Source organism: Thermobia domestica, chromosome 5 (genome assembly GCF_964235325.1).
Source record: "Thermobia domestica chromosome 5, izTheDome1.hap1.1, whole genome shotgun sequence".
NCBI classification, from domain to species: Eukaryota; Metazoa; Arthropoda; class Insecta; order Zygentoma; family Lepismatidae; genus Thermobia; species Thermobia domestica.
Window position 1 is genome coordinate 147,205,540 of NC_137458.1, and position 288,358 is coordinate 147,493,897.

A 288,358-nucleotide genomic window follows, 5' to 3' on the forward strand; every position below is an offset into this window, starting at 1 on the left:
AAATAATATTAACCAGATCTGGCCAATTTCTTAACCTAATAATAATAATAACTTAAAATATATAATTCAATACCAATATACAGATATAAAACAATACATATATTTAAAAACATTATTTAAACATAAAAACCAGCAAGTGATCCAAAAGTGTCACTTGCAACATTAGTTCATAAGAATGTAATGAGAGATCAAGTAATGATAGCAATGAAATGTTGTTCACATAACATAAGGACACATGATGTTATCTGAGGACGAGGGTGTTGTCTTCTGCTGTGGGCCACTCAGAGCGATTGAGACAATGGGACCCCTTTTAGTGAGAGCAAATTAGTGAAACAATGAATTTATGGATGATGATAGTAAATGCGATGATCTGGGTTGTAGAGAGGAGTGATCACGTTCATGGAGTATAAGATGATGATCGACCGTTGAATATGAGTAACATGGCACAGCTGGAGTCTGATCTAATAGTTAATGAAGGATAGGGTGAGCGGTCTTGATACGGCGATGAATGTAGCAAAAGAGGAGACGGTAGAGATGCTACAAAAGATTAGGGATAGTTGTACGGCGATAGATTTCTCGTGTTGGAGTTAGTATAGGCAGTGAATAGGCAAGGCACAAGACATGACGTTTAAGAACTTGTAATCTGTCATAGAACTTTGGCGGAGCGAATAACCAGGCGATATGTGCATGAGTAAGGCTAGGACGAACAAGGACCTTGTACGTATAAAGTATGAGGTTTGTATTGAGGTTCCAGTTGGTTCCTCGGCGTATATTAGCTTCTAAATTGGAGAGATGTGCTTTTCAACTGAAGTGTTTATCGAAGGTGACCCCAAGATATTTAACACTATTTTGCGAACATAATTGTGAACCTATGAATGAGAGATGTAATTGCTCAGAATTTCGTATTGGACAATACTGTATGTGTTGGTTTGAGGCCGAACAAGACCATTTGAGTTTTAGATGGATTTCGTTTCAGTTTCCATAACTGACGAATTTATCAATTGCTGGTTGTAAAGTTACATTTATACGATCTACCGACGAACAAAAAGCGAAAAATGCGATATCTTCTGTAAGGAATCGATTGATGGTGGAGATTGGGGCATATCAGCTACGAATAAAACATAGAGTAATAGAAACAAAACAGAACCTTGCGGAATTTCGGTTTTCAGGGTAAAGTTGTGGGACCGCCGGATTAATTTACATAAATGCTGAGGAGTGAAGAAAATTGGCAATAAGCACTGGATAAGATTAGGATAACATGGAGGATTTGAGTATGTTTTAGTGCATATCATGTTTAAATAAAGGATATGGTTTTATTTTACTGTAATAAAACAAACAAGTGGTACCATATCACGTCAGAGTATGTAAAGATATGTAAAATGTTCCTGCATAGTAAAAACAGTGATTATTATAATAAATTCTGCCATTGTGCTATGATGGCGGAGTCGGTGCATTTTTTCTGTGGTGTATTTGACAGCATGTTTTATTTTAGTGTCATCTGTTGTTCACAAATATAACTGATGATTGTCGAGACTTTTCAGGACAAGTATTTTATATTGTTTCCTGTATATTAAACTTTTTATGTATCTGCAATGATATTTCGATGACACAGTTATTGTAAGTTAATAATTATTGAAATTAAATAAATTATTATTGATTTATTTTTTTTATTAAATAACGTTATTGAAATAAACGGTCACAAGACTCAAGCCAAAATGCTTTTACCGGCGTACAGCTACATTATGATTTTTTTTCTCGACTACTTCTCATGTCAATAACGTGAACCTTTAACAACCTCGGCATATAGTATAGTATCCACCACGTTTTGTTCTGTTGAGCTAGTGACAATGTTTCCACTCAATAACGGAGATAATTGTAAAAAAAACAGTGCGAGTATGAATGTGTCACTGTTAGGAGCATATCTGTCACTGTAAGGAGAATGTGTATCACTGTTAGGGGTATGTGTGTCGTTCTTGGGAGTATGTGTGTGACTGTTAGGAGTACCTGTGTTACTGTTAGTATATATGTCACTGTTAGGAGTATTTGTATCATTCTTAATAATATGTGTGTCACTGTTAGAAGTATATATGTCACTATTAAGAGTATTAAGCCACTGTTAGGAATATGTGTCACTGTTAGGACTATGTGTGCCACTGTTAGGAGTACGTGTATCACTTTTATTGATATGTATCCACTCTTAAGAGTATGTATCACTGTTTGAAGTATATATCACCGTTAGAAACATGTGTGTCTCTCTTAGTAGTATTAAGTCACTATTAGGAGCATATGTCACTGTTAGGAGTATATGTATCACTGTTAGGAGTATGTGTATCAGTGTTAGTAGTGTTTGTCTCAGTGATAATATTACAAGGTAACCAAAATAAGCTCTTGCCGTTCGAAAACAGTGATAAGCAAACAGCAATAACGTGGACGTTACCTACCTTTAGGTTTCGAAGAAATCTTAATCAACAGCTACCATTCCTGCAACTTCACACTACCCTGGTGATAAAACTCGACGGACGTGAACACAATGAAGTCCGTGATTGCAATTCGCAGGTCCCTTGCACTTCGAAGGATGTCCCTCGGAAGTGGTTGTGGAGGGAATGAAACAGGATGTAATCTGTTGGCACAAGATCCTGCGAATATGTTGCATAGCATAGTATATCCCAGATAAGTTGGTGAAGGGTCTCCCGCATCCTCTTTGCCATATGTTGTTTGGTATTGTCGTGCAGGAACAACACACTCTTGAGGTTCACCAATCCTGGCTTCTTTTGACGCAATGCACGCTGCATCCTTTGACATTGCTGAGAGTAGAAGTCAACAGTGATGGTTTGACCAGGTAGAAGGAACTCGTAATGCACCACTTAACTACGATTCCACCATGCTGAAAGTATAACCTTTCGTGGAGGCAAAGATGATCTGGAGGTGTGAGGAAAAGAGTCACATGGCGACAACCAATCTCTGGTACGCTTGGGAGTGTCATAGAGAACCAACATTTCGTCACTACCCAGATAGCATGTAAGCTTAAATCAAGGGTCGCTTTCCCTTGATTTTGGCTTAGCAATGTACAGTTGATGCGACAAGCGACAATCAACGTTTATTTTAGCTTGTTTTTAACTTGAAAAGAAGATTGAATGCGACAAGCGACAATCAACGTTTATTTTAGCTTGTTTTTAACTTGAATACAAGCTTGAATTTATCAACTTTCTACTAAGCCTATTTCAAGCTTGATTGAAAACGCTTGACGTTTGTCGATTGTTTAGAAACTGGAGCCATCTGTAGGATTGGTGAGTAGTCTTAGATATTTGGCGCTTGATTTCTTCCAAAAGGTGAACAAAGCTAAGCTGTGTGTATAAAATGTAATAGTAAGCCCTAGTTTAGTTTTAGTTACAAAAAAAAAGGTGAGTTTTGTTTTAAACTGGCGCGCTGAGCGCTTTTAGGATAATTTTATACACTAGTGTTACTTCATTACTTTCGAATTATGGATGGAATTTTATGCTTATACTTTTTTTTAAGTATGTGTTCATCCGTATAATGTATACAATTTTTAGCCATTGGATTCTTTAATGTCAGTGATGGCTCTTGACAATTAACATCAGCATGGGCGCCCGAAGGGGAGGGCAGGGTAGGACCCAGGCCCCGCTTCTGGCTTACAAAAATGTATACGTAATATAGCAAATATAGCATCCATGGAGATGGGCTCCTCCCTAGAAAAAAATTTTCGGGCACCCCTGAACATCAGTACAAAAATTAGAGGGTTAACTTCAGCAAACGGCTTTACCATATTAAAAATTTATAGGTGGAATACTTGATAACATGTTAAGGCATTACTTTAACAGACGGCTCTACCATATTTATATCGATTTTGTGGTCATTTTTCACTAGATTTGAGATAATACTGTTACATATAGATAATTTTGGAACTTGGGGGCCAAAATCAGGTAAAATCACCGTGTTTACAGAAAAAATAAGTTGGTGTTACGTAACTGTAATTACGGTACTAACATAACAAACCAAATCTAACCTAAATCATCAAAAACACAGAAAATATTGGAAGGATATTCACCTGAAAGTACGAATTCAGGTAAAATCACCATGTAAAAATTATTGCGGATATTTTATGTATTTTTTCACTTTCCTCGTTTATGGGCATATCCTCCGTCGCTGACATGCCTGCTCTCTACGGACGCAGCCCCTCGCTCCGCTCGGGACCCCCTGCTGCGCTCCTGCCCTGCCTCGGTTAATGACATTCGTGCTTTTTTTGTGGCCACCTAGCACAAGTTGGTTCGTGATTTATGCAATAGCTCCTCATTTAGTGGATATTCTACAAAAAGAAACCGGAAAATGCAATGTGTGAACATTTGGTAGAACCGTCTGCTCGAGTAATGCCCAAGTATCTTAACCCAGCCTATGCTAAACTAACCCAAACTAACTTAACCTACCTAAACCAAAAAAAGTACAGAATATATAGCAAGAAACTACAAGATTTAAGCAAAATATTGCCCCCCCCCCCCAGTTCCAAAAATATGCCGTTACATAACACTTTACGTAGCATAGCTGAGCGAGCGAAGGGGAATAGAAGCCCCGCACGGCTCGTTTTTTCCCTACTTTTTAAGTTACACACGTTTGGCATTGCAACCATTGCAGACGGTCATTTTCCAAAGCTTCATATGTACTTACTGCCATCTCATTCCTTGCTTGCATTCATCTGCCTACCGCCTTGTCAATTAGATCCACCAAAACATACATAATTTCCCATTTCGTAGGATTCTATATAACAGATACGATTTATTAAGTCTAAACACATTAAAATAAGTTATTTAATTAGGTAGAGCCATCTGCTAAAGTTAACCCCATATTAATAGTGAAGGTAGTTAAATGATAATGTAAGTGTTTTAAACTCAATAAATTCTATGTGCAAATTAGTATACATGGGAAAGTAAGTATATTATGGTGGAGCTATTTGCCAGGGCGGAAGGCGGTTGAATACAAGCAAGGAACGAAATGCCAGTATTTGTATGTTAAGTTTTGGAAAATGACCGTCTACAATGGCTGCAATGCCAATCGTGTGTAACTTAAAAGATAAGGAAAAAATGAGTCCTACGGAGCTTCTAATCCCCTCCGCTCGCTCAGCTGTGGTTCGTAAAGCGTTTGTAAAGTAGTAAAATCTAGTGAAAAAATCAACAAAAATCGATATAAATTTGGAGAGCCGTCTGCTAAAGTAATGAAAATTACGTTTTATCTCTACAATCGAGGAGAAAACTGCTTTGAATTAATACATTGCCTAAGCTTGCTTGTTTTAGCTTTCACCGATACACTACAAATTTTAACTGATGTGGCTTCCCCAAGAATCGGTACGCATTATATTTAAATACAGCAAGCCTGGACATTTCACTCATTTTAGAATGCATCATGCCTATTTTCGTTCCTTATGTTCTTCCATATTTATTCGGAGGTTGGTGGCAAAATTGAAATAGTTCAAATGAAAAATATAAATACTTATGTCCGACTTTATTTGGTAACAATTACTTATTCTAAGGTATACTTCATCAATCTTAGATTAAATGATATCACTCATTTCATCGTTTTACAATAAGTGCAAGGAAAGGTTCGATCAGGTATGGACTTTTGGGTTTAGGGTAAAAGAACGATGAATTTCGAAAAATTACTTATTAGATATTAACAATAACTCAAAATGGATTATTACGCGAAAATAAGTTGGCATATTAGTTTGAAGTTTGTAAGGTAAGAAGTCGAGGGTGTAAGTTTGAGGAAAACTAGGTTTTTCGTTGCTTACATTTTAATCTTTTTATCCTCTAAAAACAGTAACTTCTGTCTCTTGATTGAGTTTAGTGGTTTTGTTTATTTTTTTTCTACCAGCTGAAGTCTGAATCTAAAATCTCAGAAAAATATTTGCAATCTGAACGGATGTAATAAAGAAATAATGATATTTTTCAGAATTGGCAAAAACCGTGTTCTTTTTTTTTAAAAAAAAAAAAAAGAACTTTTTTTTCACTTAAACCGGAATTTTTGCTTTAAACCAGGTTTCTTTTATTTAAATAGGTTTACCTTAGATTAAAATAGAGTAACCGTTGCGCCCCCTTTTTTTAAGAGTAAAGGTTATTTGAGGCTGATGATTCGATTGAACAAGGTCGCAACCTCGAGAAATGACCTCAACCCGCTCAAACTAGAGGTCATAGGTCAACTAGTTCTGCATACGATTTACCAGTACATCATAAATTATTCAGCAGTCTACTCCTTCAGCACTGGTTAAGCTTGAATTTTCCTTGTCGGAGGCATGATCGTCCACAAGTTGAGTGGGGGTGGGATTCGTGAAAAATACTTTTTTAACTTGTCTCTTTAATTGTGATTTTATTTTATCAAGTTTGGAGTTCCCGCCGAACTGCCTCTAGTGTCTGTCACACTAGCGGACGGTCAACAAAACTTTTCCACAGAAGCTGATCAAAGTGTCTATATTTATAACATTGGAAAGTAGATCGACGAAACAGAGATTTCTGTTAGGTTTGACTGGTTTGTTAATAATCATCATAATAATAATAAAGGTTTTATTTAGAAAGATAGTATGAATGGTCCAGAATTATTAGTCACTTCTGGTATTGATTAGCAAATTAAATTAAGCCTATATTTCTGACTTTGACTAAATTAGATCTTCTGTACTATGTAGTCTTTTAAAATTGTCCACTGATTTAATGTGCATAATTGTAGAGTGATTCCACTTTGCAGTTCTTTCCCTTTTGGTTCTTAAGTGGCTCCTAAAATATTCACAAGTATGCAAGATCACTGCAACGTATTTCTATCAGTTGACCTGCATGGATGATGAGTCTATGGATTTATCACCTTTGTTATCAAGGGATTCTGGTTTCGAGTTCAAATGAAGAACAATATCTCTCGAGTGCAAACTGAGTAGTGGTTCGGATCTCACTTTAAGCTGTAGGTCCCGTTCTTCATAACCCCGCTGTTATGTCCTTAACCATAGAAAGACGAAGGTTGGTCAAATTTACCCGCACTTTCTTTTTCTCTTTGCCCGAACAAATGAATTTTACAACGTTTGAATTTTTTTTGTATTTTCTTCTGTAATCTAAACTTAAATTTAGTTTTATTAGAAAGCACATTATTGTGGTAGTTTTTTTTAATAGCGCAGGTGACTAAATACATCTTTTTTAGCAACTTAGAAGTGTTAAGAGAAGTACAGTTTTACTTTAAAAGGATCATTGTAAACTTATCTATTCTTTGAATGGATGACTAAATTAACATAATCTAGTTTTATACATTGAGCAAGCTTAATACTCTCAGGTTTAGTATAGTAACTTGTCTACACAGGCTAATGTATTTAAAGCTACTTCATGTCAGCTAACCAAATGCGGTAGTAGTCTGTACTGGGACTTATATTTATAATATTTCCTATTAAAATAAAATTTCACAAGTCTTAAAATAATTTTACAACTCACATTTATTAGTAGCAGCCATTAAATAACTTTAAAATACATTAGTAGGGTTAAAATTGGAATTTACAACCGCGAGCAAAATTGCCCCCCTTAGTCTTTCACGTGACCATTTATAGTTTAGTCTTCCTAGGGTTAATGTTAAGATACACGGATGACTAATGATAGTGAATGATTATGAAGGAATTAGTGGCATGAGAACGGGAAAACCCTCACGAATATGATATTGTCCATCATAAGCTCATGAGGCCGGAGATTGAACCAAAGATCCGTCGCACCAAAAGGCAACGTTCTACCTCTGAGCAATCAACCCTTTCCTTTCGCAGTGCTGATGAATGACGTCATACTCTAATGACCTGGTCATAATTCTCCAACGTAGTGGTCTTCTACACACGTCTTCCTAATTGTTCCCCACTCCCCCCCCCCAAGATTTCTGATTAAATGAACAGCGAAATCATATTAAAATAAAATCTTTGAGTTTTGTCCCACGGTTATGCGGGGCAGCCTAAAGGAGACGGTGATGATGAGAATGAATTAAATGATGGAGTGAAGAAAGTGGAGGGAAACGGTACAACCCTGAGAAAACCCACGCACACGCTGTTTGTCCACCACAAACGTACACTCACGTCCAAAATTATTGTCGCATGTCTATAAATATGTTGTTGTAGGAATAAAATTTGACAACGAATTCGCTCTGTATTTCTTATAATGTTGGTATGTGCATAATCGGCAAAGACATGTATGTGGCAAATTTCATGTCAAAAGAGCAGTAAATAAGAATAATAAAACGAAAATAAAACTTTCTTGTCCATTTGTTTTACTCATTCTAATTTACGTGCTTATAATTCTTTCCCTATAAAATTTTCTACAAATATACATTTCTCGATTATACACATAGTATCGGTATTAAAAGTATCCTGTAAAATCATTATCAAATTATATTCTTACAAGAAGACAGTTATAGATATGAGACAATCATTTTGGACATGAATGTACATTTTATTGTTTCAATGATTTGTGAAATAGTATATTTTCTAGTTATATTGACACCTTCAAAACAATATTTCCTAAAATTTATTGCAGATATCAGAATGGTACTTGGCCAAATGCAATCTACTTTAGCTGACCTTAGTGAAAGAGTATCTTCCGTCGAGAAGAAAGTCGACACACTTCTAAGTAATGATGTGAGTGTGAAAGGAGAGTCCATAAACGAAGAATCCGAACTTCTTGGCCTTCTGCCTCTGCGAACGTTGGATGATTTTCAAACATTTGAGAGAAAGCTTGAAGATCCTAACTTCGGAAAGAAATATGTAAGTGTCCTATCAAAACTGTACAAGTTATGAAGCAGGTTTCAAATCATTGTTATATCTTTTAATTTACGTCTTTTTGGAACATCTCTTTTTTGACTAAATGTTAGCATCAACTCCATTTTGGCCAATTTAGCCATTATCATGTGCATTAGCTATGGACTATAATTTTGACAGTAGCGGATCGTAGTTTTTACAAGCACCGGTTGCAATGTTGCAATATCAAAGGTATGTATAAATAGGTACGCGCAAGTGTTCCCCTCCTCCCCAAAAATATTCAGGAAATATGAAGAGGAAAGTCTTTTAAGCTCTATTTATATATTATTGATTAAATTGTTTCTCTAATATTGATTTAATATATAAGCTATTTCCTTTTTTTCAAACAACCACTATCAATGTACGTTTATACACTATTTATATACAAAACCTCTACACTCATGTTATTGAACACGAGATAAATCGAATATATAGTATGTGCTGTAAGCCATGAATGATGGCGTTAATCCGAAAAGAAGAAAAAAAAGCAAGAAAATTGCATGCACGCAGTTAAACAAAAGTATTTAATTATATAATCTATGCATTATTTTAGAATGGAAGGTCTTTCTTCGATCTTTTAGGCTTCAAATTTTCTATGACTTTATTGAAGTCTGAAATGCTGCTCGCCAAGTTTCTCTGAATAGAAAGCATCGCTACCGCAAATATTTTTCGCTTTATTTTTTTAGGGTCCAGAAACACCTCTCTCCTCCGACAATATGCATTTTGTTAGCATTTCTTTGTATAAATATACGGTACAAAAAGTCCATTTTCAGAAACCACGTATTTTTGTCTGTAAAGAAGCGTGAAATCTAAGATGTTTTCCTTCGAAAATGAAAAAAAATAGTTTAACATTCCAGCAAATTAGGCTAAAGAAGACAGATGAGTATTGGAAGTGAATGATTTGATATTAATTTATGCTCTCCGCCGGAAATCGAACACAGAATCATGTGCACGAAAGACACAGAGCTAGGAATTAGACCAGTAGTAAGACATTTTCTTCTTCGAGACTCGATCGACTCCCCCCCCAGAATAGTTTTTTTTTAAATAAATCTTATCCCAAGAATTTTCACTTTTGTATTATAAATGTGAAATAAAATCTATTGACTTCGAACGACCGCCCCCCAAACTTTCAGCTTGGATTCGTCCCTGCTACCACCAGACATATTTGTTCTTTGCGAGTTTGTTTTGTGAATAACTTCTTTTTTCCAAGCGTCTGTATCTCCCTCACCCTATGAATTGAGTCAAGCGCTGCTAAGCGGATGAATTTGTAACTATTACAGAAGCTGACCAGTTTCGGAAGAAAGGCAACCGCAAGAAAGCTATACGGGAAGGTAGGAGTGATGCAAGAATAAATCCACTTCCCCATGTTAACAGATAGGAGCTGGCTGCCATATGCTCGATATCACTGCTTCCAGTGGCAACGTTCGCTGCCACCGGAAATGTAAATCTCTCTCTCTTTTTCCGTTTTTTAATTTACTTTTTCCAGAAATGCATCAATACTGTTTTTGCGCTCAAGAGCAGAGGTTTATTTTTTACTGATACACTACATTAATACTTAAAAATAGTTTTAGTATTAAAAAAATATCCGGTTGCACAACCATGCAACATATAGTACCAGCCGCCGCTGAATTTTGGTCAACTTGCCATTCATACTTGCTAATATAGTCACTTAGGCGGCAATTAAATCTTTTGCAGTCAATTTTTTTAGAACATATGAAAAACCTAAAAAAAAGTAGTTTATCTTGGTATTTTTCTAATTCTTCTGTTTACAACAGCACTTACATTGTCACAGTAGATTAGATATCTTTTATCAGTCTCACCTATCCGTCACGGTAAATTGGGATTCCTGAATCTGGTTTCTCCATAGTTAGTTGTTTGATTAGTTTCTAGTGTATTTTTAGTTTGGGTTGGGTTTTTCTTGTTAAGATGCGTGCATGTGTATGTATATATTTTTGTGATAGATCAATAGTGTTATCAAGACATACCCAGCATTTGAAGTTGAAAATAATTAAAGAGATTTTATTACTTCTAGTCAATAAAGGAACAAATTATATTGTGAAACTGTTTGATTTGAGGATATCAAAAGATAAATAATATTAGAACATCTTTGTAATGGTATAGTAGACAAAAATACCAAATTTTTACTTTCTTTGTTCCTAAATTCTGTTACCTATAATTTAAGGTAAGTTGAACCATTTTTAGCTAGTTTCTGTGCGTCATTTAGCTATTCTCTGACACTACTTGTTGTCAGCACTGATTAACCCACTGTTTCTTGTTACTTTTGGAAGTGCATGTAATTTCCATATACATACACGCACACACAAAAACACACACACACACACACACACATATATATATATAGTATTTTTTCTAATTCAAACGGACAATGGTCCTTTTAAATAACCGCAATTACGATATAAAGCTGAAAGTTACCAAATAAATCCCAGGCAAACAGTTTTTGTTAGTCACGTAGCCCATTTGATTCGGCCTTCCATGAAACTCAGAACTCCACGCCCTGTTTTTTCACACTTCACATTACGGTATTTAAAAATTAATCTAGTTTCATTCATGCTTCGTTATTTTTTTTCCACTGGTAAAAAACATAACAATACGGACCCTTATATATATATTGTTTTTCTTTTCGATTTCACCATGCATTAGATCTAAATAATTTCCTTTTTTTCAGGTAAAAGTATTACTGTCAATTGGTGGTAAGGATTTAAAAGGTTTCGCTCACAATGCAATAAGAAGAACTTTGTGCGACAAGCTCGCAATGGAATTCTCCTACTCTGGCAGGAAACCAAGGATCATGAAGCAAAAAAGCACACCTTTGGATCCACCCAAATGTGCAAAAAGATCCACAGTAAGTTGATTTGAAAACTTGTACTGAAATATTTAACTTCATTTATTTATTTATGCTAGTAACCATACAAAATTCCAGTTTGCTAATTACTAAGTCTTACTTCTCTCGTACTGGACGTGTGTTCTCATATTAGTATGTCCCAAGCAATCAGAAGTAATTCTTCATGAATAAAGTATGCTTTCAGTATTTTAGGATGCTTTTACTTTCAAGTAGTATAATATATAGTTCACCCTTACTGGGTGAATATAAAATCTGTGTAGAATATATAGGAAATTCAATAACTAATCCAACACTCTATGTTGTAAACCAATAAGGCAGCTTTACTGGCAAAGTACACATTTAAACAAATCTTTGCTTGAAAAAGCATTCAAAAACAATTTGTAAGGTGTACGGAAAACCTAAAACCAAATAAAATTCCAAGGTAGGAATGATTCCAGGGCTAAATAAAATCAATAGTGTCAACGAATTTAAATTGAAGTACAGTGTAGGAATCACTATGTGAAGTATAATTTTGCACCAGACTTTTCGTGTATACCTGTAAATTTGATACTGTCTACCACACGAATGTAACTTTGAAAGAATATAACTTTGTTGGGTTGGCAACACTGTTAGTCTGGTAGTATTACATAGTATGCCAAACTGTGTTCCCTGTCGATATTTTAAAGGTGCAAAATTTCAGAGCTCTTTGTCTAACACTAGAACGCAGATAAAACACTAGAAGAATATAGCTTTCGAAGTTACCATAATTCCAGTATAAAAAGAGAAAAGTTGCAGGCTTTCAAGACGGCGAATAGTCAAACTTTCGTCTTTCTGTCGTCTTCATCTTTCAATTGTTCGTGACAACGAAGTTAGCCAAAATCTAATGTTTCTTTTAGTGTTATTTAAGGTGATTTTAAACGTTGACTCAAAACCATATCACCACTAAGGGCACCGGAAGAAAGTCTTGTTACACTTGTATAGAAAAATGTAACTTTTCCATTATATAATATACCAAAAGTGTGGTGAAAGATAACTTTCTATAGTACCCTTACATAAAAATCACAAAATAGGGGCCTAGCTTAGGTTACTTGAAAAATAATATAGGAATTAGTTTCAGCTCTAGGAATCCACGTTTACAAACCATATCATAATTCCCTAAAGCTATTTAAGAGGGAAATTTATTTCAAATGACTTTTTTTTAAGAAAAAAATCGCTGGTATTTGCTTGAAATTCTATCTTTCTTTTCAGCTGCTGTTCGTAAGATGTACACCGACGCAACAGAAGAAACGGTGAAAGAAGTATTGGGTCTTTGGCTGCAGCAGGCGAAGCCTAGACTACTGCGTAGGTAAGTATAGTTTTACCTATTTTCCTTACAATCACGAGAGAGATCGGAAAGTTCTTACCATCACTAAATAAGCTAGGGAGTAGTAGAAAATGGATCGATCTGGAACAACCTAGGCCATACTAGAACAACTCACAAGCCCCTGGGAAAATGACCACCGTACACCGTGAGCCCACGGTCTTTTACGACCTCAAATTTAGGGGTGAATTTAATCCCTTTTATGAGCACTTTTAAGGGGGTGTATTCGTTCTCTTTTATGACCACGTTTAAGGGGTGAACTCGTTCCCTTTTACGAGCCCCCCTGGGAATTGACCACCGTACAACGTGAGCCCATGGTCTTTTATGACCTCCATTTTAGGGGGTGTACTCGTTCTCTTTTACGACCTCCATTTTAGAGGGTGTACTTGTTCCCTTTTATGAGCATATTTTTCAACCCTTATTTTAACATAGCAGATAACACATAGAAGAGCAGATAACACATAGCACTATTTTAACATAGCAGATAACATGTAAGATTACGAACACATATAAGAGCAGAAGACTACATAACATAGCAGGCCTCCATTTTAAGGGTGAACTCGTTCTCTTTTATGAGCATATTTTTCAACCCCTATTTTAACATAACAGAAATGACATAAGAATACGTAACATAGCAGGGTATACTCGTTCTCTTTTATGAGCACTTTTTCAACATAGCAGACAAAGAACATAGCAAAGGGGTACGAACACATAACATAACAAGGGTGTACTCGTTTTCAACCCCTATTTTAACATAGGAGATAACACATAAGATTACGAACACATAGAAGAGAAGATAACACATAACACTACGTAACACACAGCAGAGCAGATAACACATAAGAGTACCTAACATAACAAGGGTGTATTCATTCCCTTATTTTAACATAGCAGAAATTACACTGAGACTATGAACACACAGCAGAGCATAAGAGTATGTAACATAAAAGAGCTAATACAAGAGTATGGCATATTTTTCAACCCTTATTTTAACATAGCAGAAATTACACTGAGACTACGAACACATAGAAGAGACTACGTAACATAGCAAGGGTGTACTTGTTCCCTTTTATGAGCACATTATGAACACACAGCAGATACATAAGACTCGTTCCACCCCTATTTGAACATAGCACAGCTAATAAAAGAGTATGGCACATTTTTCAACCCTTATTTTAATATAACGAAACATAGCGAAGATTAAACATAGTTTATTCTAAGGGGTGAACTCGTTCTCTTTTATGAGCATATTTTTCAACCCCTATTTTAACATAACAAAAATGACATAAGAATACGTAACATAGCAAATAATTCATTCCAAGATTACAATCGAACACCCCCACGGTCTACAGATAGTCATTTTAGAGGGTGTATTCATTCATTACCCCTAATTGAAATTACGTAGCAGAGCAGATAATACATAAGATTCGTTCCCTTTTATGAACACTTTTTAGCAAATGTCAACATACTTAAAACCTAATTACTCGAAAATGGATCCACATATTGAGATGGTGTTTCCACATTTAGCAATTGGTCATCAGGTATTACATGTCCCAAAATTAGTGGCCATCGAGTTCAAAGGTCAACATACTTAAAACCCAATCACTCGTAAACGAAGCAACATATTGAGATGGTGTTTTCACATTTGGTAATTGGTCATCAACTATTACATGTTCCAAAAGTACTGACTATCGAGGTCAAAGGTCAAAATACTTAAAACCTAATAACTCGAAAACTGAGACACATATTGAAGTGGTGTTTCCAAATCTAGTAACTGGTCATCAACTACTACAAATTCCAAAAATAATGATCATCGAGGTCAAAGGTCAACATACTTAAAACCTAATAACTCGAAAACTGAGCCACATATTGAGGTGTTGTTTCCACATTTAGCAATTGGTCATCAACTAGTACAAGTTCCAAAATAATGACCATCGAGGTCAAAGGTCAACATACTTAAAACCTAATAACTCGACAACTGAGCCATATATTGAGGTGCTATTTCCAAATCTAGTAATTGGTCATCAACTACTACAAGTTCCAAAAATAGTGGTCATCGAGGTCAAAGGTTAACATACTTAAAACCTAATAACTCGACAACTGAGCCACATATTGAGATGCTCTTTCCACATTTAGTAATTGGTCATCAACTACTACAAGTTCCAAAAATAGTGGTCATCGAGGTCAAAGGTTAACATACTTAAAACCTAATAACTCGAAAACTGAGACACATATTGAAGTGGTGTTTCCAAATCTAGTAACTGGTCATCAACTACTACAAGTTCCAAAAGTAGTGGTCATCGAGGTCAAAGGTCAAAATACTTAAAACCTAATAACTCAAAAACTGAGCAAAATATCGAAGTGGTGTTTCCAAATATAGTAATTGGTCGTCAACTACTACAAGTTTCAAAAATAGTGGCCATCGAGGTCAAAGGTCAAAATACGTAAAACCAAATAACTTTTAAATGGATCGACATACTGAAATGCTGTTTCCAAATCTAGTAATACGAGGCCTGTCTAAAAAGTATCCGACCTTAATTTTTTCCACGCAAAGTAGTGATTCTCAGGCGGCGCCACCGTGCACGGTGGAAGGAGGAATCTTAATGCGCATGCTTGAATTTTTTCACCGCGTTCGCGTGTGCCAGTCGTGAGCTGGTGGCCGCGAAGTGAGGTGCTGTTGGTAGTGTTCGTCGGATTTAGTGTTTCTCGCAAGATGACTGAACGAATTGAGCAAAGATACTGCATCAAATTCTGTCAAATTCTGGGTGATTCTCAAAGCCAAACAATTCGTAAGATTCAGCAGGTGTTTGGAGAAGATGCGATGGGTGTAACACAAATTAAACAATGGTTCAACCGATTCAAAGATGGCCGCACATCAGTCGAGAGTGAGCAGCGTAGCGGCAGGCCCCAAACTGCTCGGAATGCAGCTGTTGTTGAGCGGGTGCGAAATTTGGTGATGGCAGATCGCCGCTTGACAGTGCGGGAGATTGCAGAAGATATTGGAGTGAGTAAAGATTCTGCACATGCAATTTTGCGTGACGATTTGAACATGAAACGAGTGGCTGCTAAATTTGTACCCAAGTTGTTGTCTCAGGAACAAAAAGACACCCGTTTTGACGTTGCACAGGACCTTCTGGACACCACCAACACTGATCCTGGGTATCTGCATTCCGTGATAACTGGAGATGAGTCATGGGTGTACGGGTACGACCCAGAAACAAAACAACAATCGTCTCAGTGTAAGCATCCCGATTCTCCAAGGCCGAAGAAAGCGCGGCAGGTGCGAAGCAAAATCAAGGTGTTGCTGACTGTTTTCTTCGATGCCCGTGGAATTGTGCATCACGAGTACGCACCGGAAGGACAAACAGTGAGAAAGGAGTACTATCAAGATGTTCTCAGGCGACTCCGTGACGCAGTCCGGCGCAAAAGACCAGACATGTGGACAGCGAACTGGCACGTCCATCATGACAACGCCCCAGCACATTCATCCCAATTGATCCACACGTTCTTAGCCAAACATGGAATTACAACCGTTCGCCAACCTCCCTACTCTCCAGACCTGGCTCCTTGTGACTTCTGGTTGTTTCCAATATTGAAGACGCCTCTGAAGGGATCCCGTTTTGGGAGTAGAGAAGACATAATGCGGAACACGACGACGGAGCTGAACAACATTCCAAAAGAAGACTTCCAGCGGTGTTTCCAGCAGTGGAAGGATCGGTGGGTTAAGTGTGTGGAAGCACAAGGGGCCTACTTTGAAGGGGATTAGGGTCCCAAATCTGTCAAGTACTCGCAACTATTTTTCTGGCCAAAGGTCGGATACTTTTTAGACAGCCCTCGTAGATCATCAACTAATACATGTTTAAAAAAAGTACTGACTATCGAGGTCAAAGGTAAAATATTTAAGCCTTAATAACATGTAAACAGCGTGTCGGATAAAAAACTTGTGTGACCTATTCAGTTTTGTACCAAGCAGAAAAAGTGAAGAATGAATCAATTTGAGTGGTTTATTTGCTATTTTACTAACGAGGAATTCCATTTTGTACTACTCAAACAAACGAAGGAATAAATTTGTATTAACCTAAGAAAAGCGAAAAATGCTCATTTTAATTAAACGAATTAATAAATTTATACTAACTAGAAAAAAAAGCGAAGAAGGACTATTTTGTACTACTCCAATAAACGAAGAAGTATTCAGTTTTGTACCAACTAGAAAAAACAGACCGAAGGAGGACCATGTTAACTATTTAAATAAACATAGGAATAAATTTGTACACCGAGGAAAAGCAAAGAACCAACCAACCAACTGGAAAAGTGAAGAAGAGCCACTTCAACAATCTTAGAATTTTATATCATTAGGTACTGTTTAAACAAACGAGAAATGACAATTTTAACTAGCTCATAATTTATGTAACAAAAGAACAAATTTGAATGTTCTGTTTTTGTATCAAACCAGAAAAAACCTAAGAAGGATCATTTTAACAAGTTCATAATTTCTGTACTTTTTAGTGCTATTCAAGTGAAAGAAAGAAATAATTTGTGTCCTCAAAAATGAAAGTTCAATTTAACTAGCTGAGTATTTTATATCATCTTGTAGTATTTAAATATACGAAGAAATAAATTTGAGTGATCTATTCAATTTTGTACCAACAAGAAGTGCCATATTTAACTGGTTCAGAAAAAGGCGAAGAAGGGCTATTTTAACTAGCTGAGTTTTTTATGTCATTTTGTACTACTGAAATAAACGGTGGAGTATTTAGTTTTGTATCACCGAGAAAAAAGAAAGAAATCGTACCATTTTGGAGTATTCAAATAAACAAAGGACTTATAATTTGTATCAACTCTAAAAAGAACCATTTTTAACTAGCTGAGTATTTTATGCAACTGTGCATTATTTCAACAAACAAAGGAATAAATTTGTATGAGTCGGAAAAAGCAAAATGTACCATTTTATATCATTTTGAACTAGTCAAATAAACAAAGGAATAGAGAAAAACCGAAGATGGATCATTTTAACTAGCTGAGTATTTTATACCATTTTGTACTACTCAGATCTTTATACCATTTTGTGCCATTTAAAGAAATGAATATATACATACGGATGTTCTATTTCCTTTTGTACCAACGAGAACCATTTTTAACAGGCTTAGATTTTTATGCCTTTTTGTAATATTTGTACTAAACAAAGGAATAAATTTGTAATAACCACAAAAAGCGAAATTTCATTTCCAGGCCATGTTTTACTATTTAAACAAACGAAGAAAGCGAACATGAACTCTGAATTTTATATCATTTTGTAATACTCAAATTTGGATGGATTATTTAGTTTTGTACCATGCAGAAAAAAGGAAACAGGTATAAATTTACACTGATCAGAAAAGCGAAGACATTTATTGAGGTGTCCTATTTCCTTTTGTACCAACGATAACCATTTTTAACTGGCTTAGAATTTTATGCCTTTTTGTAAAATTTGTATCAAATCGAAAAAAGCAAGGAAATACCATTTTTAAATAGCTCAGCATGTTATAACTTTTTGTGTTTTTGGTCTACCCAATTTCTTGACCATATTGTACTATTTAAACAAACAAAGGAATAAATTGGTGTGACCTATTCACTTTTGTTACAAGCAGAAAAAGGAAAGAATAAATTTCGGTGACCTAATCAGTTTTGTACTAAGCAGAAAAAAGCGAAGAAGGTAAAATTTAAATAGCTCAGTATTTATAACGAAGGAATAAATTTGGGTGTTCTACAGAAGAAAACGGGGAAGGGTCATTTTATTTAATTTTGTAGTACTCAAAATATACAAAGATATAAATTTGTGTGACCCATTCAGTTTTGTACTAAGCAGAAAATTTGTTGGTTTTTTTAGAAAGACCATTTTATCTTTTTTGTGCTCTACAAATAAACAGAGGAAAAGCAAAGAGAGACCATTTTATGTGCCTTTTGTAACGAAGAAACAAATTTGAAGGAGGTTCATTTTAACTAATCCTGCTGCGAGTAGATCAATTGGTACATAGTGAAAAAAAACAATATGGCATTATTGCGACTTTCATTTTCGAATACATAAGGATTAAGCCACTATGGCAAAAAATACTACTCTCTCCTTATGCTTATTTGGAGCAGACTTAAGAGGACCAAGCATTAGAAACCCGCTAGTAGGGCGTCGATTCAGTAATCCATATTGGAGTATACCTTTTATACAATAAAACAAGCTTCTTAGCCCCACTCCAGAAATTAGAAAACAAATTCTTTCTTCTACGGTCTTCGGCATGCATTTTAGACCAAGGGCAGCAAGATTAATATTAAATAACACTTCTGCTGGATAGAAATTCGATTCTCTCGATCTTCTGCTTTATCCTGCAACTTTACTTGGAAATTATCCACATCTTAGAATTTATCAGGTTACATCTAGTAAAAGAAAACGAAGAGATAATTTTGAGACAGTTCCATATGGGTAAATACAGTATTAGTAGAAACGAAAGTTTTTAATTAAGTAGAGATAAAGAGAGAGTGAAAAAAATGGAAAACTAAATTTTAAATCATTATTATTATTATTTTAGAGGTCAAAAGGAAGAATAAATGAATTTGAGTGGCATATGTACGGAATTTAGTTTTGTACCAAAAAAAAATTTGAATGGAATATTTTATTTTGTACCAGCTGGGAATTTAGTGTTGTACCATTGTATCAATTTAAGTATTTTGTACTAGTTAGTACCACCGAGAAGGTGTAGAATATTTAGTTTTGTTGGCTTGGGGGTTTGTAGAACACCCAAATTTATTCCTTCGTTATAAATACTGAGCTATTTAAATTTTACCTTCTTCGCTTTTTTCTGCTTAGTACAAAACTGATTAGGTCACCGAAATTTATTCTTTCCTTTTTTTGCTTGTAACAAAAGTGAATAGGTCACACCAATTTATTCCTTTGTTTGTTTAAATAGTACAATATGGTCAAGAAATTGGGTAGACCAAAAACACAAAAAGTTATAACATGCTGAGCTATTTAAAAATGGTATTTCCTTGCTTTTTTCGATTTGATACAAATTTTACAAAAAGGCATAAAATTCTAAGCCAGTTAAAAATGGTTATCGTTGGTACAAAAGGAAATAGGACACCTCAATAAATGTCTTCGCTTTTCTGATCAGTGTAAATTTATACCTGTTTCCTTTTTTCTGCATGGTACAAAACTAAATAATCCATCCAAATTTGAGTATTACAAAATGATATAAAATTCAGAGTTCATGTTCGCTTTCTTCGTTTGTTTAAATAGTAAAACATGGCCTGGAAATGAGATTTCGCTTTTTGTGGTTATTACAAACTTATTCCTTTGTTTAGTACAAATATTACAAAAAGGCATAAAAATCTAAGCCTGTTAAAAATGGTTCTCGTTGGTACAAAAGGAAATAGAACATCCGTATGTATATATTCATTTCTTTAAATGGCACAAAATGGTATAAAGATCTGAGTAGTACAAAATGGTATAAAATACTCAGCTAGTTAAAATGATCCATCTTCGGTTTTTCTCTATTCCTTTGTTTATTTGACTAGTTCAAAATGATATAAAATGGTACATTTTGCTTTTTCCGACTCATACAAATTTATTCCTTTGTTTGTTGAAATAATGCACAGTTGCATAAAATACTCAGCTAGTTAAAAATGGTTCTTTTTAGAGTTGATACAAATTATAAGTCCTTTGTTTATTTGAATACTCCAAAATGGTACGATTTCTTTCTTTTTTCTCGGTGATACAAAACTAAATACTCCACCGTTTATTTCAGTAGTACAAAATGACATAAAAAACTCAGCTAGTTAAAATAGCCCTTCTTCGCCTTTTTCTGAACCAGTTAAATATGGCACTTCTTGTTGGTACAAAATTGAATAGATCACTCAAATTTATTTCTTCGTATATTTAAATACTACAAGATGATATAAAATACTCAGCTAGTTAAATTGAACTTTCATTTTTGAGGACACAAATTATTTCTTTCTTTCACTTGAATAGCACTAAAAAGTACAGAAATTATGAACTTGTTAAAATGATCCTTCTTAGGTTTTTTCTGGTTTGATACAAAAACAGAACATTCAAATTTGTTCTTTTGTTACATAAATTATGAGCTAGTTAAAATTGTCATTTCTCGTTTGTTTAAACAGTACCTAATGATATAAAATTCTAAGATTGTTGAAGTGGCTCTTCTTCACTTTTCCAGTTGGTTGGTTGGTTCTTTGCTTTTCCTCGGTGTACAAATTTATTCCTATGTTTATTTAAATAGTTAACATGGTCCTCCTTCGGTCTGTTTTTTCTAGTTGGTACAAAACTGAATACTTCTTCGTTTATTGGAGTAGTACAAAATAGTCCTTCTTCGCTTTTTTTCTAGTTAGTATAAATTTATTAATTCGTTTAATTAAAATGAGCATTTTTCGCTTTTCTTAGGTTAATACAAATTTATTCCTTCGTTTGTTTGAGTAGTACAAAATGGAATTCCTCGTTAGTAAAATAGCAAATAAACCACTCAAATTGATTCATTCTTCACTTTTTCTGCTTGGTACAAAATGGAATAGGTCACACAAGTTTTTTATCCGACACGCTGTTTACGTGTTATTAAGGCTTAAATATTTTACCTTTGACCTCGATAGTCAGTACTTTTTTTAAACATGTACTAGTTGATGATCTATTACTAGATTTGGAAACAGCATTTCAGTATGTCGATCCATTTAAAAGTTATTTGGTTTTACGTATTTTGACCTTTGACCTCGATGGCCACTATTTTTGAAACTTGTAGTAGTTGATGACCAATTACTATATTTGGAAACACCACCTCGATATTTTGCTCAGTTTTTGAGTTATTAGGTTTTAAGTATTTTGACCTTTGACCTCGATGACCACTATTTTTGGAACTTGTAGTAGTTGATGACCAGTTACTAGATTTGGAAACACCACTTCAATATGTGTCTCAGTTTTCGAGTTATTAGGTTTTAAGTATGTTAACCTTTGACCTCGATGACCACTATTTTTGGAACTTGTAGTAGTTGATGACCAATTACTAGATTTGGAAATAGCACCTCAATATATGGCTCAGTTGTCGAGTTATTAGGTTTTAAGTATGTTAACCTTTGACCTCGATGACCACTATTTTTGGAACTTGTAGTAGTTGATGACCAGTTACTAGATTTGGAAACACCACTTCAATATGTGTCTCAGTTTTCGAGTTATTAGGTTTTAAGTATGTTAACCTTTGACCTCGATGACCACTATTTTTGGAACTTGTAGTAGTTGATGACCAATTACTAAATGTGGAAAGAGCATCTCAATATGTGGCTCAGTTGTCGAGTTATTAGGTTTTAAGTATTTTGACCTTTGACCTCGATAGTCAGTACTTTTGGAACATGTAATAGTTGATGACCAATTACCAAATGTGAAAACACCATCTCAATATGTTGCTTCGTTTACGAGTGATTGGGTTTTAAGTATGTTGACCTTTGAACTCGATGGCCACTAATTTTGGGACATGTAATACCTGATGACCAATTGCTAAATGTGGAAACACCATCTCAATATGTGGATCCATTTTCGAGTAATTAGGTTTTAAGTATGTTGACCTTTGCTAAAAAGTGTTCATAAAAGGGAACGAATCTTATGTATTATCTGCTCTGCTACGTAATTTCAATTAGGGGTAATGAATGAATACACCCTCTAAAATGACTATCTGTAGACCGTGGGGTGTTCGATTGTAATCTTGGAATGAATTATTTGCTATGTTACGTATTCTTATGTCATTTTTGTTATGTTAAAATAGGGGTTGAAAAATATGCTCATAAAAGAGAACGAGTTCACCCCTTAAAATAGACTATGTTTAATCTTCGCTATGTTTCGTTATATTAAAATAAGGGTTGAAAAATGTGCCATACTCTTTTATTAGCTGTGCTATGTTCAAATAGGGGTGGAACGAGTCTTATGTATCTGCTGTGTGTTCATAATGTGCTCATAAAAGGGAACAAGTACACCCTTGCTATGTTACGTAGTCTCTTCTATGTGTTCGTAGTCTCAGTGTAATTTCTGCTATGTTAAAATAAGGGTTGAAAAATATGCCATACTCTTGTATTAGCTCTTTTATGTTACATACTCTTATGCTCTGCTGTGTGTTCATAGTCTCAGTGTAATTTCTGCTATGTTAAAATAAGGGAATGAATACACCCTTGTTATGTTAGGTACTCTTATGGGTTATCTGCTCTGCTGTGTGTTACGTAGTGTTATGTGTTATCTTCTCTTCTATGTGTTCGTAATCTTATGTGTTATCTCCTATGTTAAAATAGGGGTTGAAAACGAGTACACCCTTGTTATGTTATGTGTTCGTACCCCTTTGCTATGTTCTTTGTCTGCTATGTTGAAAAAGTGCTCATAAAAGAGAACGAGTATACCCTGCTATGTTACGTATTCTTATGTCATTTCTGTTATGTTAAAATAGGGGTTGAAAAATATGCTCATAAAAGAGAACGAGTTCACCCTTAAAATGGAGGCCTGCTATGTTATGTAGTCTTCTGCTCTTATATGTGTTCGTAATCTTACATGTTATCTGCTATGTTAAAATAGTGCTATGTGTTATCTGCTCTTCTATGTGTTATCTGCTATGTTAAAATAAGGGTTGAAAAATATGCTCATAAAAGGGAACAAGTACACCCTCTAAAATGGAGGTCGTAAAAGAGAACGAGTACACCCCCTAAAATGGAGGTCATAAAAGACCATGGGCTCACGTTGTACGGTGGTCAATTCCCAGGGGGGCTCGTAAAAGGGAACGAGTTCACCCCTTAAACGTGGTCATAAAAGAGAACGAATACACCCCCTTAAAAGTGCTCATAAAAGGGATTAAATTCACCCCTAAATTTGAGGTCGTAAAAGACCGTGGGCTCACGGTGTACGGTGGTCATTTTCCCAGGGGCTTGTGAGTTGTTCTAGTATGGCCTAGGTTGTTCCAGATCGATCTATTTTCTACTACTCTAGGGATCTGCAACTTAGTGAAATGAGATAAAATGTTTACCTTGTATGTACTTATTATTTTATTATCCCTTATAATTTAGTAACTTGCCTGTTACTTTCCTCGGAGGGTGGAAATTTTAACTAAAATCGAGATTCATTACTGTTTACATTTTTATTTTCTTGTCTTCTGGAAGAAAGTACCTCTGTTAGTTTAATTTTATTTTTTGATTACTCCTATTTGCTGATGATTTTTTTTAAGACTAACGTTTATTCCTTGATTAATTTTGGTGTTGATTACTTCTTTTCTATACTGAAGGAAATTTCATTTTTTGAAAACTGCGATGTCACAGTAATAGAGAGATAGGCACTTTCTGTTATGTTTGTCTTCTAAAAACATTTCCTACCTGCTGCATTGAAAACAAAAAGCAACTAACCTCTTTTTGTCTTGACTAATTTTAGTGTTATTTTACATCTTTTCTATCTATTGAACGAACTCATCTCTCGAGAGAAAACTACAATACCACCCTCTTTCTTGATTGATTAGAGTTAATTACTTCTTTTCTATACTAAATGAAACCATCTTACATTCTGGAAAACTCTGCAATGCCATTGTAATAGAGAAATATGCAATTGCAGAATCTTTCAGACGATAAGATTATTTCGTTTAGTATAGAAACAAGCAATAAAGCACTATAATTAATTAAGATACAGAATGGTATTGTAGTTTTTTTTCCTTCTCAAAAGATAAGGTTTCATTGAGGAGATAGAAAAGAAGTAAAACAACATTGAAACTAATCAAGAAACAGTTTTTTTTCCTAGAAGATAAAGACTTCAGCAGTTAGAAAATTTTGTTAAAAGACAAAATAATAGTAAATGCACATTTCTCTCTTACAAAGACATTCCGAGTTTCCCGGAAGATAAGACTTCATTCAGTATGAAAAAGAAATAATCAACACCAAAATTGAACAAGAAACAAAGGTTAATGTTTTATCCACAAGATAAAGACTTCATTCAGCAGTGGCAGTAATAAAAATAAATTTAAAAAAAGTAAGAGTAGTTTTTTCCCCAAACACAAAAAGATTTCAATAGGATGGAGCACGCCAAAGTATGCGTATGCGTAAACACTCAACAACAAATTACCAGGAAAATAAATAGGGAGACATAGGTCTTAAAATGCATTCAAAATTTGACTGGATTGAAGTAAATGAAGTGATTTGCTTGCTTTGTGCCATGTACACTGAGAAATGTTTCTGTTTTCAAAGGTGGGATATAAAGAACTAGGTCGATAGGTCGCAGGAGTATTTATTACTTGTCTATAATGAATTGTGAAACGACGCTAATGATTCCGACACGACGTTCCATGAATATGGGTCAAATAAACTTAGTGTTACAGTTACGGTAATGAGTCATCCCTTCTTCATTTGATATGTATGCTGAAGGTAATATGCATGTCTTCCTATCAGTGATTCTTGTGTTTTGAAAGAATGAAACGTTGCAAAGATGTATTCCTCCGCTGTAAGGCTCAGGATTGAAATCCGTTTGTTTTACTGTCACAAATAAATCCAGGGAATTGTTGCTCAACACCTCCTTACGTATTAGTCACCAGTAACTTTTTTATATATATTTTTAAAGAGAAATATTTCATTGAACCTCTAAGGTATGTTCCAAACTCGTTGCAAAATGGTACGAAGTTGTCCGTGTACACGGTACCTATTTTAGTAAATTCTTACGCTTTTCCTGTAAATTGCGAACTACACTTTCCCATGCGTTCTGTTGTACATTACGCAGGATAACGCCTTGTAGGTCATCATCTATCATTTGTGTTGCTCTGTGAAGAATACAAGGTATATAGGTTCACACACTTATGGCCTATCTTTCATGTGAATCGTGAGATCAGATTGCATTTCATACAAGGCATGGAGAGAAAATTAAAGAAATAAGTAAATATTTGTTCTTCCATCCCTAAGTGATTTCTTATATCAGTGATCACTTCGTTTGTTTTTCGTAACGCAGTACTTATACAACAGTACCGAGTGAGTCAATATGACATTTTCTGGATTTATCTCAATTGATGCTCTGACAGAACAATGCACGTTTTCAGCTAGGAAAAAAATTCTACTGAAAATTTACTGGCACTAGAACATTGAAATAGGTAAAGTGAATAAATACCATGCAGTGGTACCAGTGATGAAACGGGTCACATACTTCGTGACTCGTGATCACGAAGTAGTCAGATCCCTGACCCTGTATGACCCATACATATCCGTGCGATCCCGAGACGACTAAATATCAGACTATGGGAGAGTATGTTGTAATTGTAACAAACGCGATTCTTTCCTTTCAAGTGTTTCTTATGAGTGATCGTCAAAATTTAATCGAATAAGGCTGTAAAACGTAAAATGTAGAATATAAGGGATTCCGCTGAACCGAAATAGTGTTTGCGTAATGTTTGTGTATAGTAGTGTTTAAAATTACTTTATTAATTTTCAGTATGGGAAGATGAATTATATTGTATTTGACAGTCAAGACACTTTGAATAAGAAGTGTCACACTGCAAATCTAACATCTGAATAGGTGAGCTCGATTAGGGAATATTAATTCACTATAAAAATTCTACCGTAATGCTATAGAGATCATATTTGGAGTGCTTCCAAGCCATGGATCACCAGATCTGAGAAACGAGTGCCAGACTCTGTTGCCTTGTGTGGCACTTACTTCAAAGAATAATAATGTATTTTAATGAAAGCGTATTTATAAGGTAAACAATATGAATGTTTTCTTTTAATTATGCAATCAATTACATGTTTTTCAGTACGTATTTATGATCGTTATTTTGCGAAGAACGAAGAAATTCAAAACCTGTAGTGGAAGGTGACACCGTTGAAGTTGAGGAACCCAATTAAGGAAATAAGTTAGAAATAATACAAAAAATGTAAATAAGTTCAATAAATAACACTGTAATACAAGCTGATTGTTTTCATGAAACCTTATATCAGTTATTGCGTAGAATGTAGGGATACTTTATTTCAATTATGTAGCAGCAGGATGCGAAATAATAACAGTTATGATCGGGGAGAAAGAGGAGTGGATAAATAAGTGAAAAAAATGCACTGGAAAATTTTGAAATGAAGATTTCATATATTGAACATCCAAAATTATTGAACTATGTAAGGTTAGGGATAATGCTTAACCACTAGGTTGTCCACTAACTGCACAGATTTACGGTAAATAGTTTGTATACTTCTGACAGTGTCAGTGTCACCATATCTCGCCAGTAAATTATTGAGGATGAATTTTCTTCCAAAATTTTGAAGTGTGGGAATGGCCATCCTCAGTATTTCGCACCCTGTGTAGCAGTGGTTCTAGGATTTAATTTGTATTTCTTTCCTGAAATCTGATAATTTAAAAGTTTGCTTAGCCCTTGACGGTCTAGTGGTGTACGTCTTTGCTGCGCCTAGGGTCGTGGTTGATTCTCAGTGGAAGACCTTACAAACACTGAACGCATTACTGCGGATTCTACAGGTCAGTGTCTCATATAAAGCTTCGTGCTGAAACGGGACGCTCAACTTCAACATCAAACTGTGGTTAATGGTAAACTAATTGGATGCTGATCTGCCAGGTCGCATAGTATATTCACCAAGGAACTCAGAAAAATATTGCAGAAACCATAGCCTACTACTATGTTTACTATTAATAGTAAGTGTGGTATGGTTTCCCCTATATATATTTAAAAGAATGCCAATAAAGTGATGGCAATATCCAAACACCCTCAGATGACAAAAGAATACACACCATCATTTATGTAACTTACACATTGAACATTATACTAACCTACACATCAAACATTATACATGTCGCCAAGCAGATGAATCATTTTCTCACGTGCAGAAATAAATTTGTATCAAGCTTTACTGAGAAGCTTGCAATAAACGAGACATATTAAGCATGTGCTAAACTTGAAGTGAACAGCTTGAAATAAGCTTGAGGTGACAAGCCTGTATCAAGCCTTATGTACCAAGTTTGAAATAGACTTGAGGTAACAAGCCTGGAGCAAGCATTATGTACCAAGTTTGAAATAAACTTGAGGTAACAAGCCTGTAGCAAGCATTATGTCCCAAGTTTGAAATAGACTTGAGGTAACAAGCCTGGAGCAAGCATTACGTACCAAGTTTGAAATAAACTTGAGGTAACCAGCCTATAGCATGCTTTATGTAACAAGTTTGCAATAAGCTTGAACTGACAAGCTTGAAACTGACAATCTTGCAGTACAAGCCTACAATATGCTTGTCGCCTGTCAACTTCGTCGCTTGAATCAGCCTTGATATACGCTTACAGACTTGTCGTAACATGCTTGGGACAAGCTTATATCCTTGTCACGACAAGCTTATATCATGCTTGTGGCAAGCTGTTTCTGCTATCTGGGTAGTGAGTAAGTGATCAAAGGGCTGAGTTCCGATCAAAGTGGGTGTATTCAGGTGCAGAGTGAGCAAGGGACAAACAGGCTGACTCGTGTTCCTTGTTGGCTGCTAACAATGTGTGGAATACAAATTTGCTTAACTTGTACAACTTCCCTATCCAATGCTGGTGCAGTTTGACTGTTTCAACGGAAACATGGAACCGTTTTGCAAGTTCGTCAAACGTTAGACCACCATCCTCCTTGATGGCTACTTTCAGGACCTCGTAATACAACACATGTCCACTGTGAGGCTCATCTGAAAGGCTCACACCTCCCAAACGAAATTTCTGGAACCAATATCTGTTGGTATCTTCATTCACGGTAATCTCTCCAAATGCCTGGTATATGAGGCGACTTGACGCAGTAGCTGACAGGTTCACTTTTAAAATCCTACCAAGCAACAAACGCAAACAACATGCTTCGATACCTTCATTTGTATTCGGCACTGGACGAGCTATGACTATTGTATGTGCGCAACGTGCCTGTATTACTGAAGGTCGATAGGCAAACTAACTCCCGATCGGTTGGCAGCCATGTGCATCAATTAGTTTGCTCTCTGTGTGCCCTTGATTGATGGGACGTCAACGTTTTTGATTACCTTGTATGTCTGTCACTGTTAGAATTATATGTCACTACTAGGAGTTTGTGTGTCAATAATAAAACTATCTGTGTCACTGTTATGAGTAAGTGTGTTACTGTTAGAAGTATGTATGATACTGTTAAAATTATGTATTTCAGTGCTAGGAGTATGTATGTCACTGTTAGATGTATGTATGCCACTCTTGGGAGTATATGTGTTACTGTTAGCAGTATGGGCGTCACTGTTACGAGTATATGAGTCAGAGTTAGAAGTATATTCGCAAATGTAAAAAGTCTATGTGTCACTGTTAAGAATATTTATGTGTCACTTTACAGAAAACAAAAAATAATAGATATAATCTGCTAGTTTAATAACTAAACTAACTAACTCTATGGCCTATGGAACCCGGAGGTTCAATGCCGCGTTCACAAAAGCTCTCCACTGACTTCTATTCTTAGCAAGCTGCATCCAGTTTCTACTTTGTATTCCAGTCTCTGCGAGATCCATCTTAATATTGTTCTCCCATCTGCGCCTAGGTCTTCCTATGGTCGTTTTCCGATTGATCTTCCAGTCAAGACTTTGAAAGCGTTTCTTCCAGTCAAGACTTTGAAAGCGTTTCTACTTTGAAAGCGTTTCTACCCATTCTAGCTACATAACCCGCCCACTTAAGCCTCCTAGACTTCACGACCGTAACAATGTTGGATAGACCATATAAATTATGTAGCTCCTCGTTATGAAGTTTCCGCTATTCCCCATTCCCGTTCCTTTTGGGTCCGAATATTCGTCTCAGGATCTTGTTCTCAAATACTTTCAGTCTATGTCAGCCCTGGCCACGGCGAGCAGATAGTGGAAACTCTCCTCGTGAACGCTCACGAGCATTCTACGAGCAAATACCGTTGTTCGTGCTTCGTGAATCTTCGGGTTTTGTCCTTAGAGGAGCGGAAGTGTTGTCAACCTTGGCGGTAATCACTAGCTTACCAAATAAAAAAAAAGTATGTATAGTAACTGATTGCCATTTAGTGTATAGTGTTTTTACAATGTGGTAACCGTTAACTATAGACAACACAAACTGGTAACAGCAATCAAATGATAAACTATGTACGTTCCTTTTCTTCTTTTTTCTTTCCTTTTGTTAAAGAAGGATGTGGTGGAACCAAACCATCGCTTACATTTATAAAAATTTGCCAGTTTGCCCAATGGAAAACCAGTTTTCAATATATATATATATATATATATATATATATATATATATATATATATATATTATCAAGTTCTTAATCCGAGTGTTACGCGCCTTTGGCGTGGGAGACCCGGGTTCGATTCCCGGCGGGAGCTCATGTGGTTCGGATTCCACGTTAATCAGTAGATCCACGTCTCATATAGCCTCGCTGCTGAAAGGGACGCTAAACTAAAATCAACTCAATTAATCCGAGTGTGGGTATGTTGTTTCGCTTTTTAGGAAAACAGATAATCTGTTGATACGAAAAAAAATACTGTAGCACTTGTTTGTAATTATCTAAGTATTATCTCCAGAAAATTAGCTTATGCATGTATGTGTGTACGAATAGGCTTAGCAAGGGGTTGGTTGTGGAGATTAGAAGCCACTATCAATAGGAAGAATAGTATTTCTTACTCCACTTTTAAAGTGGGGCCGCGGTGGCTCAGTGGTAGAACGTTCACATCTGGCGCTTGGGGTCCCGGGTTCGATCCCAGCCCCCGCCAAGTGAACTTTGCGGTGGACAAACACCGTGTGCGTGGGTTTTCTCGGGGTTCTCCCATTTCCTCCCACTTTCTTCATTCTATCATTTCATTCATTACTCATCATCACCGTCTCCTTTAGCCTAACCGGTATAACCGTGGGACGTAAAACCCAAAGATTTCATTTCATTTTTTCCACTTTTAATGTTACTTTGATCGCAAAGAATCAAACAAAATATTAAGAGAGCCAAAGAGATTTTCCATTTTTAAGAGTGACCATTAGTTACATTAGTTAGTGGTAAATTAGTGGGTACCATTAGTTTTTTTTTTTTTAAACAAAAAGTGTCTTTTTAATAAGGAAAAATATATTGTCCCTGGCTGGTTGCTTGCCGGTAGCTTGTTAAAAGTGAAAAAGAATGTTAAATCATATCAACGACTGAAGCTACACGCTTGTCTTTCTTCGATAGTTACTGACTGGTTTTGAAAGTCACGATGTTGTAGGCCTACTGTAACAGCGTAAACTTGGAAGGGAACGTTCCAACTGAATGATACGAACAATTATTCCCAATGTCTTGAACAAGAAACGTGGATTGCACGGATAACGCTTAAAGTGGGCTGGACTGCACTGGAATTTCCTTCCGGCAAATTAGTGTTTGGTCGGAACTCAGTTCTTCTGTGTAATTGTCTCTTAACAACATTTGAACATTTCTTTTAGATAATAATGTCTAACTAACTCTATGGTCTATGGAACCCGAAGGTTCAATGCGGCGTTTACAACATATTTCCACTAACTTCTGTCCTTAGCCAACTGGATCCAGTTTCTACTCTGTACTCTTATTTCTGCAAGACCCATCTTAATATTGTCTTCCCATCTACGTCTAGGTCTTCCTAGTGGTCTTCTTCCAATTGGGTTTTCAGTTAAAATTATGAAAGCGTTTCTAATTTCTTCCATTCTGGCTACACGGAATGGCCACCTGAGCCTTCTACACTTAATGACCCTAACAATGTTAAGTGAGCGGTATAAACTATGCAATTCCTCGTTATGAATTTCCTCCAATCCCCATTTACATCCGTCTTTGGTCCGAATACTACTACTACTACTACTACTACTACTACTACTACTACTACTACTACTAATAATAATAATAATAATAATAATAATAATAATAATAATAATAATAATAATAATAATAATAATAATAATACGCATTATTATTATTATTATTATTATTATTATTATTATTATTATTATTATTATTATTATTATTATTATTATTATTATTATTATTATTTTCAACCTCCCGTCGTTCTGCTATCAATCTAGCAACGAAAGGCGTTCACAACTTAGCAAACGTGAAGCGAGTGACAAGTTACAGACCGAGTGCTAATGTAATACAATGTCACGAATTGTGTAAGCAAGCTAAAAAAGGCCTGAAACAATTCGTTTTCAATTTTTGCAGTCGTTTTTACGTCTGTAAGCTGACATGTTTAATATTAGTTTCTTTCTTTCTTTCTTTCTTTTTCATTTGTTAGTTACTTCAACGCTAACTGTAACCTCTATCATGCGTCTTCCTGAATCAAAAAACGTACCAATTTTATTTCCTGCAGTGTTTTCGCGTCACTGCTTTCGAAATGGGGAGGGGGAGAGCACACCTGCACATTTCACGCTTGGGTCTGCTCAATGCTTCAACATCGTGCGAATTTGTGACCAGGCTTGGCCGTAGGTTTTTTACCATCATGTGTGGTTGGCAACACTTATCGGATGCAGTGGAAGGGGCGGAGCTACCAACACCTGTGCTCACCTGTTCTTATCTCCGCTCGTTGTCGCTCACGCTTCGGCTCCGGGAGCCAATTCATGGGCAGGCCTGGTCTATGTTCTTTTCTCAGACTAAGCGACCATGTTTCGCAACCACACAGAACAACAGGAATGATTGTCGTCTTGTATATTTTAAGCTTCAGATTCCTCGATAGAATTCGCGACGACAAGAGATTTTGAACCGAATAGTAACACGAATTCCCTGCTTTTAGTCGACATTTAATTTCCTCGTGAATATGATTTTCGTCTGTTAATATTGATCCTAGATATTTGAAACTATCCACTTTATCAAAAGTATTATTTAATATTTTAACGCATCCATAATTTGCTGTATTACGGTCCCGACGCACTTTCATGTATTTAGTTTACTCTGCATTTACTTCTAAGCCCATGTCCCTGCAAACGTTTAATAAGATCTCTCCATTTCTTTCTATTGTTCTCCTATCATCCCCTATTAAATTTACATCATCAGCATATGCCATAACCTGGTAACTACCGTTTAACTCTAGGCCCTGGTTGCTATATTTGATTTTCCTTGTAGCGTATTCCAGAACAAAGTTAAATTATAATGGCGACAACGCATCTCCTTGTTTCAGGCTATTTTCGACGTGAAAGCTCGTGGACAAAAAAATTCCTAGCCGGACTTTACTTTGGGATTCATTTAAACATATCTTAATTAATCTACTTAGCTTTCTCGGTATTCTAAGCTCTGTAAGAACTTTGAATAATGTTTCTCTCCTAACCGGGTCGTACGCCTTTCTAAAATCAATAAATAGCTGATGTACCGGGGTATTGTATTCCCACTTTTTTTCGAGTATTTTGCGAATGGTAAATATTTGGTCGATAGTTGATTGATTTCGTGTAAATCCGCACTGATAATCTCCAATAATTTCAGTGTTGTCTTTTCGTTAAATTTGCATTCCCCAGTCAGTGTTTGCAGTGAGTGAGTGTTCGCTGACTGGGGAATGTAGATCAAACGAAAGGACAACAGTCTTCTGCATGAGTAGACAGTTAAAACAAGCATAATCATCTTTCAATGTCATTGATATGGAAAACAACAATGAGTACTTAAGGAGTTCTTGCCAAGTGTGCATTTTGACTCTTCTCGCCTTCTGCTGATAGTGGCATTCTTCACCACTGCTGCTGTGGGTGATAAGACAGTGAGTCACAAGTAGAGGAAAGAAATGAGCTTGAGAGCCTTGACTGTGGACTAACCATTCATCCTATTTTATTTTACTTCACAACAACGAATTTCCAGTTGAATTTGTAAGCAAAACACCTCCTAGAGTATGACGTCATTCATTAATACTTTGATCCCCTTCTGCTCAGAAACACATAACGCGCTTTGTTGTGTGTTATAGTATACTAAAGGAGAAACTATTCCGAAAATTTCAGATTTTTTAAATCCAAGCCCATTGGAGATATTGGACAGTGAAATATGTCAAATTGGCATAATTCCTCAAATTTACGATATTTTTCAGGCCTTTAGGAGCAGCTACAGGTCTGCACATTTTTGAGTATAAACGTATGACCCTGGACTACATGCAGACACAAATTCAGACCTCTACGTCAGTTGCTTCCTCTTCCCAAACATGTCTTCAATGTCCAAAAATGTTGCTATCTAGGCCCTGATTTCACTCCTTTCAAGTGGTTTTAGGCAAAAATGTGAAGAAGACAAAGTTTTAACTCTGCACAAGTTGGACACGCCCAGCAATTTTCAATTTGCTAGGAAAAATACATGCTGAGATATTCAAAACAACGTAGAGTTGAAGCAAAAACTGTCAGAGTATGATTCTAGTAGACCAATGGAGTTTTGTGAGTAGTCGTTGGCTGGTGACCCGGTATTTTCTCATAACATTGTTTTCAGTGATGAGGCAAATTTCTATGTAACAGGTGAGATTAACCATTAAAATATCCGGTACTGGGTTAATACAAATCTTAATTGGATAGATGCACAATTGATGCAAGATACAGGTAAGGTAATGATGTCGTGTGGAATATGGGGTGAAAAACGATTGGACCTGTTTTCATTGATAGGACTTCGGATGCTGCACAATATGATCGGACTTCGGATGCTGTTATGGAGATATGTTTGAAAACTGAAATTTTGATATCTGAATGTTACGCCACTTTTATTGAAAGACAAAGGGTGATTTCATCAATATTGACAACAAGATGGGGCATAGCCCCATTATGGTAGTAATGTAATCGATGGCTCAATGAACACTTTCCTGGTTGCTGGATAGGTCAGCATGGATCAGTTGAGTGGCCAGCCAGGTTCCCCGACCTAACTCCGTTGGATTTCTATTTTGGGGAGCACTTTAAAGCTATTGTCTAGCAGTGTAAAATTAATGACATCGGCTATCGAAAAGAAGAATCATTATGGCCTGTATACAAATATGCTATGCGTCACAGAGTGCACAAGCACTGAGTCTCACGGTTAAAGATATGCATAGAACAGAATGGTGCCCATACTGACCATGTCATGTAATTGTAATTGTCTCATATGTGTTAGGTCTCTCCTTTCCTGTTTATTAAAGAATACGTAATGTGAGATGTTACAAAGCTTATTTTTACTTTATCCTTCAACTCGAAACTTCGCACAGCACATTTCACACATAACATGTCCTAAATCTATTCACAACTTCAAAACTGTTGCAAGTTTTGGAAAAATAATCTTACTGTTGGGTTTCTCTTCAAACGAAGATGTTATTTAATATGTCACCCGACCATGTTGCCATTTTTAATAAACAAGTTGATTCCAAGAGGGCGGCCATAAATATGGCGGGCGACAACCTTAAAGTCGTCATAATGTTCCCCTCGCACCAACATTGATCCGAATTGACTCCCGGTCGACTGCATTTACAGTTTCTCAAATATTTCGCCAAGTCCAGATTTTGTATTTTGCTTAACAAAATATCATCTTTCAATTATTTCCGACATGTGGGCATTCTCCAATACAGCAAACGAAGAAGTTGTGGGATTTTAGTATGTCATTTAAATAATCTTTACCAACATCTATGTCAAATTTTAACTTGTAAATAATCCTAAGTTCAATAAAATTTTAAATCAGTTTCACGGTACTTTTCGGAATTTTAGAATTTAGAGTTAAATATTTCTAAAAGTATAGATTTTATGAAAAATTGTTTCTTCATTTTAAAAAATATTGTGTTTTCTATGTTCTATAAAACGACACTAAGGTTATCTCTTTATGTTCAACCATAGCGAAGATATTGCTATTTAATATTTTTATCTGGGTATTGTTCATTTGACATTTCCAGAGGGCCATTTTCCAATATGTCGGCGAGGTCACGTGGGATTTCAGGGGACTTTCAGTATGTTGTTTAGAACAAGTTTTAGCTTGTTATTAATTTCTTCCTTTCTTCATTAAAATTTGAGCTTCATTTACTGTACTTTTTGAAGTGTAATAAAATTTTTAAAATTTAACTTCTTGCTAGTTTGATTCATTCTGATGTATTTAGCAGTACCTAAACTAAATAATTAATGAGGTCATTCAAATTGTGCAACAGCTTCTGAATACAAAGACATGATTTGCTACTGATTTTTTTAAAAAACTTTTATGGTATATATGTTTTTGAAATAATGGTGTAGTTTAGTTTTAAATCAAATATGCTGGTTCGACTTCCATCTTCTTGCCTTCGGGAACGTTCTTTACACTCTCCTAATTTTGTCCTGAGACGTAAATTCAACAATATTGTTATGTTCTCATAGTTCTTCCTTTGGAACAATAAGGTCATACAGTGATATTTCTGGTAGATTTTTTCCTCTCTCTTTCTTCTTTCCTTCTTTTCTTTTCTTTTCCCCCGAATTGTCCGCCACATTACTTTGGCGCCAGGGCCGTCTCCCCGCTTACGCCCCCACGACATGGCACTGATTTTAACGGTAGAATGCGTAGCAACTAATAAAGCAGTCTTTATTGCTACACTGTATTGAATGCGCGCTCAATATTAAATGAAATTAGTACAGAAGGAGAAGTTATTTTAAATGGTTAATGATATACCTAGGTAATTTCAAAAGTTGATCAGCAGTACTAAATAATGGTCGAAACTCACCTTGTATAGATGATAGAAGAGAATATAGTAAGTATGTATATAAGAGTGGAGTCATTTGACCAGAATTTGTTCCAATGTTTTGCTGAAGACGTTTGTGAGACAGATTGATCGGTAGGAACCTATGTTGGTAGGATCTTTATGAGGTTTTAGGAATACCACTATTTTGGCGAGCTTCCATAAGGTAGGAAAAAAACCTATAGTAAGAATAGCCATATAGAGCAAATCTTGGACAGTATGAAATGTCGATGGTGCCTATCGAACTTGGTTGTAAGTTATAGTATCTGCTCCATAAACGGTATTACGGCAATTTCGGGGAGTATCTACAGCATCATTACTGGTAATTGCAGCTGTGAGTGGTTCAGTAGCATCGAGGTGGTGTTCTATGGCAGATGTAAACAACGGTCGGGTAAGTTCGCCAAGTCTGGTAATTCGAATATGAGAAGGACGGGTAAAGAGCGGAGCAGAATGAGGTATGAAAACGTCCTCAGAATGACTTGCGAAAGCTGTTGCTTTCTCCCCATCAGTAGTAGAGACAGTGCCAGCAATATGCATAGGATATTGTGATCCGTGTTTCTGTTGAGTAAGGCGTTTGTATAACTCCCAGAATTTTGTTGAGTTGGTTTCATTACGTAATCGGTTTCAAGAATTACGCCAATCTAATCGTTGTCGAGCGATAATGTAATGCTTGACCATTCGCTGGAATTGTCGATGAAGTAATAGAAAGTTGTGATCTTTAGTTTTCCTATATTCGTTCGTGAGATCGGTGAAGTGTGAGAGCGTGAGGAGGTAAAATAGACCGATTTGAGTGAACTGCATGATCGGTAGCATTGACGATTAAGTTATTTACAGAAGTTGAGATGGTGTTTATGTCATCCGAGATCCAATATTACTTTTTGTAGATGGAATCTGCTCAGAAACGTAGATACAATATTTGTCCCAGTTTCTTTTGCGAAATTATATTTTGTGCCGGAAACTCGCGGTTCCGTTGGATGGGTACCAGATGGAATTATTGCAAGAACAAAGGAAAATTGATCACTCCCTACCGAACTGAGTACTTCCACGTTAGACTTAGTTTATTGATTATTACTGACTATGGCAACATCAAGTGTGATATTATTTTCATGCCGAGCGTGGTATGGTAGAAGAATGCAGGAGCTGCGGGACTTTGCAGAAAATTCTGGAAACGTTGTTGCTGTGTAGTATTTCGGGAATGGTAATTAATATATGCTAAAACAACATAGGTTTTAAAATTAAGATCCATGCATGCAAAAAAAGAAAAAAACATACTGCGAAGGTTGGGTGGACCGAACATAAATAGTTGCCAGAGTGAGGGTAAATGCTGGAAAAGAAATGTTGTGATGACATGTTCAGAGTATTGATCAGAATATGGTTGCATTATAGGACGACAAGGTAATTAATTTTTAATAGCAATAGCAGCTCCATTACGAGCAATATTGCGAGGAAGATCAGATCGAAGGAGATGATAAAGTGGAAATAAAAACGGTCTGATGTTTTTAAGAACATTTCGTTGAGTGCAATGCAACTGGCTTCTTGCAATGATGCCATGGTTTCGAGCAGAATTCCATTAGTTTGAAGGGAATGAATGTTAGCAAAGAGCAGTTTGATGGCTTTCATATCTTTGTTTCTGTTCATTCTGTCCATGATTGTTAGAGTGAAAATGAAAATGGAAATAAAGGCTTGAATAGGTGGCTGCCATATGAAGATGAAAAATGTCGAATGTAACTTTTGAGATGTATGTAAGAATACCGTCACGCACAAATGGAAATACATTTTGTATCACAGTGTGATAAATAGGATTTTTTCTAAGGTTGGAGGAAGTAGAAGTGAGGTTTGAGTTTCGGGTGAGACATTGGTAGATTTAGAGGATGTGTGAAGACGTATTGGAACAACAGTCTCGAATTTGTTAGGTAGAGGCTTGCTTTTACATTGGTAAGAATAAGTAGGATGATTGCCATTACAAGCATTGTTAACAGAAGGTTGATTTAGTAATGTGCAGTTTTTAACTTTATGAGATTCTTTGCAGTGAGAACAAACTGTTGGAAAAGTTCACTTGTTTGTTGGATGAGAAATATATTGCAAGCAATTTTCGCAGGTATAGAGAGAGGTGGTGGCGTGCGAGAAGGTTCAACTCGGTGACAACAGCGATAAAGGAAAAACCCATTTTGAAGCAGATCATCCATGAGAATTTTGTCGTCGGTGAGTAAACGAACCATGTATGATGGACTAATGGCATTTTAATGCTAATTGCACGAGTAGGATGAATGTCATCGGCCTTGAATTCCTCTAAAATTTCTTGCTCTGTGTTCGTAGGATAGATACCACGGATCACTACCGAAAGCAGTAGAGTACGCCTAGGTGGAGGTAATGTTTTGTGACTCGAAGTCTGTACTAACTGGATCTTTGCGTTGGTGGCAAACATGGCTGGATCAACTTTATAAATTGGGAATTGGTAGAGATTAGAGTTAGTTGTTTTAAGGATGATGCCGTTCTGAGTTTTGATAAGTTGATGTAAATCCAGGCGTGTGAAATATCATATCAGCTTAAAAAGGAAAGATTTAATGTTATGCGAATTAGGTTCTAACTATGTAAAGAGGATGAAGATTAGTCCCGAGTTTGAAGAAATTTCTTCCATACGAGTTACAGTGGGTGGGTCGACTGCTAAAGTAGAGGTTCATAAGCCAGTTGTAGCCTTCGGCGGTCTCCGTAAAGCCTTGGTGTAGGTAGGATGTGCAAGCAATTGTGAGTATTCTCGATCTGTAGTAGGTGAAGTGTCGGAGTTTTGGGAAAAAGCAAAAGTATTTTTACGTTTCAAGAACGAGTTGTTTCTCGTCGAGATTTTCATGGTGGTCTCATATACGTTGCTGAGAGATCTTGATGTTTCCTTTTACTGGAGGATGTGAAGTCCGGTATACGAAGCATGGGTCGTCGTCATTAATGATTTCAAAAAGGTGAAATCTTTCGTCCGTCGCTCCAAAATATATAAAATGGCAAAAACCGTCCAAAAGGCGTAACATATCATTTCTATCAATCCCTTTGTCTTTATCTCGGAAGTAAGTATGTAATACTTCGTGAAAGGGTAGGTCCTAACTAGAAAACGTGACTGTTGAAAGTACGCTAATCGTAACGCAGACAAACAAGGTGCTGAAGAATATTTGACGAAAAAAAAAGAATCTATATTCATACGTTCTATTGTTCTCAGTCTTGTTCTTGGCGGTTTTGTTGTGTTAGAAGTTTCGGGCTATTGCCCATGCCTTCTATGTGTGGTGTTGCTTGGCTTTGGTGTTGTAGACGTATTTGAGCTGAGGGATCGCCACTGTCGCTGATCCCTTGTTCTTCATCGTGGTGCTGGTTTCATTGTTGATTTCGGGGCATCCTGTACAGGTGCCGTGATGGTTCTCTCGTCCCTAAAGTGTTGACTGTCGGGTTTTGGGCATCTCTGACGTTCCTCCAGAATTTGGCGGAGTACTGTTGTCGTAGATCCTCTAACATTGGTAGTTCCAGATCTTCGTGGATTTGGGCAATCCTTGTGTCTCTGGAGTGCCCTGTGATGGCTCGGGCTGCATTGTTTTGGACCACCTGGAGTCGGCGGAGGTATGTGGAGTAGGTGTGTTGCCATGCGGGATGGGCGTACATGAGGATAGGGAGGATGCACATCATGTATGTATGACGTCTTGTTTCTAGGGTCAGCTGTGGGCTGAGGAGAATGGGAAGTAGGTTCTTGAGTCGTATCGTGGCTCGTCTGGCTGTTGTTTCCAGGTGGTCTGCGAAGTTCAAACGGCGATCCAGGATGACTCCTAGGTACTTTGCCTTCAATTTTGGAGGAATGTCAGCTCCGTGGAGGGTGAAGTGGTACTCCTTTCCCTTGATGTTTTTGGTGAAGTCCACCAGCGTTGTCTTCTCGGTGTTCACCTTGATCTTCCAGTTGTTGGTCCAGGTCTCCAGAAGCTCGATGTGGCGTCGGAGATACAGTTCTGCATATCGGAAGTTGCGGTGGCTGGCGAAGATCGCCGTGTCATCCGCAAAAGTGGCGGTGGTTGTGGTTCTGGTGGTAGGTAGATCGGCGGTGTAGATGTTGTAGAATATCGGGGACAGACAGGATCCCTGGGGTACTCCGGCTCTGATTCTTCGTAGACCAGTGAGATGTTGGGCATGGGAGACTCGGAATGTCCTGTTGGTCAAGTAGCTGTGCACTGTCTTGATTTGGTATGGTGGTAGTCTTGCCTGGTGGAGTTTGTGGAGCAAACCTTCATGCCACACCTTGTCAAAGGCTTTTCCTATGTCTAAGAACAGCCCTTAAATATGTAGTCTAACTATATAATTATCTCATGCAAAATTTATTGTGTTAATCTAATTAACCATAACGGACGGAGAAGATTGTTTGGATTCATATGCAGAGAGCAGAATTTTATGACTATTACTAAATGATTATTAACAGTATTAAAAGCACAATTATAATTTCTCGTAGGCATAATTCATTAAAGATCTTAACTAAAATTTTACAAAGCATTCCTACTGCCATCTGCTGAATGAAATATTTGCGATGTAGAAAATAGCCTATATTGTTGCTTTATATAGTAAAGAACGCGTTCAGAAGAGGTGTAACCAGTGTTGCCAAAACGTTGACACAAGAAGTCGCTAAACGAAAGAAGAAAAGGCTCCATTTTGAGATGAAAAGTCGTTAAAAAATTATTCGCGAAATCCTCTGTCTATATTCACTATTGTAAATTTCGACATGTAGTTTATATAGCTTATCATGTTTTCAACAAGGACAAAGTTTACTATTACTAGTACTACCAATAACACACAAAAAATATGCTCTACTCACGTCTTTATTGACAAGACACAACCAACCTTTAAACTCAAGTATCATTTCCCATTAGTTTTTGTACTTTTGCTCGTATTTGAAGGCAATAGTGTCATTTTAGGTTTTGCTTGGTTGGGTTACAAGACTTCACCTATATAAGCACGGTGTCACATTTTTCATTAGTATTTTATTATGCTAACACTTACTTCTTTTTAATTCGCACTTCTACAGCTAGTTGGCTGGCTATCAGAAATGATGTATTACTTATGCTTCTCAACGGAAGTTCTGCGAACTAAAGGGCATAAAATGTTTGAATTATTCTTTGTTAGAAGGCAAGGGACAACAGAAAACCAAATAGAGGAGTACTCAAGTTGTATATTTGTCCATATCAAACTAAAAGTGCTTGAATGCAAGAAGATAAGTTCGCAACACAAACAGTCGCTAGATTTGTGAGGAAGTTGCTAAATCGTTATTTAAAAATCACCAAAAAAAGTCACCAATCGGAAAATTGACTTTTAGTCGCTGTGTTGGAAGCTATATGCCCTAGATTTACCGACTTTTCCTCCAAATTGGCAACTCTGGGTGTAACCACGGATTGTAAATGAGAGCCCGGCACCCCAAATGGAGTTGTAATCAGGTTTACTACAGCAAATGAAGAGTATTAATGATAAAACAAGTTGAAGCACCCAAACGAAGAATAAGGTTCAATGAATATAAAACTGAGCAATTTAATGTGGACAATAGAACATATATTCATGATTAGAATATTATAGAATATATCTTTCCTCTATTGCAAGCGGAATTGTTGAAAACGTCGAAACATGTATTCTCTTATTTAAATCAAGAGTTAAAATACCGAATTCTGCCCATCTAACTTGAGTGAAACTTCATATTTGGCAGTTTTACAATAGAGTCGAAATTTGTAGCTAATGCTGTAGCTAATGTAAGAAAATGCTCCCTTTTTTCACATTCAAGAGTGAAATTTTCGAAAAAATATTGAAACGTGTTCAGCGATTTTTAGTGGGAAACTCATATGCCGAGTTTCATCTTCCTAACATGAGATATGTACTTTATTAAAGAAAAATTAAACTCCATTTAACCTCTTTAGAAATACGTATTTTAGAAAATTATTTCTTATCTCTTGTTTCTGTGACAAAAGGAGTTTGCCGTCCAAATTTTATGTTCCTAGCTATAGTAGTAGGGCTTTTACGTTGAGCAGTGAATCACTTTTACCCTAAATATGAAAGACAAAATTCTAAACCTTGTCAACACATTATAATAATTACGAACTTTGCTGGTGGAATATTTAAAGCAATACTGATCACAGGCATAGCCAGAAACCCATCACGGAGGGCGCTAATCCTAATTGACAGTATGAAGAATTCTGCTTGCACAGATACATATACATACACCAATCAGTATGTAGCGTCTCCGGCTGAAATGTGGGGCAGGAAACCTCATGGGCTCTTATGATATGAAGTTCAGTATTTTCTTTCAGTACATAAAGATGAGGCAAATTGGAAGAAAGAGATTACTTCTAATGTTCTTTAATTACACAGTATTGAAATACTGATGACTTTTTTCTAAGTAGTACTGAATTAAATTTCCTGGCACTACAGCCCACAAAAGGTTATGGCTAGCCAGATGCCTCACGTTCAGCTGGGTGATGCGAGGTCAGCACATCAGTTCCTATGTGCCATTATTTTTGGCTTTCTGGATTGGAGCTCGCTACCTCTTAGTTTAGGCAGCACACACTTTCCGCATGATACTGGGGTAATACAACAAAATTTTACCGCTTTCATCGAGAATAGAACCAAGGATATGCACACCAAGGTCGACACCCTAATAATTCAACAAAACATAAGCTTAATAATAATAATAATAATAATAATAATAATAATAATAATAATAATAATAATAATAATAATAATAATAATAATAGAACATCTACTTTCTTCTCAATACTCTCTATTTACATCTGCAGGGCCCGCGGTGGATCAGTGATAGAGCGTTCACCTTGGTGTGTGGGGTCCATGGTTCGTTCCCAGTTCTCGCCAAGTGTACTTCGTGGTGAACAAACAAAATTGGGTGTGTTTCTTTCTGGGTTCTCTCGTTTCTTCCTACTTTATTCGTTCCAGCATTGCATTTATTTCTCATCACCACCGTGTGCTTTAGCTTACACAACATAACTGTGACACATAAAACTGAAAGAATTTCATTTTATTCACACCTATTATTATTAAGTATTTTGCCTTTTGGCAGGTCCTGGTAACAGGCCGGTAACCAGGAAAAAAATGTAGGGGGGGGCGACCCAACAATATTGTAGTTCATCACCATATTATATTTCATTTGCTAGTCTACCGTGAAAATTTTAGGGGAGGCAATGAAAATTTAGGGGGGCCGGCCCACCCTAGCCCTCCCGTGGAGACGGGCCTGCCTGGTAATAATAAGTTTTTCTTTTTCTTTTTCAATTTTAGATTTGGGCCTTTAAATGTTTCTTCCATGCTTCGCGATTTTCAGCCTTCTCTTTTAACAACCAATATTTTTCAAATCATCGATAAGTTGTGTTCTTCTTCTTCCAATTCCTCACTTTCTTTCCATCTTTCCTTCAATGGCGGTATGAAGAAGACAATTTCTTCGCAAGATGGGTCCAATCCAATTGACATTTCTACGAAGGATGCTGGCTAGAAGTGTCCTCTTCTCTGCTATCTGTTTTAAAACATCGTCGTTTGTTGCTCTCTTTGTCCATTTTACCTTCTCCATTTTCCTCTAACATCACATTTCGAAGCTCTCTAAATATTTCTTCTATAACTTCCGTAATGTCCAAGACTCCGAATCATACAGTCCAATGCTCCATATATACGAGGGGGTGCTGATAAATTAAGCTTTATCAAGAAAAAAGTCAGGTAGGAAGCTGAAACTCCCACACTATTCGACATATTCCCCTACTAGGTCAATGCATTTGCGACATCTGTCCTACAACTTTTTAAGTCCTTTTAAATAGAAGCCCTTTGTCTGCTGATGTAACTACTCATCTGTAGCATCAGTTGCCTCTTGAACACTGAATACGGTGACCTTTGAGATGTTTTTTGAGATTCTGGAACAGGATGGAGCTAGATCAGGCGAATAAGGGGTGAGGTAACACTTGAAAGCCTAGGGTAGCCAATGTGTCCTGCGTTTCAGAATACGTGTGTTAGGAGGCATTCTCGTGCAAAAGCAGAACACCCCCTTGCAGATCTTACCACGACGTTTGTCCTTGATGTTTCGCGCAACTTCCTCGAGAGACTGCAGTAATATGCTGCATTAATCGTTGCAACCACTGGAAGATAGTCCACCAGCAGAACTCCGTCCTTATCCCAAAAGAATGTTGACATTTGTTTCTGTGCAGACCTCTGCACACCGCGCTTCTTTGGCCGGGAAGAACTGTGTCTCCATTCCTTAGACTGTTCTTTAGTCTCGGGACGATAACAATAGATCAACGTCTCATCACCAGTTACGAGTTTCTCCAAAAAAACAACCTCACTTCTTGCAAAACGTTCCAAAACTGTCCGCGAAGTTCTCACTCTTTCCTGCTTTTGTTCCTTCGTCATAAGTTTTGGGATCCATTTTGCTGCAACCTTCCTCATTTCCAGATCATTATGAATAATAGTACCAAATCTTTCATATAGCAATCTTTTTGGCTGATATTCGACAATCTTCCATTATCATGTCCTGGATGTCTTGCACATTTTCGGTAACAGATAGAGAAACAGGCCTTCCACTGGGTTTCGCGCTTTCAACATCAAAATGGCCAGTTCCGAAGTTTGCCACCCAGTGTTTGATAGTTGCATATGACGGCACTCGGTCCCCTTAAGTCTGTTTCATTTCATCGTAGATTTGCGTCGCGCCTTTCCCTTGGAGGAAGAAAAACTTCATGACGTCCTATGCTCCTCTGGACTGAGGCTTGCTGTAGGTGCAGCCATGTTCACTTCTGAAATGAACAAGAAAAGGATGTTAATATAATAGAACATTGCATTTTGCAACACCAGTCGTTCTCAAAGTGGGGTCCGTGGGACCTAACCAGGGGGTCCGCGAGGCCTACAAATTGAGGTGCTGTAATAAAATGGAACTCACGGCTGTTATGCAAAAAGTATTTTTAAGATTAAGAAACTGCAGCTGTGGGTAGTACGAGTACAAAACAATATCTATTCATCATTTCCAGTGCTAAAGGATTTCATTGATTCTTCAGGTGAAAAACTGCTGAAATGCACAAAACACTTGTAGGACACTTGACAGCATTAGCTGTAAGTTTTCGAGAATATTTTCCTCTTCACAACCTGGTAATGGTCGGATAGACAATCCTTTCACTAATGTAGAAATCCATGACGTATGCCCTACATGGTATGAATCTTTCTAACATAAGAACAGCTTTTCGAACTATCCTGCGATACCTAATGGAAAAACATTTCAAAGGAAATGAACTTTGTAGCTTTTGGTTGCGTGTGCGCTATGAAGAGCTGTCTAAAAGGGCTTTGCAACATTTGATGCCTTTCTGCACTACTTACTTACGTTAGTAGATCTTTTCTGCTCTTTGCAGTATTAAAACCTTAAAGCGAAATCGTCTTAATGTGGAATCTGACCTAAGATTGATGGTGACAAAACTTATTCCAGATTTCAATGGAATTATGGAAAAACACACACACAAAAAAAAATTCATTCCTAACATTAGCGGCCTCACATTTAAGAACATTTATCAAGTGGATTTCCTTTATTTAAAAAAAAATCTTGAAAGTTACTGTATTTTCAATTGAAATTGCGTTCACTAGGAAACAATCACGTATCTTTAGAATAAATTACTTATTGCGTTATTTTTCTTGATTTTTTCTTGTCAGTGGTAATTCTAATTAGCATTAGGGTGCGCAGATCACTTTCCGAATGAACAGGTGGTCCACGGTATAGGAAAGTTTGAGAACCACTGGCCTACACAGATCCTGCCCTATATATTCTGCTAATTTCAGCTTCCTAGCTCATTTTTTTCTAGGTAACGCTCAAACTTTATCAGCACAGTCTAGCACTATTCATACCTGCAATTGGTAAATTTTGATGTATGTGATAACGAGAAAGAGTTGAAGAAAATAAGAATACAGTAGGCTATATAATTAATCTATTGAAATGTGTACATTTAAAGAGAACCTATGGAAATAAGATTTTCTTTGAGCATGTCAGTATAATGCTTGTTTTTCGTATTAAACTATGAAGGATAATTTTGCATAATACGGACAGAAAAAATGTAAAATTTCTAACAGGTCCTGTATTAAAATATAATTTGACAACGAATATTAAGAGAATTGTCTGATGCCTTTATTAATAGCCTTATAAAGTTTGATTTCGATAATATTTGAATAGTCATTGAGAAAACTAAAAATACTAACCATAGTGCAATTGAACAAATTTAACAAAGCGTTTGTGATTATCGGTAAGAGTCATGGATAAAATGAACAGGTGCCTCCCAATAGTAATTACATTATTATCCATCAGAAATTAAGACCAAAACACAATAATGCAAAAAATAGTACTAAATATTTAACACATTTGAGACGTGAAAGAACACTAGAAATTAAATGAAGCATTAAATTGAAAATACACAATGCGCTAGAGATGCGAAAAAGCCGGCTTTTTTGAATCGATGGTTTTTTTCACATAAAAAGCCGGCTTTTTTGGGGAAAAAAACGAGAATTTTGGAAATTTTGGCTTTTTTCAACTTCATGATTTTTCTATCTAAATAGCTTTCTTATAGTATATTCTATAGTTAGATAAAAATTCCATGACCTGAATGTGATATTTCGCTCTGAAATTCACCATCAAGATGGATGGAGCACATGTTTTACGAATTAAAGCTAACATGAAGAATGTAGTATTTGAGGGTAATTTTAGAGGCTATTTAACTTTATTTTAACTTTTGAGTTATCGACATCTTTTTTCTTCTCTAGTTTGTCATCCGTGTTTCATTTCTAAGAGTTTTTAGTACTCTAGCTTCTAGCGCAAAAGTTAAACTTGCCCGTTTTTCTATTTATCCGTCAAAGCGTACGTTTTTCAATATATCCGTCAAACCGTAATTCCACATTTCTGTTATACTGTAGCTGTGAAGTGATTTAGCAATAATTTTCCGGACACAACCTTGAATACCAATTTATACAAATAATCAGTAGCGGATTTAGAAAAGTACTTTAGGAGGGTTTTTTCTGATTGTTTCGTTTCCTAAAAAGTCCTAATTTTATTTGGGAAGTGCTTGAAGTTTATGAGTACAGGCCTAACTAATATTTCGTTTCGTTTATATGTTTAGCAATAATCTGCCGGATACAACTTTAAAAATCATTTTATACTGAGAATCAGTGGCGGATTTAGAAAAGTATTTTGGGAAGGGTTTCTTACTAATGTTTAGTTTTTTAAACATTCGTAATTTTTATTTGACGGGAGCTTAAAGTTTATGAGTAAAGGCATAAATAATAGATATTTCGTTTGTTGCAGACATTCCGTAACTTTGGGGAACGGGCTTCAGAAAGACCGCCCCCTAACCTTCGCAAAACCGTCACTGCTGGTAATTAGTAATAATAACGATTTAAAAACAATAAAAAAGGAAGTCGCCCAACTCACAGTACACGCACTATTTCTACATTCACAGATGGAATGAAGAAAAGCTTTGTCAGAATGGTCGAATGCTGGTTGAATCCCGGACTTCCCGATAGAAGCGCAAAAGCTAATCACTCAGCCATGTTTGTTGTGCAGTTGTATTTAGCTTAACTTAAATATATTCCGTAGTCTTTTTTGGGGGGAAGGGGGGGGGGTTCCGTAATGATATGTTGAATCCCTCTTGTTAAAAATTCAGAAAACTTGAGGATTGGGTAAACTGTGATGGTGGTTCTATAAAACTTAACTGTAGAATTTCAAGAATATACAGAACCAAAAGCTCTAGATGTGCAGCCTTTAAGTGTATCATATAAATCTAAGTATTTCTCTTATGTTTTATTTTAATTTTATTTTGTTTCAAAAAGAGGGTATGGAATATTTTGAAGTAAAAATACTACATACTATTTTGCTAGTTATTTGTGTATTCTTTAAAAAGAAGTGTTTACTTTTAGGGTTGGCTGATTTACACCAACTTTTTTTTTTTTTAATAACTGGTTTAAACCACAAAAATAAAAAGATTAAAAATGCGAATCGTGTGAACTTCATGGTAACGTTTCCAGATATCAAACTACCTGCAATAGTTTTATTTCCCTTTCACCTTTTAATCAAGGTATCCCATGTTCAATTCTCGGTCGAACCACAATCCTTCTTTCATGCGTAACCCAAGTAGCGGTTCGGATGTCAGTTTAAGCGAAAGTCTTCTCCTTGATAACCTCGGTATTTCGTAAGGATGTTAAGCCTAAATATACGAAACAAACCAAATTGTATATTTCTACATGCCTAAATGCGTGTTGTTTTATAAAGAAGCCAATATTGCTTAAATATATTGATAGAAATTGGCAAAATTTATCGATTGCCTACGTAGCTTCCAACATTAGCTTGAATTGGACTTTCAATGATATCTACGTACCGGTACTAAATTTGTAATTTAATACCTCAGTTTTAGCGTACTTATTATGGTACGTTGACCTTTAAATTTTACATGCAAAGCAATAACAGGATTTTCCCGTTATTGTCTTACATTTCAAGTAATGACGGGATTTTCCCAATGGCTAGGGCGGGAGATTCTCAACTTAAGAAATTTACTGACCGCACTTCTTTAAGCTTATGGGAATTCTTCCGGCATAACCCCGCTGTTGCATAATAACATCAAGGCGAAACAAACTTAGGCTATTTCTGTGAATATGTAATATAAATACATAAAGCAAAAAATCTAAGTCAAAAAAGCCTGGTTTAAACCAAAAAAGCCTGGTTTAAACATCCCCCAAAAAACGGGTTTTTGGCATTTTCAAAAACAACCACGGTTCTTGCCAACTCTGCTTACTTTTGTATATAGGAGGTTAAAAAATTCTTATTATATACATTGGTTAATCCTGTGGAATTCATAATGTAAATATGTTGAAGAAAAATTGTTTGAAATATTTTTTCGAAATTCATAGTTTATTTTCGATGTTTTATATTATTATCAGCATCAACCACTAATTAAATGATTTTTTGTTTTATAGAGAAGCGATACAAAGTCTGTTTTATCAATTTAAAGCAGTATTTTGAAAAAAAAAGCCCAAAATTTCCGAAGCAAAAAAGCAAAGCAGAAAAAATCGATTTTTTTTTCCAAAAAAACCGTTTTTTTTTTTCGAGCCCTTGTATCTCTACAATGCGCATTGTAATATCCTTAGCTACTTGAAAACTACAATCCTAGACACGGAAACCAAATGTGAAAGTTGAAATGTGTATGACATTATAAAAGTAAAATATAGTTTTTGATCATATGTTCCAGCTCATTTCTAATATAAGCTTCATTTGATATTGCATTTGGGATAGAAAGACCAACTTTCTGCTGTGCGAAACCTGTTAACAAACTTTTCCATATTTGCTGATATTTGCTATGCTTGTGATAATTCATTTCGAGTCAGAGGCAAGGGCGCCGATTCTAGAGGGATGGGGCTCCCCCCGCATTGTATTCTCAATATACAATATTTGGCATAATTTGAATGTAATTTGTCTTAACATCCTCATATATGCCTTATGTCTGAATGGGCCACCCAAAATTTACAGAGAAATCGGCGCCCTTGGTCAGAGACCAGCTATGATAATCACGGATTCTTATGGCCTTAAAAGAAATTTGTCAGTTGATGGCTTTAGCTAATTATTTAGTCAAGTAGTACTGGCGGATTCACATGGGAGTAGAGGGACGACCGCCCCCCATTTTTTTTTTTTACTTCCAACATTTATCGTTGGGAAATACAAATATGGTCTTTTCCCGACCAATCCAATCTGAGTGACAAGAACAACAGATCTAATCAAAATGTGTGGTACTTAATAGTACAGTAAAACCTGTCTTCAACGGACTCTTTATTAAAGGGAAAACTGTCTTAAACGGAAATATTTCACGGTCCCATGAATTTTGGAGAACAAAACGTGTAAAAGTCCCTTCATTAAGCGGAAACTGTGTTACGCGGACAACGGAAAGAAAAATAAACATTTAACGGAAAATTCTGAGTTCCGGACTGCAGCGTTTAGACATTCTGTGAGACATGAAATGAAATCTTTGAGTTTTACGTCCCACGGTTATGCCGGTTAGGCTAAAGGAGACGGTGATGATGAGTAATGAATGAAATGGTGGAATGAATAAAGTGGGAGGAAACGGGAGAACCCCGAGAAAACCCACGCACACGGTGTTTGTCCACCACAAAGTTCACTTGGCGGGGCCTGGGATCGAACCCGGGACCCCAAGCACCAGAGGTGAACGCTCTACCACTGAGCCACCGCGGCCCCTCTGTGAGATATATACATTACACTGTCTGCGATAAAATGTTCGTTCTTTTGTTAAATATTTCTGGACAGTGTTGGCCTTCCCCAACCACTACTCATATTCACCCCCACAAATTGTCCTTAATCCCCGCAACTTAATCAAGAATCATACGGAATGTCGGAAAGAAGAAAACGAGATACAGGAAGAAGAGTAATACGATACCGAGTTCGAAGAAGAGTGTAGAATAAATACATATCAAGATGCTCTCAGGAGTTTAAAGGAACTGCAAAAATTTTGCCTTACGGAAAAATGATTCTGATTCACTTAGTATAATTTCTCAGGCTAAAGTGTATGCGGAAAGTCAAGCAGCCAAGCAGCAATGTACACAGAAAACCCTGCTTGGCTATTAGAAAAACAAAGAAAACGTGTGCATAGTATATTTTGTATTCATTTTAATTTTTTGTGTATTTATTCGTAGAAGAAAGAAGTACTGTAATCGAAAGATGTACATACAGCAATATATTTTCTCAGTATGCCCCTTTATAAGCATGTATTGTTTAAAAAAAAAAAAAAAAGAAAGAAAAGGTCTACCTCCACTAAGCGGAAACCTGACTTCAACGGAAATTTTTGCAAGTCCCGCTCGATTCCGCTAAAGACAGGTTTCACTGTACTTACAAATACAGACATATTTGAATGTGAATACATGTCCCTATTTCCTTGAGGCGGTCACCATAAGCCCAAAGCAGCGGAAATACGATTCATTCGTTGGACGAACAGCTGTAGGAAGGAGGGTAAGATGGACACTCTTCGAACTAAAAATGTATATTTTAAATTGTGTTCTAGAAAAAGGATATGGAAAATGAATTTGGTTCCCGAAACTTCAATTACCTTTATTTTGAATAAAGAAAAATATAGAATCTTCAGCGCTACTTACCGAAAAGCTCTCTGAATTTGAGATGAAACTTTTCGGTTGGTTGATTGATTGATATGTATTTACGTCGTTTGTCAAAAGCGTTCTTTACAGAACGAGAAGTCCTACCTAGACGAAGGCTAGTATAATATAATGTTATTGTTGTTGTAAGTATAGCTATAATTAAACTATGTTTCTAAAAGCTGCATTTAAGAAATTACCTAATAGATCTAATTTCCAACTCCCTGTTCCTAGTCTGGTCTAATGCTTTTTTCTTTACATAGACAATTATGCCACTACAAAAGCGGTGTATTTCGGCAAAATACCCTCTATGGTGCTCATGGACCCGGGTTCAATTCCCGGTGGGGTCTACAAAACAAGAAAATGGTTCGGATTCCACTATAATCAGTAACTGCACGTCTCCTTTAGCACCATGTCATTACCGTGGAACGTTAAGCTCAAGCAACAAACCAAAATACTCTATGCAGACACTTTTGTAACAGTGTCCTATATTTGTCTTCTACGTAGCTCTATCCTGTTTACCTAGGTAAATGAAAAAAATCCTGAATGTACTAGTAATTGAATTCCTGACACAATCGTCTTTAAATGCATCAATTGAATACAGTTGGGAGCTTTCCTTGAGAAATTAACAATTCCATGGACACATAACGTCAAGGTTTATCAGTGACTCCCAACGACTCAGGAGTCATCTGTGTTCTATACCGATTATAGAAATGTTTTCTTTACCATCAGAAGATTTTTGTACAATTTATGAAGCCGCAATCCGAACGTACATTTAAGAACTTCTCAACAATGTTGACAAACTGAAGCAGCGTCGGACTAACCTGCCAGCCTACCGGTCCGCGGGCCGGTGCGCCCTCCTCAATGAATGGTTTACTCCCCCTACTAACAACAGCTTTAGTGATGGATCATCTGTGTTTTGTCAAGGCTTCGAAAGATTTAGGCATATTAGCCAGACAGTTGGCGAAGACGAAATGTCAAACGTACATTTAGGATCATTGAAAAGATATTACAAACATGGTCATAAAATATGTCCGTCAAGGTGACCCGCACAAATTTCAAATTCAAACCAAAACAGTACCAAAAAATTATACCCAATATGTACCAATTTTTACCACCAAAATTAGAATTTGTACCCCTACCAATTTCGAAAAAAATGCATTTTTGATGACGTCAATCCGGCCCGCACAATTTATTTTTCTTTCCAATTCGAACCAAAACAGCACCAAAAATTTGTACCGAATATGTACCAATTTGTACCACCAAAATTATAATTTGTACCCTCACCAATTTCAGAAAATTAGAATTTTTGATGGCGGGCCAGATTGACGACAAGGTTGACCCTCACAATTTATTTTTTCTATCCAATTCCAACTAAAACGGTACCAAAAATTTGTACCCAATATGTACCAATATGTGCCACCAAAATTTCTATTTGTACCCCACACCAATTTCGAAAAAATCGAAGTTTTGTTGGCGGGCCAGCTTGACTATTTTTTTTTCTAATTCGAACCAAAATTAGAATTTGTACCCCTACCAATTTCGGAAAATTAGAATTTTTGATTGCGGACCAGGTTGATGTTAAGCTCACCTTCACAACTTATTTTCTTCCCATTCGAACAAAATCCGTACCAAAAATTTGTACTCAATATGTACCAATTTTTATCACCAAAATTAAAATGTGTACCCCTACTAATTTCGAGAAATTTGAATTTTTATTGGCGGGTAAAGCTTGCTTTCAAAAGTTATTTTTCATTTCAATTCGAATCAAAACATTATCGAAAATTTGTACCCGATATGCACCAATTACTACAACGAAAATTATAAATTGTACCTTCATCAATTTCGAGAAATTTGAATTTTTGTTGGCGGGTCAAGATATCCCGCACAACTTATTTCCATTCCAATACGAATCAAAACATTACCAAAAATTTATACCCAATATGCACCAATTTGTACAGCCAAAATTAGAATTTGTATTTTACTTCCACCAATTTCGAGAAATTTGAATTTTTGATGGCGGGTCAAGCTTGCCCGTCCAACTTCTTTTTCTTTCCAATTCGAATCAAAACGGTACCAAAAATTTGTAACCAATATGTACTAATTTTTACCACAAAATTAGAATTTGTAACTCACAATTTCGAGAAATTTGAATCTTTTATGTCGGATCAAGCTGGCCGACGACGGTATTCTTTCGGGAGTGCTAGAAAGAATAAAGGAAACCATTATCACAAAACAATTCGTTGGGGAGGCGGCAGATTAATAGATAGCATTGCCTTTTGTATAACTTGGTTGGAGAAGAGAGGGCCAAATATCTACACATGTTGAGGACCCCAAAATATTTTATGGGTGGGTGATTTATTTATTTCGACTTATTTTACATGTCAAGGTTAAGGCTATATGAAGCCTTCTCTAACACCTGTGATCTTTCTCCAACCGTCTGTGATAATGGAGAATACTAATTTTTATTATAGAACTCGTTCAGAGGATCAGTTTGCTGTGAAGTCGTCAGCATCCACTCATATCTCCTTTTCGATAACAGTCTAAATTGTAATTTTGCTGATAGAAATTGGTACAAATTCAGTCATCATTAATAATACCACCAGAGTAAAAATGTTGAATGGAACCAGTCAAAAATTCGTATGAAAAGTGCTGACGCACTTAAAACAAAATATATGATTGTGCTGTCTACCTTGACATCAAATAGATTCACATATTTGAGTAAACAATTCAAATTTATTGGATTGGTGCAAGTACAATTTTGCAGATTCTTGTTACAAATTGTCTAAAAAAAATTTAGAGAATTTTCATTTGAATTCTAAACAAGCCCTTGCGCTGAAAGATTTGACTTGGTGACAAATTGCCTGTTCGTTGAATAACAATCTCTAATCTTTATTCGCACGGTACATGATTTTGCTGATGCAAGTTATATGGAAATTTTTCGTGCCGTTTTACGAATTCAAGCGAAATCTGGTTCGCGCTCGTTCGATTAGAATTCGAAAAAAAAAAAAGTTTCCGGGTGCCCGCCCAGACCGCAATGAAAATTTAATTTCTAGAATCTTGTGGGGATATAAATTCTAATTTTGATGGTACAAATTCGTACATATTTTGTACAAATTCTTGGTAACATTTAGATTCCAATTTGTAAAAGAAATATGTCGCGGAAGCCAAGTTTTGACATCAAGTTAGCCCGAGCAATAAAAACTCAAATTATGCTAAATTGTTGCAGGGTATAGATTTTCTTTTTGGTGCTACAAATTGTACATATTGGGTACAAATGTTTGGTACCGTTTTGATTCGAATTGAAAAGAAAAATAACTTGTGCTAGCGAATTGACGCCAAGGTAGCTTACCATTACAAATTTAGATTTCTCGAAATTGTTGGAGGCACAAATTCAAATTTCGTGGTATAAATTTGTATATATTGGGTACAAATTTTTGGTAGCGCTTTGCTTCGAATTGGAAAGAATAATAAGTTGTGGGGGACAGCTTCACGTTAATCAGGCCCCTCTTCAAAAATTCAAATTTCTCGAAATTGATGCGGTTCCAAATTCTAATTTTGGTGATACAAATTGCTACATATAACGTACAAACTTTTGATACCGTATTTGTTCGAATTGGAAAGAATAATAAGTTGTGCAGGTCAGCTTGATCCGCCATCAAAATTCAAATTTCTCGAAATTGGTGGGGTACAAATTCTAATCCTGTGGTAAAAATTGGTACATACTGGGTGCAAATTTTTGTACTCTATTGATTCGTAAATGAAAAAAGAATAAGTTAGAATAGAAAGAATAGAATAAAAAGGATAGAATAGAATAGAATAGAATAGAATAGAATAGAATTAAGAATAAAAAGAATAGAGACCACCTTAACGTCAATTTGGCGTGCCATCAAAAATTCAAATTTCTCGAAATTGGTGTGGATACAAATTGGTACATATTGGGTACAAATTTTGGTACTGTTTTGGTTCGAATTGAAAAGAAAAATAAATTGTGGGGGTCAGCTTGACATCAAGCTGCCCCCATAGAAAATCATTTGTTTGAAATTGGTAGGGGTACAAATTCTAATTTTGATGGTACAAAATGGTACATATGGGTACAAATTTTTGGTGCTGTTTTGGTTCGAATTAGAAAGAAAAATAAATTGTGCGGGCTAGCTTGACGTCATGCTGTCCGCTATCAAAAGTTCTTATTTTCTGAAATTGGTAGGGATACAAATTCAAATTTTGGTGGTACAAATTGGTACATATTGGGTACAAATTTTTGGTCCTGTTTTGGTTCGTATTGGAAAGAAAAATAAATTGTGCGGGCCAGCTTGACGTCATGCTGCCCGCTACCAAAAATTCTGATTTTCTTAAATTGGTAAGGGTACAAATTCTAATTTTGCTGGTACAAATTGGTAGATATTGGGTACAAATTTTTGGTACCGTTTTGGTTTGAATTTGAAATTTGTGCAGACCAGCTTGACGGACATTCATACAATTGATCACATGTTTTTTGAAAATTAAATCGAGATGTGAAGAGAGGAAGTTACGAAAAGAAGGATAGTGCTTTCATCGGTAATTAATGTGCTTAAAATCCCATTAATTTGATAGAAAATGAAGGCCTTGCTTTCCGAGGGAAAGAAGAGGGTGCATACAGCTTAGATGATCTAGATGTCAACCATTGGGGCTTTCTAGAAATCATTCTTCTTCTTAGTGACTACGATCATACTTTGAGCAATCATCTGAAGAAAGTTATTGAGCATAGCAAATCTTTTCATGAATCTAGATTAAAAGAGGATGGGAAAGGAGGTGTAAGGGGAAGTGAAGTAACATTTTTAAGGAAGAGTACAATAGAAAAATATCCGTACTATTAAAAAGAGATGCAGAACATTACTTGCAGTGAAATTAAAAAAGCTAACCAACTTTCCGTACTAACTGATACGACAATGGACGTATCTAGTTTTGATCAGTGTGTAATAGTAATTCGACATATTTTGGAAGAAGAAGTAAAGGAAGGAATAATAGGACTAAAATATATAAATTCTACAACTGGAGACAGTATCTTTCAAACCTTGACCGATACATTGAAACAAGTTGAACTAGATGTGACAAAATGCATTGCCAATTCATTTGATGGAGCTTCGAGTATGAATGGTCAAAATAACAGCGTCACGGCAAGGTTTCAAGAGTTAATCCCCAATCATATTCACACGTGGTGTTATGTCTATGTTTTCAACCTTGTGATTTGTGATACGATGCAATGCCATCCAGCTTCCATATCTTTCTTTGGATTACTACAGAAAACACATTTGTCAGAGTCCTAGAAGCGCCTTAATGTGTATATACGACAGAACCCTAGAGCACGTCTTGTAGAGGGTGCATACAGCTTAGATGATCTAGATGTCAACCATTGGGGCTTTCTAGAAATCATTCTTCTTCTTAGTGACTACGATCATACTTTGAGCAATCATCTGAAGAAAGTTATTGAGCATAGCAAATCTTTTCATGAATCTAGATTAAAAGAGGATGGGAAAGGAGGTGTAAGGGGAAGTGAAGTAACATTTTTAAGGAAGAGTACAATAGAAAAATATCCGTACTATTAAAAAGAGATGCAGAACATTACTTGCAGTGAAATTAAAAAAGCTAACCAACTTTCCGTACTAACTGATACGACAATGGACGTATCTAGTTTTGATCAGTGTGTAATAGTAATTCGACATATTTTGGAAGAAGAAGTAAAGGAAGGAATAATAGGACTAAAATATATAAATTCTACAACTGGAGACAGTATCTTTCAAACCTTGACCGATACATTGAAACAAGTTGAACTAGATGTGACAAAATGCATTGCCAATTCATTTGATGGAGCTTCGAGTATGAATGGTCAAAATAACAGCGTCACGGCAAGGTTTCAAGAGTTAATCCCCAATCATATTCACACGTGGTGTTATGTCTATGTTTTCAACCTTGTGATTTGTGATACGATGCAATGCCATCCAGCTTCCATATCTTTCTTTGGATTACTACAGAAAACACATTTGTCAGAGTCCTAGAAGCGCCTTAATGTGTATATACGACAGAACCCTAGAGCACGTCTTGTTAAGAGGAACTGTTGCTCTTGAACGGTTAAGAGGAACAGTAAAAGTCATGCTACTGTAAATATATTTGGTCGTTTTCATTATTGGGCAGAAGGTAAAGCTGCTACAGAGCGGATATCGGAGCCAGTCTTCATTGAACTTGTAATTATACTCTTCCTTATTGGTAACTCCAACGAATTCAATCAAAAAGTTCGCACTGATGCTCTTTCATTGTTGAAGAAGTTCGTCTCCTACGAAACAATGCTTTTACTAATATTTGAAATTACTAGTCCGCTCTCAGATTACCAAGACTCCTGATTATGTACAAGCTTGGAGGTTCATTCACGCTGCACAGAATGGTTTAAATAAAACAAGGAATAAAGTTGATAAAGTTAGTCTGGCAGCAAAGACTTTTGTAAGAGTAGTGTCAGAAAAGATTAGTGATAGAGTAGAAAAGTTTCCTTCACTTGAAGATCTTTGGATTGAAACAGAGATCCCGAAAAGAACAGTAACTAAGGTAAAGAACATGAGTAGTGAATTGGCATCTTATGAAATCATAGGGAATACAGAAGATGAAAGCCTGAGATTGTGTGTTTTCAATGTTGTCCTTGACAAAATCAATCAAAGTACGACCAATCGGTTTTCGAAACACAAAAACCTTTACCTAGACTTGGCGTGTTTTAATCCAAGGCGGTTCTCTGATTTAAAAGACGAACTACCCTCAAATGCAATGAACAAAATCTGTGAGTTAATTCACAGCGTAGATAAAGGTTCAGAGTGAGTATGATAGTGAAAAATTAGCTAGTGAGTATGAAGAAGAAACAGACTGGGACGATATTAAAACAGCGATGCAGGAAATCAAATCAAAGAAACTTTGTAATTCTTACCCCACGTGGGCGTCCAAAATTATATATGAATATCGCACATATTCCTTATGTTATACAGAGTTCTTCAATGCATACACATCTCTCCTTACGATCCCCTTTTACACAGGTAAGTTGTGAACGAGCGTTTTCCAAACTCAAGATTAATAAATCTAGACTAAGGTCGAATCTCGGTCAAAATAATCTTGAATCGTTTCTGTTAATGCTGTGTGAAAGGGGTATACTAAGTAAAGTGAATAACGACGCCATAATTAACAATGCAGAATTGAAAAGACTCCTGATGTAAGATAAGAATGTCCTTGTTATGTAAACAGATCAAAGCGATAAAAGTTGAATGCTATGTATACGCATAATATGGCATTGCATCAATAGTAATTAAGCTGTCAGTAGTAAACTGCCCACCAAAGTAAACTACCATAATTTATATTTTGCGGACAATCTAGACACTAAGTTTAAACCAATAAATGCAATATTTTACTCCACTTCTGTCTTAATTCCTTGATCTAACTTCACTACGAAATTCCCTGCGCAATCGTCCTTTGCTACAGCAAAAACCCCTCGAAAGCATGATTGCTAGTGTACACAAAACCGAGCATAATATTGTTTTTAGCTTATATTTTTATTATTTTATTATATTTTTTTTTGAAATATCTCCTTAAATGGATTGTTTTGTATTATCTCCAGTGACTAATAACTGAATTTTGACCATAAACGTAACGAAAATGGAATAAATGTGAGAAATGTTAAGTTACAGAATGCGCGCTTTTTTTTTTTTTTTTAGCATTGGGGTACAAACACTGTTACAGAATATTACAAAACACTCGTAAAAGTCATTAACTTACAAATATATTTTTTTTCCTTTAGATTAAATTTAGCAGGTTTGTTTATTCTAACATTATACATGATACAAACACTAGTTATTATAAGATATGTTAAGATACCATTGGTAATTATAAAAATCAGAAGGGAGCAAGCATTATAAAAGTTTGCGAGGGGCCTGCACATCTCTAGTTACGCCCCTGATGACTTTAGGGATGGTATCGAGACGAGACGAGACGAGACTTTGTACAGTCTCGGTCTCGTCTCGGTTGATAAATAACGGTCTCGGTCTCGGTCTCGTCTCGTGTAAAAAATCACAGTCTCGGTCTCGGTCTCGTCTCGGTCAACAGATGCTTATCTCGATCTCGGTCTCGGTCTCGAGTACCAAATCTCGGTCTCGTCTCGAAAGTCTCGAAATAAATTGTGTGGAATTAAAATAGTGAAAGTATTATTTTCGTACAGTCTGTAGTTTCCGTTTATTTTTTCCTTTCATTTTGACTTAGAATTATGGTATGGTGTACCTTTTCATAGCTAATTTGCTAGTGCTAATGCTTTCCATGCGCGTATTTCAGGTTCAATGATCAGTGGGTATATAACCCTAAAACCCTAATAGAACCCATATTTCACTTTCAGCAATAGACTTTGTCTCATATAGCCTCAGAACTGCCTATACAATTAAACTCTATTAAATTAACTCTAGTACTATACAGTAGTTTATTTCCTTCCTTTGAATCAGAATTGTTCAATACCTCCTTACGGATAACGCAACACATAGCAGCACGAGTGTATTTAATCGTACCGAAATTGAAACATTACAATTTCTCGTTATTCAATACATTCTGCTTTGACTGTAATTTTAAAAACAGAATATAACGTTCATTATCTTAACAAATAGGGTAAAGTATTACTACAATATACGTATTTTGTTTGAAATTGATGAAATGCTTTATTACCGTTTCACATCTCCGTGTTTAATTTGCACTTTATAACACAAACGTCCTGAACCTTGTGGTGGGAGCTACTACACTCATCTTTGCTATGTGAGGTCTCGAGTTGGATCACAAAACAAGTTAGATTCAAAGTCCGATGTTTCGCATAGTTCGCGTCTCATTTTAAGTGCATTCTGTTCTTATACTAGTTCATAAGATCGTAATGCATTACGTAAGCACATATCCAGTGCCGTAACATAGATTAATCTTATTCTTGAGCTCTTAACGGTGCATGCAATCTTTATTCGAGAAAACTAATATTGCCTTTATTACGTTGAAATTTTATATTGATTGAAAATTAGTTGCAAAACATGGACATTCATATTATATTAGTATATAGGTAATTCGAGTTATCTGTATCTATTTTTTCTCATTCGCCAAAACAAGTGATTCTTAACTTTCTAGTTTTCTTTTGTATTCATTTTCGTAGTTTTGCTGCAACATGATGGATTGAATAGTCAAAAATACTTTTTTCGCTCTATGTGTTTTTCATTAAATTTTGGATCCATTTTTACCCCACCTTACCTAGTAAAAGTTATATATTTAGTCTTAGTTGAGGAACCATTTTTTCGCTTCTGTAAAATTACGAAATTATGACTTGGTTTAGTTTACCTCCGAGGTCCAGACAAGAAAATCATCACCATCATCATAATCAACCATTATCAATCCATTGCTGGATGAAGGTCTTTCCAAGTCTTCTCCACAACTATCTAACGGGCAATTCTTTTCCAGGTTACTTTTCCATTGGCTCTTGATTTCGTCACACCTTCATGTATGCGGAGGTTTCCTAGGCTGCTTTTGTCGCGTGGTATCCAGTCTAGAATTGTTTTCGTCCGTCGATCATAATTTCTTCTTGCAATACGTTCAGCATACTTTCCAGCTCATATTAAATTATTTCATTAGCACCATCAGTATTCATTTCTATATATTTGGGCTACAAATAGTTCGAATTCGCTACTTTCGGAGTACAGACACGCTACTTTTTAATCATCGGATCTGACAACACTGACTGAATGATTTAAATCAACACAATGTGAGTACCCCCATTTGGTCTAGCGGCTAGAACTCTTGATTTCGGTTCGCGTGGTCCCGAGTTCGATTTCCGGTAGGGGTAAAGTTGAACGACCGAAGTGGTTCGGATTCCACTATAATCATTAGCTCCACGTCTACTTTAGCCGCCCTAGCATAACTGTGGGACGTTAAACTAAAACAAAACAAAGCAAAAGTGAACACTGTGTATTACTAACTGTAAGTTCTTGAATAATTGCATATAGCTATATGGTATGGATCGAGTTTGAGGTGGTCGGTGCTCAAACTAAAGCAAGTGAAATGCAATTAGGGTGCAATTAGAACTTTTAATTAAGCACGATCTTAATCTAAAGTGTACACCAGGCCTAAGGCTTAAGGGGAACAACTAGTGTTACTGAAAATATATCAGTTACATTTAATCTCAGTTACAATTTGCATTTACATGTATTGCTGGAACGAAGATTTAAACATTAACATTATAAGTAGCCCAAAGACTATGAAAAACATCGTCTCTTGAAAGAATTCTTGCACCATAAAACAAATTACGAGTAATTTTAAAATATTTTGCAGTTTATGTACGTTATTTGCACATAATTAGAATAATATTTAGCTATCTATTTAAGTGGGCAACACTGCTTAAAATAATGTAACTGCGATTTGTTGTAATTAAAACCACCAAAAACTGTTGTAATGTTATAGAAGCAAAAGAAAGCAATAATCATTATAAAAATTTAATAAAAATGCGTCATTTTAAGCAGTATAACAATCACTACCAATGTGTTAGGTATCTCTGAAACGATTTGAAATAACAATTGTTGTAAATGGCGTTATAAGCATTTAAGTCTTTTGGAAGCATCTGCATGATGAGACGTGATATTTCAGCGCATTTTCAAAGTAAAGTCTTTAAAAACATTTAAATTTTCCGTTTCTTGTAACTTTGTTCCTTCATTGATTCGAAATATATTATACCATGATCACAGTATTTGACGCTAAGGTACAGTTGATGCGCATTGCACCGTCCATGCCATTTGAGTTATTAGAGATTTCCAAGCTACATAAATAAAGTATGGGCTATTGTGGTTTTGTTAAATAACTAAATATGCAATACTTTACGTAGCACAATTTGAGAAAATACAACTTTATTTTGCTTTAGCAACATTGCTTGTTTATCTAGTGATATTCCAGAGTATCAAGAAGAATTTCCCAACTTGGTACAAAATTTCAGCATTTAAAAAACATATATATATATATATATATATATATATATATATATATATATATATATATATATATATATATATATATATATATATATATCAGATAGTAGGGGAGGGCTATAGGGACTATAGCCCCCTTAACAGGAAGGCCCATATTAATACATATATATACAGGAAGGACCATTTTAATCTTTCCACGGGGATATCTCGAAAACGGTTGAACATAATGAACCGAACAAAAACTCAAATAGGAAATGCCATGGGGCACACCGAATGGTGTTGTCGCGGCGCCTCCCGGGGCCGCCTTTCATGGGGTACCAGGGCCAAACTTTAAAATTTTAAATGGAAACATGGGGCGAGTAATACCTCGTTCCATAGATCTTTAAAAAGTAAAAAGTGTTGTGTTTTTCACATCGTTCACTGTTTTCAAAATGGCCGCCAAGACATGGTGCCTGTATCAGATAAAACGTCCAGTATCACTAGACCCCTAATATGAAAATAGTTGGATATAAATGAGCAGAATAAAACTCGTATAGGAAAGCACAGAGGGTATTTATCATTCCACGGCTCGAATATAATGCAACGGAGGAAAAGATTATTAAAGTATAATTGACATGATGCAAAAGAGGAAATGATAGAAAATGTTCTTTCCGATCTCTGTCCGTAAGTGAAGCGGGAACGAATAGTAAAATCTCAAATGAGAACCTCACTTTTTATTTGCAATAGATATGGTTTGTCTGAAACACTTGTGTATACAAATGATTGGTACTATAATGAATAAAAATAAAGTGAAATAAGGTGAATAAAAATAAGGTGAAATTCAAGTTTAACAACATTTTATCCGCCCCTTCGCCTCTGATAATTTAACGCATTGCGTGCAAGATTTTTGGGACATATTTGCATCAGTATGTACCGTTTCGTTACTAAGGATCACAACTGAAATTACCGTTGAAAGTTATTCGGAATGTAACTGTGGACATCTCAGTGAAACACATATTCTATCACATGCAAGAAGACATAGAAGGAAAAGAAGCGAACCAATATCATGCAGACGACTGTTGAACAAAACCAACGTTTGTAAACATTGTTCTAAAATTGCATTGTTCGACAAATTGGTTTCGCATTTCAGTTGATTCATTTTTGCATCAAACTATTGCCTGCAATCAAAATGGAAGGTACCATTTAACAAGAATTTTACATACTTTATCCCATTACAGAGACATTTATCTCTTATAAAAACACATTTCAAATAACTTTGTTTCGTAGATACAATTTGCAAAAACTAAGGCTCTCATTTGCAATTTCACCGATCCTTCGCGCTTCACTCACTTACGGAGTGAGGTTAGAGCGATTATTTTCTAGGAGTTAGATTTCTTTCTTTCCATTATGACACTTTCACTCTGATTATCTTTTCGACTGTTGCAACATTCCCGAGCTATAGAATGATAAATACCCTCTGTGATTTCCTATTCGAATATTTGTTCTGGTGTTTTCATATTAGTGATACTGCACCTTTCACTTGATGCAGGTATCATATACAACGACTTATCAAAAAGATAGTCGTAAACCTGGTTCGTTTGCTGAGATAAAAATCCGAAGTGGTAGTAGTTCTTTGGCATAAAAATATTAGCTTCGATATTTAAATAACAGTAATCTCACCTTTTTAATAAAACTGACAACGTCTATAAACGATGTTAAACTAATTTATTATTTTGATATAACTTATAATATCCTTTTCTTAAAACTGTTAAGTACACAAACTCACTGACTAGGTAATCACAAAACATGTCCATATCATCAACTATCCCATAATAATCACTTACATATATTAAAAACATTCTTCTTTTGTTAATATGAAATGAACATTCTACTAAGCATAGTGCATATGTATGAGTACTTTCTGCCCAAGGTACAGGTAAATATTACACAAACCAAAGTATTTTGTTGTATAAAAATGTCGCTCGACAAAGGGACTGAATATAAAACTCATGAGTAGGCTTGGCTTTTATCTTCAAGAACCACTGGTCCGTTTACATTAGTGTTCTTATATTATATCTGTCCATCATATTTTGATCGCACCTTGTATATCTATTCATAATATTTCACATATACATTAAACAAATCTTACATTTCATCAATATTTATCTTTAATTACATTAATTATATTTATTTCATTATTATCCATTATATTATTATTACATTTTCTTATTAAAAATATCGTCGCTTATTTAATTAATCGTCGACGGGTGCGATTTCGAAAAATGTAAAGGACAAACGTGGGTTACAAATAATATTAATCTTTACGGGCGCATTTAATAACAAATAAGTCGGATGTTGCATTTAAAGGTATACATAGTAGCACTAAGATGTTATAATAAAGAAGAATTTCTTTCAAGGTAGTCGTTGGATAATTGATTTTATAGAATAGAGCTTCTTTTTAACATAATCTTTGACAATTAAGTTTTCAACACAAATCAATCTAATATAAATAATCTTTGCTTTTAATTAATTATAAATCGAATTATAATTCCTCATATTAACAAGAAAGAATAAAAATCATTTGAAAATTAATTTTCCAGTCTACCTAAAACTCTATTTAAGCATTTCAAGTATTTTTAAGAATCGTTTTCATTATTGATATTAACACATAAACTTAAGATGAAAATTTACAAGAATCTACAACTAACATGAATTTAACCTAATTTCAGTAACGGTAATCAGGTTACATTCGAACTTGCATACGGTTCTAATAAAGTACACTGTACTGCGCTATCATGATTAGGTTCTACATTGTGTTGTACATGTCTTTCATCGTGATTCTGACTTTGGTATGAAGTCCCATCTCTTGATCTCCAATTACGTCTATCCACGTAGTTCGCTGCATTTCTGGAATTTCGCTCAGTACTTCGATTATTTTTATATCTACTGCTGTTGAGTGATCTGACATCATAATTACTATGATTAGTTAGGTTAAGCGGATTCCCTACATAACTTTGCTTACTTTGCTCATTTGGATTGCTAGAGTATACTCGGCTGAGGTTAGGTTCTGTATTATTCATACTTCGTATATTTAAATTCCGAACAGGCACCAAATGATCTGAATTATTCTTATTTTTACCCATTCCTGATTGTGAATTCATGGCATGGTATTGAGTTTCGTAGCATTGGACAAGCATCAATAAATGGCTGAAACTCATACACTGTGTGGAAAATAAGATCTGTTGCAGTTTAAATGGAAGCAAATTTCGAATCGATGCTATTATTCTCGATTCCGACTGCAAAGGATTAACGACCTTTAATTCGTTGTAGACATTTACAACAAACTCTACAAGAGATTTGTGCAATCGAGGATTGAAGTGTTGATTTCTAAGGGTGGCATCTCTATTTGCCAGCAAAAAGTCATTTTCATAGTTTGCGATCAATGCCGCTTTGAATTCCTCATAGGTACTAATGTGATCACGTATTGCCTTAAACCATAAGGAACAAGGTGGAAGTAATACATGGGGTATTAATTTCATATATTGTGATCGATCGATAGACATTATATTGCATTCGTCTTGGAATTTCTCTAAGAAAGAAGTAGCATTCTCATTACACTTACCACTGAATTTGCTCATAGCTCTAATTTCACTCATTTTAACACTTAATTTTACCTTCTTTTTCTCATTCCTTGTTCTTGTTGAGTGATAGTTCCTATCCGTGACGTGCTGTGTCATGACACCATCTATGTTTCGCTCATCAGTGCTCTTCGGACAACTTTCTTCTAGTATAATATCCTCATCAGATCCGGGCGAAGGCGAGTTCATCTCTGGTGAGTGGGGCAACTCAAAGCGATCACTACCCAAGTTATTACGGAAAATGTTGTCTTTAGCCTGTAACGTTCTAATCTCTTCCTGAATAGTAGCTAACAACTGTGTATTTACACGTATGTTATTAGAATTGTTGCTGACCTGGATCTTTTGCTGTTTAATGGAAGATTCTATTACTTCTAAATCTTTTTTTACAGCACTAATTTCTTGGTTTTGTTGATTGTGCTTTTCTTGACAATCATCGGATATCCTTTTTAACTTTTCCTCGAACTGTGAGGAAATGTCGTTCACCACCTGGACAATTGTCTGTTTCGTTTCATCTGATTTCTGTTCTATCCGTCTACTTAATTCTTCATATTGCTTGTTAGCTTCGTCAAACTTCAGTTCTATCTTATGTTCCATGGTCTTGTTAGATTCGTTGAATTTCTGTTCCATGGTCTGCTTTAATTCTTCATTTTGTTTGTTAGCTTCGTTGAACTTCTGTTCCATGGTCTGCTTTAATTCTTCATATTGCTTGTTAGCTTCGTCAAACTTCTGTTCCATTCGTCTACTTAATTCTTCATTTTGCTTGTTAGCTTCGTCAGACTTCTGCTCTATGGTCTGCTTTATCTCGGTAGACATCTGCATTATTTGTCGCTGTAAAGCTAACAAGATATCTTCCGATGCCAATCCTGGTGTTACACTAGTCTCATCGCTGTCACTAGTATTTGATTCCTGCTGCATTGTTTCGTTGTCCATTTTTCTTATGATTACTTTACCACTCCGCAAAATAGTTAAGTTCGTATTCATTAACTGTAATATGAAAGTAAATTCAGCCTTACTCTTCTTCGGGAATTGAATTTACAAAGTCCCGGGTGAGGTAAACCAAATTTTTACAACGACTTATCAAAAAGATAGTCGTAAACCTGGTTCGTTTGCTGAGATAAAAATCCGAAGTGGTAGTAGTTCTTTGGCATAAAAATATTAGCTTCGATATTTAAATAACATTAATCTCACCTTTTTAATAAAACTGACAACGTCTATAAACGATGTTAAACTAATTTATTATTTTGATATAACTTATAATATCCTTTTCTTAAAACTGTTAAGTACACAAACTCACTGACTAGGTAATCACAAAACATGTCCATATCATCAACTATCCCATAATAATCACTTACATATATTAAAAACATTCTTCTTTTGTTAATATGAAATGAACATTCTACTAAGCATAGTGCATATGTATGAGTACTTTCTGCCCAAGGTACAGGTAAATATTACACAAACCAAAGTATTTTGTTGTACATAACTTGGTGGTCATTTTGAAAACGGTGACCCATATGAATAATCTTTTGTAACAGCACTCTTTAGTTTTTAAAGATATGTCGAACGAGGTATCATTCACCCCATGTTTCCATTTACAATTTTGAAGCTGCGCCCTGGGCCGCCATGAAGAGTGGCCCTTTGAGTCTCCGCGAAAATATCAATCGATGGGCCACATGACATTTTCTATTTGAGTTTCTGTTCGGTTCATTTATGTTCAACCGTTTCCATTGTAGTGGTACAGCACGTTTTACTGTATCTGATAGAGGCAACATGTCTTGGCGACCATTTTGAATACAGTGCCCGATATGAAAGATCTTTTGCCACAAGGCTTTTTAGTTTTTCAAGATCTATCGAACGAGGTACCACTCACCCCTTGCTTCCATTTAAAATTAAAGTTGAGCCCCGGGAACCCATGCAGGGCGGACCTGGTGGCATCGCGACCATATATATATATATATATATATAGAGAGAGAGAGAGAGAGAGAGAGGAGGGGGGAGGGAGGGAGGGGAAGAGAGAATTCTATTCGCATCAGCAGTGGATTTTGTTTCGGAAGAGGCTTGAGAAACGAGTGAGAAACATTTGCGTTGTACGTGCAATGCAAAAAATTATCACAAATTTATTTCGGGAGGGGTTTGAGCCCGATAACCACCCCCTAAATACGCCACTGTACATCAGTCAACCGTTCTCATATTATCTAACACAGCAACGAAACAAATTTTGAGTGAAGGCAATTTTAATATTTATCAATATCAATATTCGAGACGAGACTGAGACTTTCGAGACTGACCTAAGTCTCGTCTCGGTCTCGTCTCGATTTATAGAGGTCTGTCTCGGTCTCGGTCTCGGTCTCGTCTCGGTATTTAAAAGTCCGTCTCGGTCTCGTCTCGGTATATAAAAGTTCGTCTCGGTCTCGGTCTCGTCTCGATAATTCGAGACGAGACCGAGACTAGTCTCGGTCTCGGTACCATCCCTAGATGACTTGCATATCTTTAAACGTTGATAAATGCTCCTCATTGTTTAGTACAATAACTTTTTTAATGTACAGCTTATATAATATATATAAAACATTTTTGAGTGAACTAGTGTTGTCCAAGAGATTCGTTAAATTTCTAGCGAATTGCCATGTATCTCCTCTTATCTCGAATTTAAAAATGTACTTTTCATCTCCGAAAAGAGACAAGAAGACATGGGCGCCGATTTCTCTGTAAATTTGGGGGTGGGGCATTCAGATGCAGAAGGGATATATGAGGATTTTAAAGACAAATTGCATTCAAATTATGTCAAATATTGTATGTTCATAAATACAATGCTGGAGCTTCGGGATCGGCGCCCTTGCAAGAAGACAAATTTCTTGTCTTATCGGCAACACCAGTTATTATTCATTAAATGTTTATATGTTGTTCAGGAATTGTATTATAGTACATGTTTATGAACTATGATGCAGGGGACATAAACTATGTTTGGTTCATTGGCTTGAATACTACTCTTTTCAGTACCGATACTATATGAGATGACACTGTTTAAAGAATAATCCAAGCGACTCGGCCATGAAGGGCACTGAACATATGTTTGATTTTTTTAAAAAAAATTACAACCATTGACAAATATAGAAGAACAAATAATGATTGAGTGAGAGAGAGGCAGTGATATGAAACTGTGCTCTATTTTTTTTTTCTGTTTATATATATAATTTTTCTTCGCAGAACTAGTCTAGCTTCGAATACGATTATCACAAATTGTGTACAGGTTTTAGTCGTGGCACTGGTACCGTCATTTTTACAACCTGATTGAAACAAGAAAAATGCTTTTATTTAGTTAGTTTCAGTCGTCGTTCATAGCTGGCTGAGTATAATACTTTACTCCTTTAAGAAGATTGAAATGTTACTAAGTTCACTATGCATGGAACTTCTTGTGTGTCGCTTCTTAAAATAATTAAATGAAGGTTATTTACAGGATAGTTGGTTTGTACAAGCTGAAGCCCATCCTGACAAAGCTTCAAATTTAATGGCCAACTAACTTGACTATGATGACGCTATTGACAACTCTGCCCGTTTTGACCCTTTGTTTATTTATTGTTTAGTTTATATACTTCTGGTTTTGGCTTTCCATCTGTATGAGTTTCTTATTTGTGTTTGTATATTTGTCATTGTCACTTTCATCTTTCTGATTTCACTTCCTTCAAAGTGAATTTACTTCTTTATGGAAACTCAACCTGTTTCTTTTATTTTTAATTACAAAAGTTTTAAATATACATTGGTATGTTTTTTTAAAATTACATGGCAAATTAAATAACTCTGAAACAAAAAAATAATTATTTTAAATTAAAATTTTAAACACCAATTTTCATGCATCTAACCTTTCTTGGTTTCAAGCAGAGATGTGCGTCTACGCATAAAAAACGATAGTTTACGTTTACGTGTCAACTATGCGTAGACAATGTAAACAACGTAGACTATGTAGAATATGTCAACAACACGTAATTTAATATGACATCGTGGACAATAAAGGAGCTTTATTTTGTCGTTACCTTGCGAAATTGCGTACAAAATAAAATGCCTAGACCAGCGAATAGTAACTTTCGAATACTTAGTTTCGCCTTGATGAAGGAAAATGAAAAATATTATGCATTTTGTAAAATATTTAAGAAAAAAATGGCAAATTCAGCATATTCAAGACTGAAAACTCATAGGTGAGAATTAGTTTTGTAAATTTCATTATAAAAGCAGTGCTCGAAGTGGAAAATCTAAGGAAGTGGTATGTGCAGAGCAGAGTAAACATAAAGATTAGATAATTCCCTCTACTTTTTATATGTTACTCGTTTCCCTAATCTTTCGCTGCACGCATATTTGCGGATCCCAAACGTTTCAGATATCCTCTGATCTGATTGGTCGATACAGATACGATATCACAAGACATGATCTACATATAGCACAAAGTAAACAGCAACTGCTGTCGGCTCTGGTAGCCGATGCTAGTAAAAGAAATGTTTTTGGCGTCGGTTCAAATCCTGCCTACGGAAAATTTTTTTTTACTACTTTTAAAAATTTTTATAACACTTCTTTCGTTAAAATAAAATTAAAAATAATATTCAAAAAGTGATTTAACGATCATTCTTTTAAAATTTTCATTAAACTTCTTTCATTAAAATAAGTTTGCAATTGTACTATATAGATCCACAGCAAATGTAGTAGTAGTACGTTGCCCTTGTACTATATACATAGATCCACAGCTAATGGAGTAGTAGTTGTAGTAGTAGTAGGAACGGGTTAGAAGCCCCGCAGGGGTTGTTTGGGTTCTGTTCTCGACATCAAATTGGCAAGAATGCTGAAACGTTTGGGATCGGCAAAAATGCTCGCTGCACCGAAGCGAAACAACTGAATGAGGAAATATGAACAAACAAGCAACGAAATTGTTCCTTACATTTGATAGTAGTTGTCTACATAGTCTACACGGGAAAAGGTGTAATGTAGATTACGTATAGATTACAGTAGATAATCGCGTAGACGTAAAATTATAGTTTACGGCACATTACTGGTTTCAAGATATGACCATGTTATTTTAACAATTGCAACCCCGACTCTTTCCTAGTTCCTGCCTTTTTACTTCCTTCTAGATGAAATATTAAAAAAAAACGCTTAAATACGTCCTTAATTATTTTAAATGTTAGATATATATACCAAATTAATCCTGGGTAACTTAACGAACTCAACGAAGGAAATTAAGTAACTTAACCTCAACGAACGTCGAAATATGGCCATCAATTCTAATAGTTTTAACCCCAGCGTTTTTCTTTCTGCCTTTTTTCTTCCATTCTAGTGCTAATATTTAAAAAAAAATAGTGGTACACATGTCAACTTATTTTAAATTAGATGTCCCAATACCGAATTTCATGCCTTGAACTTTAAGAGCTTCCGATATATGAATATCTTATGATAAATGTAATTCCCACAACTGTTTTTTACTTCTCACCCAAGTGGTCCCGGGTAGCGTAGTCGCTAACGCTCTCGCCTTCGGTGCGAGTAGCTCCGGGTTCGATTTCCGGTGGGGGCACTCGATCCAAAAAGTGTAAAACGCTTTCTGAGGCCAGCCATCCTAAATGAGTCTTCCCTGGGGTTTCCTCATTCACACCAGGCAAATACCAGGATAGTACCTTACATAATGGTCCCAGGCCACTTTCCCCGGATAGTGTGCTCAGCGAGGGACGTTATCCCTCATATACATGACGGGCTAAATGGCCATAGGTGCTAAAAACCTGGAAATCTAAATCCTGAATCCTTTCACCCACTTTTCTTTCCTTCTAGGTCAACTATCCAAAAATGCTGGAACACTTGTATAATTATTTTAAATGAAAATTCCATACACCAAATTTCATACCTATCATTTAGAGATTCCGATATATGAACATTTTAAGACAATAATTGCCACCTCTCTTTCCTCCTAGTCACATTTCCGAATACCTTCCTTAGTATGACTTTACATCACAAATCCTATGCTCTGTTCAAATTTAAAGTTTCTAGCGTAAGCAGTTTGGCCTGGGTGTTGAGCAATCATTCAATCAATCAGGGTTTCTTTTACGTGAATATACAATAAACCTATCATTATTTTTCCTCCATTGTTTCAAATGTATGATACATAGACTCACTACACTTTTTGTTTATTTTATATGAGAATCGTATATTGTTGGGTCATTAAAAATGAAACAAGAATCTTTGTATTGACCCTACATTTGAGGAACGTGCAGAGGATAAAAGAATGCAAAATGATTAGAAAAACAGCACCGCGAATGACCAAGTATGACAGATACGTTCCCTGAAAAAGAAACAGATTGAGGGAGGCTAGAGGCTCGTAATGAAGTAGTTCTAGACGCGTTTAACACCCCACGATTATGACCTTTAGTCTAAAGGAGACGGGTTGTTAATGGAAGTGAATGGTTGTGAAAGTGGATGTTTGGTGCTCTCCTACCAAGAATCGAACCTGGTACCGACGGCGCCGACTTTCCAAAATTTATGGGGTGCATATCAATGGCGGCGCGTGTTAGCCTATATGTTTTCAGGGAAGTCTCGATATCTGATTGTTTTATTTTTAGTTAAAATCTTTTATGAACACTGTCATAAAGGGCTGTGCTGTGATAAAGTAAAATATGCCGGTACTATAAGGATAAGTTTTGGCTGCCCTAGCTCAGTTGGTAACACGGTTGACTTACACGCAAGAGAAACGGGTTCAAACCCGGGTCCAAACTAAAGATCTTGTGGGGGCGGCGCATCCACAAGATTATTTGTGAGGGTGTCGGAGCCCCGGAGCACCCACGTTGTTAGCGCGCATGCCTGATACCACGTGTGCAAAACACACACGCGCTAGCCACTTAACTAGTGGGGAGGGCTTCTAAGATGTTGATACCGTTCAAAATGTTTTTAAATAGTTTTCTCACATATTCTAAGCATTCTTCATTTCCTGTAAGTGTTAAAGAAGTTCAGGAAACACAAAACGAAAGAATCCTATTTAGGGGATAGGAAAACATTTGGGGGTCGACCTCCATTTGCATCCCTCCTTCATGACTATATCACTGGAATAAGTTACTCTGACTATATCAGTGGAATAAGGGGCTGTGATGGCTCAGTGATAGAGTGTTAACATCTGGTGCATAGGGTTCTTGGTTCGATCCCAGCTCGCACCAAGTGATTTTTGTGGTGGACAAACACCGTGTGTGTGGATTTTCTTGGGGTCCTCCCATTTCTCCCTCTTTCTTCATTTCCTTCATTTCTCATCATCACCGTCTTCTTTAGCCTAGCCGGCATAAACATGGGACGTAAAACTTAAAAGCTTTCATTTCATTTTCATTTGAACCACTGTAGAGTGTTTGATGCCCTTCCACCGGGAAGCGAACCTGAGACCTAGTGCACCAAAGGCGCTATCTACTAGATCAGGGTTTACAGCGTTTTGTATCTGATGTTACAGCTTATCCATACATGAACAAATCGAAGAGTTACCGTAGTTTCTTGCAGACAGCAAATTACTATAGAAAATTGCATAATATTTTTTGAATTATGCCAAGTATTGGAAAGTTAACCTGAAAAATATATTTGGAAATAAGCAGAACTTTTCTTCTGTTTTATAACAAATCATAACAATAATAAAGATAGCAACAGAATTCCCAGTACACATGTAGACGAATGACACAGATAAGAACTTTCCATTCAAGTTTGTGTTACATCACATCTTTCACTTGAATTATACTTACACATGTTAGAACATATGACGTCACACAATTTTCTGTTATGGACTCTGGTGATTAGATAAGATGAGAAGCACTGTTTATAGAAGATGCTCTCTAAACGCTTCCTTGTAACCTTGATCTTTCACAGAAATAAAAAAAGTGAACATTTTGCAGTAGAACGTGGTATCTTATCTCTGATTACCAACATTTAAATTAAGATCACGAAACAGAAAGCAGAAATCGTTTTGTTTCATTTTGTTTTTAAATTATGAAGTGCTTGTTAGGTTCTTCCAAATGGTATTAGCAAGAGATCTCTTGGTTTATGTTAGTCGAAGGTAAGTTTTGTTTCTGCAATCATTTACATTATTTTGTTTATACGTTAAATATGTAACTCTGAGTAGGTGAATGGTTTGCGCGCGTATTTTGAAACCACACTCGTGGATCGACTCGGGGTGGACAAAGAATTTGTCGGCTCAGCAGTTAGGAAGTAACTAAGAAACAATTTGGTGAAATATGTTATCGTGAACCGGAAACAGTGGTGATGGCAGCCTCTTTAATGGGAACACCTGGGGTTATGTGTCTGATGTCTGATATCTGGATTGACAACGGTCAGACAGCTACCGAAGTGCCAAGTTGTTGGTTGAGTTAGGACAAACTCTACACAATGTGACGAGTAGTAGAACGGAAATGTGCAGTTAACCAAACAGTCGGTGATAGTGTAAAATAGCAGTCCTCTGTTATTTCCAAAGAGGCTAAATAGTTGGCACTCAAGTATATGGTGTGGGCGTGACGCAAGACGCAAGTGAGAGCTCCTTCGTGGCTAAGCGGTTACCGTACGTGCTTTTGGCGTGAGAGACCCGGATTCGATTTCCGGCGGAAGCTCATGTGGTTCAGATTCCACTTTAGTCAGTAGGTCCACGTCTCATATAGCCTCGTTGCTGAACGGGACGTTAAACTCAAAATCATCTCAAATCACCGCAAGAGACAAGTGTGTTAACTGCATCGCGAAGCATAGTTTACAAGATGACAATCCACAAAACTCACGAAAAAGTACATCGGAGGAACAGCAAAACAGTGGTTGGAAGAAAATCCTCAGTAACAGTTCCCGCCAAGCATTAAAGCGGATTGTCACTTACCACCTTATGCGACTGCGATGCAAGTGACGGAGAAACTCAAGCAGTACCTTCTACAGAATGTGTCGACAATCACAGTCCACCACAGTTTATGTGACATCGACATGCGGGGTCGGGGTGCATTGCACGAGCGAGCCCCTGATGACTGGAAATGTGTGATGTGGTCGGATGAGTCATCGTTCATTTTGTTTCAAACCACGGACCGTGTTTATGAGTAACTGACGCCAAAGAAGCGTATAATTCAAATTGTCCTTGCCCTACCGTAAAACATGACGATGGCCCTGTAATGCTGTAGTTTTCAGTGGGTCTTCTACTGATATTTACCGGTTGCGGCACTGCCTGTGATTATGTCACCATTTTAGGAAACCATGTGTATCTTATGGTCAAGATATTGCTTCCAGGTATTGATACCACATTCCATTATGTTAATGTGCCCTTTCATATAGCTCGATCTGTTATAGTGTGGTTTGAGGAACATAAGATGAAGTTGAAAATCTCCACTAGCCCGCCCAGTCCCCAGATCTGCATATAATTGAACATCTGTAGTTTGTTTAAGAAACACTAATCCGGTCCAGATTTCCGCCTCTATTCTCTCTCACGGAGCTGAGTGATGCACTACACTCAGGATGGTATAGTTTTCCACTTGCTACCATTCACGACCTCTATGACTCCCTTCCACATTGCGTGAGAATTGTTCTGAGGGCGAAAGGTGGTCCAACGTCATATTAATCTTGTAAGTTGTAAGCTATAGATGTTTCCATTAATATGATAAGTATCTGTATCTGCAGGTTAGACATAATTGAACCAAAAAGCTTCTAGCTGACCATAACGCATTGCGCACTGCAAAGGCACATAGTGTACTACAGATTATGATACTCTAGAACAAGATGCGAAATCATAACAACCGAAGTGTGGAGAAGGGGGAGGAGTTCAAAAAAAAACTTCGCATAGAGAGTTCACATATTTGATAATTCATATTAAACTAAGTAAGATTTTATTAGGGATAATGTTAGTATGAAGTCCACGCATTAATTACATACGAAATACAAATTAATTACGTATGCATTACTGTAATTGGTTTGCAAATTTCTGATAATAGTGTCATTCTCTTCACCCCAATAAATTATTAGTTGAGGGGATTTTCTTCCTAAAATATTAAGTAGAAAGGAGGGTTACACTAGAAGGCGTTTTTTTTTCATTTGTGTCATGAGAGCTCCTCTGTGGCTAAGCGGTTAGCGTACGCGCCTTTGGCGTGGGAGAACCGGGTTCGATTCCCGGCGGGAGCTCATGTGGTTGGGATTCCACGTTAATCAGTAGGTCCACGTCTCGTATAGCCTCGCTGCTGAACGGGACGTTAAACCCAAACTCAACTCAACTCATTTGTGTCATGTTTAATCAGAATAATAAATTATCGTCATCGTCATTTCCACAACACCACAAATTCTCTGAGGGAAGAGCGTGCAGCGGTTCAACCAAGCCGAAACGGATGAATTGCGTGTGGAATTCGGTTTTCAATGGCCTATCTAAACAGCTGACTTTGCATTTACTTTACTACCTTGGTTGCCTTAACAGCACAATCTGAAGGATAATGCGTTTAGTCATTACTACATTCATTTCTTGTTTTAGATGTCAGTAATGTATTTCCTTTTTCTCTTGTCAACGTCGTTGCTATGCTATTACAAGAACGTAGTTGAAACTGGTAGCAGGTATTTTCGAAGCATAACTAACTGAATCACTATTATTATCCATTCCCAAATATGTTATGGTTGTTTTGAGATACATGGCCATAGTCCTGACTCGGTATTACTGTAATGATCTTAGTCTCGGTTGCCTTACCCTGGAGATCCGTAGACTTATTTTGTTTGCCGAATAACTTCCAACAGGTTGGGACGTTTTGACCGATTTGTCACTTGCACTATCTTCCTACTTGAAATATCGAAATTAGGTTATATTCCCCTTACAGTGACAATCCTGAGTATGTTGTGTTAGTCGTCAATGAGTTGCTCCCTTCCTATTTTATTATCCAGTTTATCGTTTGGTAATAATATCTTCAATGAGCTCAGAGATTTTGTAACTGGACAAAAGTAGTAATGGGGTTACTTTACCTAACTTTGGACTTTGACCCCGACATTTATGACGTCATAGGTCAAAGGCCAATGACCTTCGCCCGGGGTCAATGACCGAGGGGTACATTGGACCACCCCCTCTAAATTTTGGCAGGGGTACTATGGTCCACCCCCTAAATTTTGGCAGGGGTACATAGGACCACCCCCCTTAAATTTTGGAAATTGCCAAATCTAAAAATTTGGTGTGGTAGCCTAGGACCATAGTATGTACCTCTATCAGTATTGGGTGTCTATATCGTTCCCTTTCATGGGTAAAAAATTGCCAAAAAATCAAATTTCGGAAGTTTTTGACCTAATTTATCCCCTTTGATGAGGTATTATTACCCTATATAGTTATATGGGCGTATACAGGGGTCCATTACCTTTCATAAGACATGGGTATATTAATGCACCCCTTGAAAATTTTGGAAGGGGTACCTTGGCCCACCCCTTAAATTTTGGAAATTGCCAAATCTAAAAATTTGGTATGGTAGCCTAGGACCATAGTATGTACCTCTATCAGTATTGGATGTCTATATCGTTCCCTTTCATGGGTAAAAAATTGCCAAAAATTCAAATTTCGGGGGGGTTTGACCTTATTTATCCCCTTTGATGATGTATTATTACCCTATATAGTTATATGGGCGTATACAGGGGTCCATTACCTTTCATAAGACATGGGTATATTTATGCACCCCTTGAAAATTTTGGAAGGGGTACCTTGGCCCACCCCCTTAAATTTTGGAAATTGCTCAATTTAAACATTTGGTATTATAGTACAGGACCTCAATATGTATCATGATAAATTTGGATGGTCCACATCGTTCCCTTTTAGGGGTACAAAATTGCCAAAATATAAACGTAAGAAATATGTTGTACCACGTGTTTGGTTTTTGGTCCATTTTATCCCCTTTGATGAGATTCTATGATTACAGGGGTCCATTTCCTATCATAAGACATGGGTATATTGTTGCACCCTTCTTAAATTTTGGCAATGGGGGTCCACTGAAATTGTCCAATTTAAGCATAGTACAGGACCTCAATATCTTTCGGTGGTCCTATTGTCAAATTTTTAAGTACAACCACGTGTTCGGTTACTGACTCAATTTATCCTATTTGATAAGGTATGGACGGGTATCCCCTTTCAATTTGGTAGGACCCTTCGGGTGTAGTACAGTCACGTGATCAATGATTTGGTTTTGATGCGCGACGAGGTCCCTGGGCAATGTTCTCTAGGAATTAGGTGGAAAACTTTGCCCAGGGTTCTCGTCTTATATCGCACAGTTCTTTAGGAGAATCTGAACGTTGTATGTGGAATGGACAATAAAAACACATAAATAAGCATAAATTGTATTTTATTCATTTTTCTGGTTTCTTCTTTTTCTTTCTTATTGACAATGTTTGTATATTGAGCTGGGTTTCTTCATTAGACCGCCTCCTCTTCTTGATTGTGATGATTTGTTTCCATGTTTTGCAGCATAGCACCCGTTTGCAAAGCTTCGTATTGTGAATTCTGTAAAAAGAACGATAAAAAAGATGATTAGTATAGAAATAGATGATGATTAAACAAATACACTTTCAATGATAAATATGATAAAATTACCTGGAAGGTATATTGCAGCAGTCTACGATCATTAACCGTGGGTACTGTTGTGAACAAATATTGAATTTCACGCAGAGATTTTCCTTGGGCTTTACAGCACAAATAAAAATAAGCATAATAGCCACATACAGAGGAACCAAGACTTTGCATTTGGCTATTGTTATATTTATAGTACATACAATGGAGTTTTAAGAATGCAACATGTTGTGGTACATAAGGAGGAAGGCCATAGCTGTCAAAATATTCTCCAACACCGCGATTATCAATATAAATTGCAATCCAATGGCTTCCTAATTTTGTGGATGGATCTGTATTTACAATGATTGCCAGAGGTAGAGAAATCCGTGAGGGCAACTCATCGCTTGCAAATACCCCGGTAAAATGATTTCTGAATAATGGACTACCGTTTAAAGCACTAGCTAATTGTAATGTATTCAACATCGTGAATGGAAATGATTCATAGCGTATACGTACCTTGTAATTTAAAAGTCCAGGATAATGTTGCGCTGGTGGTCGATCTCTAGGAATGAGGAAAACTCCCCATACACAATACAGTTTGCAGGTGCTGCTAATTTCTCTTGGAAATGAACTTCCAATCGGATGGCTCCATGTCGTTGTAAATTCCAATAGTGACAATCTCCAGCAGAAAAATCGGGAGTTAGGTCAAATACAAACAGTGTATATCCATTCTTGTAGTCGGCTCTTGAAATTGTATTTCCAGTATTGGTAAAATGTATGCCAGAGCCTGAGAACAATGTGTGGTACGATGAAATGTAGAGATTTTCTTCAAAGTTGGGTTGCAATGGTTTTGAAGGTACAGCTTTTCCATCCACGTACAATGTAAAGAAATTAATGTTTAGATGTTGAAATTCAAATGGATTGCTTGTAATAGTTCCACTGGATGCTTCATTCGATGTAAATCCTACAATAATACGATTTGGCAATATTCCCATAAACAGGTTATCAATAGTTTTGGATTGTATATCCTTCGGGATGGTAAATGATTTCATTTGAACCCTTGTCAGAGGATACTTTGCCGGTGTAGATTGTAAAATTTTATTGTGTGCCAATTTGACACTAGGGCTAATGTTGACTTTTTTCACCTGCAACGATGCATCTAGAATATTGATTTTTGCATTGACACCACTTTCACTGGCCATGAGACAAAAGTTTGGCTTTACAGGAATAAGTTTCACACGTAATTCTACTCCATGAATTAAAAATTTATCTTGATTAAAAATGTCACAATGAAGATGTCCAATCATATCGAATTTCATACTTTGTTTTGTCAGTTCATAGCGTTGTTGAAATTCTTTGTTCTCACTTGTGGTTGCGTTCATATGACCAGCCGTATCTTGAAACCACATTGCTGTTTGTAAATGTGTATTTTTAGCTCCATCACTATAATTGAGCAGTTTTTCCAGGTACGAACGATATGGATGATTATGTGACGGAAATGAAATCAGTTTATTGTTCAAGTAGATTTGTACTTCACTAAACATAGCATTTAGAAAATCATTGACAGGTGCAATTGCTTAATCCGTATTGATGAAGGAGGAACCATCTGGTTTCACCATTTGTGCTTGGATGTATAATAAGGTTTGTGGCAAATCAATATATTCATCACTGCTACCACTCACTACAAATTCTATTGGTGAATTTTCAGCTATTGAACTAATTGGTTTGTAGCCAATAATACGATTGTCCAGAACACTGGTTTGCGTGGGTAATGTGGAAAAAATGTCCAATTCACTTTTTACACATTCACAGGATTGATGATGTAAGAAAGTCATCGTTGAATTAATCAAAAATATCTGGTGACGATGCCAATGATCTCTTCTTCTTCTTATGTGATAATTTACGTCTCTTTGTAGGATTGATGATGTTGTTGATCGTTGGAAGGTCAACCTCAAACTGAGAGCAGTCATCCCATTTTCGTTTATGATATCCACTTCCCAGCATAGTTTTCAACTTATTTTTAGCTTTTTCTTGTAAATTTGATTTTGCCTCTTGCATACGTTGATGAAACGATTCTTCCAGCGGCTGATTCGAGATCACAACATCATTAATCATATTGGCACCTGATTTTAATAATTCTTTTCCCACAGTTTTAGCTCCTTGCTTCACAAGTGGTAACACTGAACGATATAAGCCACCAAAGAAACTTCCAATGCCATGTCCTGCTTGATAGGGACTTCCCACATAGACGTTGCCGATACCGGATAACGCTTGTTTTTGGTAGTATTGCAAATACGGATCAGTCATGACGACGACGACGGAAATGTAGTTTTGTACACACCGTTCCAAAGGTGAATGACATACGATGACTTGTGCTATCCCTTATATCGATTTGTATTTGCTCAAAATTCATTTTTTCCACCGGAACATAATGTGCAGGATTAAAGATTTGTACTGCATGACTTCCAAAAGTATGATTCACAGGATCCATGTTGACAATTCGTAGCAAGGGTACCATTGTGTCTCCAACAATGACAGATTCAATAATGTCACAATAGACGTACATTTGTGATGGCAAGCCTAATCGTACATCCGGTGTATATTGTCCCTTTTCCATATCTTTTAAATCACTTTTCGGTTCAAATCCAAGCATTAAACTAACACTTGGTGAGAATTGTACAGAAGTATGGATTTCCTTTTTGGGATGTCTTATGAGGCATATATTATTAGTTGCGTCATGAGATATAAATAAATTGGTTTCTTTATGATGTATATTAATTGCATGAATAAGATCCCGTATATTGTTATAATAGCGTACAGGGATCGTTACAACCTTCCACGGTTCTTGATCATTACTACTTGATGATTTGTAATATATTTTATTGTTTTTACTGTTAATGTTCAGCAAAGAATGTGGATAATGAATCTCTACAATTGCCACATCCCATTTCTGGCGAAACTCTACACGTCGTTGTAATTTCGTAATATATGTAGTCAATGTATTTTCTGGAAAATAATCCATGGAACTATTACTGGGAAGTGTAACGTAAACATCTTGATCAGGTTCCATTCTTCTTCTTCTTGAATGAAGTTGCAGGGATCCACGAATTGAATGAGGAAGGATATCCTTTCCACTGGACGAGATACTCCTTTCTGCGACCTTTTGTTCTTGTACGTAATATTTTATCGATGAGGAACGTCGAAGGGAGCGGTACTGGTTGTAATTCTTCTCTGTAGAAAACACCATCGATGAGTTGATGATTTAAATCCTCTAGTCGATACACTGGTGGGTTTCTTGGTACAATGGCTTTTACTCTGAATATTTCAGAAGTCCAGTTCTCGAGGTAACCCTTGTCAAAGATACGTTTTGTTTTACTTATACGAACAGTATCACCAACAGATAAATCCGTATCTTGTTTTGAACGTTGTAGCTTTTTGTCGTATAAGTTATGCCACACCTCCGGTAAATTGTTTTGAGAAACGTTTGCAGGTGCCATTTTAATACTGGAATGCCGACTTTCATTGTATGCTTTTACACGTAAAGGCAATACTTTGGTGTAATTGTATGTTTGATATTTGGTAAAGTATTTCCACATACGATGTTTCAATGTCTGATTAAATCTTTCTGCGATGCTGGCTTTAATATCTGGATCCTTTGTTGTAACATGTTGCACGTTGTGTTTCCTGAGAAACTTTTGTACTGTCTTGTTGGTAAATTCAGTTCCTTGATCACTACGTAGCACAATTGGTTTCCTCTCCTGGAAAATCATTTCAAATGCATTCACTATATCCTCGGCACTTTTTGATTTTAGTGGTACAGCCCACCCGTACCGACTAAACACATTAATCACTGTAAGAATATAGCGGTAATTGTCATTATAGTTTTGAAGTGTTTGTAAATCATTTAAATCACATTCCCATTGATCATCAATATTGTTGACAAGATAAAAATTTCTACGGAAACGACGACGTACAGGACGATGTAACGTGTAGGTAGGTTGTTTGTTTAACCAAAGTTTTATTTTGGCTAGAGGTATAGATTTCCCTGTGGCTTGCCATAATTTCTTTGCAGTAGAAAATGATGCAGGATGTGCCGCATTGTAATAAATGGATTTCAACTTTTTGTTCATGGTTTGTACGTTGACCATTGTGGAATGATACGTTTTCTTTTTGGTCGGACTTCTAAAACATCATCATCATCTTCTTCTTCTTCTTCTTCTTCTTCTTCTTCTTCTCCAGAAGAAAATAATTCAGGTGCCGGTTTTGGTGGTGCAGATCCTTCAGATGCTGTTGTACTATTATGCTTGACAATATAGTTTAATCTTCGTGGATTACCAATCAATTTTTGAGGTGTGTTTGACGATGCAAGGTAGTTGCAAAACAATTCCCAGCCTTGAGGATTATAATGTTTCCTCGGTCGAGTCACATCACACATTAAATCTACAATATTGGATCCATGTAGTTTATTGTCGTTGATGTACACTGTTCCTTTATGATCCCACGTAATTGCGTCATCTTGTTTTAAACGACGGAATAGTAGTTCGGCTTTCTTACGATACATTTGTGGTATTGCGGCTAACATTTCTTGTTTCGTGCTATCGTCAACATTCGGAACGTCACCATCAGGTTTCATTGATGTAATTGTAAGTGGTATTGGTTCTTCTTGTTTACGTATCACATAAAGATATTTCTGTAATATTCTATTGTACTGATTCCATTTTTCTTCATCACTTGGATACGATGTATTCAATATAGATTGCATTTCACGATCGAGAATAAATTCTCGATTTTCACTCACACGGGATGATGATGCATGCTTTCGTTGAAGCATTTTTGGTGGCACTAAAACCATCTTCTTGCTATGTTCCATGATGTTTATTGTTTAAACAAAATACTGGATAACACACTTCCTACAATAGGTGCAAGTAATGCAGGTAAGAATCCTCCTTGTTGTACGGCTAAATGTTTCTTGTTTTTATCCAATGAGTTTGTATTGTCTACGAGATAGCGGAGCGTGTTCTTGTAACGCTTTAATCTTGACTTCTGCGCACTTGTCAGTGGAACATTGCCTTTTAAGACATTATAACAACATTCACAAATACTATGAATTAATGAAGCGTCTGCATTGGCAATAATAGCTTTACGCAATCTTGGTTTAGCTTTGTGCAGAGCACGTAGCAGATCAGCGTGTTTCACTGTAGGAGACATCGTGACAGACTAAGTCATTCTTTTCACATGCACAATAATTTAAACATGTTTTGTTGGTACGTAAACATAATGATGCAGATCGTCAGGAAAAATATTTGTACGAAATCGCATTTCATCGGGTGTATCTTGTTTAAGATCCATCAGTAAATAGCCATGTGGATTTCTTGTTGCGTCTGCATAACTTTCTTGTAGAAACAGTGGATGTTCAACATGATTTGATAACTCATATGCTTGATTTGTGACTTGTCACGTGGATTTTTAAACAACACCAAATACGAACAATTTAAACTCATATTTCTATTTGCTTTACTTTGATGAAATACATTTTGTGTTATAAAAATCACCCTAATATTTCGATGATGTGATCCTTTCGTGAACATATCAACAGTATCACTATTCACTTCTCGCATATGGTCATCAATAATAATCAAATGTGGTCCATCTTGAGGATGAAAATCTTTCATTCGTGGAAGTTCTTCGTGAAATTCTACTGGAACCGGCATTGTTGCATACACGTCTTGCCATTCTGCATAATACCAGTATATCTTACGAAATTTTGCATTGATCATGCTTGGGAGATGTGACAGTAATCGCTTCACAAAATACGTTTTTCCACACCCACTAGGTCCTGCGAGAATACAGGTAAATGGATGTTTCCACTGTGTATCCATGATGATCACTAACACCTTGTTTCAAAAATGATGCGTATTTAAAGCAAGTACAAAATTTTGTTGTTTTAGTTTGAAAATTTTTGCACTTACTGGTGTGAAAAAGAAAAACCATTCATCTGTTTATCGAATACTTGAAAACCGTTTATTTGTTAATCGAATGGTTAAAAACCGGATAAAGTTTAACGGTTAACCGTGAAAGCTGATCAATGTTTGATTTGAATTCTATTTGAAAATTTTTTGTTTGAAATTTGTTTTGAAATTTTTGTTTCAAAAATTTTGTTTGAAATTTTTTTGTTTCAAATTTTTAGTTTGAAAAATTTTTTCGTTTCAAAAAATATTGCTTCAAACTTTTTTTGTTTTCAAAAATCTTGTTTGAAAAAAAAATGTTCGTTTCAAAATTTTTGTTTGAAAATTTTTCGTTTCAAAATTTTTGTTCGAAAATTTTTTCGTTTCAAAATTTTTGTTCGAAAATTTTTTCGTTTCAAATTTTTGTTTTGAAAAATTTTTAGTTTCAAGATTTTTGTTTAAAAGTTTTCGTTTCAATTTTTGTTTTGATTTTTTTAGTTTGAAAGTTGAAAAAAGGTTTAAATGCCATGAATCTTGTTCAAAGTTTCCACCTAATTCCTAGAGAACATTGCCCAGGGACCTCGTCGCGCATCAAAACCAAATCATTGATCACGTGACTGTACTACACCCGAAGGGTCCTACCAAATTGAAAGGGGATACCCGTCCATACCTTATCAAATAGGATAAATTGAGTCAGTAACCGAACACGTGGTTGTACTTAAAAATTTGACAATAGGACCACCGAAAGATATTGAGGTCCTGTACTATGCTTAAATTGGACAATTTCAGTGGACCCCCATTGCCAAAATTTAAGAAGGGTGCAACAATATACCCATGTCTTATGATAGGAAATGGACCCCTGTAATCATAGAATCTCATCAAAGGGGATAAAATGGACCAAAAACCAAACACGTGGTACAACATATTTCTTACGTTTATATTTTGGCAATTTTGTACCCCTAAAAGGGAACGATGTGGACCATCCAAATTTATCATGATACATATTGAGGTCCTGTACTATAATACCAAATGTTTAAATTGGGCATTTTCCAAAATTTAAGGGGTGGGCCAAAGTACCCCTCCCGGGTGCACCAATGTACCCATGTCTTATAATAGATAATGGACCCCTATACATGACCATACAACCATATAAGGTAATAGGACCTCATCAAAGGGAGATAAAATGTACCAAATACCAAACACGTGGTTGTACTAAAATTTTGGCAATTTTGTACCCCTAAAAGGGAACTAGGTGGACCACCCAAGTTTATCATAATACATGTTAGGGTCCAGTACTATAATACCAAATGTTGAAATTGAGCAATTTCCAAAATTTAAGGGGGTGGGCCAAGGTACCCCTTCCAAAATTTTCAAGGGGTGCATTAATATACCCATGTCTTATGAAAGGTAATGGACCCCTGTATACGCCCATATAACTATATAGGGTAATAATACATCATCAAAGGGGATAAATAAGGTCAAAAACTTCCGAAATTTGATTTTTTGGCAATTTTTTACCCATGAAAGGGAACGATATAGACACCCAATACTGATAGAGGTACATACTATGGTCCTAGGCTACCACACCAAATTTTTAGATTTGGCAATTTCCAAAATTTAAGGGGGGTGGTCCTATGTACCCCTGCCAAAATTTAGGGGGTGGACCATAGTACCCCTGCCAAAATTTAGAGGGGGTGGTCCAATGTACCCCTCGGTCATTGACCCCGGGCCAAGGTCATTGACCTTTGACCTATGACGTCATAAATGTCGGGATCAAAGTCCAAAGTTAGGTAAAGTAACCCCATTACTACTACAAAGTTACACAATGCATATATGTTGCCACTTAAAATTCGCGAATGATCTCCCAGGACAAACAAAATGCTAAATTCGATACATTCTTGGGCATTATCCTATTGCAATTTTTCTTCCATCCGCTTATCTCCAACCGTTTCTGATTTATAAAGAGTGGAGTGACTGGACGTTTTACCTGAAATGTTATCTGTTACATGGTGGTCATTTCGTAAACGGCTTTCTCTATGAAAAAATCTATAGACTTTTTTCTTTGTGACCTTTCGAACGATAAACCACAAAACATGGCTCGGCATTTGAAACTTTCGAGTATCCGCAGGGCCCCATGTTAGAAGATCCTGAGGGTAAAGCGAAATGATGCATTCGATGCTTCCCCTGACACTTTCCTATCTTGGCTTTTATTTCGTTCTTTTATTTCTAGCTGTTTCTGATTTATAACATTTTTTACCTGAAACGCGATTCATTAACTGGTAGCAGTTTCGAAAACGCTGGCCCATAGAAAAAAATCTACAAACGTTATTTGTTTCTTGATATCTTTCTAATGATATATCACCTAGCGCACTACGGCATTTGAAATTTGTGAATGATCTCTAAGGCCTCATGTTAGAAGGTCATGAGGGTAAAACAAAATAGTACACTCGATGCACCCCCTGGCACTTTCCTATCTCTGTTTTTGTTTCATCCTTGTACCTCTAGCGGTTTCTGATTAATAGACGCTTGACAAAGTTACAGACTCACCCTGTATAAAAGTCGTAACACCGGAAATTACAGGTGGAACATACTAGATGAAAGCAGGGTCTATTTCGGTATCCCTAAAGTCCGTAGTGCTTGAGTCGAGTCAGCCGCCCCTTGACTCGTAACTGATTGATTAATCATCAACTTTGCAACTCTTATTTATCAAATTGGTGCACACAGTTGCGATTTTATTCCTTCAATATTACATGACAGTCAGACACCCACCTAGAAATTTTGTTCGGAGGGGCATAAGCTTTGGCGGTAGGGGTCCAATATTACAATTTAATACATCTATGTAGTACTAAAAGGGTATTATTCTGCACTGGGAAAGACGATAAGTAATTGTAAAATACTTTCAGTAAAAAATGAGAGCTGGATTGTTTTTATAAGAGAAAGAATATAGATGAAATGAAAGATCAAATTTTCATGCTACATACATCATTTATCTCTTAAACAAGTATAGTTTTATGGAGAAATTTACAAATGTATGTTGAGTTAGGAAATTTTGGGGGATCCTGACCCTGTGAATGTGCTCATGATAACAGTATCTGAGTGTGATATGATTTCTCCTTCTATTTTCCTTTTTTTTTTTTTTTTACCATTTTTCACTCATATAAAGACGAAGTCAAACAAATTAAAATCCTAAAATAATTTTTCTTGTCCTATGAATAGTTTATAAGCACATTTCCTACAATCTGTGATTCCAATTTTGCAGTGTCAAAATCCATGACTCCTCTGTAAATAATAGCACTATGATAATAATAATAATAATAATAATAATAATAATAATAATAATAATAATAATAATAATAATAATAATAATAATAATAATAATAATAATATAGTTCATTGTGAAATTATGCTTTGTTGTAAGATGTGTAATAAGAGGCTTAGAATTAGTTAGTTTCCGTTGGGAAATACAATGATTTTTATGTAATGGGTTTACATAAATTAGACAGTAGAACAAAACTCGCAAATGAAATTGCCACGGGGGTGATACTCTACCATTTCCTAACACAAGAAAAACTTCATTCTAATTTTAAGAAATGAAAATACCAAAAGAGTAATAACAACACAAACTATTTCCAATTTAGCAGATGACAAGGAGGATTTAGTTCAGTGAATAAAACAAACTCATTTCGGTAGTAAATTACAAACAAAGGTAGCAGCTATTTTAACTTTTTCAAGCAAGGAAAAAAGGTTCATTGCAAATTGAGTCTATGGCTTAATATCATCACTTCAAGTCCATTACGATGATTCTCTTACTAGTCCACTTCGAACATTGTGAAGAGCACCTACAGACGACGTGTGCGGCTCTGAAAATTTAACACCGATCCCCGAAAAGAGGAAGTGTCAATCGATTTGTTTTCGACCTGAAGTATGACGTAAACCCTGCTGATGGAAAAAACACGTGTGTACCAAAATTTCACTCAGTAGAAACTTACAAAATACATAGTCAGGTTACGACTTAGACCCTTTAAATCTCGAAGGTAAGTTTGTTCAATCGAATGACTTACAGAACTTGATATTTCTTCATATGTGACAGGAATTTGTCACATAACACAGCCGTAGATGAAGTTCAGATGTAGACAGATTTTCAAAGACTACCTTTGAACACATGCTCCTAAAGTCGGTGTATTGGCATGCAGAAGCTTGAAAATGCATAATCACTCGGGGTAAACATCCTGGCAATGAGTGAATTGGTCATAACTCAGCCGAATAACGAAACATTGGATGAGAAACCATGTCCGTAATGAACTTAACATAATGTTGAATTTACGTGGCGTGAGCAATGAAGAAATCAATTAAGTTTCAAAATTAGGATAGGATAATTCTCTGTTGCGGGAAGAGAGTTGCTAACCTATAAATTTTATTATTAAATTTACAATAAATAAATTCCATTAAATTTTAATAAAATCTTATTTGCGGTAATCTGGTGGGAAAAGAATGCAAAATAATATTAATGATGGCTCGTCTGCTGACACTGTAGATGTTGAAAGACTGGTTTTCTCCTGAAAACAATGTACGGGCCTAGATGAACTGCCAACCCCTCTTCTTTCAAAGACAATTTAGCCTTAACATATAACTGGGCTTTATTTTCCATGACTCGAGATCGATGCTTGTAACCATAAAAGAAGAGACGAGATGTTGTCTCTTAACACTTCTTCCCTTGAAGAAAGTCGTTCATTCCGAAAGGAGGCGAAAGGGGTCCTTGATGTATCGGCTTAAGAACAACCTGCGAAGGTGCTAAAAGAAAAAGATGTTAACAGCTGAAGCCAAAACGGATGCCAGTTTCCACACCAGATCTACAGTATAAAGATTACAGCGGAACGCAGCAGCTGGACCAACGGTGATAACTCTCAACAGCGACGACAGATGGCATGACGATGTAAAGTGGGCGAGCCAACAGGCGATTGCAACGTAGATGTCGCCAAAGTCAGCTAGTGAACCATAACTATTGCGATGTTGAAGTTCAAAAAGATTGTGGTGATTTCCATAAATTTTAACGGCTACAAAAAGAGTAGGCTGAGGTAAGTACACAGAAATGTTTTGTGATTTTTTTTTTTAAACTTTCTTAGTGTGAAGCAATATGATGAGAAGGACTTCTATTTATGAATGTGAATGAAAAGTGTTGCCAACAAGTGACTTGAGAAAATAGCCAAATAATGCACAAAATCTACCTAAAAATGAATCAGAAATATAGCAAAATTAATAGCTAACAGAATTTAGCAATAAAACAAGAAAATATAGATTTACTGTACAGTTTCAACATACTGTATTATTCTGACTAGTATCCTAGTATCCTTAAATTAAATACTTCATTGCTAATCCATACTTTTAAAAATATGTACAGAACTTTTTGCTCGTATCATTAACGTGGTGCAATACATCCCTCATCCCCAATCTTTCTCATAATGTTGCCACATATCGATTGCACTATAGTTCTTGTACAGTAATAATAGTACACCGACTATGCAGCCAAAATTCTCATTCTCAAATTAATAAGGCAATTAAAGGTGGACTTTCCGGAACCCCGATTTGCCCTGAGGCTGACAGTGCTAGTAAGCGAGAATAGTTAATAAGGTACATAAAATAAATTATGGTGTGGCAATGTAGCTAAGTACTACTACCACCAGGAGTATTGTCATCGTCATCACATCATAGGTACTCTGCCACTGTTGGCAGATCACTTGCGGCAACGAGAAGGATGATCAAAATATTATCTTATTCATTATTTTAGAGAAGTTTTGATTTAAAATATTTAAGGTTTAGATTTCTTGGCTTTCGGAATCTATGGCCATTTAGTCCGTCAAGTTTGAGGAATGACGTCCCTCTTCGAGTGCACTGTTCTGGGAAAGGGAAGGAAGAACGGATTGGGAGGGGAAGGAAGCGGCCTGGGACTTATAAGTTAGGTACCACCCCGGCATTTGCCTGGTGCGAATGAGGAAAATCCAGGAAAACCTCATTCAGATGGTCGGCCTGGAAAAGTATTTTACACATTTCGACCGAGTGCCCCCACCGGGAATCGAACCTGGGATCGAATGCGAGAGCGTTAGCGATTACTCCACACTGGGCCACTTGATTTAAAAGAAAATCGATTAGCGCTAAATACATATACGTAGAAATTGGCAACTTTGAATGCAGTGTTTGTAAAAATTATGGGTCTAGGTCAAAACCCCCACAGCCAAAACCCCCACACTCAGGAAATGTCAAAACACCCACACAAACGGTCATAACCCCCACACAAATGGACAAATCTCCCAAACGCACGAACGGTCAAAACCCCCACAGCCAAAACCCCCACAGCCAAAACCCCCACACTCAAGAAATGTCAAAACGCCCACACAATCGGTCATAACCCCCACACAAATGGACAAATCTCCCAAACGCACGAACGGTCAAAACCCCCACAGCCAAAACCCCCACACTCAAGAAATGTCAAAACGCCCACACAATCGGTCATAACCCCCACACAAACGGACAAAACAGCCACACATAGCAACGGTCATAATCCCCACATAAATGGACAAAACTCCCACAAAATCGGACAAATCCCCCACACTCTGAAATGATCGTCATTTCACGTCTTTGTTGCGGCTCTTTATGACGCCCAAGAAGAATAGTTGCAACATCAGTTTAAGTGGAATAAAAAATGTTATTAAAAAGTACAAGGGCAATACATGAGTATGGGGGTTTTGTCAATTTTTGTGGCAGTTGTGACTGTTTCTGCATGTGGGAGTTTTGTCCATTTGTGTGGGGGTTTTGTCCATTTATGTGGGGATTGTGACCGTTGCTATGTGTGGCTGTTTTGTCCATTTGTGTGGGTGTTATGACCGTTGGAGGTTATGACCGACTACCAGTGTGGGGGTTTTGGCTTTGGGGGTTATGACCGTTCGTGTATTTGGGAGATTTGTCCATTTCTGTGGGGGTTATGACCGATCGTGTGGGCGTTTTGACATTTCTTGAGTGTGGGGGTTTTGGCTGTGGGGGTTTTGACCGTTCGTGCGTTTGGGAGATTTGTCCATTTGTGTGGGGGTTATGACCGTTTGTGTGGGCGTTTTGACATTTCTTGAGTGTGGGGGTTTTGACCGGTTCCCAAAATTATAGGTAATAGTGCATTCACACTTCCAACTTTCACATCCTTCAAATTTAGACAACCAACGATATTGTTAAGGTTGATTGTTTGAGAACCAAGGAAGGCGTTCTACAAATGTTCTAGTTTGTCTGAAAAAATGTCAATGTAGCAAACAGCAAAAATTAGAAAAAAATCCATGCTCCTGGAACGAATAAAAAATCATTTAGAAGACACACCGTTTAGTATGTACAGAGCGATTGATATAATGAGAAAGTTACAAAGAAATCTTATTTAACCTTAGGCATGTCAAGGAGATATCAATGTCGGTCAAACATCCATTATATTTCACAGGTTACAGTATTTGTAAAGCCTCTGAATGTTTTACATTATTTGTTTCAACGTTACCATCACTTTTGTTAGTTTTCAGTTTTAATATACCTACTGAAACTTTATAAAGAAAATGTCGTGTGGGATGATTTGACTCTCATTAAACCATCATGGTTTCCATTGTTTAAAAACTGTATAATTATTATGTAACATTTACACATTAAAGTTAACAAGAATATTTTCCGGTGTTATTATTGGTTTCCAGTGTGTGTGGAAAACGCAATCAAAACAAAAGAAAAAATAGGATCTATTTTCACTCTCTCTTTCTCCTCGTTAATATGTGAGTGATTATTGCATGTCGTCTCTAGATAGAGAACTTTGAGCAAAGAGAACTTATCATTCAGTATGTAAGAACTATTAAATTTAAAAGTTATGTTGCTTCAGAGTGGATATGAACTTATGATTACTACAGCAGCTACTATAACACCTTGCCTATTCTTCTACTAAGGCGAAGTCACCGAACTTGATAGTTTTCTTCATGAAACGAAGGTCGGGGAGAGAAAAAAAGAAAAAAAATGTTTGAACGAAAAGAAAAAACAAATAAACACTGACACGTTTTGCTTTCCAAGTGAAGGTTAAAGTAGCCAAATCTCGGTTAGCAAAATAAATGTTAAAATAATGTTATTTTCGAATTTGCCATTTTTCCATATAAATGCAAATGGAGTGAAGTCCTAATTCATATTAACAACTTTTAACATTGAGAGTATTTTTTCAGTTAAGAAACATCAATTTTTGGTATTTAACTTTGTACAAAAACATCGAAATATCTTTTAAAAAGTGATTTTTAGAAGGACACTGCTTTCATTTTTTTAAATATGGCCCGCAACATGATGCCCAACTGGGCAAGTGGCCCGATGGGTTCAAAACAGCATTGAGTATCACTGACCTACAGAGAGATCATATTCATTACATTTTAGTTATATATATATATATATATATATATATATATATATATATATATATATATATATATATATATAAGCTCAGACCCAGTGTATGGTCAAGGCTAGTAGATCTGGACGGTCAGAGGAATCGTAAACCGTAGCTTCGGTTTGTAATATAAACCGGTTTTAAACGGTTTAACGAGCCGTAAAGTGGTTCTAATTTCTATTGATCATTAGTGTTCTTCCAAAAATATTACGAGAAGTACATGGGGAATCGTAACTTCATCCAAAAGTGAAACAGCAGATCCATATTTACTTAAAATCTAAAAAGAAATCATTACATATCATTCGAACTTTGCTTCAAAATATGTAAGAGTATTCTCAAAAAGATCAACCCAGTGTCTCTTTCAAACCGAACAAAACCAATTATGGTTTGGATTCTGAAATAAACCAACACAATCGGTTTGAATCTTAAACCGTACGCAAGCAGGCTAACCAATATTTTGGAACATTTCTAGTAGATAGACTGTAGTTAGTCTTTCTATTGTCTAATATTGCTTTGAACACATCGGGCCACTTGAGCAATTGGGTATTATGTTGCGAGTCACAATTAATAAAAGGAAAGCAGTGTTCTTCCAAAAATAGCTTTTATAAAAACGTGTCAACGTTTTTGTAAAAGTTAAATACCAAAAACTGAAGTTTTGTTCAATTTTAAAAGTTATCATGAATTTAAAATTTACTCGGTTGGAATTTATATGGAAAAGTGGCAAATTTGAAAATATTCTTGTTTTACATTTTTTCGGTAATTTACATTATTAATACAAATGTTATTTATTTCACAACTATTTTAGCTTTCCTTGTATTTAAAAGCCAACGGCTTCAGTTTCAGGTTGTTTACATTAAGGTACACTCTGCCAGGACAAAGTCAAAATACATCTAAAATTTACCCCTCTACGTTTGAGATTTCCTTCATCACCTCTGTGACGAAGTCGGAAGAACACGCGCCCAGTAACTATAAAGTTGGTGATTCGCGCCAACCCGGGGTACTTTTTTTTAGTGTTTTAGACTTACCTTAATGTAAACAAATTACGCATATAGACGATTTAACATATTTCCAGAGAGTAATTTTGTAGTTCATTCGCATTTCGTCGCGTCTTTGCAGCTGGTGGTATAATTTTCAAAACGGAAGCTGGGCACCGCGGATAGTCACTCCGGGGCAGCCAATTTTTGCCGAGAAGTCGAAAGTTGACCATCGCTAGTCCACAGATGCTTTCCGCATTTGGTAACTTGAGTTTCAAGTAGTTTACATTATAAATTTTATTTTTCTACATGTCATAAAACAAGTTTCATATAAAATAACGTAATAAACGGAAAGTATGTATAAAAAGTACGTTTGAGTGCACGGTAACACTTCACGTCTTCGCGGGCCACGGTTAGAGATTTACCAGAATATCGAGTAGACTGGATAAAATATTGAACTGGACAATGTTTAATGTATATTAATGGCTTATGAAAGAATATAATTATAAAGAAACACCCGAAGACACATATTTAGACTGTAGTTTCACACAATATTTAGCCTTAATGCTCAAGCTGAACGTTAAATTTATACGTTCTTTCTCTCTCCGACCTTCATTTCATGAAGACAGCTATCAAGTTCGGAGACTTCGCCGGTAGTGGATGGTTAGCCGAGGTGTTTTAGACATTGTTTTAGTAATGCTAGGTTTATAAGTTCAAATCCACTCGAGTAACATAACTTTAAAATTTAGTTTGTTCTTACATAGTGAATGATAAATTCTATTTGCTCAAAGTTCTCCATCTAGATATGAGATGCAATAATCACTCACATATTAACCAAGAGAAAGAGGGAATGGATATAGATATTATTGACATATTATCAAGATAATTCATCAATATTCATGTATGTTTATGTTTTAGTTCATTTTTGTTTATTCTTCTTTATGAAATTACAGTTCTCGCTTACTTAGAGTGTAACAAAGGCTGCCAAAGATATACATTTTTACTATTTGTCATATTTTGAACGTATGACATGTTTTCTATTGTTGCAATAGTTTTCACAAATTAAATTCACACATTGTACATCTTGTTTTTACTTTCTTAAATTGTTCTTTTCTGATTGTTTTCCAAACACACTGGAAACCAATAACACCGGAAAATATTATTGTTCGCTATCATGTATAAATGTCACATAATAATAACAATGCATTTTTAAACAATGGAAACTGATAGTTTTACGAGTCAAATCATACCACACGACATGAGACTTTTTTAAAAATAAAGTTTCAGTAGATATATTGAAACTGAAACCTAACAAAAGTGAAAGTAACATTGAAACGAATGATGTAAAACATTCAGAGATTTTACAAAATACTGTAAAATGTGAAATATAATGAATGTTTAACCAACATTGATTTTTCCTTGTTATATCTAAGATTAAATAAGATCTATTTGTAACTTTTTCGTGACCTCATCGATCTGTAGATACTAAACGGTGTCTTCTACCCGATTTCTTTTATTCATTGCAGAGGCATTGATGTTCCTATTTTTTGAAGTTTGCTACACTGACATGTTTTGAATATCCTAGTGCACTTGTAGAACGCCTTACTTAGTTCTCAACCAGCCAACCTTAACGTTATTGTTTGTTGTCCATCACTTGTTTTCTGTAGAAAAATAAAACGGAACATTGACACAAAATCATACTCGTACTTACATGAAAATAAATTATTATGAACCCTGTGAAGACTATAAAACACATATTTTCTCTGCTGCTATTTAATGGATGAAGACGAAATTTTCAGTTTAAGTTGAACATAAAACAGAATACTTAAATACTTTTATTATTCAGCTAGTCTGCAGTGTTGTCACGTGATAACTAAAAGAATCGCGAGAAGGGACTTTTTAAAGGGAAATTTTCTTAAATATCCCTCAATTATTTTTCCTTTGTACGCAGAAATGTCTCGTTCGTTACGTGAACTGAAAGCATACACTCTTACAAATCGATCGAGGTTTAACTTGTTCCAGTGTTGCACTAGCGGTCTAATCTACGGTCATTTAAAGAGTTTCCATCGACGTCTGTAAATATACAGGTTTGCTAAATGGTTAAGGGCCCTAGAACCCAGGTGTTACACTTACATGTTGATCAAGAACTATTTTTTGATTCTAATGACCGTAAGGAACACTTCTAATATAGTAGTAAAAGTTCCCTAGGGGAAGTTATTACCCCCTTGCCCCTTGGTCTACATAGGTTGCTATACAACACTATCCCACTGACCACACTCAAGCTATTACCTACAACATACATAATTGGGATGCGGACAAAATCTCGCGGCCTAAACATCGCCGCCCAAAATCTCGCCGGCCAAGACCTCGCCGCGCAAAATCTCGCGTGGCCAAAACTTCGCCGCCCAAAATCTCGCGTGGCCAAAACCTCGCCGCTTAAAACCTTGCGGGACAAAATCTCGCCGGGCCAAAACCTCGCCTGCAGCTTAATAAAATTCAGTGTAGTATAACAATATCTACTGCTTTTCTTATAAGTAAAAAGAAAAAAGGAAGGAAGAGCTTGGTGTGGTGAGAGTAGGAACGCCGAATTCTACTTCGCCGCTGGCGCCGAAATCTCTTGCTACAGCTCTGTATATATATATCCCACTACCCCTCCCTTTTGTTGTACCGACAAAATGAAATTATCAAAGACATCCTAGGCTCGAACCTCATCTATGTTGAAAATTTGATTGAGATCGGTAGGATGGCTTAAGAGGTATAATGTAACAAACATAGTCATTTAATTTTTATATATATAGATTTCCAAAACATGCATTAGAATTTTTCTTGTCATTTTTTAAATGTAATTATCTGTTATTACTAAATATATACATATAGTAGTATATAGAACATTCTACATTGAAGAAATCGTCGTGAAAAGGTTTTATTCTGACGACATTTCTTCCCAGGCGACACTACGCCTCGCTTAATTTAGATCAGGCGAGATTCTGTGTCGCGAGATCATTACAACGAGGTTTTGGTCAGGCGATATTTTGAGTATGGCGATATTTTGGGGCGCGAGGTTTTGGACGACGAGGTTTTGGCAAGGCGAGGTTTTGGCCAGGCGAGGTTTTGGCCCCGCGAGATTTTGGCCCGCGACGTTTTGTGCGGCGAGGTTATGCCCAGGCGGGGTTTTGGCCAGGCGAGATTTTGTCCCGCGAGGTTTTGGGCGGCGAGGTTTTGGCCCGGCGAGGTTTTGGTCCGCGAGATTGTCGCCGCAAGGTTCTGGCTGCGAGGTTTTGTAACCAAACCACATAATTACGTGTCTCAACTTGATTTGGTTTCTGTTTCTTCGATAATGGCTTAGTCTTACATAAATGTAATTGTAGGGGTATGAGTTTGTTTAAAGAACGTGTTAAAAATGGTAAAGAGTTGCTTGAAGTCTCACGTTAATACGACTATTGATAAATCCTTGAACATATTGCGACAGCAAAAGTTATCAACTGACTTAAGTTATTTTTATAAGTAATTTTTACACTACAAAGATACTCATACTTCTACACTATATTGAGGAATGGTTGTTCTATTTTCAATATTTTTTACAAACAATTACATACGCCTATATCTTCAAAGTTTTCAAACTTCGGTTCCTTTGAGACGGTAAAAGATATTAGCCGAGATTTTGTTCAGATTTTGCCAATTCGTTACGTAAGCCAAGCTGCAACTATTGCTCACTTTCCAAATATAATTCTCGGACTTTCGATATTTCCAACCCATCTCACTGTAAATCAGGTCGGTAGCCAGCCCACAAATGTAGGGGGGCCCGACCCGACCATATTATAGTTCATCACATATTGTAGTTCATTTGCAAGCCTACCGTGATAATTTAAGGAGGCCAGCAAAAATTTAGGAGGGGGGCGGCCCCCTAGACCCCCCTAGATACGGGCCTGCTGTAAATAGTGGATTGCTTTTAGTTATGTATATCAATGTGTAAAATATTAGGTCAGATACATCACGTCAGTGACCTATTTGGTATATACGTTGTCACTGAGGCAAGGACGTGTAGGATAAGTATATTTTTACGACCATTATTTTTCAAAGTAATGTGTTCTTGCTAGTAAAAGATTGTTTGGTTGAGTTTGAGTTTAGCGTCTTATTCAGCACCGAAGCTATATGAAAGTGAACCTACAGCTTAACATGGGATCCGAACCACATGAAATCCCACTGGGAATCGAACCGAAATTTTCCACGCCACAGACGCTTATCTTATCCATATAGGCACAAAAAAGTTCTGCCAATATAAAACAACCACTAGATATCAGTATAGAGGGTTTAATTCTACATTACTACCGTATTATATCTGTTTTATGTATTTTCATAAATACTATATTTCTATTTGAACTTTGAACCACAAAGTCGATCTTAATACTAGTTTTAAATTTTACATGTCTCCTAAGATGCCTCCGCGTGCTCTAGGTTGAAAAGTATTGTCACTTTCTATGAGTTAACTAACTAATTCTATGGCCTATGGAATCCGGAGATTCAATGCCGTATTCACAAAATCTCTCCATTGACTTCTGTTCTTAGCCAACTGGATCCAGTTTTTACTTTGTATTCCTATTTCTGCGAGATAAATCTTAATATTGTCCTCTTGCCTGCGCCCAGGTCTTCCTAATGGTCGTTTTCCGATTGGATTTCTTTCATTCTGGCTCGTTACTAGTTTCTTTCATTCTGACTTCATAATCTGCCAACCTGAACCTCCTAGAATTGATTAACTTTTATGGTATACGGTATAAATTAATGTACGGTATATAAATGTTTGGTATACGGTATGAATTATGCAGTTTCTCAGTATGAAGTTCCCGTCATTCCCCTTTCCCATTCCCATTTTTCTTGGGTCCGAATATTCGCCTCAGGATTTTATTCTCGAATACTTTCAGTCTGCGTTCTTCCCTCAGAGTAAGCGGCTATGTTTTACAACCATACAGCACAACAAGCATAATTATCGTTTTATTTTAAGCTTCAAATTCCTCGACAGAATTTGCGAAGACAAAAGATGTTCAACTGAATAATAACACGATTTTCCTGCTTTCAGTAGACATTTGACTTTTTTCGTTGATATAGTTTTGGTATGTTAATTTTGATTTTAGACAACTAAAAATATCCACTTTGTCGAAAGCATTATTTGATATTTTGACGTATCCTAATTTACAGTATTACGATTCCGGCGAACTTGCATGTATTTAATTCTCTCTGGATTTATTTCCAAACCCATGTCCCTGCAAGCATTTAATAAGCCTCTGTATTTTTTTTTCTATTGTTCCCCTATCGTCCTCTACCAGATTTACTTCATTAGTATCTGGTGAAGACCATTCAGTTTTAGGCCCTGGTTGCTATCTTTGATTTTACTTATAGCGTACTCTTGCCTGGTTTTCTTATATTACTTTTTTAAACTAAACCTTTCTGTTTTCAGATGTTGAATATTTCCTTTATTTCAATTGTAATCTCTTTCTTATTATCGCTGCTCAGTATCAGTATCATAGCCAGCTTCTCTAAATGACCGAATATCAATTATGTAGACTGTTTTTCCTACCTTCTAAAATATAATCAATTTGATTATGTATTTTTCCATCTGCTAAGGTCCAAGTATATTTATGAACGACGCAATGTAGGAATTTTTTACTCTTCGCGATAATGTTTCTGGAAGTTTAACATTGTATTTTCCTGAAATTGGGTTATCATTGGTTGGTTTGCAGTTTGACCATACCTTCTCAGCACCGAGATCATATAAGACGTGAACTTACAGCTTAACGTGGTATCCAAACCATATGAGTTCCCATCGGAAGAGAAATCCGAGTGTCATTGACAAATATGCGTATGTTAACCATATAACCACAAGTAAGTTTGATATCAATCTAAGAGTATATAAACTAATACAGCTACGCTAGCATTAAGTACAAAAATATAATTTCGCACAAAAAGTGTATATAATTTACAAAATGTAATTTCTTAACTTTTTGATATGTCATATGCCATATTTAACAGTCTATAAGGGTGGAAAAGATCCTTAAAGGTAGCGAGATCTTCAACAAGTAAAGCACTCTAGAGATCAATTACTGATACCAATTATAATATCAATTTATTAAAATGTATACACTCTCTTACTATCACCCTTAGAATTAGAGTAATCCCTTGTGTTACGTGAAACTTTTGAGAACATTTTTCACAAAATTTTGCTTTTTCAGATATGGCACATCTTCCGTACATTTATCTCAAACCAAATGGAGCTACTGGCACTGTCCCGGGAATGAACCACTGACATCTGCAACTATTGGGCAGGTTTTAGATACGGCTGCTGAACGCTGGAGTGACAGAGAAGCCATTGTATCGCTTCATCAAAATGAGAGATTGACTTTCAGCCAAGTGAGAGAAAAGGTGAATATGTTTGTCATAAGCATGCTTAACATATCGATGTTCTTAACAAATTTATTTTATTTGATCTGAGGATATTACACGAAAAAGTTAAGATATGGTTAGAATTTTAGCGATGTGAACTCTTACACGAAATACAGACACATGCTGATGAATAGTAAATAGAAAACTCTATTAAAGAGTACGGTGAAAGTAGGAGGAATTATAAAACTGTTTTGAACAGGAAGATATAATTCTCTGACTTAAACCAGACCTAGTCACTTTGGATTTTGGGGATTTGGCTCAGAAGAGCGTAAGATCGGATGACATATTCTCTTGGTATTTTCGTGCTGCGAGCAGTATGATTTTGTAGACAACGAGAATAGTAGGCAGTTTTCTTTGAGGAAGAAAGACAGGTTGTTGGTTAGGGAAAGATAAAGAATTCGGGTTGTGTGGGGAATCACCTTGGTCGTGTATACTTTGGCTTCGCTACCTTCTCAATGTATCCAAATCTCGGTAATTCCGATGATTAGCTAATAAGTGAGCTGCCATGACTTCCTAGTAACTCTTGTAAGACTACCCAAAGACTTCCGATCGATTTCCTAGTCCGAAAGTAGATGAAGGTATTTCAAGAATCCATCTAGGCTCGATGGATAGCTGGTTTCTTCTAAAGATGGCCAAGGTGTGAGCGTAAAGTGCACGAGGCAGGTGGAACAGTGGATAAACTCTCAGTTTATTCATGCTTATGGCATTAAATTGTATAAAGTTACATAAAACATCGTTACATAAAGTTAAGAGGGAAAACAATGACTTAGGATAAAACACATTAGTTGTCTGTAGTTCTCAAACAAAGAAGTTGATTGTCAAGGCCGCCAATGCTACCCCCTCCCCAAAACTCATGTGGGCCCCCCTATTGTATTCATGAATATTATACAATATTTGGCATAATTTTAGTGCAATTTATCTTAAAATCTTCATATATATACCCTCTGCATTTGAATGCCCCCCCCCCAAAAAAATTACAGAGAAATCGGCACCCTTATTCATTGTTGCTTTTAATGTTCTGGTACACAGTAATTAACACAGAGAGAAAAAATAATGAGAGCTGATTGAGTTTTCTTTTCTTTCAGTTCCAATCAATAACTGATCAATAGACGAAGACACTGCTAGATAACGCTCACAGTAAAGAATAAAACAAAAAATACACTCTTTCCATGTCACAGTTCGCTGGATTATTGGCAATACACTATAACCATTGATGTGAGTCACAAATTCACATATATTTACACTATTTATAAACTTTATTCTTTATTTAATTGGACCCACTTAATACAGATACCAAATGATAATTAAGGGATACAGCCTAATTAATATCTTTTGATCGACCTCTAGCTTGAGGCAAATTCTTAACCCGTTGAAATATGGAATTAATGAGTTCCGTGATTTTGGCACATTCTTTACGCAAATATTGGAGAAGTTCTCCACGGGAAGTGGGTTTTTGGAGACGCCGTTTGGTGGCACGATCTAGCTGGCCCAGGCATGATCAATTGGATTCATATCCGAGGAATGACTGACTCATGGCAGTTTTGGACACTATTTTGTATCTGTCAGGCTTAGATACTTTTGACAATATATATCGCGTCAACTTTCATAAACAGAGTTGCTATCTTTCCAAACAACACCAGAGAAAAATATCAATAACAGACCACTCTGTAAAATGTCGATGTATTCAGATTCATTTGCGTCCATGAGATTACCTGGCACAAAAGTTGACATCGAGTCTCACCATATTTGTTGCTCACTGCTTCCGCTTAGCAATATTGGCTCTAGAAGCAAGGTTCACGTATTGCAGCTCTCCCATAATAGTTTACTTGATACAGATATCTGGCAACTCACTTCCAGTATTCTGACATGTGTGCAACCTTGCATTTGGAATTTTGTTCCACACACCTTTTTGTAAACCTCAACTGGCGTTGCATTTGGTCTACTTCGCCAGAGCGAGTACTCACACTGCCCTTTTGATATCTTTCTACCGGATAATAACCTGATTGTGGGGAATAATGGAATCTAAAGGTTTCGGGAAATTTGCTTTTGAATTGCATCGAGATCGTCGCATTATCCTATTACCCAACCACGTTCAAAATCACTCAACTCTTTTGCTCCTTTGTGTCGCGGCATCGTTACTTCTCTTGTGGAATCTTCACACTAATTCACACCTGGAGTGACAAATAAATTATGATCATTATTGACCTTCAAATCATTACTTTTCATTATATTGCAAATGTCTAGTTACTTTTTATATGTCTCTATACTTCAAAAGAAGAGGCGGAAAAATACCTAGGTATCTCTCGGGAGCGTGGCAAATGAGTTGATCATTAAATTCTTTCGGAACAAAGGGAGTCGATTGAAGTACTTTTAGCAAAGGCTTGATTTAAAAAATGGAAAGCAAAGAAAATCGGTTGAACTTCGAGATCGATATACTGTTCCTATTTAAACTTGTGGACAGTATCCAAAATGTTATTCCTGTTAGGGAAAACTGAGCCACCGCTGCGCCCACCTGCAGCATTGCCTAAAACTTCTAGGTGTTTGCACATATAAATACATGTCTACAAAATTAACAGTCAAGAATGTAAGATGAACTCAAATTACCCCCTCCTTCAAAATTATGTCTCCTTCCTTGTCTTAGTGTTCCGGTTCAAAATGCATATACGAGTACGGATAGTAGTATAGAATTCATGGAAGCCAGGTGGGTGTTGAAATTTCTTTGAATACGACTGTTGATAGAATTTTTTCAATATTTTTATATTCAGATTTGTGACTAACTAGTAAGACATGTAACTCTCCAGCACCTTTGTAAATGAAGGTGTCTCATAACTGGGATAGGGCAAGGTGTTTCACGAACGATGTGAAGGTAAAGCTCCACACTGTATTGACTTTGATATGGTGGCGTCCGCAAGGGTGTTTCGGGGTTTAAACCCCCTGAACAAAATATTATTGAAAAATAAACATTTATTATATATGTATTGAACTAAGTATAGGAAGTGATGCACCACGTTCTGGACCCTTTAAGACCACAGGGCTCCTCATGTATCCATTTCACATCGCTTTGGAACGAAAGGAGAACGGAAGGAAAACATCCCACTCTACCCAGGTAACGAGTCTACGCCATCCGATTGATAGGTAGATACTTTATCTGCTACGGCACCCCACTTCTCTCCCTTTATAAACAGATCCTCAAAATATAATAATTTCGATTAGCGGCTACCTCATGGAAACCACTAAGTTAATGTCTTTCTAAACTTAGCCAAAATAGACAATCTTTCAATATACTGCAAATAATTAATACAACATGTGTAATAAACAGTATTTCAGAATTGTATAAATACCGTAATTTTAGATTTGGACGATTACAAATTTTCGAATTGAACCAGTTGATTCAAGATGATTAGCCTTTTCTTTCTTAATAGGTTATACCTTTCATAAAATCAGTTGATTCTCAGTTTCACATTTCATCATAAACCCTATATTAACATTAAGATTCCTTAACGATGAATAGTTATTTCACATGGAAAATAATTTCAACACAATACTCGTTCAGAGTATAAGTTGCACGGGCAGTAAGCGTGACGAATGAATTTATACATACAAGGATAAATCATAACACTTGCAATATTCTATTATAGAACACACCTGTGTTTATTAAAGTAGAATGAAATCAGGTTAACATTCAAAGTATAGTTCCTCACACTGAACTGTTTGCAGTCACCTTCCTGTCAATTCCTTGATTCCACGTCGACATCACGTGTTGTTCTTAGAGGCAAAGATGTAAGTTACTGCTGTCTTGACTTCCTGCTGCTTGGTGAAGCATCGTGATTTCAGGAAGTCTCTATGAACCGGAACAAGCAAGGTCAGGTCTACATGCCTGGTGTAGCATCAGTTCGATGCCATCAAGTTCCTGAAATGTGTTCTAGCCGCGTGTGATTTTACGTTATTCTGTTGCAATAGGACGCGCTTTTGGTTTACCAATGAAGGATATTTTTGGTGTAATGCAACATACATTCGCTCCAAATGTTGAGAATAAACACCGGCAGTGCCGTTAGGAACGAACTCGAAATGAATTACCCTTTCGTAGTTCCACCAGACACAAAGCATGGCTTTAACGCTTGAAACGGCTCTATTTGACGACCGGTTGTGGAACTTGGCCCTTGTTCAACCATTGCTTTTGCACATATGGATTTAGGAAACCACACACTTTTCGTCGTTCGTGACAGTTCATTTTAGGTAAAGCACTTCTCCCTGATTTTGCAGCAATTATCGGCACACATCCACCCTCCTCTGACTCTGACTTCATGTAGCTACCATAGTTCGGCAGCTTCCCGGATCCATGAAGGTGACGCACTACAGTGGGCTGGTATATTCCGAGTTGGTTTCACAATCGTCGTGTGCTGGTGGATGGATTTTCCTCAATGGTGTGTCGTATGATCTCAGAATCTATTAGTTACCCTGAGGCAGCTGGATCTTGGCTGATCTTCGACGTTTTTATAACCTGCACGAAATTTCAGGAACTAACGAGTTGCTACGTTGTGGTCCACTGCACCTTTCCCTTTCGCATGACAAATGTTTTGGGTTTCTGCCGTGGCATTATGCCCGAGCTCGAGCTCATAGTAACAATTCACGTATCAGGCGTTGTTAAGTACTTATTTTTACTGCCACTAAAATCTGACCTTGTGACGGTCTCCGTGTTAAATAGTTCGCTTGCCACATTACCTCTAAAACCAGTTTGATCTTGTATTTACGGTTGATCACGGCGTATATACTCCCTTGCTGTTTGGGTTGTGGAAATATTGCATGACTTATTATATATCTTTATGTGACATTAACGAACTACTCTATTTAAAGCAACTCAAGGTATTCTGGTGTAAACACTAATCAATAGCACTTACAAGTATTATGTTGACATTATTTCCCTTATGAAATAGCTTTTTATTATTATGCAATTTTGATGTTAATGATGTGCTTCATGCTAAAATATGAAATTTTGGGAATCAACAAAAATCATATGCTGTTATTGACTTCATTACAGGCAAACAAAATTGCTGCAGGACTACTGAATGTGGGATTACGTCATGGAGACAGGTTAGGTCTTTGGGGCCCTAACTCCATAGAATGGTATCTTACTCAACTAGGCGCTGCCAAAGCAGGTTTAGTGTTGGTAAGTTGATAAATTGAGAATTACTTTCCTAGGTACGTAACTTTGATCATTATTATAAAGGTGAACTTAGTTTTTAAAAATTTAAAACTTCCATGAGCTACAGTTCCCGCGTTATTTCTTAATGGCATTTATTCGTTTTATCCTTGTTCATTAATTGTAGTCTTTTATCATCTCTTTCCTCTTCATCCTTCCATCATGTCTTTTAGCAAGTGTTCTTTTCTGAAACCTTTTTTTTTAAATACCCTATACGATTCTTTTTTCTTCTTTCCATTGATTCCGAATAATGTTTTTTCATGAATTCTTCTCTGCTCCCTCCCACTGCCGATGACGCTAAACTTGGAGTTACACGGTATTAGGAACATCAATACCCATGTTAGCGACCCCGAGCTATGGACTGCACACTAATATCGGTCGGTTTAGTTTATTGTTACATATCACCCCCTCCAGCTTCCAACCCTTGGGATGTCTTACTCCCATTGTATTTCTTCCAGATTGTAAGTCATATGTTTACCAAGTTTGATTAAAATTGCTCCAGTTGTTTCAGAGTTACGCGAGCAAGTACATTCATGCACCTACATTAAATATATCTATGAGCATAATCTTCGGTGTTGCCCCATGTAAATTTCCAATCAACTGGAATGCATGTTCTTGCCAAACTTGAACTTAAATGTCATCGGGAATGTCACCTAGCAGCTACCGACCCCGAAAAATATGGATTCGACAATAATCTGGATCATTTGAGACGTTTTATTTTTCACCTCTTCCCCCCCATCATGCCGATAGAGGATGAACTTGGATTTTACCGATACCGACAATGAAACTATTCATCTGAGCGATCGGTTGTTTCCGATTATTTTTACATTTCATCCCCTTCCTACCCCCTAGGGTGCTAATGAAGCTAAATGTAATGGGAGTAAACTGCATCGCGAGTGTAACTATTCGTATCAGAAACTATGAATCCGATACAGTACTAATATAGGTCACTTTTTAATTATTTTTACACGTTCCCTACTTCCCAAGCCCTCCTAATGATGCTAGGGATCTTACTCCCCTGAGTACGTAACTGGGAACTATCACCAATCAACTTAGGAACCCCGAAAACTATGGATTCGACATTAATATCGGTCGTTTTTGATCATTTAATACATCACCTCTCTCATTCTCCTAGGTGTGTAGGAGTCTAACCATCACTGGGGCCTAAAGTTGTACTTAAAACACATCGGAATTGTCACAAATCAACGTAAGGATCGATCAATCCGAAAACTGTGGATTCGACACTAATATTATTTTCGATCATTTTTATTATAGAACTATTTTCGTAGGAAATTTAATGTAGTTTAATTATGTACTTGAGTTTTCTTTGGTAAACCCCATAATCGTTGATATTTAAGAAACACTTGAAAATCTACCTTTAAACCCTCTCCACCGCCTACTCTTGGGGACTTTTATTATGTTGTTTATGACACTCCTTCCCACAACTGTGCTAAATTTCAAAATTACACAATACATTTTATATTTTTTCTTTCATTGACTCGACTAAATGTTAAATATTATTACATTTAATTTCAGGTTAACATCAATCCTGCATATCAACCAGCAGAGCTAGAGTATTGTATCAATAAAGTTGGAATGAAAGCGTTGATAGCTGCAGAATCCTTCAAAACACAAAACTATTATAACATTGTAGAAAGTATAGCTCCAGCGATCCGGGATTCGAAACCAGGAGGTCTAACCAGTGATCAGATTCCAACTCTCTCAACGTTGATTATAATGTCGAATGATACATTACCGTAAGTTTGATTTTTTCTCATCTTATAACAGTGAAGAAAGAACAGAAATGTCACACTGCTTGGAACAACGATAGACCAATATGTGTGACATACGTTTCCTTGCAATAAACTGGTGTATTTCAACTTTTATCATCGAAGAACGCAGTAAGAAACGAAGAAAAACATGTCTGAAGCATCGTTTTCCAAACTGCTTGTTGTTCACCAACTTATCCTTTTGGTTTTTTAATGTCAATATTGCCCAGTCAAATACAAAATTCAAATTATATTTAGTATCTAGATAATTGCGTTGTAAATAAATAGGTAGACAGATTTTTTCAATTCTACAAGGTAATCAAAAACGTTCTTGCCGTTCTAGAGCAGTGATAAACAAACGGCAACACAGTGTACGGTACATTTAGGTCCCTAAGTAATCTTCATCTGTATCCAACACCTTTTGTCAACTTTCGTGCAGCTGCGCAATAAATTTCAGCGGTCGTGGATGCAAAGAAGTCCATGAGTGTGTTACGTAGATCTCCCTCGTTTGCAAAGGAACCACTACGGACGTGGTTTTCGACGGAATGAAACAGTTGGTAATCTGTTGGCACAAAGTCCGGTAACTATGGTGCATGGCAAGTTGCTTAAGGGTCTCCTCTCGGAATGCTGGCTGCTCCTGCCGCAATGCACGGTGCACCCTTTGCAACCACTACGGTAGAGGTCAGCAGTGATGATCTGACAAGGTGGAAGGAGCTCGTAATGCATCACTACTGACAATTCCGCCATGCAGGAAGTATAACCTTTCGTGCGTGCAGAGATGGTCTTGAGGTGTATGAAACAGGGTCACGTGACAACAACCAATCTCTGGTACGCTTAGGAGTGTCACAGAAGACCTACTTTTCGTCAGCAGTGAGCAAACGATCAAAGATGTCTGAGCAAGGAAAAGCATATTGTCACTCGTCGTTCCTTGTTAGCTGCCGACAATGTGTGGGACATTCACTTGCTTAACCTGTATGACTTCCCTATGCCATGCAGGTGCAGTCTGTCTGTTTCAGTGGAAATATGGAACCTTTCTGCAAGCTCATCACACGTGAGACTATTGTCCTCCTCGATGGCTGCTTTCAGGGCCTCGCCATCCAACATATGTGGTCGTCCATTGTGAGGTTCGTCCGAAAGGCTCACATCTCCCGAACAGGATTTTTGAAACCAATGCCTGATGGAGCGTTCGTTCACGGCATTTTCCCCAAATGCCTGGCACATGCGTCATTTGATGCGCCAGCTGACTAATCCCATTTTAAAATCATACTACAAATATACATGAACAAGGTTCTTCGATACCTCCAGATCTCTTCGACACTGGACGAGCTATGACTGCTGTATGTGCGAACGTACAGTCCGCAGCAAAAAAAAACCTGCAACATGAGCATCTAAATTTGTTGTGAAACTACGCCTAACAGCCCAGAGAATCAATATAACGTCTAAGTGGCCCGAATCACGCAAGAGAAACCTCGGCGTCCTCCGCTGCACACTTATTTTGGAGCAAAAGACTTCGTCATTTCACAATAAACTTACATGCTCATGTTGCAAGTTTTTTTTTCTGCGAACTGTACCTGTATTACGGAAGATGTATTTTCAGATTAACTCCCGGTCGCTTCGCAAGCACGCTCTTCGTTCTGTTTCCTCTCTATGAGCGCATGATTCATGAGACGTCAAAAATGGCAAGAAGTTTTCTGATTACCTTCTATATGTGACGATACATTTCCAACAACTATGGTCTTCCTCGGTGGTCTAGTTGATAGCGCGCGTGTCTTTGGTGCAGGAGATACCGGGTTCGATTTCTGTTGGGAGGCCCTTGGAATTTTAACGCATTTACGATAATCCGGATTCCACCTAAACTGTAGGTAGGGTTTACCTCTGTCACGATTTTGGAGAAAATGTCCCGTCCCGGCATTGTTCTATCGGGATTTTAAAATGTGCAGACTTTCATGTTTATTAATATAGTTATTATTATTATTATTATTATTATTATTATTATTATTATTATTATTATTATTATTATTATTATTATTATTATTATTTTCTTTTCCACATTATTATACAGAGCCTTCAAAAAAAGAGTAAACCTCACAACTGTGGTAAGAAGGGAGTCAGATACGTAATATATAGACCTATACATTAGGTTATATTTAAATTGGTTATTTTTTATTATATATTTTATACTGAGGGGTTTATATGATTTAAAATGTCTTACTTTCCTTTTATCAATTCACTCTTCACCAGAAATACTTATATTACATTATTTCGATAAAAAAGAAACGTTGCATTTCTCTCCCTCTCCTATGCTTTGCTTAATAAAGTATGTATACATTTTGCTTTCTTTGTTGGTTTGTTCCACAGTTGCCATAAAGGAAGATAACGGATAAAGGGAGATAAGGATGCATCATTTATCCATTCACTTAGCAACGGCTCATATCATATATATTGCAGCGTTGCCAATGTGTGTGTAATTACACAAAATGTGTGCAATTTTGTCCTTTGTGTGCATTTTGTGTGTAATGCCAATCTGTGTGCATTTTGTGTGTAGTTTGGCACAATTCAAAATTTTGATCATTATTTTTGCAAAGTTCCTTTCATTCAAATATTTATTATTTCCATTTTTTGCTGAAAATTTCCTTCTAAAATCTACGAGCGTCAACGCCTGACTCCAGGACGGCTCATTAAAACATATCTCGCTCCCTCGGCACCTCACTTCTTGTTTTTCAGAAGCGGGTGTCATGACCATTAGCACCCCTAAGCAAAGCTGCTTTGTTCAAGCAAGGCAATATGAATTAATATTGATCCTTGATGCTGGCCAAAATATGAGACGGAGTCTTTTTTGTCTTCTCACCACTTGTCAAGAAAATGCCATTATGCAAAGAGACGAAGAACATAGTGAATGAGAGGGATGGGAGGTGTTTTATTGAACGAAAAGAAGGTGACGATTTTACTAATAATAATATAATAATAATAATAATAATAATAATAATAATAATAATAATAATAATAATAATAATAATAATAAATCAAACGCTGAATCTTTGAACAATGGCAAGTCGATGTATGTATAGATATGAACATCATCAGACATAATATACATAGGGCCTATAGATAGGTAGTTATGTATTGTGCAATTTTGTGGGGGCTGTCTTCTATTTTGTGTGTAAAATTGTGCAATTTGGACGGAAGGCATGTGTAATTTCGCTTGCTGTGTCTGGCAACACTAATATATTGACCGATTCATTGAAATTAATATTTGTTCACCATGAAGCAACCGAGTGTGAAATAATGAACGATTATTAGAGACGAAACTTTTTCGCTGTATATGTTTCAGGAAACCTCAAACTTTTTGTTTCAGAGGCAGAAATCACGTTTATATTATCGCGAATTTTTGCGAAATTCGGCATTACTCGCGATAAGTGCGAATGAAAACGAAAAGTGGAATTCTTGTTAATTATTCTAATAATAACTAAAAAGTGCATTTCCAATATTATTTAACGTTAAAAACGTTGCATTCACGAGAAAGCTCTGCGAGTTATTTGATCCAGAAACTGTTTCACTTCATAAAGATGCAGACATCAGCAAAACTGAACTGGTGTTTAAACCCTTGACGGTGTTTAATGGTGAAAATGTTCTATTCATGATCTGTCGGTTGCTTACCGTGAATTTAAAAGTAAGGTTATTGAAGTTCCCAACAGAGGATAAGGAAGTTGACATTGTATCATTGTTAAACAGTTTAAAACTTAACCATAAATATTTTGCTGTCAGCTCGTTATTCAATATTTTTGCCAGTTTCGAGTGTTGATGCCGAGAGATTGACTTTCAAGTATAATATGGTTGTTACTGATAGGAGAACAAACTCAAAAGAAGAATTGGTAGTCTTGCTGCACGTTATTCTTTAACCAGGTATGAGGTTTGAGAAAGTGTTTAAATTTTTGCATTAATTTCTGCGTTTCAGTGAACACATAGCAAGAATGTGCACCTAATCACGACATATCCTCATTTTTGTATTAGATATACACCTCACTACCAAAAATATACTATTTACAAGTTCCATATTTTTTAAAAAAAAAGATTGTGCTACATTTAAAAAATAAATACAACATAAATGCGAAATTTGGGATAATTAATGCTACATAATATTAACATTGTTGAGAAAAAGGATCGTCTCTAACGATTGCAGTTGAGAACAGCTGAGTACTGTAAAAGAAAAGAATACTGACTACTGTGAATTCAAGTGTCATCTCAAGCATTGATATTTTTAACTAAGCATTCAGATTTTACAATCACAAAAGGTCGGTTGGGTTCGTATTGTGATTTGGCAAACCGATATTTCTAAGGGATTTTCCCCACTTCCACCAAGGCAAATGATTATTTAAATATAGACCTTAGACCATATTCTTTCAATATTCGTTTCAATGTTTTATTCTTGATCAACCTTTAAGTAAAATAGCTTCGTATATGTGCCAAAAATGTCTGAGAACTTTCTTTTTCTTTTCAAAATTGAACAGTAAGCAAATCGCTTTCTTGTTCCCCAAACACAAATTGTCACCAAATCTCATGAAAGTCGTAGGAGTGACTTTAAGGTAAAATTTAGATATATTCCGATAATAGTGTTTCTACAGAAGGCAGAAACCAAGTTCGAACCTAGCTAAATCGTACCGAGATGTTTTAAAATCAAAATTCATGATAATCATAGAGTTGTTTCAAGTTAAAATTCAGGTGATTATAGATAATATTTTGAGATGCTCACTATATGCTTTTCCAAACTCAAATTCCAGCCAAATTGTTTTCTTGTACGGGTTTTCAGCAAGTTTAATTACAAATCGTTTGCAGTTGAGGCACTTCCAAAAATTTGTTTCAGCAGATGCGTCTAATTACTAAAGTAAAATCGTACAAAAATCACTTTCCTCCATTCAAAAACGGATTTTTACAAAATGTGTAAATCAGTCGACCTGTTTTAAAGTTACTATCGAGGTACACCTGTAATCTAAAGTTGTAATTTTCTTTAGTCGAGACATACTGTAGCTAGATCACTTTGTCGCGTTAAGAAAACTGGTTTTCACCAATTTTGTGATAACCAACTATATTTTCAAGATAAAGAGATAAGGAGGATTATCGGGAAACTTCTCTTTCTTTAAGACTGACGCTCGTCAGCACAGCACAGATCATATTGCGTAGCAAATCCTAAGAATAGTGTTTTCATTTTTATAAACTAAAGCATGTAAGTCACCAAATTTAAAAAGGAAATTAGTTTATTAATATTATTATGTCCTCTGGAATAGATGATGCATATTCTTTTCAAAATTTTAAGATAAATATAAACAAATATTTCATTTTTTTAGCAACATCTGATTCAGTAAATATAATTGTGAAACTTAACTACCCATTATTCTGGGTCACCTCCGGATCATACGGGATCACCGAGTCAGACCGGGTAATGGGTCATCCATTCCATCATTCCTAGCCTTCTATTCAACCCTGACAGTAGCAAAGATATGATGATTAGTACATTATAAAACGATATGGCATCTCATCATTCTATTTATTGTTCTTCAACAAAATTCATCACGAAAACATTCCAAGTATTGCAATGTGACCATGTATTTGCATATTGTCGTTTCTTCAGACTTTCGCTCTGTTTTTATACTATTTTACTATTTCTCTAACTATGGGAAATGACACTTGTAGTAAAATTGAGCACGGAAACCATTGTAATAAATATTTCTACCAATACTGTGAATTTTACCACTTGTTGGATTACACTGAAAACAAAAACCAGATTAAGTACTAATAAAAGTGAAACAAATTATGGTAATCTGCTAACTAAGACTCCTTGCTGCCATCTTGTTTCCCAGCAACTGTGCGCATAGTCTCCCCTGTTTGATTTGTGATGCAAATATATATATATATATATATATATATATATATATATATATATATATATATATATATATATTTTTTTTTGTTTCGTATTGACCTATCATTGTGAGGTAATTGAGGAGAAGTATTTGAATTGAGAGGGAGATGCATGATGGATCAATGTTTAAGCACACACTTTAATGGTAAATATCCTGTAATTGATCACATGGTAAATTGAACACCAGACACGAATGCTGAGACAGGATGTTTTTATTAGCTTCCAACGTAATCATACAGGAGCTTATAGTTTCACTATATATATATATATATATATATATATATATATATATATATATATATACATAACGTGTTTCAAAACAACACCGACAACGTTTGGGAGCTGATTCCTGACACCAAGATAAGACAAAAAGTACAGACCAACCTGAGTGCACAAATGCTTCCTTTCGAAGTTATAGGCTGCCAAAAATATGGGGGAGAAGATTAACTTTTAAGGTCCATAGCTCCAAAACTATGGGATCTACTGTAGTCGTGTCAAGACTTCACTTAGAAACTAGTATTTGCGCTATCCAAAAATACATGTTTCAGAATCCTCGGTATTCTGAAACTTGCATATTTGGATAGGGCACATATTAGTTCCTAAGTGAAGTCTTGACCCGACTACGGTAGGTCCCACGGTTTTGGAGCAATGAGTCTTTAAATATCATTTTGTCATGTTTGCGGCAGCTTATAACTCTGAAAGAAAGCATTTGTGCACCCCACGTTGGTCTATACTTTTTGTTTTATCTTTGTGTCAGGAATCGCCTCCTAAACGTTGTCGGTGTTGTTTAGAAACACCCTGTATATGGTACTTTGTTTCTCGGTAACTACTGGCCTGATCTCAACGAAATTTGTTTGGCACCATTTGAGTAATAATGATCGCTATATTTGGTGGTCGAGGTCGGTCAAGGACAGGCTCGACTTCTGTTGGTTCTCTTTGTATGTAGTACTCTACGTATTTCTCGGTATTTTTTGGCTGGATCTAAACCAAATTTAGTGGGCAAGTACTCCATAGCTTTTGGTGGCCTAGCTCGGCCAAGGACGGGCTCTATTCGGCTGTTATCGACTCAGTTTCAAAACTACAGATCAGAATTTATCCTCGGGGCCGCAGTGGCTCAGTGGTAGAACGTTCACTTCTGATGCTTGGGATCCCGGGTTCGATACCAGCCCCCATTAAGTGAACTTTGTGGTGGACAAACACCGTGTGTGTGGGTTTTCTCGGGGTTCTCCCGTTTCCTCTCACTTTCTTCATCCCACCACTTCATTCACTTCTCCTTTAGCCTAACTGGCATAGCCGTGGGACGTAAAACTCAAAGATTTCATTTTCAGAATTTATCCTCTTGTTCAGTCAGCTTAACGGAATCTATCGACCGGTATATGCCTTATATTTGCACAATATTTTAGAAAAACAAGATTTAAAATTTAAAAGTTAATCAAAATTTTAGGCTATATGTCATTAATTATTCTCTGTATCGCCATTTTGCTAGTTCATAATTAACAGTTTAATTAATTGAGGGTATATTTCAGTATTAGTTTCAGGTCAATAAGTGACTTGGTTGTCGTACAGCATCATTTTCTTTTTTAAATTTACAAATCAATTGTGTTGCCCGTTTTTCTCGAAAACTACGCATGAGCTTGTACACTTACGCATATCATTTTGTTCAGCTCAATCAGATCTATCGATTGGTAAATGTCTCATCCTTGAACTTTTCTTTTTCTGTTAACTGCTAATAATATTGTAGCATTTATTTGTGCACGGTGCGTAGGCGCCGACATTCAAATTTTAAATGGCTGCTCACACTTTGGTAGTTTTAGGATATATCACAACATCTCATAGTTTATTTTTTGTAACATATTCAATAAATCAATGAGTTCTAAACTGAGGGCTCCCCCTAAGAGACGTAAAAGGGCATGAAGGAGGTACAGATTACTGAAATAAATACTGAACTGTGAAGTTACAGCATTTTTAATATGAAAAGGAGTGATATAGTATTTGTTTTAAACAGGGCCGTGCCGTGGAAAATCAGTGCCCGGGGCGAGAGTATACGACGGCGCCCCCTTACATATATTCCAAGCAATTTTTTCTATCTTATTTCCTTTTTTCTCCCGAATTTTTCGCCCCCTTACTTCGGCGCCCGGGGCCGTCGCCCCGCTGGCCCCCTCCCCACGGCACGGCCTTGATTTTAAATACCACAATTACCTGAAGTTTGTTAAAACTTACTCAACTGTCTTATAATTGATGCAAACTCGGTAATGTAAATAATCAATTTCATATAATTACATTCACCTGATAATATACGAGGTGCGTACCATAGGCACACGCCATTTTGCCATAGCTAAAAAAACACTAATAAGGATAGATTTTACAACTGAATCAACTTTAGACTTTGAAGCTTTACCTGTACATAATTTCAAGATACTATGTTCCTTTCTGTATTATATTTACCAGTGAAAAGAAAAAAGCCTTTCTTGATACCGACCTGAAGTGACGCATTTCACAATAGAGATGCCTAATAAAGATTTTGTCTCCATGTTGTGAAAACGGTATCGATATTCATTATCAGGTGAAGAATGGTTGTAGAGACGCTGCCATTGCTAACTGTATTCTGTGGAAATTTATGGGGGGAAAAGGTCAACTGAAGATCTGCCAACGTTGAGGATATATGTAACCTTACAGGATTCTGTCACTACACTGGGAAAAAAATCGTATGTGGCGCACGTATAAAACGTAGATTACATGTATAAATCTGTATTTTTTGAACTTAACGAACAGCAAACGTATAATTGAAAACGTATATTTTATAATACTTTTCACATAAATGTTTCATCTATACGTAACTTCCGTATGAAACAATATACGCGGTCAGGATTTCACATTCAAATAGACGTATAACATATAGCTGACGAATGTAACATACATATATGTATGTAATATACGTAAGATTGTTAGACGTCAGACATCCTGCAACGGCATGATATAACACCTAAGGGCAGTGCGTATGCTTTGTACTGATTTCTGTAGTAAGCGAAAGGATTCCGTATACTTTACAATATACTGCTGTCCGGCTAACGGGTTTTTCTCAGTGTACATTATTGAAAGAATTTTGGCAGATCGCTTGAGATTGCCAAGCTTCCTTGATTGCTGGATGAAAAGATGGCCTCTCATATACAGAGAAAGAACATGGAAGTGGTCTCTCACCTATTCTGCTCCTAAGAACTATCCCTCAATGACCTCTGTATGTTTTCAAAACTGAAGAATTCATTGCGAGGCAGACATTTTCCGTGTAGAAATGCCCTTGGAAGTGACATTTTTCAGCATCTAAAAAAATACTGCTCAAAATGACTTCGCAGACGCTTTTGATAGTGAGATTCAAAGCTTGCAATGGTATGTGGAAGTATACGGAGATTACGTTGACAAGTGACGGAAAGGTCTCACTTAAATATTGAACATGGTTCGAGTTATATCTAAAGACACGTACTTTTAGTAATCACCTCGTACACTATAATAGTTATTTTTATTTTATTACTAAACATAAATCATTCGATCATTAACGTCCCAGCTACCTAATGAGACTAAAATACGAGTACAGTAGAGTTGATAAATGGTAATTCAATACATATGCATCCCTACCTGAAATCAATGTGGTTCATATGCACAATTTTTTTTCCACAGCATTGAAATGTAATTTCGAAATTAATTTCAACGCAAAAACTTAATAGATGCTAAGTATGCATTAAAAATCTTGATTGGATTCTTAAGTCACTGAGCACATATGTAGTTGGCACCTATACAATTGTATATCTATGTGCATGGGGTCCTTGGTTCGATCCCAGCTCGCTCCAAGTGAACTTTGTGGTTGACAAACACCGTGTGCGTTGGTTCTCCCATTTCGTCCCACTTTCTTCATTGCACAATTTCGTTCATTTCTCATTATCACCGCCTCCTTTAGCCTAGCCGGTATAATCGTGGGATGTAAAACTTAAAGATTTCATTTGTATACCTATGTGTAGCAAAATATACTGTTCACTAGCAGATTGTATCTATTGTTGTGTATTTTCTTAACGGCGACACACATACATTTTACCCATGCACTACTTGTAAAACAAGAAAGAGGCATACGACATGATTTACAGACAGAGACAAGCGAAATGCATCCTTAGAACTCATCAGTAGTGCCATGCTGAAAAAATGTCGATTTCCCCTTCTCGCTATTTTCAATAAGAACAGCAGATTGGAAGACACTCAAGGGATCTCACAAGGAGAAGATCTGGACAGCCACCTGTTTTATTCGTCCCATGAGATATATTTTTTTTTGTCCCATCTTTTTTGTGTTTTATGTGAAACCAAGTATTACTTCAAATATTTGATTAAGTATTATTTTTGAAGATTACATGAATCCTCTCTAGCAATTTCTTTCCTTTTCAAATCATGTAACAGTTAGTTGACCGGATATAGGTCATACAAATTTTACCATTTGATACATCTTTATAAATATGTTTGTATTAATTGAAAGAAAGTTGTAAGACATAATAGATATATTAATTGATATAATCATGAATCATATTAGGTAGGTCCGAACGAAATATCTGCCGCAGGTGCATTTCTAAAGGGACAAAAAATACCTAGTTGATCAAAATGGTCGCCTTCTGCAAACACGCAATTTTGTCATCACTCCGCCAACGACTGGATTCTGTGGCGAAAGAAGACTGGAATCTGTGATGCTAGGGAGAACCTGCACCGTTCTTTGTGCAGAATGTTTTGATTTGAGTTGAGTTTAGCGTTCCCTTCAGCAGCGAGGCTATATGAGACGTGCGCCTAATGATTAATGTGGAATCCGAACCACGTGAGCTTCCGACGGGAATCAAACCCGGATCTCCCACACCAAAGGCCCTACGCTAACTGCTTAGGCACGAAGCAGCTCGTACAGCATGTGGACGAGTATTGTTGTTTAACATGAAAAGACCAAGTCTGCTGCCATTATTGGATGCTTGTGCACAAGCTTGTAGAGTATTTCAAGGAACTTAGCAATTTAGGAGTTTAGCTACCGATTCAGCTTCCTTAAAGTAGCTATCTTGATTCATAGTTTCAGTTTGCCTGGGAAGGTCATGATGAACCATCCCCCCATAGACTTCGATACCAGCAACAACACCTGTGTGTGAGAGGTAGTTTACGAGATATCCTAGAAGTTGATCACTATCCACCTATTGACCTGACATTTTACGATTGTCATAAGAGATTCATTTTTCATCAGAAGTGACGATTCGATGCAGGAATCTTTTCCGATTCTTTCTTACATTCACAGAACTGCACATCTTCCAGGCGGCAAATCTTGACAACTCATGTGGCACCCATAAGTTCAACTTTCTCACCTTGCTGCTTGCTCGCAGTCATCGAACGACAGTGGTGTGGTGAATGCCTAAATCGTCTGCTATGCTGCGAACACTTTCCATGGTGTTTCTGAGAAACTCATTCGAACATGCTATTGCTCGGTGCCCAAGGGCTAAGTTTGCAATGCTGTGTCAACAGAATGAAATCTGACAAACCAACGGTGAATTGTGTGTTCAGTTGCCATTCCTGGTTCAAGTGTACTTTTAATTTTTTTTCAGCCTACAGAATGTCCCAATTTGAAAATCACTCGCAATTGTGTGTTCTCCATAGTATACTTTCACACGATTTTGTTCAACAATGTAGAATTTCCTAACTGCGTAGGTGCACCAGCCTGTTTGCTGCACGTGAACGGAGTTCGTGACATTAGACTCATGACTTTAGTCCATCTCTGGGTTCTGTTGCTATGGTGAGTTTCCCACCAAACGTCAAAGTAAATATTTCAGTCGCACCAACATAACATATTAATCAGTTTTTTTTATCCGTCTACTTTTAACAGAAACATCCGTATAAATATATTCCGTTCTCATCATTCATAGACAGATATCCTTTTAAATTTTACCAACACAAATTATAATAACTTGAGAGGCATAACTTGAAAGACATCACCATTGTGTTTCCATTGCTAGCTTCATCGTCGATAATGTTTTCTCTAAGAGGTATCGCATTGCAGTTGGCTTTTAAAAAATTAAAAAATAATGAGCTTTGTAATTGAAAAATTGGATGGCAAAAAATGCAATGTACAGTCAGGAGCAAAAGTATCTCCCCCTTACTGCTATAACTCCATTACGTCGGTTCCAGTACTTTACTGCTATCAATTGATTCAGCGTTCAAAGAATAACTTCCACACCCTTCGTCAACTCTCTATTCAAACAAGAAGTAGTTAAAATTAATCATTTCCGGTTTCAGTATTTATCGCCATAGAACAAAAATGGTAATAGATAGCGACAAGCAGTTTTCTGCAATCGATTTAGTATGTCAAAGACACGTATACCATTACAACCCGTAACACACTACTAAAACCGGAAGTGGTTATTATTTACTAGTACTACTGGTTTCAATACTGATGTCCGTAGAGCAACAACGGTAAAAAAAATTATCGAGATGCAGTTTACTGCAATCAATTCTTCTTAAGAGTAGGTTTTACCTCTCCCCTTAACTATTCCCTTATTGAAATCAAAAGTGGTTCAAAATCAACATTTCGTCGCTACGCCTCGAAGAACCGCTATGTGACATTTTTGTCGAAAATGAGTTATGTCGTGCAAATAAACCAGAAAGCTGTCAGGCAGCGTCCCTTATAATGTCATTAGTTAATATGCAATTGTTTCGCCACAACAATGAAAAATTATGAATTGAAATTAAAGGCTTCAGGTTCTCATCACGTACGTATTGATTAATGTATACAAATCCTATATGTGCTTATAAAGGCGCAAAAGGTGCTATGTAAACACAAAAATAGCTTTACCCTCTGGTAAGGAACTGGAGGAGATATTTTTTCTGTAATCATCTCGGTGAAAGTTTGAAACTGCTGTTGCAAAGTTTATCACAATAATGTATATTATTTGATAATTATATTTTTGTTCAAGTACAAAAATAGTAATATAATACTGTGGAAGCAAGTTACAACAATGTCCAGTGCATAATATACGCAGAACCAATTTTATTATATTTCTCAAGTGTTTCCGTGTATTTGGCAAAATTTTAAGAGTTCGGAATGTTTTTTGCTTCTCCTGAAAAGTTGTGGTTTTAACACATAGCGGTTCTTCGAGGCTCAGCGGCGATTTCCGGTTTCAACCTTTATCGTCATAGAACAAAAGGCATAGCAAGTAATGACTTTTTGATATAGATCCAGCGTCCAAGAAACAGTTTCTATCATTGATCTTATTAGTCTATTGCAACCAGTAGTTATAGATGTTCTCAGGCCGGTAGCCAGTCCAAAAATGTAGGGAGGACCCGGCCGAAATTAGGGAGGCCCGATCCAACAATATTATTGTTCATCACCATTTTATAGTTCATTTGCAAGCCTACCGTGAAAATTTTAGGAGGGCCAGCGAAAATTTAGGGGGCCCGCCCCCTAGAGCTCCTATGGATACGGACCTGGATGTTCTACTTCAAGTTTGAATATTGAATTTCTATAGTTTGCAAGTCTGCCATAGTCTCACACTGTGAAACGAAACTCACTTATTATTATCATTATTATTACTAAATTTTGTCCAAAGGATATCGGAAATCCAGGTTTCCGGTAATGCTATTTCATTGTCATATACACCCACCATATTCAAGGACGAAAACTTTGGATTTCAGAAATCCTACCTTCTGGCCCCGCCATAATACCGAACATACACTCGTCGCTATTTTTAATAGTACTTAGCATAGAACAAGATTCTAAAATAGAGCGTCTGACTGCAGAGCTTCAGTGTAATTATGTGGATCTTAATGAACCGATACTTGTTATGTGAAATACACAAGAAACCTGACCAATCAATTCCTGAGGGCTTGAGTAATGTTCTAACACTACGCCTTGAGGTATCTCATCCCTCCTCTCGAGGTAGTTCATTTATGCGTTTGTTTGTCTTAATTTACACAGTATGCTCTCTATGACGATGTGATGTAATTTCATTCATCGGTAACAAGTGCTTTAATCTCAGCATGAGCACATACACTTCATCTTCTTCTGTAGTACTTAACAGTAATCACAGTAAATGGACACAAACATAAACGAATAACATTTGAAACTCTATATTTTGTGAGACATTTTGAAAAATACAATTGTTTTATCTACATGCATTCTAGTAATAAAATATTATAGAGATTAAAGTATGTTATAGACACCCGGTACTTTTAACCCTTTGTGGACTTTTTATATTTACTGAGATGTCTGTACGGGCCTGAATTAATTTGTCAAATTACAGCGTTTAGTATATATATAGAGATAGGTTTCCAAAGTTAAAACTCGTACATTAACACATTTATTTTAAACCAGTGCTAAAAATCTGAGTTAAAAGTAGTCCACTAGATCTAGTAACAGGAAACCAAGTAACTAACATTCGACTTAGTCCCAAATCAACCGCAGAAAGAATGTCGAGCGCGCTTCAACATAAAACTGGTATGGATAAAATTATATGTCGAGTCCAATCGATAAGGACAGCAAAGGGTTAATGCACCTAAAAATAGAGAAAACAAAAAGCACAGTAGAAAACTTTATTCATAAAAGCAAATGTCTGTAAATTTTACTATCTATTTGGTTACGAGGAAAATATAATTTACTTAAATAAATAATTTGTGTATGCACTTGAATACCGATCACGTATTTATTTAGCAATTTGAATACTGTATTATTTGTTATATTTTACAGTGGTGCATTCCGCTTCAAAGACATTGAAAATGATTTAGGAAAAGACATAAGTTCTGTTTCTCAACTGCAAGATAAGATTCAATGTGATGATCCTGTTAATATTCAATTTACATCCGTAAGTATACTGTACTTATAAGTATATAGAAAGTGACAAAGGAGACATGTGTCACCCTCACAAATACTAGTCTACTGTGTTTTAAGTTTCACTGTTGCGAGAATATACAGTGCACTCGCAAAGTAACTGCACACCTATATAAACTGTACGATTATATGTTGAACGATGCATATTCTATGCTTTGAGAAACAATTTCTACAAGGGGGCGCGGTGGCTCAGTGGTAGAGCGTTCACCTCTGGCGCTTGGGGTCCCGGGTTCGATCCCAGCCCCCGCCAAGTGAACTTTGTGGTGGACAAACACCGTGCTCGTGGGTTTTCTCGGGGTTCTCCCGTTTCCTCCCACTTTCTTCATTCCACCATTTCACTCATCTCTCATTATCACCGTCTCCTTTAGCCTAACCGGCATAACCGTGGGACGTAAAACTCAAAGATTTACAAACAATTTCTACAACTGTTGGTAATCTAGCGTTGGATGCAATTTGCTTCCACAAGCCAGTCAGGCTGGTATCCTTAAGACGAGAAGGCGTCTAGTTCTTCATTATTCATTGTGTGGTCGTAATCTTTAAACGATTGAGACCGTATCCTTCTGTGAACGAGGAGAATGACGTTAACTTGAGAACAGCAAATATTTGTCGTTAAATATACGTTCCGTGAGCCTGGTGAATAGTACACTTTCTAGACAGCGAAAGAACAGTTTTCCATAACATTCCCAAATGTATCGGTTTTTAATCGATATATAGGGTGTCCATAAAGTCTGGGTACATGGGAAAAAGCACGTTTTAGTCAATTTAATGTTAATTAATATTATTTTCAACAAGATTTCAGTGCTGTTCAATGCATTATTTGATGTGCTTTGCAAGATTAAGGTGAGTTTTCTTCAATAGGTCTGAATTGCCGTCGATTTCAGCACACTGACTGGTAATGTGTTCTGTTAGGTAGTTTAAATTTCTCATCTTCATCGAGTAAACTTTCTCTTTCAGCATATCCAGAAAAAGAAAGGTCTGGCGAACGAGGGGAAAACTCCACATGACCTCTTCTCCCAATCCAGTGAGGAAAATTGTCATTCAACCAATCTCTAACAGCTGCAGCAAAATGGGCAGAGGCCCATCCTGCTGAAGCCAGTCTTTAAGTTCTTCACCCAAACGCCCAATTTAAGGCATCAATTTGTCTTTCAGTATGTTCAGATAAGTCTAACTCGTTACATGCTCATCAAAGAAGAAAGGTCCTAGCACATGAGCCTTCCACAAACCACACCACACCATCACTTTTTGGCAGCCCTGCTGTTTGGATGACTCATCCGATGTGAATTGCTTTGAGACCAGTATCGAAGATTTTGTCTGTTCACCATTCACAATAAACACAGCTTCATCATAAACAACACACAGTCTTCAGTAAAATTGATATTTTCATCCAATTTATCTACAAACCATTCACATATCTGCATGCGTCTACCGGGGTCATCGTAAGTGATGTAATATCTGTAACTTGTACGGATGAAACTTTTCCTCTGCAAGGATATTGTGGATGGTTGATCTTGGAACATCCAACTCCGTGGATGTCCGACGAAGCTATTTCTTTGGGCTAGCACAAACCTTATCCAAGGCAGCGTCTTTCGTTTCGTCTGATGTCTTTGGTCGCCCGGAACGGAGTTTGTCCAATATACTGCCTGTTTCTTTAAGCTTGGTGATTAATTTCCCGACGGCAGTAAAATAAATAGGTTAACGATGAGAGTGTCGAAGGTTAAATTTTTCCGCAATTTTGCGATACGACCATCCTTCGTTCTTCTTTAGACAGAGCCATCATTCAATCTGGAAAAACAAAAACAAATTATTAAAATATCCTATACCCCCAAACATTATGGACACACTGTAGTGTAAGAGCGCTAATCGAGAAATAGTACGGACTATGAGCAGCGAAGTTGTATGCCACCAGTACTTGATGAAGTAAACCTGCAAGATCAGCTGCTATGCAACATAAATCAAAAACAGCTACTATAAAGCTAAAGTTGATATTACAAACGACACGCCATTGGCAAGAAACCGTTTATGGCACTTAGTGCCATCCATGGAAGAAATAATGCATGCGTTTCAATCGTCCGGCTGCGTCAGCAATGTGACCACCGCTACTACTTTCGTACTAGATCTAGTACCTTTTATAATATTTCAGTATTCTAGTACCAACTTTTCTCCTCCTCTTCTCTTCTCATAAATACATTTGGGAGAGGAAAAGGAATCTCATAAAAATTTGGCAATATATAAAAATTTCACTGTTCCTGGTAGCTTTTTTCTACATATTATTTTTTCAACAGTGGTATTTACAAGAGCGGAAGTAGGACGCAGGTGCCATCCGGTCGCCTCCTCAAACTAATAAATGACCACAGTTAACAATATTACATATTGGTGATCCATTTAAACAGTAGGCTATTAAGGCATTAAAGCTCGATTTTCTCAATAAGCCCATTTTATGATATTTCTTGTTTTCTCCCCCGACATCCTCTATATTTGTCATACTTGTGTTACTTTAGTGGTTTCACAGTGAGTTCTAATGCGACAATTATGCACGGATTCCGCCAGGATTTTTAGTTTAGAGGTGTAAAGTCAAAATTGGGAAGGTGTAAGTGATTTGCACGGTTTGTATCGAATTTTGACTGTAAAGAATTGAAGTAGGGGATTCTTTCAAAAGTGTGGGAGGTCACTTCCCTACCCAGAGGGGGAAACCATCTAATAAGATATTAATATCGTAGTGAAACGGGAACAGATAAAATTTTAGTAATTTTTCTCCAGATCTAGTACTTTTTTTCTGCATAGATTAGTACGAAATATTTTTGCTGGGTGGTCACACTGTAGCGTCAGTTTATTGGAGAGAATTATTTGAATTTGTCGTTGTGTACGAGCTCACACGTACTGGACGACAATGCTCCAGTCCAAACGGTTGTTTCTGCCGAGGCTGCAGTGCTAAATTTGGGTAGAGTAGGATGAGTGCTGAATCTCATTGAAGCCAGAGTCTCACTGTAGCCTTGGCAACAACAGCTATATGTCCTGGAACATTGTCATGCAATATACAAGCTCAACGCAGAGCGAAACATTCAAATAGCTCCCTTGGGAATAATTCATTTTCCGAAAGTGGGGTATTTCCAGCATGCAACATATATAACAATTAATTCGTCTTGACAAAAGAAAGTGGCGTGTGCCGGAATTAGTCACTTCCGGTAAATTGTACCTAATACAGTTTTTTGAGGTGGACTATTTCCAGTTATTCTGCACATGTAACATATATATATATCGTTTTGACAAAAGAAAGCGTTCGATATCGAAGTTGCCACTTTCGGTACACGTTACCTCATACAGTTCCTGGAGTGGGATATTTCCAATGATTGCACACATTCAACATATATATATATATATATATATATATATATATATATATATATATATATATATATATATATATATATATATATATATATATATATATAACAATTCGCTTTGACGAAAGAAAGCGACCGGTATCAGAATTAGTTACTTCCGGTCAACTACTACCGGTACACGATACCTAATACATTTTATGGAGTAGACGTGTTCCAGTACAGATGAATTTCTTTCATCAAGTCGAGTCGGTTGATATATATATGTTGCTAGTGTGCAATCGCTGGAAACATCCCACCCCCGGAAACTGTAGGTATCGTGTACCAGAAGTGACCAAATCCGGTACCGATCGCTTCCTTTCGTCAAGACGAGTTGATTGATATATGTATTGCTTGGTGCAATCTCTGGAAATACCCCACCCTTGGAAAATGTATTATTCCCGTTACCTTCAACAAACTGACACATCTAAATGGTTGAAATTCATACATTATTTCTTCAATAGATAGCACTATACGCTATAAACAGCTTCTTACCAGTGGCGGTGTATTTCAGTGTCAGTCAGAGCGCAATTTTTGAGACATATCTTCGTATTGTTGGATTAGTGCATGATGTGTATAGTTACTTTTAGAACGCACTGTATATGTTGCTATAACATAGAATTATTATAATAAATGTAGCAACAAGTTTCTAGATTAATATATTTATTTATATCATAGTGATTTATGATGTTAATTTGTCCCATGTGTTGTGTGAATATTGTCGGATTATTGGAAGTATACCGATAATTGCTTAGATGAACTGAGAAGCTAAACATTTTAGTTTTACGAAGTTTTCAGATGAGCAAGAAATGCTCAATCGTATTAGATTAACTTTACAGTCGGATACAGTCGGCTGAAACCCAGGGTTATTGTGTTAATAATGAATGGGTATCTGAAATACAAGTTGTTGCGCTTGGGAAAAGTAATGTATATTTGTTTTCGTTTAAATAATGGCAAGGTGAGAATGCTTCTGAATGTAGTACTGACCGCTTTTAATAAAAATTGAGGTATAGTTTATTTTTATGTTATGTTGGAGATTTTACGTATAGAAGAAAATAATTAACGTTGTGTTAAAGAATGTCTGAAATAATTATCAAGTTGTCTGAAAGCTACTGAGCTTTTGGAAGTTAAAATTGAGAATACAGTTATTTAGATTTGAAAATAATATAATGAAACCACATATACATCTTGTTATATTCGATGACCCTGTTCAATTTTTTTAGTAATACTATAACTTGTCGGTAATAGAACTTCCGTATTCCTGGTGAAAAAATTGACACGTGTTTTTTTTTTTTTTTTTTTTTTTTTTTTAACAGGAAACTAACTTAACACCATTCAAAGGGTTTTCCAGACCGAAACAAATGATAGCTTGTCGGTGACAAGTTCGGGCTATAGTGTGGATGTATTAGTACCACGCTGCCAAGTTACCTCAATTTCTGACGGCTCGTTAAAGAAATATACGGTCTGGCGTTGCCAGAGTGCTATACTATTTTGTTGACCAGTTCCAACTGTTTCTTTTGAATTACTAGGTGCAGTGATTATTTCAGAAGATTTTCTCCGGGGGGGTGTGATTTCAATACACTGGGGTGAAAAGTAGTATTACAAAAACACTGGAATATTCATTAAGCATGATAGGATACATAATCCGGGGGGATTTCGTGGCTAAGTAGGGAAAACTCACCCTCCCACCCCGGACCACTTCCTGAAATCATCACTGGCTACGTGCACTAGCGCTATTTGTCAACAGTACAGCTTCGAGTGTATCGTTTTGCTCGGCGGCAGCAGCTCTTGATGTATAATTGTCCTCCCGATCCCACCAAACACACAGCATAACTTTCCTGTGCATCGGTGTGGACTTTTCCACAAACTGTGAAGCTTCTCCTGGCTTCAAACACAATCTTTTTCACCTTGTTGTTGTACGTTATGCCCTTTTTAATTCCCCGTAATCAACTGCTTCAGAAATGTCTCGAGTCCGTTACTTCTTAGTAGAGATTCGAAAAATAAAATGAATTCTTTCGGTTTAACGTCCTACGATCGTACCCTTTAGGCTAAGGGATACGAATGATTGAGGCAAGTTAATGATGATGGAAGGGAATCGGCTGTATGAGCATGTGCAAGTAAACAGGAGTGCCCTGAGAAAACTCTTGGGGCCACGATGTTGTCTACCACAAACTTACTTGGAAGGGGATCAAACCTGGGATCCCACTAAGCGCTCTATCATTGAACCACCGTGTCCCTTACAGTAGAGATTCGAGTAGTAAATGTTTTTGAGTCATATCATGTGGTACCCAGATATCAATTATCTTTATGTAGCTAACCTTCTCCAAAGGGGTTTAACACTCTTTGATGATACATGGTTAGACCATTAGCGATCTCATGAGTTCTTACAATACATGCACATCTGGCCCGTCTTTTGCCAGATTATCATTCACTTTTGCTGTGATTACTCCGCAGTGCAAGGAGTATCTTGCACATCAACATTTTTAGAATGAAAGTGACTGACTAAACTATTAGCTGTTGCTTTTGATAAATTATATATATTTATATAAATTATATATATATATATATATATATATATTATTATTAAATATAAAGTGGTTCATCGGTGCGGGCGAGTATTTAATATCATACCGAAGGTGAGTAAGTGATTTCTATTGTGGGATGTGGGCTAGTAGCTTTTTTCTTGGGCGAGTAAAATTTTGTTCCTTATTTGCATTCCTGATATATACATATTTAGGGTGTCCCAGCAGGAAAGTGCCATATTTTGAGGAATGAAAGTATTGGTTATGACAAGCAATTGATCGAGATATCGATGAAAAGACCACTTTATTTTGTACACATTCCTTCGAAGGTACATATCTCGAGAACTAATGAAAACATTGGAGTTATTCAAAAACATGTTGCAGATTGGTAACACACGTATATAGGCATTTAGGCATTAGGGGCCGTTCACATATTACGCAATGATGTTTTTGATCAATTTTACCCCCTCTTTCTCCCTTCTCACACTTCGTAAATCAAAGCTGAACCCATGTCCCTTTTGTTACGTAACGCTTTTTGATTTTTGTTTTTTTCACCAAATTTGCTTATTTTGGGGGTTGTCACAGTAAAGTAAATAATTTTAATGCCAGAACTTTTCATCACAAAATGCTTGTATTTTGAATATATTTGAAGTGTGTTTTCGTCAACAAATCAAAGTATTAGAAAATTGTAGTACCGTAATAATATTTTAACCCCACAAGGTTGTTTAATTAACCAGTCTTACTTCTTCGAAATTTCATCCTGTCGTTTTCCTAAGGGGATCGCACCCAACCTCTTAGGTCACCGATGATTGGCAAGCAGGAAGTGCTGCAGGAAGACGCAGTTGAAATAGGATCTTTGAATTTACATTGACCTTTTTTTTTTTTTTCTGGAATCCAGGATGCTTCCTGTATTTGAAGTTTTCCAGTGTCGAAGATACAAAGAATTTATCTTCCTTGTAGATCACAGATTCGACGTGGCTGCACGCGTGAACAAGCTGGGACATCTTGTTTGTGAGGAAGCTTTCGGCCATCTTCTTTGAACTTCAGTTTTCGAGTTTTCAAATTCTTCTTGTCTTAAATCAGTGCCAGAATGCGAATAAACTCAATTTCTCTTGGAAAATTCAAATCTAAAGATAAAAAAAATAAGATGAATCTCCGACGAATTCGGTTTTTAATATCTTATTTTGCTTGGATCGTTCTATCGCGGAATATATTATTTCACGAAAAAGAGTTTCTTCTGTTTCACATGGGAAACCTCTTGGACGAATAGAGTGGGTAATGATTCAAATCAAAAGTTTTAAATCTATTCTCAGAAATAGCGATACGAGTGGGAAGACGAGGGTATTTTCAAGCGGTAGTTTGAAGAGAAATACAAAGGATCGTGAATGGGAAAATTTGAGGAGAGAGTCGTTGACTAATTTTTTAAACATGTAATCTTGTAATTATGATAATTTAGCGAAATATGAAATAAAAATAAATGAATTTTGGAATTCTTGCTTCATATGTATGTTTTAGAATTAACTAATTCACATCGGACTTCCGAAGAGAAATATCAAAACAATTTAATGACCGTGTCTATAGCGACAACTCCCAGTCACGACCCCTCTTCAGTTTTATTAGAAAGAAGAAAAGAAAGAGTGAGAAAGAAAAGAAGGTAGAACAAAGGAGGGAAAGAGGAAGAGGAAAAGGAGAAAGGAAGAAGGAACTAGAGATAAAGGATTACTAGATAATTATAGAAATGTGGTAAAGAAACTTTAATAGTTATTAAAAGGTGATTCATATTTGACGGTTATTACTTGAGGATCAATTCTGAAGTGATCCTGAAGAGACATATGTTAACTCATACTACCTTGACCTGGATCCAGGCAACTGCACAAGTGGGAGTTGCCTTAACCCAGCCCAGGTGACGAGAAGTTTTCAATTAATTGTTTGTCGAAATGTTAAATAACCTGTATCCAGTAGTTGAATTTTTATAATGGAGATCGAACACATTTGAATCAACCAAGAAAAAAAAAAATTAAACTAATGTATATATTCTTCACAAATAGAAGTTTTGAGATTTCTGAAAAGACTGTCGTCATTCAGGCTCATCCTGTTACTTTGGCTTTCTCCCAGAGCCGATTTAGACTACTTTAGAACTAGTTATCTTTCATGACCTCCGTCATACACTAATACATATAACATGCCATTACACATTTATTATGAACAATATCATAGTAAATCAATATTAATCGCTACCACTTAAAACTAAATGTATCATTCATTCTCATATACGCACATACATACAGGACAGCGTATCGACATGGGTGAAAATAGTTTAGAAGGAATCATCTAATTGCAATTTGGTGAACATTTATTACATCTACCGAGAAATTAAACACAGAATTTACGAACATGCGATAATTATACGTATAAATGTATCAATCTACACATGAAATTAAATAACAGCAATGTAATAGTATATACACATATATTTATATATATTAACAGACAAATAAATTAACAGAAAAGAAAAAAATATATTTTTATTTAACTTGGGAAATATGATCTACATCCGTGAATAAGTATAGCATACAATATGATGAATGAAAAGAAATCTTAAGAATGAGGGTTAGTAATGAGTCTATCTCATTTATGGACATTTTGAAAGTAATTAAACGAGTCCTCTCTCGTACTTTCAGACAAGCTATAATATCATACGCATCGTCGAAGTACCCTTTCTGGTGCCCATGCATTTCACTTTATTGCATTCCTTATATACACATAAGACTGCGTTTACTAATCGTAATTGACACATGTAATTGAGAAGAATTGATGTATCTATCGAATACATTTCTCCCATTTCTGGGATTAAGATATCAAAGTCTTGTCACTGATATCACGGTGACTAATGTTACTTATTCTGTCATTGACATACTATCTCATTCACTAACTATTTCACAGTTAATATCACCTTATACTACTGAGCACACACATGTATCGTTAAATTCGCACTATGTATATATATATATATATATATATATATATATATATATATATAAACGAGAATTTTCCAAGTTCAGAAGAATATTCGTTTGTATTGCGAACACAATTTCTGAGGTGGAAACACTGGTCGAATTTGAGGATTCGTATGGGAGGGATGGAAATCGTAATGTAGTTCTACAGAAGGATTTTAAATCACTAACTTGAGGGTAGTTTCAAGGATACAATAGGGTTACGATGACCTGCCTAAATCCATGCTGCATGCAGTTAGTGTATTACAGATTATGTTAGTCGTTACATATGTTATTTAATAATGTTACAAAGTTTGAAGAGAATATCTATAACATGCGACGGTATCTGCTAACATTCACATTTTACATTTTTCGGATATCTCAGAACTATGACAACCAAGGACCATTCGGAGTAGATACCAAGACAATTTACACATATTTATTCAATTCTCCATTATACATTTTATTTCAATATCATACTTATATTCCACACATATTTATATCTTAGTATACATATATTCAATAATCATTTAAACTTTCGAATCAATAACCCCGACAAATTAAATTTTCTAGGTTGCAACACTTCACCTAAGAGAGAATCCGAATATATCGCACATTTACAAATAACTAACTGACAACACATAATAATAAGATTAATATTTCCAAGCGTTTTATTAAGACTGGTAGACATTTTATTCGCATGGCAGGTACGTAAACACAGAAATATGTATAACTATATGGTTCTAAAAGGTTAACACTACTTTTGGGCCCAGAGCAACTACAACAACATTTATCTTTATGGTTACCAATGGAAACAAAAGTAGAAATAACTGATAGTCTAACGCAGAATTCTGAGCGGATAATAAAAAATAATATTTAATCATGTACTGAACCATCGCTCACTATCGCAGTGGGTGGAAATATGATAGAGAAACGTTCCCTTAACCTTCCACATCAACGAATACCTTTACGAATCGTGTCTCGCGACATCTCAGTAAATCAAGTTCAAAGGATATACACCTGTATGTTGAATGGTTGGTATTTGTCAAGTTCAATACTGGGGGGAGGTTAAAAATAAAAAAATGAAGAAGAGAATAGAGGGATAGATAGAGAAGAGAAAGAAAAATCAAAACCGACGCCAAAGGAATAAGCCAGGACATTAAAACTACAAAGATAAGTGGTCGAATTTAGACATACAACAATCTACAGCCAAATATACTTTCTTATGTTGAAAAAGCTGGCCTACTAAAATGCGTGGCCTAAGATGAATATCTTTAAGCCCACAAGCCAGTCCGTGTTCTGAGCGAGATTTCCACAAAGACAATGACTCCATGGAAATCTCACTTCGCGCTGTGTCCGGCTGACACCTTGGGGACTCCGGCACTACAGGGAAGTCAGTATGGTTTCTAATTTAGAATTTCTAAATAAAAAAAATATCCGACCCCTCAGAAGCTGAGAAGAGTTCCGAGTAAAGTATGGAAACTAGACTAACGTCAATAAATAGAGTAAATCCTAATAGGGATTTGCCAAAGTAAAAAATAAATAAAATAAATTTTGTACTAGTAAGTTGTTTGCCAAATTCTTACCAGTAGCTCCCAATCCGCAAGGGTGCCAACCTTGAGGCGTCAACTAAATTCAAACACTATATACTAGAAATAAAAGAAGTGAAAATTCATGGGTATTAGGGTTTAGACGCCCTGGCATGGTATAACGGATTCTACTCTAATAAATTTTCTATATTATTCGATCCTATCCACTTCGTCACCTCTGTGGACAGTAGTGAACTTAACTTAATCAGGTGACGTGTAAAAAAATTTAAAGTTGCAGAGTAGTATTGCAAATATAAACTGAACGAGTATTTTAAAATTGTGTCAATTCCGCAAACGGTTATTCTATTCTGTGATTAACTGGAAAACATCTGAAATCGTTTGCTATATGACCACTATTCGTATCGTCAGGCCGGTTGATAAGTTAGCCTGTATGTTTACTATCAAATGTCAAGCAACAAAGTGAAAATACCAGCCACCACTTTACATAACACACTATCCCCACGCAAATATATTAGCGTAATGATTAATGTACTAAAAATTTTATCATTACATAAATACAATCAATATCTCGTAGTAAAATCTACAACCAGGCACGTATATACACGGGTGTCCTATTATTTATTCATACTCTTTACCATACACACATATATATCATTAATAATATTATTATTACTCACATACATATTTATTCATTTCTATATCGTCGATTTATTTTTCAGGCACCCTATACTCTTTCATTACGCCCAAGACTGTTTAATGCAATCTTATTATATATAATAAAATCAATACGTTATTCTAATAGGTTAATCAACACGCGTGAGCTTGTATGAACTGATATCAGATTCTTTCAAAACAAATCATAGTATATTTCACTTTACGGTTTTGAATTATTTTGTATGCAACGAAAATTCAATATCATTAACTACATGCAATTATATTTCGGAAAATGTCAACAATGAATTTGTTCGCAGAAAGCAACGGAAAGAGAGAATTTAAAACTGCAGCCTGACAACAAAAATAATGCCATATAGAGAAAGTTCAAGTTAAGGGGAAAAGCAAAATTGACTACTGGACTGTACTGGACTATTTAGATTACTGGACTAGATAAATGACTCTGCTTTTCAGGAAAGTTATTTACAATGTAAATGATCTAAATACCTATTCATATGGGCCAGAACTAATATTTACTCATCATTTATTGCAAAAGAAGGGTCATTTTCATGTTGACCAGTTCACTAAGTATTGGAGTAACAAAAACGTAGCAGCGAATAGTTCTCAAACTCGAGATGGCATTTTTAGTGCGCAAACTAACTTTGCACTAGTAAATGAAATTTGTACTTTGTCATCGATAACTATGAGTAATCTACTAAGTAATTACTGTACGGAATTACTGAAAATTTTCATTATAAATCTATGTACTTATTACAATGGACCAAAAGCGATGAATAATCAAACACCAATACACTGTTCGTAAGTAAATTAGTTATACATGCTCATACACAACACACTAAATTACACATATGCATGCTATATCACACATGAACTAAGAAAGCAAATACTAATACATATCACTACACATGTTAAATCATATTATCACACCACTCGACTATACGTAAATCAAACAATGACTAGATTTCACCATATTAACAATCGGCTCTGTAAACTGTGGGAAGGAACGGAATGAATCAGAGCCAAATGGCCCTTCTATTAACTAAATCATATTTGTCAGTTTTAAGATTATTTCCAATGCCCCAGAAGGAACATATTGAAACTATTAACTAAAAAGGTCCCTTTCCAGAAGGGAAAAAGAATCATCAACTCAGAAATAAGTGAAAGTCCCTGTTAACGTTTACTCTTACATAATGAAATTCAACTTATCTACAAAGAAACCTACAAGTACCGCCGCCATGTTAATAATAAGAAATCACATATACTACATACAATATATATATATATATATATATATATATATATATATATATATATATATATATATATATATATATATATATATATATGTATGTATGTATGTATGTATGTGTGTGTCTGTGTGTGTGTGTGTGTGTGTGTGTGTGTGTGTACAGGCTACCTAAGCTGAACTTTTGGAGGGTGAAGGAAATTTCAAAGGCGAAAACACTAGTCTCCAAAAGCTTAATTTGAAAATATCACACAACCGCAAAACCAATTCATTTTAATGCTACTCCTGTCCACAACTATTCATATCAACAAACATGCCGTCTTCTGAATCGAATTCTATATTTCACGGTTTTCAGTCTGTTTTCACTGCAGAATTTAACTATTCAGGGCTCCCTTCTGCTTCCAACAAGTTTATTTATTTACTGAAACTAATTTTACCTGATTTCTGGTTAGTTTTCCTGTCAAAAATAAAATTTTCCAGGAGCGAAGATTATATGGTCCCACGTCAAACGTGTCCCAAGTAGAGAATGATAAGAATCGCGCCTTAATACTAGCGTCGGAAGTTCCAATCAGACCAAAGAGTTTTGGCGGCGGAGATATAAAGCAAATAGAAAATAGTAAAAACTGGATGAAACCGGATTTTGGGAGGATACGGGCATCTCAGAGGAACGAAGGGGGCCTAAATTATTCTGTCAAATACTAGATTGGTAGATAATTTCAAGAATTTCTGTCCAATTACGGGCCTATGTTTTCGTATAGCATTAAAGTGTATAATTTCAATACTCACCCATTTGAATGCCCATATACAAGATTTACAATAAAATAATGTATAAATAAAGATATTATTCCCCGAAATGTAATTTCTATTATATTATTCTGAAACTTCCACATTAATTTTGATCTCAATGAAGAACAACGGTGTTTATTATATGGATCGAAAATTATATATTGGAAAATCTACAGTACACAGTACGTTCAAAAAATATTTGGTCCCTCCAAATAAAAATTTCATTACCTCAACTGTAATGGTACATTACAAGTTACGATCGCTAACGACTAACTCCAGAAGAACGTGTACGCGATAGCCACAAAACAGAGCTTAATTTTATTGTAATACAGGCAGGGTTCGTCACCACTCATGCTGGTGTCTAGTAGCGTCTTCAAATACCTTCTGCATTATTCAATTTATACAGGCTGTATGTTCTTAATTTTCCAGAACAATATAAAAATTTATAAAAATGAAAAGAACTGAATAAAATTATTTGTTTAAAAGATTGCATATAAATATGAGAATAAAAATAAAGGTTACAGAAAAAACACGTTACGTAACGAAGACGTTAACCCCCTTCTCCCTCGTGTCATACTTCGTAACGCAACGCCGAACCCCCTCTCCCCCTTTGCCGCATTACGTAATATGTGGACGACCCCTCAGATACGTATTACATTCATTACACTCACAGGTCCCAGTATCCCGGGAAAAATCCCGGAATTCATATTTAAATTTCTGTCTGCCCGTTGGATTGAAATAATTCAAAGTTGCTTGTTTTCACAACAATGCAAGTGAACGGGAAAATAAAGAGGTTTTTTTCACAAATTGGTTTGACTTCTTTCTGTCACTCTTCGTTAGGTCATGCGTGTATGTATTTATGTCTGGGTATAACAATCGGTTCTGCGAACTCGAAATATTTTAACAACCGCTGGCGCGAACCGCCTAAATAGAAAACCTATTTTTCCACTTTAATACAAATTTCTTCACAAACATACGCAGCTTTTACACCTTTATGGAAATTAATTGCACAATGTATTGCAGTTTTGCGGAAATTTCACTCATCTTCACAGCTCAATACCTTACATAAGAATTCCACCACCATTTTGCACAACTGCTAGACTACTAGCTTAAACTGGTAGATGTGGAACGACGTTAGACATGGCCCTGTGAGTCATATATCCTGTCACAGGATTTGGGACAAAAGCGCTGTCTCGTGCGCAAAAGTCTCAATAATTTTCAGATTTCTGAATATTGTAACTTCGAAAATATTAACAAATATTGGATCAGTTCAATATATAGAAATATCGAGCAATATCTATGAAATGTATGGTAAATAAAGCTAAATGCATCTCATATTTCAGCCTTCCTTTCCGTTGTTCGCGTGGCAAGAATACGTTTATAGCATTACACTATGCGAAAAATTTAAACCCCATTCCCCATTAGATTAAGCATTTCAGTCAAAGTAAAATGATAAAAAAAATCATGTCGGCTCAAATGCTAACTGTATTAAAAAATTCATTTCAAATGGTTCACCCATTTAGCTCTTGATGATGAGCAACCAACCTCGAAGTCATTTGTAGGCCTACATGTTGAGAAAAAAAGTAGAAATTGTCTCTTCTATTGTTAAAAAAGGAATTTCTGGAAACGCTGTGGCGGAATTTCCGCAAATGCTGTGGCATATGCCTACTTGTTTTCAATAAGAAGTTTATATACAAAATTTCATATCTGTAACATGTTTCTATCCTTGAGACAATTGAGATATGACCATCATATTATTTTAACAATTGCAAGTCTATCCTCTTTCTTCTTGCCTCCTTCTCTTCCCTTGTAGAGGAAATATATATTTTAGAAAGCTGAAACACGTTCTTAATAATTTTAAACGAAAAGTATAAATACCCAATTTCATATCTCTAATCTGAAAGTATTTCGAGATATGTTCATCCCGTTATAACAATTGTAACCCCACCCTTTTCCTTCCCGCCTTTTTTCTTTTCTTCTAAGAAAATATCAAAAAACAGTTAAATATGTGTCTAATTATTTTAAATAGGAAGCCCATACACCAAATTTCATGTCTCTATCCTTCAGAGATTCGGATTCAAAGAAGAGATGGATATTTTACTACAATAATTGCCAGTTCTGTCTTATCTCCCCCCCCCCCTCCTCGTTGAATTTCCAAAAATCTTTTCTTAATGATATCACCGTACTCATAAATCCTACACGCTGTCAAACTTTCGAGATTCTAGCTTAAACGGTTTGATCCGGGCGTTTTGATCAGTCAATCAGTCAGTCAGGACTTCATCTTTTGTATAGAGATAATATAAAAAAAGAAATCTTTTCAAATCTTAAGAATCTTAAGTAAAATGTATTTCTTCAATTGTAAAATAGTAATAATAATTCACGTTTACGTTTTCCGGTTATGTACTTTAAGCTAAAGGAGACGAGGAATTAATGAAAGGAAATGCCTATCAAAGAAACAAATGAAATGAAAATGTGGGAGAAACACGAGAAAACCCAGGGACCCGATGTTGTCCACTACAAATTCACATGGCCTTGAAATTTATTACATATCCCTATCTTGTTGACACAATGAACTCTTACTACCTTCAAACATCGTATTTTGTAGAAATTTCATTAATCAGTACAACTATTATTATTATCAGGCGGGCGTAACTATTATAACTATAAATATGGTATTTTATGAAGAAAGAGGACAAGGTTATTCCTGCGTAAAATTCGGACTAATTTGTGCTAGGTGCTTAAAGGAGAAGTAATACCTTTCCGGTGAAGATTTATAATAGCAGTCCTACTAGAAATTCATTACATATACTCTGCCTTTTTGATATAATCGGTTCTTAGTACCTTCGAAAATCGTATTTTCTAGGTGACGATAAGGAATATCATGGACCTAGGATTCCCAACTTCGAAAAATGAAATTACACGTAATCGCTTAAGACACATGAAGAATAATTATATTTTAACTCTTGAAATATTAGTTAAGTCTGATAAAATACCGATCGGGTGGTAAAATATTGGTCAATTGGCAACCCTAAATGGGGCATATACGGCAAATATTTTTATAGTCCAGTGTATACTCACTTTAAAAACACAAAAATATGGGGGTGAGTATAAGGTATATTTTTGAAAACGATCGAGCATATATCTACCAACCTACCAAAAATTCTAGTATTACACCACTGGTGACGATGTGTTCCTCGATGCACGTTAACTTTAGGAGAGCACAACTGTTATATATATTTAAAACAATGGTTAAGGTCACTATAAACACAAGCGAGAACCTGTGCAAGGTGCTCGTGCAAAATTTCTATGTATACCGCTTTAGGGAAGGCCGAAGGTTTTGGGGCCGTCGTGCAATAGTTAGTGTGTGAATGCAGCAGTATTGGCAACACTATGTGAGATGTAGATTTACTGTTTAAGGTGAAATCCGATCGTCACCGAGAATCGAACCCGGGACCACATTTGCATCAAAGACACGCGCTAATGATTAGACCAGCAGAGACAGTTCTGTGGATGGTGCTGTATATATATATATATATATATATATATATATATATATATATATATATATATATATATATATATATATATATATATATATATTGATTTTGATATAAGGCACATACGGTATATATAAGATGGACCGTTTATCTTGATCCGCTTTTGTTACTTTTAAACTAATGGAGAAAAAATGCTGAAATGTTATGCCATGGAATTATTGGAAGGGAAGTATTGTTTGGCATACTCTGTAATACCACAATGTTAACAGTATTGCCAACTCAAGATAAAGTTGTATGTTTCAAATAGCATTTTGTCAAGTTATTACAAATTTCAAATCTACTTGTAAAAGAAAAACATGCAATACCAATGTATAGAAATTTTGTGTATGGCTTATTTAGGACCTGAGGCACTGAAACTTGATTCTGCTTGCACAAATCCGTCAAGTTCTTAACTTCGTCTTGGGCAAGTAGAACATTCTATCTGCAATATTACAAAAATATGAATTAGAGAACTTTACTTTCCGACTTTCCCTCTTGTATATTGTATACATTGCTGCTTTGTAATTATTCCCACTGCTTCCGTTTAAAATTAGCCCAGAATAATAAGAGTGACTGCAACTTCATATACTCTCTTTTTAAGATTACGAATTACATGTGTTGATTTGGATTCAAATTGGTTAGGGTGGCTAAAATATTTAATTGAAAAAGAAAAACTTTCGCTCTTTTCTACAATGCACCACTGTTAGTTATATGTTACAGTGAAGGGTAATTATGATATTGGCTATGCATTCTATATATATATATAATTTCAGCTTATAGCCTACATGTAAACTGTCATTACAGGGTACGACAGGTAAACCGAAAGGAACAACGCTTAGCCATCACAATATTGTCAACAATTCGTATTGGATGGGGAAGAGATTGGGGTTCCACTTACAGGTAATAAATTAGTATTTCTGTGTTCCTTGGTTTAAAAACTTATTTTGAAAATATACAAATTTAATACAATGCTAATGAAAGATTCATGAACACTTTATTACAAAAAGGAAACTATTATATTGTTATAGCCTTCTTTAATCTAGGAATAGTGTTATCAAATTTCTGTCTCTTCTGCTTTTTTCCTTCAGAATATTACAAAGGCTATGTCTTCAATTCCACCAGTCAGGTACTAGAACACTACATTTAATATATCTGTAGGTCCTGGTCCATTTTTTTTCTAAATTTACTTATCTTATTTCATCATTTATTATTTCTGTGTAAAGTGATTTCACATCCATATGTAGCTTTAATAAATATTTAAATAAATAAATGCACTTCTTCCTTTCAGCATCACAAAATCTGTATGCAACCACCATTTTTCCACTGCATGGGAAGTGTTTGTGGAAACCTTGGAGCTTTGCATCATGGTGCCACAATCGTACTTCCGGGTCCTGGTTTCAAGAGTAGTCTCTCCTTGGATGCTATAGAAAAGGAGCAGTAAGGCTTTCTGTTTTCTGCTATTTTTTTAAAGTATATAAAGTACTATTGCATACGAGGATTGATTAGAAAGTAGCCTTCATGGCCATAACTTCATTTTTATTATTTACCCGATTTTCGAAATTAATTTTGTGTCTGATTGATATATTTGTCCTCTATGTAATGTACTGTTCTCTTTGTTTCATAGTCCTAATTCCTTTCCACGCGCTTGCTCCAAAGCGTGATTAGTCAGGCAAATCTGTTGGAGAACAATTTCGGTGGTTGCTTTCAACACCAGGGTTGAAGGGTAGTTTTCACCTCGTGATCAAAACAAAAGTGACGTCCCTTAAGGAGCTCTTTTTTTTCCTTTGAGAAGAAATAAAAAAGCAAGGTGCACGGTTGAAGCTATACAACGGGTGCGGTAGACCCTCTTTGAACTCCAGGTGCTGCAACTCCTTCATGTTTAACGACTTGTGTCCAGTCAGGCTTTGTCGTGGCGAAGAATATGGTCCAAATCCTTCCGGGCGCGGTATCATGATTCTCTGTTCTAAGAAGTCAATGAATACGTCACTTTGGAAATACTCAAAAATGGTCATCATGACTTTTCCTTTCAGTTGTCACTTTTTCTTGGGGTCAAAATGATTCGCCAGTGATTCACCCCCATGAAAATGTGCTGAACAAAACCCTCACCCTTACGCTCATATTAGACCAGTAGACTTTGGCAAACTTACTTTTCCTGTATTTTGTATTCTTGCGACTGGATTTGCGGAACCCAAGGAGCACCACACTTTATGATACCTCAGTACCTTGGTCACGATAAAATGCACTCTTTCTTAGGAAATGTTGAATTCTGCGGCGATCTTCCGCTTTTTTGATTCGGTGGTTACCTCAAATATTTTTTTCGTCACGATCTCGTTGCTGCACATCTGATGTGGTGAGGGGTTGTCCACAGCAAAGTTAAGTAAGCACATTACAAATAGGCGGGCTTGCTTCTTTTAACTACCTGACCCACTGCCTTGCCGTATTGACGTCAACGGTAACAGCCGTAAAAAAGTTTCATTTGACGATAAATTCTACTTAATGACGGATCACTGTTTCAATCTCATCTCCCTGTTACTCGCCATCTTCTTCAGTTATCAGCACACCAACAACACCTGCGGACACAGGAAACAAGTGCATTACATAGAGGATATGTATAAAAAGATTTGAAAATCGGTTTTAAAAAGTTACAGCTATTAAGGCATTACTTTTAAATCAAGCCTCGAAGATTCAACAACCTGAACGAAGGTCGAGAGATGGTTAACGACTGAAAATACATTATACAGGCTTCAGTTTCAGATTTAAGTATATTTCTTATAATGAAAATAAACAGTTAAAATTTACATTCCAAAACTGAAATGAATATACACGAACAAAGTACTGTGCACAGACAGAACTTTTTCTCATTGGGATAAAATCCTGCCAAAATTGTTTTGTTTTGTTGTTGTTTGTTTGTCTTTTACATTTTTACCAATATCTAAACTTGGCAATTAAAATTATTTAATATAATAGACTTCACACACAATATTACCCAGTTGTTGGTTTCGTACTGCTTGATTTCGATCATCTGTCTTACATTGGAGCAAACTATACTCAAATTAATCACAGGACTGGTTAAAAATTATAATAATCCATACGTTTCTACTCTTAAAGAAATAATGGATGCATGAATACATTTTTTGAACAATCTGATTGGTAAAATATGAAAGTATAGTAGTTGTAGTAAACCTGATCTTAAAGCCCAAAATATACGTATTGACTTTTTCAAACACTTTATTTACACAAGTACTTTGGTAAACGATATATTTCCTACATTTATACCTAGGATAAATGATTACAACTATAAGGTACTTGCGGCAAATAAGGCCCGGATGGAAATAAAGCCCAGTGCAAAATTTCATAGGTTAGAATCACTGTAGCGGAAATCTGACATCACAAGTAGCGATTACTCACACAATGCCTGCTTGAGAGAGTTCGTTTTATTGTGCATGATTAGACGGAACCCTGACAGTATTGAAGCATCGAGAGGCTAGTTTCGATGTATTGATATAATTTAGGGGACAAAGTAAGTTCATTTTTTCTGTGTAGAATAAGGCTAATCTGAAATATCCTGCATATTTTTGATTGCCATAGTGTTTAATATTTGGGATAGTAGTTACTTCGTTTTAGTTCGAAACATATTTGTAGATAATAATTTATAAAATGACGAATACATGATCGGTAAATAGGACCCATCAAAAATCTACTGGCCCTCATTACCCTATAAAACACGTATGCATCGTTAAATACTTACAAGGGAACATTCTAATTTGGTGAATTAAATAGCTGAAAATGATTGCTAGCACTGGATTCAACGCCAAATGAAATAGAAAAAAGCAGGGTGTTTAGTGGCAGACCTTACATAGGGTGGTAGATAAATGAGATCAAAGTACGAAGATAGAACGTAGAAAATGTCCAGAAATGCCACGTTAATTGCGGAACGTAATCTGAGTCATGGGGGACATTTGAAAAGCTGACATGTTGAAATTAGCGGAGAATAATATATGGGAAAGGGGTCATGTGACATATGACTCTTGACGCACACCATCTATTGAAATCAATAGTGGTCAATACAGTTTGATACCTCTGTTTAATTGCAACTGTTATAGTCCTCAAGAATGATTGTGTTGTGGATACAAAAATGGAGATAACAGTAAGCACATTTGAAAAACTATAAAGATGGACAATTCGGCTGTCACCGGTATTGAAATTGAAGTGGTAGTCGACAGGTGTCATGAATGCGCCAGGTGCTGTTTGCAAATGCCCAGTTTTGTACAAAGCATATCTAATGATAGCTTGGAACCTTGGTGCTGTAAACTGAAAGTGGTGAGTGATTACAAGTTAATGAAGTTGTCCCGTTACCATATTTTGAAGTCATATGATAGAAGAACGATGTCTGTTATATATTTTATGAAATTCTTATACGGACGGAAGAAGAACGCATCCAGCGGTTGTATGAGTAACGTGCAACCATCAGAGATAAGGAGTCGGGTAAGTTCAACATTGTCCGATTTCTGCACCAACTCTTCATTTTTATTGGTTCTCCCTGAATCAACGAGGAGCAGCAGTTTTGTCTGCACTCTATAGAAGGTCAGAAAACGTCAGTCATGAACTCTTTCAGATTGTCCTTGGTGATATTTTCACTTTTACCAGCACATGAACGAATATTGACTGGATCGGGACGTTTGTTGGCTGGAAAATGACCACTTGACTCGGTGCAGAGGAGATACATAATTTCATATACTACATGGAAACAACAGGATATATTAATATACTGTATTGACCATTATTGATTTCCATACAAGGTGTGCGTCAAGAGCCATATCTTACATAAACCCTTTGCCGTATATTCTTCATGTGCTTATTCTAACATCCCTCATTTAACTCCCACTCTGTATATGGTCTGCCACTAATCATCCTGTTTTTATCTGTTTCTTTTGGTGCTGAATTCATTGCTAGCAATCATTTTCAGGAATTAAATTCATCAAATCGCAATGTTCCCTTGCTAGAAACTGGCAACTTGAATGTGTGTTCTAACCGGCATAATCGTGGGACGTAAAACTTAAAGATTTCAATTCATTTCATTTCATTTTTGAATTGTCAGTTTTCCTTTCTTGGCCAGTGCCAGTCTTTGAAGTACGGCGGTCTATTGTATTCGGGCCTAGTTGTTGATTATGGGGTTTCACAGGTTCGAGTTCTGCGTTAGTGTGTTTCATAATGTAAATCTCTCCTTTTAATGCATCCGAATGGCTCATAGATGGGTATATTCTAAGCACATTTTCGTGCGGTTCTGAGCGTTAGAGGTATCGTGGTATCATTTATTATGCGACAAAGAATGGATCTGTGACATGCGAAGCTGTAAAGGGTGCGGTGTATGGGTACACGACGAATGCATCGGCTTGTTCGACACTGATGGTGAAGAATTAATTTGCCACAGCGTTATCAAGTGTGAACATTGTTGAAAGTTAGCGTGAAATCTGTTTCCAATGGTGATTTGTTTATTATATGTCCAAGCTTATTCTTTAAAATTCAGTTAGTTGCCACGACTTAACTAACGACTGCATAACACGTGGGAGATTCCTATATCCTTATTATGTGATGTCATACTGTTACTAAATATCGTTTTATTATTAGTATTTGAAGTGCTGTAAAAATGTTAGGAGTTAGTTGAGTTCCAGTGGTCTCTCAGGTCGTAAAATTTTACTTTTCAAAAGGTGGGCCTTATTTACCTACCATGCGGGTAATAAGGCTATTTTGTATGTTTCTCTTCCAATACGTTTGTCATACATTTAGCTCAATGCTTGAGTTAAAGTAGATATACCACAAGATAGATAAAATATTGACAAATAAAATGCATATCAATTTATGTCTATTACATCATATGCATTTAAGTAATAAAGCATTTATACTTAGGTGGGCCTTATTTGCCGCAAGTACCTTATATTCAATTATATGGTACGGACCACCGCACTAAACTTTCTCGTTCTCATTTCTTGAACGAAATCAAAATATCGTACTCACTTATCACTTATCACGAAGACATCACTTATCACTGAAACATTTATTTAGAATAATTATACTATTATAATAAATTATAATAATTATAATAAGCGTTTTCTGATAAATTCGAAGAGAACTCACCCCAAGAGAAAACTATTCCTAGTGGATTTTTCCATAAGAGATAACTTATACCACATTGTAGGGTTGGTATTGAAATATTTATTTATGGAATATAAACACAATCGTTTGAACAATATTTGAGAAAATCGTCCGGTAGAAATTCTTACCTATGGATTTTTAAATGTTAAATTAAAATTTTAAAAAAATGTTAAAAATGATTGACGGATTAGTGTCGAATTCATAGTTTTCGGAGTCGAGAAAACGACTGACTCGTTTGAAATGATTTTTAAAACATAGTAAGTACTCACCTCAAGTTTTTTTTAGAAAAATATCAATTTGATTAAAGGACGTATTCTAGGGGGTAGAGTGTTTTCAAAATGAATGTCAAAAGTAGAATATCTTCTGTATTTTGTCATTAGCCTTTCACTGAAATACGGGGGAAGTGGGTTCAGATATTTTCTATCAAAATATTTACCCTATGCGAAGGATGGACATTTCAGCTAGTTACGAAATATAACAAATTCACCTCTAAGTCGTGTTTGAGAACACCGTCCAGAAGGAACCAACCCCAAATACCAGGTTGTTAATTTAAAGTTGATATATGAAATATGAACGATATCGTTAGAGTTGTTTTTTAGGAAAATCACAAATTTTGATTTTTCACTCTTCAGTAAACTACCCTCATTTTTGGAATAAGTAGTAAAATTAATCCCCTTTCCTGGATCACCTTATAAAAATGTTGGTGTCTTTAAACGTTAAACATACGAAGTCGGTACGGTATATATAGTGGGTAAGTGTACATACTTACATTGGGGTGAACGAAAGAATGAATAGATGGGAAGACATCCAAAAATCCTTTTTTCGGCATGTAGAGAGTATGAAACGTATAAATCCGCTGAAATATCGAATATTATTTTCTTTCCATAATCACCATACATTTTCTTCTCTCCTATCGTCGCTTTAAAGTATTGTAAAAATCATCAGCGATCATGTGCTAATTAAGTCATCTATGTTTCAGTAAAAACACACAAAAGTAGCTTGATACTGATGGGAGGGATATAGAATGAATAGGGATTTAATGGAAACTCAATCAAACTGAACAAAAGGGTAAAGTAATTATTTAAATTTTATATCAGTAAGGTTTTTTTTTTTTTTTTTTTTTTTTTTAGATATTACGATATGGAAACATAATATAAGAACACAATCAAACTAATACCGGTATATTGTACTTAAACACACCAAAATATAGTCATTTTTATGGTATTATACTTTCCATTAAATCTATCTTTTTGGTCAGTGATTGATTAGTTTAACGGCGAAATTAACGTCCTTCTTAGAAACGAGACTATATGAGACGTGGACATACAGTTTAACGTGTTGCCCTAACCACTTGAGCTCCCACTGGGAATCGAATTCGTATCTCCCACGTCCTCGGCTAACCATATCTATAGACATGGAGGCATTTGTCTTTATGGTATGTTTTATTTTGGGGTTAACATACGTTTTCATCTCTGAGAAATGTGAGATTTAAGTCAACAGCTTCGCATGAAATCTGAACCACAGGAATCTCCATTGGGAATCCAACCAAGGTCTCCCGATTCGAAAGTGTGAATCATATTCATCTAGCCGCGAGGAAGTTTGTGTGAGTAACGTCGAACATTGTATTTTGTACGGGTAATCCTACTGTGTAAACAATTCTTTCTTTGTTTCGTTTTCGTATTAATACAGTTTTTAAAAATTATTTCAAGGTAAAAATTTTCTGTTATATCTTCTTTTAGATGCACTTGTTTGCTTGGCACTCCAACAATGTATGTAGACCTGTTAAACGAGAAGAACTTAACAGAACGGAATCTAAAGAGCGCAAATGTTGCTTTAATCGGAGGTTCTCCTTTGGATCCTAAACTTTTATTGGACATGTTACAAACATTGAAACTGGAAAGAATATGTGTAAGTGATTTCATAACTAATTCTATGACTTCAAAATAGAGGTCTGCACGGGCTCGGGCCGTGAATTTTTAAATATACAGCCATATTTCTCGGGTCTTTACGGGCCTAACTTTGTAAATACTGTACAACGATATATATTGCACCGTTTTCCCGGGGAACCTTTAAAGTAAACTGCATAATTAAACCTCTCATTGCTGTAAATAAAAATACAATTTTGCGTTAAGTATTAAGTTTCTGTAATTCGGGCTTATTTCAGGCTTATTTGATTATCACACGAGCTCGGGCCAGGCTCGAGCATAAATGCTAAAACATATTTCGGACTCGAGTCGGGCCTCACATTTTAAATTCACGGGCTGGGCCAGGCCCGGGCTAAAAATTCCGGCCTGTGCAAACCTCTACTTCAAAACTCAGAAGGTTCCTTGTTGCAGAAACAAAAGCTGTCAATAATTATTCTACGTTGTGAAGCCAATTAAGATTGCCGTTATCACAGATATCTCGCAGTGTAAGACAAATAACAGTTATTTAAGCATTGTGTATCTTGTTCAAAGCATTTTATAAGTAGTCGCACAGATGGCACTGTGGTAGTAACTACAGAGTAACGACCAGTGTTTCTTCCAGGCCAGCTTTTGGGGGGGCACTGCCCCCCGGAGCTCTGAGAGTGCCCCCTGGAGCAGACCAAAATAATACGTTTATAATATAATAATAGAATAATATAGCAGTGCCCCCCGGAATATTAAGTGTACCCCCCATTATTATTTCCGAAAGAAACACTGGTAACGACCAAGGGCGCCGATCTGGGGGACCGAGGGGGCCCGGGCCCTCCAAAGCTCATGTGGGCCCCCTATTGTATTTATGAATATACAATATTTGGCATAATTTGAGTACAATTTGTCTTAAAATCTTCATATATATACCTTCTGCATCTGAATGTGCCCCCCCCCCCCAAATTTACAGAGAAACCGGCTCCCTTGGTAACGACTACTGTAGTCTGTAGTCAGACACTTTAGAGCTGTGCACTTAAAAATCTACTGATTGCGAAAAATTTCTCAAAAGATTACGGATTGAGAGATGCACAAGGAGAAGTGTCATCAATACAAAATCCAAATCTTGCAACACCACAGTGAGGATGTACGGTCGCTTATAGTTCAGTTGCTACCGAATCATTAAAAAATCCTCATTTCGCGTTAAATCTTTTATTCTGTAACAAGTAGTTGTTTTACTTGAATATAGAAGTTAAAAAAACAACTGGGTAATAGAATGACACAAGTTTTGTTTCTTGGGAGGAGGAAAGAATAGAATTTTATATCCAGCACATAAATCACTTAACTCACATCAGTATACTTCCACGTATGCCTCTTTTGTTGCTCAGTAAACATCAAGGCGGTACTTAACCTCCCTCCAGGTGTTGCGTAACATTTGGGATATCACGCATCCATGAGCATTGATAATTCTTTGTCTTAGATCATCCATACCTTGAGCTTAGATCTGATACACAGAAGTTTTCACGTACTTCCAAAGAAAAAAGACCAAGGGGCAAGTCGGGCGATCTCAGAGGCCATTGAATAAGACCTCCCAGTCCAATCTAATTGTCCTGGAATTTGTTATTAACACAGAGCCACTTTCCAACAATTGTTTGTGCCATATAACAGTACAATGACAATTTCGTGGTTCCTGTCCGTATTGTTGTCTAAATCTTCTCTGTACAGTTACAGGGGAGTTGAATTCTGCAAACCAAAGACTTTCTGATGAACAGTAAAGGACGCTATTTTCTCACGAGCAATGCGTATGCGTAAGGTTCTGTTGCGTTCAACTGCCTGCTGTATTACTGTTGGTTCTCGATTTATTCAAATTTCTTATTGGTATATTTTCATCCGGATATACTGTGTTGTTCCATGTCAAAAATGTTTAACTAAAAATTTAATCATGTTAACAATAACAGTACTGAAAATATAGTAGTTAGATTTAGTGGAACAAAATTGTCATCTTTAATTTATACGATAAATTAAACTTCAGTTAGTAACAATTTTGGAGCTAAAAACTTTTTATGTCTGAGGTTACGCGAAACATTTTATCTGTTCTATTGTTTCCTCTAGTGTATTTGTTTTGCGGTCCAGTATAGCCAATAAGCTAGCAAGCATGGTTTCGGATTCGATTCCCGGTGGAAGAATAAAAATTCTGTATTGATTGACCATCACATGTAAATATGGAAACTACTTAAACCAATAATTAGTGAATTCCGATATAGAAAGCCTTTGTGCCGATCACAAATTACCTAAATAAAATCTTTGAGTCGCCGTAGATTTTCGGCCGCTGTGAAAATGGGGAGTTTTGTTGACTTTTCAATTTCTTTCCGGAATTCTTAAGAGTTGCTCTTAGAAGTACACTCATGTCTAAAATTATTGTCGCATGTCCATAAATGTGTTATTGTAAGAATATAATTTGATAACGAATTCGTCCGGTATTTCTTATAATGTTAGTATGTGTATAATCGGCAAAGACATATATGTGGTAAATTTCATGTCAAAAGAGCAGTAAATAAGAACAATAAAATGAATATACAACTTTCTTGTCCATGTAGCAACATTTTGTTTTACTCATTCTAATTTTCGTATTTATAATTCTTTTTCTATAAAATTTACGACAAATATTCATTTTCCGATTATACACATAGTATCAGTATTAAAAGTGCGCTGCAAAACCATTATCAAATTATATTCTTACCAGAAGACAATTATAGATATGCGACAATCATTTTGGACATGAGTGTACCTCCTACTCCGCGGAGCACAGTTTGGGAACTAATGCTGTACGACCACGAGCCTCTCTAATAAAATGTGAACATTGATTTGATTTGAGATGAAGATGGATTAAATAATTATTTCTTGTCTTTTTTTTAAAAAAAAAATATTTTGATTTTCTGCCCCCTTTGCGTTCTTTATGCCTCTCTAGGAGCGAAGCCCCAATTCCGAAACTCTACTGGTACAGACAAAAGATATGAAGCGCTAAATTCAGTTTAATTCCACTAAATGCTGCTTCGACAAGATGTGCTATGACATGGATTTCCTCAGTAGTATCCAGGGAAAGGATGGGTAGTAAATCCACAAGGGACATGCAATATCACGCCACAAAGCTTTAGGTATTTGATCACCAAGGGTCGTGCTTGTCCATCCATTGTAAAGCCAAGATTAACATAAGAACAGTGAACATGTGTGTTCATTCACTAATTAATCGTTTCCCTTCCCTTCCCTGGTTTCTCTGCATGTCACTTTCCTCAAAAAAATGCAAATCATTATTTGTTTGATATCATTAGATACATTGGCAGCATTTCAACACACGTAAGCTCTTTGAAAATTGGAGAAACTTAAATTAAGTGAAGCATGGTTCATAAAAATTCTGTGATAAAAAGGGCCATTTAATTTTTAACTTCGTAACAGTTTAAAACTACTTTATAAAAAGTATCAATTTTTGTGTACTTCTACTAGGAGACTGATTTATTTGTATACATCTCTTAGTAGGATTTTGATTTGACTTGATTTTCAGTTTAGTGTCGTTTTTCAGCAGCGATGCTATATGAGACGTGGACCGAAAGTTTAACGTGGAATCCAAACCACATTAGCTTCTTCGGGAATCAAACTTAGGTCTTCCACGCCAAATGCGCGTATGCTAACCGCTTAGCAACGAGGAAATCCAATTGACCTTCCTACGAAGGATACTGGCTAGAAGTGTCCTCTTCTCTCCTATCCGTTTTAAAACATCTTCGTTTGTTGCTCTCTTTGTCCATTTTATCTTTTTCATCTTTCTTCAACACCACATTTCGAAGCTCTCTAAATACTTATTCTCTAACTTCCGTAATGTCGAAGCCTCTGAACGATACAGTCCAATGCTCCAGATTATAGCACTTGACCAATTTCTTTTCCAAAGTCTAATATTGAGCCTGATCTCGTTGGTGCAGTAAGTGTGTCTCGTCAAAATACTTCTCAGATACTTGAAATTATCGACCTCGTGAAGTTCTCTTTGTTCTACTCTGACACGTAAGGGCGCGTTTCCACGGGATATTCTCATGACTTTCGACTTTTCGATGTTAATTTCCAGTCCATCTGATACTTCTACTAAAATTGTCTTTTTTTTTTTTTTTTTTTTTTTAAATTAAGGAGTTTAGTTTACCAAAACTCCTTTATGAAGAATATTTACCCTGTTTATCCGTCCATCCGAGAAACAAAACATCTCAAGAACTACTTGATGGATGGCCATCAATTTGGCCAGAATGTAATTGTAGAGGATCAAAGGTTAGAAATAAAGAGTTCGTTAATGGATGTGATATACAAACCGAAAATGATATAAATCAATCATTTCCGGTTTTAACGTTGATCACTATAAAGTAACAATGGTCGAATCAATTTCCTGCAATCGATTTAGCGTGGCAAGAATACATTTTATCTCCATTATTAAATCTCTACTAAATCCGGAAGTGACAGAAATCCATTACCATTTCCGGTTTCAATATTGATCTACATAGAGTAAAAGCTATATAAAGGTAATGAGAAGCACTGTTTTTATAAATCGGTTTTGTGTTTTGTGAATAGCGTTCTTTTAAACCTCTATTCAAATCAAAAGTGGGAAAAATCAACCATTTCCGGTCTTAGCGTTAATAGCTATAAGAATAAAAACGGTAATACATAGTGAGAATCGGTTTTCTGTAATCAATAAAATGTTTCCACAATATATTCCGACTTCACTCTAACCTCTACCAACACCGAAAGGGGTAAAACCCCACCATCTCTTTCGGTTTCAATATAAGATACCAAAATATCACTATATTCAAAATATATTCTTGTATATTGTTAACTTATATTCCTGCTCCTCTCATTGGAGTTTATCTACTAGAAACACTAGAGAGCGTATTTAAATATAAAAGAGATGACAAGTAGCCTGTAAGTAATCTGAAATTTCAGTGAAGATATTGGAGAAGGTTTAGTTGAGATCGGTCCTATAGATTTTCATCTATTCGCGGTTAAATGTATATACATATATTCAGCCATACATACGAGATACGCGTGCACTCAATCACACACCAGTATGTTAGAATGTTAAGTATGTACACACACCAGCACCACCTGTTAAGATTTTATGCAAGCTTTATAATGTAGATTATTTCAATCTTTTGACTTTTAAAAGCTGCATAAGGAGATTAAACATTTGCCTGAAGTTTTTCAAGTGCAATTTCTCTAGGTTCCTTTTTTTTTATTATTTGTTATACTTATGAAACGAATTATTCAAGTTAAGTCGAATTGAAGACTGAAACAAACTTGAAGGGCCTCTGCAATAGCAAGGTAAGTGAGAAATGGAGGTTTTGAGCTACAAAGGTTATAAACTTAAAGTACAATGTGGAAATTAACAAGAGTAATCTATGTCTATGGAGAAAAAGTTGGTAGCACCTGGTCTGTGTTTTGGAGCATAAATGGCGAATACCGAAAATTAGGAATAATACACAACGAAGGTCAAAGTGTGAGCATTTATTGCATAACCTAAAATAATGGTGGAAAGGAAAAGGAAATCTTTGAATTTCAAGTCCCACGGTTATGCCGGCTAGGCTAAAGGAGACGGTGATGATGAGAAATGAATGAAATGGTGGAATGAAGAAAGTGGGAGGAAACGGGAGAACCTCGAGGAAACCCCCACACACAGTGTTTGTCCACCAAGAAAGAAAAAGGACAATAGGAACACATAACGACGTGTGTGACAACGTTTATGTGGTGCAACACACGAGGATATAAAATATCAATAATCTGAGCGTTTTAGGCAGTGGCGTATTTAGGGGGGCTTCCGGGCTTAAGCCCCCCCCCGAAATCTTACTTACTATAGTAAAGTATATGAAATATCTTGCTGAATTTTCACATTTTCAGGCAAAGTCCCCCCCCCCCCAGAAAGTTAGCAAAGACCCTCCGAAACAAAATCGTAAATACGCCACTGGTTCTAGGCAACAAAATCCAGAAACTGCACTATCCTGAGCCTTGTTTAAAACTCCAAATCTGATGCGTCTATTTCAGATACAGAATCCGGGAACGTAGATACCAAAAGAAAAAAAAATCAGCAGGGTTGAGCACGTTCTTGTAAAACCGCTGCTTGGCAAGAGTAACAAATCGTAGCTGAGCTTCCACATCCTTCTACCTTGAATTCTTGATTGTTGGTTTGGCTCGTTTCTTCAGGAAGAACAAAATGGTGTCCAGTGGTGGTTGCTGTACCGAATAGGCTTTTACCCCTACACCACTATATGTTTCTGAAACTGACACAGATTCTTTTGGAGGCTTTTCACCCCTCCCCCTTGCCCGATTTACTAGTAAATCCGAAAACCGGATTTGGATTAGATATCCGAATTAGGCCTAGAAATTAGGACTTTGGATTTTCAAATCCGACATCTGAAATCGGATTTAAATCTGAATCCGGTATGAGGAATTCGAATATTCCCATATCCAGATTTTTGACAGTATACTGTTTTAATTTCCATATTATCATCGAGGAAAGAAACAAAACACTACATTTCAGCCTGATGATGCTATATATATATATATATATTGCCAAAGTTCGCGATTTTTCATTCCCTCCGCTTCTGTCGTTCTTCTTCGAATGCTTCGATTTTGTCCATTTCAAAAAAAAATCGTCAAATATGTCTCCGTACCAGTGCTTGCCATCTACCAGTGCTTGCTTTACTAGCCGCAGGCGGTGGTGCTCTCTGTTATCAGCGATTTTTTTTCTCACAACAGACGCTTCGAATATGCACTAGAGGTAATATGCCTTCTTTATTTATGTTTCACCAAGAATCGAGATAACTCAACTTACTTTGTTATTGCAGAGAGTCATTCAATTACATTATATTCATTTAAAAGACAACAGATCAATAGACGGCAGCACCCGCCAACTTTTTCGATTTGTTTAGTTTGTAGTGCTTGCTAGCCAATCAGAACGCGTAGATATCTGATAATTGCCTGTAGCTCGGTTGAATTGGGTATGAGTTTAGCGTCCCTTTCTGCAGCGAGTTTGTGTAGGACGTGAACTTTCAGATAAACGTGGGGTCCGAACCACATGAACTTCCGGCAGTAATTGAACCCGTGTCTTTAGTGGCAAAAGCATGTTGAGTGGAGTTGATTTTGAGTTTAACGTCCGTTTCAGCAGCGAGGCTATATGAGACGGGAGGCTACTGATTAACATGGAATCCGAACCACATGAGCTCCCGCCGGGAATCGAACCCGGGTCTCCCATGCCAAAGGCGCGTACGCTAGCCGCTTAGCCATGGAGGAGCTTCGCCAAAAGCGTGTACGATAATCATATAACCGTGAGGAAGCTCCGTGTACATCTCGTGTAATTATGTAAATGATCTAGTGACGACCAGGTTATCTCGTAGGATGTGTTATAATTATGGAAGTTTCTGTATCATTGTGGGCACTAGTACATTCATTTTATGTGTGTGTTTGTTTTTAGAGAATGTGTATTTATTATTCCCTTCTTTCTTATCTCCTCTGTGGAAAAGATGCACTGACCGCATCTGCTGTGACCTCTTGAAATGAATGCAAATGTAAAATTGTTGATGGATTGCTGATGTCTGAGTGTATTCAGTTACGTATGAAGAAGAGCAATGAATGATATGAAAGGTGAAAAACCTCATTCGCTAAAAATATACAGAAGATGGAGATGAGGAAGTGGGTTAACAAAAGAAGACATTTCATATACATAATCTCCTTTTGCATGTTTTACCTATTTTTTTTCTAATAGTGAAAAAAAACACAATTTTTTGTAATCGCGTGACTAGGCACCCCTTCTTTAACGCATCAGTAGAGATTTTTCTTTAAAAAGTAGACCAACTAACCATTTTGAATTGGACTAATGGGCAGACATTTTCTTTTTCCTCCTACTTTTTTTTTCTTATCTGCATCAAATATAGAATTGAGGTGTTAACAAAATTTTGCAGTATTATTCTTCTGTTTTTCCTGGTTGTTTTATTGTTCTGTTTCCCTCATTGCCTGCATTGTAGGGTACTGTTGCAAGACCAGAAAGAAGTAAAGACAAATACAGTATTTTAAAACTCAGTATTTCAAAACTCTAACTTTTACAAAGAATAGAATTACACAGTACGTGAAGATAAATGAGGCTATGTAGCAACAAAGAGTCAGAAATTACTAATATTTTCGTCATCGAGAACCATTACAGTAGCTTTTGTTTCTTTTATATCTCTAGAAGATAAGCATGTTTGAGTATACGAATGTATATACAATTGTTCATGATAGCGCGAATTTCGTGTCCGATATCAGAAGATAGAACAGTAAAACTAAACTAAAATTTGCGGTACATGTAGGGGTACCCATAGGTTGGTTTTATAATGCAAGTTACGCGCATGAAGTAGTTTGAGGGAACAATTTTTCCATTGAACATGGTATAATCAAACTGAGAATTATATATATATATATATATATATATATATATATATATATATATATATATATAGGGGACAGGATGATAAATTTGAGAGGAGTAAGGTATAATTAGGGACAATGATGGTAAATTTGGGGGGAGAGAACAGTAAATTTGTCTAGAGAATGGTAAATTTTAAGGGATTGAGCGCAATTCCTTGGGAGTATTAGTACCCCTGGATAAGCCCCAAAATGAGCAAGCTCTATACCAACCTCTTGTGGCACTCATATTTTCAGGCTCATGTGTAGTCAACACATTGATTTCTCTCGATGTTATTGCTGCTTTTCATGATTGGAGTTCACTGTTAATTCCCCAGTTGTCTGCAACATAGTGACTAAATCCCGTAATAACAACAGCATCTGTAAAGTTCCAATGATACACTCGTCCAAATACTGCTTCACCTCGGTTAACACTTGCAGATACACAGGCCTTTATCCAGGAGGGTTTAGGGGGCCGGCCCCCCCTAAATTTTCGCCCCCAAAAAAACATGTCTTTAAGAAACACTGACTTCGCCCCCTCCCCCCTACATTTTTAGGCTAGCTACCGGCCTGAAGACACGTAGATTAATGCTACTCGGAAGTTGGGACCAGTATCAAAAGCAAATATTACACTTTATCATATAAACCTTTCCCACTGGCTTAGTGACTAACGCGTGCGTCTGACACATGATTCCTGCTGAGCAAGCATTCAAAACTTTTAACGCATTTCCGTGGTTCGGATTCCACCTTAAACTGTAGGCCTACGGCTTATATAGGCTATTACATTGAAACTGATACTAAAACATATACTATCAAGTCTTTCATTATGATCCTAGAAAAATAAAAGTTAATGAGATATGAAAGATTAATATCATAGTTATTGAGATAAAATGACCTAAAATTATCATTAACTTCAATTTTAAATATCGTTCAATTAATATTCCGGAGTTGTATATATTTCTTGGAAATACCACAATATAAAACAAAAAATTAATCATAATAGTCAGATTGTTAAACGAGACATGTAAATTTTAAAGTGGACGATGAGAGACAAGCAACAGAACGCTGAGAGAACTTAAGTAAACTTGGCATCTCGTGTAATGTGAGAGAAGTAAATAAAACTAGTCACTCTTCCTAAATGTAACTACTTTATCTTAAACATTCTCGGAACGTATGGTCACTAGACGCTCTTTTCGAGATGAGGTTACCATACCTACAAATCTAGAACGTATCCTCATGTTTATTCTACGAAGGAGATTATGAGAGTAAATAAAGGGTACACAAATTTCGTGGAGGAAATTGTGAGCAAAAGGAAACATTCATTAATAGCAAAGGTAGTGTGTGAGGCTCAATGCGAGTACCTTTGTTCTCTAAAATGAATCTAATTTGAAGTTTAGTTTCTAGGAAAAATTTTGATTAGTGTCGGACTGAAAACAACACTTAGCCTCAAAACAGACATTCAGACGGGAGAGCAGAGTTATAGGCATTTGTAAAGAAACTGCAATAGATTCAGATGTATGTCAATGAATGCTTACTACTTACGGACTTAAAGTTTTCCATTCCAGTTCGTCGTAATCGGTACCAACACTCACACAAACACTTCACTACTGCACAGTTTGCAGAAGTTGTTCGGTGGCACTTGTTTAGTCCATAAAGATGAATGAAAAGTCCTCTAATTCACTGGACATCAAAGAATCCTGAGAGTGCTAGAAGTTCAATCCTGAGCGGTGACCAATGAGAAGTGGGGGTCCCAGCATCATAGGCGGCTAGCAATCGTCTTTTCCCTTCTCTTCTGTGAGGGCAATATTTTCCGGTGACTTCCCTCTTTTTGGGAGGATGTCGAGGGTATCTTCTAAATACTCTGAAGTATCCAAAGAATTGTAAAACAGTCTTTTTACGTATTGGATATCTTCTTCCTCATATTAAATTTGTCTTTCGATGATTAAGTTAAACAAAATAGGATGAGCTCGCACACGAGATCTTGCGCGACAGACTTTTGGAGGCAGAAGTCATCATGTTACAAATCGTTGGTCATATTTATAGCTTCGAATGGCGTTCTTCGAGCGATGAAGCGTCCATATCTCAGCAAATTGATTTCCTGGCGATGGGAACGGTCTCTTCAGTGCATTCCTATCTTAGGTTTGCAGTTTCGTTGATTTTTTTTTTCAATCTTATGCTCTGTCTGCATGTCTGTTTCCCGGCTAATGTTGAAGGCCGATTTAATGAAGTAAGAAAAGTAATTGTTTCTATGCAATGAAAATTAATTTGGAATAGTCGCGTTTTTCTCCGATTATTTCCTTTTTACTCGTTCTTATTTATTTTTGCTTTCTTTCTATAAATTACAAATTAGATGAGTTTTACGACATTTTCAGACAATAGAATGGTAGAATTTTGAACATATTTTAAACGTACTTTTAAGATTTTCCGTTATCTGAAGTAACTTCAAACAATCTGTTAGACATGATGCTACAATACTAAACTATACATGTTATGTGTTTCAAGTTAACACATTAACATTAACTCAAAATTGAGTTTAGAAAGGTACACATTCCACAAAACACCAAACTGCACTCATTTCCTAGAAGTGGTAGAAATCTACAACCATTTCCGGTTCCAATAACTAAAACTAACTCTATGGCCTATGTAACCCGGAGGTTCAATGCCGCATTCATAAAAGCTCTCCACTGACTTCTATCCTTAGCCAACCGATTCCTGTTTCTATGAGATCCATCTTAAACCTAGAACACATACTCAAAAAACTTTGCACTTTTACATAGGTGAGGTATAGTACACCCCAACCGAGTATCTCTGTGGAAGTAATTATAATCTCATGTTTCGATCACTACAACATAAGGGCATTATGTGCTAGCAGTACTAATGCTATTTCGACATATCCATACTCATTTTGACGACAAAAATATTCGGCATTTGTATTGTAAGAAGTATAGAATTCACCTATTATCTTCGTAGGAGTAACATTATACCATATTTTCCTCTTTTCTGAAGCTATGCAATATAAAATTTCATCAAACATATCCTGTGTAATTAAATACTCTCATCCGTTCTGTGGAGTAGTTGTTTTGAGGCCTCATGCTGGTCTGGGTGTGTATGAAGCAGCATATTATGTTGTCAAGTCTGAGTAATAGGTTTGGGAGTATAAAATCATACTCTACCATCTCTTCCAGTTAAAATACGTGGTTCATCGGCTTGTGAATCCAAAGACAAGTTTCGTTCCCACTAGAAAATTAAGTTTCACCTGAACTATTTGTTATGAATCAGGTATCCTGTGCGTTTTCGAAGTATCCTTCTGCATCACTGTCCTCATGACCATCTTTAGGACGTTCCTCAGAAGGTAAAACTCAATATTCTGCAAGCCACCCAGACACAACTTCCGTAAAGTTACCACCTTTTGGACTCACTGAACCTTCGATGTTCCTTTTTTCTTGAACTCATTTTTACTGGCTAGTCGGCGTATCTTGAAACTAACATCAAATTACACTTACTCGTAATAATGTAAAAATGGCTTGCTACGAAGTAGAGTACTTCCTCTATGCTATTAAAATTATGAATAATAGAGGTTTATTATTAGCAAGAAAGTTCATAAATACGTTCATAATCTGGGAAACATAGCAAAAGGGCTACACAGAGAAAATGACAAAACGAATGCAATGAGTTCTCATTATAGTCAAGTATATAGATAAATTTTCGTTTGATTGATAAATATTATGATCTAAAATAAAGTTAATTCAACAAAGCACATTATGAAACAACTGTAAAAACTTAAGTCTAGATTTATATGACAATAAAATGCATTTATCTAACAACGTTCATGTATAGAATTATATAAAAAAGAATTATTTCTCACTGGAGCCTGTAAGACCCAAGGTATGGAAACTTGGAGTACTGATACAAAATAACAGAAATCTCTGAAATTGTTGGTGGCACAAAGCTAGAATTACGTAAAATGCAAAAACACATTTAGATATTAGATGCTACAAAAGATGCAGATTTATTATATCACAAGACATTTTAAATATCTCCATGAGATCTGCCAGACCCCACATATGCGCTCTAAGGTTAATATTCTTCTCCCATCTGCGCCTAGGTCTTCCTAATGGTCGTTTTCCAATTGGTCTTCCGGTTAAGACTTTGAAAGCGTTCCTACTTTCTTCCATCTTGGCTACATGAACTATCCACCTGAGCCTTCTAGACTTGATGACCCTAACAATGATCGGTAAACCGTACAAATTATGTAGTTCCTCGTTATGAAGTTTCCGCCATTCCTCATTCTCGCTCCTCTTGGGTCCGAATATTCGTCTCAGGATCTCGTTATCAAATACATTCAATCTACATTCTTCCCTTAGAGTTTGTGACCATGTTTCGCAACCACACAGAACAACAGGCATTATTTTCATTATATATATTTTAAGCTTCAAATTCCTTGACAGAATTAGCGACGACAAGAGATTTTGAACTGAATAATAACACGAATTCCTTGTTTGTAGTTGACATTTAATTTCTTAGTGAATATGGTTTTCGTCTATTAAAATTGATTCTACATATTAGAAAGTATCAACTTTATCAAAAGTATTATTTGATATTTTAACGCATCCATAATTTGCCATATTACGATCCTGACGAACTTTCAGGATCGTATATATTTAGATTAAATATCCCGTATATATTTAGTTTTCTCTGAATTTACTTCTAAACCCATGTCCCTGCAAGCGTTTAATAAGACTCTGCATGTCTTTCTATTTTTCTCCTATCATCCCCTATTCAATTTACATCATCAGCATACGACATAACCTGGTTGAATACCTTTCAACTCTAGTCCCTGGTTGCTATCTTTGATTTTTCTTATAGCATATTCCAGGACAAAGTTAAATAATAATGACGACAACGCATCTTCTTGTTTTAGGCCATTCTCGACGTGGAAGCTCGTGGACAAAAATTTTCCTACACGAACTTTACTTTGGGATTCATTTAAACATATCTTAATTAATTTAATTAGCTTTTTCGGTATTCCAAATTCTGTGAGAATGTTGTATAACGTTTCTCTCCTAACCGAGTCGTAAGCTTTTCTAATATCAATAAAATCCGGTTGCAATAATGATTGAGAAATTAACATGCCATATAAACCAAATTTCTTCATGTGATGTACATGTGACGTTGCTACTTGTTTTTTCTTAAGTCTCATTTCCCAAAACCTCTCACTTCATGGTTAACTCTGCGTTTTAATGAGCAGTTGTTCCATCCATACAACAGACAAAACTATACTTAAAAACAATTATCAATTTAACTATTGACCTTGGCGAATAGATACATTGTGTCTTTTTTGTTTATGTGGAGAACAAGATATTTCCACTATAATCATTATTTCCCTAGGAAGTAACAAGATAATTCTAGGTACTTTAGGAAAAAGAGATTTTCAATTGTATAAATTAAGTTTTATGGATTATATAGCAGATTTATTTGAATTGTGTGTTACATCTGTTAAAACTTTACAGTAAATTTGATCAAATTTTACATTAAATTTGTTCAAGTATTACGACAACTTTGTTCAAGTTTTATAGCATATTTTTGAGACTTACAATTGATTTATTGGATCAAAACATCCAATATATTTCAGGCATTTTTTGTAGGCCTTATGTCTAGAGAACTACATACAATGTAGCCAATCCAAAACTATCACTTAACGCAGTATGATGTGCTTATTCCGCAAAAAAATACGAAAACTTGATTAAGGGGCCGTTCAAAAATTTTGTGGCTCCTGATCCAAAAAATCCAATATATTTCATTTAATAAAAAATTTCTTGTATGCCTTATATCTGGATAACTACATACGGTGTAGCCAAACTCAAACTGCCACTTAACTCAGTACGATGTGCTTATTCCGTAAATAAACAAACAATAAAAACTCGATTTAGGGGCCGTTCAAAAGTTTTTTGTAACCTAAACCAAAAAATCCAATATATTTAACTCAATCACAAATTTTCTTGTACGCCTTATATCTCGAGGACTACACATAGTGTAACCAAACCCAAACTAGTACTTAACACAGTATGTGCTTATTCCGTTTAAAAAAAAAAAAACAAACGGAAAGTCGATTTTGGGGCTGTTCGAAAATTTTGTGGCCCAGGATCCAAAAAATTCAATACATTTCATTCAATCAAAAATTTTCTTTTACGCCTTATATCTGGAGAACCACATACCGTGTAGCCAAACTCAAACTATCACTTAACTCAGTGATGTGCTTATTCCTTAAAAAATACGAAAACTTGATATAGGGGCTGTTCAAAAATTTTGTGGCCCCTGATCCAAACAATCTCATATATATTTCATTCATTCAAAAATTTTCTTGTATGCTTTATATCTTGAGGACTACATATAGTGTAGCCAAACCCGAACTATCACGTAACGCAGTATGAGGTGCTTATCCCGTAACAGGTAGGAAAGCTTGATTTAGGGACCGTTCAAAAATGTTGTGGCCCAGCATCCAAAAAAAAATTTTTTCAGGGATTTTTTTTTTCAAAATTTTACTTAAAAGCTGTGTAAACGTCGTATTATATCTTTAAATGTTACGTAGATTTGTTATCTTACAGCAGAGTTTTCAACTTTACAGTAAACAGATTCAAATTTTACGTTATTTTTTAATTTTATAGATTTGTTTATATTAGATTCTTTGAAATTTCAGTAGATTTATCTCAATTTTACAGTAGATTTGTTCAGATTTTAAAGCCATTTTAAAAAATTAACTGTAAAGGTGCTGCCCTCTTAGGGTGTGCATAGTTTATCCCAGATTTACACAGAATTTACAGTAATCTTTTCATATTTGACAATAGATCTTTCTAATTTTGGGGGAAACTTTTGTTTGAATTTTAAGTACAAGTTTATAATAAGATTATAGAAGTTTCAATTAACTTAATCAAAGTTCTTGCTTCACACAAGGTGTTGAATTTATGTTTAAGCAATTACGTAGTGTTTCCTCGAAACGAGAGATATTATTTTCAATTCAACTATTTTATTTGACAATAGCGACAACTTACCTTTCGGAGTAATTTTATGAGGTCTTTTTGTACGTTTCTAAAAGAAACAAGTAACAGTGTCACTTGTACAACAAGTGAATGAGTTTAGTCTATTATTATTATTATTATTATTATTATTATTATTATTATTATTATTATTATTATTATTATTATTATTATTATTATTATTATTATTATTATTATTATTAATATTCTGTCTTTTTGCAGATCCTGGAACTAATGACTTTTTTTTTTTCAATTTTAGGTTTGGGCCTGGAAATGTTTCTCACACGTTTCTCTATCTTCAGCTTCCTCGTTTGACTCCCAATATTTTCTTCTATTTTTCAAATCATCGATCACTTGTATTCTTGTTCTTCCTACTCCTCACTCTTCTTCCATTTTTCATTCTATTTTAATATGAAGAAGACAATTTCTTCGCAAGATGTGTCCAATCCAACTGGCCTTCCTACGAAGAATGCTGGCTAGAAGTGTCCTCTTCCTTGCTATTCGTTTAAAAACATCTTCGTTTGTCCATTTTATCTTCTCCATTTTCTTCCAACACCATATGGCGTGATATATTCTCAATTAATACTGAAACTGGAAGTGGTTGTTATTTCTATCACTTCCGGTTTCGGTAGAGAAACATTATATAAAGGTAACCAAGAAATTTCCTTCGATCTTTATGGAGGTCTATGTTCAATTGGCCGTCACACCGTTAGTTGAGTGTGAGTAGAGATAAGGCGAAGATCAGTTGTTGGTATAGGTATATCCAACATACTACCTGGTTGTGGCAGTTCAGCTACACCGTGAACGTGCGTATGGACAGAGTGAACAATGGACCTCCACAGAGCGTCATAAGAGCATGTATGCTGTACGAGTTCAAACTGGGATCAAACGCCGCTGTAGCGAGGCGAAGATATGCCAGGCCTTAGGTGAGGGTGTGGTGACTACGCGGACAGTGCAGCGGTGGTTTAACAAGTAACACTCGAACACGCGCCACGTGCCGCAAGACCAACACATGTACAAAATGAAGATCTTCACGCAGCAATTGAGGCGAACAGTGGCCATCAACTTGGGAAGCACTACAAGTTGGATCGATGGGTCCCACATGATTTGACCCCGGGCCAGAACGCAACGCGAGCACACACCTGTGTTTTTTTGGCTGTCTCGTCTGAGGAAGAAGCCATTTCTGGACAGAATGTTGACATGTGATGAGAAATGGGTCCTATACGAAGCTCCATGGCGCATTGGTTAGCATGCCATGGACCGGTTCAAAAACAGCCGAAACCAGCACTGCACCAGAAGAAGGTCCTCTTATGTGTTTGATGGTCTGCGCACTTTATCGTGCTTCGGGAACTGCTACCAGCTGGTTAGAGTATCAATGCAACTGTGTACTGTCAGCAGTTGAGCCTTGTTCAAGAAAAACTCAAAATTCTAACGTCAACACTTCTGAATTGCAAAGGGGTCCTCCTGTTACAGGACAACGCTAAGTCCCGCGTGGGCAGGATGACCCGGGACACCATCCTACGCCTTGGATAGGAAATACTAGTGTATCCGTCATACTCCCCGAACATTTCACGGTGCGATTATCACCTGTTCCATTCTTTGGACAATCACCTTAGAGGATGCCAGTTCAAATCCGTAGTAGAGGTACAAAATGCACTTCATACCTTCTTCGCTTCACGGCCCACCAAGTTCTACCACGATGGAATCCATGGCCTTCCAGAACGTTGACAGAAGGTCGTCGATGCTGATGGAGATTATTTTTGATCTTCCAGGTACGTCTTAGGTGACAAATCAATGTTCGAAACTGGGAGGTGAAGAAGCGACAGAACTTTCTTGGTTACCTGTATAGATGTGACATGTATATTCCTAGGACACTTAATTGATTGGAGAAAACCGCTTCTTGCTATCTATTATCTATCTTTTTTACTAATAGCGATCAACGCTAAAGCCGAAAGTGGTTGGTTTCTGCTACTTGGGATTTGAATAAAGGATTAAGAGAGACAAGATGGTATCTCTTCTAAAATCGTTAAATCGATTCCAGAAACTACTTCTCACTATCACTTATCCTTTTTGCTGTATGTAGATCAAAATGTTGAAATCGAAAGTTGTAGTAGATTTCTATCACTTGCGATTTTAGTAGACAGATAAGGATGATTGAGACGCTTAATCGATTGCAGAAGATCGATTCTCGCTATCTATTGCCGGTTTACCTTTATAGTGATCAAAGTTAAAACCGGAAGTAGTTGATATTTACCGCTTCCGGTAGATGGATACTTGTATTAACGAACTCGTTTTCTAACTTTTGACCCTCTCTATTCTGGCCAAAATTAATGATAATCCATCAAGTAGTTCTTAAGATTTTTTGTCACCTGGACGGACGACCACCCGGACAGACAGAATAAACATATATAAAGGAGTTTTAGTGGACCAAACGCCTTAAAAATCAATCACATTGATAAGAATAGTACGTATTGTAGAATAGTGAGATATATAATGTTTTTTCTATTTAGATCAAACTTGGAATGAAGGTAGAATTGGACTTGCTTAGTACAGTCAGCTACAAAAAAAATTCCGTTTGGTAAAATTTATTTTGGGAATAACGGTTGTATGGCTTGAACGTACAAAAAATTACATTATTTTTAATTTGCTGAAAACTGTATGAGAACTATGAGAACTAATTTCATCAAACGGAAAGAACTTTTGTCGCTGACTCTACTTAGGTACAAGAGAAAAACCTTGCCTGTTGCAAACTTTTGGTTCAGTCAAAGTTGGCGTTTATATTTAATTAAATTATTGCAAAAAGAGGTCACTAAAATCTATTTAGAGCAAGAATAAGCGAAAGAAGCCGAAAATAGTTAATTTCAGTATAAATATTTCATTTTTTATAATGTAGATGAAGCTAATGAACGATTGATTTTATTCGAAAAGAAGAGCAGGTAAACTATCACTAGTCCAGAGGCGTCATTTAGGAGGGGTAGGAGGGGGCAATTGCCCTCCCCCCAAGAGTTTGAAGAATATGTATACTTTAATCGATTGTCTACTACTATGCTACTACGAAACGTGAAAATCTTATGTCGGTAGTGCTCTTGCCTCCCTCAAGCGAAGTCTGAAATGACTCCCCTGCACTAGTCCCTTTCTTTAATTACATTTAACATTATACACTTCTAAGAGCAAATAGCTTTAACCTAACATAAAATGTACAGAGTTTTTAATGAGTGAAATTACTTTTAAGTTAATTGGTAAGAAAAAAAAATTCTTTTAATTATTATTACCCTTTTAGCCTCTTTATGGATTAACCGAAACAAGTACAATGGCTTTCCAAGCGAATCCTGAAGATTCTGTTCATCATTTCACGACAACTGTCGGTACTGTTGGTGAACATATTGAGGTGAGTAAATTAAGAAATTATGATATACACTATACTTGTTAGCAAAAATATCTACATGACTGTAAATTAGCAATTTCTCTCTATGTCTACGGGACTGATGTTTCTCACGAAACAAGAAATTTCTAGTCTCTTTTGAATTCTAGTATAGAAAGCGAGACGACAAATACATTTTCAAATTCGATTAGAGATTAGAATTAGGAGTTAGATTTCTCCACTTTCGTCATCTATGACCATGTGAGCCCATCACGTATGAGAGATAACGTCCCTCAGCGATTACACTATCTGAGAAAAGGGAAGCGGTCTGGGGTCTGTATGTTAGATACCATCTCGGCATTTGCCTGGAGTGAATGAAGAAAACCTAGGAAAATCTCCCTCAGGATGGCTGACCTGAAAAGAATTTAACACTTTTTCGACTAAGTGCCCCCTACCGAGAATCGAACTCGGGACCGCTCGTACCACAGGCGAGAACGATAGCGACTACTCTACGCGGAGCCACATTTTCTTATTCGAGTCAAGACTAGAAATTTCTCGAATTTCCTGGTCTACACAAACTCATCTATGTCTCAGATCTCAAACACTGTTTTTTTTTTTTTTTTGTTTGTTTTTGTGTTTTTTTTTTTTTTTTTTTTTGTTACATGATTCATGCTATAAAACTATAAATTGATAAACTGTTTATATGAACACAACAATGAATATTTACTAACGTTTAAAGATGCGCAAGTCATTACGCAATATATTCCAACAATAAATATAATTTAAATACTATTATATCATGCTCTTCATGGATCTCTCGTGATGCAGAATGTTCCTGATAATTTCTAGAAATTAACAAAAAAAAAATCACTAAATAAATTCCATACATAACAGCACGAAAAATTTTTTGGTCGACTCAAGAAAAGCTTCATAGAATTGAGACGAGATTGTGAAGAATTCTTTGAGAATTGAGACGAGACTTCTAATAAATTTAAGAGGCTGGATGAGAAAACCTTGTTTCTCGTCTCGTTTCGTAGGCACACTAAAAGGGACAGTTTCGGGAAATCTTGATGTCCATGGGAGTTCCATTTTTGCCGGTGGAAATCCGAATGTCCGCTTATATTTCAGAAACTGAACGTCCTACAGAGTTCCTGTGACTTTTTTGGACTCTTCGGGAAAATCACAGAACGACTTTTGGATGTCAAAATAGTGTCCCGTGATAGGCAGATCTCCTTGAAATCCAAAAGAAAAATCAATTGAAATTTTTGAGTTTTACATCCCACGATTATGCCGGCTAGGCTAAAAGGGACGGTGGTGATGAGAAATGAGTGAAATGATGGAATAAAGAAAGTGGGAGGAAACGGGAGAACCCCGAAGAAACCCACGCACACGGTGTTTGTCCACCACAAAGTTCACTTGGCGCGAGCTGGGATCGAACCAGGGACTCCAAACACCATAGGCGAACGCTCTACCACTGATAAAATCCAAAGGAAATCCCGTAAATATTTTCCATCATTTTTTTAAACTTTTACTACAAGTCTAAACGTCCCGGGATATGCGTGGGATATTTAGAACATCATAACCATTTTTTTTTTCTGTATGTGTTGCAGTGTTCATAGCTTTAATTAAGAACATTTCCGACAACTGACACAAAATATTATCTTTTCTTATCAAATTTTCCCTAGTTTGTTGAGTATCCATTTCTTATGACACAAGTTGTGGTAAGATTAATTTAGCTATAGGGTCTACTAAAGAAACTGTCAAGTACATTTGTTTCATTCATTTACTTTCTTCTATTTTTTACTTTTTCCTTAACTTTTTTAACAAAAGGAAAACAAACCAACACACTCAGCCAATAATGAGTGTAAATTATGAACAGACAAATACACACATACACATAAACTATTGCTGTTGTAGAACAAAAAAAAAAAAAAACGTAAACATATTGGTCAATTGAATTTTCACGCTTTATCGAAAAATTCCCTTTTTGCTAAATTTAGCTGTGAAACTTTTTTCAAACTACGTACACTTATATGCTGTGCTATACATGTAATAGGTACGGATCAATTTAAAGAACATTAATCAAATTTTCAGTAATAGGTGTTAGGAAATACAGAAGTTCCAGGCTAAAAGCTTGGCTCCCGTAATTTTGACTGGGAATTTCTTCAGTCACACCAAACGAATATCAACAAGATACAATTAATATGAGACTACGCACTGTACTTCCATTCAGAATTTCTTTTTATGTTTCATTGGTGAATCTTTCCGATAATGGATTGACAGACATCACAACACTGGTAATTAGACGTTCATGGCAGACCGTTCCATCTATGGAAGATATAATGTACCAGCTTCAAGTGCCTAGCTGTGTCGGTTTGTTGCAGGTAGTCACTTGAACCAGCCGCTGTCAGTGTTCATAGTTTGAGGGAAATTTCGAAGGTAAATGTAGCAAAAGGTAAAAAGGGAATTTCTCGATAAATGGTGAAAATCCGGGGAAATACTTGCACTGACTGACTGACCCATATAAATGCTTAAATTTGTGTTTGTTCTTCAGAAATTAACCAATACAACAACAATGATCTGTGTGAGTTCAAAGTAGCAAAATTTGCAACTATTCTTGGCTGGGTGTATTTGTGTGTATTTTTTGTGGAAAAAGTAAATGAACAAAACAAATGTGGTTGGCAGTTCCTTTAATGTAGATAAAGTAATCTTATCACGCAACTACTGTCATACGAATTGGACATTCAACAAACTAGGGAAAATTTGATAAGAAAAGGGAAAATTTTCTGTCAGTCGAGGAAAGTTTTCTTTAGGAAACCTATGAACACTGGTCGCTGTACACAGACCTATCATACTGCCTGACAAAGCTTCAGTCCACATGGCTGTCATTACCAAGGCTGCACTGAAAAACTGCGGTTTCGAGGAGATTCAGCACCCATTCTACAACCTAGTCTTAGAGCCCTAAAGCCTTGACAATCAACAGCTATCAGGAATCAGATTGTAATTAAATTCAATTGCCTTATCAGATTCGATTTTACCATGGTTTCATACTTAGTAATAGATGTTAACGGTGGGAATATATATATATATATATATATATATATATATATATATATATATATATATATATATATATATATATATATATGTATTCATTGTTAATCGAATAATTGATGAATTTAAATATTTCCACATATTATGTAGGCAAATTTACACTTTTTTATCTATATTTTACCAAGCATATATTCAAAACAGTGCGCCGATTGCGGAATTATACAGTTGAAAAAAATACAAAATTTAGGGTTTGGAAAATAAGGTAATAATAAAAACAATGGTAAATTTTAAAATAAAAGCCTAACCCCTCATTTCTGTTCAATATATTTTACTCTATGCTACTGACATAGGCCTACAAACGCATGTACAGCATTATTACAATATTGCTTCTGAAGAAACAATAATTATACTGATGTTAACATACCACAACTGCCTTAAAATGTTTCAGGGTATTAAAATCAAAAGTTACATTAACAAATGTCATCTTCTTTGTCACATTTAAGATGAGTTCAATATTGGCACATTGAGCACTGAACCCACTTCACACGAGGCCTTGATTCTGACTACTTCTCACTGCAGAATAAACATTCTCACGAGGGAACCTATCCAAGTGTAACTCTGACTTCGAGTCGAGACTATGGCCGTTGGATACCTTGTCCCAAAAGAACATAACACAAAAAGGAATACATCCTTGATCGCAACCGTTGCGGAGATATAAGCGTGAAAAGTTAGAAATTGAGCTTCATACTATATATTACAAAGTTAGATTCCGGGCCAGATTTTTCGGAAATGGTCAGATAAGGAAAGTCAGCGAATACATATCAAATTAGTGTGGGAAGCACAGCACCTTTCGAATGAAAAATGTGTGTCCCCGGGGCACTCGCAGGGTCCCAGACGGGGTCCAACTCAAAATTTGCAAATGGGACCGGGGGTCAAATAGCATATTGTATTTGCTATTGTTAAATAAAAAAAGATAGAACAAATCTCAAATCTCTACGATAACCTTGTGCAAACGGGCAACTGGTCAAAATGTCAATACAACCTACATCAGAAAATCTGTGGCCACGCTCCTAAATCCGTTAAGTTGCGACAATAACAAAACAGAAAAACACGTTTAAACGTGCAAGGTATTGAAGTAAAGCAAATTGCTGCAGAGTCTCTCACAGAGTCGCACAACGGACCTTATCCAAGTATAGTGACTTCGAATGACTAATGGACCATAGAATAACCATGACCATTGCATTTCGTGTCCTAGAAAAGAAAGGATACATTCTCAATCGCAATCGTCATGGAGGGTGAGAAGATCAAAAATGCTTCGCGCATCGGGACCCCAAATTCACAGATTGCACTGTGAAATTTCTATCAGGGGATTTGCTGAACGAGAAACATGATGGTAAAGACGAACAGGAGTGACCTTGAAACCGTGAGGCAACTTGGAGAGGAGTGGGGTTGTAGAAAACTGGAATAATAGGGCAGAAATAAAATATATCAGAGGTTTCTTTTGAGAGAGAGACTCTGCAGCAATTTGCTTTACTTCAATACCTTACACTTTTAAACGTGTTTTTCTGTTTTGTTATTGTTGCAACTTAACGGATTTAGAAGCGTGGCCATAGAATTTCTGATGTAGGTTGTATTGACATTTTGACCAGTTGCCCGTTTGCACAAGGTTATCGTAGAGATTTGAGATTTGTTCTATTTTCTTTTATTTAACAATAGCTTTCATAAAATATGCTATTTGACCCCCGGTCCCATTTGCAAATTTTGAGTTGGACCCCGTCTGGGACCCTGCGAGTGCCCCGGGCACACACATTTTTCATTCGAAAGGTGCTGTGCTTCCCACACTAATTTGATATGTATTCGCTGACTTTCCTTACCTGACCATTTCCGAAAAATCTGGCCGGAATCTAACTTTGTAATATATAGTATGGAGCTCAATTTCTAACTTTTCACGCTTATATCTCCGCAACGGTTGCGATCAAGGATGTATTCCTTTTTGTGTTATGTTCTTTTGGGACAAGGTATCCAACGGCCATAGTCTCGACTCGAAGTCAGAGTTACACTTGGATAGGTTCCCTCGTCAGTTTGTGTTGTCCGGAGTATCCAGTCCAAGAGCTTCAGATAAATCTGAAGAGCCAAAAAGATAGAAACATGATTACCAGCATCTGAGCTTAATGAATTGTAGTCTTATTTCCCTTCGAAATAAATATTTTTTCCTCATTGGAGCAGTTATACAGTAGATCTTGTTGTTTCACACCCTTTGACGTTGTCTCCGCTGGAACCTGGACCTTCCATATTTGCATCTTGCGTTGACAGTGCATCTTGTTCAGCGTAGAATTCTTGAGGTTCATATGTAGGCTTAACATTCCTTTGCTACTCTAAAGGATTTTACTTTCTTCTGAGCATAGTAAGGCGTTCTTATATGGAGAACCAATTAACACAATCCTTAGCAAACTTTTGTGATCTTTGTTCGATTCCTTCTCCTTTAATACCGGCACAGGAGAAATTTCCTTAGAGTTCCCTAAACTTTTCCGGGATTTGAAAACGTTCCTCTTTCTTCTGTTTATTGTTCATCATGGACATCCCACTGTCTTTCTTTCTCTTTCTTGAAGTGAACATCTTTGTTAATTGGATGACAAATATTGCCCTCAATCGATGTGTCTGGAAATCGAAACAACAGGCAATTGTTCATCAACAGAGCTACTGCTTGCATTGTTCGTCAAATAAGACTCATTTTGAGCTGCAAATAGTCTGATTCTGAGAAAACAGTTCTGTCTAATGGATATGTACTGGTTACTCTTATTGTAATAGCTGCTGCTCGAATCTAGAGATATACATTGGAACAAACGATCCTCCTACACTCGAAATAGCTCCTGCTCGAATCTACAGATATACGTTGGAACAAAAGATCCTCCTGCACTCAAGCAAGCTATGATAGTCACAAGTGACCCTCTCTCTGCTGCATTTAGACGTTCTGCTTGCCTCTTTCTCCTCTGTCCAAGCTCGTATGGGATTTTCCTTTGGATACATTGAGACTACTTTAATCAACCTTATAAATTCAATCAGGGGGAAAATAACATTTCTTGCACAAATCTTCAACGGTATAGTAACACTTCCCATCACGTTCTTCATTAGAATCCAAGTAGTTTCCTCGAAATATTCCTTCTGGCTTTATAAGTGGTATTTCATTTTGATTCCTATTTATAAAATTATCAAATCAAGCATATCTTGCAATTTCATTTGCGAAAGGATTTGAATTCCAATTTTTCTTGCTAGTTGAAATGCCACGCACCTTATATCGTTGCGGGTTAATCCGTTCTTTTTATGACAATATAATAGTGAACACGACCCTCTTTTAGATCCTTGATTAAAGCTGGCTTGCCTCCCATTTTTATATGTGCTAAATCCTTGGGAGATTTATCACTATCATTACCTTTTCTGTATAGGGCCGCTTTCGGAATGTTAAAACATAAACTAGCCTCATGTAACGTCTTTTTCTTTCCCCGAACTGCAGTTATACCATACATAATATCTTCTGTAGTCCAATTTTGCCTTAAATTTTCTTACCCGGACCAAGTTGCGTTGCATTCTGTATCTGAACAATGGGAACTAGGGATTGCAATATAGAGCAATTAGATTTACAAAATTCAGTGTTTCGTAGCCACCACAGCTATTTTCCAAACACCATCAGAGCATATCCCTACATCTGTAAATTCTCATACATAATACGCTAGTCTGGAAGCTTCATTTTGAATACTTTTGAGAACATGTACCTATGTTTTTCTAACAAAACAAAAAATACATAAAAAACTGGTACAATTCTTAACCTTACATAATTATTTGATTATTCAAAACCCTATCGCTCTTACTCAGAAACACGTCGCTTACTCAACTGTGTTCAACGCACTTTAGTAAGTCATTGTGAATATATTGTAAACGTTACCAGCTGCCAACACGTGAAACCACCACTAAGCAGAAAATTGTAGCGAATTTCAGATTATAACTCTGTTCCATATTCCCACCTACTTCCCTACATGGTATGGGTCCATCTTAGGTTAAACTTCAGTGATTCTAAGATAATTCAAGTACCTGACTCGTACTCATATGCACTCCTCGCAACTTTACACTAACTCTACTCTTGTTATCAAATTTCTAAGTAGTAGCCTAATTTAGTCAGTATCAGTCGAATTCTGAAAACAAGTTGTAATTATTAATATTATCATTATTTTAAACATTTTATGTAAAGAAGCTATTTAAATAATGGTTATTTTTAAGTTATTAAAAATTTTGTTCAATATTAAAACTATTATACTTTCCTTATAGGCTAAAGTTGTTGATTTGGAGGGTAATATTGTGCCACTTGGTCAACCAGGAGAACTTTGGGTTCGAGGCTACTGTAATATGCTTGGCTATTGGGAAGACGAAGAGAAAACTCGAGAGATGATTGGCCCAGACAGATGGCTGAAGACAGGGTATGAATACTGTGATTGCTGTAATGACTTCAAATTATAATTTTTCTTAAGCATCTGATTACATTTAGAACGATTATGAAAGGATCAGTGACCATTTGTCAGTACAAAACATTGAGTTAAGTTGAGTTGATTTTGAGTTTAACGTCCCCTTCAACAGCGAGGCTATACGCTGAGACGTGGACCTACTGATTAATGTGGAATCCGAACCAAATGAGCTCCGACCGGGAATCGAACCCGGGTCTTCCACGCCAAAGGCGCGTACGCTAACCGCTTAGCCACGGAGGAGCTCTATAAGATAGTGATGTTCACTGTACATCTTGCAAGCAAACTTGTCCTCATCTGTCCCCAAGACGCACAGGTCTTGGCGTAAGAATGCGATACTCCTTCCAAGTTATTTCACTTTTATTTTTGTCCTTTAAAGAACTTTCGTTCATCTAAAGTACATTTTTTTTCTGGCTAACCCATGTTTAGTTAAATGAACATAATCAGAAGAAACTGTTGCCGCTTTATCTTTAGATATACCTTGAGAAGTTGTAGCTGATTCTTCTTCCCCTTCCTCACAACGACTTTTTTTAAGGCAATGTTGAAATACAAGGCAACAAAATGTGAAATTGGAGTACAAATGTTCATCGTTATTGAAAAATTGCCCTCAAAAAGCTAAGCGCCTTCACAGTTAGGTACCGTTGAAAGAATTAGCCGGGGCTTGTGGCGTGATCTTGTACAGTAATCCAGCTTACTGGAGGCAAAGTAGTGCGGTGGGGTACAGCCTATTCTGTGAATTTCCATTTTGCGTGATAGTATGTGCGCCCGCCAAATGTACCGGATTTAAGTCCAGATGGTAGTTGGAAATCCACGTTAATAGCAAGTCCTGTTCTTCGTAAACTCGGTGTTACATAATAGTCGCGAAACAGAAAAACTCAAACCTTGAGAGAATTTTCAAAATTATGATTATTGTTACTATTCCGAGCAAAATGTTGAATTCAACTGCATACGTCTAGAAATATTGAGTTCCATCGGATACCAGTATCACATATCGTTTGTCGTATTTCTGAAGATTAGAAGAAGTAACTGAAAAACACATTTCTTGAATAATCTTCTTTGTTATTAGAGATTTCTTCACATTTTCGTTTAATCCATTTCACTTCTCTGCAACTCGTTGGAACATCCCCTCGCTATGCAAGTAACTACCTTTCGGATGGTTAGTGCTGATCCCTCAACCTTGGCTAGGATGTCGTAGACAGATTTCGATGGCTTTGCATTCCGGACCCAACCATGAATCTACGAGTCTATTTCCGTTCCGTTTGAACGACAGTATAATCCTGTTAACAACTCCTATGGTACACCTACACAGCACTGATTATGTACTAGGTTCTACCAAAATCAGGAGTAAAAGTGAGAGGGAATGCGGGGAGACGTCGTCTCCACACCTCCATAAAATATGTACGGCGTCTCCCACTTCCTAAAAAATTACAACGTGCAAAGATTAACAGGGAAACAGCATGCAGCTACCTACCGTCCCCCTACTTTTTCAGATCCACTTTTACCCCTGACCAAAAGCCAATACCCAATTGCGTGATCTCGAGTAAACTCCATTAATTCTGCACAGTCACTCTGCCATGATGCAATTTCTTGTACTACATGTACTGGGTCTTTTCATAAAGTCGTGTTGGCCTTTGGATACCTATCTACTTATGTCAGGGTCCGCGTTAGTGACTGCGACAACTCGTGAAGCGTGGGCTCTACACAAATCATAGAACTGCTTTTTCTCACGCGTGATGCATCGGAACAATTCAGGACGATTTGTGGAGCTGCCTTCCGAACGCACACCTGAGAAAAAGTGAAACATCAAAAGTACACCAACAACGTTGCCAACTTTAGAAGACATGACAAAAGAGTGACAAAAAACAGTACTTCAATTACTATACCACTAACACTAACAATTATTCGAATTAAATTGAAACAATAACTAAAGCATAAATATAAAATACCGACCACTACAATAACAACAAAACGAAATTTAGTGGCAAGCCGAGAACACTGTACCCTCAGGGAATGTTTCCCGTATAGCGCGAGGAACGGCACTGGCAAAATTTCATGGGTGGGGTTGACGACCGAGATACACTCTCGCGTTCTATTGGGTGATGCAGTTCGTAAACCTAGATCAAGCTTCACGAGTCCTCGCGATCACAATAATCAACAGTTGGGCGGTATTCTTTGCACTTGTATTACCTGGGACATATGTAATGTATATTTGTTGTATTTGTATTAGCATGAGCATTTCGTTCAGATTTCACAGTTAATAATTTACAGTTTAATTAGCACTGGTTAAATAATGTAATATTTGGAAACAACGTCTTGTTTAGGATATGTAAGACACAGTGCGCGGTGTTACAGTTAACATTGATCATATATATATGTAATCCCGCTGTATAAACACCATGCAGGGTAGGTTTCAGGAATACACAGACGAATAGTAGATGTATAAGAAACTGACCTCACAAATCAGCACATTATAATATATTGAATGGTTTATTTCTTTATTGTATATTACCAAAAATTAAATGATACTTTTGTCGATTACACCTGTCGTTCTGATTTTTGTCTATATAAGCATAACTATCACGACACTTAATACAATATATTTTGCGACTGTCAACATTTTTCAAACCTTATATTAAATACAGCATAATGCTTAGTCTGATTTATTGTAGTTTTTCTATGTAACACCTACAGATGTATTCTTGCTATTTTCTTCTATTAACTATGTTTACTTATTTATTTGTGAATGCAAGTTATAATTAGTCTATATGTTTGTTAGTCTTGTATGGTACGAAATTAGAATATCTTATCGGACTCATGCGAGCGCACACCCAGAATTTTTTTATGGTAGGGGTTTAATACTACAAGACACGACATCTATGTCTAATATTATTTCCCGGCATGAGCTCATGTGGTTCGGATTTCACGTTAATCAATAGGTCCCATCTCATATAGCCTCGCTGCTAAAAGGGACATTAAACTCAAAATCAACTCAACTCTAGTATTATTGTCATTGAATTATGTCTAGTAGTAGTGTCATTAAAGTAGTGTCATTCTGCAATTGAAAAGATGATAAATAATAATTGTTCAACACAGCCACAGGAAAAATATAGCCTAGAACGGAACTAGATTGTTTTTATGAGATCAGAAAAGGTACAGATGAAGTGTAAAATCAAATCCTTATGCTTCATCATTTTTTTCTCTGATAATCAAGTATATACAAGTACCTAGGTATTTATTAAGAAAGTATACAAATGTGTGTCGAGCAATGGCATATTTAGGATTTTGTTTCGAGAGGGCTATGCACAGCACATGAACAAGCACTTATATTTTTCTTTTTGGTTGCCGATAAATTTTAATGAAGTTTTGCATATAACAAATTTATTTCGGGGGAGCTTCAGCCCGATAGCCATCCCCCTACATACGCCACTGGTGTCGAGCTACGGAGTTTTAGGGAGGATTCAGACCCAGTGAAACCCCCGTGTAGTTGCGTCCCTGAACTCATGTTTCTCTACTTAAATTATTGAATTAGTCTACAGTGAAAGTCTAGTCTAGGATATACGCACGGATGTTAATATTAAGTCCATTACGGTATTTTCGAGTCAACGTATGATTTTAGACTTTAAACTATACTATGTAGGAAGTCTCGAAAGTCTTAAACAATTACAATGTCCAATCTGTCTGTAAAACAGCCTCTATTCAAACTGGAAGTGGTAAAAATTGGCAATTTCCAATTTCAACGTTGATCGCTGTAGAACCAAAATTTTAACAGATATGGACAAGTGGTTTTAGGAATAAATTTAACATCTCAAGAAAAAAATACTATCTTCACCAACTAATTGTAGAAGTTTACTATTACTTTTGATTTTAATAGAGATCTCCTTTGAGCAAAAACTGTGAAATAACGAGAAGTGCTTTTTTCAAGGTATCGATTCAGCGTCCCACAATATGTTCCATATATTAACGTTTTCGGTTTCAAAGTTACTTGCCATAAAACAAATACGATAATAAATATAGCTACAAGCTCTTTTTTAACATTTATTTTCACCTGCTTTCTCTGCTGAAACCGGAAATGGCAGAAATCCACTACAATTTCCGGTTTGAATGTTAATCTTCATAGAGCAAAAACTGTAAGAGATAGAAAGAAATGACTTCAGCATCCTAAGAATTAGTTCCATTTCTGGTTTTATTCCTGTATCACAACTAGAAGTTTTAGATCTACTATTTTGAGTGAATGAATGATATATATTTAATAGTTTGGAAGTGTATCATAGTTTTCACAATGTGAAAGAAAACTCGCTTGCTTAAATCTTTTTAAGGGATCAGTTCATCCTTATGGAAGATGGATATGGCCAAGTTGTTGGACGAATCAAAGACATGATTATTAGAGGAGGAGAGAATATATTTCCAAGAGAAATTGAGGAATTCTTGCAAATGCATCCGATGGTGATACAGGCACAGGTATAGTACATATGCACCAATGTTGTCAACCATTTGCAACCCGATTTCCTTTCCAAGTAGATGTAGATAACAAACAAGTACCTAGATTTCTAAACTGTGTTGAAAGGAACGCATTCTGCTTTCGAATTCAAATCACGTATATTTTGCACGTTTCTTTCGAAACGTTGCGTATGTATTATCATTTAGATATGAGTTAAATACTAATAGCGACTAGTTGCGACCGACTTCAGAGTTACCATCGCCCAGGTCCATAGGTCACCAAGACTCTAAGTCCCCTCGGACAACTTTCGGCCCTCCTGAAACTTTCAAGACTTTGTTAGTATGTAGGTATGAATGTCAAGTAAACTTAAGTTAGGCTCTCTCGAAAAACACGATCTCGGCGTCCGTTTCTTAGTACGTAATCTGGTTATGGGCCTGTCGTCGTCAAGATGGCTCACATCATTGCTTATTGACAAGGGCGCCGATCCTAGGTGGCCGGGAGCCCGGATCCCCCAAAGCTCATGTAGGCCCCCTATTGTATTTATGAATATACAATATTTGGCATAATTTGAATGCAATTTGTCTTAAAATTTTCATATATATATACCTTCTGCATCTGAATGCTCCCCTCCAAAATTTACAGAGAAATAGACGCCCTTGCCTATTGACTCTTTAATCCAATTACTCAGCGTAATAAAGCTACAAATTAGTGTTCGGTACAAAACCCGGTTTTTCGTTTTAAAGAAAAAATGAAACCGGGTCGTTCTCTATCAAAGACCGGTTCGATTTTCTATCAAAAATAGGTTTCAGGCTTTTATCAAAACTTCTTTTAGGCTTCCATCAAAACGGTTCCGGTTTTCTATCAAAACGTTTTGCTTGTTCGTTAACTTGTTTGGAAATCAGTAAAACAATAACTGGTAACGCCTTCGGCGAAAATCCCATTGGTTTCAGTAGACACCGCCCAAAGTCTTTCGGAGAAAATGTAAACCGGTTTTGGAGAAAACTGAAATGTCCGTTTTCTAGAAACTGGTTTTGGCCATCCTTACTAGAAATCCCTCAATTGTATGCAATCATTCCTAACTTAATTGCAATAGGATGAAGTGTGTGTGTAAATTACGTAGAATGTATATAAAATCCATTGTAGTTAAAATAGTCTAAGAAACGATAACAAATCAGATCTTAACTAGTCAGCAACTTTATGGAAATAAAATAGGAATTGTATACGAGTTTCCGACAATTTACCTCAGTACTATTCTCAATTCTTACAGTACAGGTCAGTACTTTATAAATGGTTTCTTGTTTTATGTACTGTACTGTAGCTTCGTTTTAAAAAAAATCTATTACAGAAAAAAGAAGTTCAAGAGTAAGAATATTGTACGCATTCGAAGATAAATCCTATAACATCTAACTAAATTGTAGGAAACATAAAATGAAGTAGACCTACACTGTACATATACAATTTTAAAACAACAACAACAACAACAAAAAAGACTAACGTGAAACGTATTCATTATGATTTAAACTTGTTTCATTGTTCGTTGTTCAATGATTGCATAAATGTGCAATTATCATCATCATCACAGGTATTCTGAAGCTTACATGTTCCACGGTCTTCCGATAACCTCTTCGTCTTCAATTTACGATTCTTCTAATTTGTTATCTTTCATTATTGTAGTATTCTTCGCATCTTGCCTTTCTTTCCTGCCTTGTACCCTCTCTTTCATACCCTGTAGTACGTCCCTCATGATTAATTCCTTGTTCCAATCAGTTTCTCTTCTTCTTCTTAATAATAATAATATTTAAAATTGTTCTTTTTTCACCATTTCTAACACCCTGTCATTCGTTTTCCGCACGTCCCTGCTAACTACATTTTTTTTTCACATCCACATTTCAAAAGCTTTCAGTCTTCTTTCATCATTTTTGCGTAATGTCCATGTTTCTGACCCATACATTACAATGGTCTACACAAATGTGCAAAGATAACCCTAAAAGAGTCAAAAGTTAGTTTTTAGTTTCTGAAAAAGCCTTTGATAAATGATTGCTTCTCCTTAGGGCGTGTCGATTTTTTCAATTTTCAAAATCCTAAAATGAGGGGTGCTAAAAAGTTGAGACCTGACTTTGTATTTCGAAGCTTATATTTACAAATTCGATATAAGGTTGTTTTGCTAGGTAAATATCAGTCTAAAGTTTTGTCATTTTCGTTCTTTTTTAACAAATTTACTTTTGTTGTTCATAGATGGCGCCAGCGTTGTATTTCATTTATTGAGTAGAAATACATGCTTATTAAGATTAGTTTTATGTATTTGCACATTGCTGAATTACAGTTTTATTATTATGTCAAATTTATGTCCTACAATCATTAAATTAGATACATTTTCAATTTTAAACGGGTGCTAAAGTTTTCACATTTATTATGTAATAACTCCAATGGTATAAGATTGAGAGCTTTAAATTTGAGTGTGTAAACTTTTTCAACTAGTCCTTATATTAACATCGTGGTTTCTTGATGTTTCTTTGCAATGACTTCTAAGACAAAAAACAAAACATAATACATTTACATATAGGAGTAATTTGATTGGAACCGGCAGAGAATTGTTACCCTCTGAACTTCCCCTCATTAAGCTATGTTGTCATGCAGAGCATTTGGTATGGTGTCGGCTTGGGTGCCACACCTGCCATATCTACTACCGCCCTTATGGATGTTGGCTTGATGGCCGATAAAGACCAAAGGCTTGTGATTGATCACAATAAAGTGAAGAGAGCACAAGAAAAAAAAATAATGAAATCCGTGGACCAAGAATTTGATGAGTTCTGTCAGCAAGGTATAATCAACTGCATCTTCTTTGACGGCCGTCAAGATATTACGAACGTTAGGTTGGTAGCAGAAAATTCAAATCACAGTTCCCTGGGATTATATGAGAACAACACTATTCTGTTTACAGCGAGCCAGGTGGACGCTATCTTTATCATTTCACTCCTCAGAAAGATTGTGACAACACTGGATGGCATAATTTTGCTTAGCAATCAGTGGAAAGGTACTATTGGAGATATGCTAAACGCAGTTACTGAACTTGAAATCGATCCATCATGGCAAAAACTCCCAATTGGAGAATCTCTTAATGCACTGAGTGAAAATATCGTAAAAGATTTATCTACAGATCAAGCATACGGATATCAGATTACACAGGCCATTCTCACTGGAAAACTTCCACGAGATCTGGCGCTTCTTGAAATTGGTCCAGTCAGTCATTCAAGATGGTTGACTACAGCAAATAGACTGCATCGTTTGTGGGTTTTTAAACATGAACTTAACGTCAAATATCTCATAAATCTTAAGCAGATAGTGAAATACATTGTTAGTGTCTATTACCCTGCTGGTTGAACATCAAAGTCAAGCATTGCTGGGAAAAAGGACCACGCCACATCTTGTTTCAACTGCAGTGACTTAATATGCAGAAGAAGATTGTTGTGGATGCTGTACTTCAAAAGATACTTAACTTGAGGAGTGAGGCAGTACAAGGAAATCTCTCTGTACGTCCGAGGAAAACACCAGCTATTGACCCCAATGCCTTGCTCGTGCTTGAGATGATCGACTGGTCTAAAGTTGTTTATGAACCTCCCTTGACATGCAAACTCTCAACAGTAGTAGTAAATAAATTTGTAGACGTTCCGATGAAAGTACCACAGTGGCCAGAACACGCTCAATCTATAGAAAAGTGTATGAAACAAGTCGCAGAGGCAGCAGCAAAAGTCTATACGCATGAGAAACGTGAGGGGTACATGATAGTTCAAGAAGCAAGTCCATAGATAATCCGAAAATGAATCAAAACAGGACATAATGAAACTTGTTTTGTGAATAACTTGTGCGTTAATAGTATTGCTTACTTGTTGCTGTTTCTTGAATGCATGTGTATGAAGTAAAACAAGGACAGCTTTATAAAACGTAACACAAATGTAGCATATATATATAGTAATACTATAGTAGTAAGTAAGAAGTGTATGAACTGTATGATGCAGCAGTTACAAAATAATTCATTATAGTTGGAAATTAGTAGTTTGTCAATGTGGTTCAGTAAGGTATTTTTAAAATCAATGAAAAATGTGTTTCTCAAGATTTGTAACAGAAGCTACACACTTGAAACATGGAGAATATTACATATTTTTACTAAAACAATTATAAAGTATAATAGTACGTAATCAAAATAATGCTTTCTGTTCTTAGTAACTACAATGCAATAATATAAAGTCTAAATACAGTATTTCAGTGCGTAAGTCTATGTATGCAGAAATTTTATTGAGTGTTTTCTCAAAGTATTGGTTATATATTCTTTTTTACTGTACCTCTAGCTTTATTAATATGTTTGATGATTGATTAAATGTTTCCTACGGAAAAATAATTTATTTTATAGCATTGCATGGCATTTTCGAAAGATTTTAGTATGAAATTCCAAAAAATGCTCTTGTAGTGTATTCAAATCTTGATTTACCTAGCTAAAATTTATTTAATCACAAAACTAAGTGCGGATTTGAATTTCTCATACCTAAAAACATACTTTTAAGACCTCTCATCATGAAAAATTGCAAAAAGTATATTTCACCCTCAAAAATGACACGCCCTATGGCAAAGTTGTGATTTTGTGAAGACTATAAGTCGAGTAGATGGTTTAAAAAATCGTTCATTTTATAACGAGGTTTTATTTTTCTTTCTTCAAACTAGATAGTCTACTGAGCTGTGTTTACTTAGTTTCAATTATGAATGTTAAATTACCTTAGATTTCTGCTGATAAGATAAAAGATATAACCAAAGGTGTAACCGCGGGGGAGGGAGCAAATGGGGTCCCTGCCCTTCAAAAAATTTCCCAGGCTCATAACTGGGTTTGGTTTGTTATGTTTTATTAGTAAGTAAAAAGCTTGACCGCCTTTAAAGTCGCTCCTCCTCCTCAAGAACATCTTTTTGGTTATACCGCTGGATATAGGTATAATGTAATTGCCTTCTTCCCTAAATTATAGTTTTGAAAGCATATTGCATATTTTGCCTATGACTATTTAAAGATGGGTTGTCACGTTTAAACTTGTAGCTGTCATAAAAAAAAAATTGAAACCCGATCTTTCTATTTACTGTTTAGATGTTACAACTTTCTGAAAGCAAGAAAGGTATCACCACCCATGCAGCACTGCACTCTAGTGGACAAACAGTAAACCACCTCATTAAAAATGTGTATTCTGGCGCACTCCCCCTCCCTGTGCAAACGTTGTTTCGGAAGCGGCGGAATTGTTTTTTCCTTTATGTCAGCGGGAGGGCGATCGCAGGTAGCAAGCAAGACGTCCCAGAAAGTTACACATTGTTTAACTCTTTGCAAGATGGGAAAAAAATGTTGTGTGTCCCTTTCAAGATTATGTTTACAAGGTTTTTTAGGTAGGTAGGTAGGTTTTGCAAGGTAGTTTTCTTTTTTTTTTTTTTATGACAGCTACAAGATTCATGTAAGGTGACAACCACGCTTAAGTATGCTCAGAATTCACGATTCGTGATTTCATAATTTTTTTTAAAAAAAAAATGAATTTTAATTATCAGCAAGTTTATTTATTGCGATAAGTTAATCTAATTTTCTTATAGTTAAAATGTTAAGAAAATAACCTCTTATTTTATTATTCATAAAGGTTTTTGGAGTCCCTGATGAACGCATGGGAGAGGAAGTGTGTGCATGGGTTAGATTGAAAGATGGATCAACAATCACAGACCAAGACCTAAAGGCATTTTGTAAAGGAAAGGTAAGAATATACAGAAGAAAAGCATTCCTTTTAGTTTGTTCAATTTAAAGGAACGATTTTCTTTAAAATTCGTTCCTTTCTCTTCTGGCAAAAGAAAATGAGCTTCTATCGTTTCGTCTAGTTCTCGTTTCGCCTAATCAATTATATCATACAATCATGATAGATTTACAACAACAGTTTTAGGTAAAATAAAGAGTTTTTTGTTTTGCCTAACAAAAATCACGAAAATGAGGGAAATTACAATCTTGTTGATCTTCTCGAAGATCTACTTTTAATTGGCCTTTTAGCTAATAAGAATGTGCAAATACAAAAGACAGGACAATCAACAAAGTGAAAGGATGGTATTTCAAGTGCAACAGACGATTCTCTAGACATCGTATGCATACATATTTATGCGACAAATGAAACATGATCAAACAGAGGTTATGAGGATGCCCGAGTTATGCCACCAGAATGTAACTGAAATTGAACGAGTGAGTTGAAAAAGGTACACATTCCAGAAAATATGCAAGCTAAACTGGGATGGTTATATTCATTTTATATGTACCTACACCGCTTGAGAGGAACAAGGAACGCATTCATTAATTTTAGGTCATCTCTTTACTGAAGTCTACGGGAACGTAAGTGTGAAAAATCGAAGATATTTCTGGAATTTTTTCGTGTTTCCACCCAGTGTTTGGAAGTTGAGGTTTTTGGAATATGTTCCTTTTTCAACTCACCCATTCAATTGAGAAGTGGAAACAAATGAATGGTTAACTTGGCGTTTTAAAGAAAGACAAACACTTAAAAAGAATAAAATACATTTTCCCATTAATATGGCGTCATACTGTATTGTACAGGGTGTCCGGAATGGGACTGACGGATTTTAAATGTGTATAGTTTTAATATGGTCAGAGATACAGAGAAAAAAAAAACATTCATATTGAAGAAACCTCAAAAAGTTTTGTTCAGCAAATTTTCATACTTGAACAACCAACGGTGACGGCGCAAGTATCGCCGATAAACAGAAATGGCGTCGGCAATGGAAAAGGCGCAATGCGTGTGGTAATTTTGCTCTCCTGATGTTACCCCCCCTGGACTCCTTCCTGTGGGGGTATGTGAAAGACCTTGTATATTCTGGTGAAAAAGTGCGTAACCGTGATGAACTGAAGGACCTATTAGGAATGCGAGTGCTTCATAACATCTCAGATGTTACAGAATACGTGGAGAGAGATTGAGTTCAGGCTAGATATTGTAAGAGTTACAAGTGGAGCTCACGTGGAGTTACACTGAGTCAGAATGACTTGTCAGTAAGACCAAATAAACTTTTAGAGTTCTCCTTTAAAATTCATGTTTTTTTTCTTCTGTATCTTTGACCATATTAAAACTATACACTTTTAAAAACAGTCAGTCCCATTCCGGACATTGAAAAGGGCAGTGGAGGAAAACTGTCCTCCCCTTGAGTTATGTTTCTTGATCAATTGTGTACTAATATAGTAATAAAAAACGTGAAACTTTTATGTTGGTGGGCAATTTTACGTCCGCCTCAAAATCCAAAATGATACTACTGCTTTAGAAGTTTAAAATGAAATGAAATCTTTGAATTTTACGTCCCACGATTATGCCGGTTAGGCTAAAGGAGACGGTGATGATGAGTAATGAATGAAATGGTGGAATGAAAGTGGGAGGAAAGGGAGATCCCCGAGAAAATCCACGCACACGGTGTTTGTCCACCATAAAGTTCACTTGGCGGGGGCTGGGATCGAACCCGGGACCCCTAGAAGTTTAAATTAGGGAGGTGTTTTTATTATGCAATTGTTAACTTGATTGTGTGCTTTAATGCATGTTGAATTTGATGTTTATTAATTCAGTTTAACATGTCATTGTTAATAATACAGGGTTATTATAAATGATGGCCCCATTTTTAAAGATGTGTATTTATTAAAGTACAAATCCAAAATGAATAATCTTTATACCAATGGAAAGTGGAAGTTTCAAAGTTTTTTTTTTTTTTTTTTTTTTTTGCAATACATTATAAATGTTCAATGTGTCTACCGTCTGCAGCACGGCAAACACCTATGCGGTAGCTGAACTCGTCCCACCAGTAGCGTAACTAGAATTTCTCTCAGGGGGGGGGGGGCAAGAAGGGCCCAAGAAAATTTTGAGGGGGCCATCTCCAATGTATGAATTTTTTCATATATATATATATATATATATATATATATATATATAATGTGTGTGTGTGTGTGTGTGTGTGTTTTCATCTTTGTTGTTCATGATTTTATTCTTTTACGGTGAAAATGTATGAATTTACTACTTCAAACAACTAGGATACATTAATACAATTGATTTTCAATATAAGTAAGTAGTAATTTAATCGCTGCATTTAAAATATGTGTGGCTGGTAGATTTAAGTGGAAGCGAAGAAATACACTTTTATAGGTCAAGAAAATAACAGAGGTTCTTGCCTCTACTTAAAAGAGGATCTTTCTATTCTTGTGGGCAGCAGCAAACTTATCAACAACTTCTTCAAGATCTAACGCTTTAGCAATTTTCTTCAATATAAAGTAACCCTAAGTTTTTCAACCTATCATCAGTCATTGAATTGCCTATATATCTTTAATCTTTTCAAACATGAGAATGGCCTTTCACATGTAGCACTAGAAACTGATATAGTTGCAGAGATTATATCTAACTTGTTGGTTTCTAGGAATGCGTTTTTGTAGACGCAAAGATCAACGAAATTCACCAAGGAATCAACTTTGGTTTTCTCTCGTCTTCATACAACTTAATTGTGTTTGGGAGGATTTTGAGTTTACATTTAAATATTTCCAGATGACTTTCATAATACTGGGCCATATGCTCCACAATGTTGTAATTTAGAAAGTTTTCACCTTTTGGATGTAGAGTGGTGATTGATCTAATGATTTTGCTACATGATCCAAAGTGTTTTTCCGTCTCAGTGATTGCTTTATCAATAGTAGGCAGAAAAATGTCTCTTAGTATATTATCTTTAGAAAATTCATTTTCTGCCTCCAATGAAGGAAGAGATTAATCCAAAATGAATTTGTGATATTTCGATGAGAAATGTCTAATTCGTTTCCACGAGGAACCCCTATAGCCTATCTGTTTCCGGCTCTGGAATTTCAGGACCATTTTCTATGCATATCCACAAATATTCTTGCTAAATTTGTTCGAATGTTGTTCGTTGAGAGTCATATTCTTCAGACCACATTTTAGACAGCGTTTCAACTAGTGAATCTACAAGAATCAAACCTTCCGACATGTATGCATCTACTTAAAATAAGGCGAAGCTCAAAGTTACAGCATGGCAGCAGTAATATTAAATTTTACCCGAGAACATTCCATCTCGTATAGATGACATTTATTTCCCGGATGGAATGATGGAAGTAAATAAATATCACAAGTTCCAGATTTGGTTTAATACCGCATAATAATATAAATAGTTGTTTGGCAGATAAACTGTATTAATAATAATAATAATAATAAAGTAAAATGTGATGTACGAGAACAAAAGTGCTTACGAGACAAACGTCGCACAGAAACAGGAACTGAACTCTAACAGGACAGAGATTTGCCGTTCCACCCCACTTTAAATTATAAGCCTTGCTCTTGAAGCTTAAGTTTCACTCTAAAGTAAACTGCCAATAATTATCGTGTATTCTTAATATTTCTGAAAAATGTCAAAATTTCACTCTCAAAAAAATGGTAGCCTAATCAGTGTCGAAACTAGACATTTGGTGCCCAGGGCAAACTTCGCGATTATTATCCCTTTCATCTACATCCACACCAATTAACACACATATTAGCTTGCTGGCGCCCGGGCAACTGCCCCGGTTTCAGGATCTTGTTTTGATCTGGCCGTAGTTCAATTACTTTTGGTTACTTTTACCCTTGAGCTCTAAAACTGAATAATGAATGTGCCTTTACGTTATTAAAATGATGAAGTAAGCACTCTTTGAAGCAAAAAGAGGAAATATGTTTTTCTTTCCCTAATATCAAACAGTATTAGAACAGACATTTAAATCAGGACTCCATACAGCAAAAGAAGTATATGTGGTCCTTTTCTTTCTTTCGTTTGTTTACCTTCACTACTTTATAGAATTTGACGTGAATTGAAATACACAAACACTTCATATCCACACCGAATGGCCAAAGCTCAGCGGTAGAACATCAGCTTAAGATTCGGAAGATGGTGTGATTGATCCCTCGTGGATAAATATTTCAACTGAGGAGATTACCAAGATTCTTCCTCGGTGGCCCTATTGACTAATTTCCCTTACCTCTATCCTCTGAGTCTCAGCCTTAAAATAAATTCAAATGTAGTTGAAACAACGCTACTATCCTGTAGTCGATGTTAAATTAATATTGTTAGTTTTGAGATTATATTTGAAGGAAGGGCATTAATAAGTATATCCTGTTGAAAATCCATGTCACCACTGATTTACTGTTCTGCATAATTCCTACAATGTAATTTTCTCAGAAATGCTTAATTCTTAATTTTTTTCAGAAATGCATATTTTGACGCAGAATTAATATAAATCTGTGATAAAAATTGGTATTCACTGACTGAACTTACTGAATGGAATATCTGTAGACCAGTCCCACAAACATCAGATAACAGGATGATACAAGCTGGTCATGGGAGTAACCACACTTTTACACAAAACAGCATTACTGCCGCGACCAAGTTGTATCATCTCGGTATCTTACCTGATGGTTAGTAATCAGGAGATTGTAGCACTGATTCTGTGATAAATTTCGGAATTTCTCTAGTAGTAACAGTTTTGGGATTAAGCTACAGTTAAAATAGTTTAAAAGAAAATACTTCTGAAAGATTTATTTATAAAGAATCACTGACTTTTGTTAGCCTCGTTTCCCCAAACTTTAGTTAGTAGAATAGGTCCACTCAGCGCTGACTCCGTTTTCCTTAGAGATCGCTAGTATCGCTTATTAACATCGCAGCAGAAGGTTTCTACTTAGTTGTTACGGCCAAGAGCATTAGGAAATTAGACGTACTAGAGACAAGACCAGAGGGTAGACGAGAAGGAGAACCAGTACCAGTAGTAAATAGTAGGTGTTGGTAGTATTCAGTATCTTAATTTTCTCGAGCTATTGGGATACAAACAACAGAGAGAATGACAGAAATAATAAAAACTTCTGCTCTCTTCTTTTACTGTATATTAAACAAGACCTCTCGATATTATTTGATAATAATAATAATAATAATAATAATAATAATAATAATAATAATAATAATAATAATAATAATAATAATAATAATAATAATAATAATACCAAATTATTTAATGGATGTTATGCATTTGCTCTATGTCGCCATAATCGATGGAAATTAATTACTTAGTGTACGAAGACTTCTTTCGTCCAACACAAGTGTAATGTTTCCCTGCACTGCATGTTATTTGTAGGTAAGCATCTCTTATTTTAATATGACTTTCAACATTGAAGCAAATCAGAATGCAGACCGTTTTTTTTTTTTTTTTTGTCGAAAACAAAAAAGACAACCAGATAAGGGACAGAGGTTAAAAGGAACGTTTAGGTGCTGAGGTCAATGCGTGCACCTTACAGATTTAGATAAATTAGATCTTGCTGTACTACAAACAAAAAGGAGCCTGAAGATTTTTGCTCGGAACACGGACTATTGCAACATACGATATTCTGTAATTGGTAACTTTGTTGTCGAGATATGTTTCGGTAGAAGTTTAACTTGCGCCCACTATTAACTCACCGTTTGTCGACCTATAGCAGTATCACTCTGTGGGGGGGGGCCGCTAGGGGGGCCAAGATTTTGAGCAAGGGGCCTGACCCCCCCAGGCCCACCCTTGGCTCCGCCACTGCGTCCCACACACGAGCAAGTGATCTACTGTTACTGAGTGCACGGCAGCTGTGATACGGTTCCACAGATCGTCCAGAGTTATTGGTAGAGGTGGGACGTAAACAGCTTCCTGAACATAATTTTGTACGAAATGCCCGCTGCACTACAATTTGTGACACTTTTTGCGAACTCAAGAACGCAGAAAACATTGTGCTCCACGGTAGCCATCTCATTCACAACTGAGAGGGAAACGAATGGCGGCAGCGTTGCCAGACTCAAAGCTCGGAATTATTACAAAACCTGATCGAAATTATGCTATATTTGGTCAAATTGTGCTAGATCCTCATAATTACTAATTCGGGAGTTTTAAAAGAAAAAAACAAAGTTGAGATACGATAACATAACTTAAAATACGCAGAGCGCAAGAATGCGTGGATAGAACTCAATACTTCACGCACCAAAGTTTTAACTCAACTAAACTAGTGCAGTCGTTGCCAGACTCAATGGCGTATATATCGTATAAATGAATGCAGAGTGTTTGCTTACATATTTTGAAAGAAAATTACCTCGCAGCATAGAGGAGTTGGGAATTGTCTGCTGGGGTGCAGATTTTTGGTCGATCTCGGACCTTTCATTTCAGGAATAAAGATGGTCATGAAGTCAGAAATAAAGATGGTGAAGTTGTCAAAAAGTTGGGGGGAGAATGGCCCCCATAGCTCCGCCTATGCCTCGCAGTTAGAGGATTAGAATACCCTGTGTACAGCCACAAAAAAGGTCAAAGCCGTTTCTAACTTACTTCGGAAAATGAGACTGTCTGTATGGTTTACCGACTGTATGAATCAATGGGAGAGGATACATTTCTGCCGTTCTTTTTCTTCCCACGACCAACTTCTTTCTCATCTCCAGGTTTTGCAGCTTTTTGATAAACTTGCTGAAATTATGTTACATTTAGGCAGGATGCTAAAAGCAAGATGCTAAATGCTAAAGACAAGCAAATTGTGCTAGATCTAGCATCAATATGCTAGATTTGGCAACGCTGAATGGCGGCCTATTGCCGCGCGAACTCTACCGGCCGTTTCGGGAACCATCATTGCCCACCGAAACTGTCAACCTTCCTCTTTCCATTGGTATAAAGATTGTTCATTTTGGATTTGAACTTTAATTACTACGAATTTTTAAAAATGGGTCCATCATTATAATAACCCTCTATATAGGCAATTTCTCAATTCTTCATGTAATAGGGAATTTTCTTTTGCAATTTCTCTCGTTTTATTTTCTACGATTCTTTTACTGGCCACCATCTTAGACAAAAAAAGGATCTTTATTTCGCCTAAAATTATGGAGGCAAACCTAGTCTTTTACCTGTCATCTGGCGACGCAACACTAAGTTCATTTTCAAAGAAACGTTAATAAATATGTTCTCTCTTTTGTGTTCCTATTACAATTAATTAATGAGTAATGAGATTTTAATCTTTTCACTGCTAACATAGCACTTCAAAGGACAAAAATCAACGCATTGTGCTTCTTTCTGACCCTGATAGATGGAAGAACATGATGAAAATTTGAAATTAGTATACGTTCAAAGCTTACGTATATTATACACCATAGAAAGTATAAAATGTTATTAGCTAGAAAATTGTATCAGATAATATGTGCATTTTCAGAAGCATATAATATGAAATGATTTTAAACGAAATAATAATTTTGGATAGCACTTACGTCACAAAAATTGGAATTTTACAGGATAGTTCTGTTCTTTTGTCCCATTATGTACAGATTTTATCTTCCTTGATTTCTACGGGTATAGATTTATTCTTATTGGAGCTTATACTTTGATAACATTTATGGGGACCTGCATTTATGTCCAAACATAGACATTTATGGAATAAAACATATTTACAAGAAACTATTATATAAGTCCTTGTCCAAATCAATCTTTCAAGCTTATATCTATCAACACTGTTGAGAATTTTGTAGAGCTGTTTTAGTTGAATTTCGTATCCACACGATCAGAAAATCTCATTTTCTTAAATAATTCTATAAGTATTGTTCCTGCGCTAGTTGTGTTAATGCTTCGTTCACTACAATTTAACAAGCTTTTCAGTGGGATACGGGCAAAATCTAGTGCCCGGAACTTCACCGCCCAAAATCTCGCTGCCGAAACCTCGTGGGCCAAAATCTCGCCAGGCGAAAACCTCACCTAGCCAAAACCTCGAGTGTCTAAAGCCTCGTGTAACAAAAACCACGCCGCCCAAAACCTCGTAGCCAAAACCTTGTCGACCAAAACTCCGCAGGCCAAAATCTCGCCTAGCCAAAATCTCGCATGGCCAAAACCTCGCCGCCCAAAACCTCGTGGGCCAAAATCTCGCCTGGTCAAAACCTCGCGGACAAAAATTCTCGCTTGGCCATGGCTTTGCGGGATGAAACCTCTCCATAAAATTTACCCAATCATTTCTTAATATGCAATTCCATATCACAAAAGCAATAATAATAATAATAATAATAATAATAATAATAATAATAATAATAATAATAATAATAATAATAATAATAATAAAGATATTTAGGTAACGTTAATTTTAGAGATTGGAGCAAAAAATATTGAAGGGTTTAAAATGAATGGACATATATATGTAAAATAAACCCACAATCTCCAATCCTTGGATTTTAAAATCTTGGATGACTACACTTAATAAAACAACCGTTAAACTTCACATACGTGTTCCGAACCTAAATTCAAGAAAAAACATTTATGTTTGATTTTGGTCGGAAATTGTTAATTACAGAGATAGGGCTAATTACAGGTAATTAGTGGAAGGGGTTGTTCTTCTAATTACATTTAATTACCCCAATGTCCTTAATTAAGCGTTTCCGATCAAAAATGAAATGAAATGAAATTTTGAGTTTTACGTCCCACGGTTATGCCGGTTAGGCTAAAGGAGACGGTGATAATGAGTAATGAATGAAATGGTAGAATGAAGAAAGTGGGAGGAAACGGGAGAACCCCGAGAAAACCCACGCACACGGTGTTTGTCCACCACAAAGTTCACTTGGCGGGAGCAGGGTTTGAACCCGAGACCCCTAGCACCGTTTCCGATCAAAATTGCTCATACATTTCTTTCTTGGATTGAAGTCCTGTACACGAATGAGAAGTTTATTAGTTTCTTTATTAGTGTCCTCATCTTGGCACCAATTCCCCTTATCAGCCTTAATTAATATAAATATAGCAATATATAGAACATTCTACATCGAAGAAATTGTTGTGACGAGGTTTTATACTGATGACATGTTTCTCTAGGCGAGTTTACGTCTCACATACTGTAGGCCAGGCGAGATTTGGGACGCGAGGTTTTCAGCGCCGATGTTTTAGTCAGGCAACATTTTGGCCCGGCGAGATTTTAGACCCGCGAGATTTCGGCCAAGAGAGGTTTTGGTCTGCGAGGTTTTGTGCACTCCGCATCAAAAAAATTGCGACAGCTAACGCCGTGCAGTTAGGCCACCCAATATACACCTTCTTATCCCATAATCGTGTCAGGTAAAGAGAACCCCTCTCTCTCCTTCTTTCTTCTCTCCCATACTAAAATTAGCTAACAACATCAGCGCAATTCTAATTTCAAACTACACATGTATTAGCTTCGATAAAATAAAATAAAAAAACCGAGACGAAACAAGATTCATAGGTTGATGTAGATAGAAACTGAACACACACAATGATAAATTGAAATCAATGAATGTCTATTACACAGAGATTCAGAAATGAGGCAGAGAGAGAGAGAGAGAGAGAGAGAGAGGAAGAGAGAGAAGAGGGAAGAAGAAGAAAAAGGAGAACAGATAAAACAGTGGAATTCAAACATAGTAAGAAAAGAACCTAACATTATAAAGTTCCGTTTCCAGAAATGCAACAGTAATATAGAAATAACGTTTGTTGTTACATATTTTTCAGAACTATTAAAATATATAGAGGATGCTTTAAACATTCATTATGTCACTTGCGTAATGGATAACATACTCAATTTCAAGTAGAACTGTATATCACCGAGACACATCTAGGATAATGTCAAAAGTTTAACACACATGCTTTGTTTCCACGTGGTTCGATTGCAAATTCGATAGTGTTCATTGGACGTACTGATCCAAAATACATTCTTATACCCAGTAGATAGCGTTGGTCATATCCTCCATTTCAGACTACTAATGCAAACTGAACAAAAAAAAAAGAACGAAAAGAAAAGAAAAAGAAAGAAAGAAAGAGAAAATTGAAGAGTGCTATTTTACTGCTAAATTTATATCAGAAATACCCTATCTTAAAAGTCCAAACTGTATCGTAATGAAAAGTTAGAAATTTTCGAAAGGAAAAGTTTATGTTCCTCATAGATGTAGCATGTTTCAAATTTTAACGTGAATAAAACACATTGAGTTATAGGATTGAAACAAATTTTGTGTCGAACTAGTATAAATAAAATATTGTTTTCAAAGACCCAAAGAGGTTACCATTTTTTAGTCTTTTCGGAAGATGTATCTGTTCCGAACACTCAATATTGATTTCATGTCTTCCGGATATAACGTAATTTGCACAGATAGAATGAACACGCTAACAGCTCAAACGGATCAACATGTCAGTCGGATGATGACCACCACTGAGTCGAGGATTCAAATCCGTAGTGACCCCGTAATTCGACTGAGACTCGATAACCCAGAGGATAAAAAAGAGATTTTACTTATTCCCTTGCATTTATACAGTATTTCTGTCAGAGATGACCAGGACTGGGGATGTTTCCCCAGAGCACGAAAAACACGACGTTGAAGTTCCCAGTTAATTAGATTTTTCAGACCAGGTATATCGAGCTCTTGCTCCGTTTTAACTTTTGAACATGAAGTGCATGTGTGTGTGAAAGAGAGGGGGAGAAGTGAAAGATGCAAAGACAGGATAGGGAAACATCAAGAAAGAGGGAGGGGGCAGACAAATATAAATATGAAACATACTTATCATTCCAGTGTATGATGTAGAACGCACACACTGTTTACTCGAATTATCGTCAGTGATGCTTTGTAAGTTCTCCATCACAAGATGAATCTCTGTTTGCAGCCATTATTTTATGCGAAAAAATCATACTACCTGATGGGGAATCGAACCAAGACTTTCCAGTTGGAAGTCTAGCACGCTACCACTACACCACCGATTGCTGTATCCATACTGTTTAACAAATGGTGTAGTGTTTCTTTCTGAGAACGATAACATGAAAAGTGTATACTGCAGATCAATGATGTCTTTGGAATGACCTGGTAATTCCCTTGCCCTTTCCCAGCCAACATTCGTAAATCGTTTCTATCATGATACATGTGTTTGCTTCCACATTGTTACGTATTGTTTGTCCAGTATGATAAATCGATTCTTCAGAATCAATGTAAAAATTAAACTTTGGCTTGAACAGGATTTGAACCTATGTTAGGTAACTGTGTTATTCATAACGCCATTATGTTACCCCTACACTATCGGACCACCTGAAATTTCTACCTAAATATTACTTACTGATCTTTGTCCTGATCTTTGGAACGAACCAAAGTGCACAACGAAATTCATTTATTCGACCACCTAGAGAGAAATTAATGCCCACTAATAAAGGAAAAACATAGAATCCAGGAAGAATTACAGAAATAAAACATATTTTGCAGTAATTTCGCCGTGCAAGTTCAAAAGTGCGTGTATAATAATAATAATAATAATAATAATAATAATAATAATAATAATAATAATAATAATAATAATAATGTTTGAAATATGTTTATTGGAAGTAGACAACATCACAGCCACAGGTGCCTCAAACGCAGAAAAAATATTTTTACAAGCATAGAGTGGATGCAAATAAAATTAACAACATACAATTGATTATACAAAAATAGATGAAATTGATAAAATATTAGTTCAGAAAAATAACATAAAAACATGCAGTATTTGTTACAAACTGGGAAATACAAAAATAACAATAATAAAAAATAAACAATAAGCGTAATTAACATGCATATAGAAAAGGTATACCATATAGGAAAAGTATACAGTGTAAAATTCAAAAATAGATTATAATTGACCATATAGTTGTAACAGTTTACAAAATATTAAAAGAAAGAAAAAATATTCAAAAAGACACTATGTAGCTGCTAATACAAATTGAAAATAAATATTTCTAAGTTAAACACATCAAGTAAAATACCCTGATTCGTAAAGCTAGTAATAATGACGAAAATAAAATACGGTAAGCATAAAAAAAATACATATGACACAAATAAAGATCCATGACCAAGTTTGTTTTTAAAAAAGAAGTGCAGATACGTAGTAAGGAAGGAATTAAGCATTGAAGAAAAGATGATATGAAAATGAAGGACAAGAGAATAATTAAAAAATCTAGCAAAAGATAAAAAGATCCTTCAAATGGCACCTTACAACTTTACAAAATGACCTCCAGAAATATAATAAAGTAAGAAACAAACGTGTGTATCTGTTCAGAATTAAAAAAGGTACTTACAATTTGATTTAAAAATTATATATATATATATATATATATATATATATATATAACAAATCAATACAGTATTTAGTGAAAATACAAACCAAAATTACGACAATCAGTTGCAAGCCTTAAAATATTGAAACATTTCATAGTTTATCTAAAAAAAATTAAAAAATAAATCACGCACCTTCTTGAAACCCTTATGAAACAAGTCAAGAACCGAAAGAAGTTATTAGCTGTTTCTATATTTTTATATATTGAAGACCTAATTAGATATTTACTAATAAACGGAACAAATTTCCTAATGTTTCTGTAAGGAATTTTTGAAGAGAAAAAGTTCTCCAGAACAAAATCACCATGCAGAATAACATGAAAATATTTCAAGTCAAAGAGCCGACGCCTGTCAGGCAGAAGGGTAAGATTAAAATCCACCCTAATGTCTGACCTTATGTCGATGAGTTTTATAATAATAATAATAATAAATGTTCACATTCACAGTATGGTTGTCTATTATTATTATTATTATTATTATTATTATTATTATTATTATTATTATTATTATTATTATTATTATTATTATTATTATTATTAGAATCAATTACCCGCTTCGTTGGATTAAATTGAGAAAGAATAGTAATATGTTCCGTTACTCAGTCACTGTTAGTAGTATATTACTAAAGCGGTCTTTGATATCGGTAACTTTCGATGAGTTTTATATATATCCCCTCCCCACCCTATATTGTGGGGCATGGCATCTGCAGTGTCATTGTTCATCTCAGCGAGCCGGAAAACTATGAATCCGACACTGATATTGGTTATTTCAATCACTTTTATATGTCTCCCCCTGCTCCAAGTTGCGGGGCTGAATTTGGTTTTAAACACCATCACATGTGTCACTGTTAATCTCAGCGACTCCAAAAATTATAGATTTGCCACTAATACCGGTAACTTTTCGTTCTTTTTTAAATCTCGCTTGCCCTCCCCATCTCTTAAGTTACAACGTCAAAGTTATATGACAGAAACCATCTCAGCTTCGAATCTCATCTATGTTGAAAATTTAATTAAGATCGTTCGAGTGGTTCAACAGTGATGAAATCACAAAGACAGTCACTTTCATTGTCATTTTTTAACTTATATCTCCCTCTCTCCGTCCCCTACGATGCACCGTCAAACTGAAATGATAAAAGTCGTCCCAGATCCGAACCTTATCTATGTTGAAAGTTTGATAGAGATCGGTCTGGTGGTTCAAGAGTTATTACGTTTTATTTATTTTTATATATCAACCCTCCTCCCCTCGTCCTAACCTTAGATCTACCGTTAAAACGAAATGATAAAAAAGCTTCCCAGGCCCGAACCTTATCAGTGTTGAAAATTTGATCGAGATTGGTTGGGTGATTCAAGAGATTAGAAGCCACAAACATAGTTACTTTCAATTTTATAAGTCGGTTCGTTCCAAAGATTTGACTAAAGTAAGTAATATTTGGGTAGAAATTTTAGTTGGCATGATAGTGTAGGGGTAACGTAATGGCCTTATGAGTAACACAGCTATTTAACATAGGTTCAAATCCTGTTCACAAAAAAGTTAAATTTTTAGAAAGTGATTGTGAAGAATCGACTTCTCATACTGGACAAACAATACGTAACAATGTGGAAGCAAACACATGTATCATGATAGAAACGATTTACGAATGTTGGCTGGGAAAGGGCAAGGGAATTACCAGGTCATTCCAAAGACATCATTGATCTGCAGTATACACTTTTCATGTTATCGTTCTCAGAAAGAAACACTACACCATTTGTTAAACAGTATGGATACAGCAATCGGTGGTGTAGTGGTAGCGTGCTAGACTTCCAACTGGAAAGTCTTGGTTCGATTCCCCATCAGGTAGTATGATTTTTTCGCATAAAATAATGGCTGCAAACAGAGATTCATCTTGTGATGGAGAACTTACAAAGCATCACTGACGATAATTCGAGTAAACAGTGTGTGCGTTCTACATCATACACTGGAATGATAAGTATGTTTCATATTTATATTTGTCTGCCCCCTCTCTCTTTCTTGATGTTTCCCTATCCTGTCTTTGCATCTTTCACTTCTCCCCCTCTCTTTCACACACACATGCACTTCATGTTCAAAAGTTAAAACGGAGCAAGAGCTCGATATACCTGGTCTGAAAAATCTAATTAACTGGGAACTTCAACGTCGTGTTTTTCGTGCTCTGGGGAAACATCCCCAGTCCTGGTCATCTCTGACAGAAATACTGTATAAATGCAAGGGAATAAGTAAAATCTCTTTTTTATCCTCTGGGTTATCGAGTCTCAGTCGAATTACGGGGTCACTACGGATTTGAATCCTCGACCCAGTGGTGGTCATCATCCGACTGACACGATGATCCGTTTGAGCTGTTAGCGTGTTCATTCTATCTGTGCAAATTACGTTATATCCGGAAGATATGAAATCAATATTGAGTGTTCGGAACAGATACATCTTCCGAAAAGACTAAAAAATGGTAACCTCTTTGGGTCTTTGAAAACAATATTTTATTTATACTAGTTCGACACAAAATTTGTTTCAATCCTATAACTCAATGTGTTTTATTCACGTTAAAATTTGAAACATGCTACATCTATGAGGAACATAAACTTTTCCTTTCGAAAATTTCTAACTTTTCATTACGATACAGTTTGGACTTTTAAGATAGGGTATTTCTGATATAAATTTAGCAGTAAAATAGCACTCTTCAATTTTCTCTTTCTTTCTTTCTTTTTCTTTTCTTTTCGTTCTTTTTTTTTTTGTTCAGTTTGCATTAGTAGTCTGAAATGGAGGATATGACCAACGCTATCTACTGGGTATAAGAATGTATTTTGGATCAGTACGTCCAATGAACACTATCGAATTTGCAATCGAACCACGTGGAAACAAAGCATGTGTGTTAAACTTTTGACATTATCCTAGATGTGTCTCGGTGATATACAGTTCTACTTGAAATTGAGTATGTTATCCATTACGCAAGTGACATAATGAATGTTTAAAGCATCCTCTAATTATATATTTTAATAGTTCTGAAAAATATGTAACAACAAACGTTATTTCTATATTACTGTTGCATTTCTGGAAACGGAACTTTATAATGTTAGGTTCTTTTCTTACTATGTTTGAATTCCACTGTTTTATCTGTTCTCCTTTTTCTTCTTCTTCCCTCTTCTCTCTCTTCCTCTCTCTCTCTCTCTCTCTCTCTCTCTGCCTCATTTCTGAATCTCTGTGTAATAGACATTCATTGATTTCAATTTATCATTGTGTGTGTTCAGTTTCTATCTACATCAACCTATGAATCTTGTTTCGTCTCGGTTTTTTTATTTTATTTTATCGAAGCTAATACATGTGTAGTTTGAAATTAGAATTGCGCTGATGTTGTTAGCTAATTTTAGTATGGGAGAGAAGAAAGAAGGAGAGAGAGGGGTTCTCTTTACCTGACACGATTATGGGATAAGAAGGTGTATATTGGGTGGCCTAACTGCACGGCGTTAGCTGTCGCAATTTTTGATGCGGAGTGTATGAAGCCCTTTTAAGTTCCTTCAGTTTGTGAAAAAGAGAAAAATGACAAGGGAACGAAATCAGGCAAATAGGTTGACAACCATTGAAAGTTTTTGTCAAAGCGTTACTGATTCCATTCTGAGATCATCGCGGCATCACAAGTTATCTCATACATGACTACAGATTTACAGCTTCACATGATGTTCACCCAGCTGCATGAATATTTCAACATTGACTTTGAAAGTGGTATACCACTGTTAGCATCTACTGTTGTTTTATTATTATAACTGATTCTCAGATGGCAGCACTAATCAAGTATATTTTGAATTCTGTGATACCTTGTTTACTAAATTTTCAATAACGTATTTTTGTCATATCTATCTAATTTAATATAAATATAAAATTCTGTCTGTCTGCGTGACTGTGTGCGGCCTGGGAACCAGACGAGTGGACCAAGTGTTACCAAATTTTGGTCATGGATACCTTCGTCAAGGCCCCAGACCAAGACGAATCCTTTTTTCAAAATTCGAACCAGGGGTCTCAGTAGGGCGTTTACCGGGACATGTAAAAGTAGTAGAAAATGACCGATATTAGTGTCAAATTCATAGTTTTCGCGGTCGCTGAGATCAACGGTGAAACTCCAATCGCATTAACATCCAAATTCACCCCATTCGGCTGCAGGCCGGGGGTCACCGGGAGGGGGGATACCGAGATATGTAAAAATAATCCAAAATGACCGATACTTGTGTCAAATCCATAGTTGTCGTGGTCACTGAGACGAATGATGATACTCCCACCGGAGTTGACTTCCAAATACAGTCCCCGTCGGGTGGGAACCAGAGGCCTTATTTTTTTTTCAAAATTCGAACCAGGGGGTCTCAGGGGGCGTTTACTGGGATATGTAAAAGTAACAGAAAATGACCAATATTTTTTCCTTTCGTCGTTCAGTTTGTTTACGTAGATTTTTATCTGACCCATGCGAAGAATGGGTATTTCAGCTAACAAACAATAAAAGAGTAAATTCATTGATTCATTCCTTATCAGATGTCCGAAGCTGTTGAGTGTAGAGTCTTCAAATTTTGTATAAATATTCCCCTGTAGTTAAGATGAGATGAGAACACTGAGCTGTAGTTAAGATGAGATTTTTCGAAATGCAGTCCTAAGGAGGTAAAAAGGAGCTTATTGTTATTTTTTTTCGGTTTCGACGTCTCCAAATCTGTTAGGCGTAGACCTTATGTATAAATAATCTACTTGTACCCTAAGTCGAAAATAGGAAAGGATATTGGCCTCTGAGAGGTAAAAGGTGTTAAGATATGAGATGCAACGATTACGATTAGCTGTCAACATTTTATGGAAGACAAAATAAGAAAATAGGAGATCATACTGAATTAGAAATCTGTAGCTAAAGTTCATTCTCATACACCAGAGAGAATACAAAAAAGGTTTTTGTAAAAATACTTCTATTTTAAAAGAGATATGATTTTAGCGCTTACGATTAAGAACATTGACCATATTTTTAAAATCTAACCTACTGAAAAACAAATGAGTCTTGCATGATCAGACACTAATGCAGAACTTTGGAAATAAATTATCTAGCACTTATATAGTTTAAAACATTTTACTGAAAGTTTCTAATATTCGAACAAGACAAGGAATGAAGTATATTAATAAGCATAGTGGATCTGTTTTAGGTAGGTTGCTAATAAATTATAAATTTAAAAATCACAAGAAATTAAAGAAAAAGCTACGATAACTGTACTCTTATGAATTTACGGTTTATGGGTATATTTTTGGATTCGGGGGCAGAACATTTTGCTTAAATTTCGTGCTTTCTTGCTATATTTTCTGTATTTTTTTTGATAGTTTAGGTTAGGTTAATTTAGGTTAATTTGGGTTAGTTTAGGTTAGGCAAGGATTATTGGATTTGAGGGCCAGAATTTCTTGCGTAAAATTCCTATTTTCTTTGTTTATTTTCTGTGTTTTTGATAGTTTAGGCTAGGTTAGGTTAGATTAGGTTAGTACTTAGTAATTACCCTTACGTAACATCGTTTCTCCTGTAAATATGGTGTTTTTGCCTGATTTTGTACCCCCAGTTCCAAAACTATCCGCGGCTTATGTGATAAGAGTTCAAGCTGTAAATTATGATAGATTCCAAGCTGAAATGCGTATGCAAACCTTTTCTTCTGCTATTTGTTTTTAATGTTTACACCTCCGGCTGCAATGTTTTACATGATTTTGATGTGGTACTCAAGGGCGCCCATGTTGTGGTTTCCAAGGGGGGGGGGCAAGTATAAGCGACGTTTTAAAAATAGTTTCAAATTTTGCTGTAACTAATGTAAAAATTCTATTGGGTTTTCGATATTCTGAAGTACAATTTCCTCTAGGGGGGCGAGCGCCCCACTTTGCCCCCCCCCTGATGGGCGCCCTTAGTGGTGCTGAATATTAGCTGATCGCTGTTCACTACTAATAAAGCATATATTCAAGACAACGTTGCAGTCATACATTTTACAAATGAACAAAAGATAACAATATGAACTATACAATTGAAAATACATGAAAGAACACTGAAAATCCCATTTTATTGAATTAATTTTGATTATTATTTTCTTATTTCAGATTTCACACTTTAAAATTCCACGGTACATACACTTTACAGAAGAATTTCCAAAAACTCCATCTGGGAAGATACAAAAGTATATAATGCGAGAACAAACTATAAAGAGTCTTCAAAAATGAGCAATTAATTACAAGCTTGGAAAAAAAATACCTTGGAAAAAAATTAAGCGTCATTCTGATGTGTCTATTTGTTGCTCCACAGATGTCTTAATTTAATTACTGTTATCAAATTTATTATTTATTCAAATTTCGTTACCTTGTTTAAAAAAGAAAAAAAGAAAAACTAAAAACCTGGGTGTTTAGAATTTTACTAATTTGAATTTTAAAATGACTTGCGACCATTTTCTTTCATTTTTGTTTACATACTCCTAAGGTCTTCATCCGATTTATAATATTATAATTTGAAAACGACGCACTGTACATGGTGTTGCGCTATATATGGGATTTATATTTAATTCGAGTGAAACGCTTACAGATCGAAACGGGATGTTCAAGTTTCGTTAATAGTAATACAGTGTTGCCACACTTGGTACAATTGTACCAAATTCAGCCCTTTTTGTCGTCATTCATCGGCCCGTTGGTACCACGCTGGAATTTTCAGCCCCTTTTGCGAAAATGTTGGTACACTTCTACCCAATTCAGCACCATACATACAATTGTGACTTAAAATTATTAATGTGCTGTGATGTCTTTCAGGAAAGCTTCTAGGATCCTGGACACGTTTTACATTTTTTTACAAATGCCAGTTTACCTATTCTTATTATGGTCTATTATCCTCCTTCGGTCGTGAAATAAGCGAGAATATGGTGCAATAATTTATATTTTAATATTTTATTATAAAATAGGGCTACTGTTTACACACGAATTCGAAGATGATTGATTTGTTCCTCGTTTTATATATTTTTTTTCATATATGGCCATAGTACCGTTTTGGTTTATTAGTCACTTTGAAATAATTAGAGGCGTGTTTGGTTTCCTTACAATACATATCGAAGATGATAATTGTTTTTCCATTTAATTTTGAGGCCTCTGTTATACTTCCTACTCGCGAGAAAAGTTTCATCTACTTCTACGGTTGTTCGGGATCCTCCTATTTGGATGTTATAAAAAGAGCACTTTCTTGATTTTGACTCTTGGAAGAAGGTGGAAGTGTTCTTGAACTTTACCTCTTTTAGTTACGTGTTATAGAGTATTTGTATTACACTGGTATAAAATAATGAATTCAGCCCTTTTTGTTTCAATTTGGTACTATTTTTCAGCCCACTTCATAGCTAGGACTGTGGCAACACTGTAGTAATATCTCCTGTCAGTATTTAAGGTACGATATAGGGAGAATTATTCGACTATTGATGTGTGTGGCACGTAGCCAGGATTTCGAAATAGGGGGGGTCCATGACAAAATACTGTGGTTATCACACCAGGGGCTCGATCATTCTAAACAATTTTAGTGGCAACATATATTCGTTTGTTTAGCCACGATTTCGTAATGGGGGGGAAGGGTGCGTGACACGAAATACTGTAGTTACACACCAGGGAATCGATCAATCTAAACTATTTTACTGGCAACATACCCATATTGGTCTTTTAGGACAATAAAATGAGGATATGTTAGTATTTTAAGAAGAAACACCATGAAGAAATTTTGAGAAAAAGAAAATAAAAAAGTGCGGTATTGAAAAAGACATAGACTTCCGAGGTCATTCGAACTCGGTTCTACTTGTCTTCTTTCTTCTTCTTTTTCTTATCTTCGTTTAATGCCATCAAGGATAGCAACGAGATACTCTTGCGGGAGTAAAGACAACCTATAAAATGGATTAGAGGTGCCGTGAAATTCAAAATGGCTCATATTATTGGTGATTCTGGGCATTTCTTAAGTTCTACCTGAGAGTCTATGTTATCTATGCAGATAGATGGAATTCGGAATGCTTCGTTACAATAATACCAATTTTCAACTCCCCTCCCCCCCAGTTTCCTCCACACAAAGCTCCTCATAAGAAAGAGTAACCAAACACTTGCTGAAGCTTTATATTTTTGACGCTGATTCATCTTTTTTCTCGTTTCTTTTTGTTTCATCCTTCCTTAATATTTTTCATTTCTGGATCCGAAGGGGGGGGGGGGTCCGGACCCACCCCTTGGCTACGTGCCTGGTGCTATGTAGTCAGAAACCACATTGAATTTTTGTGAACTGAAAACTTGATGTAACTACAATTATTTTGCATTTGGTAATAAATTTGAATATTTTTAAAGCCTATACAGCACTTTCAAATCGAATATGTATGTGTACGAACGTAATATGTATACGTTCCTCTTTCTAACTACAGAAGTTTCATTCAAATATTAGATGTTTTCAAACTGTAATATTTGGAAATCGGATTAAGAATTTAGATATACTCTCATACCAGCAATAACCCGCCCTTACCTAGTCCCTCACCTTTATACGAGTATCACCGCAATTGATAAACTCACGGACATGATGTTGTCCACCACAAACTTACTTTGACGGGAATTGAACCAGAGAACCCATACACCGAAAGTAAGCACTCTATCACTGAGCCATCGTGTGTCCCCCCCACTTCAGAAAAAAATGAAATCTTTAAGTTCCACATTTATGCCGAATAGGCTAAAGGAAACGGCGATGATGAAAAATGAATGGAATTGTGGAATGAAGAAAGTGGGAGGAAACGGGAAAACCCAGGGAAAGCTCACGCACACGGTGTTTGTCCACCACAAGGTTCACTTGGCAAGAGCGCGGATCGAATCAGGGACCCCATGCACCAGAGGTGAACGCTCTACCACTGAGCCACCGCGGTCCCTCGCCCTCTTTCAGTTTGAAGACTAAACTGTATTATGCTGGAATATCATCTTTCCTCGGAAAATGTATCAAATATGCCATAACGATGTCCATACGAAAGATTCTGATTTCTACATACAAGGCAGTATTCACGCACGAGCCAACATGAATCATGGGCGGGGGCTCAGTCGTAGAGCATTCATCTCTGATGCATGGGGTCCTTGGTTCGATCCCAGCTCGCGCCAACTAAGATTTGTAGTGGACAAACACCGTGTGCGTGGGTTTTCTCGGAGTTCTTACGTTTCCTCCTACTTTCTTCATTTCACCATTTCATTAATTTGTCATCTAGCCGGCATAACCGTGGGACGTAGAGCTTAAAGATTTCATTTCATTTTCATGACTCATGAGCCAGGACAAAAAGTTTTAGGGCTGGTAAAAGTTCTTGGTCCAGTTGTTTTACAAACTGCAGTTCTGGAAACTTCAGAAATTTATTATGTACTCGCATTTGGACATGATAAAAGATTCTTACATTTTTAAAAAATTCCATGAAACAAGAATCTGTTTGGCAGGAAACATTGTAGTTATAAATTTGTAGGCTTATTCAATGATTTCTCTTCTCCTACTGTTGGTACCTTACTCTTTTATCATAATTCAAGTAGTTAAGTTTTATTATTAAGTAGTTTCCAACTCTTAGCAATCAATTTAATTTCACCTTACTGTCTCAAATTATCTACATCGGTATTTATTGATATTGAGAGCACTGACATATCCCCCAATCTTGGAACCCCCCAGTAATCCGATTTGAAATGTGATTTTCATCTACATATGAATGTCTTAGTAGAAACATACCAATTATAAATATGTATGTATTCAAATTTCAGAATGTGTTCACAGCACTGATTTGTAATACTGATATCTACCACCACTTCATGTACATCGCCTGATGTATAATATACAACAGGTTCACCTCAAAAATCAGATTCATCTGCCGTAATATGAGTCTCATCTCCCTCCCTCCCCCCTCCTCGAATAAGCATAAAACCCCAATGATCTCTGCTCCCTTGGTCCTCCACAGATTTGTTTTTCAACTTCATAAATAATTTGAACACAAGATTATGGAAACGGTGTTACCTCTCTCTCCCCCCCCCCCCTCAATGTTGAAGACAGTTTTGCGCCGCTGATTGAAAGACAGAAATTTTATACTGATAAGAGACGGTAAAAATGTTAAATATGATCCTGTCTGTATGAATACACTGGAAAATGGTCCAACTCTTATTAAAAGAACTAAAGTAATTTTTGGATCTTGTTTAAACTTCATATTACAGTGTGACAACAGAATTACGAAATTGTTTTACGGAACATCATCTATCTACACAAGTAGACAAGTTTATATATCTTCGTGGCCAAGGGAATAACGCAATTATCTTCTATTGGAGTGGCTCCGGATTCGATTTGTAATAGGAGTGCTTCTGATGCAAATCTGAACAATGGATCCCACCTTAATCAGTAAACTATAATCAACAATCTAGTTTTACGTCTCACTATTATGTCTTGTAGTCAAAAGGAGAGGAATGGTAATGAAAATGATTGATTATGGAAAATATTGGTCAAATGAGAACGTGAGGGGAAACTGGACCATCTCAAGAAAACCCACCGGCATTATGTTCTTCACCTCAAACTTGCAGTCCTTGAATCGATCAGAAGAACAATTTTAGATTTTGGTGGAGAGGGGGCAAGGTTCCCACTAACATAAAAGTTTAACTTTTTTTTTTTTTTTGGTATAGGCTATTAGTACATAATTGATTAAAATATACTTATTACTCAAATTCAGGGCAGAGAGCACCCTCGTGACTAAGCGCTTAGCGTACGACCCTTTAGCGTGGGAGACACGGGTTCGATTCCCGGCGGAAGCTCATGTTTTTGGATTCCACGTTAAGCTGTAGGTCCACGTCTCATATAGCCTCGCTTCTGAAAAGGACGATAAAACCAAATCAAAAAATAAAAACATCAAACTCAAGGGGCAATTGCTCCCTAAACTCCTCAAATGACGTTCCTGGATCGAAACATAGACCCCTTGCATCAGAGGTGAGCACTTTACCACTGATTCACCTGTCTCCGTAATCAAGCTGTGAATTCGTCTCATATAGCCTGGGTACTGAAATGAATGTTAAATTATAATCAATCAATCATCCAATGAGAAGGCCGAAAAAAAATATTTTCGTACTTATCCACTTTTTGTCCTTTTTCCCTTTTTCTTTCGTCTATATCTTTCACTTTTAATTATTTTTATCATGAACTGCCAGTAATGTACTGTACTTTGTGTAAAAATATGATGCTTGTGACATTGGGTACATAAAGCAAACATTTTTTATCTTATCACTACAATTTCCCAGAACTTTTAAACAACATTTGCAATACTAATAAGTAAACAATAGACTATCTCCAAATAATCATCTTAATTCTCCTTAGTGAGAAATAAAATGTAAGCTGTATGCCAAACAGAGCGCTGGTATTATGTAACTTGGATAATCTCAATAATAAACATTTATGCCTGAAGATGGCATTGGCATCGACAAATGAAAGATGGAATTATACTTAATTCGATGTCGTGTCTTCGGGCGGACAGTTGCGTTCTGTTACGCTGAATGGCCTTGGAGACAGAAGTTTAAGGCCAGATATTGTGCAAGGAAGGTTAACAAGTGTTCTGCGAAAGAATGTTCAGCGTAAATTTATTGAGAACGACTATACGAAGGTAAGTACTGTGGTGGTATTAACGTTTTTCTCAATTGTTTACATATTTTTCTTATGATTAAGTAATGGTCATATTGACGTAAAAGAAGTATAGGTCTAATATAAAGGGTAGAGGTCTACCGCACTAACTTTCTTGGTCAACTGCGCAATTTGACAGTAGCAGTACCCGAAGTGGAGCGGTATGTAAAGTAAGACATTCAAGGCACTCTAGCTATATTTACATTGACAAACGTCTATTTTAAAACGTAAACATTACATACGATATCAAGAATGTAATTATGTTCTCTTCTGGACTGATGTCAATATCATACGAAGGGATTTTGTAAGGAAGATTCCAAGGTGTCTACTTGTATTTAAGCAACAATTTTTGTGTTATCATACCGTGAGACGTAAACATTTTACTTAAAAGATTTTAAGGGATCGTTTACTCACGGTGGGGACACTCAGTCGAAATGAAATGAAATCTTTCAGTTTAATGCCCTACCATTATGCTCTTTAGGCTAAGGCAGGGGCGGATCTAGGGGGGAAGCAATCAGGGCGATCGCCCCCCCAGAAGAGGAAACTTTTTTTTATTTTATATATATAAATAAAACTCATCCCAGAGTTTGGAGCTCTTAAAAGTAGCTCTAATTGACAGTATGACAACCCACCGCCCCCCCCTGAAATCGGTCCTGGATCCGCCCCTGGACTAAGGGAGACGGATGATTAAGGCAAGTGATTGATGGTGGAAGGAGAATGTGGGAGGAAAGGGAGTACCCCGAGAAAACCCACGGACACGGTGTTGTCCACCACAAATTTCTTTGGCCCCATGCATCAGTGGTAAGCGCTGTACCAGTGAGCTACCGTGCTCCCGACACTCAATTGAAAAAGTGTAACAACTTTTTCAGGCCAGCCATCCTGAATAGGTTTTTCCCTGGGTTGTCTTCATTTACACCAGGCAAATCCCTGGCAGTGGCAGAAGAGGAAACTTTTATAATTTTATATATAAATGAAACCCATCCCAGAGTTTGGAGTTCTTAAAAGTAGCTCTAAGTATAATTATTACAACCCACCGCCCCCCCCCCCAGAAGTCCGTCCTGGATCCGCCCCTGATCCCTGGATGGTGCCTAACACACAGGTCCCAGGCTGATTCCTTCCTTTCTCTTTTCCCTTCCCCGGATAGCGTGGTCGCCGAGGGACGTCATCCCTCATAGGTAACGTGCTTAAGACCTATAGACGTCGCCTATACCCAGAATTATGTAATAAATAAATAAAAGTTTTTTACATGTTAGAAACTATCGTGAGGTGGTAGGCAAAAGAAGGAGGGGGCGAAAGTGATTACAGTTTATGGACGTATTGAAATATAATTTCTACATAAAGGTGAAGAGTTTAGCTGAAGAATATGATGTATGGGAGTTCCTTAGTTTGTGGCAAGTTAGCTGCCAATAATGACAGAGTAACTGTAACGACGATGATGATGATGATTATATCGAGGTATATCTTCGGAATAGGGGCTGTATCTTAAGAATATCCCTCCGTATGTACCGCTGTAGATTATGCATTCTTCTTCCTAAAAGTATTCATTTCGAAAAAAAAAATGAGTTTTACGTCCCACGTTTATGCCGGTTAAGGTAAAGGATACGGTGATGATCAGTAATAAATGAAATGGTGGAATGAAGAAAGTGGGAGGAAACGGAAGAACCCCGAGAAAACCTACGCACACAGTATTCATTTCGAGTTCTACTGAATATTTGGTAACAAATTAATCTTTTAATCCACAGCCAGTTAGCCCTGCAAAGCTAGTTCAAATATTATAATACCATTTTTGGCCAATTTTCCTGTGGCCTGCAATAGGCATTCTTCCAGATCTCGATCACTGCGAGTGAAAGTCATTGGAGTGTTCAAATGAGAGTGAATTCCACGGCTCGTCAGACAAGAATTTCTTCCTTGCCACGGAAATATTTTTCTCTGTTTCATGTATATAGATGGATGGAAAGATGGCATTTAGTATCACCCTCAACTCGTTTCATGGTTCCAGAACCGAGTAGGTCTACCTTGTTTTTGTCTAAATTGTAATAAAGGTAGAAGTACACGGGCCCTGGGGGCTTCTAACTCCCTTCGCTAGCTGTCCCTAGCTCAGCTATATTTTGTAAAGTAACACACTGTAAATCTTATATGTGCAAGATTGGGGGAGATACTAAATATCAGCCTGAATAGAATAGAATTTAACTCCCTCTCAGCAGCGAGGCTATATGAGACATGGAGTTACAGCTTTACGTGGAATCTGAACCACATCCCGCCGGGAATTGACCGCGGGTCTCCCGTGCAGAAGACGCGTACACTAATTATATAACCATAGCTGCATTTATTACTAATACTGTAATATGACTGAAGTTAATTGGTAGAGAGTAAATAATATTTTATTAACCTCGATATTAATATTTTGTAAATTTTCATATTTTAAATGGAAATAAAAACTTGATTCCTACTCTGGTGCTGGTAGGTCGTTCACATATGTAGAGCATTAAGGAAGTCTCGTAACAACTCAAAACTATGTCTCGATAAAAACATTATGCAGCAATGTGTCAACTCAATAACAAATTCCATCATAACCCGTCACTGATGAATCAAAGAAAACTCATATGAATTAAAAACCCAAAATTAGAGTAGAAATACAGGATGTGCGATAAACAATTAAGGCTTTAAAAAATACAGAATAAAAACGTAAGACGGACGAAATCAATGTTTATATTATCTCGCTAGTCAACGTTTGAGATTTTTTGTTGCACTTCCCTAACGATTAAGTACGTGTGGCGTAACTGAATTGCAGAACACACGTGCAGCCTGACAAACGATTCATTACTATGGAACGAAGCTGTGCCTTGTAGAAGTGAGCGAAAGCCTTATTCGCTACGTTTTTTCAATCGACTCTTTGAATGCTTTCATAAATATGCAACTTTGCGAAGAAGAAGGAGTCTTCTATTAAGGGCTTTTTAAAACATTAAAGTCTGTAAATTTTCACTTGTTTCTGTAGACTGCGTTTTCACATTTGTGTAAACTTGTCATTTGTGTAAACTTGTGTATACAATGAGTAGTAAATAACTTTATTATTCTTTTTAGGAATGAGGTACCGGTATATGTTTAACACTGATAGTTTTAATTTAAAACAAGTTAAACGTAAAATTAATTTTCAAATGTGTACAATATTTTTGTTCTTAGACTTCCATTTTCTCTAAAACATTTTTAAAACTTACATTACAGAACATAACAAATAGTTTTTAAAGTAGTGGCCTAAACGGTCAAAAAATATTATAAGAGCGGATTATCATATAAAAAGGATGCTAAAGCTGCCTTCACACTAGAATCTTGTGAGCCGCTCACGTGAACCTGTAGTGTGAAGGCATTGAATACTTCTGAGCCGCTCAAAAGATCGTGATAATAGAAGCCATGCTAGATCCAGAAGAAGGTGCAGCTTTAATCTTGGCGATAAATTGCAAGAAAAAAGGAAAAGAAGATACAGAATAATATGGATTCATCCTATAAATCGATCAAGGTTGGAAGAATGTTCATTTTACAGTGTTTCCTAAACTGATAGAAGATGAAAGAATTTTCCAGTTACTTCAGGATATTTATATCTTTGTTTGGCAAAATTTTTCGATTACTTCAGGATATCTAGACCTATATCTTCGTTTGACAAACTGTATTATAGTATACAGTGTGTATTTCATCAGAGTAACACCAAAATTAGATTATTTTTCAGTATCAAATATATGTACACTTTTCTTCATTGAAACTGAGTTCACGCTCACGTGTAAAGGGCTTTCATAAGACTGCGTGTTTTCTTCCCCGCCAGCAGCCCTCTCGCGCCAGCTACTGACAGGATAATCTTCATAACGGCTCAAAGCCGCGGTTCACTTGCACCGAAACGCACTAGGGAAGGCGTACATTTAAAGCTAGCAGCTGCAGCTCACGCGAGCGGTTCATAGGATCTTAAAAATGAAGGCTACCTAAAGGTAAGGCAGGGAAGGAAGTGAGAATTATAAAACTGTGACCTATCCGACTTTTTGATAATCTGGCCAGCTCTTGTGTCATATGCCGGAAATGTTTGGTACCCGTGAAATATGCTGGTTTCGTTTTTAGTGGTATCGATTTAAACGGCATCGGAAAGATCACTGTTCATCTCAGCGACCCGAAACACCATGAACTCGACACTGTTATTGGTCATTTTCGATCATTTTTATGACACTTTCATTTTTATTTTTACATCCCCCACCCCCTTTCTTAAGTTGCGCCGTCAAAGTAAAATGATAAAAATTATACCAAGGCCAAAAATCATCTATGTTCAAAATTTAATCGGGATCGGTTGGGTGTTCCAAGAGTTGATTTATTTATTTTTATCTCTCTCTCTCTCTCTCTATATATATATATATATATATATATATATATATATATATATATATATAGAGAGAGAGAGAGAGAGAGAGAGAGAGAAAGAGAGAGATCCCCTCTCCTCCCCCTCCCCTAGGTTCTACGCGTCAAAAAGGGAATATGAAAAACTTTCCAGTCCTGAATCTCATCTATGTTGAAAATGTAAACAAGATCCATCGAGTGATTCAAGAGTTATTAGGTTTTATTTATTTTTATATATTTCCCCTCCCCTCCCCTGCTCCTAAGTACTACCGGCAAAATGATATGATAGAAACCACGACAGGGGCGAACCTCATCTATGTTGAAAATTTGATTAAGATCGATCAGGTGGTTCAAGAATGATGAAGTCACAAAAACAGTCACTTTTATTTTTATTTTTTACATACATTTCCCCCTCCCCTACGTTGTGCCGTCAAGGTAAAATGATAAAATCGTCCCAGGTCCGAAATTCATTTATGTTAAAAATTTGATCGTGATTGGTTGTGTGGTTCAGGTGTTATTAAACTTTATTTATTTTCGTATCTCTCTCCCTTCCCTATTTTCTCCATTCAAGGTGAAATTATTTAAAAAAAAAAATAAAAAAGAAAAAATTCCAGTCCTGAACCTCTCTATGTTGAAAATTTGATTGCAGAACTCTCTAGAAACGTGAGGAACAGGCGCTTCTGTTTCTCGATAGGACAACTATTGAATGATGAGAAAGGATCTAAGTGCCCAATAAGTAGAGTTGAGTTGTATTGTTCCAAGTTGATTTAGTACCAAACAGAACACGTTTGTAAAGGGTTTATAGCTTAGAAGTTGTTGCTTCTGTTTTAAAGCACTAACATGGTCGCAGCACCCCTTTAACTTGTATTACGATAACTTATGTTTATCGACTTTTCTCTGGTTTTTGAGTTTTGGCACTAAGACCCTTTCTAATTTTATTCAATTGTCCTCTTGTCTCATGTCGTTGACATCACTTACTCATTAATACCAGTTTGCCGTGAATAAATTCAATTCGATTTCTTTTTAGTACCTGCCCCCTTCTATTCTTCTTGGTCCAGGATACTTTAAACTACACACTCTTTCCTTCATTGCTGTCCAACACAGGCGTGGCAACGTTACATTTTTCTTTACCATTCTGCGCTATACCAGTGGAGTTCAAACAGTTGGTCCAATTCCTAAAATGCCAACTCCATTTTAGATTGAAATTCTAATGGCATTGCTCGTATTGTTTTTTCGTATCTTCAATAGTTTCCGAGAGGGCCTATATAGAATGACTTATGGGACATCCTCTGTGTATATATATATATATATATATATATATATATATATATATACAGGGCCGGATTTTGGGGGTGCACCTGAGCACGTGCATCCCCCCCCCCTCTGTTCTAAATATACACTATCTAAAGTGAGAAACTGGCAGTGGAGATAGCAATACTTCCCTAAAATTTCATGTCATGTTTCCGTTTCGGGCTTAAAAGAAAGCGGTTTTGCTAAACACAATAGTTTAAAAGTCAGTTCCTCATACACATCACAGATGCCTAAAGGCATTTACAAAACTTTAAATTTGATTCAGATGTACTGATAGTTATTGGTGCACCTCCTTCAGAAAATCCTGGATCCGGTCCTTGTCTGTATATACCAAAATTATCATGGAACCAGGGGTGTACCCAGCAAGTTTTTCTCTGAAAGGCCAAAGACTTTTTCATCGAGCCGGAGTTTTACATACTAGAAGCGAACCGAAAGTTCTGTTCCATAATGTGAAAGAATTAATAATTCACCATGCGTAGACTACATTTATTATTATTATTATTATTATTATTATTATTATTATTATTATTATTATTATTATTTAAAGTAGAAATATAAGTTTTTACGCTGGACAAAATTAGAATCACATTTTGTAAGCAATATGCCAATAAACTATTCATAGGAAAAGAAAAACTAATTTAGGACACTCCATTTGTTGACTTCGCATTTACGTATGCAAATAAAAGGTACGGACCACCCTACTGAACTTCTTTGCTCTATTTCTTTTTCGAGACAAGTTATGCTATCTTTTTCTAATTACTAACTCGTTGTTTTACGTATTACGTGTTTCAAGCAGGCCGCATGCAGCCCGGGAGCACCGAGTTGAAGACCACTGGGGTAAACGCTATATTTATAAACCCTCAAGCGTGGTACCGTAAATGCGTGTATGTTTATTTGTGGGAAGATGAATTTTGCAAAGCTATCAAGTTTGGACCAAAATTTATGGATTTTGTGAAGCTATTAAAAACTATATATATATATATATATATATATATATATATATATATATATATATATATATATTAGAACGAAACCCACACATTAAATAAAGTGTGCCGCTATTGAAATTGAGAATACATTTAAGAATTTTCCATATTCCATATTAAGTATCTTTCTTAGTCTCTGCTCTTTTCTTAGTTTAGTAGCTAGAGCGCGTGCCTTTCATTCACGACTTCCCTGATTCAATTATACATAAAAGAAAACTAACTCCCTGTAGTGGTTCAAATTCTACTTTTTAAACTGTAGGCAGGGGCACACCCACATGGGCTCCACTTGGTCCGAACTTCCCCTGCAAACTTCCAAATTCAACATACATTTGTACACAATTTCTCAATAGAACTGTACTTGTTTAACAGGAAAATGATTGATATATCATGAGAATTTGATCTGGACTCTTTCTCTTATGAAAGCAATCTAATTCTGTCGTGTTTTTTTTTTTTTCTGAAAATATACTGTAGGTGGAAGTATTTTACAATTACTTGCCGTCTTTTCGGGTGAAGAATAATACTCGTTCAATATTACATAGACATAGTGACTTGTAGTGTTGGACTCCTCCCCCAAACCCTGAATTTTTCTCAACAAAAATTTCTGGGTACACGCCTGACTGTAGGTAAAGGAAGTAAAGGAAGTAAATAAAATCTATCAGTCTTTCTGCGTGGTCTCGCTACTAATCCGTGCATGTCTAATTTTTTCTCATCCGCACGAGAAACCTTTCGATGAATGTTATGAAAATGTTCTTCTGGTTTTAGTTTCTTGTATGAAAATTTAGCCCTTTAAAAAACAAGTAGAAGTGTTACAGTGCTTACCACGTAAAGTAGTTTTTTTTTTTTTTTTTTTTTGTAAACCAGACTTTTTAACAAGCTAAATTTTTACCATGCCTAGACTTATATAGTATAGTATTTTACCTCATATTAAATGAAGCATTGTATAAGATTAGTGAATCTTTGAAAATATAAAATATTTAAATCTTTAGATTTCTGGGCTAGAAAGTGCGCTAAAACTGTTGAGGCAAGTTTATAACAATTTCACTAGAAACTAATATTTAGTTAAGCTCTCCCCTAAGGTAGTTCTATCCATCAGTATACTAAGATAACTTAGTGTAATATTTACAGGCAAATCTCTAATTTCACGAGATCCCTTGATTATGAACAAAAAATTTCATAACCCTTTTCATAAACATTTCATAAGCTTTTTCAACAACCCTTTTCTTCTTAATTCCAATATGTATCAGTTTTTATAACGCTCTGTTTACCTAACAGAAAGTCACTTAGTTTCATTTTAGCGTTGTATTCTACGGACAGACTAATATTTTACATCCTGAGTGTTATACTAACCTGTTAATTTAACAGCACTGCAGATAGTATATCAAGCAAGAATGATGTCCTAATTACTCTTATATAAAGAACTGATTTTTGATTATCCATACTTCGGAATCAACTGAATGGATCACACCCATTGGCAAGGGCGCCGATCCTGGGGAGGTCAATGCGGCCCGAGCCCCCACCAAAGCTCATATGAGCCCCCTATTGTATTTGTGAGTATACAATATTTGGCATAATTTGAGTGCAATTTGTCTTAAAATCTTCATTATATATATATATATATATATATATATATATATATAATACCTTCTACATCTGAATGCCCCCCCAAATATACAGAGAAATCGGCGCCCTTGCCCATTGGCAAACTCGATTCCTAACTTCTGTTCATTTACATCCTGGCCGTGATTGACGGTGATCCCTCAACTAGTTCTTGAGAGTTCCTCTCTCCCGGACACACACAATCATACAGAGTAAATACATAAAGGAGATTTTCATAGACCAAACTCCTTTAAAATGTTGAGTTGGGATAAGTCTCGTAGCGGTGGTCGGATATCAAAAGGTTATAATGAGAATCATTAAATGGGCAACTTTCAAAGTGGCCATGAATGTTAACCGTTTATTTACGGTATTTTGAAATAATGGAGTTAGACATGGGGCCGTGTAAATAAAAATGAGCAAGTGCTTAAAACTCACAAATTCGGAGCAAATGCTAAGTTTCGTATAAATAAAAATAATTCTACTCAAGCTACTAGTGAGCAAATGCTCATTGTCCTTGATTGGTGAGCAACTGCTCTAGATTTGGTATAAATAAAACCGAGCAAATGCTCATTTTATGGAACAAGTGTTTAAGATTTTTTGAGGTTCCTCAGTACCTTGCTCAGCTTACTCAACAAATGTTGTTAAAAGCGAAATGGCCGAGTTTATGGTGATTCCCGGAAGAAGACGTAAAGAGTATAAACTGCGAAAGGACCCTGATGTTCTTAACTATAAATAATTATACCGATTTAAGAAGGAAAATATTAAATGGCTAGCACAACACTTCCTTCCCGAATCAACTGAAAAACGAGGTGATGCTCTGACGAATTATGAAAAGATATATATATATATATATATATATATATATATATATATATATATATATATATATATATATATATATATATGTATGTATATTTTTAACGTACGTAAGAGATCCTGGTTTTCAAGTGAGTGTTGCAGAAGATACTGACGTTAGTCAGTCTACCGTGTCAAACAGTGCCCTGCCGTGGAATATCAGCACCCGGGGCGAGAGTAAACGACGGCGCCCTATACATATATTCAAAGTAATTTTCCTCTTTTTCCATTTTCTTACCCGAATTTTGCTCCCCCCTTACTTCGGCGCCCGGGGCCATCGTCCCGCTCCCCCTTCCCCCGCGAGCACCGTACTGGTGTCAAATGCCTTCTAAGAAGTTGCACAGGCAATTATGCAGAAAACAAAATTGAAGACCGGAAGAAAATAATGATATTTCACACTCACATGATTTTGAGATACAAGACTTTGAATGTTTGGGTACGTAATCACACCATTGAGAAACATGTAAGGAAAACATACATTAAGGCTCATAAACTATCGTATTTTGACTTGCTTTTCGTAAAACAGACTACGTATTTTAGCGCAAATAAATGTACGTTTTGTAAAAAAAAAAAATAAATAAATAAATAACTATAATATAAAGTTCTAGGTTATCACTTTTTACGGTAATGAAATTAGAACACTATAACATAACAATTTCCTGTGAAGACGCCTTGCATTTTTTGACTATTCTTTAGGTGTTTAAATTGGCATTATTCTTGTAATCATCACTACAACCCTACCAAACTTAAATAAACTTTGATGTACGTGCAACTCGCGTTTATTGAGATCATTAACAATGCTTCAAGATAAGATAAATTCAAAAGACAGGCCATGTTATATTATTTGTGCTAATGCAAATATAATATATGGAAGTAAAAACTAGTTAAGACATACTGAACAATAGTTAGTTATCAATGACGATATTTTAAATACTTATGTCGTCAATATATTTTTTTTCTGAAAAAATAATATTCATAGAAAGAATACATAACATTTACCACTTACTGCAATACCAGCTTACTGGGTAAACAAGCAAGTTGTGCAAGCTACAAATGTTCGAAGGTATTCTTGACATTGCTAAATATTTTGGAATTTGTATCTCAATAACGGCTTTATTTGTAAATATTTTTGAATGTTTGAAATTAAAAAGTCTTCTTCCCTCTATAGTAGAAAGCAGACAGGAGAGTAAGTTCATTGAGCACTTGCTACTTGTCACGGAGCATTTGTTCAATGAGTAGAGGAAAGTTTTATTTATACCAAAACAAAGAGCAGGTGCTCGATACTTAGCTTGCTCATGAGCAAATGTTCAGAAGCAAGTGCTCGTTTTTATTTATACGGTCCATGAACTTGAGAGGTGTTTTTGCTTAAATTGGCCCACAATGAAATATTTTTGCGTAACAATTGAAAACAAAGGAATTCCTGAATTTTTGGCGGTCACTTTGACTCAAAAATACCGTCAGGTCAGAATTATCAATTTTCCAAAATGATATATGAGGAAATTGTCATAAACATTTTTTTCTGTATTTCTTTAATAAATTATAACATGCACTTTTCACCTTTATTAGCACTCAGAAATAAATTTGAACATTACTAACAGGCCAAAGCAGCCTAAGTACCAACAGTAATAATATTGAACTTAATTTCGTCCATATTTCGACCCTACGAGAATTACATAAATATCGTACAGTACAAGTAAATTAATTTTGGTGCTGGACATTTCCATCTGCCCTCTCCCTGCCGCTTGCTCCCACGTCATTTTGATTCCTAACAAGGAATGCGATATATATTTCATGCCATTGTTAAAAACTGAGTGGCATATTTTATACTAAGTAGTGCTCGGAATTTGTTTTTCTGCTTTTTTCAATAGTAGGTATAAGGGGTTTTCTGAGAAAAATTTCTCCATACCCCTACAAATACGCTTTTCTTACGCTAAGTTATTCTTATTCCCTACCATCTTTCACAATAAGTTGATAATGTATTGTGCACCGCAACACTTCTTCAGATTATAATTATTTCCAAATGTATTAAATATTCTCACAATTCATCAGATGGATCCAGCAGTTCAAATATGTCGCAAAACTAATGGCAAATCTCATTCATTCCGCTGGATCCATCTGACGACTAGAAAAAAAGACCAATAATAAAATATGGGGAGAAGAATAGTTATCTCATTCCACTATCTGTCACATGCATGAATTTTACGACTAAGTAATAGGAATATTTACTTTCACTTTTCTGAAACCCCTCACGTTACGATTTGTATCCATTTTTCAGATTATGTCTAAATATACATGTGATAAAAAAAAATATGGAAAGAAATGGGCCCTTACCCCTGCCTATATGCGCCACTGCTTACATCTGAGCTAGATATGTGTCTGCTTCAATTATTCAAAGAACTTTCGAATATAATTCGTAGAGAACTATACTCGAAATTCTTAACTTTTTAAAAAAAAATCAAAAAGAAAGTAAAAACAGTCATAAAGTGTACATTCCAACCTGGACGATGGTTCTAAGTAAAAGAAAAGCAACTGGATCTCTCGCACACAACACTCAAAGGATTCCAAAACTTAACGATGAACAAACCCGTATCTACGGGGTATCTAGGGGGGCAGGACTTCTAAATTTTTACTGCCCCCTATTAAAATTTTCACGACAGGCTTTCAAATGAACTACTATATGGTGATGAATTATAATATGGTTTGATCGGCTCCCCTAATTTCTACCAGCCCCCCCCCCTACATTTTTTGACTAGCTACCGGCCTGACAATGAATACATGACTACCAAGCGTGTTGACAAAAATAAAAAAATATCCGAGTACCTAACTTTATTAGATTAAGTTGACGGGTCTCTGAAACACAGAATAGTGGAAACAGCGATTCAGCTCTTTTGACTACCTGAAACAAAATGGCTTTAGCGGGAAATCCATGAACGGGAAATATCTTTGTTCTACATCGTTTTGCCAGCTATTAGTCGATTTGCAAAATAGAGAAAATTGTTTCCAAGGAGTACCATTCGAGCACAACGTACGAGTCCTTTCCCATATTGATTTCTTTCCGGTGGTACTTTTAAGTACCGTTAGTAAATAAAGGGTTAAATAGCATGCGAAATATTGTCTTCAATTGGGGAGAGCACGGTAGCTGAGTAGTACGGAGCTCTCTTCCGGTGCGAGGAGTCCCTGATTCCGTCCCAGACCATGTGAATTTGTGGTGCACAATGTCATTTCGGTGAGTTTTCTCGGGGTTCTCACTTTCCTCCCACATTTTATTATACCAAATTATTTCATAATTATTTACTTTCAGTAATCATCCTTTTTTTAGCCTAAAGGATGTAAGCATGAAACATAAAACTGTAAATTTCATTTGATGTATAGTCGTCAAGTGTTTCGGTCTTTAATGAATTTCCTAAAAATTACTACTTTTCTTTTTTTTTTTAATTTTAACAATTCATACATTTTACGTTCAGACAGTTATTATTTTTGCGTTAAATTGCATCCATTTTCGTTTGCAATTCTTCTCTCAGTTTGCACTGCAGGCAGTTTCAAGAATGTTATTGTAACTGTGTATATTCGTAAATAAGGAGCAACCTACAGCAATTTTATTAGCAATCTAATTTTTCTGTACAAAATGTGAATTTTGCAATGAAATGTATTCCACTGGGTACACTAAAATTTTAGGAGAAAGTAAGAATCCTTAATGAGAAGCAAGAATCATCAATACTTGAGAGAGAAGTGCATCATAAATGATTGATTTTGTTAAAGTAGAGGAATATTGTGAGAATATTGACCCGGATAACTAAATTGTAGCAGAATAGTGTTGGTTTAGTTTTGTCTCATCACATTTTGGAAAATTTACAGGTAAAATTCAATACTTTGCATGAACAGACACTTTAAAAAAAGTGAAATGAAATCTTTGTTTTACGTCCCATGATTATGCCGGCGAGGCGAAAGGAGACGATAATGAGAAATTAATGAAATAGTGGAATGAAGAAAGTGAGAGGAAACGCGAGAACATCGAGAGAACCCATGAACACGGTGTTTGTCAACCACAAAACTCACTTGGCGCGAGCTGGTATCGAACCTGGAACTCCACGCACTAGAGGTGAACGCTTTACCACTTAGTCAAAGTGTGCTAAAAACAGGAAAATATTTAAAAAAATGCTGTTGGAATGTAGCGTTGTGCATAAAATTGTGTTTTGTTTATTGTTATAAGTTTGAAAGGGGGGGAGTGATTCAACTGCCTATCAAGACAGACACAATTCTGTCTTTAAAATATTTCTAACTTTTAAGAAAAAATTGTATAATGACAGAAATTTCATAAAAATGGTTAGAAACAAGCGAATTGTTTCCCTCAAGCTAGCAAGCAAGAATTAAACTGGAGAAACAGACACACAAAAGTCTACAAGGTGATTTATTGTGTAGGTCCTCTCTACAAATAAATTCCTAGCATCAAATAAATCAATCTAAAATTTGAGGTAGTTATATGCTGTATGAATTACAATAATATTACCTATATAACTATGCATTCAGAAACAATCAAAAGTGCATTTTGTAATATACTGTATAGTTACTTGTGATTAGGTAAAAATAAAAACTATTTTTATGTACAGCTCTGACGGAACAAACGAGCTTAAATTATATATCGAACATCTGCATAAACATATATTATTGTTCAGAAAAGAGTAATCTGAAGATCCGGTTCGCCAGTGATGAGAATTCGTATTCGTATTACGTCACAAATTATGTATATACTTAACCGTGTTTTAGTGAAGGATCCAGAACCTTGATCTGAAAAATAACTCTAGTAGTTGCTTCACATGAATAAAAGAAAATTAATAGGGATAATCGTAATTTTTTCTCTGAACAGCATTTGAGCATAAAATTCCTGTGTCCACATTTATTAAGGATATATGTTTAAGCATTATAGATGTATGCCAGGTGCTCCAATTTCTTCATATTTTGTGTCTTTTAAAGCATGGCAATACAGGATACTACTAGGGCTGTGTAATATTCGGATTTTGATATCAGAAATCGATATAGATAAAATATCAAAACTTAATCGATATATCGAAAAGCATTCTTCAAGTATTGAAAATCGAAATATTGAAGTTTCGAAAGATTATTTATCGAAATTTAGGTTGTGTTTGTAGAAATATAGAGTATTGGATATAGAAATCGAAAAATATCGACAGATCAAAAATATCGAGTTGTTGTATATAGATGTATCGCAAATCCATCAGTAACATTTTTGATATCGATATTTAAAAATATCGAGCAATATATCGAAATAGTGTAGTCTTACAGGATAGCTATAAAGTTTCGAAACAATGGTGTCAGACTTTTGTGTGACAGATTTTCCAGATATGGTACGATAAAACATTTGGTATAACCAGAGCATGGTCACTCACCTGTAACATCAGTAAAGCGATGAAGCACAAATCGAACGTTGCCATGCAGAGGAGCCAAGCATTGAGGCACGGAGAATCAAAATATGAAATACGGAACGTTTTAACAACAGAGAAACAGAATCTTAATGTATTAGAGGACTCAATAATTTCGCATCATGAATAACATGTCCATTTCGCACACAATTTTATAATGGTAAAAAAAAATAATAATAAACTATTCTTATATAAATATGAAGATCAGAATGAGTGAGAATAAGCATATTTTCACTTTCACTTATTAGGATCACATAAGTGAGACTCATAGTGCTGTAATGTTAGTACGTCCTCCCCGCCCCCCGGACAAACGAAACCTAAAATAATGGTACTGGTTTTAAGTAAGCCAGGAAAATCCTTCTCGCGAAAGGAAAGGATAAAATTTAAAGTTTCTCATTTTTAAGAAATTCGCCAAAAAACATTGGATTCAACTAAAAATATATTGCCAATCGATTTTCTAATACAACATAATATGTTAGTATACGAAGTAGCGGTCGGGTATGGACTTTTGGATTTCAGATAGAAGAACAATAAATTTCGAAACTTATTGAGGATTAACAAGTCAAAATATATTACTACGCAAAAGTAGATGGTTTCCTCAATGGTGTTCGGGGTACCATGGAGTACATAATTTCTACATTTTTAAGTATTTTGAAACATATGTCTCTAAAATATGGTAAAGAACGTTACAGATATATATCTACTGAAAAACTGCGACTCGGTACGCCTCATGATTACCGAAATATGGTGAAATAAAGAGCGTCATCATAGATGTGTGGGATTTGCGTACATGATGGTACAATCCGGAAAAAATAATTTCTGAAGCCCAACAACTTCAAAAGTAGTTTCAATCCGAAACAAACACAAATTCTTATGGGGCTTGGGGTATCAGGGAGTTCCTAAACTCCATTTTTTTTAACAATTTCAAAATATGTCTTAACAAGGTTCTGAAGAACGTTACAGGTATGTATTTACCGAAAACCGCAAGTCAGAACGCATAACGGTTCCCGAAATATGAAGAAATAAAGAGTGACACTAAAGGTATGTGGGATTTGCGTACTAAGAGATACAATTGTATAATTTTAGTTATTGAGAAGACCTAACGACGTCTCCAAGAACAGTTATAATCCAAAACAAACATACATCTCTATAGGGAATGTTGTTCGTGAAATTCAATTTTTAAATATTTCCAAAATATGACTAACAAAAGTTCTGAAAAATGTTACAGGTATGCGTTTACCGAAAGCTGCAAGTTGGAATACCTAACGGTTACAAGGAAACTATTAAATAAAGGCGACACCATAGGGATATGGAGTATTCGTACGAGACGGTACAATTCCGAAAAGTTAATTACTGTGGCCTAACAACAACTCCCAGAACAGTTTTAGTCCAAAACAAATGCACATCCTTATGGAACTTGGGCATACCATTGGGATGTGTACAACTTCCAATTTATACGTATTTCGAAAACATATCTGAACAAAGTTTTGAAGAACTTCGCAGACATGTGTCCAACAAAAACTAGGACTCGGTATGTCTAATGGATATCAATATATTGTCAGATAAAGATAAGCACCATAGAGTTATGGGATTTTCTTGTTAAATGGTAAAATTTTCGAATTCTGTGTTTGTTTTGGATTGAAACTACTTTTGAGTTTCTTGAAAGGTCTCAGTAATTATTTTTTCCAGATTTACCATCATGTACGCAAGCCACCACACTTCTATGTCGCTCTTTAATTTCCAATATTTCGGTAACCATGAGACGTGTCGAGTTGCGGTTTTCGGTAAATAGATTTCGATAAAGTTCTTTACAATATTTTAGAGACATATATTTTAAAAAATATTTAAAAATGCAGAAATTAAGTACCCTGGAACCCTTTCGGGTACACATTTACTTTTGCGCGAGTTAATTTCCAATACTTTTGCAAAATTCATCGTTCTTCTATCCGAAACCTAAAACTCCATACCCGCAATATACTGTGTTACTAGTGTTTCAACGAATGTAATTATATTTAATATTAAAAGAACAAGTATTGTGCAGTGAAAATAATATTGTCTCTGGAAACTAATCGCCCCAGAACTCAAAAAACTTGGAAACTGAACTTTGGAGGCTTCGAGCAAATTTTGCCTCTAAATTCGTGCGCTACTTTGGAATTCGAACGCCCAACATGTTAGTGGTTAGTGGTGTGCGTTTGTAAGTGTTTACCAACGCTGGGGCCATCTATACATTTTGTTGGTCAGTTAGTTGTCGGAAGCTGTAGTGAAACGCGTACGCTAACCGCTTAGCCACAGGAGGAGCTCACTCCTCTGTGTAAATTGTGTCTACTTGATTTTTATTATCAATTTCAGTTGCTAGTGAGTGAGTGAACTCAGCAAGATTAGTTACTGTTGATTTTCTGGGTGAAAAATCATTCTGATTTTGTGACATAACTGGATGAAGGTGTGAATATTATTTTTCTGAATATTAATTTCAAATATCTTGGTAAGTGCGCTACTGGTCTGTAACTTTATTTTGTCTGTAATTTCTTTTTCTTTTTTTATCATTATTACTTCCGTTAGCCTTGCAAAATGGGCAAATAACAGCAACTTTCCATCTGGTTGGGAAGTGAGAATAAGCTAACGATTTATTAAACATCGACTGTAATGCATACTTTATTGAATGGGAGCAAATCTTGATGATAGCTTTCCAGAATAGGGTGGCAAGAATTGTGATAAAGGTTAGAACTTAGAATCTCTCTTGTTACGCCACCGTACTCTCATTCACGAACTGAAAAAAGTACCTATTTTCGTTGTAAAATATGTAAAACAACATTTTCAGGAAAACAGCAATTTCCAAATTTTCCGGGGAAAAACTCGCGCTAACCATTAGATATTCCATACCCTAAACCCCATGTTTTGGACTGTGAATTAGAGCACCCCCACTGATTTTCAAAACTCGCTTCTGCTAAGAACATCTATTTTGGAATTTAATTGATGTTCTTCATAAATAACAGTACTGCAATCTGATTTCTTTTTTAAGGATTTTTTTGGATTACAAGAATACTGAATTCGCAATCATTTATATATATCAAAAGCGCTTAAAATTTTCCATTTTGCTACAGTTTTAATTTCTATAAATGATAGGTAATGTCCCTAATCCCTTCTGTCCTTTTTCTTCAATGACGCTCTTCACTTTTTCCTTTAACTGTCGGATTAGTTTAGATATGAACCAAAAACAGGATATGTCTGCTTAATTTTCTTACGTGATATACAGCTGTCAAGAATATCCTTCATTTTTCTGTAGAAGAAGCATCGACACCTTTGTTAGGACTACTAGCCTCCGTTTCTTATTGGTGGTCGTCATTTCCCTATATAATTTTTTAATTAGCTTTATGGAAGTTATAATCTGATTTAACATGTGCACTTTTAGTATGAATCTTTTACTGTAGCAAAAAACAATGAATAAAGTAGGATGATGAATCTTTAGACACCATGTCTCACTTCAATATCATTGATAGTCGCAAGGACCAGTTCTAACGTTCTGCTAAATTCAGTTTTATTATTACATGGCATTTTAAATTTGTATAAGTTCATAAAGTTATTTAATTCCTAGCAAGTATTTATAGAACTAAGAAAATCAAGATTACCTCCAGCTATGTGTGATTGATTCCAATCGCTTATTAGAATATTTTTCGGTTGCTGAAAGCTGCACAAATAATCAATATACGTGAATTTAACAGTGTTGTTAAACCCAATTGAAAAATATATAAGACCAACAAATAGAAAAGAGACATTATTTACACTGTATATACATACCCTAAGAACTGAAAGTTCACATTGGGCTGACAATTGTCACAGGGGGGCTATGCCTCTCTAGCTATTGGTCAATGCTTCAGTAGATATATACATATTTGACATATCCATCAGATGACATAATTTGTTATTAAGTACTATGCCTTTCGGCTGGTCCTAGGACTACAGAGTTTGTTTATTTCTCAATTTTAGATTTAGGCCTGCAAAATGTTTCTTCCACGTTTTTCGATTCTCAGCTTTCTCTTTTAACTCCCAATATTTTCTCCTATCTTTCAAATCATCGATTAGCTGTGTTCTTCTTATTATTATTCCTCGCTTTCCTTTCATCTTTCCTTCTATGACAGTATGAAGAAGACAATTTCTTCGCAAGATGTGTCCAATCCAATTGGCCTTCCTATGAAGGATGCCTGCTAGAAGTGTCCTCTTCTCCCTTATCCGTTTTAAAACGTCTTCGTTTATTGCTCTCTTTGTTCATTTTATCTTCTCCATCTTCCTCCAACACCACATTTCGAAGCACTCTATTTCTTCTCTAGCTTCCATAATACCCAAGTCTCTGAACCATACAGTCCAATGCTCCATATATAGCACTTGACCAACTTTTTCCTTAGTCCAATATTGAGTCTGCTAATTAAAAGTGATCTTTTCTTGTTGAATGCTTCTTTGGCTATGGAAATTCTTGACCTTATCTCTTTGGTGCAGTAGGCGTCTCTCGCTAAGATACTTCCCGGATACTTGAAATTCTCGACCTCTTCAAGTTGTTTTTCTTCTATTCTGCCCCGTAAGGGCGCGTTTCCTCGGGATATTCTCATGACTTTCAACTTTTCAATGTTGCTTTCCATTCCATATAGTTTTCCGGTGTCAGCTATTTTGTCAGTCATCTCCCGACGCATATTATTTACTTCAAATTTCGGAAATCTTTTGGAAAGAAAGAAAATGAATTAATGGGATCTTAACAGAATTATTTGCAAGCTATATTTGACTGTGATAGATATGTTAATTTGCGTATATTAATGGCAATATGCTGTAAGACTTAGAACTGTTTAATATTTTACTGTCACACACAATTTTTTTAAAATAGTTCAACCAAAATAATAAATTTCAGTTTCCACACTTAAAATTCGTAGTAGTAGGCGCGCAGTTGTAAGTTTGTATGCAAGTTGATGATTTTAAAAATGCCGTTTGCGACATTCGATTATTCTCGTGTTCCTACTAATGAATAATTAACATGATATCACTCTTTTCCTCCCTTAGAACGCGTGTGGGACGTTATCAATATGGCAGTCACTTCAAACTACTTAACACGTATTATCTTGAGAACCACTTAACCAATTTTTATTTTGTTTGCGTCAAATGAAAGTTTTAGTTTAAAGCTAAAAATTGTGTTCAGTGACATTTTTTCATACAAGCGATAATTAAAAATGCACAAGGGACTAAATCATCTTTTTTTTTTTTTTTTTTTTTTTTTTGCAAATCACAAAGAAACTATAAGGTTTGCGAAATCATGTTACAGGACATAAATTTTAGTGTAATTTAAGACCTTTAATTCGCTGTAAAGCAAATTAAAATCGGCTTGTTAATTCTTGAGGTATGGACATAAGAATAAGTTTAAAAAATACTTCGTAAATGTTCTGTCACTATCCAGTTGCAGATGTCATGAAAAAACTCAATGTTAAAGATGGCCACATCATTAGGATAACCAAAATAAAGATATATATGCAGATGCTAATATCATAACATTGCGACAAACATAACAGCGTCAGACGAATTTACGTGATGCTGGGACATTGAGTTTTCTGTTGAGCCACGTTCTCTTTAAATTTAGACAGAACGATGCATCTGTGCAATAACAAAAACATGTTAACTGAAATTTTAAAAAGATTCTACCAAAACCTGATACTTCTTCAGGAGAAATGCAAGTGGCTTCGGACTCGATTGAGCAAAAAAAAAGAACTAAAATCTATCCTATGCGAAAGAGGCTTCTCAGTTGCTTTAGTTGATGGAATGCCGGAGCTACAGGCTCTAATTAAAGGGGCAAATGTGAAGACATGTCAGAATTATCAGAAGAGTTCACAAAATTAATTATTAAGAAATACTGGGACTTCCACGAAATTCATCGTAGACCCCAGTGATGGGTAAGTTACTTGTAAAAATGTAACGTGTTACAAGTTACTTTACTTTCTCTTAAAATGTAACGCGTTAGTAACGCATTACTTGCCTCAAAAAAGTAACTGTTGCTTTACTTCGAAAGTAACGCGTTACTAACGCGTTACTTTTAGGTCCGAAACTTTGAATATGTGGAAAAAATCTTATTACTTCAGTTTTCCGTACTGCTATTACTACCGCTATTATTATTATTATTATTATTATTATTATTATTATTATTATTATTATTATTATTATTATTGCACGTTCTGAATCGATTTATGTAAATGCAAGGACAAATTTTTACTTGACAACTATATGAACATTTTAATGTAATGTAACATTGACTAAAATGCCATACTGCGTTACTCGTAGGGATGGGCACGAGTGAATTCGAGCAAGTTTTCTTTCAAACTCGATTTGACTAGAAACAGACATCTGTGAGCTCGACCCGAGAACTCGGCTTGAAAAATTTCCTCCAACTCGACTCGAATTCGAGTCGAGTTTCGAGTCGAGTCGAGTCAAATCTGGTGTATAGTTTCGAGTATTCTCTTCAAGTATCTTACATAGACACTATAATTATTATCAATGGTACTACTACTACTAAAACTTCTTTTTCTTCTTCTTTTATTATTATTATTATTATTATTATTATTATTATTATTATTATTATTATTATAACACTGTGTATAAACATGAAAGATAGGCGGTTTATATATGAATACTAAAAAAGTAGTTGATTGCCAACCTCGGTAGTCGTGAAGTCTAGAAGTAAAGGACATTGTTCACGAGCTTCTGAATTTGGGTTGAGGGTCTAGGTTGAATATTCGGGCTCGAGCCAAACGTTGTTAAAAGTTATAGGGCACTGGCCAAATATCTTCAAAACTGCTCGGCCCGGGTTTAGAATTGTCAACGACTCGAGCAGATCGGCTCACAACCGAGTCGGCTAGAGCCCTTCGCTCAGTTGAGTCGAACCGTGCAGATGGCTTATCCCAACCAAGCCAGCTCGAGGCGATGGTTCACCCCAAGCGAGCCGAGCTAAACTTGTTATAAAAAATCTCTTGTAGTCTCGCTATCAAGACGAGACGAGATGCGAGCAGTGTCCCCTCTCGTGAGCAACACTAAAAGTATTACATATTACTGCTTAGCTTACATTTCTCATGGTTTTTGCTTTCCAGTATAATCAGCCTATGATTTCAAAACGAGTTAAAACGAGCGAGCCACTTATCAAACTCGACTCGACGCCAAAAACAGTGAATCGGTTCGTAGCTCGACTCGAAAATATTACTTTTGACTCAACTCAAAACTCGACTTGGATTCATCCCTATGCGTTAGAAAAAATGATTGCTTATTATTATTCTGCTAAACTAATTATATAATAATAACAATGTTGTTATGGAAAATTAAAAATACAGAAACTACAACTGACGAAATGAGAACACATGAACTGGGGGTGAATCAAAATTGCCAATAACTCTAAAATTGATACATGCTTTTTAAAGTTAGTTGTTCCAAACTCTATAATCAACGGGACTTTAGGATATGCAAAGCAAACTGATCTAAAAGAACTCTAATATTACATACCATCAACATTACATCAATTAAGTAGGGCTGCTCATCAGAACACCGTTTATTCATATTAAACCCTTACTGAATGTCGTTTATTATGGCACCCTAATTGTTGATAAACATTTCCCGCCGGGGCACCACTTTACTTTTAAATTCTGTTCAGCAGTGGCGTACTTACGATTTTGTTTCGGTGGGGCTTTGCCTGAAAATGTGAAAATTCTGCAAGATATTTTATATACTTTACTATAGTAAGATTTCGGGGCGGGGGGCTTAAGCCCGGAAGCCCCGCCCCTAAATACGCCACTGCTGTTCACCATTATCTTCAGCTTTAAAGAAAAGGTATTCTTTCAAATGTTCGAACGATAAAATATTTTCGTTCTCCATCTTTATGAAAAAACACCATTCAAAGTAAAATAGACTACCAGTACCATTGCACTCGTAGTTCACTCACTGAATGTATTGATTTGGAGCTGTCAAAATCGAAGACAAAATCTTCCAGATGTTTGCAATCAGTACACGTGATTTCCCTGAGGCTGTCCTCATCTTCCAAAAGCAGCAAGTGGCACTATATTTTGTTATGTAAATAAACAAATCAAATTGTATCTATGAATGTATTTGCAAGCCTACCAACATAAAGTTCGGAAGGCGAAACGGGAAAATGCACTTCGAGATTTCCCGTTCCGCCTTGCATTAAGATATGAAAAGTGATAACAGGTTTTACATGCTAATTTCATTGCTAGAGGTCATAAGGCGAAACGGGAAAAGGCGAACAGTGCAGGAATTGTCGGTCATTGACATCGTTCATGCTCCATTGTTCCATTCTGAGAAATTCACTTACAGGAAAGAAACATTTGTTTCCGAAAAAAAATATACATATATTGTTGTTACTCATCCGAAATGTAACGCGAAAAAGTAACGCAAACTAGGTACGGTACTTAAAAATTTGTAACGCGTTACCGTTACAGTTACTTTGGAAGAAATGTAACGCGTTACTAGAAAACGTTACTTGCGTTACATTACTTCCCAAGACTGGTAGACCCTATATTTGATAGGTATGAAGAGAAATGCATTAAGAATCAAGTGAGATAGAAGAGACTTCAAGACATGGCTCCAGTTTAATATAGAATTGTAGACAGTACGATGATAACAAACATCCCAATAAAGAAATTTCTTTGTACAAAAGCACTAAAGATGAGTTAATATGCTATTTATCAGAGAAAACAATTTCATATGCTAAATGCTCTCACAAAAACCTTGTAGCTGCATGGCGTACAAATGTAGTTGCAACTCACTGCAATTTAGAATACCTAAGTAGCACTCAGGAGGAAGCAGATACAAAGATAATTTTTCACTCTATGGATGCAACAAAAAGAGGCATTACAACGCTTTATATATTTTCTCAAGATATGTTAGTTTTAGCATTAAGGCGTTACTTAAGACTTTCCACAAACTCCTCGTTAGGCCGTCTACTCAGAATTGGGTAGATTTGTCAGATATTTACCACATCCTAGGTGCTACAAAGGAGTCTGCACTTCCAGCGTTACATGACCTCTCGGGATGTGACAGTACTAGATGGTTATTCGGCAAAGGAAAAACACATTATTGGAAGGCATTTGAAAACTCTACTGGAGAGACCCTCTTTGCATTACATAATCTTGGAAGGCAAGAACTTTCTGCTACACTAGTAGATCACCTTGAGCATTCGTCTGTCAAATTTAGCAACCAGCAACAAAAATTACTTCTCTTGCAGAACTTCGTTGGAATATGTTCAGCAAAATGCAGACAAATTGGAAGAAATTGCTTTCAACTCGAAACTCACTCATACCCGCTTTCCAGAGAGTAAACTACCAAATGATTGTATGGAATCACGATGATAAAGTTAAGCCTTGTATACATTCGCCAATTGGCCATGGTTGGTGTGAAGAAAATTGAGATATTACGCATGGGTACTGTGGCTTGTGCGCCAGATTATATTTTAAAGTTGGTATGTTGCTCATAAACTAGAAATAATTGCAACCTTCCGTGCAAGTGTTCAGCAAATAAACTTCCCTATACAAGAGTGAATCCTCATATCTAGATGACGATGAGTTTGATCAATAAATAAAGAGTGATACCTTAGGTTGGCCATGTGCAACGTGTGTAGTGGTTTCACTATTGAGTGGTAGTATTTCTTCGAAAATAGAAAGGTACCTCGTTAGCAGGGGTGAAGAATAAAACTTATTTCTGTATTACATATTTTCTTTATGTGCAAAGTATATGAAAAGGGTGCAACTTAGAGCACAAGGAACTACTCTTGTGACTTAATTGATTATTTGTATGGAGGGTTGAAATGGAAATAAAAATAAGTTTATTTACAGTTCATTTGTTATTGGTTCATGTGCTATTATCCAACTGATATTTTAAGTAAATTTTATCAAAATTCAGCAATTCGTATCTTCCACGATATTTTGAATGGACACAGTATGTAGATGTATCAGATTTAATGGTGTATTGGAAAGGTTAGGCCTTATTGCCGTCGGCTGCGATTAGCTTTTCAAATCCACATTTCGGTTACAGTCGGGTGATCAGTTTGAGATGGTCACCCTTCGGAGATCGGTTTGTGAGACAGAATTGTCATAGTGCAGTACCCGGATCGCGTTGTCGAAGAGCGAAATGGCGCACGCAGGTGGCCTCATCCACGGCTTTATAGAAGCAATACCTACTGTAGGTAATCAAATTAGTTGCAATGTTATGGTATTAGCACGTACGTATATCTTTATTTTGGTTATCCTAATGATGTGACCATCTTCAACACGGAGTTTTCTTCGTAACATCTGCAATTGGGTAGTGACGAGCATTTACGAAGTATTTTTTAAACTTATTCTTATGTCCATACCTCGAGAATTAATAGGCCGATTTTGATTTTCTTTACAGCAAATTAAAGGTTTTAAATTGCACTAAAATTTATGTTCTGTATCATGTTTCCGTAAACCTGATAGTTTCTTTGTAATTTCCCAAGAAACACAAATTTTGATTTCGAAAAATATTTCAAGTCCTCGGACATTTTTAATTATCGCTTATATGAAAAAAATGTCACTCAATATAACTTTTAGCTTTAAACTAAAACTTTCATTTGACGCAAACAAAATAAAAATTAGTTAAACCAGGGCGCAAAATTTCACGCACTTGCCAATCCAAAAATGATGGTCGCCAATATCTCTCACGTACTGTACAAATTATGAGAGCCCCCCACCACACACACGGCCTTTGCTTTGACAAAGAAAGATATTACATCAGGGCATAAAATTTTAAAAACAGACAATTAAATTCAGGATACTTTATTTGAATTGGAAAATATCTTACCTTAAGACTTCACGTTTGGGTAACGCTTTCTCTCTACACAGAAGTACCAGTTGTCGATTGCAGTTTGCGGATCAAAGTCCTTAAGTGAAGCGCAACTGATGGAAAGTGTGAGCAAATCATCCAGTGTGTCAGTCTTAAGTGGATTCCTGTAGGCAGTCTTAACTCTGTTGAGACTGCTGAAGCCTCTCTCACATGAAGCAGTACTTACAGGTAAAACTGCACAAAATGAGGGTGAGAAAGGAGGGGCGAATTACAACGTTGTGAAGACTTGGCTTTCCATGTCCGTTGTGAAGACTTCACACTCCGTGTTTTCTCCCACTCTGTGACAATTATTTTTGTGCGAAACATAAACTGCGCAACCCTATGAGTTTACACAGAAATCATTCCTACTGAACTTTGGTTGCCAGCTGTAAATTTCTAGTAGCCAATGGCGACCTGGCGGCCGGAAATTTTGCGTCCTGGGTTAAATGGTTCTCAAGATAATACATGTTAAGTAGTTTGAAGTGACAGCCATATTGATGTCGTCACCACACGCGTTCTAACAGAGGAAAAGAGTGATATCATGTTAATTATTCATCAGGAACACGAGAATAATCGAATGTCGCAAACGGCATGTTTTATCAACTTGCATGCAAACTTAAAACTGCCTCCTACTAGTTGATTTATTCTTATGTTCATACCTTGAAAACTAATAGGTCGATTTTGATTTACTTTACAGCAAATTAATGGTCTTAAATTACACTAAAATTTATGTCCTGTAACATGTTTTCGTTTTACGAAAAAAAAACACAAATTTTAATTTCGGAAAATATATGAAATCTCTCGTACATTATGAAAAAAATGTCACTGAACATAATTTTTAGCTTTAAACTAAAACTTTCATTTGATGCAAATAGAATTAAAAATCGGTTGAGCGGTTTTCAAGATAATACGTGTTAAGTAGCTAGTTTGAAGTGGCTGCCATATTGATGACGTCACCACACGCGTCCTAAGGACTGGAAAGAGTGACACCATAGTAATTGTTCATCAGAAACGTGAGAATAATCGAATGTAGCAAACGACAGGTGTGTATCATCACATTGCACACGAAAGCGATTTTTCCTACAACTGCGCCTTTACTGTAGCAGCTTTTTATTACTGTGGCAAGCAAAATGTAAGACTAAACATTTTTCATAAACTGATATATTGTAAACACGGTAAAGCTTTAGAACTGGAAAGGGTATACGTGTAAAGAGTGAATTTATATAATGTTTTAAATCTTTGTGTATCTATTTGTGAATGGCAAAGTGTATTCCTGAGATGGCAAAAATACATCTTTCATTTACTACTGAATAATGTGTTTCTAAGTGACGAGCAAATGTGTTTTTTATGTTGTGACAATTTATCAAGAACTTTAGAAAAAAATTTTGTCCAATTCAAACATATCGATCCAACTGGCACCTCTTGATGGACTGTACATATTTGAATGACAAAGTACTGTACAGTCAATACAACAGTAACAATAATTGCTAAATGATCCCATACAAGAATTTTTGTTTATTTGTTTAGATATAAAGGTTTCAACGTCCTTTTCGACATCAAAACTACGTACCGTAATACTGAAATGTGAATTTACGAGAGTAGTATCGTTTCAGATTTTTCCAAGAGAGAGGTCACGGAAGATTGTCCGCTGATATAAATTAAGGTTTTCACGTTTTGTGTTCGTGTTTTTGCTTTATACTTTTTAATTTTCCCATAAAGCGATTTCTTCCGCTTCTTTAATAAATAAAATAAATTACAGTCATGAAATTTACTTTTTAAGGAAAGTTGATGCGAAAAAAATTAAATAACGAAACTGATTTTTCATACACTGTTAAAACCCCAAACCAGTGATGTAGCTTAGTATTCATAAAGAAAATGCAACAGATTCTGTTATTATCTTCTATCTAACCGGCACAAGTCAATTCAAATCAACTTAAGTTAACCTCCGCCAAGGGTGGATCCAGGTCGAACTTCTGGGGGGATTGTAATACTGCTACTTAGAGCTACTTTTAAGAGCTCCAAACTCTGGGATGGGTTTTATTTATATATAAAATAAAAAGTTTCTTCTTCTGCGGGAGGGGGGCAATCGTCCCGATCGCACCCCCTGTATTCGCCCCTGACTTCCGCTAAAGAAGGATGGGCGTCTAACCATGATTGCAGCGATCAGAGAGGGTACCAGAATAACAACGTCATGAAATGCGGGTCTTGAGGAGCATATATGATACCTAGGATGTGTTGGTGCTTCGAGTATGTGAAGAAAAAATGGGAATAATCGATGGGTTCGGCAGATAGTATAGTGGAGCAGGGAATGAGCAAAGTAACTGGAATCAACTGAGACAGTTTCATAAAAGCAATTGATGCTCATAAAACATTAAAAATATATATTATAGAATATTGGTATTTCTTAACTTTGTGCTAAAATTTTACACATGTACAATTTTCACCACATGCTCATTTCGGGGCCTGAACTTGGAACTATAAATGCTGCTATAACTCTATAATTATACAATATTCATTAGTTTTGATTGCAGATTTAAAATCTACAGGTAAAAATTGCATGCAGATGCAAATTTTTAGCTTCATAGCTCTTATGATTATTGAAATAAACAATAAAATGCAAAATAAGCTGTTTTTGAGTCGTGACCTTGAAGCTAATTGCATAATTAATTACTAATTAACTATGAGGGCTGGAAAAGTTTTATTTTGGGAAATAACTATTCTCAAACAAGTCTTTGAATGTGCAAAAAAATCATCAAAATCTAAGACTATGAATTTTTAAAATGCTTTTACCTTGGTTGATTTGAGATAGAATGGCCCTTCTTTTTCTTGGGAATGTTAGAATTATGATTGTTGAAGTTGAAATCTTGGCCTCCTTATACCGTTACAGCTTAAAACAATTAGTAGCGTTTACGTTTCAAGATATGCTCCAGAAAAAAAAGGATTGAACAAAATTATTTTCATGTTACAAGGCTTACTGTGGTAAGTTCTCCAATATTTCCACAACTCAAAGAGCAGGCGTGTGCGTACCCGTGATCGACCATAAGTACAAGGTCAAACTGGTCCTACATGTAAGCGGACTATTTAACACGGAGGGTGCCATTCCGTCAATATCTCTAGTTTTTAGTAGCAGTGACGATAAGAACTCAATAACCTCTGATACGTGAACTCTTACTGTATAAGAGTAGTATGGGCCTGACTTGAGGAAACTTTTTGGCCCCTGGGTCCCTGCCTCAGGACCCATGGTCCCTGGCCGGGGTCAATGACCTAGGGGTACATAGGACCACCCCCTCTAAATTTTGGCAGGGGTACCATGGCCCACCCCCTAAATTTTGGCAGGGGTACATAGGACCACCCCCCTTAAATTTTGGAAATTGCCAAATTAAAAATTTGGTATGGTAGCCTAGGACCATAGTATGTACCTCTATCAGTATTGGGTGTCTATGTCGTTCCCTTTCATGGGTAAAAAATTGCCAAAAAGTCAAATTTCGGGGTTTTTTGACCTAATTTATCCCCTTTGATGAGGTGTTATTACCCTATATGGTTATATGGGCGTATACAGGGGTCCATTCCCTTTCATAAGACATGGGTATATTAATGCACCCCTTGAAAAATTTGGGAGGGGTACCTTGGCCCACCCCTTAAATTTTGGAAATTGACCAATTTAAACATTGGGTATTATAGTACAGGACCCTAATATGTATTATGATAAATTTGGGTGGTCCACCTCGTTCCCTTCTAGGGGTACAAAATTGCCAAAATATAAACGTAAGCAATACGTAGTACCACGTGTTTGGTTTTTGGTCGATTTTATCCCCTTTGATGAGGTGTTATTATCCTATATAGTTATATGGTCATGTATAGGGGTCTATTCCCTATCATAAGACATAGGTATGATCTGTCAGGAAAGTAAATGTACACCTATTTTTCGAGTCTGGCATTCCTGCACTCCATCCGTGGAGAGTATGAGAATTAAATCAATCAAATGTTTACTGAGGGGCAAAAAGAAAAGCTTAATCTGAATAAGACATTGCAGAGGGGCACAAGCTGTGAATACGAATAGTGCATTGTGTAAATAAAGGACGACACCGAAAGAGAAAGCCAGAAACAGCTGTTAAACTTACAAAAAAAGAGTAAAAATTGTCGAAGTGGGAACATAAAACACAAATACAATAAATACGCCGACAACTAAACGGTCACCATGCCATGATCTTGGTGTAGTGGTTAAGGTGCTGGCTTACAAATGCAAAGGACTCAAGTTCGAATCCTCGGCAAGGACATTTTTAAAAATTTTTGTTAATAATACATACAACTCATGAGAGATGGTAAAAGAGGTCGTATTTAGTTTTTCGTAGCAATTATTATTGGTAATGTTTAGTACTGATAATACTTTTTGTCTTTGCGTATTGCTTTTGTTCATGTCTTCATTTCGAAAGAGAAGAATATCCGAACAAATGCCACCAAAATTCCTCATACTTTGAATGTAAACGCCATTTGCAATTAGTAAAGAATAAAAATTGAACGTTCCGAAGTAGCTGCAAAAAGTAAAAAGAAAAACATGGAAGTCGACCATACTCATGGTTATTAAAAATACAATTTCTACATGCCTTACACCTCCCGACCATGTTTCTACGTTAGCAAGTAAGAGGCTTGTGTTTAGGTTAGGTTGGTCAATACGTTTTGCAAAGGGGCCCGGTTTAGCTCTGACGCACCACAGGTGCGAGAAGGGAGAAAAACACTTTTTCTCTCTCCCTCTGTGTGTCTATTTATCTATCTATTTGTATATATATAACGCTATTTGTGAATGCCATAACCACCCTAATTTTCAGCGGATTGAGACGAAACTTGGCACAAACATTAATTGTTGAAATATCTTGATGAGTTCGTTAACCAGAATAATCAGATGAAAATGTTCAAAATGATGGCCCTTCAAACTCTTAAAAAGTTCCAAGGGAACCAAATTACGCCCATAAATAGGTATTCAGAAAGTTTGAATAAATTTTCCTCTTTTACTGAAATATTTGTGTGCAGAAACTTATTGAAATATTGGACCCGATTAATCGCCTAAAGAAGGTTCACGCCCTTTCGCTACGGTCAGTTTTTTTTTTTTTTTTTGCAGGAGGGGGTTATTTTCCTATTGGAACAAGATGATTGATTGTTAGTGATGATATGAAATTACACATTGAAAGTGAAGTAACTTGTGACACGTGTTATTTGAAAGAGTAATATAATAAATGTGCATTCCTCTAACACAGAGAACTGTAAATCATGTATTTCGAGTTCGGGAGCCTGAATGGCGAGGAGTGTTATTTGATTTGCTTTTTAGTAACACATTGCATTGCAAATAAAGGTAGGCAACATTAGTGGTATGTAAAACAACAACAACAATAATAATAATAATAATAATAATAATAATAATAATAATAATAATAATAGGTGTTGTTTGTGGCAAGGCAATATCTTCCTCAGTTCTTCTTCAAACGTAATGATTGTAACGCCATATCTCCCTTACAAACAAAATATTAGCAATTTATATCGAGAGAACGGAAACTGTAGAGCGATGGGAGCAACGTTGGACAGTATGCACTCATAGTACTCAGAAAAGTAAGCGATTTCAATGCAAAATGAACGAAGAGTCATTGTCATGGGTACTCATGGGGCCACGGCAGAGCCCTCTTTAGGCAAAATGTCGATAGCTTATATCGAGAAAACAGGAGGTGATACTGGGATGGGACCAACGTTGGACACCGTGGACCCATAAGGCGTATCGAAAAAATTATTGAGGCGGGCGCCAGCCAGCCTTACTTATTTTCACATAGTAATATAAAATTATACTGTCGAAATACACACACGAGTTATCTACTAATATTTCATATTATTATTATTATTATTATTATTATTATTATTATTATTATTATTATTATTATTATCTATAGCGTCTTTTCATTACGTGAGCATGTTTGACATGAAACCAAAGAGAAAATCCATCCTGTAGCGAAAAGAAACAATACTTTCTCTCAAATGGATAAAATATCAAGCCGAGATTGATTCGAACTCGCATGGACGGCGTGAAAAGCCAGTGCTTTGTCCACTATTTTTTTAACTGACTCACCGAACGCGTTTCAGTAACTTACTTATTGCTAATTTTACTTGCTTCACTCGTTTAACTTGCTTTTTCTAATAACTTATAACGACAGGGACACGAGCACAGAAACATCGAGAACAGTTAAAAATGATAGATGCTCTCCCGCCGAGAATCGAACCCGAGACTCCATACACCCAAGGCTCACGTGCTAGCCTCTAGACCAGCGGCGATGGCAACGCTCACTTCCTGTGTCGTTAGGGATTACGACCACTGTATTGCCTGCTATCACTTCTGTGGGTTGTATACTATGATCACATCTTTCTTCTTTGCTGGAAGAGTAAAACCTACATTATATGTAATACATGAGGTATTTAGACCTACATGCTCTTCATATAATGTAATAAAAGGGTCATGGTGTCGGATTTTAATACATGACGTATTGCAGTATACAACATGCTTTGCATTACTTGTTTGTTTGTAGACAGCTACTAGCTTAGTGTTCTGAAAGGTTGTGTATAAACTAGGGATAGCCCGTTCCGGAATTATTAGTTTTCGGACTCCCGAAAGTAAAGCCGGACAAATTCCGGAATTCGGAAAATTCCAGTTTTGTAATAATTTCGGAATTCGGAAAAATCCGGAATTTAGAAATTTCTGATTTCGTTAACATTCCGGAATTCGGAAAATCCGGATTTTTTCGAAAGTTGGTTTTTTTCTCAATTCCGGAATTTTCTAAATTCCGGATTCTTTCCGAGTTCCGAAATTCTTCTGAATTCCGGAGTATAACTGAATTCCATAATTTTGCGAAATCCGGAAAGTGAAAGTTCCGCTTCCGAAAAATGAATTTATTTTGGTTAATATGAACCGTGGCGGAAATAAGTCTTTGCCCAGGTAATGGCGACTGCTTTGAAAGAAATGGGGAGTATGCGAATTCAATCTGTCATATTTGTAGTTTCGTGTGGAGAAAGAACGAACTTGTGAACCAGTGGTTTAAGAAAAACTCAAGTTATTAATATAAACTTTGCCGACTTCATAAAAGAAATACGAAAGGCATTTTGAATCGAAAAATATAACATACAAGTTTGCAAGCGGAGACAAAGAAACCTAACGTAACCAGACTAAAGACGGATCGTTTACCGCGTAGCGATCGCGGTTCAGTAGTCAAGGTGTTTGTGCGAATGCACATTGCAATTTTTTTTTTTTAATTTTTATTTTAGGATTTTTGATGGCGATTGATCAGCGATAACACACCTTTTATTATATTCAGATATTTGAATACTCGGATGTTTCAATACTTGAACTATCAAATCTTCAGGAATAGTAATAATGATAATTATTATTATCTCGTAGAAGATTAAAAGCTAGAAGCTAAATTATCGCTCAGGTCATACCATTACAAGCAGAAACGTGACATTTGGAAAGAATATTTCGGTTTGGTTTAATGTTGCTCACGAGAAGAGGAGTTTCTAATCTCGTTTCTAAAACAAATAAAATAACATGAGAATTAACATTTTACATTCGAGACGGGTCAGGGCTAAATTAAAATTTTCGTCTCTCTTTGGAGATGAGAATCGAGACGAGACGAAAAGTATCGTAAACATTTCCCGTCTTGTCTCGATTCTCGAAATAGTGTATGTCCATTCTTTAAGTAACAATTGCTCTGTAGACTGAATCTCATAGGCTATTTCGTTACATTCTATTTCAGAGCTCATTGAATTATGCTCTGTGTAGGTATTTTTGTAGCAAAGCTTTTATATTCACCTCTGCATATTCTAAAAATTAGTTTATTATATGCCTTACTGTCGTGTGATATTCAGTTATATTTATTACAGTTATTTTCCTCAAAACAAACTTTCTACATGAAACTTCAATAAAAGGTTCTAGTTTAAAATGTTGGTAGTTGCAGAGGTGTGTCTTGAAGGTACGGAACCCTTTCCCCGAAATCTCTACTTTTAAGTAAGTTTTGCAAAAATTTCAGGGCAAGTTTAAAACTATTATTATTATTATTATTATTATTATTATTATTATTATATCAACTCCATGTATAATCTTTAAAAGATATACGGTTTGTATCTGAATAGTAAAAGCTAATTGACTGTCGATCTTGGTCGTCTGGAAGTCTTCAGGAGGCAAGGACATCGGTCATGTTCTGGGTTTGAGTTCCGAAGGGGCAAGTATTCGGGCTCGAGCAAAAAATTGTTAAAAGTTATAGGCTTCATCCAAACATATTCAAAACAGCTGGGACCGGGTTTGGGCTTCTCAACGGCTCGAGCGGCTCGGCTTACAGCTCATTCAATATCGAACCGAATCGAGAAGTGAGCCGAGCCAACAGCTCACCACACCGAGCCGATTTGAGCCATCGGCTTAGTTGAGCTGAGTCGAAACGTGCTGATGAACTAGTTTCAACTTAGCTGGCTCGAACCGGTTCACATGAGCCGAGTAGGTGACCCATCCCAACCGAGAAAGCTCGAGCCATCGGCTCAATTGAGCTGAGTCGATGGCTTGTTCCAACTAAGCCGGCTCGGGTCATCGGCTCATCCCAACCGAGCCGACTCGAGCTGTTCGCTCAGTTGATACGAGCCGAGCCGGTTGATATCACTACCCGAGTTGGTCTTCTGCTTGGGCTCAAGAATTCGACCGTGCAGATTTCAGCCTTGATTTTAAGAACTACAGTATATACTTATATTGGTGATTACGACATTTAAGGCTGTCTCGTAATAATAATAATAATAATAATAATAATAATAATAATAATAATAATAATAATAATAAACTCTTGTCTTCTCGTTATCTAGACGAGACGAGATACACTAAAATTGCCCCACGAGATGCACTAAAATTACGAGATGAGACGCACCTCTGTCGTGAGCAACACTAAAAGTATTCCACATTACTGCTTACATTTCTCATGGCTTTTGCTTTCCAGTCTGATCAGGCCAATATTTCAAAACGAGTTAAAACGAGCTGAACGAGCGAGAGAGCCATTATCAAACTCAACTCAACTCGAAACTCGACCTCGAAAACAGCGACTTGGCTCGGAACTCAATTCAAGAAAATTACCTTTGACTCGACTCAAATTGTACTCGAGTCGAATTGAATTTTGGCTCGACTTGTGCTTATCCCTATTCGTGTTTGTATTTTATGTTTCCACTTCAACAATGTCTACTCTTTTTTCTCCTTTTACCTGCTGTTTCTGGATTTCTCTTTCGGTGTCGTCCTTTATTTACACCGTGCACTATTCTTATTCCCAGCTTGTGACCCGCTTCAATGTCTTATTCAGTTTAGGCTTTTCTTCTTACATTGACTTCACATGTGATTGATTTAATTCTCACTTTCCGCGCACGACCGATACAAATGTTTTATTATTATTATTATTATTATTATTATTATTATTATTATTATTATTATTATTATTATTATTATACTATTGAACTTGCACGGCGAAATTACTGTATAATGCGATATCATTTCTTTAATTTTACTCCATTGTATGTTATTTAGTTTATTAATGGGCACTAAATTGTCTCCAGATCAACGAATAAATTAACTACGGCATGCACTTTGGTGGAAATACCATTGCAATAAGATTATTGGTTCGTTCCAAACATGTTCATGTAATGATATTTCCACCAAAGTGCATGCCGTAGTTAATTTATTCGTTGATCTGGAGACAATTTAGTGCCCATTAATAAATTAAATAACATACAATGGAATAAAATTACTGAAATAATATCGTATTATACAGTAATTTCGCCGTGCAAGTTCAATAGTATAATAATAATAATAATAATAATAATAATAATAATAATAATAATAATAATAATAATAATAATAAAACATTTTCATCGGTCGTGCGCGGAAAGTGAGAATTAAATCAATCACATGTCAAGTCAATGTAAGGAGAAAAGCCTAAACTGAATAAGACATTGAAGCGGGTCACAAGCTGGGAATAAGAATAGTGCATGGTGTTAATAAAGGACGACACCGACAGAGAAATCCAGAAACAATAGGTAAACGAAGAAAAAAAAGAGTAGAAATTGTTGAAGTGGAAACAAAATACAAATACGAATAGGGATGAGCAGGAGTCGAGCCAAAATTCGACTCGACTCGAGTTCAATCCGAGTCGAGTCAAAGATATTTTTCTTGAGTTGAGTTCCAAGCCAAGGCGCTGTTTTCGAGGTCGAGTTTCGAGTTGAGTCGAGTTTTATAATGGCTCTCTCGCTGGTTCAGCTCGTTTTAACTCGTTTTGAAATAATGGCCTGATTAGACTGGAAACCGAAAGCCATGAGAAATGTAGGCAGTAATGTGGGATACTTTTAGTGTTGCTCACGGCAAGGGTGCGTCTCCTCTCGTAATTTTGGTGCATCTCGTGGGGCAATTTTAGTGTATCTCGTCTCGTCTAGATAACGAGAAGACAAGAGTTTTTTTATTATTATTACGAGACAGCCTCAAATGTCGTAATCACCAATATAAGTATATACTGTAGTTCTTAAAATTAAGGCTGAGACCTGCACGGTCGAATTCTTGAGCCCAAGCAGAAGACCAACTCGGGTAGTGATATCAACCGGCTCGGCTCGTATCAACTGAGCGAAGTTGTTGTATTACTATACATCTGCTTCCGCCCCTGTCAAATCTGGTCGATCTCGTTGACGCGACATATTTGCTTTTTTATACCCCTTTCTTCGTTTACTGAACAAAACAGTAACTATTCTGAAATATACTACTGCGCATGCCTCGTAGATAAATATTTCTGATGCCAATAGTTTCCGTTTTGTCCAAGGAATGTTCTTTTTCGTATTCCCAGCATGACCCTTTTATTACATTATATGAAGAGCATGTAGGTCTAAATACCTCATGTATTACATATAATGTAGGTTTTACTCTTCCAGCAGAGAAGAAACATGTGATCATAGTATACAACCCACAGAAGTGATAGCTGGCAAGACAGTGGTCGTAATCCCTAACGACACAGGGAGAGAGTGGTGCCCTTCCCGCTGGTCTAGTCGCTAGCACGTGCGCCTTTGGTGTATGGAGTTCCGTGTTCGATTCCCGGCGGGAGAGCATCTATGATTTTTAACTGTTCTCGATGTTTCTGTGTTCGTGTCCCTGTCGTTATAAGTTATTAGAAAAAGCAAGTTAAACGAGTGAAGCAAGTAAAATTAGCAATAAGTAAGTTACTGAAACACGTTCAGTGAGTCAGTTAAAAAAAAAAGTGGACAAAGCACTGGCTTTTCGCGCCGTCCATGCGAGTTCGAATCAATCTCGGCTTGATTTTTTATCCTTTTGAGAGAAAATATTGCTTCTTTACGCTACAGGTAGTCCACTCTTTCCGTATTTTTCGCTGTCGTTCACAGTTAAAGTAACTGATTATTATTCTTTCTACGAATGATGGATCTTCTCTTTGGCTTCATGTCAAACACGCACACGTAATGAAAAGACGCTGTCGATAATAATAATAATAATAATATGAAATATTAGTAACTAACTCGTGTGTGTATTTCGACAACATAATTTTATATTATTACGTGGAAATAAGTAAGGCTGGCTGGCGCACCCCCCCTATTTTTTTCGATGCGCTTTATGGGTCCACGGTGTCCAAAGTTGGTCCCATCCCAGTATCACCTCTCGATATAAGTTATTGACATTTTGCCTAAAGAGGGCTCTGCCGTGGCCCCATGAGTACCCATGACAATGACTCTTCGTTCATTTTGCATTGAAATCGCTTACTTTTCTGAGTACTATGAGTGCATACTGTCCAACGTTGCTCCCATCGCTCTACAGTTTCTCGTTCTCTCGATATAAATTGCTAATATTTTGTTTGTAAGGGAGATATGGCGTTACAATCATTACGTTTGAAGAAGAATTGATTAAGATATTACGTTGCCACAAACAACACCTATTATTATTATTATTATTATTATTATTATTATTATTATTATTATTATTATTATTATTTACCACTAATGTTGCCTACCTTTATTTGCAATGCAATGTGTTACTAAAAAGCAAATCAAATAACACTCCTCGCCATTCAGGCTCCCGAACTCGAAATACATGATTTACAGTTCTCTGTGTTAGAGGAATGCACATTTATTATATTACTCTTTCAAATAACACGTGTCACAAGTTACTTCACTTTCAATGTGTAATTTCATATCATCGCTAACAATCAATCATCTTGTTCCAATAGGAAAATAACCCCCTCCTGCAAAAAAAAAACTGACCGTAGCGAAAGGGCGTGAACCTTCTTTAGGCGATTAATCGGGTCCAATATTTCAATAAGTTTCTGCACACAAATATTTCAGTAAAAGAGGAAAATTTATTCAAACTTTCTGAATACCTATTTATGGGCGAAATTTGGTTCCCTTGGAACTTTTTAAGAGTTTGAAGGGCCATCATTTTGAACATTTTCATCTGATTATTCTGGTTAACGAACTCATCAAGATATTTCAACAATTAATGTTTGTGCCAAGTTTCGTCTCAATCCGCTGAAAATTAGGGTGGTTATGGCATTCACAAATAGCGTTATATATATACAAATAGATAGATAAGTAGACACACAGAGGGAGAGAGAAAAAGTGTTTTTCTCCCTTCTCGCACCTGTGGTGCGTCAGAGCTAAACCGGGCCCCTTAGCAAAACGTATTGACCAACCTAACCTAAACACAAACCTCTTACTTGCTAACGTAGAAACGTGGTCGGGAGATGTAAGGCATGTAGAAATTGTATTTTTAATAACCATGAGTATGGTCCACTTCCATGTTTTTCTTTTTACTTTTTGCAGCTACATCGGAACGTTCAATTTTTATTCTTCACTAATTGCAAATGGCGTTTACATTCAAAATATGAGGAATTTTGGTGGCATTTGTTCGGATATTCTTCTCTTTCGAAATGAAGACAAGAATAAAAGCAATACGCAAAGACAAAAAGTATTATCAGTACTAAACATTACCAATAATAATTGCTACGAAAAACTAAATACGACCTCTTTTACCATCTCTCATGAGTTGTATGTATTATTAACAAAAATTTTTAAAAATGTCCTTGCCGAGGATTCGAACTTGAGTCCTTTGCATTTGTAAGCCAGCACCTTAACCACTACACCAAGATCATGGCATGGTAACCGTTTAGTTGTCGGCGTATTTATTGTATTTGTGTTTTATGTTCCCACTTCGACAATTTTTACTCTTTTTTTGTAAGTTTAACAGCTGTTTCTAGCTTTCTCTTTCGGTGTCGTCCTTTATTTACACAATGCACTATTCGTATTCACAGCTTGTGCCCCTCTGCAATGTCTTATTCAGATTAAGCTTTTCTTTTTGCCCCTCAGTAAACATTTGATTGATTTAATTCTCATACTCTCCACGGATGGAGTGCAGGAATGCCAGACTCGAAAAATAGGTGTACATTTACTTTCCTGACAGATCATACATTTGTGCACTCCTTTAAAAATTTGGGAGGGGTACTTTGGCCCACCCCTTAAATTTTAGAAATTGCTCATTTTATATATGTGGTATTATAGTACTGGACCCTAACATGTATTATGATAAATTTGGGTGGTCCACCTTGTTCCCTTTTAGGGGTACAAAATTGCCAAAATATAAACGTAAGCAATACGTTGTACCACGTGTTTGGTTTTGACCTAAGTTATCCCCTTGGATGAGATCCTATTACTTTATATGATTATATGGTCATGTATAGGGGTCTATTCCCTATCATAAGACATAGGTACATTTGTGCACCCTTTAAAAAATTTGGGATGGATACCTTGGCCCACCCCTTAAATTTTAGAAATTGCTCAATTTAAACATTTGGTATTATAGTACTGGACCCTAACATGTATTATGATAAATTTGGGTGGTCCACCTCGTTCCCTTTCATGGGTACGAAATGCCAAATTTTAGTACAACCACGTGTTTCGTTTTTTACCTAATTTATCCCCTTGGATGAGGTCCTATTACCTTATATGATTATATGGTTATGTATATTGGTCCATTCCCTATTATAAGACATGGGTATATTGATGCACCCCGGGAGGGGTACCTTGGCCCACCTCTTTATTTTGGAAATTGCCCAATTTAAACATTTGGTATAATAGTATAAGACCCTAATATATATATATATTACTATAAATTTGGGTGGTCCATCTCGTTCCCTTTCATGGGTAGGAAATTGTCAAATTTTAGTACAACCACGTGTTTCGTTTTTCACCTAATTTATTCACTTGGATGAGGTCCTATTACCTAATATGATTATATGGTCATGTATAGGGGTCCATTTTCTATCATAAGACATAGGTACATTGATGCACCCCGGGAGGGGTACCATAGCCAATCCCTTAAATTTTGGAAATTTTTCAATTTAAGCATTCGTTATCATAGTACATGACTTCAATATGTATCATGATAAATTTGGGTGGTCCACCTTGTTCCCTTTCATGAGTAAAAAAAAATGCCAAAATATAAACATAATCAATATGTTGTATCACGTGTTTGGTTTTTGGCCCAATTTATCCCGTTTGATGCGGTCTTATTACCGTATATGGTCATATGGTCATGTATATAGGTTCATTCCCTATCATAAGACATGAGTACATTGATGCACCCTTTAAAAATTTGGGAGGGGTATCTTGACTCATCCACTCAGTTTTAGAAATTGTTTAATATAAGCATTTGGTATCTTCGTACAGGTCTTCAATATGTACCACTATAAATTTGGATGGTCCACATCGTTCCCTTTCATGGGTAAAGAACTACCAAAAATCAAATTTCGGAGGTTATTGACTCCTATTTAGCACGTTATATGGTTTATTACCTTTATATGTTTATGTTCTCTTTTAAATTTGGGAATTATAAAATAACATAATTTGGTAAACGTTTTCTAGGACCCATTGTAGATGTTGGTGTTCCTCTTATGGCCAAATATTCAAAATTTAAAGGTTATTGACCGGCTTTATTATTGAATAACTACAGGATTTATTACTTTTTCATAAGACACAGGTGTATTTGTGTACCAATCTTAAATTTTGGGAGGGGTACATTTCTTATTGTCATATCAATAATTGGTAATTGTTCTTTGGGTAAATCATTATGATCACGTGATCAGTTATTGACCTATGATGGGATTAGGAGTCCAGGACATTGGTACATTTAAACTTTGTAGGATAATTTGAGAATGCGTCATTGGTATTGATTATTACAGCCAAATATAAACGTAAGCAATACGATGTACCACGTGATTGACCTTGATGAGGTAGTGTACAGGGATACATAGCTAACCTTATTCAATCTTATGACTCATAGTCTTAAGGGAATACATGCTACAACACTGGCAAAGTTATTGTTGATGCAATTTGATTGGTTGATCACTATCTTTCGTGCAATCTGATTGGCTGATCACTATCTTTCGTGCAATCTGATTGGTTGCTGAGTTTCAAATCTTTGCTGCATTCAGTTTTAAGTTTTGTTTAACATTTAAAAAGTTTGAAACTTTGGTTTGACATTTTTTCGTTTGATATTTTTAGTTCAAAAATGTTTGTTTCAGAATTTTGTTTGAAATTTATGTTTCAAAATTTTTTGTTTGAAAATTTTTTTGTTTGAAAATTTTTAATTTTTTTTGTTGCAAAATTTTGTTTGAAAATTTTTTGTTTAAAATTTTTTCGTTTGAAATTTTTCGTTTCCAAATTTTTTTGTTTAAAAGTTTTTGTTTGAAATTTTTTTTGGTTTAAAATTTTGTTTGAAAATTTTTGTTTGACATTTTTAAAAGTTTGTGCACTCATTAGTAAAGAACCGGAACTGTAGAACTAAAACCTCTGGCAACATTGTGGTGCAATAGTACACATCAGAATATGGGGTTGTACTTGAAATGAAAAAACACAATTCATTGAAATGGATCATTTTATTACACTCCACATACATCCATACCAGATAGTGGTTCTGGATATTGTCGATACAATGTATTTTGAACTTCTTGCACTAGTTTGTCTTTAGCATATAATTTTAATTCCAATTGAAGTCTTTTAAGGTCTAATGCAATATCAATTGGTGGAAACTCAATGTCCATTTGATCACAAATAAACTGTTTATCAATACAGTTATGCACCCACGAACGATGTTGACAACCATCACAATATCTAGATACATGTTGTACAATATGCATAACACATTTTTCAAAATAGTACTTTTTCAGGAATATACTTGTTTTGTTGCACACTTCCACTGCGTGTTTAACACACTGAAATACGCTGATGAATTTGTTCCATTCTGTTTCCGTTAGATACACCATGTTGCGAGGGACATGGAATGTACTCTTTTTACGTAACAGCACCATCTTCTCTTCGAGGACTGTACGCAGCACCACTTCATGATTTGAGCCTAATGATTTGACTATGGTCACATTTAGCTCATCATGAAAATAATCGTTCATTTGGTCGATTCGTGAACATAATATTTGCCATTCTTCAAGGGTCAGTTGTACACCAAATTGTTCTGCTTTGCCCAATCGAATCACTGGTTCAAATGTTCTAGCACTGATACCAATCATCACATGTTTTGTTTGAAATATATTTATTGGATAATAGCTTGCGAAGATGAACTCTTTATCGTTAGAAGTACACATCTTTCCACCTGAAAAGCACTTGCTCAAATGATTTCGTGGGATGACAGTGTATTGGTTGATTTATAGAACTACGGCTGACGTCATTGGAAAGGAATGTGCTGACGTTTGAATTTATAGTTTCATCACAGTTGCTGACGTCATGCTGACCAACCAAATTCATACAACTATGTCTAATGTGCTGACGTTTGAATTCATGATTTCATCACAATTGCTGACGAATCTGGCTGTGTACTAAATTCAAATTGATGACTTCGACCCAAGAATCCTTTGTAACATAAAGATACAGATCCAGTATTTAAGAAACGCAGCAGTTCTTCTTGTTTTGATGCTTCCATGGGTAAATATCTTGCCGGTAAAATTATATTCTTATCATTTTCAAGCTTCACTACGATTCTTAATCCAAACTTTGTAGGGATCATTTGGCTAGCTAAGATTCTATAAGGTACATTCTGTTGTAAATCAGTAATCTTGGTAAATGATTTCATCACATCACGTGTGTTTAGAAACTGCAGACAAGTAGCCATGATGATGTTATCATGAATACTAACTCGAACGATACTTATATATGATGCAAAACTGATGACGTTGCATTATCATGTTCCGACGTGTACTATTGCACCACAATGTTGCCAGAGGTTTTAGTTCTAAACAGTTCCGGTTCTTTACTAATGAGTGCACAAACTTTTAAAAATGTCAAACCAAACTTTGAAACAAAATTTTTGAAACGAAAAAATTTGGAAACGAAAAATTCAAACAAAATTTTAAAACGAAAAAAATTTTCAAACAAAATTTTGAAAAAACAAAATTCGAAACAAAAAAAATTTCAAACGAAAAATTTCAAACGAAAAAATTTTAAACAAAAAATTTTCAAACAAAAAAATTTTCAAACAAAAAATTTTGAAACAAATTTCAAACAAAATTCTGAAACAAAAAATCAAACACAAATTTGAAACAAGAGTTTTCAAACAAAAACTTTCAAACAAAAAATTTTCAAACTAAAAAAAATTTCACGTCTCACGGTTAACCGTCAAACTTTACCCGGTTTTTAACTATTCGATTAACAAATAAACGGTTTTGATCATATTTATCAGTGAGTGCAAAATGTTGAACGAAACCAAGATTTTTAAATGTTAAATAAAACTTAAAACTGAATGCAGCAAAGATTTGAAACTCAGCAACCAATCAGATTGCACGAAAGATAGTGATCAGCCAATCAGATTGCACGAAAGATAGTGATCAACCAATCAAATTGCATCAACAATAACTTTGCCAGTGTTGTAGCATGTATTCCCTTAAGACTATGAGTCATAAGATTGAATAAGGTTAGCTATGTATCCCTGTACACTACCTCATCAAGGTCAATCACGTGGTACATCGTATTGCTTACGTTTATATTTGGCTGTAATAATCAATACCAATGACGCATTCTCAAATTATCCTACAAAGTTTAAATGTACCAATGTCCTGGACTCCTAATCCCATCATAGGTCAATAACTGATCACGTGATCATAATGATTTACCCAAAGAACAATTACCAATTATTGATATGACAATAAGAAATGTACCCCTCCCAAAATTTAAGATTGGTACACAAATACACCTGTGTCTTATGAAAAAGTAATAAATCCTGTAGTTATTCAATAATAAAGCCGGTCAATAACCTTTAAATTTTGAATATTTGGCCATAAGAGGAACACCAACATCTACAATGGGTCCTAGAAAACGTTTACCAAATTATGTTATTTTATAATTCCCAAATTTAAAAGAGAACATAAACATATAAAGGTAATAAACCATATAACGTGCTAAATAGGAGTCAATAACCTCCGAAATTTGATTTTTGGTAGTTCTTTACCCATGAAAGGGAACGATGTGGACCATCCAAATTTATAGTGGTACATATTGAAGACCTGTACGAAGATACCAAATGCTTATATTAAACAATTTCTAAAACTGAGTGGATGAGTCAAGATACCCCTCCCAAATTTTTAAAGGGTGCATCAATGTACTCATGTCTTATGATAGGGAATGAACCTATATACATGACCATATGACCATATACGGTATAAGACCGCATCAAACGGGATAAATTGGGCCAAAAACCAAACACGTGATACAACATATTGCTTATGTTTATATTTTGGCATTTTTTTTACTCATGAAAGGGAACAAGGTGGACCACCCAAATTTATCATGATACATATTGAGGTCATGTACTATGATAGCGAATGCTTAAATTGAAAAATTTCCAAAATTTAAGGGATTGGCTATGGTACCCCTCCCGGGGTGCATCAATGTACCTATGTCTTATGATAGAAAATGGACCCCTATACATGACCATATAATCATATTAGGTAATAGGACCTCATCCAAGTGAATAAATTAGGTGAAAAACGAAACACGTGGTTGTACTAAAATTTGGCAATTTCGTACCCATGAAAGGGAACGAGATGGACCACCCAAATTTATAGTAATATATATATATATATATATATATATATATATATATATATATTAGGGTCTTATACTATTATACCAAATGTTTAAATTGGGCAATTTCCAAAATAAAGAGGTGGGCCAAGGTACCCCTCCCGGGGTGCATCAATATACCCATGTCTTATAATAGGGAATGGACCAATATACATAACCATATAATCATATAAGGTAATAGGACCTCATCCAAGGGGATAAATTGAGCCAAAACAAACACGTGGTTGTACTAAAATTTGGCATTTCGTACCCATGAAAGGGAACGAGGTGGACCACCCAAATTTATCATAATACATGTTAGGGTCCAGTACTATAATACCAAATGTTTAAATTGAGCAATTTCTAAAATTTAAGGGGTGGGCCAAAGTACCCCTCCCAAATTTTTTAAAGGGTGCACAAATGTACCTATGTCTTATGATAGGGAATAGACTCCTATACATGACCATATAATCATATAAGGTAATAGGATCTCATCCAAGGGGATAAATTAGGTCAAAACCAAACACGTGGTACAACGTATTGCTTACGTTTATATTTTGGCAATTTTGTACCCCTAAAAGGGAACAAGGTGGACCACCCAAATTTATCATAATACATGTTAGGGTCCAGTACTATAATACCACATATATAAAATGAGCAATTTCTAAAGTTTAAGGGGTGGGCCAAAGTACCCCTCCCAAATTTTTAAAGGAGTGCACAAATGTACCTATGTCTTATGATAGGGAATAGACCCCTATACATGACCATATAACTATATAGGATAATAACACCTCATCAAAGGGGATAAAATCGACCAAAAACCAAACACGTGGTACTACGTATTGCTTACGTTTATATTTTGGCAATTTTGTACCCCTAGAAGGGAACGAGGTGGACCACCCAAATTTATCATAATACATATTAGGGTCCTGTACTATAATACCCAATGTTTAAATTGGTCAATTTCCAAAATTTAAGGGGTGGGCCAAGGTACCCCTCCCAAATTTTTCAAGGGGTACATTAATATACCCATGTCTTATGAAAGGGAATGGATCCCTGTATACGCCCATATAACCATATAGGGTAATAACACCTCATCAAAGGGGATAAATTAGGTCAAAAAACCCCGAAATTTGACTTTTTGGCAATTTTTTACCCATGAAAGGGAACGACATAGACACCCAATACTGATAGAGGTACATACTATGGTCCTAGGCTACCATACCAAATTTTTAATTTGGCAATTTCCAAAATTTAAGGGGGGTGGTCCTATGTACCCCTGCCAAAATTTAGGGGGTGGGCCATGGTACCCCTGCCAAAATTTAGAGGGGGTGGTCCTATGTACCCCTAGGTCATTGACCCCGGCCAGGGACCATGGGTCCTGAGGCAGGGACCCAGGGGCCAAAAAGTTTCCTCAAGTCAGGCCCGTACTACTATAAGTTCGAACTCAGGCATAACGCTGCAGCAGCAACCCAAAACATTTATCATCTAAAAGGACAAGACAATTTGAACTAGGGATGGCCAGAACCGGTTCCTAGTGGAACCGGTTTTCGGGTCTGAACGGATCCGGTTCTAGAAGATCCGGTTCCAGAACCGGTTTTTCGGATCCAGGTCTGGAACCGGTTCTTCGGATCCAGGTCTGGAACCGGTTCCTCGCGGAACCGGTTCCGCTAGAGCCGAAACTTTGTGATCATCCCTACGCTAAACCCGAGCTGCTGGCAAGCTATGAACAGTATGCTAGATGAAATGCTGGAAACGACAGGCAGGCGCCCAGGTGGCGGCAGCTTGTCTCATTTGGCTAAATAAACTGGGTAACTGGCAAACTCATTGGTTAAACAGGCAAACTGGCCAACTCATTTGGCTAAACACTCACTGGTGGACCAAATTTTTTTTCTGGGGGCACAAGCGGGTCTGGGCGCGGAAGGCACAAGCGCATGGTCCTCTTTGCATTATTTTTGAAGGTGAACTTTATGCCTCCTTTACGGGTCTTTGGGGGCTTTCGGATCCAGGTCTGGAACCGGGTTTTCAGATCCAGATCTGGAACCGGTTCCTAAGATCCGGTTCTGGAACCGGGTTTTCAGATCCAGATCTGGAACCGGTTCCTAAGATCCGGTTCTGGAACCGGGTTTTCAGATCCAGATCTGGAACCGGTTCTTAAGATCCGGTTCTGAAAACCGGATCTCCGAGAACCGGTTCCTCGCGGAACCGGTTCCGCCGGAACCGGAACTTTGTGGCCATCCCTAAATTGAACCACAGCAGAGCCACCTCGTTGGTTCTAGAAATTTCATGCAGATTGTAAAAATGTCGAAGATTAACCAAGGTGTGGCTACCCCAGGGTAACAGATTCTAAGGTCATACGGTACGCTATTGAGGAAAATCCATTTACCAGCACTCGCAAACCATCAGGAGCTGCCGCATTTTGCCACATGAGTTGACCCCAGCTCAGGCTCTGAGGAAGTGGATGTAAGCCGACAACTGCTGCAAAATTTATTATGTGGTTTTCTGAAATAGATTGCCACATACGACGAAAAGTGAGTGTTTTACCGAAATCCGAATCTGCAAAAACAGTGGTTGATCAAGGGCTAATTTCCAGAACCGGTCGTCAATCAGGGCCATTTCGAGCGTAATGTCATGTTCTGTGTGTGGTGGAACTACGAGGGGATAATTCACTTTAAGCTCGTACTTAACGGTCGTACTATCAATTCCGACCTTTATTCCTAGCATTTGGAGTAGATATATGCTGCACTAGGACAAAAATATCCTTGGTGAACTGAAAGCGCAACATGCTGCAACAGGATAACAAAAAACCATACTCGGTTTGAAAAACACAACGAAAATGCAGCAACTTGATGGCATGCAACTATGCCATCCCTGGCACATAGTCTTGATGGGCACTTCCTGAAATGACAAGGCTTTACCAACCAGCAGGAGGTGGAAACAACACTGACTTATTTTCCTCTATAAGGACAATACGTAGTATCAACGTTGGAATCGAGAAACTGGCATGAAGGTGGCTGCAGACTTCCAACATGAAGGGCTATACTTTGAACGTTATCTTCTTTTCACTGCACTGCAGTAAATACAGGTATGATGTGCAGCAGAATATTGCAAGACTTAACCTTGTCAAATGATATTTCTGAAAGACTGAAACAAAGTTAGATGCAACAGAATATTTTTAACAACAATTAAAATTACTGTCCCATCATGGAATTTTCCTGTAAGAAAGCCAAAATCAAATACCCTCAACATCCTTCAGTACGGAGAATTTGTGTTTCGATTCCAAAGCATTGTAAATTGTAATTACCCGTGTTTCACACAGTAAAGAGACTGAAACAGAAAATGTTTATATATATTTATGCAGGGCGCAAAATTTCAAAGTCAGGGGCACTCGCCAATTCAAAAATGATTTTCGCCATATCTCTCTCACACAAATTATGAGACTTGCAACAACAGTAGACTTGCCTAGATGCTTGCTTCATTTGCTATGAATCTGGTGTTAATAGTAAAAAATAATATGCTGAAAAAGCATGTTGCAGATAAGTCTATATGCTTTTAGTCGAAAGGGGACATTTGCCTTCGGCTTTGATTCTGACATAATATCTTGATTGCTTTGCATTTAGGTTATTTGCTAGCAGCGAGACATACACTTAAAAGTGGGATCTGAACCAATGCAATGCATTTGATGCTTTCTCGCTGGAAATCGAACCAGGGACCTCGTGTAATAAAAGCACACGCTCTAGCCACTACACAAGAAAAGAGGACTTTGATTTTGTACGGTATGTCAGAATCAGGTTGGAGTGTTTGCGTTCCTACGTACTTCAGTAATACTAGTTGTAATCATTTATTTCATTCTGAATTTTTAATTAAAAGCAGAAATCGTATGATATGCACTAATTGTATTTGTTTAATGTTACAGTTTTAGCACGTGGAAACCTAATTTTCAAGTGAAAAAGCCTAGCTATATTCACTGCCCTGGAGAAGTTCCCTTAACATGGTTGAACGTTGGCCAGTTGGTTGATTCAGCTGCTGATAAATGGAGCGACAGAGAAGCAGTGGTTTCGTTGCACGAAGGACAGCGATTGACCTTTTCGCAAATCAGACAAAAGGTATTTATACAATTCATAAGCATATCTACATCTATCTATATCAATGTCTGTGTGTGTGCGTTAAACGACACGGAAACATCACACTATTAAGAGAACTTTTTTTCGTTAACAGAATAACTAGTAATATTCACGTTTGTGCTTTTTATCTTCAAAATTTTAGATTAGCATACAGGGTACGGAATACGTCACTGGACGAAAATGCATCTAAAATGAGTTATATATCAACTACGAAACTGTAGAGTTATTACGAATTACATTGTAACATTAAGTATTCAAAGTCTCTCCATCGTTTTCAAGTCATAAATTATATATTTTAAACATTAATGTACTTAGATGATAATTTATCGAATTCAGTAGTAATACGCTCCTTTACATGCTCTATATTCGTAATGAAAATAACATTAATTTTTCATTCTCCAGACAGAAAAAATCAATTGAGTTGAAATTCGATTGAACGCGCTTGGTAATTGTGATCACGTAACTACCACTTTTGAAGTACGAACACAAGTTCAACCTCAGATAACTTTTTATTCATTGTAAACTTAATTTAGTTAAAAAATGTAACAAGGTTTAAATCCTTTGTAAAATCACTATTTACAACATATTATTCATGAACCACACAATAACGTATTGCTTACGTCAATCAACTACTACCGCTTCAGTCGATTGAGAACAGAATAACTGCTAATGCGAAGCGACTTATGACCCACCCTGTATAAGGTTTGTAGATTAAAATTATAGGTTATTAAATTTATTATAGTTCCACGATATATTTTTAGAAAACAGTCGTCAGACGAAACAAGAAAAGAAAAGCATTCCTTATTAAGAAACTATTTGGTCGAAATTGTTTTTCTTACTAGTTAATCAGAAATACAATAATTTGAATTTTAAACAAAGAATTATTTGACTACGTCTCTCTCTTTCGTTTAACGATAGAGCATTTGACAACATTATTTAGAGAATCATACTGTGATAATCATTGTACACTTTAAATGTCTTGTAATTGTTCTATAAGATTCAGATTGTATGTTTGCAAATGCTCTTGCTGGTTATTTTTGTTTTGCATACTGCATTAACAGGTCTTGGTTAAATATGATTAAAAATCGAGGTAGTGGATTTGTTAATACCTATACAAGCTGATGTTACGCAGTACAAAAATATTATACCAAAAGTTTAAGTCAACCCTAATTTATTGAAAGCAGATAGTGAAATGTTTTAAAATTATTTCAAGTTAACATTTTTTCAGTAAATTAATTTGTACATATAGTATATAGCTATGTTTGTTGATCGTGGAGTTAAAAGCTTCAGTTTTATAATTAGAAGAATTAAATTAAATATTTAATTTTAGGTTCCACGGAAATGCTAAATATACATTTAAAAAGAATGATGTAAAAACTAAAACATGTTTATTTTGATCTAAAACGAAATGCTTAACGAAAATTGGTCGGAAAGAAGAGAAGAGGGTTGTAAGTTTTATAGTCTGTTTGTAGTTTACGTCAAACCCGCTAGAGGTGCTAGTTGTGTAAACAGTTAAAAATGTAAATAACGATTTGGCAATGCCGACCTGCCACCGAGATCATTCGATCTGATGGTCTGTAACTTCTTCCTCTGAGACTTTGTGAAGGATTCGGTGTACATTCTCTATTGTCATTGGACCTGGAATATTTGAGGCAACGCATCTTTAGTGCAGTGAAGCAGATAACCGAACGCGTCTGGAAAGAACTGTATTATCGGTTTGACGTATGTTGTGTTACCCAGGATGCTAATACCCAACATTTGTAATGTCTACAAGAATTTGCAATCACCTTTATTCTTTCGACCAATTTTGCTGTTGTAAGTCGGTTTAGTACAAGATACATATGTTTTAGTTCTGCTCCATTCTTTTTGACTAACCCTGTATAATCAGGGTTATCATATTTTTCTGCTATTAAAAACCGAGAAACTTTGATGGGAAGTTTACTTTCGATCCTTCAATCCTTAGGAAGTACCTAACCGCCAAAGAAGTCATTTTTATTTCTTTCCCATTGAATGTACCAGTGATTATGATTAGGAAAGTAACACGCATCTTAGTTTCAAGATTATTTATATCAAACGTATGCCATGAAGGTCACACTCTACCAATATTCAAGTGTATTATAAATAAACGTTTCAACTGTTAATGTAAAAGTATGTAGTTCCAAAAATAATATTTGAGAATACTACTATGGGGGGGGGGGCACAAAGAAAGTTAAAAGTTTGGTACAACAGAAAACTGGGATAAAATTTAGCCGGCAGAATACCAGGATCAGAGCCTTGAACCGAAAAAGTCTCGCTCAAAACGGAAGAATTGATTGAAGATGAACTATGGAAATATGGTGATACTCTCTTACTGGGCAGTGCTTCCTCATGTAATACGTCTTTTAGACTTAGAAATGTTAATTTTCTAACAGGGGTGACTCTGTAATGCAGTCATAATGTCACGTGCCTCCTCAATTAACATGAAAAATATTTTTAAAAGATAATTATGGGCATTCATTCCTATATATGAATGAGAAACAACCGAACAAGAAATTTAATTATTTTAATATGGAATCTGCAACCCTGAATGTTGTCCATGAGAGATTTGGCAACAAAATGTTTGATATTACTCTTTGTTCACATCTTCTGGCTTGGCTCTTTCATGCATTAGCCTGCCTTACAGAACAGTTCTTTACACTCTATCCTTATATGCAATGTAACCACAATTTTAACGTGACTGTAAAAAATGTATTTTCTACCTCTACCACCTTGTAGCAAGCAGGAGAGGGGATGAAGTGGGTGGAAAGATGGAGCCTCTCGACTTTGTGCTGGTTTTGCGCTTTCCTCAAGTAGGGGAAAGGCTTGCTTGTCCCAGGAAAAGATTGACTCAAGAGCGAGAGAACTCCGCAGTATATTTTGGAATGATTCTTTGCGACGCTCATACACAAATTATTATGAAGGAAAAAATAAAATACTTTTTAATATATCTGCAATTTCGGAATTGAATAACAATTATGTATAATTATTTTCTCTTGCAAGTATTTAGAGAACAAGTGAATGTTCTTGAACTACATTTTAAATTAATTTACCTTTGAAATGTTACGGTACTGTGGAATCAAGCATGTGACAAATAAGTAAGCGTTTAGAGAATAGGAAGCTGTCAAGTAAAATTGGGTAGTTTTAATGCAGAGAAAGTTCACGGTAGTTCAGTAAAATCGGTATCTACTAGACTTGCGGAAGTTCATGTATCTTTTGCAACTTCGTGGATATATGGTTAGCAAACACGTCTCCCTTATGAGATACCAAGGTTCAATTCCAGATTAGAGTACATGCGATTCAGATTCTACATTAGAGAGTAGGTCTACGTCTTGATACGACAATGAATGAAGTAACGAAATCTCATTTGCTTTAGAAATTATCTAAATATAATGCGTACTTGAATTTCGTTGCACCATGAAAATATTATCGTAACTTATATAATGTGACTTATTTAACGGGTATAATTTTACTCGTTAATAAAAAATTATAAACATACGATAAATAAAGATAAGTTTTCATCATCACTTAATTTTTATGTATCCGTTTGAAATTGTACTGTTAATAATTTTGTATGTTAGTTGGCTTACAAAATCGGTTAATATATTCAACTTGAAGAAAAAAAATTAGCAGCGTTGACAACATAGATTATTTTCTATTTCTTGAATTCTTTGTTTCGAGTGAAATATGTAAAAGTAAGTTAAAATGTAAAATTCTGTTTGGAGGGCATATACTGGATATACGTATGATTATGCAATGGAAAGTTGATTTTATTTTTTGAATCAAAAGATCCAATATATTTCAATCAAATATTTTGCTGCACTCCTTATATCTGGAGAGGGCCACTCAAAAATTTTGTGACCTCTGATCCGAAAACTTGGCCAATGTCGCAATCTTTTGATGCATTCTTTTCGATGATTCCTAAAATTCTTGGCAAAGATCGCAATCTTTTGATCCTTTTTCTTTTATCCTTCCTAAAATTCTCGTTCCTCCAATATATGTTCCTCATCATAATTTAAACAATGTCTAGAAAGTGAACAATCACTAAAGGCTCAAAAGATTGGGATTGGTTTTACGGGGAAAGGGATGCAAAGTCGGTTTCACCGCAATTGCAGATGTAACCATATTGTCGAAGTATGGAACCAACACTCAATTTTAAGCTGTATTTAGAAGTTATTACACTATTATTTCATTGCTTTGTTTAAAACAAAAACATCTACTTCTTGAAATAAAGGAATGAAGTTCTGTTATTTTGCTTTTCTGATTAAGATTTCTTTTTTTTCTTAATTATTTGCAAGACAAAGCTTTGTTCTGTGAATAAAGATCACTGATGAACCTACATAAACTTTTTTTTTCAAAGTAAAGAAATAACTCTCTCGGACCGGAAAACGGAAGATACGCAGCATTACGTGAAGATTGTAATAACCTCTTAAATGAGTTTTCTCAAATTCGTTTCTAAATAAGTTATCCTAAGTCGAAGTAGTTATAAATGGTTTTGTTTAATCCGGAGGGTATAACCAGGAGTAGTAGAAAAATAACGGTTCTGGGCTACTGAGCTCACACCCATTTCGTCAGTCCCGCCTGATGCAGAGAACGACTTTTCCAGTGCCGCCTGATACGCGATGTCAGACGACCCAGGTACGAGTCGAGAAATTGCGTCCTCTGTTATAGGGATGTATTCGTTCTCTTTTACGACTACTTGTTAGGGGTGTATTCGTTCTCTTTTATGAGCACTTTTTCAACCCCCATTTTAACATAGCAGAAATTACATAAGGTAATGAACACATAATCCAATCAGATATTACACAGAGACTACGAACATAGCAGAGCTAATAAAAGACCATGACCACATTTTCCAATACATATGTAACATAGCAAAGGCTACTAACATAACAGGGGTGTATTCGTTCTCTTTTATGACCACTATTTTAACATACCAGAAATTACACAGATACTACGAACATAGCACACAATGAACACATTTTCCAACCGCCTACTTAACATAGCAGAAATTACATAAGACTATGTAACAGCAGAGCTAATAAAAGAGTATGGCTTATTTTTCAACCCCTATTTAACATAGCAGAGATTTGACCAGGTATAGTAAACTTTTTTCAACCCCTATATAGCATAGCAGAGATTATCATTCTTTTACGAGAGTATAAGAAAGGTTACGACCACCCTTTTAGCAGAAATTACACATAGACTACGAACACGTAGCAGAGCTGATGAAAGACAATGAACACATTTTACAACCCCTATCTAAACTTAGCAGAAATTACATAAGACTACGAACACGTAGCACAGCTAATAAAAGAGTTTGTCTTATTTTTCCACCCCTATTTTAACATAGCAAGAATTACATAAGACTACGAACGCATATTTTAGGAGCTCTCCTATGTAACCTAGCAAGGACTACTAACATAACAGAGTATAATGGTGGGTGTATTCGTTCTCTTTTATGAACACTTTTTCCAACCCCTATTTTAACATAGCAGAAATTACACAGAGACTACGAAAACCTATTTTCGCAACACCCTATGTATGAAAGAGTATGGCCTATTTTAAACCCCTATTTAATATAGAACCAATAGCAGAAGTGTACTCGTTCCCTTTTATCAACCCCTATGTAACATAGCAGAAATTACACAAGCATTCGTCAAGTACTACATGTCCCAAAAGTACTGACCATCGTGGTCAGAGGTAAAATATTTCAACCCGAATAGCTCGTAAACGGAGATACATATTGAGGTACTGTTTCCACATTTAGTAATAGGTCATCAACTACTACATGTTCCAAAAGTACTGAACTTCGAGGTCAAAGGTTAAATATTTAAACTCCAATAACTCGTAAACGGAGTCACATATTGAGATGCTGTTTCTACATTTAGTAATGGATCATCAACTACAACATGTCCTAAGAGTACTGACCATCGAGGTCAAAGGTCAAATATTTAAACCCGAATAGCTCTTAAACAGAGCAATATATTGAGGTGCTGTTTCCATATTTAGTAATAGGTCATCAACTACTACATGTCCCAAAAGTACTAACCATCAAAGTCAAAGGTCAAATATTTAAACCCGAATAACTCGTAAACGAAGTCGCATATTGAGGTGCCGTTTCCACATTTAGTAATGGGTCATAAATTACTGATCATCGAGGTCAAAGGTAAACTATTTAACCCATAATAAGTTGTAAACAGAGCGATGGATAAATTTGTGATCTATTGAGTTTTGTACTAAGCAGAAAAAAAGCGAATGAATAAATAAATTTGAGTGTCCTATTTACTTCTGTACCAAACAGGAAAAACAAACCAATGCCATTTTAACTAGTTGAGAATTTTATACCATTTTGTACTATTTAAATAAACAAAGGATAAATTTGTATCTACCAGAGAAAAAGCAAAGATATGCCATTTTAACTACCAGAGAATTTTATATCATCTTGTTCTGTTTAAACAAACTAAGGGATAAATTTGAGTGACTTATTTAATTTTGTACCAACGAGAAATGACATTTTAACTAGCTCAGAATTTTATACCATTTCGTACTATTTAAATAAACAAAGGAATATATTTGTACTAACCAGAAAAAGCGGAAAAGGATAATTTTAACTAGCTCAGAATTAATGTACCCTTTGTACCACTCCAATAAACGAAAGAATAAATTTAGGTGTTTTCCGTTTTATACCCACGAAAAACTGAACGTCCATTTTAACTAGCTGAGTATTTTATACCATTTTGTACTATTCAAATAAACAAAGGAATAAATTTGTACTAACCAGAAAAAAGAAAAAGAACCATTTTAACTGGCTCAGAAGTTCTATACCATTTTGTACTATTTAAACAAACGACGGGATAACTTTTGAGTGAGCTATTCAATTTTGTAGCAAGAAGGATCATTTTAACTAACTCGGAATTTTATATCATTTTGTACTACTAAAACGAAGAAATAAATTTGGATGAAGTATTTAGTTTTGTACCAACCAGAAAAAAGTGAAAAATTAATAAAATTTAGTGGACTATTTCTTTTAGTATCAACTGGAAAAAGTGAAGGGCCATTATAGCTTTTGTATTATTCAAATAAACGAAGGAGTAAATTTGTACTTACCATAAAAGGTGAACAAATCAGATCATTTTAACTAACTCAGCATTTTATACGTTTTTGTGTTATTCAAATAATCGAGGGAATAAATTTGAGTTGTCTATTTTATTTTTGTACCAATCAGAAGAAAAGCGAAGAGGGTCCATTTTCACTAGCTCAGCATTTTATACCTTTTTGCATCATTTTAAAAAAACTAAGGATAATTTGAGTATAGTTTATTCATTTTTGTACCAACGAAAAAGGACCATTTTAACAAGCTCAGCATTTTATACCTTTGTGTGTCATTTAAAGAAATGGATAAATAAACCGGGTGTCCTATTTCCTTTTGTACCAACGACAAAAAAGCCAAGAAGGACCATTTTTGACTGGATTAGAATTTTATACCTTTTGCAATATTTAAACAATCGAAGGGATAAATTTATACTAACCAAAAAAATAGTGAAGAATGAAGAAATTTGAGTGTCCTATTTCCTTTTGTACCAAGCAGAAAAAAATTGAAGAATCTAAATTTCGTTGGTTTCTTTATTTTTTGTATTAACGAGAAAAAAGCAAAGAAGGTCCATTTTAACTAGCTCAGCATTTTATACCTTTTTGTGTCATCTAAAGAAATGAATAAAAATTTGGGTGTCCTATTTACTTTTGTACCAACGACAAACAAGCGATGAAGGATTATTTTAACTAGCTCAGTATTTTATAACTTTTGTAATATTTAAACAAACGAAGGTATAAATTTGTACCAACCACAAGAAAATGCGAAGAAATGCCATTTTAACTAGCTGAATATCATTTTGTACTATTCAAATAAATAAAGGATTAAATTTGAGTGACCTATTCAATTTTGTACCACCTAGAAATGCCATTTTAACTAGCTCAGAATTTCTATACCTTTTTGTGTTATTCAAATAAACGAAGGAATAAATTTCTAGTAACCAGAAAAAGCGAAGAAGTTTTATTTTAACTAAGTCAGAATTTTATATCATTTTGTAATACTGAAATAAACGAAGGAATAAATTTGGGTGACCTATTCAATTTTGTACCAAGCAGATAAAATTGAAGAATGAATAAATTTTGTTGGCTTCTTTACTTTTGTATTAACGATTAAAATAGCGAAGAAGGTCCATTTTAAATAGCTCAGTATTTATGTACATTTTGTACTATTCAAATAAACGAAGGAATAAAGATGGATGTTCTACTTTTTGTACCAACGAGAAATACCATTTTAACTAGCTGAGTCTTTTATACCATATTCTACTACTCAAATAAACGAAGGAATAAATTTGTGTGGCCTGTTCAATTTTGTACCAATGAGAAATTCCATTTTAATTAGCTCAGAATTTCTATACATTTTTGTGTTATTCAAATAAACGAAGGAATAAATTTCTAGTAACCAGAAAAAGCGAAGAAATTTGGGTGACCTATTCAGTTTTGTAGCAAGGAGAAAAAGGAAAGAATTAACATTTTGTACTAATCAAATAAACGAAGGAATAAATTTGGGTGACCCATTTATTATTGTACCAACCACGAAAAAAGCGAAGAAGGTCCATCTTAGCTAGCTCAATATTTCTGTACCATTTTGTGCTACTCAAATAAATGAAGGAATAAATTTGGGTGGTCTATTTTATTTTTGTACCAATCAGAAGAAAAGCAAAGAAGGTCCATTTTAACTAGCTCAGCATTTTATACCTTTCTGGGGGATTCAAATAAATGAAAGAATAAATTTGCGTGGCCTATTTAGTTGTGGTGCTAAATTTTGTATATTTTTGTGTCACCCAGAGAAAGGGCCACTATAAAGTAGCATTGCTAAATAAATTTTAATTGCCTCTCCCGCCACGTAAAAGCATGCACCATATAAGCAGCTTTTGCCTAATGAAATTACACTAAAAATAATGTTAATAGCCGTTTGCCTTCCACACTAGTAAGGTGCTCTGTGTTATATAAATAACAAATTTGCGCTGAATAGACTGTACCTTAGGACCCTCACTATACTAGTAATACAAATGTTAGGTAACGCATTCATAACGTTCCTTTTTTATTTTATTTAAAGTGTATTAATATTGAGAAGCTTAAACATCTGTAGCAACAGAAAGAATAGTTCATCACTTTTTATAGATGGTGTGCAACATGGAACTTTGAAACCAAGGATGTTATAAATAGAGGATCTGCCCATGTGTATCTTCACCCTATTAAATCGGTGAAGCCAAAAAGCAACCGAGCATCGGCACGTCTGATTGGCTACTCTCGTTTCTACCATCGTCTGATTGGCTACTTTTGTTTCCGCCATGATTGTTGGCTCAAAACATTGCGATCCTATTGGGCGGAGTGGGCAGAGTAGGGGTGACGAAACTGTGACGTATGGCTTCAAGATTTTGTTGTAAGGGCAGATCCTCTATTTTATAACATCCTTGTTTGAAACCTTCCTTGGTGCGCTGATTTTTACTTTGATATTATCACTTCTTCGTCTGGTTTTCCTTCTACCTTTTCCTCTATCAGCACTGTGATCCAAAATGGCCAAGCATGCTGTTTCTTCTTTTTCTCTAGTACGTCTTCATCCCTTAATAACGCTAATTGCTATGGAGTCTGTTCTACAGAATTAAGTTAAAATTCAATGTATGATGCTACTCTCTTCTGTAACCAATGATAGCTCTGATTGGTTAAATCTTACGTTCAAATATATAGTGACTGAGAAACTTTGGACTTTAGCGTCGCTGTTAGTATTTTGTCATAATGCGCTAAACGCACGTTCATTAACCATATAACTATGAGTCTTACTTAGTGGTGGGAGAGGCAATTAAAATTTATTTAGCAATACTACTTTAAAGTGGCCCTTTCTCTGGGTGACACAAAAATATACAAAATCTAGCACCACAACTAAATAGACCCCCCCCCAGAAAAGTATAAAATGCTGAGATAGTTAAAATGGACCTTCTTTGCTTTTCTTCTGATTGGTACAAAAATAAAATAGACCACACAAAATTTATTCCTTAATTTATTTGAGTAGCACAAAATGGTACAGAAATTTTGAGCAAATCATGTAAAACCTGACAAATGAAAAATCACGTAAAACTGTTGATTTATGCAGTATAATCTCGAGAAACTTATGAAAGGGTTCTAATATTCACTCCATTTCATGAAAATTATTAGATCTGTTGCCAGCCAACCAAACATTCCTTCAAGAGTGTCTTACTTGAAGTTCATTTATGTATTTTTAGAGTAATACAGTGAATTATTTTATTATTTTTATTATTATTTCAGGTTAACAAATTGGCAGCAGGGCTTCGTAAACTTGGTCTACAGCAGGGTGACACGATAGGTATTTTGGGTCCTAATTCAGTTGCATGGTACGTTACCTTTCTTGCTGCTGCAAAAGCCGGACTTGTAGTGGTATGTATATACCAGCTTCTAGTATACACTAATTGTTCGTCTTACTGTACACTATGCGTTAAAATCATGGTTAAATAAAAGCTCTTAATGTATTTATTTATTTTGGGAAGCCGCAGTGGTCCAGTGGTAGAAAGTTCACGTGTGGTCCCTGGTTCCATTCCCACTAAGGCCAAGTAGACCTTGTGGTGGACAAACACCGTGTGCATGGGTTTTCTCGGGGTAGTCCCGTTTCCTATCACTTTCTTCATTCCACAATTTCATTCCTCATCATCGTCGTCTCCTTTAGCCTAGCCTGCATAAATGTAGGACGTAAAAATAGAATATTTCATTTTATTTATTTATTTATTTATTGAATTTTCCCACAAACCACCCCAAACACCATATCAATTTTTTATGCAGTTATTGAAAGACTTCTTTATACACAAAATTCCCATAGAAAAATCCCACTAACATCCATTACCGTTAAGCATGAAGTGATAGCGCACGTAGTGACATCTATTAGCATGAATACTTGCTATTCGGAATTAGCGTGACACACTGAGATATTTGTCATTTATTATAAGGAATTTTCATTGTGTTTCTTGTATCTCTACAACCTGCATTACACATCTTAAGCAGTGTTATATAATATTTCAGGATACTAGCGTTACAAAGTGACGTGTTTTTGTATTACGTATACTACGTTCGTAACCGTTAAAGTGTGTATGTGTCATTGTTACGAAAAAGACATGATCTAACATTTGGCAGCGTATGTTTATGTATACAGTACATAAATCGCATATAAATAAACTATTCTAACAAAATTACCAGTTATTATTCACAGCAAATGACACATTTTCAGCGTCATAAAAGCTCTTTTTTTTAGTTTCCTAGGGAACTACGCATCATAATTCGCCTTCCGCATCTCAATATGTTAAGCGCGATGTGTTCTACCAATTAAGATATGTCTTATCTTTGGACAATATTTTAGTTAAATACAAAATGAAGTTTAGAAATTAATTATAATTTTGGGGAATAGTATCTGATTAACTATACTACATATTATTTTCCTTTATATCTCATTAATTATACTATATACTACTTTGGCCTATATCTCATTAACCATACTACATATTATTTTGGCCTATATCTCATTAACCATACTACAGTGAAACCTGTCTATGTTGGCCACCATCGGTTCCATTGAAAAGTGGCCAACTTAGACAGGTGGCCAACTTACAAAAAATAAGTGTGATTGGTGTATTTTTAGAATGAGATTTTTAGTATTACTTGATTGTAAAATTTTAATAAGCAGTACCGCGTCAGCTACTTTTAAATAATGTGTATAGAGTAATCATAACAATACACAGTACTAGAAAAAATACTACAGTATATTTAATATATGTACTTTTTTCTTCGTGGAAACTAGTCCTGTACACTGAATTATTCGGATGGGCACACAAACAACCATAAAATCGAAACATATGTACGCAGTTTATTGAAAATAGTATTGTAGCACACTGAGTTATTCACATTGAAAAGAAGAAAAGCAAAATTATAAATTCAATAATTTATATCCATTTATATGATTTTTTCGGCAGTGACAAAGATTTTCTGTAGACACCTTTCGAAAAGTAGCAAATCAGTTATTAATAACAAATTTATTCATGGTGGTTCATTCTAGACGTATGTCTTTTATTCTTTTTTGCACATATGCACATTCTAATTTTGTAGTAACTACCTCTTGTTAATGAGCTGCAAGTGTTTCCCTTGAAGCGAAAGGGAATTCATATCGCAAAACCTCCGCTACCTTTCGACAAGCAGTCAGGTGCCAATAAATGACAATTGAGATGGTTAGCTTTAACCTTGAGAATTTTCCGGAATTATTAAAGCTTCCCACTGACAAAAGGAGCCGATATAGCTAATGGTTTCACCAAAGCAGACAAGGTAAACAAATGCGTACATCCATTTCCTGAATTCCTGTACGTGCTTTATTCTTTTTCGCACCTTCCTTCACCACCCCTTTGTCAGGGTAGTGTTCTGGCCATTGACCTCCAAGAACAAATAGTGAAAATCTATGCTTCTCTTGTCTCCAGTAACAAATAGAGAACATTTGGCTCTCAGAGTGGATACGAAAGAGTTAAGAAAAATAACAAAACGTATTCGCGTGACCAAGATACACAGGTAAATTTATCATTATCAACGTAGGATAAACATTGCGTCAATGCGGCCAACTTCCAAGATAGACAGGTGGCCAACTTACAGAGTAATAAGTAACGAATGTCTTATGGGAAAATGCAGGTTCAAGACGAACCAGGCCAAGATAAGAAAGTGGCCAACTTAGAGAGGTGACCAAGTTGACAGGTTTTACTGTATATACCATTTTGGCTTATATCTCATTAGCTATAATACTTACTGTCGTTTTGTTAGTCATAAGTAGGGCCTGGAAGTTGAGGAAAGATCACCTTGTATTTCTTGAGCATTATATCCATTAAATATGTCATTCTAATTAAATTGAGTCTTAATTTTATGTCCTTTTTTACAGTTTTAGGTCCTTTTTTAAAGATATTTTAGGTCTTTTTATAGGTCCTTTTTAGGCAATTTTTAGGTCTTCAACTTCCGAGCCCTAGTCATAAGAAAGAGTTTCTTGAGGGTGTACTTCAATATCAATACACCTTAATAGATGATATGATTCTTGTTCAGCATCAATTAGGTTTAGAAAATAATTGGTTAAAGAAATCTCCAGGAGGGGGGGCATGGTGACTCAATGGTACAGCACTTATCTCTAGTGCGTGGGGTCTATTGTTCGATCCCCGGCCAAGTTAGTTTGACGTAAACAACATCGTGTCCCTGGGTTTTCTCGGGATATTTACGTTTTCTCCTCCATTTTTATTCTACCAATTCTTCCATCATTGTTTACTTACGCTAATTATTCATCTCCATTAGCCTAATGGGCATAATCCTGGGACGTTAAACTGAAATATTTCGTTGCATATTTTAAAAATCCCGAAAACGAATTATGAGGGTTCTTTTTTTTTTTTTTTTTTACACAGACACGCATGAGAAAATGAAATGAAATCTTTTGAGTTTTACGTCCTACGGATATGCCAGTTAGGTTAAAGGAGACGGTGATTATGAGTAATTAATGAAATGGTGCAATGAAGAAAGTGGGACGAAACAGGAAAACCCCGAAAAAACCCACGCACACGGTGTTTGTCCACCACAAAGTTCACTTGGCTGGGGCTGGGATCGAACCCGGGACCCTAAGTACCAGAGGTGAACGCTCTATCACTGAGCTACCGCAACCCCCGCAGACACACATGAGCACCCGTAGAGGCGGCCAAGGAGGGAAATTTCTCTCTCTGCAAGGGCACCGATCCTGGGGGGCCGAAGGCCCCCCAAAGTTCATGGGGGCTCCCATGCATTGTATTTATAAATATACAATATTTGGTATAATTTGAATGAAATTTGTCTTTAAATCCCTATATATACCTTCCACATATGGATGGGCCTTCCAAATTTACAGAGAAATGGCGCCCTTGCCTCTCTGAACTTTCGAAAGCCATTCGGGTCTTTGAAAAATACATTATCAAAACGTATTAGATTTGCTTACTCACCCACTACAGTATTCAGTATATTTAATGTAGTTAATAAATTTATACAATGTGCGTTAATAATAGTTTTAAATGAAGTATTATCAGCATAAATTCGTGCCTATTCGCGACTTCGCTTGTGTGTCAGTCTTTTTGTCCCCCCTTGGGAAAATAACCTGCGGGAGTTTCAGTAGAAACACATAATTTTGTTCTGCTCATTGAGATCTATCAATTCGTATGTGTCGTCTTTTTGTATTTATGTAAAAATACTTTGTTAATTATCAGATCGTCTCTTCTTATTAACATAGCTACTATTTGTAAGTGGAGATAAATATGTTGTTAAAAATGACCGATAGGGACTAACAGCTATCTAGGAATACAAATAATGCAAAAACTCAATATACTTAATACAATTAACATATGGTCAAAAAATGAAGCATGTACACAATCTCTTACAATGAACACAAGTAAAACAAGCAGTTTTGTTCGTATTCAAAAAATAAATGTACATGAATTTATTATTTTTATTCGAATAAATGAATAAAATAATAATTATAGGCTACTAATAGCTCGAGAAATTCAACTATTAAGTAGAAGATACATACAGATATACTGTAAATGTTTAGAATTCTATACACAAAGAAAATGGTTTTAACATGATGGATAATACCTTAATAAACTCCTAATTATTAAAAAAAATGCTTGGCCTTATCCATTTACTGGACTATCCGTCCTTACATTTCTTTTCTACTCTAAACATTTATTCCATACTATATGATTGGCATGGGAAAAATCATATCTATTACTGCCATAATACGGTACAGACTTGAGTGAATCAACTTCTAAAATATGCAATATTCAGGGTATTCTGGCAATAAATGGACAAACTTCGTATACGTGCTCAGAATCACAATACAATAAAATAGTTTTCTGTAACTTTGGTAGGAAACTCCTAATTATAGAGATGGGACCAATTTATGGTAATTAATAGAATTGGTCATACAGTGATTCTACTGAATAAAACAACCAATATAGTTTGAATAAGTGTTCAGACTTCAATACAAGAATAAAGTTTACTTGTGACTTTGGTCGAAAACGTCTAATCACGGGGATGGGACCAATTTAAGGTAATTAGTGAAATTTGCCACGTAATTAGGCATTCCCGACCAAAGTCGCAGACACATTTTTTTTTTTTAATATTGATATTCTAGACATGCATGTGAAGTTTGTCGGTTTCTACCCTGAACATCCTGTATGTAAACTGATTTTACATCGTATACATCGCTCTTTAGATTTAATATAAAATCAACTCGATAATAAGGTAGGCTACAAAGTATTAAATTATTTCTCTCCTTCACTTCTAGGTGAATATAAATCCAGCTTACCAATCAAAAGAACTAGAGTATTGCTTCAACAAAGTAGGTGTGAAAGCTGTAATATCTGCTAATAAATTTAAAACTCAAAATTACTATAATCTTATGAAGTCTATAGCACCAGAATTGACAAATGTTTCTCCAGGAGAAGAACTACATTCCAAGAATGTTCCCAACCTAAGATGGATTATATTAATGGGAAACACAAAGTGGTAAGTAAAAGTCTTTTAGTAACTATATTTCTTAAATTAAATTTGATTCAAACATAAATGTGAACTCATTTTGAAGCGGCGTTACCGTAGTCTTCTTTACCTGAACAAACTTTGTGTTTTGATAACTAATGCCATATGTGAGGTCCGGGCGAATTTTACCTGAGAATAAAAATGTTCCGATTTCCGACAAAGCCATAAGGAGAAATTTCGAGTTAAACATAGTGAGTTTCTTTATTTGCACTTCACTCGTTCTCGGGACCAGGGTGGCTCAATGGCGGAGTGCTGGGGTCCCTAGTTCGATCCCAAAACATGAGTTTGTGATAGAATTTCGAATCCATCGATTTTCTAGGGTTTGTCCCGTTTCCTCCCATATTCTTATTCCACTAGTTCTTTCAAAATCATTCACTTTCCTTAGTCATCTGTCTTCTTGAGCCTAAAGAGGAAAAACGTAAGTCGTTAAATTAAAGATTCATTGTTTCTTTTTTATTTGTTCTTTCCCATTAGAGCTCATTGCCCACATGTGTTATTCATGTCCTTGTCTAAATGTGTTGATACATAAACACCCTACTAACAGAATGGTAAACACCATTGGTAAACACGAATGGTAAACAACACTAAAGCCTGTGACAAACATCTTGGCATTTCAGCTAAACCAATAAAACACAAGCTCTGACGCGACGTTGCCGAGTGGTGTGGCTATGGCTAAGCAGACGAACTTAGCGCGATCAGGTGGCAGAGGATAGGCATGGATGTGTACAAAATAAACGTGGCAATGCTGCTGGCCTCTCATTTGCTAGCAGCATTTAAAGGGAACATGGAGCGCCGCCTTCAAATGCCAAGATGCTTATCACGCCGTTTAGTACTCATTTGCCCACATTTGTAGGCATTCCATTATTTTACAATTGAAGTAATTTCAATAAAAACATTATTTTGTAGTGTATTTTTTTACTTCGTAAAATACATATTAGCTTATTATAGTAATATGTTTATAAAAATGTTTCTGAACAATTAAATTTCATTTCTTCTTTAACTGCCGCAATGATCAATAGATATCACGATAACTCATATTTCATTGCATATAATCTATCTTTTTAAAGATCTTGACTATACTTTCCAGAATCTTTTTGGAACTTTAGCAGGTATCAAAAAGGCAATACAGATTTATAAAAATTTAGAAACAAAGACATACATTATTTACAAAATACTATTAAACGAACTAACATGCTTCCATATATTTTTTTTCAATTACATTAAATTTAAATTATAACACTATATAGTCAATAAACTACCTTTACGAAAACAGCTACATGTTATGAGTGTGAACTTTGCAGGACCACTTTTGAAAATTATAAATGTTTGTACCGGATTGTACCGTAAAAGTTTTCGTTTCTACTGGTCTCAAATTCGAAAAAATCGAAAAATAAAGTGGTGCTGCTAACTTAGCAGGACCAGAATACAAATTTCTACAAACCTGAGGATTTTTCTATACGAATCGTTTGTTCTGCGTATGTACCGGATTGTACCGTAAACAGTTTCGTTTGTACTGGTCTCAAATTCGAGAAAATTGAAAAATATAGTGGTTCTGCTTAGTTCACGTGAACATAGCAGAACCACTGATAATTTTTTTACAAATCTGAAGATTTTTCTGTACGAATCGTTTGTACTGCGTTTGTACCGGATTGCACTGTAAAAATTGTTGTTTCTCAAATTCGAAAAAATCGAAAAACAAAGTGGTCCTGCTAAGTTCAGGTGAACATAGCAGGACGATATTACAAATTTCCACAAATCTGAAGGCTTTTCCGTACGAACCGTTTGTTCTACGTTTGTACCGGATTGTACCGTAAAACTTTTCGTTTGTACCGGTCTCAAATTTGAGAAAGTCGAAAATTAAAGTGGTCCTGTTAAGTTTTCGTGAACATAGCAGGACCAGAATACATATTTCTACACATATGAAGATCTTTCTGTACGAATCGTTTGTACACACATCTGGAGTAGGAAGTTTGCGTTTCATCAAAGGTACAACAGACCAACATGTTTACGTATACATACTGAAATGGAATCTCGATGACAGTGCAAAGAAACTGAATATGGGCACCTTCTTTATATTCAAGCAAGATAACGACCTTAAACATATTGTATGAAAAGTGAAAACGTCCTTGTTATATAATGTATCGAAACAAATTCATACTCCTCCACTATCTCCTGAGCTCCTGACCACAGTGCCATTGAGCATTTGTGGGATGAATTGGGAAGACGAATTAGAAAACACAACATAAGAAACAAGACCAAAACACACTACGTGAAGAGTGGAGGTAAATCCATCCTTCAACTACATTGAAATTGGTAACGGCAGTGCAGAAACGAATGCGAGAAATGCTTAATCCTTAACTGTGCTTGTTGGGTATTTAAATACCCCACGGCCTCTTCAGCAACGCACATTTTCATATTGTCGGCAGATGTTTCTGTTGTTCATTGTAATTTCATCTTGCAGTGTGCTTGTGATACTGTTCGGACGTCCTTACGATTTTATCGGCAATAATAATACTTTATTGGGATGGAAAAATGCCCTAGAAGCACAGTTACGCGGATAGTGAGTTTAACATTGTGAGTGACCATTCATTTCATACAGAAGAAAATGAACAAAGTTCGTCATCTAATGATGACAACTATAGATCTTCAGAGTTCTTCTATGGAAAGAATACATGTTTTAAATGGAATGAAAGAGCCCATTTGAAGAAACATACCAAATTATGCATTATCATTGTTCACTTACCTGGAACAAAAAGGCGTGCAAAAAGTGTATTTTTTAGAGGACATTGTTGGTTGTTGAGAACTTTTATGCTCTGAAGACATGTTATAATGTGTTTTGGAAAGCACAAATGTGAAGATTGAAGAAAAAGGTAGTAACTTTCATGATTCTAAGTCATCGTACACAGGTGACATTGACATGATAGAGCTGCGAACATTTATAGGTCTTCTCTACTTATAAGGAGTGATGAAATCCAGAGACGAGGATGTTACAAGTTTATTTCCCTCAGATGGAACAGGATGACATATTTTTCTTTCTACTTTGAGCGTGTCTAGATTTCTTTTCATACTTTCATTGTGCTGCAACAAGATAACTGGGGAAACAAAATAATAAACTTGTTGTTATAAGAGATGAGTGGAATTTCTTTGTGTGTAACTGTCAGGCATGCTTTGTTCCCAGTGATTGATGAGATGCTCCTACTTTTTCGGTGCAAATATGGATTAGAAATGTACATCCCAAAGAAACCTGCAAAATATGCGATCAAAATATTAACACTATGATTCAAAGACTTTTTTTATGTGAATAATGCGTTCATTTATACGGGAAAAAATCGTAACAGAAATTCGGACATAAGTGTTCCAACAGAATCCGTTCTTAACATATTACCAGTGGAAGGCGCCAACAGAAATATAACTGTAGATAACTGGTTCACTTCGATTGGACGTGCTGAAAAACTAAGGAGAAAAATTAAAAGGACCAAACAGTTTATAAATAGGTGATGGACGCGAGACGAGATATGAGAAATGCTAAAATCTCGTCTCTTCTTTCGCAAAAATATTTTAATCTCATCTCTTGTTCATCTCTATCAATAAATAAAAAAATTTTACTTTCTGTGAAGAAATGCTCTCGTTCAGCACTCAGCGAGAAATCATTTCCCAGTATTTTTTTTTTCAATAAAAATAGATATGTCTTCAGGTTTCAAAGTGGAGGGAGTACTAACTTCAGCAAATGAAGTTTCGTCACTACAATTCCATTATTCTATGTTACCTCCCTATGAATGCGTGCCTGTCTTTACAGGTATTTCTTTACCTTATATCAGTAACGAATTTACAAGAAACCTTTTTTTATTAATCTCGGAATTGGGAAGTGGTGTGAAGTTTTTAAGCATAGATATGATGAACAGTAGCTTCTCTTTTATTCCACAACTTAAGGACTTCAGCCCGAAAGCCCCCTTCCTGTAACCGCCACAGCCTTATATAATAATAAGCTACAGTGTAATTCTCAAATAAATTCTAACATTCCCATTTCAGTTGCTATTTTCTCTATTCTCTATTTAAAACTTGCCTATTATGATGATGTTTGTGTTTCTTATCCCATATTGCTGGAACATTCCACACTAGTTCTATTAATATGTCTTTCATAATCAAATTTAATACTGCAGCTAAACCTTTCGAGCATAGACACACACAATCCTCTGCAGACGAAATTCTAAAAAAATTAACACTTTATTCCGTGCAGCGCTTCAGGGGGAACCAATGAGAACACGAGCCACAGCAATGCTTCCGCTGAACATCGATGTGTTTATCATCGCGACCACTAATTCACCATTGCGGTCGGCCTCTGGGTCGCGATGTAGCGTACATCTCCGGCATGCGCTTACCCCTTTGAATCCATGTATTTGTGCTAGTATCGAGGTCTCTTCACGACTTAAACCTTGAGTTCGATCGCGAGGTCTCTTCGGTATGTTTTTACCCTAAAAGTATTCCACATTGCTGCTTACATTTCTCATGATGTGAGGTGCAGGTAGCCAGAGACGAAACTAAGCATACCAGAGAAACACCACCACAATAAAAATGATACAAATAAGGTGGAGTGGCTAGGGATATTCAAAATAATACTAAAATTACATAAAATGCAAACAGAATGCATTAGCATACATAATTCTCTGCTTGGAGATAAAGGTGATCTCCTGTGGAAGCCGCCACTGCCACACTTAATAGTCGGTAGAGCATATGTAAATGAATATAAACGAACAAAAGATCTCAGGGCATTCTCGGACTACAGTCATGGTCTTGAAGCTGCTTATAGAGAGTTTCAAAATAAAAACAAAAGGTTAAATAAAAAAAAATCTAGTTTCAAAACAAACAGGTAGCAGCCTGTTAATTACTCTCTATACTCATGACTGTGTTCTTTTAGTTCTTTGGGCGTAATTCTCCCTGGGCCCAATTCAGGGAGATGGTCAGATGTACAAAGACAAGGAGAAATGTTTCCTTGACTCACACTCGTGAAAACAAAACATAGGAATTAGCATCAGGTACTCACCATGCAGGAAAAACAGACCCCTAGAAATACTTTGGATAGATGAAGGTTTATTGCTGCCTTGGTAGACCATTGGTGAAAATCGACACACTTAACACTTCCATTTATATATACACTTATATTGAATTTCGATTACTTATGGTGCACCACATACACACTCTTAATTGAAATGCACACAATTTTCCCACTGGAAATTGATAAAAATAAAAAAAAAACAATAATGATGTAACTGATTTAAAATTGGAGATCTGTTTGATCTCTTAATTGATCTAAACACTACATTAATACGCACTCCTCGTCATTCTAAGTTCACTGTTTCTGACCATCTTTCAGAGAGGAGGATGATAATAGCAAATAAAATGGTATTACACACTTTATATGTGAAAATAAAAAAAAAGATCAATAGATATATATTCGATGCACTGTTCATTCGGAAAAGTTGACGCACAGTTCCTGCTGCAAAATCACCAATGTAGTTACCACATTCTCATTCCACTGTAAAGAAATGTTCCTGACGATTCTGACTCGCTGAATGGTCACACTACGCTGGAACTGACATAAGGACTATCAGTAAAATAGACAAGTTAAGCTACTGCTTGTTTCCTTGTGCTAGAGTCCAAGGATGGCACTGCCGTAATAGCGTGACAGGCCAGGAATCTCTCAGATAGAGATTTGAATATAAAATTCCACTTCCATACTGGGAATTAGTGAAATGCACCACTGTGCTACTAAGAAAGTTTATAGACGAATAACGGCTACTTGGTACTGATGACCAACAGATAGCAAAAAAGCCATAGTTAAATTTATGATTGAAACTGTCATGTTCAGACGTAGTAACTGATTATAACGTAGTTTTCAAATTTTGACGGTTGACACTGTTCGAATGCACTTGATGTAACTCACAATCAGATAGATAGGTATTAGCACTGTTCACTAGTACAAGTAAGTACCCGATACATGTCGGTACATGTATAATAAACACAGGAATCCTGGGGAGCGATTCTCTCACCTTCCTGGGTCGTACTTCCCCGTACTTGAGAAGTATTGAAGACTTCACACACGATAGTTCGAAGTGTACTCTTCCAGATCTATCAAACAACTTCCCTGTTCAGCCACTGAACAAGGTTATTAAACTCTGAAATTCCAAGAAAAGCGGGACTCGCTCTTCTCGGAATCTTCCCCCAAAGGGTTTGATGCCGCAGGCAACATATCGTGGGTGGTCTCCTACAAACAGACCACAGAAACTTGCTTCTGACTGCATAGTTAGCCAGACACCTATGAGAGGTGCTGCCCTCATCTTCGATGGCGGTCACTTTAAAAAGCTTCTGATCAAAACAGAAGTCCATAGCATTAACACATAAACATTTACTATTTTCACTCAGAACCAACACTTTGCATAATAGAAACACATGATAATATATACAAAAATAAAGAAAAATATACACAGAATACATTGATAATATTACACAGAACTGGCATCTCTCGTGGTATTAGAAGGAAGTCTCTTTTCCTTTGGCTTCCCTTCAAACTGTCTGCTACCAACCCTAGTAGCGATGTTTTCAAGAGAGAGAGAGAGAAAAACATCTTAGGTTACTATTAATTTTGAAAAAAATACAAGAGCCAAATGTCTTGAACGAAGGGAAACACGTTGACAAATATAGTCATGAATTTTGAACGGTCTTTCCAAGAACTAGTGAGCGTAATACGTTAATATTAATATTTTACATATAAAATGAATCAAAATAAAATACAATTTTTCAAAGCTGCTGTGCATCCTGGGAAAATTTCTTAGGTCCGCTCGCTGACGGGGTAACGAACTTTGGTGAAGAGGGGTGGAATGACGCTTTGAGCTCGCTACTCGAGAAATTCTTTTAAAAGGTGTAGAAATCGCACCTTTACAAATTCAAAATCTATCATGTTGACGCTAAAATTTTTACAACTTTTTCAACAAAGCATGTTGAGCGTCAGTCAGCAATGTATCCAATCCAGCATTGCTTTACAAGAGGAAGTGAACAGGATACTTCCTATACGTAATGAGTCATCTTCTCATGCTCATTCAGTGATTTCTTCAAGCGTGAGTTGTCATAGACCTCACATGCAGTTCTTGATGCAGCCAAGTGTCGTCAAGAAAAAAAAATTCTCTGTCCACGTAGCTCTGTACCCAAAGTTCAAACTTCTATACATGAATCCTTAGTATAGGTTTTAATTTCTTCTTTAAAAAAAATTAATCGTATGTAGGATAATTTAATAACTATCTCACTTCATTCCCATATATATATATATATATATATATATATATATATATATATATATATATATACAATGCAATGTCCCAGTAATGAGATGCATGCAAGAATAAAAGGTTAATTAGCCTATAAAAGAAGAAACATACATAATTAAATACAATATACAACAATATTGTATTAATACTTTCGTATTACGCTCGGTGTTTACCCATTTATATTCATAATAACAAGATAATATTTAATATGCACGCTAATTTAGAAGCAATTAATTTTACCACAAATTAATATATTTAAATAATGATATGTAAATGTGCCCCTCATCTGCATTTTGAAATGCAGATGAAGGAGAAGGAACTCGGCCTTCTACATTTCCCCCCTATGATTCTAGGTGCTGTATTTACTAATACAGGACGTAGATCATAACGGGTGCACATTTTATCTTCCTGTAAAGATAAGCAAATTATTACATAGGTCACAAAATAACATACAAAGTAAATCACAAAATAAAGCACACTACAACATCATTACAAGAAAAATAAACAAACTAGCTAAAAGTAGAGAATTCAGGAAGCCCTACTTTACTTGACCTGAATACATAAGTTCCCCATATACACACAATACACTAATACACTAAAATACACACTTTAACACTACACTATTTACACTAACATGTCAAATCCGGGTTTCGATGCTTCGTGTGTGAGTTATCTATTGCGTCTCTATTGCACCAGTACCACCGTTGTTTGCTTCTTCTCTAGCAACATACTTTTTGAGTAAGTAAGCATTTCTGGTCATTTTGACCTCTTCTGTCGCAGGATCCACTAGCGTGTACATGTTTTTGCCCGTGGTAGCGACAATTTTCCATGGGCCAGAAAATAGGAGAAGGAGTTTCTTTGAAACACCTGCTAGAGCAGTGGTGTCCAATTATAATGAGCCTGAGGGCCATAACAATATTTACTAGTAAGGTGGAGGGCCGCAGCTAATAATAATAATATAATAATTATTATTATTTATTATTATTATTATTATTATTACAAAAGAAAAATATAAAAATGTATTTGAAATATCACATACATATTACATTTATATTACATCAAATGAGGGTGATAAGCAATATCTACAAGGGCTGAAATATGTACACTCATGTCCAAAATGATTGTCTCACATCTATAATTGTCTTCTTGTAAGAATATAATTTGATAATGATTTTGCAGGGTACCGTTAATACTAATACTATGTGTATAATCAGGAAATGTATATTTGTGGTAAATTTCGTAGGAAAAGAATTATAAATACGAAAATTAGAATGAGTAAAACAAAATGTTGCCCAATGGAGAAAAAGTTTTATTTTCGTTTTATTGTTTTTATTTACTGATCTTTTGACTTGAAATTTGCCACATATATGTCTTTGTCTATTATACACTTACTAACATTATAAGGAATACCGTGCGTATTCGTTATCAAATTATATTCCTGCAACAACATATTTATAGACATGCGACAATAATTTTGGACATGAGTGTACAACCATTTCTGTTGTTGCGAGCCGCAGAAGATATAAAAGAGGAGAATCTTCAATGTAGCTTCTGAAGCAATTCTTTGCAATTTTCGTGGTGTAAAATGCACTTTCACATAAATGAGTACTACCAATATTGACAGTACTTTCCGATAAAACTCACAAAAGTTAGGAAAACGTTCGTTGGAAAGTAGCCTGAAAAATCTACTTCTTTCTCTGTCCTTGTCAAAAAGATAGGATCAGCTTGAAAGTCATCAAGTTCGAGTTGCTGGTTTGGGTGGCAATAGATTTGTAAATAATGCAATATCGTTTTTAGTTTGTCAAAATCTGAGAATCTTGTAGTAAATTCATTCATAATACTCTCGATGTTTCTACAGAACTCAGAAAAATCTAATGTCAGACGACTGAAACTTGGAAAGTGTGCTAAATTATTTTTCTAGGCAGAGTTCGGTGAAGAAAAGGTCTGCTTTACAAAGCAAGATCAGATGTATTGGTTTGGTTTAGTTTATTGAAGTAATCGTGCCTCTCCACAACAATGCCTTGCCTGTAATTACTTTACCGACTGTAGAGTTGCTGTGGATGCCCGTGCCTTTTTGTTGTACAGAAGCGCTAAATGGATGCCTTATTTCGAAAGAGAATGGAAACATTAAAAGAATAAATAAATATAAATGAAAATATTATCAGTAATAAAAATCGTAAATCGTAAGAACTTTGTGGGCCGCAGAAAATGGTTGGCGGGCCGCATGCGGCCCGCGGGCCGCCATTTGGACAGCGCTGTGCTAGAGCATCCGACTTCGGGAATACAAGGTCACCCACATTGTACTCTACAGTACGGTGTGACTTGTCGAAATTTCTCTTCCGTGCAGCAGCATTCTTTTTGTGATTTCTCTTAGCAATATCTACGTAGTACTGCATGTCATGGCGCTGATCCACTTCTGGGATTTCGAAGAGCCTGGCTATGTCTCTAGACATAGACTGTCCATAATGGCATTCATAGGCTGACACGCCAGTGGTCAGGTGTTTCGCGGAATTCAAACACTTCTCTATTTTCTCCAAGTGTTTGGGCCACAATCTTTGGTTGTCATGACACAATTTACGCAGTAAACGTACGGTTGCCTTTACTGCGACTTCTGCCATTTCTCCCTGGGGATAATATGGAGTAGAAGTTATGTGCCTGATACCAACGTCTGCTAACTCAATTTTCCAGCGCTCAGACTGGAAAGGTGACCCTCTGTCTGTCAAGACGAGTTCCACACTAGGGTTTACTTTCAAATATTCCTTAAGCTTTCTTACTGACGGAAATTCCTTGTGAGTTGAGAAAGATGATAGCCATACTACCGGAGATGCAGTCTTCTGACCCTGTCTACGGAAAGATCAAGAGAGAAGTAGAAGAGAAGACGAACTCACCAAGAGTGAGTGGTGCTTGTCACCGCTTCGAAGTTTTGGTAGTGTTTGCTTTTCTACATGCGTATAAACCTACAAGTTTTGAAAAAGCATCATAGAACACAAGAATGTAATGGACTCCCCCAATTCCTTTGGTTATTGGTCCTAGCCAATCTGTACATACCAGGTAGCCTGGCTTCTCTACGACGACGGGATTCAGTGGTCCCGGACGATAACAGTGGGGAGGGTTGCTCTTTTGACATAATTCGCAGGAAGCACAATATCTCCTCACGCTTGCTCTCATCTTTGGCCATACGAAAAATTCAGTCAGAAGTGGAAGCAACTTACTGGCCGACATGTGCCCTCGATCTGAATGGTAATAATCGAGTAGTGGAGTTACTAACACTTCTGGGATGCATATGCGAACTCCTTCCCAGTGACGCTTACATAAGCGTCCGTTCAAAACTTCGAAGCGGTGACAAGCACCACTCACTCTTGGTGAGTTCGTCTTCTCTTCTACTTCTCTCTTGATCTTTCCGTAGACAGGGTCAGAAGACTGCATCTCCGGTAGTATGGCTATCATCTTTCTCAACTCACAAGGAATTTCCGTCAGTATGGTCATCAGCGACTCCTGGAGGATAGGCTTCCGTGCAACACTGAGGTCTTCTTCTGTGTGAGGAGGGTACCGTGAGTGATAATCACTCAAATTTTCATTCGACTTTACAAACTCAAACTCGAAATTAAAATTGGACAGCAACATCGCCCACCGGGTGATGCGCTGGTTTGTAAGTCTACAATACAGGATAAACTTAAGAGCAAGGTGGTCGCTGCGAATTTTGAATTTAGTTACTACTAAATACTGCTTAAATTTAACAACCCAATCTATAAGTCCATAAAATTCCTTCTCAGTCACTGAGTAACTTTTCTGTGCTGCGTTGAACACACGTGATGTGAAAGCGATGATCCTAATGTCATCATTGTCATCACGCTGGTACAATAGAGCTGAACACGCAACATCACACGCATCGGATTCTAAAATCAATTGCTTATCAGGCAGGACGGTCTTCAATACTACTTCTTCTTGGAAGATCTGTTTGATCTTCTCCATCGCTGCCTGATGTTCGGGTTCCCACTTGAACCTCACATTTTTCTTCAGCAGATTGAACAACGGATAGTGAATTTCCGAGTATTTTCTGCTGAAGCACCGGTAATATTGGCAGTAGCCAATAAAGGAACGCAGTTCCTTCACGTTCCTGGGTGTTCTGAACTCTAACACCGACTTCACTTTCTCCGGATCTTTACCAATTCCGTGTTGAGAAAGTTCGAAACCAAGTATGTTTAATTTCTTTCTTGCAAAGTTACACTTCTTCAGCCTGAGAGTTAGGCCACCTGCAGTGAGTAAACCCAACACTCTGTCGAGGTGTACAAGATGTTTACTGAAGCTCCTGTCGGCTACTATCAGATCATCGACATACGCGCCGCAGTACTCTCGCGCTTCAGTTCCAATAAGCATATCTAGTGCTCGAACACATGAAGCAAGGCTCTGTTTCGTACCGAAAGGTAATTTCTGAAACACGTAGGAAATACCTTCATGTAAAAATCCTAAATACTTTTGATCACTTTCTTTGACCTTAATCTGAAGGAACATCTCGGTTGCATCCACGCAACTGAACCAAGAATTATCGCAGATGTCTTGGACAACAGACAAGGGAGGCATTGGTCGGTCAGATAAATCACCAGATATCTTAGCCAAAGCTCGACCGTCGATACATACTCGTATACGTCCATCACTCTTTGCTGTCACTACCAGTGGGTTGATATATGAAGTAGGTTGTTTTCTGATCACACCCCACGCGAGCCATCTCGAAATTTCATTGGATACTAAATTTCTGTAACGTTTAGGGTAAGGATAGAGTTTGGCCTTGATTGGACGTTCGTCCGTTACTCCAATCTCATGCACGTAGTTAGCTATGCAACCTGGCTTGACATCAAACAAAGCTTGATGCTTGAGCAGCACAGCTTTCAAACTTTCTCTCTGTGAGGCTGAGAGATCTGAGTAGTTCGATACAAACTCTTCTATATCTGAATGGGAGGCGCGAGTCTTCACTTTCATCCACTCTTCTGGTGGGAATACGTGAGTCGCCAATTCTTGGGCACTTGGGAATCTTTCATCATCCAAGTTTGGTGCACGAGTTGCCTGCTCTCTGGAGGTCTTAGACTCATCTTGTGCATTAACCCTTATGGCCTTCCGTCTTTCGTCTGACGGGGAAAAATTAAAATTAACATTCTCAATTTCATCCATTAAACTAAATGGTTTGCTCCACTCACCATTTCACTCCAAACATCGAACTACTAGATCTTCAGTCTCGCAATCTACGGATCTAAATGCTACTTCTACATCATGTGGATGTTTTAGATGTAGAAGGCCGGTGTCATAGTTTAACACGGCACGAGATTCTGTAAAGAAGTTGGAATCTAGTATCAAAGACCTGTTTAAACCTGAAATAATAATACCCAACGTATGGTATTCCTTCCCTTGTATCACAATGGGTGATATCAATAAAAATAAGTAACTACTCCTGAGAAGTCCTGCTCGAGAATCAGAGTAACTACACCTGGAGTAATCTCCTCCCTCAATTTCGTATCAATAAAACAAGCCACTACTCACGTCTAGTCTAATCCAGATTTATGAACGTTTACTCGCGCTTCCTCTGCACGTAGCACTGAGTCGTATCAATAAAAGAAGTGGTTACTCATTTCTCCGATCTGTTGGGCGGTCATTTCGTTATGGGTAACTTATGGCGCAGTGTCCTAAACGCCATGGAAGGGACAAGTAGTAACGATAGCTTCAATCAAAGTGCATTTGTGGATATTATAAAGTGGTTTCCAGTGGTACTTTCAAAGTCACAGTTACCAGAAAGTAAACGAAGGAAAGCCGAAGCTTTGAAGGCAAGTACAGTGAAATGCAACGAAATATCAAATACATCTGCAAATGAGACACAAATCCAAAAGAGAATCTTTCATATCCGAGCGAGCATTTAAAAAAAGAGAAAAAAAACTAATTTGAAAAAGAAAACGGGAAACAAGAAAGTAATACTGAAACCACGGGAACGAACCTCTTGGAACTGATGGATGTTGATTGGAATCCAGCAATATCAAGATTTGCACGACAAGTGCATGTCACGTGTTGTCCAAGGTCTTTGTAGATTGTTTGGATTTAAGAACGAAATCAGACACTTGGTTCCTTTGTTTCTTTTTTTTAAATAGTCCAGCCAGTCACGTCATAAAGCACGTCCATCTGATTGCGTTTTCCACACCATACGTGTCCCCTTTCCCCTTGGCATAAATAATATACATTCTCATGTAAACACCCTTCCTATCAGCGTTGAGTTGAGTTGATTTTGAGTTTGATGTCCTTTCCAGTAGCGAGGCTATATGAGACGGGACCCACTCATTAACTTGGAATCCGAACCATATGAGCTCCCGCCTAGAATCGAACGCAGGTCTCTCATGCCAAAGGCATGTACGCTGTCCGCTTAGCCACGAAGGAGCTCTTCCTATTAGAGTATTCGTCTCCAAAATACTAGCTTTCTTTATTGCCACGTGTGTATAGTCAAGTGCTCCGATAGCACCCGGAAATGTATATTGTTTTTGCCACTCTGCCTTTGCTGTTTGAATATTACACACACCTCCGGAAACAATCAATTTTCATATTTCGCATCCATTACACTTGTATTAGTCATAGACACAGTACTTTGAGCCACAACAGAATCCCCTGATATTCAGACCTGGAATCCCGGATCACTCACGTAAAGCAAGAAAACTCGCATCTTTTCGTCATTACGTAGTGCACCACCCCAAATTTCCGTTAATTCTCCTAAAAAATGTTGTGCTAACTACTCTACATTTTCTTTCATGAACCTATGTTTTTTGTAATCTCCATTTGCAACATTTCTATGCAATTTATAAGTTTTGCTACATAGCAAAACAATCATATACTCTGTCATATTTCGCACGGAGTCACCTATTTGGCTTGCTCCACAAAGGACCCCGCACTTTTCTTATGGAAAGTGGCTTTCGGCTAATGTTGTTGAAACTTCGCTGGTTGATAGTTCTTAACATGTGGATCAAAAGTCTCAATGGGCACAAAGACCGAAATCCACTCCTTCCCCCCAAAAAACCGCCTTGAAGTAGCTGGGGGGATTGAACTGATTTCAGCATGTAAAACAATTTGTTGTTTTAATCAACTCAACAAGGACCCCAAACAACCACATGTTAGACTATCAAACTACCCCACTTGACACCGCCCTTTTCCCCCACATATCCCCCCTCCCCCCGCGAATTACCTTACGGATGTTCCATATTACTGTAGTTTATAGTTGCGCGTATGTGTTGAAATACCAACAGTTTTGGTCTCACCGACGATATAATGGGTTTCACGTATCGCTGATTACGAATCTGAAGTGAGAGTTCTAGAATTCCAGATGGAGGATCAATATGGCGGATCAAAAACACGAAACTCCTGAATGTAGCCACAAATAGCTGTTTACTAGGATATTTTGGGTCGTTGGTTACGAATCTGAGGTCAAAATTCTTGAATTCAAGATTGCAGATCCAATATGGTGGATAAAAACGTCGAAGCCACAAATCGTAGTAGACTAGAGTGTTTTTAGATCGCTGTTTAAGTACGCAACATTCCTTGATACTTCAGCTACCATGTAGAATTATTCTGCACCCTTGCCCTTTACCAAAACCCACCACAGATATCTTAATGCTGAACGGTGTTAAAATAATTCATCAATTATCTGTTTATTATTTTCATAATTTCGGTTTGCAGCATCTAATGTGGTACTTAGCAATGAGTCATCGGGATATCAAATATTCTGTAAATGTCGTGCATGGCCTAAATACCACAATACACTTGCACCGTGCGCACATGTACCTAATGTACGAGCACCGCTTTGACATGTACAGTAGTAATCTTGAATAACATTTTGGTCATAATCCTGGTCATTGTGTTTGTAGACAGAGTATACCGCGATGCAATTCCTTTACTGGAATATTTAGGAATTGATCATAGAATGCCCGCACTCCTACTACCACGTGAAAGACAACTATCAACAGAAGATGCGAATACTTCTCGACTAGTTACTAAAAGTCGATGGATAGTCGAGGCAAGAAACGGGCATCTAAGATCTGTTTTTAAGTTTCTAGCACAAACATTGAATCTGCAACATGCAAAAAAACCTAATAGTTTCTATCGCATAGCTGGAGCTATTTTGAACAGATACCATCCCGTTATTTTCATGCAAGATGCAACAATTGAATTAGCTAGAGAAATGAGAAATAGGTCAATCATGCCGAACGTTGATAAAGCAAGAGTGGAGGTAGATAATCTTATTAGAAGGAACGGTCAATGGGTACCGCTGAATGATCAAGGCCTAATTGATTTCTCTGTACTTAACTTAAACTACTTACGAGATTTGACTGTAGGCACATGTCAAGTAGATCTCTCATCCTCTTACGTCCAAGATAAACTAATACGAGATAAGGATGAGCAATTCCAGCTTGACGAAAACGTAACTGAACCGGGATTCCTGCGCATACGTCTCTACTCAAGGTTCCGCAATGCAACTAAGCATCAAGTTTTCATAGCATATGTAACCAATGATGAAGATGACCAGGATTATGGTCGAAATGTTATTCAAGGTTACTACTGTAGATGTCAAAGCGGTGCTCGTACATTAGGTACATGTGCGCACGGTGCAAGTGTCTTGTGGTATTTAGGCCATGCACGACATTTACAGAATATTAGATATCCCGATGACTCATTGCTAAGTACCACATTAGATGCTGCAAACCGAAATTATGAAAATAATAAACAGATAATTGATGAATTATTTTAACACCGTTCAGCATT

At 36.1% G+C, this 288,358-nt stretch overlaps 3 protein-coding genes across 4 annotated transcripts in view; all 3 read left to right on the forward strand.

Moving 5' to 3' along the window:
- Positions 1-8,566: 8,566 nt before the first annotated feature.
- Positions 8,567-26,915, forward strand: LOC145686156 (uncharacterized). The gene is made up of 4 exons (XM_081759153.1): positions 8,567-8,773; positions 11,493-11,669; positions 12,897-12,993; positions 26,787-26,915. Exons 1-3 carry the CDS (start codon positions 8,570-8,572, stop codon positions 12,939-12,941), a joined length of 426 nt encoding a protein of 141 aa, XP_081615279.1. The 5' UTR covers positions 8,567-8,569; the 3' UTR covers positions 12,942-12,993; positions 26,787-26,915.
- A 47,359-nt stretch (positions 26,916-74,274) lies between these two features.
- On the forward strand, positions 74,275-204,551 carry LOC145686157 (medium-chain acyl-CoA ligase ACSF2, mitochondrial-like). Of its 2 annotated transcripts, none has more exons than XM_081759155.1 (13): positions 74,275-74,435; positions 100,480-100,669; positions 105,729-105,857; positions 107,427-107,647; positions 122,317-122,431; positions 139,944-140,039; positions 140,428-140,576; positions 147,032-147,200; positions 165,956-166,063; positions 173,411-173,559; positions 177,918-178,059; positions 183,697-183,807; positions 202,301-204,551. In XM_081759155.1, exons 1-13 carry the CDS (start codon positions 74,395-74,397, stop codon positions 202,418-202,420), a joined length of 1,740 nt encoding a protein of 579 aa, XP_081615281.1. In that variant the 5' UTR covers positions 74,275-74,394; the 3' UTR covers positions 202,421-204,551. The 2 variants fall into 2 exon arrangements, with proteins under 2 accessions (XP_081615281.1, XP_081615280.1); XM_081759154.1 differs by lacking the exon at positions 74,275-74,435 and adding an exon at positions 89,798-89,919.
- A 3,111-nt stretch (positions 204,552-207,662) lies between these two features.
- LOC145686158 (medium-chain acyl-CoA ligase ACSF2, mitochondrial-like) overlaps positions 207,663-288,358 on the forward strand; it is a 331,245-nt gene continuing 250,549 nt past the window's right edge. Inside the window, exons 1-4 of the mRNA XM_081759156.1 lie at positions 207,663-207,843; positions 256,361-256,550; positions 266,940-267,068; positions 272,005-272,225. Coding sequence (XP_081615282.1) covers positions 207,806-207,843; positions 256,361-256,550; positions 266,940-267,068; positions 272,005-272,225 — 578 coding nt within the window. The 5' untranslated portion in view covers positions 207,663-207,805. The remainder of the gene's footprint in view (positions 207,844-256,360; positions 256,551-266,939; positions 267,069-272,004; positions 272,226-288,358) is intronic.

Bases quoted from the DNA above. Each gene is read 5' to 3' on its own strand.
- LOC145686156 (XM_081759153.1), top strand. From the start codon at position 8,570: ATGCAATCTACTTTAGCTGACCTTAGTGAAAGAGTATCTTCCGTCGAG. The intron at 8,774-11,492 runs GTAAGTGTCCTA...CCTTTTTTTCAG, and splicing joins CTAACTTCGGAAAGAAATAT to GTAAAAGTATTACTGTCAAT. The intron at 11,670-12,896 runs GTAAGTTGATTT...CTTTCTTTTCAG, and splicing joins AATGTGCAAAAAGATCCACA to CTGCTGTTCGTAAGATGTAC.
- LOC145686157 (XM_081759154.1), top strand. From the start codon at position 89,852: ATGTTGAAGTTCAAAAAGATTGTGGTGATTTCCATAAATTTTAACGGC. The intron at 105,858-107,426 runs GTAAGTTGATAA...ATTTAATTTCAG, and splicing joins CCAAAGCAGGTTTAGTGTTG to GTTAACATCAATCCTGCATA. The intron at 107,648-122,316 runs GTAAGTTTGATT...TATATTTTACAG, and splicing joins ATGTCGAATGATACATTACC to TGGTGCATTCCGCTTCAAAG.